This window comes from Podarcis liolepis (genome assembly GCF_965112155.1).
Source record: "Podarcis liolepis genome assembly, chromosome: 2".
Lineage (NCBI taxonomy): Eukaryota > Metazoa > Chordata > Lepidosauria > Squamata > Lacertidae > Podarcis > Podarcis liolepis.
Genome location: NC_139555.1, coordinates 80,967,282 through 81,255,639, shown reverse-complemented (window position 1 = coordinate 81,255,639; position 288,358 = coordinate 80,967,282). Strand labels below are relative to the sequence as shown.

The window sequence follows — 288,358 nt, the reverse complement described above, 5'->3', positions numbered from 1 at the left end:
TTACACAAAATAAGATCCTAATCTATTATAGCATAAAAAATGCCTTTGAAACTTTCATCAGTGCATAAAAATAGTATGAATTGCTTAATGTGCTGATATTAATAAATAAAAAACTCAACAGAGCTAGGAAGCACTAAGCCCATTGAATACAATGGTCTTAAGCATGCCTAACTCTGTGCTGGATTTAGACTTAAATATCATTTTAATAGTAAATGAGTCTTTTGACATACAGACATACATACATACTTAAAGAAGATAAATACTTATTGCTCAGAAATTTATGTCATAGCATACATAATAATATGTTGTCTTTAGAGCAGTGGTCATTTTGGGGATCATTGACTCCTTTGAGAATCTGATGAAAGCTATGGAACCCCCTCACTAGAAAAATGCATATAAATATAGGCACAAAATTTTGCATACAATTTGTTTTATGGCATGGGGGGGAGCTTTCTTTTTTGCAGCCATTTAATGGACCCCTATGAAGCCACAGGTGGGAAAAAAACCCTACTTTAGAGAAAGAAGGAAAATACCCTATTCTAGCTGTTAATATTCAGGAAGAATCTGTTTTCTAAACTGCTGGCATGCAAATACTATGTGCTAAATCCCAAATCAATTTTGCTTTTTGTTCTGGTTTGTTTTTAAAACTTGTGGTTTTCTCTTCCCGCCTCCGCCCCCATAAATCAATTCCCTCTTCTGAACCTTTCCTTCATCCTTTTTGTCTCAATGCCCCCTGTCCTTATCTCAGAGGCAGATTTTAGGCAGCACAACAGTTTCTGGGGATTTCACAGTGGCAACCCTGGTTGTATGCGATGGGTTGTAACATACCAAACATACTGGGCTTTATCCAATGCTGTGCCAGTGGGGTTCCATTCTCTCTTCTCCCCCCCCCCACCTCCCCAAAATCTGCTTCAGAGGGTTTCCCCCATCCCTCCAGAGCTGATATTTGAGGATGCAAGGGGAGGAGTGACAGAAATGAACAGGGAAAGAAGAGGAAATTTAATTATGCACATGGCAGCCCCTTCTACCCGTAGAGCTGCAATGTTGGATACAGTCTTTACGTGTCTCACAGCAATACACACACACACACAAACACATATATATGTAAATTGTATATGGATGACGTATAATCAAATGTGGCATGAGCCAAAAGTAAATTTGTACTTTTCCTTTCCAGTTCCGCGATTGTCTCGTTAGGTGTCTCCTGTGTGGAAAAAATCCATGTGCTTCCAATCAAGTGGATGAAACTGATCTAGAAGTTTCTACTATTGCCCCTGCTTCCTCTTCAAGATGCGGCAAAGTTTCTCCACAGTAGAACACAATTCAATATATGTATTTTTATTGACTTACAGTAGAGCACTCTGCATGTTTCCTCAGAAGTAAGTCACACTGGGTTTAGTGAGGCTTACTCCTCTATATGTGTGTTTTAGCACTGGAGCTTTTGTTATCTTCTTTTTCTTTCTTTTCCAGTTATTGTCTAATGCAAAATCTGAAGGCCTGACAACTCTTTCTTGGCCTTTGAGTCTTTTCGTGAAAGGTGGTTTTATGGTGTATAAAACATCCTGCAAATAATCACTGTGTTTGATAGTGTTGCTCCTACTAGTATTTATTAATATATTTAATATCTCATTTACACTTTATGGCACCTGAGGTAGCATCCAGCGGTTAAAAATAAAATTGGAAAAAATAACAATAAAATACAAATACAGCATTAAGACTCAACGGCATGTTAAAAAGCAACAATCAAGAACAAACACAAATGAAATGCAAGCATAAATCAAATGCAAATTAGGAATCAAATCAAATGCAAACAGTAAAAGCCCATAGGGCGTGAGAGAAACAATTAATTGAAGTTCAAAAGAATAAAGTTGTTCTAAGTCGCTGGTGGAAAACAATGAGAGGGAGCAAGACTATACAGATGGCCATATCCCACTAGCTGGAAATAGAATGCTGCATGTACTGCAATGAGGCCTATAAAGGCCCTATAAATATCAATTTATCAGCAGTCGTATCTTCTGTCTTCCAGTCCCTGTATACTGAAGAGATAAGAATTTAAGATGAGCCTGCTCGATCAAGCCATTGACCCATCTAGGTCTGCATCATGTTCTCACAGAGGTCAACTAGATGCCTATGGGAAGCCTTCAAGCTAGACTTGAGCAGAACAGCACTCTACCTTCTTTTTAGTTTTTGAGGATTAGGGCCACAAAAGTAGGCATGGAAAGTTATGCTTTTGCAGCAGATCATTCTGCTGTTAAAATGATCAGCAACAGATAACAGATGAAATTGTGGGTGGTTTTCTCCTTAATGTCATGTAGAATTAGATGCACCTTTTAGATAGATTCACAATACATTTGTAGACAGATCCTTTACTCTAACCCTCATCTTTGTGGACTGCAAACCACCACCACTCAGCTTAAGCAGCAATTATGCTTAGAAATAAACTTCTATTGATATGAATTATATCCTTTTTCCTAAGCTTAAATGCTGCATGGGGAACAAGGAACAAGCTGGATCCAAAGGATCCACTAGAGGCCACATATGACCTGCAGGCCTGAAGGTCCCCATCTGCACTACAGAGAGGCAACGCTTAGAAAACAACAGAAGTATAGTGTCCCAATCAAGGGAAGTAATAGTCCCTCTCTTGCCTGCCTTGGTCAAACCACACCTAGAGTACTGTGTCCAGTTCTAGGCAATTTAAGGATACTGACAAGCTGGAACGTGTACAGAGAAGGGGGACCAAGATGACCAAGGGTCTGGAAACCAAGCTTTATGAGGAACAGATGAGGGAGTTGAGTATGTTTAGCCTGGAAAAGAGGAGACTGAGAGAATGTATGATAGCCATTTTCAAATATCAAAAGGGCTGTCACATGGAAGATGGAGCAAGCTTGTTTTCTCCTGCTCTGAAGGCTAGGACTTAAACCAAGGGATTCAAGTTACAAGAAAGGAGGTTTCAATTAAACATCAGGAATAACTTTCTGACAGTAAGAGCTGTTTGACAGTGGAACAGACTCCCATGAGAGATGGTGAAATCTCCTTCCCTTTAAGCAGAGGTTGGATGGCCATCTGTCATGTATGATCTACATGAGATTCCTGCATTAGAAGGAGTTAGACTAGATGTCTCTCAGGGTCCCTTCCTACTCTACCATGCTATGATTCTATGTTAGGACATGTCTGAATCAGCATAGTATTAGGCTTGCAGATCTGCTCCTGGTGTTCAGGCCGCTGAGTACAAAGTCCCCCGAGTGATGAACAAGTACTGTGGCAAATGGCACTTTTTAATTGCTCACGGAACATCCTGGATTCCATCTCCAGGTAGGGCAGAGAAAGAACCCTGCCTTCCTGGATCTCCACTGCCGGTCAATGTGGACTGAGATCCACACTATCTCAATACTGAGGTAGATGGACCAATGGTGTCTGGCTCACTATTATATGTACCTAGAAGACAGCAGTTTTATACACACTTATTTGGAGGTCCCAGAGGATCCGGCTGGAAGTACACAGCTTAAGCTTCAACGTATTATTACATGCCGTTGGCATGGCAACAGTTGTGAGGCAGTCTATTATCTGCGCTCAGCCAGTAATCCCTCTTCAGCTGGAGCTTTCTTCTGTGCTGAGGAAGAGGTCCTATGAGGTTGGGGAGAGGGAGAAAGGCAGGAGCAGAAAGAACACCTGGGAGGCAAACACAACAATGCCCTACGTTTCAAGCGGTGAGCTACAGATACTGGCACTGATCTGAGAGAAAAAGAAGAGTAGGAGGTCTTTCAGAAATTATGTGGAAGGGATATTGCCACCAGAGGTGTATTTAAACTCCCTTGCGCCCTTGGCAGGGAGCTGTATAGGTGCCCCCTGTCCCTTGCGCTCTTTGGCAAGGACAAGTATTGGCATTCCTGTGTCCCTTGCGCCCTTGCAGAGGCGCCTGTGTGCCACACCCAGCCACCCATAGCAGCAGAGGAGTGGTCCAGGGAGTGTGCAGACAGGCTCCTAGCCACTCCAAGCCAGAGTGGGGAGGCACAATTGTTGCACACTGTAGCGGGGAGTTCCCCGGGCTCAACACACACCCCGGGCCTGTATCCTTGGTGGGGGGGCCAACCTATCCAACACAAATGATCTCCTCTATTGACATGTAACCATATAATTGCTTTTGTTCAGACTTCTACACTTTTCATCCTTTCCCTCTTGCGTTTTCCTCCACAGTTATGCTTCTTAGTTCTTTCTAGCTTACAGAACCATAAAGACAATGCACCAAGAATGCTCCAGTGTAACCCCTTAACATCTGGAAGCTTGGTTTGGTTTTTTCCTGGTTCCAGCCTGCAGGCTACCCAGGTTGCAGTTCTGAGGTGCCATTCTGAACAGACTTATATGAACTCCCCACACACTACTCAGCTTCCCATATGAATCTGGCACACACACACACACCATCAATCTCCAGTCGTGTACAATGGTATATCAAAGCCGCCGAGTTTCTCTTTACATCTGTTTCCCGCCCACCGAGGAGCGCAGGGCGCGCTGCTCTACAATTTTCCTATCTCTGAGTTCCAAATGAGGCGAGTATGCGGTCAGAGCCGTCGAACTGGCAGGCCAAGGGCGGAAGGAGCGGCTGCGGCAGCTGCGGCTGCTTAAGGGAGGCAAAGTGGTGACGCAACGGCCCATCCCGTGATCGCTCGGCCTATGGCGTCTTCCCAGCTCCGACTTCCTGGGTGACAGAGGAGGGGCGGGGGTGGAGCAGGAGAGAGAGAGAGACCTCTGAGCGTTCGGATCCGGGACGGTGGGGCGAAGCGAAGCCATGGTTTATATTTCGAACGGTGAGGGGCAGAGATTCCGCGGTGGGGAGGGAACCTTTATTATGGGGTGGGAGTGGGGCAGAGCATGGGCGTAGCCTTGATTTATTTTAGGGGGGCAGCCTTTATGTTGGGGAGGGTTAGAACAGAGTTATCTGCAGCGCAATTGGTTAGTTAAGTATTTTTATTTATTTTCTTGATTTAGGGAGGCAGCTGCCCCCCTCCCCGGCTACGCCCATGGGGCAGAGGAAAATTTATGCCTGACCCTCTTTTTCTGCTCCTTTTGTATGTGGATGTGGAGTAGATCGAGGCCCCTACGCAAGATCACGCTTTCTGCAACCCGGTAGATCCGGGAGGCTGCTAGTAGTGTTTTCATGGTTGCTGAATAAACTTACATAATTCCTGCTGTTCCTGTCTGTGAAAAGATGCACTGAAAGGGTTGTCATGTTCGTATGACAGGGCTTGAGGTTGTTTTTCAAAGGGTAACTCCGAAAGAGCTCGGGTGAACGGCTTCGTGCGGATTAAAAACCTGTTTTATTTTTAAAAAGCGGGATAATTAAATCGCGTTGTGGGCACCTCGAAGTCATTACTCAGATGCACAAAGAATTGCCTTGGTCTGTAAATCACCTATAAGGTTGGAAACAGGAATATGATTATCATTGCAGGTGTCAACCCAGTACATACCTCTTCTGATAAATTCTGGCTCATGGCCAATGCAGTTTTAACTAGATTTCGATTCATATTTTTAATTGCTTGGTTTGCCATCTCAAACCATTCTTCTGCCTCCTAATTTGGACTGTCACCCCAGTAGAAAGAAATTGTTTATATGCCTTAATTTACAAATTTGGGGTGGAATTACTTTTGGCTCCTCTGCTTCATGTTAGCAGTAGGTGATAATCTTAAACTCTGTTGAACTCTGTTGAAGTAAGCATAGGATTAAGATGTACAAATAGCATTTCAGAGTAACTATTCGATTGATCTACCTAATGTGCGTTGGTTCTCTGAACCTTGACTATTGCTCAGCAAATTAGAACTCAACCCTATACATTCTTAAAGAATAGTATACTTGACTTAAATGGTCATTGATTTGTGTTCTCAGTGCTGACACTAGCAGGTAATTGTGGTTTGATTAGTGCTTTTGGGGAATGGGAGAAGTCTAATAACAATGATAAAAAGCCTAATGATTAAAATACCTTTTTATTATTAGAATGTTAATAAGCCTGCAGAAGTTCTTGCTAGCTTGCAGTTCCCCTCTTTCACAGACAGCACTGAAATGTAAGCTTATAGTCTTTTAGCAGTCTGATTAAAAACAAACAAAACATTTCTATCAAGGGAGCTGCTGGCGGAGAGGTGGGATCATATTTCCCCACCCTGGTTTACTGAGTTTTCACTCTGGTTGTGAAGGAAGGTATTTTTCTTTTTCTGTGCTATCCAAGTACTGTAGGCTGACGGTGGAATGATGGAGCAATCTGTCCCTCCTCCACCAGCCTTCTTACTGGGTTGCTTGAAGTTCCTGGTCACCTGTTGTTAAGTACAAGACTGGGTTTAGCACTAGAAGAATTAAAAAAATTAAGCACTGATTGCAGTTTCGGCTGGAGGACTAGTGTATCTTGTCTGTAGTTTGTAGTAACAAAAATGTGCAGGAGTACAGAAGCTAGGGCTGCTATGCTGTGTTCATTTTTAGGAGTAAGATTTTCTGACCCGTACATAACTTCTTAAATATATAGGACTAAGCTATAAGAGAGCTTTTAGGTGGAAGGATTTGCTAGTACAGTACTGTACTGATGGTTGTTGCTCCAGATGGGTTGAACATTGGAAACATAGCAACTATGATGCAAGAAACTAGCATTGTTAGGTGGGGGGGGGGGAGAGATGTTTCCACTTGATTTGTTACACATTAATGTGTGTTGCAGAATGGACGAGTAAACTTAGATTTGAACAAACAGAAATTTGCAGTTGGGCCCATATCTCCAGTTACAACTATTTTAAGTGACTATTTTTATGTCAAGTGAAATGTTACTTCCAGAAACCAGGGGTGGGAAATTCTCCGAGTTTTGTTGGTCTCTTAACTGTCAGCAACCCCTGACTAGTCATTAGAGATGATGGGAGTCACAGTATAGCAACATCTGGAGGACCACAGATTCTCCACTCCTGTAGTAAATTATGTTAGAGAAGCATATAACAACTGGTAAAGTACATTCCTTGGCCAGGTTCCCAGGCTTTATATTTTTCAAACAGTAAGTCCCCATGCCACATGATTAAAGGGAAATAATACTGATTTGTGTTTTAACTTCTAAAATACCATTTTTTGTGAATAATACTGCTTTCTTCTTCATAATGATGTGTACATTGTTATTTCGAGATGATATTTATTATTATTATTATTATTAATTACAGGTCAAGTGTTGGATAGCCGGAGTCGGGCTCCATGGAGCTTGTCATTTATAACTGACTTCTTTTGGGGAATAGCAGACTTCGTAGTTATGTTGTAAGTAGAATTGTTCTCTTAATCTTAATCTTAAATTGTGCAACTTCAGAACCATCTGGGACTAGTCTTATGGCAGTGTCGATAGGTAGGTAGGTAGGTAGATTATAGGATGCAATTAACAGTCAATTGAACACCAAGCAAAGCTTTTCTTCAGTAAAATAGACCTAGATTTAAATCTCTCATTGTGAAGAGCAGTATGCATCTGATAATAAATCCTTTAGGTCGTCCCTTCTTTTAGAGTTGTGAGATGACAATACTCCACAAAGCAAGAAAGAAAAAGAAATGATTGATTAAAATTAAATTGATCAGTGCACAGGAAACTTAATAACATGAGATGCTTGTGACATCTGAAAAAAGGAAACCAGCATTCCAGGCTTCTGGGGACACCCTGATAATATTTTGATGTCTCATAAAGGCTATATAAAATAAGTCCTGACTCAAGTTTAGATTTTGTCAGTCTTCCATTCAATTGACAAATGTTGGACCGGGAGATAGATAGATATATATATATATATATATATATATATATATATATATATATATATCTCCCCAAAGATAAAATCCAGTTGGAAAACCAAGGGGTCTATGAAATACCCTGCAAAGTCTGCCCAGCCACGTACATTGGACAAACAAACAGACGAATAAATGCACGTATCGCAGAACACAAGAATGCCGTCAAAAAAGAAGAAAAAACTTCCTCTCTTTTCCAACACATGAAAGAAACAGGACACGAAATTAATTTTGCAGATTCCAAATTGCTCTTTAACATGGAACATCACCACAAGAGAATAATCATGGAAGCCATCGAGATAGAGAAACACCCTCACAACATGAACAAGCGTGACGACACGTCCCGCCTGCCAGACATCTGGAAATTAGCCCTCCCCACAAAAACCGACACCAGAACCAGAGGCACACAGAACGCCATCACCAATCAACCACACCAGACCCAAACCCAGACCCTCTCCACAGATAAATTACAGACACCATCCAGTAGCCAAACCATAGTGGCACCTCCGGATGCTGCACCCCCCTGCAATCCCTACACAGATCTGGCTGGCACAGGGCACAAAACCACAGCTCGCCCCTATACACGAAGCCAAGCCAGAACACAACTAAATGCAGTACAGCCATCTTCTCAGAAAAACTCTTCACAAGCTCAAGAGGTCAAGACACGAAAGCTTTAGCAACTAATCCACACTTAATGACCCTCCTAAGTGGTACTCAGAATATCACTCAAGAAATCACTCAATGATATCCCTCAAGTAATTAAGGAACAAAAGAAGAAAAGTCACACTAACCTGGGAACTTCCTCTCTGCCCAGAACGTCGGAGGCTATACACCACACCCCCTCAACAGTATTTATAGGAACTCAAACACTGAGATCCTGCTCTGTTCCAGTAACAAGAAGCCGAAAGCACCAGCCTGAAGATGACGAGTGAGACCTCGTCGAAACGTCGCCTAGACACCCCAACTCTTACACGGGAAGACACCCGAAGACACCAAACCCTGCATATATATATATATATATATATATATATATATATATATATATGCTTTCGTAGATTTTCACGGGTACAGGAATGCAGGTTTTGGTGTCTTCGGGTGTCTTCCCGTGTAAGAGTTGGGGTGTCTAGGCGACGTTTCGACGAGGTCTCACTCGTCATCTTCAGGCTGGTGCTTTCGGCTTCTTGTTACTGGAACAGAGCAGGATCTCAGTGTTTGAGTTCCTATAAATACTGTTGAGGGGGTGTGGTGTATAGCCTCCAACGTTCTGGGCAGAGAGGAAGTTCCCAGGTTAGTGTGCCTTTTCTTCTTTTGTTCCTTAATTACTTGAGGGATATCTTGAGTGATTTCTTGAGTGATATTCTGAGTACCACTTAGGTGGGTCATTAAGTGTGGATTAGTTGCTAAAGCTTTCGTTGCTAAGTGTGGATTTAGTTGCTAAAGCTCAAGAGGTCAAGACACGAAAGCTTTAGCAACTAATCCACACTTAATGACCCACCTAAGTGGTACTCAGAATATCACTCAAGTAATCACTCAAGATATCCCTCAAGTAATTAAGGAACAAAAGAAGAAAAGGCACACTAACCTGGGAACTTCCTCTCTGCCCAGAACGTTGGAGGCTATACACCACACCCCCTCAACAGTATTTATAGGAACTCAAACACTGAGATCCTGCTCTGTTCCAGTAACAAGAAGCCGAAAGCACCAGCCTGAAGATGACGAGTGAGACCTCGTCGAAACGTCGCCTAGACACCCCAACTCTTACACGGGAAGACACCCGAAGACACCAAAACCTGCATAGATAGATAGATAGATAGATAGATAGATAGATAGATAGATATTCTCTTCAGAAGATATATATATCTCTTCAGAGATATATATATATTCTCTTCAGAAGTAAAGATAGAAAAAAAAATTGTAGAAAGGCAATTTTGCTGTTCATTTAAACTTAATACTACTACTGAACTGCTTAACTCTGCTGCTTAACCCTGTTATTTGTGGCACTGGATTAATGGGAATCTTTTGTCATTTCAGTTTCCAGAGCATTATTCACCCAGACTTGACAAGGAGAGGCTACACATCTACCTCCTCTTCAAGATACGATGATGGAAGGGGGTACTGCTTTTTCATTTTAATTTAGGGTGGGAAACTTGCTGCACTCCCGATGTTTTTGGATTCCCATATCCCATCAGCCTAACCAAACAGGCAGTCAATTTAGATGGTACACAAAATACTATCTTATTAAAAAGTCAGGTTGTTATGTGTGTGTTTTACTGAAAGAAACAAAAATTTATGAGCAAACAATATGTGACAGATTATATGGAAACAGAAGATATTTAGGCCTGATTCACACACATCCCCAGTATTTAGATCTTGCACATGGTGAAGAACAGGAGCAAGGTGAGGGAGCTCAAGTAGAATCCCTATTGTGAGTTTGAGCCTGAAAATCCATTTACAAGTAAGCTGTCACCAGATAGCCATCATCACAGAGGATCATATGATGTGAGGCCCACTTGTGTCAGGCCTTGCTCTATGCTGAAGGTCTGTGCATAGCCCAACTGGATGCAAAACTACATGTAGAGACCATATGTGAGCCCCACCCTAACTTCAGTTATTAAAATCTTCCAAATTTAGTTCAGAATGAGAGATGCTGCATTTACTTCAAGCTTAGCTGGCCATCCTTGTAAAGATGCCTCACATTATAAAGGTATAAAGCAAAGCTTTGAAAACTGTGTGTCACAACACGTTAGCGTGTCAGTTGCCATGTGTAGGTGTGCCATGTGAATGCTCCCTGCTCTCATCCAAGGGCTGGAAAGGGGTTAGTTTAACCCAGTGCATTTTTTTCTAGGGAGACGAAGGGGTACACATACCCCTAAACATTTTGTGAATCTTCGTACTTTTGCCCATTTATTTATTTTTCCCGATTTGAACTATAAAATGGTGATTTTATTGAGTCAAAATGAGAGTACCCCTAAACATTTTTAAAGAAAAAAAAGGACTGGTTTAACCTCTGGTTTGCTAGTAAAACTGAATTGCTGTCTCATGAAATGATGCATGTCTAAAAAGTGTGTCACCAACATGAAAAGTTTGGAAAGCTCTGGCATAAAGGTATCTCATCTGTTGATAAGGAATCTTGCATTTTGGGGAGCCTAAGAAAGGAAAACTTATTTTACCAATCTTAGAAACCCATAATCTGCTACATCTGAAGGTGCTTCTCTGATGGGATTTCTTGCCAGGTGTTTTCTCTTCACATTTTGCTTTTGTTTGTTTTAGGCCTCCAGGGATTCCTCGTCGTAGAATGGGTCGAATAAACCACTTTGGAGGAGGTCCAAGTCCCCCACCAATGGCTGGAGGTGGATGAGGAAGGTAACCTATGAGCTGTCTTTTTTTGGATTCTGAATTAAAAAATGAACTTTAGTTTGGCTTAGGAACACGATTTTTTCTTTTGCAAAATCAGAGGAAAAATCTAGTAATTGGTGGCTGCAAAACTAAATAATTTTATAGTTTTAAGTGCATATAGGGCAGATGGGTGAGCTTTAGATTTTGCCCTGTTCCTCCTCCTGCCCACTATTCAGAAAGGAAAGGTGTCTGCTCTACATGCTTTGACATTAGGCAAAGATCTGCGAAGGGAAAAACCAGTGTTCCCCTTTTTTTAGTACTGTACTTGGTTTGGGATGAATTTTAATCCCATTTACCTGGGAGCAAGCCCCATTGAATTAAATAGAACTTACTTCAGAGTAGTGTTGTTAGATTTGTGCTGTGTCCAGACCTATAGTGTTCTAATATTTTGAATACTTAGAGGATTTCAGTAAGAGAGGTTGAGAGATAAGGAGCTGCATAATGTATGAAGGGGATATAAACTCAGCATCAGTAATATACAAGTGGGACCTGCAACAAAATGTTGCATTGTGAAGTGCTCCTGATCAGGCTTCTTGGTAGCTATGCTCTCTTCTCTGCCTTCTGTTCCCCCTTGGCTTTTCATATATTTCCCCCATAGACATCATTTGATCTGTGGCAACTATGTTCAGCCCTCATTGGGCTATTTTCTAATTTATAAAAAAAATCTAAGTTTTTTGCACTTCTGCAAACCTAGAAGTGTGGATGGTACCTTTTTTTGTTTGTTTTGTTTTGTTTTTGGTTTTGTTTTGTTTTTTGTTACATAAGGAACAGCACTCTAATAATGAGTAACCTTTCTGCATCCTAAGAATATGCTGAAGCACATTACCAGGACAATGACAAACTCTCCTTCCTGGCTGTTATTGTTCTTTTTAGCACGTTAAACATCACTTACTTTGGATTTCCATAGTCACAGCTTCCACACTGAACTTCAGCACATGTCAATTTTTGGTCCAGCTCCAACAGAAACTTATTTGTAGAGAGCCAGCTACTTCAGTAAAAAATCTCTGCAATTAGAATCGGTCATTAGAATCCATCCTTATACTGTACAGAAATTCTTTGTATATTGAGGATGATTATGTTTTATGCTTTGTGTTCAATAATGTTTACTTAAAAGAAATATACTTGTATTGATAACTTACTGTAAATGTATCATACTTTGTTTAATAGCCAGGATTTTAAAAGCTACTTAAGACTGAAGTAAATCTAATGTGATTTTAGATTTATTTTCTTTTCTTTGACTGCCCCATACTACATGACAAACCATGTTCAACATTTTTCAGGGTTCAAAAGCAGTTTTGTCAGGTTTGGTGGAGGTTGCCGCCTGAAGAAAAACAAATGTGATGTTTGTAATGTATGCAATGTATGCAATTGCAACATAGCCAGAAAACTAATCAGTATTTTCTTCTTCTTAGGTAAATGCCTCTTTTGAGAGGCAGACAACTGGACACACATTTGCAACACTGAAATGACCTCCTGGCGGATGGACCAAATGGGTCTGAGTGTTGTGTGTGTGTCTAAATCATTCACTGCTCTGTGGATTAGCAGAACAATGAAGTTGTGCTGGGAATTCCGACTTCCAGGATCCAGTGTAACTGAAATGCAGTTCTATTAAATTAAACGCACCTGTTTAATGTTTGTTTTAAGCCTTTTTGTATAGTTTGTGAAAATTTTGTTGTAGCTGTAAAGTTATAAGAAATAAATATAGCTTTGCAAAAGACTGGCTTGGAATAATTTTCTTTAAAAAGAACTGTTCTAAAAGTTCACAAATCATGCCTATGACAAAACCTTTTTTAAAGGTTGACTTCAGAATACATGAATTGAGGAAAAGGGTAGAATCAGATTCACAACTCCATGCATATCTAAAAACTGCATTTCCTGTGAAACCACTACTTATGATTGGCAATAACTCATCCTCGCTGGATTGTGCAGCCCCTAAACTAGTTGTGATTTGCTCCATCGCTACTGTCTTTAACAGAAATTAATAGAGTTTATGGTGAAATTTAAGAATTGATTTAAATTTTTATTCTTTCATATGATATATAGTTAATCTTCAAGTAACTTCCAGTGCCATAGAATATCACTTGTGGAAGTCCATAGCTTAGCAGTAGAGCACCTCATTTGTTCTACCACATTCAATCCCGGGCATCTCCAGGAGGGGCTGAATTAGATTCCTGTCTGGGGAAGTTGCTAGCCTTTTCCCAGCCTAGTGTCCTTTCTTTTGGATCCCACTCCCACCAGCCCCAACCAGCACTGCCATAGTAGTCCAGAGCATCTGGGGGGTGCCACAGGTTGGGTGGAGAAGGCTGTTGTAGCCGATACTGAACTACAGTGGTACCTCTACTTGCTTTCACCTCTGGTTATGTATCCTTCGGGATACGTATGTGGCAAACCTGGAAGTATTTTTCCGGGTTTTGTCCCACGTGCATGCACAGAAGTGCTCTATGCACCATGCGCAGAAGCACTCTACATGCCTGCATGTGCAGAAGCGCTAAACCGTACCACGCGCAGAAGCGGCACCTCCAGTTGCGAATTCCTTGGGATGTGACCGGAGCTCCAGAACGGATCCTGTTCACAACCGGAGGTACTATTGTAGATGGGTCGCTGCTATGGCTGGCCAACCCATGAGGTGACTGCCTCAGGCAGCAGGATCCACAGGGTGGCAGATGCCAGTGTCGCTCTTTCTCCCCTGCCCCCTTGTTCTTAACATAAACCTTGGCGGGATGAGGAGCAATTATTTTGGAGTCCACCTCAGGCGCCCAAACATCTTGGACGGCCCTTGGCGGCTGGTGTGAAGTATGACAGCTTTCTGCATGCCTAGGGCCAAGAGATACCACACTTGCTGTCCCTGAGTGCCTTTGCCATTCCCCTTGCCTCAGGGACGTAGCCAGGATTTATTTTTTATTTTTTGGGGGGTGGGCAGGCAGAATCGATTTATCTGCGATGCAATAGGTCAATTACGTATTTTTATTTATTTACTTGATGGGGGGGGCGATGCACCCCCACGGCTACGCCCATGCCTCGCCCATAAAAAAACACAGCAAGGCAGGAGGGGAAGAAGTTAGTACAGTACATATCGGGAAGCTCAGCTAAAGCACTAAGACGCGACTCAGGCCGTCTTGCGGCGGCCGCTCACTTCCGCCTGGGCCTTGTCTCTGCGCCACACCCGCCCGCCGCCGGGTGGCTGGAGGCGGAGGAAGGGGTCGGGCGCCGGCTTCCTCGTCGCAGCCTTTTCGGGGCGGAGAAGAAGCGGCCTCCGCCTCCGGCTTCCCGGAGCCTCCCGCTGCCTCGCTCGAGCGACCCTCGGAGGAAGCGGGTGGGGGATGACCCAGGCGGAGAAAGGGGAAGCGGCGGCGGCGGCGGAGAATGGGAAGGACAAGGAGCGCGACAAGGAGAAGGAGCAGCGCGGCGCCAAGAGGCCCATCGTGCCTGCCGCCGTGCCGGAGTCCCTGCAGGAGGTGAGCCCCGGCTTAGGCGGAGAGGCTCCTCCCGTGGCCCTCGGGGGGTTGCCCTCGGCTCTGGCGGCGGCGAGGCCCGGGAAGCACGCTTCTTCACCTCCGCCCTCGCGCACAATAGCCTCTGCCCAGCGGGATCCCCGCACAACAGCCTAGGCCCGGTTTCATAGGGCCGGTGGAGTCAAGTGGTGAAGCTTTCCCTGGGCTGCGCCCCTTCAGAGAGGTGTCCCACGATGGGATACTTGCACTTGCCTTTTATTTTAAGGGCTTGAACTCATTGCAACATGGAATAACGCAAAGCATGTCAGACTCGTGCATCCTGTTTTCTGATAGACGGGACACAGTATGAATGCTCTATGTATTAAAATATATTGCAGATCTCATTTGCACCTATACAGTATTTCCAAGCAGCAGTTTACTCACTGATCTTTAATTTTATTTGTAAAGCACTTCACTTATATGCCAGCTGTATTGCCACCTTATCAAGGATGTGTAAAAAACCTTGAGCTGGTAATGAAAATGCTATAGAAGTGAAGTACCTTCCCTTAGGGCAGCTAATGCTGTTTCAGTGTGTAGGGGCATTTAACATGAATTTCATGCAGCAGGAACATATCCCCTATAGCATCCTATGAAAAGAGGTTCATATTAGTTTCTAATAGTAATATTATAGTGCCTTCTATAATTGATGGTGCTCACTATTGATGCTGTCTACTGATGTTGACTGTTAGCCTTGTTGTTGTTTAGTCGTTTGCAAATGAGATCTGGAATATAATTTAATACATAGAGCATTCATACTGTGTCCGCCTATCAGAAAACAGGATGTATGAGGCTGACATGCTTTGCATTATTACATGTTGCAGTGAGTTCAAGCCCTGGGTTCTCTGAATGTCTAAATGATATTAGCATTTCCATAGTTGTACCATATTTTGATAAAATTGTCTGCATCAGATGTGCCACTCAAGACATGCACCTTTTCTGTCAGTTTTTCAAATACAGTGGTACCTCGGGTTACAGACGCTTCAGGTTGCGCATCGCACCGAACCCGGAAGTACTGGAACGGGTTACTTCCATGTTTCGACGCTCACGCATGCGCAGAAGCGTGGAATTGCGACCCACGCGGGCGCAGACGCAGAGCTGCGAGTCGCAAACATGCCTCCCCCACAGATCACATTCGCAACCTGAGGTTCCACTGTACGGCAATCGTCCATCTAAAACACTATTCCAGATGTGCAAAAAAGCTTACGTAAATGTCCTTTGTGGGAGGGGAAAACACTATAGCTGTTATCAGCTATATTTTGTTGATGGCAGCTCAAAGTGTAAAAAGATACAGATTTTCAAAATGAGACATAGACTATGTTTGGGCACCTACCGAGTACTGTGCTTTGCTGGTTCCTGTTCCTGTTTGTTTATCTATTTTACTATTTTTAGCAAATACAGAGCAACTTCATTGTTGTGATACATCCTGGCTCAATGACTTTAAGGATTGGAAGAGCTACAGACACACTTCCTATTGGCATTCCTCACGTCATTGCAAGAAGGCACAAGCAGCAAGGGCAACCCACATATAAAGACAGTTGGCTTCTAAGAGAAGGACTCAATGTAAGTCTTAGAATTTGAGTATTATGTTAAATTGAATCTGTAACTGTTCATTTGAACTACATTGATTTTTTGGTGTGCTAAAGTTTCCTAGTCATCCTTACTTCTTTGGGTTGCACAATAACAGCTTGCCTCTGTAATAACATGTGTTTGTCTTGCATCATCTATACCAGCTACATATGGAAATTAATGCAGGCTATGGCATTAAACTTGCTATAAATGGCACAAGATTTAAGAGGGACAGATTTTTGCACCAAGCACTGAGGACCACATCACACAGGACTCTCTTTTATGTAGATATCAGTTCGGCACAAAAAAATTGAATGTACAATGTAATATTATATATGCAGGTATCTATTTTTATTAAAAGCTCACCAGCAGTTCTTTAATTTACACAGGCATTTTCTGCAGAGTAGTGTAGCAAGTATAGTTTTTCTGGCTTCATTGATAAATCACCTGCTTCTGACAATGCTGGCTATCATGAAATCACAGTCAAAGGGAAAGTAAAGAAAAATGAAAATATTGTCGAAATGAGTGAGCCAGCAGATAAAAAAAAGACTTTTTAAACAAGGAGTGGGAAAGGTATTGTTTTGTGGATCTGAATGGGAAATGCATTAGCTTACTCTGCTCCTCAAACAATTGTGGTCTCTAAAAATGCAAAGTCCATGGTCAATATAAAGAAAATCATAGCAGTTTTGCAAAGGACTATGCTTGATTATGAGCTTGCTTTTGGGGGCAGAGGGAGAGAATGTCAACGTGCTTATGCAGCTGCTTACATTTTATTGGTTAGAGAGCTATTTTAATGATTATTTTCTATTTTTAGAGTGTTTTAAGTTTTATTGAATGTATTGTAAACTGCCTTGATATTTTACATGAGTTTTAAAATATTTGCAAAAGTGTTTTGAAAATAATTTCATTAAGAAAGTCAAAAGACCCACTTCTATGTTTAGAGGATGGTTACTTGTTGTTTGCTTTTATTTAGAAACCTGAAAGTACTGAACAAAGACAGAATGGTCTTAAAATGGTTGACCAAGCAATATGGTCCAAAAAGATGTCAAATGGTGCCAGACGTATACCAGTGTCACCTGATCAGGTATCTCATTTATAAACTGATTGATAGAAATTGCTTTTTGAGGGGTGTAAAAGCAGTGAAAAGCCTGGTAGCAGCACTAATAAATCTAGGATAGTATTCAACTACGTTTTAGTCAGAGTAGGCCCATTGAAATCAATGATCATGACTAAGTTAGGTCCATTAATTTCACTTGATCTACTATGACTAATCCTTACTTGAACACCACCCCAGTCTTCAAAATAGTTTAAAGGCAGGAATGGACCATAGCCCTTTGCTTCACATTCAGAGGATCTCAAGTCTAATCTGTGGCATCTGAAATTTAAACAAGACCAGGTAAGCAGCTGATGTGAAAGACCGAGGCCCTTGTTGCTGACCACCGGTCAGATTAGATAAAACTTAGCTAGGAGAAAACTTAGCCTTAGTGGGCTCGTCTAAGGCACTCTCCTATGTTCCCTCTGGAAATTTATTTTATGTCATATCATAGTTCAATAGAGGGATAGCAGTTCAACAGAGAGATATACATTACGATAAATTTTGAGCAACTCATATACATATGACTACACGTTTGTGCTCTTAAGATAGACTTTGAAAAATAGTTTCATTTTAAGTGTGACCATTTCTCCCTATTCCTTGTTTCAAATTTACATTTCAGGCCCGATCTTACAATAGGCAGATGAGACCTGCTATTTTAGATCATAGCTCTGGAACAAAATGGACAAACACTTCCCATCATCCCGAATATGTCATTGGAGAAGAGGTAGGCGCACCTTGCCTCATTTCATTAAAAGTAATTCTCATCCTGTTTCTCATGTACAGTTAAGCAACCATAGGTATTTGAGCCGCCCAGAGTGGCTGGGGAAACTCAGCCAGATGGGCGGGCTATAAATAATAAATTATTATTATTATTATTAATTATTTATTATTAAAAATGTATTTGGGAAAAACACAGTTTTTACATTAGTTGTTTGTGGCACATGGATCTCCTGAAGTTTGAAAAAGAAGAAGCAATCATCTTGCAGTTCACACAGAAATCCCTTCTGGGTTGCCTTGAGGATATTCCTAATGCTCACAAGGCAAGTGGCTGTTTACAAGCCTGAGAGAAAGAAACCAATTTAGTGAATGCAGATCGGAACAGAGCAATACGTTTTCATATGTAGCCTATTAACTTTTAAGCTGTTTTTATAACAGTCTTCAATTGAATTTTTAGTGTTTTAAACTGGTAAGAAAAACAGCTCTGTCAGGATTCCTCCGCCACCCCTCTCCTATTGACACCGGTGGCAGACTTGGGGCTCTCAAATTTCAGTAGCCCCCTGTGCAACACTAAAATTCAGTCCCCCTGCACCTGTTGCTCTTCGCTCTACAGCCCCCTGCAGTGTGGCCAAACCGGCCATGCCAACCTAAATCTGACTGTTGACACTCTACTCATCCAGGGAAAATAGAACTGAAGACTATGCAAGGCAGCTGCTTTTTCCATTCACTGCTGCTGCAATATGGGTTCTGGAACACAGGCCATCAAGGGCAGTGTGACAAAATGCAATGTTTATGACGGTCTTATTTTAAGAAAAGCAACGAAAAGAATTGCTAGTTTTCTACAGAGAATATGGCATTCAGAACAGCATTCTCCAACGGGGAAAATGCAGTTTATACAGAGCAATAGGCAAGCTTAATAATAAATGGTAAGGTTACAGAAAAATGCAGCATTAAAAAAGGGACAAGGCAAGGATGCCCTATGTTGTCACTGTTATTTATCCTAATATTAGAAGTGTTGACTAGAGAAATACAAAAATTGATGAAACAACAGGAATTAAGGTCGGGCAGAGAGAGTACAAAGTGAAAGCCTTTGCGGACGACTTTGTGTTGACGTTGGAAAATCTGATAGTAAGCGTCCCAAGGATAATAGAAACTATAACAAAATTTGGCAACTTAGCAGGATTCTGTATAAATAAGGGGGGAAATTGATAGTAAAAAGTCTAGACTCGGAAGCAAAAGATAAACTTGAGACTATCACGGGGGGGTGTGTTAAATATTTGAGGATATGGATATCTGCTAAGAACTTAAACCTTTCCCAGGATAACGGATGTTAAAATCTGGAATGAAATAAAAAAAAGTCTAGAAAAATGGAGTAGAATGAACCATTCTTTGTGAGGAAGAATATCCGTAGTCGCAATGAATGTTTTGCCCAAGATGATCTTTTTATTTTAAACATTGCCCGGTGATAAATAGCCCAAACTGTTTCAAACAGTGGAAGAAAGATGTGACAAACTTCATTTGGCAGGGGGAAACACCCCTGAATTAAATATAAAAATCTGACAGATGTAAGAGAAAGAGGGGGCTTTGCCTTTCCAGACCTCAGACTTTATTATGAGGCAGCAGATAAGATAAAAAAAGGAAGACTTGAGATGATAATGGGTGGAATATCAGGATATGCAGCAGATCAAGATTTCCCTAGAATGCCACAGAGAGATGGACTGAGAAGTCTTAGAAAAGTGATGTGGTGGATATTGTATGGTGTGTGTATAAAAGCTGTTAAAATGGCATAAATAAAAGTTTTTGTCTTTTTTTTAAAAAAAGAATTGCTAGTCTTCTGTTACCACTAAAGGCTTGCTGTATGTTTCAGTTTGCTTTGGAATGCTTTTTTGTGTTGATGTGTCACAGACTAGCAAATGTACAGAAATTCCAAGTGTTCACAATTAAACTTTTAACGAGATAAATGTAGTCAATTCTTCTTTTCAGGCATTATATGTTAACCCTATGGACTGTTACAATGTTCATTGGCCTGTTCATCGAGGGCAGTTGAACCTTCACTCAGGGCCAAGTGGTTCCCTTACTGCAGTCCTAGCTGATCTTGAAGTTATATGGTCGCATGCAATACAGAAGTATTTAGAAATACCACTAAAGGATTTGAAGGTGAGCTATGGCAGACTTCATCTGTTCATGACAATAACTGTCAGCGTTTCATCATTGTTGCTGCAAAAGGGTTTGACTGTTGAAGCCTTTGGCAGTCTGGGTCCTACATTCCTTGGTAGCACCTTCTTCCATGTATACTTCCCATCAGATCATCTAAAGCACTACTCTGTTTTAAAACCTTTAGAATAAGAGTTTAACTAATTCATTAATATCCCGGCCTTTCTCTAAAGGAGCCCATGGTGGCAAACATATCAATACTGAAACAATAGAATGAAAACAGTTAAAAACTCTTAAAAGTAATTGCTTACCCTCAAAACTATTAATTGCAGGGTTTTCAGGGACAGGTCTTTCAGCCATCAAATACCTGGGTAAACAGGAATGTTGTTAAATTGCTCCTAAAAGTTAATGAGAACAACACACCTCATAGGAGAGGGCATTCCACAAATGGGGAGCAACCACCAAGAAGGCCCTATTAAGGAGGTGCTTAGTAGATCCTTTATAGCTATGGTGTTCACTCTGCAGTTCCCTACCAAGTGAGCTCTAGTTGTTAAGATTTATAGCAAATGGCTGTGGTTGGCTTCAGGAGAGGGAGAGATGTGCAGATGGAAGTTCTTGTGCTCGTTAGTACCTGCGTGTGCAGGCCGCATCCTCACCGCTTTGTGGCCTCCCTTGTGGGTTGCCCAAGGGAGAATGTGGACTCTGGCATTTTTCAGAGAGAATGAAAATCCTGCAGTTAGCCCTCCTGCATTACAAGAATTGGTTCAACATCCAGGAGGAAATTTGGCACCTCACAGCCAAGGTCTAAAGCTGTTAGATTTCCCCGTGCCCTGGATTAAAACATTTCAATGATGTAATTGGCTCTAGCTCTTAACCAATATTTTTGCTTCCTTCAATAATTGAAATTATTTAGATAGCTCATGGCATCAACCCGTTCCACTGTATGAAGACCAACAGACCGGAAAACGAATCCTAGTTTTTCTTTTCTCTTTCAGTATTACCGATGTATTTTGCTAATACCAGACATCTATAACAAGCAGCATGTGAAAGAAATAGTAAATATGATCCTAATGAAGATGGGATTCTCAGGTAATAAAGCAACATCTGTGGTCAGCGGCTTAGTGCAAGGGTTTTGAAGGTACCTTTTGTTTCTAAGTTGGAATCATGTAACTTCCAGAATGTTTTTTTGCCCTTACAGCCACCCATGTCTCAACCAGGTGAATAAATAGTTCAGCCTTTGGCAACATATATCATGAAATTAGTAATGTGCAACTCTATGGCCAAATTCTAAAGAAATTACTCGTGTTTGGTCAATACAAACTTGTGTTTGCTGAGTCAAAACCGTCTAATCTACTTATGTATCTTACAGCGTTTCAGAGGTATTGTCATCTAGTTTCCACTATAGGACAGGCCCCAACTGGATGTAACACTACTGATATCCAGAGCCTCTGTTACAGTCACTCCCAGCTGTCTCCTACCAACAAGTGCATTGGTCAGATGAGTCCTGCTCCAAATAGCAATTTTCAGCTCACTGTCTAAAAGACTGAAGTTGGTTGGGAGATGCAGAGACATGAAACACTGATTTTAAAAAATGTTAAAATAGGGAAGCTGGAAAATATTATCATTGTGACATGTTGATCTATTTATGAAACGCATGGGTAGCAATAAACACATTTCTTCCTCTCTTTTGTTTAAAACACTTCCCAGAGTTTTATATGTATAAAAGAGGGCATGTTATGGGAAGTGTTCAGTAGTGGGGTACATATGAGTAATGTTTCTGAATAGGGTAGCAAAGCAGTGTATATAACAGTATTCCTGCCATTTTGTTTTCAGGCATAGTGGTCCATCAGGAATCTGTCTGTGCTACTTTTGGAAGTGGTTTAGGTAGTGCATGCGTCGTTGACGTGGGGGATCAAAAGACAAGTGTCTGCTGTGTCGAAGACGGTGTTTCGCATCGTAACACCAGGTAACTATTATAAAGTGTCAGTAACATTCAGGTGAAAAGAAGCAAGTCTTCTAACGGTTGCTGCTGCTTTTTTTAGGTTATGCCTTGCATATGGAGGTTCTGATGTGTCAAGATGCTTTTATTGGCTTATGCAGCGAGCTGGGTTCCCTTACAGAGACTGCCAACTAGCTAAAAAGACAGATTGCCTTCTCCTGCAGCACTTAAAAGAAACATTTTGCCATTTAGACCAGGTAAGTCCAAAGACCTAGATAAGGAGCTCCACACTTCTGATTTGCTGTTTCCCAGGCCCATGTTTGGTCACAATGTAGTGTGACATTACAGTTTTTTAGCTGCATAATTAATGGTAATAGAGGTTATGAAGTTACCAACAGTGGGGAGAAAACTGAAAATTCACATGTGTGGCTGATCTCTTCTCAGTGTAGTTTGAAAGATTTGAAAGTTCATTAAAGCATTAATACCTTTTTCTGTGTTTTTTTTTATCAGGATTTATCTGGACTAAAAGATCATGAGTTTCAAGTCCGTCACCCAGATTCTCCAGCTTTGCTGTATCAGTTGCGCTTGGGAGATGAAAAGTTACAGGTAAAGACTGGGTGGGGTATACATGCACATATGGTGCAAAGAGGCTTTTCCCTCCTCTCACCCCCCTCTGTGCTCCCTAAACCTGTTATTTTGGTTCTCCTAACCCTCCAGGGTAGATTTAGCAGGATGCAAGAATGCAGACCACATTCTGTGTACACAACTTAGTTGAATCCTGCCCTATCATAGACATGCCCTGGGATGTAGATGCGGACTTAAGTGCAGAAGTCAATGGAAAATAGTGGGGTGTTAATTAGTTTTCAGCAGCTCAATCTGCATGTTTCTCTTCTTATTGAGTGCTGTGATATTCAGGAGATACACAGCAAATACAGATGTGGCATAACTAGCTCAAATGTTGAATTAAATAAACTTGATATATGTTTCTATCTACACATGCTGCTGACAGGTATCATATCGTTTGGAACACGGGGCTGTACCCTATGCAGCTCTAAGTCGCGTGTTACATCAGCAGAAGGATTTAAGTTTGTACAACATAACTTCTCCCCTCCCCCCCATGCACACCCCCTAAATCTGTTCTAGTTGTTCCTCTAGCCTTCCAGAGCAGATTTAGGCAGGGTGTGAGAGGGGAAGAGTTCCATTGTGCAAGCGAAAATCCTTCTGCTAACAGAACAAGTGCATTAGATACCACCCCAGACGTTTATCTGCTTCTGAAACTGAATGCTCTGTTAGGAAGTGCAAGCAAACATTGATGAAATGGTAAAGATAATTTTAAGCTCTTCCCAATCTCTCATGATTAGGCTCCCATGGCATTATTTTATCCAGCAACCTTTGGAATTGTGGGGCAGAAAATGACATCTTTGCAGCAACGATCACAAGGTGATCCTGAGGATCCGCATGATGAACATTATCTCTTAGCTACACAAAGTAAGCAGGAGCAGGTGTGTTGTGTGTCTTTTTCCTTGTTTTCTCTTCCTAGGAGACTTTTTTGCACAGATCTAATTATACTTAATTAAAGCTTTCCTCTTGGAGAATAGAGAGAAGGTTCATGCTAACGTTGTAAACCGCCATGTGATCGTTGGTTGAAGGGTGGTACAGATATAATAATAATAATAATAATAATAATAATAATAATAATAATAATAATAATAATAATAATAATAATATAGGGTTCATTTAGACCTCTGGCAAGGCTGCAAGGAGGAGTTCAGAAGCTTTTGCTTTCATTTTAGAACAACAGCAGCTTGCTTTGTCATTTGAACCTGGATGAGCGGTGATTCACCTCAGCTATAGTTAATTGAAGGAAGCCAACTTCAAACCACAGTTTATAAAGCTGGCTTGTTCCAGCTAAGCATAGTTAAAATTTAACACAGTTTGGGTTTGGACAGCATGCAAAACAGCAGTTCGTCTAAAACAGAAGTAGCAGTTTCTGATGTTTTCATAGTCGTTCTGGATGAGAGCAAGTGAGCTCAAGGCTGACAGACTTTTATAAAGCTAATCTGTTCTCTAGGGCAGTGTTTCCCAACCTTTTTTGGGCAAAGGCACACTTGTTTGATGAAAAAAATCTCGAGGCACACCACCATTACAGCCCCGTGACGTCAGCGCGCAGCGTCGCGCCGGGAGGGACGCACGAAAGTGTAAGTTTCAAATTTTTTCCCTCCCCTCCTGTGTAAAGGGGAATGCACTCTGCTAAGTAAAGGCACTTGCCACAGGGCCACGCAGCCAAGGGGTCTAACTCTGCAGGGAAAAGCTTCCTGTCTTTCCTCTGCCCCCTCCCCACCGGAAAGGGATGGTGGCTGCAGGCTCTGCCCCCCCCCTTAACATCTGCAAAATGATTAAGGCTGATACATTGTGTTACAGGATTTTATCTAGGTAACTTCCCTGAGCTGTCAAGTTGAAAGGGTACATTCAGGCATATTTGCAACATTTAACAACTTTAAAGATGTGCCCCCCCTGTAATTTCCATAACAGTTGGAAGGTCAAAAATATAACCTCCTATGACAACTCCTGCAACCCATGAGCTTTCAGACAAAGATCATGCATGGACAAATGTAAAGATCTTTGGAAAGTATTGATCGAAACCACAGTAACAAACGAATCAATGTATCTTCAAGGGAAAGAATAAGTAGATCCATTTGCATATATAGCTCTGTAGGCTTAATTATATTCCATTGCTATTTTGTTATTGCTCTTTTCCTCTGCTTCTATTTATTTTTAATGCATGTAACCTTTTTATTCCCCCTCCCCCCCGCCAATTTAACTCCTTGTAATACTCTCAATAAAATATAAAGAAACAAGAAAGGAGATTCCCACAAAACATTAGGAAGGCCTTTCTGGTGGTGAGAGCAGTCAGACAGGGGAAGGGGCTTTTAGGGAGAGGTGGGGGGGGGGGCATCTGCCAGGGATGCTTTAGCTGTGAGTCCTGAATTGCTGGGGGTTGGACTGGATGACCTTTGGGTTCTTTCCGGCTGCAAATTCTACCTGCCTTCCCCCCTCCAATTGATCAACACACAGAGATGCAGGTGGCCAGGGAACCACCTGTGCACACCTGAGCCTGCAAGGGGCAGTCAAGCCCCCTTCACCGCCTGCCCCCCCGCCAGCCCCCTCTCCCCTCCTCCCTAGGCGGCAGCTCCGCCATGACCACAAACGGCGGCGGCAGCAGCAGCCGCGCGCGGCCCGGGCTCCCCTCGCCGGCCGTGGGAGCCAAGGCGCGTGACGAGGGAGCCAAGGCGCGCGATAATTTTCTTAAATTATATCAGCGGCGCCCGGCAGAGCAGCCCTCTCGGCCACAGCAGCCCGGCTCTCCCAGCCCCCGGGGGCCGCCCTCCTCCCTCGCGCACCCGCAGTGTTCCCGCCCGGAGAGGCGGCGGCGGCAGCAGCAGCAGCAGCAGCCGCGCGCGGCCCGGGTTCCCCTCGCCGGCCGCGGGAGCCAAGGCGCGCGACGAGGGAGCCAAGGTGCGCGGCTCTCCCAGCCCCCGGGGGCCGCCCTCCTCCCTCGCGCACCCGCAGCGTTCCCGCCCGGAGAGGCGGCGGCAGCAGCAGCAGCAGCAGCCGCGCGCGGCCCGGGTTCCCCTCGCCGGCCACGGGAGCCAAGGCGCGCGACGAGGGAGCCAAGGCGCGCGGCTCTCCCAGCCCCCGGGGGCCGCCCTCCTCCCTCGCGCACCCGCAGCGTTCACGCCCGGAGAGGCGGCGGCGGCAGCAGCAGCAGCCGCGCGCGGCCCGGGTTCCCCTCGCCGGCCGCGGGAGCCAAGGCGCGCGACGAGGGAGCCAAGGCGCGCGATAATTTTTTTAATTATTGGGGGGGGGCGCCTATGAATGAGAGGCGGGCGCTGTGGACGGAAGCGCTGCCCGCCGAGCTCGCAGGCAGCCAGGCAGGCAGACGGCGGGAGCCCCGCGCTGGGCGGCCTCTCCTCGCTGCCGCCGCCCCGCCTCTTGCCGCCCGACTCGCCCGCCTCCCTCCCACGGAACACAAGGCAACGTTCCACGGCACACTAGTGTGCCGCGGAACACGGGTTGGGAAACACTGCTCTAGGGTTATGTCTAAAGGCAGGCATAGTGTGTGTGTACATACTAACAAGAAGTACTAACAAGAATCCTGTCAAAGCATTCCATCGTGTAACAGCAAGCTATCACTCTGCTTGGGAACACATTTTTAAAAGAAAAGCCTGACTAACTTTTCAGATACATTTTAATTGAATAACTTTCTAAAACAATGCCTGAAGTAACTGATATTCTAGTTTGAAGTCTTGTTTATTCTGTTATGTTTTACTCCAGGAATACCCATTTATCCTAAGTACAACCCAATAAGGCAGACATGTATCTACAAAATAATTTAGTTAAAAATGTGATCCCATTGAGATCCCAAGATGAAATTTTGCAGGTAGATCTTAGAAATATTTAATAATACAATTTCTTTGGAAATTTAAAATCAAATTAATTTTTTGAATCACTTTTTAAAATTTAAAATTCTGTAACCTAACTTTGAAATTTAAAGTAAGCCCATCATGTGACATATCATATTAAAACACACAATGTTATGAAGAGATTGGTATTTTTTAGTTTTGACGTATCTCAATTCTGGACTGAGCTTTTACAGTTTTTGGGTAGTCAGACATGGCCAAAATTGGCATTTAGGCCAAAATATTTCAAACTCTCATGACTCAAAAACAGGATGTGATAAAGAATTAAACTTTTAGATTTAACCTTAGTTTTGATCATTCAACAGGTGTACAAAATATTAAGAAAATTGGATGACATGAGGTTTAAAAAAATGGATCATGATATGGAATGACCCAGTATGCTTGATCTTATTGTCATTACCTTAGTTATGTAAAAGCTTTTTACAAAATAATAAAAGCAAAACTTCAGTAGTATTTCTTCAGCTACCACTCTGATCCTACAGGTGGCTATAGTTTGCATGGCACATGTAGTAGCTTCCGCAAAGGTCGCTATGATGGTATACTGTGTATGGAATATGCTGAGCCATTGGAAATGGAAGACTTGGGTAAGGGAGCATATGGTGTTTGTGCCAAAGAATATGAAAATAATATGGCAAAAGGACAGAAGTAGCAGTGTGGCTTTACTGTGATATGTGGGACTGTTTTTAGCTGCAACACTCCTCACACCTATTTTGGCAGATATTGAAATACTTTATTATCACTTGTACAACTTGTATACAGTGAGATTACACAAGCACCCCCCACTCAGCTCTCTTAGTCTTCATTCCCCTCGTTTACTGACACACACACACCAAACCCGAAAGTCAGTTGCCCTGTTATTATATTTTCATTCAGCAGCCTAACAGTCCACGGATACACAAGATCTCAAAGTAGCTGTTTTACTACAAAGGAATTTCAGAAATAGACTGGAAAGAGAAGCTGCTGAATTACAACTCATTACCAAACTTAAAACCATGAAAAGACCTGGGCTTAACAAAGACATTGGATTCTTATCTCACTATACATAACTAAACCATTTCTCACCTTCCCACCCCTTGCCTTTTCCTGTAAGACCTATTACAGTCGTTAAGAGTCGTCAACAGGCTCTCCCAGCTATCTGCCTATCTCCCATTCCCACCATCCTTCTGAGTAACACCCCTCCCCACCTTCTCACTATATAGAAGGATCTGGCAACTTCTATTTCAGTGTATCTGAAGAAGTGTGCATGCACACGAAAGCTCATACCAAGAACTAACTTAGTTGGTCTTTAAGGTGCTACTGGAAGGAATTTTTTATTTAGTCCACGGATAGAAGTTGTTCTTTACCCTGTTGGTGCGACTAATCATGCTTCTATATCTTCTGCCTGAGGGAACGTGTTTTGCATCTAACAAAATTGGATCTTTTCAAATGATAACCTGTCCTGTTTTGCTTTTTAAAGTCTGCGAAAGCAACAGCCGACAGGAAGTCGATTTCCAAGCCTAGTGGATTTGAGGGGGATCTGCGTGGCCAATCTGCAAGCGTTGCTGAAAATCTCTATCCTCCAGAAGTGGAGATTGGCACTTCACACGGTGACTGCATTATGGGTGGAAATGAGTCCGAAGAGCCCCTTACAGCTCACATGTCCAGGAAGACTGCTGTATCTCAGTTTGAAGGGAAAGCGTTAGGCCTTGACAAAGCAATCTTGCACAGTATTGATTGCTGTGGTAAGAAAACTATATATACTTGTTTATTAACATTAATACTTTGGCCAAGATAGATTCTAGTACAAGGAGGATTCATAAGTTTGCAGGAACTAAATATCTACTCTCACTCTCATCCATTTCTTCTTTAGTTATCTGGTTCAATCTTTTAATGTTAACGGCTAATTCTGTATTGTTTCAATTCATTCTTCACAGTTTACATAAAACTTATTTTGATTTCTCAGCATCTGACGATACCAAAAAGAAAATGTACAGTTCTATCCTGGTTGTAGGAGGCGGTCTAATGTTCCACAAAGCCCAAGAGTTCCTTCAGCACAGAATTCTCAACAAAATGCCTCCTTCTTTCAGGAGAGTTGTTGAAAACGTAGAAGTTATTACAAGACCAAAGGTACTTGTGTATGAATCTAGGCATACTTTTAGGTCAGGGTTGGGAAATATTTTCTTTTCTGTCAGGGGCCATATGACTGAAGTGGTGGGTGGAGCTAGAATCAAAGGTGGGTGGAGCCACCTCTGTCTATGTTAATACACTTACTACAGCAGCTCATATCCTCTTCTAGTTAATTATAAATTGCAGTTAAATGTATTGGCCAGTACAGAATGTTATTTGTATATTCCAATAGTGTAGTACATAGCGAAGAACATGCATTGGTTCTTTTGTGCAAGGGGCTTGACAAATAAACTAAAGGCCATCCCCTTCTGCCTAAAATTCATTATGAACAGCAGCAACAAAGCAATCCTTCTTTTGCCACAAAAGTAAATGGTATCTTTTGTGCTGATTTGGGATTGTAAAGATTTTAAGCACTGAGCACAACTTTCTCACAGTAGCCCCAGTTAAAAACAGTAACATTCTTAAAGCAAATGTAAGTGGGTTTGTGGGATGTAGTTTACACCATTTACCTTGCCCATTCTTTTCCTTTGCATTCATCATAGGACATGGATCCTCGTTTGATAGCATGGAAAGGGGGTGCTGTTCTAGCCTGCCTGGATACAACACAGGAGCTCTGGATATATCAACGAGAATGGCAGCGATTTGGTGTCCGTATGTTACGCGAAAGAGCTGCTTTTGTCTGGTGATCTCGTGCAATATTTAGATAGGATAAAATGCTGAGTATTACTTTTTCTCTTTATAGCCCTGACATTTGTGTTTTTAATAAAATCCATATAAAAAGAATCATTTTTCTTCTGGGCTGTTTAAGAAAACTGTAGTTGTTCTCAATATTTTCTTAAAGCTTTTCTCTAGTTTTATGCTTTGGAGTGGTCTCAATGAAGCACATGATACTGGTCTAGCTCATATTGTGACTAAATTAATAATTCTCATTTAGTATGAGGGATGTATACAGCTAGGGGTTGTCTCCATCTACTGCCCAGAACAGACAGTCATATGATTTGTTTAGCTCACTTTTCAGTTCCTTTCTTGCCTCCTCCAGGATCAGACCAATTTTTCAGCTATTCCTCTTCAGCATTTTCTCTCAGAACTTAATTCTCCCCCTACTCACTTCTTTCTTGCCTCTGTTGACTTCTCTTCCTCCACTTTAAAATGGGATAAGTGAGGAAAGGTGATAGCAAAGCTGATAAAAAATAGCACGTGTTCATACAGCCAGAGGCTTCTAAAGGTTATTGAGCAGGCACTGTTGAATCCCCAGCTGAGAGGTACCTGTCGGAACCGTGGGGTGAAAATCCAGCTGGACAGGCTCCAGCAAGAGCATCTCCCTTCTCAGCCTTGCCACTGTGGAGACCCATCAATCACCCTCCAACTTGCATCTGCGACTCAAGCTATTTAGCAGGAGCACACATTTCCTCAGCAGTGTAAACACACAACAGATCAGGCTCGAGGCGTGGATACTGTACTGTACTATGCATTTATTATACATAAATAAGGACAAAGAAAAACATGGCCTTCTTATCATTCTTCTTGGAGAGAGAAAAACAAAAGCAATACAGAGCACATGTTCCGCTCATGGGACTCCAGCAATCTGTGCTGGAATGTAAACAGACATGTGAACATGTCATAATCCCACATATCTGCAGCAAGGGTGGAATGGAATTCCCAACAGTAGCAGGGTGAGTAATGTCCAGAACATGAGACAGACACGAACAGGATTTCAATTTCCCAATTGATAAAATCACCCAGGAGTGATGCAACAATCTACTAACAGTCATAGTGAATCTCTTTTCTTGTCATCTCGTCTCAAGGCCGAAGGTCCAGTAGTAGGTCACTGACTGCCGTATTGTATAAACATTGCAGAATGGACTGAAACCATGAGTCGTGTGTGTGTCAGGTTGTGATTATGTGGAATCTCAAATGGTCTCTTCTTTGGTTAACAGTTAATAAAGTTTGAGGGAATTTCCTTGCAACTTATGTCACACTCCCTGTCTCCCAGAAGCAGGAGCAAGCTGAGCAAGGTGAGAATATGGGAGAATATGGACAAAAGGCGTTAGGCCCCTAAGGCTTAGACTCAGCCGGGGGGGGGGGATGATGACTAAAGGCACATTCCTTGCTCAGCTTGCTCCTGCTTCTGGGAGCAAGGTGAGGAAATGAAAAGTTTCAGAATTTTATTCTGTGGAACATTTGGACACATCAAAGACAGATCTGACACTTTAACTTTGTACTTCACTATACTTTGTGCTCTGAAAGGTCTCTACAAAAGGAATCAATATCCTTCATTAGGACATACTTTGGACAAATATTCAAAGGACTTGGGAGACTGTTCGTTGGATTCTTTTCACTGAAAGAAACCACCATGTATTTATGGAGAGAAGACTGGTTTTTCCAGTCACTGCAAAAAAGGTTAAATGCAAACTTGAACATGCATTCAGAGTTCCCACTGTGGCTGTCTACAGTTGTTCTGCAAGTCGAATCACATGCAGGATTTGCATTGTTTGGACTGAGAAAAATAATTTTATCAGCAATTTCTTTCTGAGTTGCAAGCCACTGTACTGGTCCCATTTCAGCAATTCTCAGTTTTTGCCATGCATCTATAATGACATTACTATGACAGCACTCATGTAGAAATTCAGCAAAAGCAAGGACAGTATGCTGAAAACATACTTCTTGGGAGTATACAACAAGGATTGTAGCAGGTATATGTTGCATTAGTGGAGAAAGAGTCCAGTTTCTACCTGCACCTGTTAACAAAAGTAAAACCCACAAACTTAAATACAACCTTTTGGAGCAAGCAAAGTTCATTGTTAAGTGCCTTTAAAAATAGCATTTGTTTACTTGAATTTACAAAGCAGAAAGATTTGTTTTAAAATACACTTGTCTAATATATACAAAATACTAAACATATAGAAACTACACCAAATACATAACTATTAATATCAGGAGGGGAAAGGTTTGTTTGTTAATATCCGACCTGCTCCTGCTTTTTGTAGAGAAAATGGAAGCCAGTAGTTGATAACACGTTCCTGTCTGCCATCCCTCAAACTATATATATTCCATAAATTTGGGAATTCATTATTTTCCCAATCCTAATCAGAAATGTTTCATCCCTGAGCCTCCCAAATATTTGCTACAGTATTTGCCAACAAGTGCCAGACATGTATGTCAGTCCTATGCACACTGGCAGAGGAAGGGGGGGAGTGCACCGCCCCCAGCAGCGCGATCCTGGCAGGGTGCCATCGCGGCTGCCCCCCCTTCTGCACGCCACGCCCCTACGGGCAGTGTGCCACATCCATGGGACGCATGCCAGCCCTGGCCCTGCCTGCTCTCTGCCCCTCGGTGCCGGAGCATGAAGCGCTGCCAGTGTTCAAAAACTTGTTCAATGACTTTAAAGCTAACATGATCCAAAGTAGATATTAAAAAATGAATGCAATACTGTGGTGAATATCATGGAATTAATATTCCACCTTTCTATGCCGTTGGTTGTAAACTAGTTTTATTGGTGAAACAATTTAATTAGAAGTTGGAGAGCCATGCTGCCTGAAAGTTGAGTTAATGTAGATTCCAGCGTATAAGGCGACTTTCGAACCCTAGAAAATCTCAAAAGCCTTATACGCCGGGTATGGTTGTGGCAGGTGGTGACGGCTGCGTGGGAGGCAGCCAGGCAGCAGCTGTGGGCTGGAGAGAGTTAACACGTGCGGTGGGCAGCCAGGCAGCAGCTGCGGGTTCGAGAGAAGAACCGGCGGCGACTCTTCCCACGCACCCCGTTCCAAGCCCTTGCCCTCTCGCTCGCTCACCCTGCCACCATGGGGACCGCCGGATAGAAGGCAGCTATCCCGAAGCAGCAGCAACTGCAGCCTCCCCTTCCCGCAGCAAGGTGGAGCGTGGCTTCAGCTGGGGCTCCAAAGAGCTGGGCATCCCCGTAACTGCCAGAACTACCAGCCGGTAAGCGCAGCCACTCGCTTTGCTGGATGGCCGATCGGGCCCCGCCTCGCCTCAGGCTGCTGCTAGTTGGCTGCCGGTGGGGGTAGTCTTATACAGTGAGTATATCCCAAACTCTATATTTTAACAGGAAAAGTTGGGGGTCGTCTAATATGCCCGGTCGCCTAATACACCGGAATCTACAGTACTACTTCTCCCAAATGTTCTAATCTCCTATTTCCCTCTGTACTGGATACAAGGGAATGACAGCGAAGGGGAGGTCAACACATAAAACCTCAGTCAGCTTTCCCTTCTACCCTCCCCTTGAGGGAAGATACCAAGGAAGAAAAGGCTCTATTTGTCATCTCATTTACACTCAAGAGCTTTGTCTCTCCCTCAAACTGCTTACAGAAGTACATCAGCTTTGCAACCCGTTTAGTCACAGCAAAACAAAAACACATACACACAAAGTGCACAAGTGCATATTATTTTAGTGTAGGAAAATCAGCATGTGTGAGAGTGACTGAGTCTAAGGAAACAAAGTGTTTCTTTATTAAAACAACAACAAAAAAGCCTTATGGCTTTCTCTGAGGAAAGACAAAAACTTACCATACTTCCTCTTGTAATGCAGTAGAGCAGCAACCATGCATACTATCAGAAATAAGGAAGCAAGTAGGCAACAAATAATTATGTAATTGCCTACAAAATCTGTTGAGACTGGAAGAGAAAAAGAATTGTCAGTTGCATAAGAAACCTGTAGTGAATAACATTGTAAAGCAAAGGCCTAGTATATAAAAAAAGCTAAAATTGGCTTTTCTACATCCACAAAAGCTCTTTAAAAAAGTAACTCAGTTGGACATCACTAAGAAAACCTAGAAAGTAAACTGTGGAAGCAATGTTCTAAGGCTTAACAGAGGCAGGAACAGCTAATTTCCCCTAAGAGAGATACATTTGAGGGCAGGATCACTGGAGAAAGAAGAGATTTGGCCAAGGTTAAAAAAACAAGTCCCTCTTCCTTCCACTGCTTCATCTATTCCAACTTTTCCTTCATATTCCCCCTCTGCCTCTTTCGTCCTTCTGATAAAGGCCAACCACTACACCAGCTTACTGTTGCCTACACTGAAGTGAAATTCAGCAGGTTTCAGCTAACCATCTGTAGGTTCTTCAGTACACAGCTCCTGATGCTCTGCATGTCTTCGGCAATGGCCTTCGCATAGTGGAAAACGAGGAATTAGCTGGAAGATTTAAAATAAACCCACAAGGCAGCTAAATTATGTGCTCACAAAAATATTCTTTTTATTTTTCTTAACAACCTTGTATCCCTGATTGGCCCCTCCAATTTCTTATTGTAGTACATAAAATAAAATTCAAATCTGAAAATAAGGACTGTATCCAAAGGCTCTGACCCTCTCACTAAAGTAATCTTCCTCCAGCTGAGGAAGGGGACCTTTGGATACAACCCAGTATTTCCTAAAAATATTTGTTTCCTTTTTCAAACTTGACACAAAAAGGCTTAGCACAGTATAATCCTATACATGTTTACTCAGAAGTCAGTCACATATTCAGTGTGACTTACTTCAAGTGTAAAAGATGATACTGGTCACAGTAATCCTAACATCTGAACTGTGCTATTGGGGGGGGGGGAGGATTCTCTGTCACCACTAGCAGGGGATTGCATGACAAATGCCACAGGTAGTTTGAATCCTAAATCCCCTCTCCAAAAGCATATTATTGTTTCAAAATTTTAAAAAATGGGGTTGGGTCTCGTTTAAACAAACATGTATTTGCGTATAACGTACAGTTAGCCCTTTAATATGGAAAAAGGTCTGAAAACATGTTTTATTAGATTTAAGCAGTAGTATGAGAAAGCACATGCAGAACGATAATTAGAAACAGTGTCTAGAACTCACAATAGATTTGTTTTTTCCTTTTAAGCTGAAGTTAGATTTTACCTCTTTAAAGGTTCTGTTGCTTTGATCAGTCAACAATATTTTTTCAGAAATTCTAGTATCATTCCCCTAATCCAAAGAGAAAACAAGATAAAAATTATATGTCTAATTATTACGTACAGCTTCAAAAAACCAAATACATATTTGTACAGAGCCCTTTGGATTCTTCTTTTTGCTTTGTAAAATTCTTGACTATGTTTCTTAAAAGCAGTAAATTTGCACTAATGCTTGTTACTCTCTTCACCTACCTTGGTAACCACGATATGATCATACAGGTCACCTGATGGATCAGGCTCATGAAGGCGGATTACATATTTGGAACAAAAGGGACTTGCTGTAAAGTTCACTACCACTTCTGACTTCTTGTGGCATACTGTTATATTTGGGGCCCATAAGCTTCCTGTGAAATAGAGAAGTGTCTGTTAAATCTTATGCCAAAATAATTTCTATTGAAATTTCAGTAGTCCTTAAAGTAGGGTTATCCTACATGGTGGTGGCTTTCCTTCCTATGTTGTTGGACACCCAACTCCCATGAGGCCCAGCCATCGTGGCCAATGATCAGGGATGAGGAAAGCTGTAGCACAGCATCTGAAAGATGACATAATGGCCACTCAGCCGTAAAAAGCAGGCGCACAATTGCTGCTAAGGCACCATAGCTAATCAGCACTAAAGATACAAAAATCCTACAGGTTCAGTTAAAGAACTGATGTACTGTAGCACTGATGTTTCAAGCACTTTACTTCAGATTGCCAACCAGATTGCAGAGGTATTGGGGTGGAAAGGTGGGAAGCACCTGTTCTGAATAATGATCAAATAGCCCTGAGCCACTCCTCCCAACCACTACTGAATTCTGCTTTCTACATATTGTATCCCAGGGATAGCCTAACTACTGTAACTGATGCTCTGATAACTACTAGGTTAAATTGCTCTCTCCCCCCTTGCTTGAACAAGACGTCTTAGTTGGATACAACCCATTACAGTGGTACCTCAGGTTACATATGCTTCAGGTTACAGACTCTGCTAACCCAGAAATAGTACCTTGGGTTAAGAAATTTGCTTCAGGATGAGAACAGAAATCGTGCTCCGGTGGCGCGGTGGCAGCTAGAGGCCCCATTAGCTAAAGTGGTGCTTCAGGTTAAGAACAGTTTCAGGTTAAGAACGGGCCTCCAGAACGAATTAAGTACGTAACCAGGGGTACCACTGTATTTGAAACCCTCTTTTTATTTGGAATGAAAATACTTTTCAACATCACTAATGAATAGTTTGCACTTACCTTTCTCTATGCAAGTTTTACAGTATTTTAACACACTGTCTTTACAACCTGAATGTAAATAAAGAGTTTTTACAATTAGAAACTGAGCAAACTTTTTATATCAAGATACAGCATATTAAGTGAAGAATCTCATTTGCACAAAATCTTTTCAGAATGGAACCTAAATGCCAGATACTAAACTGTTCACCTGGAAAACAGATATTAAGGAATCCTATCATGGCAACTGGGACGCAGGTGGCACTGTGGTCTAAACCACAGAACCTAGGGCTTGCTGATCAGGTTGGCGGTTCGAATCCCTGCAACGGGGTGAGCTCCCATTGTTCAGTCCCAGCTCCTGCCCACCTAGCAGTTCGAAAGCACGTCAAAGTGCAAGCAGATAAATAGGTACCACTCCGGCGGGAAGGTAAACGGCGTTTCCGTGCGCTGCTCTGGTTCGCCAGAAGCGGCTTAGTCACGCTGGCCACATGACCCGGAAGCTGTCTGCGGACAAACACCAGCTCCCTCGGCCTATAGAGCAAGATGAGCATGCAACCCCAGAGTCGTCCATGACTGGACCTAATGGTCAGGGGTCCCTTTACCTTTATCTATCACAGCAACTGCAGTAGCTTTAACAAATACTGCAGAAGTATCTTACAATTGCTTTGTAGCTCGATGAGCTTGGTCAGTAAAATAATTCTCATATCACTCTGTTTAAGGTTGTGTGTAATTGTAGTAGTGATAAGGGGGAAGCACTGTAGCTAAGTAGCAGAACACCTACTTTGCAGAAGCACCAATTCAAGCTCCTGGCATCTCTAAGCAGGGCTGGGTAAGGCTCTTGTTTGATACTGCTGAGCTGCTGCCAGTTAACGTAGAGAGCACGGCACTAGATGGCCCAGTTGTCTGCTTGGTATAAGGCAATTTCCTATTTTCCTTTTCTTTTAAAATGTTTCAGTCTCCCAATCTTGAAATAAATGGTTTTCAATGGTTAGGCTCACTTTAGTTAACAAAATATTTTAAAATGTCAGAGAAAGGATCGTTTTACACATTACACAGCTGGGTTTGCCATCACATGGGTAATTAGCAGCATGCCTTGGCTGATCTCATAAATTGGATAATTCATGTATTTATTATGCATCCATGTTGGTTGCATTTACACATTGCATTGGAGCCAGAGAAAACTTAGCTGAATCCATTACTTTTTCGAAGGGGGGGGGTGTGCAATACACACACACACATATATCATATTCATGAATGAAAATATTATGATTTGGATAAACTGAAAACAGTTTATGGTTCTCCTTTTAATAGCTGTTCGTTTAATTTGAAGATAGACTGAAAAGCCCATCAAACTAAACTTACAGCAGGTATTTTCATGTGAAAATATTTAAGACCACATTTGTTCAATTACCTGGAGAAAATCGTTTTATGTGTTTTTTAGGAGGATCAAGACCTGGATTTGGTGGTGGTAGGTTGAAAACTTCAATGTGGTATTCATTATTTTCATCTACTGGAAATCCAATATAGTAGAACTGCCACTGAAATAAGACAAATTTGAAGATCATAATATATTCATATTTGAGCATATTTTTGGAAGAAAAAATGAAGATGCTAGAACAGGGGTCGGCAAGGTTTACCTCGCCTGGGCCGGTTCACTAAACTTACAGCAGGTATTTTCCAGGATCTGCGTCTGTGCAGACACGATTTTCAGCATCTGAGCATGTGCAGACGCAATTTCTGGCACTACAGAAGCGAGTTCCCACACCATGCTGTGCCGCTTTAGCGCAGCGTGCAGGGACTCTCCAAGTGGGCAGCTCGATTTGGGGGCGGCTCGTGGGTCGGTTAAATGACCCCCGTGGGCCACTTGTGGCCCATGGGCCTTAGGTTGCCTACACCTGTGCTAGAACATAAGCGAAACAAAAATGAATACAGCTTTCTTTCTCCATTTTCCACAAGTGACAATGTACCCAAATGAAGTAACGAACCAGACATTCTCCTGGTAGTGTATTTATACGAAGGCTTAGTGCAACTGGAGCTAAAATGAAGCATCAGAATGGACAATATGTTTGAGCATCTCAATAGGAGATGGTCGCTTGATTGTGTCACGGTATTTTGGGGAGCCCAAAGCTTAGTTTGGGGGCATACCCCCCGTTACTTATTCATTCATAAGTACATTAGCAATTATTGTAATGGTTCCAGCATGTTTGAAATGTCTTGTGCCAAAATGATGGGATGGATCAGATAAGACTGTAAGCCATTTAATCAGGATGCAACAATCAGCAGTCACAAACAGCAGAGTACTTAAGCGTATAAGGATGCACACTTTTGTTTTATAAAATGAGGACCATTTTCCTTATCTGCCTGAATGCCAAAGTTAAACAACTGCAAATTTCATTTCACCTGGATGGAAAAATACCAAAAATTACAGGGGCAGAAGACTGGTTGCTTAAATCAGAAAAAGATGCTTTGGCCATCTTGATATTGTAAAAAAAAAAAAAAAAAAGACGAGCGGCTACAATTCATACACATATACATACACTTTTCAGAATGAGATTTTGTGGCCTTAAATAATACCAGTTTCTTGTCTGGCTTACAATTGGCCCAACTCATTTCTGCAGACTGATAACAAACAGGAGCACCAGCTATATCAACCAGAAGCTTCCAAAGGGTTCCTAGGAATATATTTGGATATAAATAAATAAAAAATGTCAGATCCCAAGCTAGCCACTACAAAGTAACCTTGACATGTATGTTGTTGTTGTTCCATCAGACCAGTAAGTCAGTGGATCATCAACACTAAAAAACCAAAAGTAAAATTTTAAAAAATAAGCCACAGAAGCATCAGCCATATGTTTTGTTGGGGTGTGGGTCTGGCTGAATTTTTAAGTACCAAACAGATAAATGGATGATAACCAACTAAGTCAGGAGTCAGCAAACTTTTTCAGTATGGGGCCAGTCCACTGTGCCTCAGACCTTGTGGAGGGGCCAGACTATTTTTTTGGGGGGGGGAATGAACGCATTCCTATGCCCCACAAACAACCCAGAGATGCATTTTAAATAAAAGGACACATTCTACTCATGTAAAAACACGCTGATTCCTGAACCGTCCACAGGCCGGATTGAGAAGGCGACTGGGCCCCATCTGGCCCCTGGGCCTATGTTTGCCTACCAATGAACTAAGCCATACTCACAGAAGGCTTAAGTTCACTGATTTAAATAAGACTACCAGGAGTATGGCTAACACTGTATGTCAACCATCATGCCTGTATGTGCTCTTAGAGGATAGCTATCTGAACCATATGGACAGATTTGCTAAAATGTGTTAAGATTCTGTGTTTCAGTGCAGGTAGTTGTGCTGCAATAGCCTTCAAGCTTCTTTCATTCCTGCAATCTTGTAAAAGTTTGCAGTGTTTGACTCTCTGCCTGTTCCATAACCATATCGGTTTGTGGGCTCTTATCTAGCTTTCTGACTGTAAATCCTTAGATAAATTAAATTGAATTCACATTCTTCCCCATTGCCCCACAGCAGCACAATACAAAATCATTTTCTTACTTTTTCACCACTGAGCATGGTTTGGTTTTGAAACCTTTCTGTGTAATCACATCTAATACAGCTTCGACTTCCTTCCTTCTGCAAACATATCTTGGAGGCATTCAGGAATATAATGCTGCCTGGAAAGAGAACAAACAAAAAACTCGTGTTATCTTATTTGTGTTCGAAGTGTTATAGAAATACTAGCTGTTTACTAGGCATTGCTCCGAAATTCTAAGACCCCCCCCCCCAAAAAAACTGAGGTTTTGAAATCAGCAATTAAAATCACTGCAGTGGGAATGCCGACCTATTAAACAATTTTGGAATGAAATATATGAAGAAATCAAAAAGATGTTTAAAATATCTTTCAGTAAAAAACCGGAGGCATTCCTTTTAGGTATAATCACAAATGATATTCCTGACAATCAAAGGAAAGTATTCCTTTATGCAACGACAGCTGCCAGGATGCTTATAGCAAAAAATTGGAAAGGGAGAAAAATTCCATCAATGAAAGAATGGCAAATTAAATTTTGTGAATGTATAAATCTGGCAAGCATTCATAAGGGGACAATCGGACCAGAAATTATTAAAAGAATGGGGATGTGCTAAAGAGTATATGAAAAAACATTGTTCTGGAGTAAGCATATCGGTATGTAATGAATGATGCTTTGCAGGGTTAAAGAAAAAGAAATTTGGTGTAAAAAGTATAAAGATAGAAGTAATCTACATTAGACACAATAATTTAGAAAGAGTAAAATTTTTGAGGTCTTAGAAGAAAGGAAGGAAGTCAATATGTGTAAATGTATGTAATGACTAGATTAGAATGAAGATATGGTTTTATTTGTGCTTTTTGGTTTCTTTCTTTCTTTCTTTCTTTCTTTCTTTCTTTCTTTCTTTTGTGTTCTGTTTTTCTTTCTTGTTTGTATAGTTTTATTTTGGAATCAATGTTTGTAATTTTTGTTGTAATTTTGAATTGAAAATAAAATTTATAAAAAATAAATAAAATCAAATCACTGCAGCTTTGAAAGATTCAGTCTGCTGTCTTGATTCAAAGTGGCACCCAGTTGTCTCCAAACAGACAAAAACCTCCTTCTTAATCTCAGGAACCATTATGCAAATTCTGGTTACAGCAAACAAACAAGTATATATTAATGTCCTAAATCAGGGGTGGGGCACTGGCTCTTTAGATATTGTTTGCCTCCCAACTATCATCAGTTTCAGCCCAGCATGGGCAATAGTCAAGGATGATGGGAGTTATGGTTCAGCCAACATCCCAACCCCTGCTCCAAGTAAATATGCAGTTAGTGCCTCTCCAAATCCACACAAAGCTGCTTCACAGAGTGACATATCTGTTGGGAAACTGCCAGGGAGATAGTGTCCATCATGAGCCCCCAAGCCGGAGTTCTGGACGTCCATCGGCCTCCCGTAGTCACGCAGATCCAACAGTTAGGGGCACAAAGCCTTTGGAAATTCTTAGCCACATTCCTAGGCTGGTGCACCCTCTTTATCAGCAGAAACACAGTCAAAAGCTTGCATCACAGAAGAGCATAATTTACAGACTTTATTTAGCGTTTAACAGAACAAAAGAAAACGTGACCGTTCTGTGTCAGCATCTCTGGCCAACTGCAAAAACGAAAGGAATCAGCAAACATAAACATCCTGTGAATAGGACATGCGCAGACTCTGTAACTTACAAAAGCCTGCTCCATTTTAAGGTGGAACGGAAATATCCTAACATCCTCCCCCTTTCCGTGTAACCTGTTGTACCTGTGGTTCACTCAATTGCAACTTTTGTGTGTAAACCTTAAGTTGTTCTCTGTTAACAACCTTAGACAACAGATCAGCAGGAATTTCATTTCCTGCCATGTAGGACACCTGAATCAGTCCTTTCTGGATACACTCTCTTGCACGATGTAACTTAATCTGCAAGTACTTGGTTCTCTGCTTGCAACTCTCGGAGTTCAGCAAAGCCAAACAAGATCTATTGTCTTGATACACTTGTACAGGACATTTCACAGACACCCTGATGTCCTTAAACAGTTGCCTCAACCATTCACAATCCATGAGTGAAAATGACAGAGCATTGAGTTCTGCTTCACAGGAACTTAGGCTCACTGTTGTCTGTTTCTTGCACAACCAGTCAAACAGGCAGTGGTTGTACATGTAGCATACTCCAGAAGTGCTTGTACCATCCGTGGTGTCACTTCCAAAACTTGCATCAGCAAAGATTTCAAGACCTCCAGTCTTCTGACTGGTGAACCTCAGCCTGTAGTGCATAGTCCCTTTCAAATAGCGGGCTATGCGCTTCAGAGTTTTCCAATCCTGAACCGTAGGATTGTTGGCATGTCTGCTAAGCAGATTACAGCTTACAGCTATGTCAGGTCTTGAACATCTGGCAATGAAATTCAGCTTGCCTAGAATGCATCTGTATAGCGTTGTGTCAGAAAACGCTTCAGCAGTACTGTCTACCTGGTAACCTGTCACCATCGGTGTGTCTGCTGGGTTTGCATCAACCAAATTCAACCTGGTTAATACATCAGCAATTTTCTGTGTTTGGTGTACCAGAAAATTACCTGCTTGGTCCCTCTCCACCTGCAGAGAAAGATAGTTGGATACCTCACCAAGATCCTTCATGTCAAAGTGCTCCTTCAGCTGAGCTAGGGTGCTTTGGTAGAAAGCCTGATTCTTCCAAAACATCAGAAGATCATCAACAAAACATAAACAATACAGTTTGTTTTGCCCCTCCTCCTTGACAAACACACATGGATCAGCTTTGCCCTGGTGAAAACCTAGAGAAAGCAATGTCTCAGTGAGTTTTGTGTTCCAACACCTGGCACTCTGCTTGAGACCATATAAGGATTTCCGCAGTTTACAGACCATACCCTTCTGTATCTCCATCCCATCAGGTGGAAGCATGAACAGCTGTTCATTCAAAATCCCATACAAAAAAGCTGTATTAATGTCGTGGTGGGAAACATGCAGTTTCTCCTCCGCAGCGACCTTGAGCATCAGCCGAATGCTCTCATATTTGACTGTGGGTGAGTAGGTCTCGTGGTAATCCTGTCCTGGTACCTGTGAAAAACCTCTGGCAACCAATCTGGCTTTGTGTCTGACTACCTTGCCATTCTGGTCTGTCTTGGCCTTGAAGACCCATTTGCTGCCAACCAGTCTCATTCCTGGGACTACCGGTACCAGTTCCCAAGTTTGGTTCCTGTTCAAGGAATCAACTTCAGCCTTCATGGCATTAAGCCAAGGCTCAGCATCTTTAGAGGTTAACTCCTGAACCTCTTTGAAGCTTGAAGGTTCCCATACCTTCTCTGAGCTACTAAGAACAGCAGTTGCTGTCTTAGCAAACTCATCAGCATACCTCTTTGGAGGTCTGCCCTTGGTCGCCCTTTCAGATCTGCGTACTAGACGCAAGTCTTCTGGACTCATCTCCTCTTTCTTAGGAGAAAAATGACCAATGGTGAACAGTGGTTCTTCCAGTTCATTGTCAGACGCATCAGATGGTCTGACTGAGGCCTTTGCGCTTTGGTAGTCTGCTGTGTCATCACTTTCACTGACATCAGCAGCAGCGCCGCCCACTGAACTGGAATCCGAACTCTGATCATCATCATCATCATCATCCTCATCATCATCAGCAGCTTCCTCAGCTTTAGCTGCTTGCTTGACATCACCTTCATCCTCCTCTGGGTAACTCTGGAAAATTCCCACATTTTCCCCCCACTTAGGATTGTACTCAACACTCCTTGTGAACTTTATGGATTTAGAGTCAGTCATCCATACCCTGTATGCACCTTTTTCGTACCCCATGAACAAACCATGTGCCCCACGCTTCCCAAGCTTGTTGGTTTGTTGTGTGCGTACCCACATGTCTGAACCAAAAATTCTCATGTGTTTGGTGTTGGGTTTCTTGCCAAACATCTTCTCATAGGGGGTACAACCAATGGGTGATGACAATCTGCGATTATAACTGTAAACCAGATTCCCCAGAGCCTCCCCCCAAAACTTATCAGGGAGATTGGCATCATGCAACAAGGTTTTGATTCCTTGCAGCAATGTTTGATTTGCTCTCTCCGCAAGCCCATTCATCCATGGCGATCTGGGCGTTGACATGTCATGCTGGATTCCCTTCTCAGTCAGGAAAGCTTCAAACTGCTGAGAAGTAAACTCCCCGCCCCGATCAGTAAATAAACAAGAAATATGTTTACTGTGCACATTTTCCAACCAAGCACAGAATTCCTTAAACTTTGGAAACGCTTGCGATTTCTGTTCGAGCAAATACACATGAATGTACCTGGAAAAAGAATCAATCAGAATCATGAAGTACCTTGCTCCTCCTATAGAGGGCGCTAGTGGCCCAACCAGGTCTGCATGCACTAGCTGGTAGGGTTTGGAAGCCTGCCTGCTAGACTCCTTGCCTTTTGGAGCAACCTTCACCTTGTTCTCTGCACAAGATACACATTTCATGTGAAATTTACAGGGTTTGATGTTCAAACCCTCAACCACCTCTGGCATCTTGGCCAGTGCCTTCCAAGAGAGGTGACAAAACCTTCGATGCGCATCATGAATGCAACCTGCATGAAGAACTTTGTTAGTTTGTGCAACACAACAAGAATCAGCATTAGATACAACAGCAGTGTCCTCATAAGTTATATGGAACAAACCATCCATAAACTTTGCATGCAAATAGTCCTCTTTGCCTTTACTGATGACACAGACGCTCCTCTTGAAGGAAATCTGAAAACCACGTCCAGTAAGCTGTGGGACGCTCAACAAGTTGCTTGCAGCGCCTGGAACATATAGTACACCGCTGATGGTTGTGTGCAAACTTGCAAGTTTCACAGTCCCTTCTCCAGCAATTTGCAACGTCCTTCCATCAGCCAGGTGGATCTCACCTTCCTGTGGCTTGAAGGAGATAAAGAGATGCCTGTCCTTGGAAACGTGGCGGCTGGCACCTGAGTCCACAATAAACCTGCCTTTGGCTGTTGGAGCAGTCCTTACAGCAAGCAAACCCTTGTTTTGCACTGGTGTGGGCTTTTGCAGCTTGCCCCCCTGCTGCTCCTGGCCAGCAGACTTGCCTTTAGCCTTTGGTGAAGCTGTGCCAGCAAGCAAAACCTTGCTTTCCACTGGCGTGGGCTTTTGCAGCTTGCCCCCCTGCTTCTGGTCAGCAGACGTGCCTTTAGCCTTTGGTGAAGCTGTGCCAGTAAACAACGCTTTGTTTTCCCCTTGTGCGGGCTCTTCACCCTCCCTCTGCTCCTGGCCATCTGCAGGTGTCTGCCTGTGGCTCTGTTTACCTTTGCCTTTCCGGCCTCTGCAAAGGCGATGACCTTGGTTCTCACGAGAAACAAAGCTCTCAGCTGCCGACTCCTTGGCTCCCCCTGGAGGCTGGAATGCTGCCTGGGATGACGTGACGGTCAGCTCCCCCTGCAGCTTGCAACCGGTGCCCTCAGCATCCCTGCACTCATACGCATTCTGGGAAACAGCTAGGACCTCCGATGCAGTCAAACTCTGGGCTGGGATTATTGGTTTGTGAGCTTTCAACAAAGCAGACCACATTCCACGTGCAGTGGTGTTGCCAGCCAGCGTCTTAATTTCCTCAAGAGATACGGATAGGACTATTATGTCAATCGCTCTCGAATCAGCTGATTTCCATCTCTCTGTCAGAGGAACTGGGGGGGCTTCATAAACAACTTGCCACACCCCAAACTGACGCAGCAAAGATTCACACCATTTTGCCCAGGTGTCATAATTCTGCCCATCCAACTTAGGACACGGAGCAGTTTCTGAGGTCTGTAAGAGATCCATCTCAGCCTTTTACTTGAGCTGCGAGTCTATTTTAACTTGAAAGACTCCTTATCTTGGCAGCCATTAATCACGAAGCCTTTTTGGCTCAGCTCCCAGGCCAATTAAGCCTTGCCGGAGATCAAAGAGGTAAAACAGAAAAGCCAAATGCCTCCCTCATTTCTTTCGCTTTTCCCACCTTCATACCTCTCAAACGCAGTCTGTTGCAGCTTTACTCTCCTGTAGGTGCCGTGAATCTGGGCCCATAACCTTGTTGTTGGGAAACTGCCAGGGAGATAGTGTCCATCATGAGCCCCCAAGCCGGAGTTCTGGACGTCCATCGGCCTCCCGTAGTCACGCAGATCCAACAGTTAGGGGCACAAAGCCTTTGGAAATTCTTAGCCACATTCCTAGGCTGGTGCACCCTCTTTATCAGCAGAAACACAGTCAAAAGCTTGCATCACAGAAGAGCATAATTTACAGACTTTATTTAGCGTTTAACAGAACAAAAGAAAACGTGACCGTTCTGTGTCAGCATCTCTGGCCAACTGCAAAAACGAAAGGAATCAGCAAACATAAACATCCTGTGAATAGGACATGCGCAGACTCTGTAACTTACAAAAGCCTGCTCCATTTTAAGGTGGAACGGAAATATCCTAACAATATCTGCCCAGCATTATGTTTTGTTCCAGTTTCTACCACGTGTATCTGTATGCTTTAAGTGGTGGTAAACATGTGTATGCCAGTTGTGTGTTCACAAAGGACATAAAAGTATTTTTGTATATGCTTATCAGCTAGATGCCAGGGAACTGAGGAGGAAGAGAGCAGTGAAATAAAGAACTGGGGTGTGAGTTTAAGATTTCAACACCCACCCACACCAAAGCATTAATCTAAGATAAATAATCAAATCAGTATTATGCAAAACAAGGCTAGGGGAAAGTGACCTTGTTGTGGTCAATCCTTCTCTTTTTTGTACTGTATGTGTGATTATTTCTCACATATCTGATCAGTTTTACTGGGTTTTCCCACACAGGTTAACAGTTAAATAATTAAGTGAACTGAGATATACACAACAGGCATACATGTACAGTCAAACCTCGGAACCTGAATGTCTCCATTTTGGAACGTTTTGGCTCCCAAACACCAAAAACCCAGAACTAAATGCTCTAGTTTTTGAACTTTTTTCAGAAGCCAAACGTCTGGCGCAGCTTCCACTTAAGTGCAGAAAGCTCCTGCAAGCAATTGGAAGCCGTGCCTTGATTGTCGAACATTTCAGAAGCCAAACAGGCTTCCAGAATGGATTACGTTCAACAACCGAGGTTTGACCGTACTCCCCATTTTAGGGGAAAGGCTGTGGCTCAGTGGTACAGCACCTGTCTTGCATCACAAGGTCCTAGGCTCAATCCCTATTATCTCCAGGTAGGGAAAGTCCCACCTGAAAACGAAGAGAGCCACTGCCTGTGTGAACAGTACTGGGCTAGGTGGACCCAATGGTCTGACTCAGTAATAGGCAGCTTCTTATGTTCCTAAGTGATAGGTGTTGGTGAAATTGCTGTGTGATTAGGAATGCAAAGAAAGCACCAACCGCAGAGACTCTTAAAACACACTACATATTTTCTTTTGTTGCATTGCATTTATGTAAGTGGAAACAACCTTACTCTGAATATTCCTCCTCCCCACCAAACTGAAATGGAGCCCCTGGTTCTATTGCTAGCAGAAGTCAGAGCTGAAAGCGCCAAATCAAAGCAGAATGGACTGGTACTCATGATGCATGTAAACATATGTTACACTTCAAACTTGAGTGCAAGATTTGGTGTGGACTACACTATCCATTCTGAAGGAAATCAGCCCTGAGTGCTCACTGGAAGGACAGATCCTGAAGCTGAGGCTCCAATACTTTGGCTACATCATGAGAAGAGAAGATTCCATGGAAAAGATCCTGGTGTTGGGAAAGATTGAGGGCACAAGGAGAAGGGGACGACAGAGGATGAGATGGTTGGACAGTGTTCTCGAAGCTACCAGCATGAGTTTGACCAAACTGCAGGAGGCAGTGGAAGACAGGAGTGCCTGGCGTGCTCTGGTCCATGGGGTCATGAAAAGTCGGACACGACTAAACAACAACAAGACTAAAAATTTTATAAATGAATAAGAGTTTATAAAGTATGTTTATAAAGTATTCTTAATCAGTCTGTTGCACTAACTACGAGACCTACCGTCTACACCAAGGCTCCAAGTTATATTAAAGTTGCATTTTCCCCGCCTCTCAATGATCTTTGCATCGAGGCCAGAAATATCTGATGGTACAAATTCGTGCTCCTTCAGCAGCTCAATAGAAGGCCCTTGGAAAGACAAAGAATCAGAGATCAGTGCAACCTAAAGGATTACCTATTTTAAAATAAACACTGCTATATCCCGACAGTCGTCCAGAATCTTTAATAGTATCACTTAGCATGCAGGATTCATAGTAATGGCCAGGACCCAGAAAAAGACATAACATATCTGAAAAGTATATGTGATGAACAGACAACGCTTGTAGGCTTTCAAGATGTTCTGTGAAAATATAAGGAATATTGTAAAAAAGGGAATAAGATTGGGGTTATATTTTAAAGGCAATATTAAAATTAGAAAATGTGTGAATAAGTAAACAAAATGGAAGTTTGGCAGAGAAACTGGGGGAAGTAAAAAAAAAAGATTATGTGATAAATTCTGATATTGGTTATATAAATTTGTATTTGAAAATGAATAAAAATATTATAAAAAGAAAAAAACATAACATAAAAACATGGAATATCATGAAATTATTTTCCAGCTAATGGCCATTGGGGGTAAAATTCAGGTGTGTAAGCAAAAAAAAAGCAACTTGTCCCAGTGGCACGGAAGAGCACATATTCTGCTGGCTACTACCTTTTCTTATGGATTTACCCCCACGCACAAACCTAGGAATAAGTGGCAGGAATAATTTTAAAGGAAAGCAGTGAATGAAACAATATGAATATATAAAGTGCCAAATCATTGCACTGTTCAGCTGTTTTCACTGCTTTCCTGTGCTGGCTAAGACACTGTAGGTGCTTACGAGAATTTGGTGGGCTCACTGGCTTCCAGAGCAGGCTTTCTGGTTAAATTCTGGAATTTTAAACCATGACATAATGATCTGGACTGAATAATACGAAAGTGAGGGTAGCAAGAACTCCATCATTACTACTCCACAACCATCTATGTGTAGCGCCTTCCAATTGTGGGAACATATATGTAATTTGGCAGTGTTTAAACGATCCCCTGTTTGAGTTTATGCAGCGGCAAGCAGGTTGCTAACTCGTTTGAGTCCTATCAATAATTATACCTTCCTGGTTGATAATCCCTTTCTGTCCCTCTTAAAGACAACACACATGAATCTGACTCATACTAACACAAACAACTATCAGATTAATTCAGGTTTACAGAGGTGTTCCTGAAGGCAGGCTTAGGTTACATAACAGATAAGCTATATACAGTGGTACCTCAGGTTAAGAACTTAATTCGTTCTGAAAGTCCGTTCTTAACTTGAAACTGTTCTCAACTGTTCTTAAAGCTACCACTTTAGCTAATGGGGCCTCCCGCTGCTGCCACGCTGTCGTCGTGCAATTTCTGTTCTCACCCTGAAGCAAAGTTCTTAACCCAAGGTACTATTTCTGGGTTAGCGGAGTCTGTAACCTGAAGCGTCTGTAACCTGAGGTACCACTGTACTAGATAACAGTGAGTCATGAGAAGACTGCATGCGAGCAGTTACCAGTTAACACTCCTAGCAGCAACCGACCAACCAACTGACAAAACTGCCTGCCACATAGAGGCAGTTAGTCCTCTCAGAATGTTGGACTTGACTGACAGCTTTATATCCCACACCAATTCAATGGACAACATTGTTAAATGCTATGATTGTCTCTTTCAATGGATGCTGGGTGGCCATCTGTCTGGCTTTCTTTAGCTTTGATTCCTGCACTGCAGGGGCTTGGACTAAATGACCCTTGGGATACTTTCCAACTCTACAATGACATTATTTACTACAAATGATATCAATCAGTGTTAGTGGCCCTTCACCCTTTCCATAAGTGCCCTCTGGCTGTATGACAACACAGTAAAAAAAGAAAGAAAGAAATGCTTCACAATATGACCATTAATTAAATTTAACTTTAATTAGCAAGATTTTAATTGAAGTTAAGCTTTTTATATATATTTTTAATTTTGCCCAGCTCTGCTTTGATACAGGACTTTACTTTTTAATTGCTTCTCATGTGTCAAGAAGTTATTCTAAACCTCCCATTGATATATTTATTAAAGCATTCACATTAGCAAACAGAAGGCAAATTCTTTCAGAGCATAAAATTCTATGCAGTGGTGGAAAAAAACACTAATGCGTAATTATTCCGTTTGGGAACAACCAGGGATGAAATGCCACTTCATTCATTCCAAGAAACAGCACAAACCAAGATCAGGTTGAATGGAAATACTGCATACCGGTAATTGCATCTGATAAGTTGTTCTCCGAGAGTTGTGTGTGCCAGACAACTGAGGTGGTTGGGTAGGAAATGGCTTGTGCCTAACACATAAAATGTAACTCTGCCAAAAGGCCCCTGTTAGTTTCTCCTCTAGGTTTTTAGAAAACTCTCAGCTTCTTTAAGTCAGTATAAATGCTGAAAATCTTCCATAGGGATGCAGCTTTGCTGAAGAAGTTACACTGAGTCTGGTTAACAGCAACACATTTTCCAGTCACCATTCTAACATGCATTGCCACCAGAAGCAGGGCCTGAATCCTTGTCGACTGTTGACTAGGGTAGGGACTGAACTTCCTCTATCTGAATGGTTTTCCCAGGATTTGAATGATCTCCTTACATAAAAAACCAAGAGCCCGTAAACTGTACACATGATCCAATTCTGATACATTTATTTCAAATGTTAAGTTTATGTGCTTGGATTTTAATTACAGACCCTAACAGTGCTCCCCTCCACCCCATCCATTATCCTCCCCCCTCCCCGTCCCTGACGGATAATCAGATAGATTAGGGTCCAGCACTCCATCTATTACACCACAGTGACTCATGAATCACCTGCCCTTTATTCACAATTAAAACTAAAGATAATTTTTGAGACACTAAAGGAAAAACTCAGCCATAATCTAATACACAGAAGTTACCACTCACTGCTGAAAAGATATATTTTGTTTTTCAATATTTGTTGCGGAAATAAAAAAGTCTTTAAAAAGAACCTGAAGTACATTCTTAACTTGCAATTTTGATATCAATTGATCAAAATTGGCCATAACCAATTGATCTATAGGTTAAATCTTGCAGCAATATCCAACATACAATAGGACTGCACTGATAAATTAAAATCTTAAAATACATGTTTTATTTATACATACCATTTTCTTCGTAACACTCAATGGACTGTAATAAAAAGAAAATGAGAAGATTTATTATTATATTATTATTATTATTATTATTATTATTATTATTATTATTATTATTATTATTTATTTTTATTATTATTATTATTCCCTGCCACGGTTTACAGATAAAAATAAGAGCAGTTAAAAACATAGGAGGAAACAATTAAAAAACACTGATATAATAAAACAGCACGGCACCACCCATTCCATTAAAAACAGTTCCTATAAATCTGTCAGAACAAGAAATCTTCAGCAGCCAGAAAAATAACAAGGAGGAAGCCAGTCTAACATCTACAGGGAGGGAGTTCCAAAGTCTGGAAGCAGTCTCTGAGAAGTAAAGCAAAAAAACCCCCAAAATGCTACTTTGTCCTAATAAAATAAAATACCAGTTGTATAGGTGCATGAATTTCACATGGAAATGTGGATTTTATGAAGCTAACAATCACCCCTCCTACAAAGCCCTCACTACTGGGATTAAAAAAAAATGTGTTTAGCAAACAATGATCACAACCAAAGTGTGTTGGCATCCGTCTGTCCTGGGAGACAATGGAATAGTGCACTTCAGGGGTAAAGTAGGAATTAATAAATCCAATGATTTTGAAAATAAGTACTGACACAGGCTCAGCATTCATTCTTCACCTCAAGATCTCCCAATACTAAACTACTTTTGGGGCCCAGTATCACTAGCCACAACGATTCTGGGGAGAAATCTGCCACTTTTGGGATTTCTAGCTAGCTGGACTCAATGCTTTTTTTGACATACAGAGTGGCACTCACCTCCACATCAGAAAGTCCTACATTGTCCTTCCTACAGAGTTTAAATGCAGGGATTGCTGAGCTTGTATTACCATTTTTAAAAGAAATCCGATACTCTAACCTAACCAATTAAACTTTTAGTTGACTATCCATCTACTTAAAACATTTCAGCCGTATATTTCACACCTAATTATTATTTTTAAGAGAAATGGTTTAATTTATTCCTTGCATTTACAGTCTGTCCATCATCAAATAGTGGATGGATTACAAAGATAAAACATTTAAAGTTAAAGGTACAATTAAAACCTTTAAATAAAAGCTACAAAAAACAATCGGCATCGGCATGAGGCAGCACCACAAAACTGCAGGGCACAAAAATGCACAGCGATATGAGTTTGTTTACACACATCCCCGTGTGTTTGTTTACACACATTCAAGATGTGGGAGTGCAGAAGATGAGGTCCCAGGTTTAGTTCCCGCCAGGTCGGTCCGGTAAAAACTCTGGACTGAAAGAAACCCCAAGCGCAAGCAATGCTAGAAACCCTTCTCGCTGCAAGCAATGCTAGTTGGACCGGTATTCTGACTCTCGTCTGAAAGCATCCTCGCATGATGCTTCGCATGATGGTCCTACTGGCATCCCAGTGTTTCTAAAAAGCGACCACTGTGAGCGCCGCACCCCACAGTCACCTTTGACTGGACTCAGCCGTCCAGGGGTCCTTCACCTTTTTAGCTTTACTACCGCATTAGTGTTACCCCTAACATTTAGGTACCGAGGGATTCGCACGATCTCCGCTCTCTGGGAAAAGGAGACTCGGTAGCACACGACCCTGCTGCGCGGCGCGAACATTTCGCTCCCATCCCTGCTACAGTTTCGAAAAAGAGGTTGCAACCTTGGCTGGACAAGAGCTATTACAGGCAGAAGCCCGACAGGGGCTGCGCTGCAGGCTTCCCCGAGATGCCTCACGCGGGGAGGGCGGCAGCTACAGCGCGCATGTACTCCGCACATGGCGGAGAAAGAAGAAAGGGGCTTTAAAGCCCCGCTTACCGGCCGAGCTTCTCCCTCAGAGATGCCTAAGTTCAGCCCCGCGCTCAGCAACAGCCACACAGCCGCGTTCATGCTCTTTCGCGTCTACGCCTCCGCCTCCTTGTTCGCTTGCTGGCTTCCCTTCCTGGCCGCCTTCCCGCCATTTATAACTTGCCTCCCCTCGCCCCCGCCCCTCACCGGCCTCCGGTCAGCCAGCAACTAGTTGCTTCAAGGCAGGCAGTAGCCAGCACTTCAGCGCCTCTGGTACCAGCCCTCTCTCCCACCTTCCTGCAGGGCTAGAGACTTCATGAAAACCAAGCGACCGACATTATTTCCACGTGCAAGCTTGTTTGTTGCCGTTGCTCGGTCTTTCAGAGGCGAGCAGCAAAGAGCCAGTTTTTCTTTCTCTCTTTTTAAGTGTCTGATCTGCCGTCATTGGTCAGCAACTCCAAAGTGCCCAGGGGGGTCCCTTCGCTCCAATAATATTTGAGGGGGCCACCCCCCCCAGTTGATGGCCATTGCCAGGGCCGGATTTAGGTTTGATGAGGCCCTAAGCTACTGAAGGTAATGGGGCTCTTTATATGTCCTGCTGTCCTTTGTGAACAACAAATTGTCGCTGTTTTTATATGCTATATGGTAATTTATGGACCTAATAGGTATCTAAAGCCATTTGCACATAATAAAATATGTGTTTGATCAAAGTAATTGTTGCAACCAGTCCATGCAGAATGTGGGCACCCTATATATAGAAATGAGCAAACCAGTGATATTTTAGGGAACAGGCTAGCAGGCTTACTTACATAATAGGAGCCTACACAACACAAAACACTGTTGCTGTATGTAGGTTTTATTTTATTTGTTTTTTATCTTATATTTTGGAAAGGTACATCCAGGTAAATTTGGGGGGGGCACCAAGAGAGTGGGGCCCTAAGTTATAGCTTGGTTAGCTTATACGTAAATCCGGCATTGGCCATTGCCATTCAAATGGTGTACATGCCTCTTGTGATCAATTATGCGGCGCAGGGCTTACCTGTCCGTCCGTCCCCAATAATATATTCAAGTTGTCGCCCCAGTCAGCAGCCTGCAATAAAGTTCCTTTTGAAAAATGCTGCTCTGTTATGTTTCATGAGGGGAGTATTAAAGCTTATAAATTGCTGTTGAATTATGTTCCGCAAGAGGAATGTTTTTGAAGGCTATCATTAAACTGTTAGGGCAAGGGCATGGCAACGGATAACCGGCAGGTCTTTGACAGAAGCATACCTTGGCTCCCTTGCACCCTCTGTATCAGAGACCCCCTCATCTCTTGTTCCCTTGGTAAGGAGATGTATCTGTGCTCCCCCCTTCTTTGGCAAAGAGCTGTACCAGCACCTCAAAACCCAGGAGAGACCATGGATCAGGACAGGGGTGCCAGCTTGCATAAAATAGGGGCAGATAAGCACTGCCCCACATAACTGAGCACATGACACAGCGCACACAACATTTCAGTGGCAATGCTCATCAACTTTGGGAGGCCCTGGCCCCTCAATTGTTTTAGTGGGGGTGCTGACGTTACCTTGGCCCCTAGGAGTTGGCTCCTATGGATCATAAACTCAAAACAGCACTGGTGGTGACTGGGGAGGGCCCCCTGCAGGGCTGCTGCAGTGGGCTGCGCCAGTGACCAGATTCCTCCGCCAAGGTGCCCAGAGGAGCCTGTGCTTTGTGCCTGGCTGAGCAAAGCATCAGAGGAGTGCCTGGGGAGTACATGGATAGTTTGGCTGCTCTAAGCCAAAGTGAAGAAACATGATTTTTGCGGGGGGGGGGGGGCGAGCCTGCACCCTGAGCGGGGGCCAACCTAACCAACCCCTGGGTATGCCCCTGGTCTTAAATTGGGGAGACCAAGAGCTGACATCTGCTTAACCTCAGCAAGCTACTGCACAAGTTTTTAGGTGTGTGTTTGCTGTAACAGACAAGCATGACAACCTTCACAGAGCGTATTGAGGCTTAAGCATTACAAAACTGCAAGTCTCAGAGTTATCTATGCTGCTTATTCCGTATGTGCACTATATCTGTATAAAAGAGCCACCATACGTCCAGAACCTCCCCCCCCCCTTTTATTTTATTTTTATTTTACCAACAGTCTACTTGGCAGCCCTTACAAGGATCACTTCTCACTGTCATTTTGTACATGCACACACATAAGACTCGGGCCATTGATCATTGACACGGGTGTGATTTTCTTAATGCGTGGAATGTAATTGGGGGAATCTTGCTACCATGTATTTTTCCAAGGAAACTGGCAATTTAAAAAATGCCTCTGCACCATGCAGAAATAATGGGAGGTGCACATAGTTTGTACCCTGGGTATGCTTATCTAATAACATCATAGTAGCATAAGAAGGTGCCATATATGAGGTCAGAGTATTTGTCCATCTAGTCCAACATTGTCTACCCTGACTGGCAGCCACTCCTCAAGGTGAGTCAGAAGTATTTCCCATCATCTGCTAGTGCTCCTTGTAACTGGAAATGCCAAGGACTTAACTTGGCACTTTCTGCATGCAAAACAGGTACTCTATCACTGGTTCCTACCTGTAAATGACAGGCCATAATTTTGAACCTTGACCCTGAAGGAGTCATGTAAAAAGAACATTTTGCTCTTCTTTTGTTTGAAATAAAGTTCCATCTTATATTGAATTCCTCTAAGCAAGAATTCACAGACTTTAGTTTGCTGGGTCTGTCATCTTAGTTACATACTGGAAGTAAGATCTGTGAATCCCAATCAATGTTGTTTTTTACATGCATTCACAAAAATAAAAGCAAACTGTGCTTTTATGTTGATCTAAAATTATTTGAATGTGTTGTTGCCAAGTCAAACCCTTTGGTATCAAAATAGTTTTTTAAAAAATAATTAAAATGCCTAGTAGCACCTTATAGAACAACTTCAAGAAGTGTGCATGCACACCAAAGCTTATACCAGAACAAACTTAGTTGGGCAATAAGGTGCTACTGGATAATTTTTTTAAAAAAAATAATTTTTATTTCGACTGCGTCAGACCAACACGGCTCCCTACCCGAACCTTTGGTATCAGGTCGGTTAGAACAATACAAGCAAAATTCCAAGAATGTACTGAATAGTACACTCTTGTTTGGGATTATTGTCCTCTTGCACTGTGTGTGCAGCTTCAGGTGGGATGCACATAGAGTGGTGAAGGAGGAAGGGGACATCTGCCTATAACCAGCCAGATCAGTCAAATCAGCCCTGGAGATCAGTAGGGTGACAGATGTTGCAGCCAGATCGTGCTCGCATCCAATTCCAATATGCATGTTTAGAGATGTGCCCATTCATAAACCAGCTTCTGGACAGGAGTTGCAAGTCCATGGTCAATAAAATGTCTAGGAGAGAGGGACAAGCCCCCCCCCCTCGATTCCTCGTACACCAAAAATACTGTATATACTCTTTACATAACATAACTATATTGCCTAGAGGAAGGCTGCTACTTTGCTCAGGTATTTGTTCCCAACCTTATGAAACAAAGCCTTGGAATTTTACAGTAGTTAATATAATTTAGCCATTCACCCATGCTTCACAGTACAAAATAATCCCATGATAAAGAGAGCCAGCAAAAAAATTGCATACAGCAGAATTATATCACTCAAAAAGAGTACAAATAAATGGTATTCTTTGAAAGAGATGATATAGTTACTGGTTAACAATATTATTATAATAGTTAATTAATACATTTCTGTTGACTTTTAGCTTAAGTTTGAAATAATGGGATTGAATTTCACCCAATGTGGACAGTCTGTGCATTTAAAGTTGGATGTTTACCAGATTTACATTAAATAAGTTTAGCAGATTTGGGTGCTAGAAGTATAAACATCGCAATCACAGATAACCGCTGAGTACATTGACTTTTATCTGTTAATGTAGACTTTACTTTGGAAACTAAAAGTCAACTGAAATTTGAATATGTAAGAGTGATTTGATTACTCCCATCAAGTAATTCTGATTCCTTTCATGAGACTGTGTCAACACTGCAGATACTGAGTGCAATCTAGTGATCTAGCTATACAGTTAGGACCAAACGAGACAAGATGTTATTCCCATCTTTATCTCTTTCATGCCTGATTTATTTTAAACAAAAACAAACAAACAAGGGATCTGGAACATTGAAACACATGGTGGAATAGCCCTCTGGCTATTCTTCCTGTGCCTCTGCCAGACATTCCTCTCTATTGTAAGGTTACCAGATTTTTTCCAATGAATCCGGGGATGCCTTTTTTTTATAAGAGAAAAAAAAGTTATTTAAAAAAATTAATAAGTAATATCTTCTCTTCTGTGGTAGGCTCGGCCACATGTCCTTGCCCTCCCAGTGCTCTCCTATCTCTTCTCTTCAGCGGCAGCGGCGCAGCAAGGTCGGGGCTTCTTTCTTTTTTCTCCTTCTTTCTCTCTCCTCCTCCTCCTCCTCTCCCCTTTCCTTTTGCATTGGCTCCAGGGTTCTCCTGGCCCTGGAGCGTCACTAGGCAGTTCACCGGGTGGTCTTGCTCCTGGCTCGATTTGGGTTGCGTAGGGTGTGTGTGTGTCAATGGCTCTCCCAGTTGACGCGCCAGGCATCCCCGGTTCCCCTTCAGTAGTGGCAGCGGCAGCAGCAGTCTCAGCAGCCCAGAGCAAGCCTGGTAGCTTCAGGAGCTGCTCGCTGCCATGGTGCTCGCCATGTTGCCTCACCAGAAGTCCCCATATAATGTGTCTTGTGCTGTTGAACCAATCATGCAACATTCATTCCCTACTAATAAATCTACAACACTTAAAGTATAAATCCGGGGACATTAAATGAAATCCGGGGACATTCCGGGGATGGATTTTGTCAGGGGCAGACATGGGGATGTCTGGTAACCATACTCTATTGGGCCCTAGTAATGGCTCCCCTACCACTAATCCTGGTAGCTGTAGATCATGGGTAGGCAAAATAAGGCCCGGGGACCGGATCCGGCCCAATTGCCTTCTAAATCCGCCCCTCGGACAGTCCAGGAATTAGCGTGTTTTTACATGAGTAGAATGTGTGCTTTTATTTAAAATGCATCTCTGGGTTATTTGTGGGGCACAGGAATGTGTTCATTCCCCCCCAAAAAAATATAATCCGGCCCCCCACAAGGTCTGAGGGACAGTGGACCGACCCCCTGCTGAAAAAGTTTGCTGACCCCTGCTGTAGTTAAGGAGTTGTTAGGAGACTCCTGTTCCCCTCATAGAGTAGCAATTCCCAGAATGGTTTAACTATCATTCCCAGTAGCTCTGACAGGAATAGGAGGGTCTCCTAACAATTCCTAGCATGTTGAACGAATTACAACTCCCAAGAATTTCTGGAGGAAACCGTGATTGTTTAAAGCAGTATTGTTTAAAGTAGTTTGCAATGAAATAACAACTCCCAAATTAAAATATTTCATTTACTGATGCTGTCACTAATACTATCAGCTGGAAAAGATCCAGATGGTTAAGTAGAATTTAGAGCCCACTGACGTCAGTGTGAAAAATTGGTACCATTGATTTCTATGGTATCTAAATGAAACTTAAATCTAACACTATATGTAAATTTTCCCAAAACATATCTGAAAGAGTTAAATTGCATGCAGTAACAAGAAATTGGAGCTCCATTTTACAAAGGGAAAAGAAGCACAAAGGAGTTGTTTCCGAACTAGTTGAGGAGACCCTAGATTAAATGCTTTGTAAAACGCCTATGAAGTGTATTTTTTGTGTGTATCACCTTTCCCGTAACTTTTCATGTTTCAATATGCAAATAAAACTGATTTTTTGGCTAAGGCTGGTGGTGCAGCAGCAGCAGCAATAAAACAGCTATCACGTTTGCTAAAGTTAAGCAGTCCAGTATGATTTCAAATTGGGATGAGGAAATGCTTGTCGAGATTCCTTCATTGCCGGGGGTTAGACTAGATGACCCTCAGGATCCCTTCCAACTCTACAATTCGATGGTTCAATCTAAGTCATCTAGTTCAGTGTTTCACCCAAACCGCTGGAGGCTTGAGTAGAACAGGAGATATGGGGTCTTCGCATTACCTCTTGGACAACAGCGGTCAGAGAAGGAAGTGGTGTAACGCGAGGGAAACAATTTATGGAAGCATAGTTTTCAGGAAAGCAACGCAGCACAAGGTATGATTGCCCACGTGTGTGTCGTTTAATCCTTTTCAAGTTACAGCTGAAGCGCGCTTCCTTTTCTGTGGAACTCCTAAAGTCAAATAACTCTTTCCTAGGAAGCGGCTATATTTATATCACCCCTGCCACGCTGATATAGAAGAAAAGCGGGGGAAGGGAGACGGAAGCGTCGAAAGAAACCAGATGCGATCTGGAAAAACCTGCACGGCATGCTGAGATGTTTTCTGCTGCGGGCTAACTGCAACTCAGGGACACAAGGGCGCCATTCATTCGGCGCGCTTTTGTCCCTCCCCCTCGCCGAGAGAGAGAGACGAGCGGTGAGGCCGGGCTCTTCTTCTTCCCACACAGAGCGAGTCCAAGGGGCACTTGGACCGATTTCCCAAGTGCGCGACCGAGAGAGGAGTTTTTCATTTGGACTTGGCAAGTCCCAGTTGCAATCAGGCAGCCTGCGAATGGCATGCAATAGAAAGGGGCGTGTTCCTGAAGGGGGGGCTGTGTGTGTGTGTGTATACTGTATATATATTTGTATATATTTTGTACAAGGGTCCAGCCGGCCAGCCCCCTTTAGGAACACGCCCCTTTCCAATGCCTGCCTGCCTGCCTGCTCTTTGGACTTGCCAAGTGCCCGTCAGCCCCCGTCAAAAAAGTTGCGCGGCTGCGCAACGGAGAAGGAAAGGGTGCGCGGGGTGGCGGATGAGTGAGGGAAGCTGCAGAGACGGCGGAGGCGCCGGTGCTTTCGGGGACGAGTGAACGAACTTCGGTTTGTGTGAGTGGGTAAAGTAAAGTGGCTGGAGGAGAAAACAACAACCACGAGCCTGGCCCAAGTCGGCGAGACTGCGGTTGGGAGAGAGAAGGGCCGTTACGAAGGCGGGAAAAAAGGGGGTGTAGGCCGAGCGAGCGGGGTGGCTTTGGGTGGCGGGAGTCGCCTCAGAAACGCGCTCTTTGCTCGCCCCTCGCCCCGCCCCGCTTCCAGGCTCTCCTGCCTGCTGCTCTTTACGTGACCAGCCACCCCCTATACAGTATATATATAAAAAGTAAGCCTCTGGCTGGGAAATATTATCTCATTCCAGCCCCGTATGATCCCAGTCAACAGCAGACTTGCTGGCTCCCTCAGCAGGTTCCTCGCAAGGTCCGGAACAGATCAAGGAAGCACGACGCAGGCCTTCACAAGTGTGGGCCAGATCCTTGAGAACTTTCCAGTAAGGCAGCAGGTGTTAAAGGGAGGTGGATGACAGCGGGGTTTTTCTTCATTTGGGTGCCTCGACTCTGCTGTAGGTATTTCTCTCCCCTAACCCCCCCCCCACCCTTTTGCACTGCGCAGAAGAAAGCAAGTTTGCTTGCTCAGGTCCTTTGTTGGCATCTGAACAAAAGAGCCCTGCAGGACCCGACCTATAATAATATAATCATAATTTATTACTGATACCACACCCATCAGACTGGGTTTCCCAAGCCACTCTGGGTGGCTCCCAACAGAATACAGTGGTACTTAATTGCTTAATTACTTAATTTGTTCCAGAGGTCCGTTCTTAACTTGAAAATGTTCTTAACCTGAGGTACCACTTTAGCTAATGGGGCCTCCTGCTGCCGCCGCGCCGCCAGAGCGTGATTTCTGTTCTCATCCTGAAGCAAAGTTCTTAACCTGAAGCACTATTTCTGGGTTATCGGAGTCTGTAACCTGAAGCGTATGTAACCTGAAGCGTATGTAACACGAGGTACCACTGTAGTAAGAATATGATAAACATTAATAATTAAAAACTTCTCTAAACAGGGTTGCCTTCAGTTGTCTTCTAAAAGTCAGGTATCTGTTTATTTCCTTGACATCTGGTGGGAGGGCGTTCCACAGGGCAGGCGCCACTACTGAGAAGGCCCTCTGCCTGGTTCCCTGTAACCTCACTTCTCACAGGGAGGGAACCACCAGAAGGCCCTCGGAGCATCCAGGCTGAACGATGGGGGTGGAGACACTCCTTCAGGTATACTGGGCCAAGGCCTATAGCCCTCTAATCCAGCACCTTGTTCTCACAATTGCCAGCCAGATACCAGTGGGAAACCTGCAAACACCCAAGCACTCCCTTTTCCTTCAGTTTCAAATAACTGCTATTCAGAAGCATTACTACCTCCACACAGACTATTTCCATATTTTTCAAGTGTCTTTGTTTCCGAGGGATGCCCCTCATTTAAACCTACAGTGGTACCTCGGGTTACATACACTTCAGGTTACATATGCTTCAGGCTACAGACTCCGCTAACCCAGAAGTCGTACCTCGGGTTAAGAACTTTGCTTCAGGATGAGAACAGAAATCGTGCTGCGGCGGCCCCTTAACTAAAGTGGTGCTTCAGGTTAAGAACAGTTTCAGGTTAAGAACAGACCTCCGGAACGAATTAAGTACTTAACCCGAGGTACCACTGTATTTTAAAGTTGTCCCTTGATAGCGTTGTAAGCCTCTTTCTCACCATAAGTTTATTGCAGATGTGCCTGATTCCATAGACTATCCGCTAATACCACTTACACCCAAAATATGCATCCAAAATGCTTAAAAAGATATTTGAGCTTGCCACAGGGCTCACCCACTAAATGTCTATACTAGATGACTCTTGGGGATCTCTTTCAATTCTACAATTCTGTGATTCTGTGGAACAGTTGCTTGTGAATAGGTGTCTGTGGGATCAGGGATAGGGAGCTCAATCATGTGGAAGACTATGTGTGAGCATTCTTCCTGGACTTCTTCCTCCATCATTAAAGGTCAGCGGCATGCCCGTGACTTGCAGTGGGCCAGGCAAAACAGCTCCAAATAAACACATGGAGACTTTTTACACGATGCTTACATACTATATTAGGACTCTGCTCAAAATAAGAGGGGCAAAAGGAAGTCGGAAAGTTAGGTTAGACTATATTTGTCTACAGGAAAAGAAGTAGGCTGGCATCATCACACTCCCATTTAGTGTGTTGAGAATGGTGATTCCTGCCAAAATAAGACTGAAAGATTCTCAGAAGCTTTCCTCAGCTAGGAACTTAGCAAGTTGAAAATGTTTGTTTGACTGTCTAGGTCTAGGAAACCAGGACGTAGCTTTGAGGGTGCTGAAAGTTCTCTGTAAAATATCCCTAGTCCCTCAAAAAACCTAGTTATCTAGATTACCTTGAAGAACAAACCATGAAATCAAGTTCAACCATCATAGTTGCAGTAACTTGTACTCATTTAAAGTAACATTATTTTTTCATTTTTTCATATTTTTTCATTTTTCATTTTTCATATTTATTATAAAACATTCCAACCCTTCCATTATTATTAGCCCTCAGAATGATCCTCTACTTTCACTGTACACAAATTCTGTTCTGTGAAATAGACAACGTCTGAGATTATGTAGCTCTGACAAAGCTACAGAAATATCTTAGCTGTGTCAATAATAAGAGAGCCTTGTTGTAGATTAGAACTTGGAGGAATTGGCAATAGTTTTCTGAGTACTTGGCACACAATTTAAAATATGCATGTTAACCCACTCCTAAAATAACCAAATTTAGATCCAGTGGCACTGGAGAATTACCATCCAGTCTCTAATTTGCCATTTTTGAACAAGGTATTGGAGTGGGCGGTGGTCTTCTAACACCAGATAGTATTGGATTATGTTGATTCTATGAATCTACAGTGGTACCTTGGGTTAAGAACTTACCGTATTTTTTGCCCCATAGGGCGCACCAGCCCATAGGGTGCACCTAGGTTTTTTTTGGGGGGGGGAATAAAGGGGGGGAAATTATTTTTCCCCCAGGCATGAGTCTGGGGCGGGGGAAGCCCAAGCTTCCCCCAACCCCAGCCCCCAGAACAGACTGCTATCCGCAAGCCTTGGGAGCTCGGCGGGAACTCGCGCTGGTTTTCCCAGGCTTGCGGAGAGCTGCCCGAAGCCCGGGGCGCGCTCCACTGCGCTCCTCTGGTTTCGGGCTGCAGGCTGCTGTCTGCAAGCCTTGGGAGCCCGGCAGGAACTCCTGCGGGCTCCCAAGGCTTGTGGACAGCTTCCTGAAGCCTGGAGAGCGAGAGGGGTCGGTGCGCCCCGACCCCTCTCGCTCTCCAGGCTTCAGCGAAAGCCTGCATTCGCCCCATAGGACACACACACATTTCCCCTTCTTTTTGGAGGGGGAAAAGTGCGTCCTATAGGGCGAAAAATACGGTAATTCGTTCTGGAGGTCCGTTCTTAACCTGAAACTGTTCTTAACCTGAGGTACCACTTTAGCTAATGGGGCCTTCTGCCGCCGCTGCACGATTTATGTTCTCATCCTGAAGCAAAGTTCTTAACCCAAGGTACTATTTCTGGGTTAGCGGAGAATCCTAACCTGAAGCGTCTGTAACCCAAGGTACCACTGTATTTCAGTGTGGCTTCAGAGCCATTGATGGAATGGCAATTGGCTTTTTTCATTCTGGATGATGACTTACACCAGAAAATGGCCCAGTGAGAGATGTTATCCTGTTCTCTTAGACCTCTCTTAGACCAGGCATGTCCAACAGGTCGATTGGGATCTACAGTGGTACTCGGGTTAAGTACTTAATTCGTTTCGGAGGTCTGTTCTTAACCTGAAACTGTTCTTAACCTGAAGCACCACTTTAGCTAATGGGGCCTCCTGCTGCCGCCACGCCGTCAGAGCACAATTTCTGTTCTCATCCTGAAGCAAAATTCTTAACCTGAAGCACTATTTCTGGGTTATCGGAGTCTGTAACCTGAAGCGTATGTAACCTGAGGTATCACTGTACTGGTCAATTGTGGGGTCAATGCCCTCCCCCAAGGTGAACAACTTTGGCTTTCCAAAAAAAAAAAAAAAAAAGCTGAGCAACGGAGCCAGCCTGAGGGGAAGGGAGGAGGGTAAGGGCTGGCGTGGAAAGGGTTCCTTCGCTGCCGTCCTGCCCTCCGGCGGCTTAAAGGGGCAGTGCGCTGTTACCAAGCTGCTAGCACCAGAGGTAGCAACCGTGTTACCAGGGCTTTGTTACATGTGCTTTTACCTCAGGGCTCTTCCCGCCCACCCGCTTCTGAGTTTGGGCCTTGCTGAGGGGGGCAGGTCTGGAGCGATCAGCTGGGCGGGCTGGGTTCAGGACCGTGGCTGACTGGATCTGGCCCGTGGACCGGTTTGAGGAACTCTGTTCTGGGCAAGTCTACACTAGACTCCTGTAATACACTCTACATTTTCAGCTGGTTCACAATGCAGCTGCCAGAGCCCTGATGGGAGTATGGTACCAGTGACACCTACGTTACATTGATTGCACTGCTTTCTAGTTTGTTTCTGGATTGAGTTTAAAGTACTGGTTTTAACCTTTAAAGCCCAGTACAGTTTGGGTCCAACATATTAACTGAACCGTCTGCATTTGCACCATTTTGCTCACACTATGACAACTCCCTCAGAAGCTCTCATATACACAGTGGGGTGGGCTGGGGGTGGGGGTAGGACTGCAAACAATGAGATAAGAGGAAAATGAAATGCCGGAAGTGCAGACAGTGATAATTACACCATTAACAAGAGGATAGTAAATTGAAGAAGTAAATTTTATTAGAAATATGATATTGGAGAACTGTTACAAGGTGATACAATGAAATTCAGTTAGGGGGGATTTGAGGAAGTCAGTTAACAATGAAAGTTAAATTAGGTTTTAGAAGTAAGAAGTGTTTTTATTTTTTTCCTCTTTTTCTCTAGTATTGTAATGTGTTTTCTTTTGTGTTTTGTATGTTATTTCTCTTATAAATGTGGAAAATTAATTAAAAAAATTAAAAAAGATAGTTACACCATTAACGGGCTATTCACAAAATCACTGTTGGTGATAACACATACATCCTGGCATTGAAAACAAAGAGTCTTGGATTTGATGAATAATAATAATAATAATAATAATTTGTTATTTGTACCCCGCCCATCTGGCTGGGTTTTCCCAGCCACTCTGGGTGGCTTCCACAAAGACCAAAAATACACTAAGATGTCACACCTTAAAAACTTCCCTGAACAGGGCTGCCTTCAGATGTCTTCTGAATGTCAGGTAGTTGTTTATCTCTTTGACATCTGATGGGAGGACGTTCCACAGGGCGGGCGCCACTGCCGAGAAGGCCCTCTGCCTGGTTCCCTGTAACCTCACTTCTCGCAATGAGGGAACCGCCAGAAGGCCCTCGGCGCTGGACCTCAGCGTCCGGGCAGAATGATGGGGGTGGAGACGCTCCTTCAGGTATACTGGGCCGAGGCCGTTTAGGGCTTTAAAGGTCAACACCAACACTTTGAATTGTGCTCGGAAACGTACTGGGAGCCAATGTAGGTCTTTCAAGACAGGTGTTATGTGGTCTCAGCGGCTGCCCCCAGTCACCAGTCTAGCTGCCGCGTTCTGAATTAGTTGTAGTTTCTGGGTCACCTTCAAAAGTAGCCCCACGTAGAGCACATTGTAGTAGTCCAAGTGGGAGATAACTAGAGCATGCACCACTCTGGTGAGACAGTCGGCGGGCAGGTAGGGTCTCAGCCTGCGTACCAGTTGGAGCTGGTACCAGGTGGAGCTGATGAAGTGGGTGATATGCCAAAGATATTCCAAAGCGCTTGTGCCACAATAATTTGCTAGTCTTTAAGACACTCTGTTGTTTTTGCTGCAACAGACTAATATAGTTACATGTCTGGAAAGTTATCAACAGGATAGCCCTGCAACTGACCATGTTTTTGTTTCTACTACAACAGTATTAGGGCTTAATTCTATGATTCAGACCACATATTTACAAACCTGTTTGTTAAGATTTATCTATTTGAGTCATACATTTCAATTATTGAGATTTTTTTTTTCTAGGTTAAAGTATTTGAACCTATATTGTGTATACCAGAAGATCCACGGAGGAAAACATGTCTTATTTACTCAAAGAATTTCTAAAATGTGGTTTTGCCTGCCAAATGCATAGAGTAGGAACATTATTAATTGGAAAACATATGCTGAAAAATTCCAAAGCCTTCAGTGGACAACAACTGAACACTTCACGAGCTTTATCTCAAGTTAGTGCCAAGAATGTGGACTCTTTCAGTTATGTAATTGTTGGAGCTGGATCTGCAGGATGTGTATTAGCCAACCGATTGACAGAAGATCCTCACAGCACTGTTAAACTCCTGGAAGCCGGGCCAAAAGATACCATTTTGGATAGCAAGCAATTGCTGTGGAAGATCCATATGCCCGCTGCACTAACCTACAACCTATGTGATGAGAAATATAACTGGTATTACCACACAACACCACAGAAGCACATGGATAATCGAATTATGTATTGGCCCAGAGGAAGAGTGTGGGGGGGATCATCATCCCTCAATGCTATGGTGTATATTCGGGGCCACGCAGAGGATTACAACAGGTGGAGCAAGGAAGGGGCTGTTGGATGGGATTATGAGTTTTGTTTGCCGTATTTTAAGAAAGCACAGACACATGAGCTGGGTGCTGATTTGTATCGAGGTGGGAATGGCCCACTTAATGTGTCCAGGGGAAAAACAAAAAACCCTCTTCACCGTGCATTTTTGGATGCAGCGCAACAAGCTGGGTACCCCTTCACAGAGGATATGAATGGCTTTCAACAAGAAGGCTTTGGTTGGATGGATATGACAATACACAAAGGTTAGCCTTCAAATAATGTTTGTAAACTTGTCTATTTACCAAATAATAATAATCATTCTACATGGATAATCACAATTGTTTTTGAAACTGCCGTGAAGCCCTGAGATTCCTTGGAAGTTTGCCAAGGATTTCTCAGTAAAATCACTAATGATGGACAAGTTTATCCAAAAGACAGTTTGATCATTGCTGCTGATCTTTTTATGCTATGTATATTTGCAAAGTGTGTTTATTTTATGCATTCTGTTATTTCTTCACACAGTGCATATTTAAACCATGGAACTTGCTCCCACAGGAGGCAGTGATGGCCACCAACACTTTCAAAGAGGATTAGACAAATTCATGGAGGAGAGGGCTGTTGATGGCTGCTAGACATGAAGCCAATGCTCTGCCTCCACAGTTTGAGGCAGCAGTGCTTCTGGAATACCAGTTTCTGGAAACTAGAGGGTGGGGAAGAGTGCTCTTGTGCTTGAATCCAACTTGCAAGCCAAATACATGACCACTGTGAGAACAGGATGTTAGACCAGATGGGCCATTTGTCTGATCCGGCAGGGTCTTACATTCTTTTTTTTAATTCAACATAATATTTATAAGAAGTTGTGGGGTTAGTTAGGGAAGCCAGAAATGAGTGTGAAACAGCAACAATAACCACACAAAGGTATCTAATTTGCCTCTCTTCTGGTAAACATGGCTTGTTGACTTGGATTAAATGATCTATAATGGAATTACTATGGAAACCAATCTGCAGAAAGCATTCACTTCAGTAGAACTGATTTGTCAGTTTACTGAAATTAGTTTTTCTGGCTGAATGAGAATGCCAACTGATGGCCATCTTTTGCACCCACTAAATTTCTAGAATAATCTTTGACAGCACTTTTAACCACTTGATTTGCATTTAATTCTTAAATGTAGACAGTCTCTCTCTCTCTCTCTCTCTCTCTCTCTCTCTCTCTCTTGCAAGGTATTATGCACCCGGTCCACACAACTACTATTCGAACCCTTCCCTTGCCCCCAGCAAAGGTGATCAGCACTGTCAGTTTTTGGAGTCGGGTGGGATTAAGAGTACAGCAATAGGCATAGAGTGTTATATTTGTGATTCTATAGATTGAGGCAGAACTTCAGTTAGGGGCAGAAATGATAAATTCACACAGCGCCCTGCCCAGCAGGGTGTCCCCCCCCTTCCATATTATGTATGGGAGATATGTGTGTGTGTGTGTGTGTGTAAACTTATTCCAGTGGGCAAGTTAATAGATTGCATGTTGCTGGATTGGAGCAGTTATTTTAAAGGAGAAGAACAAATGCAGAATTTCAAAACAGCAAGAAAGTCATTTCTGTAGCTCTGAAAGGGCATAGATTATTTTGGTTACTTCTGTAATATGTAAACCCATATTTTGTAGGTCAAAGATGGAGCACAGCTAGTGCGTACCTTCGCCCTGCATTGCCACGCCCAAACTTGTCTGCAGAAGACAGTACACTTGTTACAAAAATTTTGTTTGAAGGGACCAAAGCCATTGGCATTGAGTATGTTAAAAATGGAGAAAAGAAAAAGGTAAGATTTAAATTTCCTATCCAGAAAGAAATTTCTGGAAAGGTAATAGATTTTTAGTTGCAATAAAAATAAAATGTTACTGCAGCAGAATTATAGCAAGGCTGCTGTGCTGCTTGAAGTAGTTACACTGGGACAAATGAAACTTTGATATACTACATATGAACACGTACCACTGATGAAGCCCATGAGAGCGAAACAAGGCATTATTCCAGAAATCCTTGTCAACTCTGTAGAACTGTAGTAGGCTCCAATATGGACTTTATGAACATATGTGGAACAGAAACTACCAGATATTTGGTCTTTATGAATGAACTGATCTATTGGGACTTCCGTATATATTATTACACTTTATGTGTTGTTTATATGCAAGATAAACATTTGATATTGTGATAAGAATATATAGATGAGTATCGTTTATGTGAATGCACAACCGGTTACATCCTGTGTGTTTGTCAAACAGTCAGGTCCAGCTGACTGTCTAGACTCATCTGTCTGGCCTAACACAAATTGTATGGAAATTGACATTTATCACCCAGCTGCTCTCTGAAAGGTTGTTTTGAAATACTGATTTTATTGTATCAAAAATATATTCATTAACAATTAGCTTTCTTTTATTTCAGGTTTTTGCTAGTAAAGAAGTTATTTTAAGTGGAGGTGCCATAAATTCCCCACAGTTACTTATGCTGTCTGGAGTTGGAAATGCAGATGACCTAAAAAAATTAGGAATTCCTGTTGTCTGCAACCTTTCAGGTGTGTGTCCAATACTATGTTTGGGTTGAATATAGTTCTGCTTACACTGATCAACTGCTTGCCTTGGAATCTAAGATAAGTTAACTAAAGGAAGTTAGTCAGCTACAGGGAGTGATGGAAAACTTTACCCCCATGTTGTTCCTTAAGTTACCTTATCTTAGAATCCAAGCTGTACTTATTTCTATAATGTTGGCAGTTTTGTTGTTGTTGTTTTTACTAGGAGTTGGCCAGAATCTTCAAGATCATTTAGAAGTGTATGTACAACAGAAATGCACTCAACCTGTAACATTGTATAAAGCACAAAAGCCTCTTCAGATGGTCAAGATTGGGCTTGAATGGTTCTGGAAATGTACAGGTAGGACTTAAAATAGTGTCATGTGATGCTGTTAGATAGGGATAGCAAATTGGCTTTTGAAATAAAAAGGGGCTATCCAAGTGAATGTACATACCTGTGAGCACTCTGATTAGAGAAACCTTTGACCAGTAAACACATTTTATCTATACCAGGACCCCCACTAACCTTTTCATTCACCAACCCCACCTATACCCTTTACCAAGATTCCCTCACCAGACCCCCCACACACACACCTTGACAACTCCCCACCCCTGGACCTTGCCAGTCCCTAACAGCATGCCCAACCCCTACATCTAGCCCTTGCCAACACCCTCCTCCTCACCCCAATAACCCACGAGACCTTTCCCATTCCTTCTCATGCTGATGCAGCCAAGCAGGACAAAGGGGTGACCTGGTAGGTGGAGCCCTGCAGGAAGGTGGTCAGAAGTGGCAGTCAGCTGGCATTGCGATCTGCCGCCACCACCTTATCCCTGCTGATTCTTTATCCTAAGCAGTGATGGAGACAGTGGATTACTAGGCTGGCTGGCTGCCTCTTCTAACCACCTTCCTCCTGCCTGCTCTTAGTTTGTCAGTTACTGGTAATCTTACTGACTTTAGTGGGGCTTTCTTCTGAGAACACGGCTGTCCAGGATCCATGCATTAGCATCAAGATAACTCGTGGTTTCTTCCACGTGTTCCCCTCCAACTGCGTCTTCTACCTCCACACGGAGGAGTCTATCCCTCAGAAGCCTTCAGAAAGGATATTGCCAGGAATATGCTTTCTCTCAGCCGGAACTGGTTTTTTTTATAAAAAACAAAATTCTCTTCCCCATTGCACAATTTCTGAATCTCCCCTATGGTATTTCCATTCTTCAGGTGACGGAGCCACTGCTCATCTAGAGTCTGGGGGATTTATCAGAAGTCGACCTGGAGTTTCTCATCCAGATATTCAGTTCCACTTCCTCCCTTCTCAGGTGATTGATCATGGACGTGTTGCTTCTCAACTGGAAGCTTACCAAGTGAGTGGTACAAGAACACTAATTATGAAGAAACAAAAGTACTACCTGAAAAATTGTGCTGCCATAATTCCATTTTACCTGTAGCATATACAGTGGTACCTCTGGTTAAGAACTTAATTCGTTCTGGAGGTCCGTTCTTAACCTGAGGTACCACTTTAGCTAATGGGAACTGCTACGCCGCCACTGCACGATTTCTGTTCTTATCCTGAAGCAAACTTCTTAACCCAAGGTACTACTTCCGGGTTAGCGGAGTCTGTAACCTGAAGCGTTTGTAACCCAAGGTACCACTGTAAATAGAAAAATCAGATTATGTCCTTCAGCATCCTTGGTAATCACTCTGTCATAGTAAAACAGCAGAGAAAGATCTAAATCAGACCATTTCTCTTTCATGGTACCCCTCAACATGGCACCCACAGATGCCATTGTATCCATCAGATATTTTTGTTGGTGCCCAGTGGGATTCCCTGTCACTTCAGGGTTTTTAATTTTTTAAAAAATCATTTTTGCAGACTCTCTTTTATTTTCGTCTGTGGCTGGGTTGACTACAAAGAGACCCACAGGTCTGCACATGCTCTATTCTCTTTACTTCCCCTTCCCATTAATGCTTCTGGGCTGCATGTGGAATCAGGACATCTTGTTCTATTTTAGAACAGACTGGGAAAAAGGTGAAATATAAATAAATAATATAATTATATTAATAGTAATAATTTTTCATAAGAAAGGAAAGAAAGAAGGTGGAGGCCTCACAGCCTCACCTCAAAATTCTTCAGAAAAGGCGAAAAGGGACCTTGCTGCCGCCTGCTGAGTTAGGGGAAGGTGGAATGATTGAGGGAGGAGATGTCCCTGGATATTGTTTTTGAGGGTGCACATGTATTGCCTCCTGTTTTTGTATGGTGGTTTGTTTGGCAGTGGGGTGATTTGAGGAGGATGTTTTGTCTGCGTTGTGGGTTAGGGATTAACTGTTCCGGAGCTGAGGTTCTTGTATTCAGATGTACTATGGACAACTTATAGAGAAGTCAGTTTTTAAAACTGTATTAATTTAGAAAGAACATCCTGATAGCTTATTTCATATCTTCTTTGGGGGCTGTTGCAGGTTCATGTTGGACCTATGCGAAGTACAAGTATAGGATGGCTAAAGCTGAAAAGTACAGACCCAAGAGAGCATCCTGTCCTTGAGCCCAACTATTTGTCAACAGGTAAGTTGTGTAGGTTATCTGTATTCTATACCTTGTCCCTTTTGGTTTGTGGTTCAAAACCATGAGAGCACTGCTTTGTATTTCGTTTTAGTATCATTTTCCATTCATCCCAAACTATGTAGGACATGGCAAAGTGGTCATGTATCATCTACTGAGAGCTCAGTTCTCTCAGATAACTATGTTTCCCCACATGTGTAACTGTTGTTTTTGTAGTCATCACCACCAACATTATTAATTAATTGCCTTCAACATATGCCTCATGGCGATGTACAAAGCATTAAAAACACTAAAAATGACAGCAAATTTAAAAATAATACAGAGTACACATTCATGGCATAGACCTTTTCATCCAGCTGGAAAAATTTGTAGGAACAAAAATACCTTCAATTGTTTCTAGAAATTGTTCCTGAAAATTTGCTGTTTCCAGGTTGGTAGAACCCAATGGAATCAGGTTGCCTGAAGTAAGCCAATACAAAATAAAAATAGTACAGGCCACAATTAAAATGTCTAGAAAGGCATGTTGAGGACCTTCTGTTTACTTCTACTGGATATTCCTAAACTTCTGGTTGTAGTACTGCGGTCTAAAATTTTGTGTGCTGTGCTGTGCATGCAAAGTTCTTGCAGTTGCATGATGCACCATTGAAGGAGCAGATACATAAACATGCATACCATGCCGCTTCCATGCCTATATGAATTTGCTCTATCATTAAAGCTTTCAGTTAGAAAATAGAGGGTTGTCTGAATTCAACACTAATGTTGATCGCATAGTAAATCTCGATTGGAGTGAACTGAGTGAAATGCTAAATAGAAGTGGCTCACTGGAGGGGACAGAGCTGCTGGCATGTGGGTTGTTGTTTTGTACTGGAAGAGGAGTAAGATGGCCTAAAGGTTGGCACGATGGAAATGGACCTTGGAGCCAGCTTTGTGGGAGAAGCAAAAAAGGTATTAAATAAGGCAGTACCCATTCCCCACCTGTCCTGTTCTTGACTTGTCACATTTTACTTGCATTTCTAAGATATTGCCTGTATGCAATAGGCAGTACAGTAATAATGCTCAGTGTTGAGCATGCTTAGAATCTTTGTCTTTGTCTTTCTTATTTACAGAAATAGATGTCTGGGAATTTCGCCAGTGTGTGAAGCTAGCAAGAGAGATATTTGCTCAGGAAGCCTTTGAAAAATTCCGTGGACCTGAAATTCAACCAGGAAGCCATGTTCAGTCTGATGGAGAAATAGATGCCTTCATAAGACAAAAGGCTGATAGTGCCTACCATCCTTCATGCACTTGTAAAATGGGACAGAGTTCTGATCCCACTGCTGTGGTTGATCCCCAGACCAAAGTTATAGGGACAGAAAACCTGAGAGTTGTTGATGCCTCAATAATGCCTAGTATTGTAAGTGGAAATTTAAATGCCCCAACCATCATGGTAGCAGAGAAAGCTGCTGATATAATCAAAGGACTACCATCGCTTCAAGAGAAAAATGTTCCTGTATATAAACCCAAAACTTTGGAAACTCAGCGATGAAATAGCTGTGACGTTCTCTGCAGAATGTATTCTAATAATATTGAAAATCAATTTTCTATTTCAGTCAAAGAAAGAGACTTGGTGTGTAATGAAAATTGTTCAGAAAATAGCTGCACCCTCAAGTAAGAACAGGTAAAAATATCTAAGAAATTGCTTGATAACAGCATGGCTGATATGCATAGATATTTATTACTTCATGTAGTAGGATCTTATGATGGAATTGACTTAAGATCTTGATTAGTTAGGATGTAGTTTGTGGGCTTACAGAAGAATTTCCCTACACTATACATGGATATTATATGAGATTTTCTCAGGGCTATACTAAATATAGAAGACTGAGCCTACACATTAAAGAGGACTGGTTGATCTAATACTTAAGAATACACTTCAGAAAAATGAATCCACAACAAAGTTCCACAGAAAGCTTTGTTTTGCTATTTATCTTAACTGGAACAATTAGCACCAACTAAATTTGTTGAGTTGTGACTAAAGTTAGGAACCCCCCCCCCCAAAGAAAAAAAATTGTAGGACCATTTGTCCCCTATAAAAGCAATTAATGAGTTCAACAAGTGCACAGAATAATAGTATGAATAAACAAAAAAGGAGACAATCTCCAGCTGTCAATGACTTCTGTTACTCTTAATAAATTACAGGTACAGCAAGTTACATAATGGTTGCCTATGAAGCCTTAGATGCCAACTTGGATGTTGAGGACATGGTTGTTGTACAGCTGTACAGCCTAGGTTTAGCTGAACCTTGTTGTGCTTATAGTAGCAGGCCCACATGTTAAGGTTTCTGTGTGCAATTTAGTGAATAATTTAGTCGTTCAGTCATTTGTATAGGAACTAAAATATTCACTGCGCCCAGGAGTACTGTTTCCCTGGGGAGGGAGTTCCAGGGCCATAGAAAGCACCTGATCTTCCTCTCTGAGGACAAGGAGGCTGCTCTGACCTTTAAAGAGGAAGAGCTGATGCTGGATTGTCCTTTTTTGTCACCGTGACAGCTTCCACAGCTGTCGCCCAACTTATGGGATGGCTCTGGTATTAGTAGGGCTGAAAAGAAGGGCATCAGGGGAAGACTGGATTCATAATCAAAAGGAGGCAGACCCTTCCCAGTTTCCCAACACATCCCTAAACTAATGTTGCCTCTCTTTTCAGCCATACCAAGCTTGGAGACCTTTTAGGCAACAAGTGACTAACACAGTGGTACCTTGGTTTACAACCGTTTTGGATTACAACCGTTTTGGATTACAACCATGTCAAACCCTAAAGTGTGTGTCTCTCTTTTTGGATTACAACCCATTTTCTTTTGGATTACAACCCTTTTTTTGGGGGGGGGAGGCCCCATTAGCCAAAGTGCGCCTTGGGTTACAACCTGTTTTGATTTATAACTGGACCTCCAGAATGGATTATGGTTGTAAACCAAGGTATCACTGTACATTTAATAAACTTTAAGTAGTAGTAGTAGTAGTAGTAATAATAATAATAATAATAATAATAATAATAATAATAATAATAATTAATAATAAAAAAAATCCAGGGGAAAAACGAGCTAGTATAGTTTCTTCTATTTATTATGTCCCACTTTAATTGAAGGGAAATTATTTAAAAAGTAGAAAAGGACAGAAATGCAGGACCCCTTTTTGGTACTTCTGCCTTGCTAGTGAGAATGCAAGTTCCTTCCCTCCTCACCTTAAAATTGCAACCTAATCTGCTTTGATACAAGTTATACATGGCAGATAATTCAGTGACAGGCAATTGAAAGCAGAAAAGGGCACCTGGAGAAAATGATGTTCCTTATTACCTTAACCTAAACTGTATCTAGTTGTACTCATTAGGCTGGAGGTATGGTGTTGCTATCATTTCTTCATGCAGTAAAATCCCTACAAGTTTTCACAGGGCACACTCTAGCCAAGGCCAAAGGGGACAGAAGACTCTGGGTTTCCAGTAGGATGAGGATCTTGGGCCACTGCAGTCACAGGATTTGACATGATAATGAAATAGAGCTGGGGTTGTAAATTTTTGGCATAAATCCAAATTGCACCATTTCAGATTTCATCAGAACCGCTGAATAAAGAACCTCATGGAAATAATAATAATAATAATTTTTTATCGCTTGCTTGAATGAATTTATAGGTCAATCTTAAATGTACCTTTTCTGTTATTGACTATAACAAAGGTTACCATGAACATATTTTAATTGTTTATAGCTATGGATGTTTCACTGTGCCACTTGTTTTTAATTATCTGGCTTTCAGTGTAATATATTTTCTAATAGCAGCTTGCTGTTTTTTCACTTTCGTTCTGCTGCTGTGTTCATCTTTATGACTTAGTTGTCCAGGAAGAATTGCTTATCATTGAGGGCTATCACTTACTAGCCAAACTTTGGTCTGGGTGCTTACGTAAATGGTAGTCCCATGTTGACTAATCAAGGAAATCCTCCTTGTGTATTCTCCACATAGGATCAAAAGTAAGAGAAAAATACCAGTACTGCTATGTCATCTAGTAGGAAATCCCTGGTTCTTGTAGTCACACATTGGACTAAAATCACTTGACCCTTACTCATTACACTTTTCTCACATATTTCATAAATGGGTATTGCAATTTTGTCCAAGTTAAATTTCTCAGATCAGTGTTCTGTTTTGTACATTGTTGGCACAACCTTGCAAAGTTAGTAGTGGATAATGTCCCAGATAACTTGATTTTCATTGATTTCATTTAATGAAATCATGATTAACTTATGCTGGGTTGAGCCCTTTGTATATAATATTAAAAAGCAACTGTAGAAGATGAATTCCTGATGTTTCTAAACATGTACAGTTGTTTAGAATAATTATTACATGTTCAGAATCCTTATTTAAAATGCAGCTAATGTAATTACATGCTTTTAAACATTTTCTAGTGTGCTTCTAATCTCCCCCCCCCCATATTTCTAGGATATATTTTTGCATTTGCCCTCTGTAGAATCTGTTTTGAAAAACTGTGTAAAATGAACTTCCCTAATTTAACACCTATAATTTGCTGCTTTGCAAGGCAAAAGCAGCACTATGATGTAGTATGATATTAAAATACAAAGTATAGATTTAATGCTGTGCACAGTGTACAGATCTGAGTATGCGTCTGTGAACTGCACTGACATATCGGTACTTCTGAAGCTGGTGAACAAATGGTCACCAGAGTCAGTTTTGATTAGGCAAGAGTGGCTTTTCTCACCATCTGACACAGATCACTAGTACTACCATTGCTGAGTGTACCGGCTGTCCAGAAGGGGCAAGTGCACATGGACCTACCCTATCATAAACCACTAGTTTTAAGAGCTTAATGTATGTGGCTGTTTTATTTTTGGTTTTTAACCTTTGCAACATAATCTAGCCATAGGCATTGCACACAGAAGGCCCCTATTCTACGTACATTCACAGTGGGGAGTAAGGCCCATTTATGTCAGTGGGACATATACGGTTGGCTCACACAGGCATGTAAATAAACTTATTTCTCTACACTTAATATCTGCCAACTGAACGTTTGAACTTAGGCTAAAAAGGTTTTATGTTTAAGCTGGTGTGTGATAATACAATGTCATTTGTGTTTGATCAACCACACCATTGCAGCCCTCTAGTCAACAGCACATGAGTGAACCAGCCCTTCTAAGTAAACAGGCACATGATTAGGCAGAAAGCCAATTTGTACATCTGAATCATGCTTGCTGGACCAGCGAGACTGAAACCATCTTCTCTGTTTACTTTTTACATTACTGTAGTTTTATAAACTCAGAGAAATTTTCATTATGAAATGAGTTAACATTGGCCAATACTGCAAGGAACTTGGGAGGATTATGGGAAGTTTATTATTATTAATAGAATTTATATCCTGCTCTTCCTCCTGAAGGAGCTCAGGGCAGCATACACACCTACAGTTAAAAACAAAACATTAAAAACACATTATTATTATTTTTTAAAAAATTCTAATACAGCTGCAGACTGGGAAAGATTTCAGCTTAAAAGGTTTGTTTAAGGATCTGAACCCAAGGTATTGTTTCTCAGCATGTGAGCAACATAACAAGTGCAGTAATCAGAACCTTTTAACTGTAGTTAGCCCCCTATTAGATTCCTTGGGACTTTCAAGGCAACATCATCCACTTGAGAAAAGTGGAAACAGGTTAAAAAAAACCTGCTGACTCAAAAGCTGGCTGGAGGGACAACTGCAGATGCTCTAAGCAGGTCCTGCTACCTGGTGTTGCTGCAAAGCAGTAAAACTGGAGCATTGTAATTAACTGGGAAGAAGAACGGCATGTTGGCATAAGAATGCTACTGAAGAGAAAATGTGACTGCAGTGAGCACTGTCCCATAAGAAATCAGGTAAATAATTTCTGTGATAAATGTTCTATCATTAAACTGGGACCAAAATGATTTACTCATCATGATAAAAGTCATAGATCAATCAGTGTGATGCAAACTGTGAGTTTTTAATAGAGAGACTTTACTGAGGCAATTGTAGTGTGCTGTACTGCATTCAGGGCATTCAATCCAGTATAGCATGATTACCTTGTGGCTTTTAGAATGCAGTGATCTTCCAAATCATATGATTTATTAGCCCACTATGATGTGATTGATGTAGAGCGCCATTTTAAAATACTGCATATTACTAAAAGATGCTGTGGTAGAAGATAAAATACCTGGTTTAATAGTTGTTTACATAACTGCAGATGATTCTCCATCCATGTTATTGTATAATATATATGAACCTGAAGATTATTGTAAACAGTATAAGCAACTGTTTATCATGCTGCCAGAACAGTGGTGCTTAATCCCCACATTCCATTTTTTTGTGTGTGTTTCTGTTTATTTTCCCCATGATTTATTCAGCATGATTTTACTATCATGACAAATGCTGTCCTGATTCAATGCTGTGGCTGAATTTACAGCAGGTAAGGGATCTCCTTCCCCATTTAATAGTTCATAAAAATGAGTTCAGCATTTATAATTCTCCAGCTATATCCTAATTGCAACATAGAAGTAATATGTTAATAAGAGAAAACACTTTGCTTTGCATCATAGTTTATGAAGCTAGAGGCCCAGCAATTTGCTGAAAAAAAGTTGGGGGCAAAAAAATAGTCATCAGGGGGTGGAGGTGGGGGATGAAAAACAGATGTGCCTAAATTCCTGTATCAGCACAACATGAATGTACATGTTCAGCACCAATGAACTCTGGGAATGATTGCAGTTGCCATAGGAACATGAGGTTCTGAGAGTGAAATCAGCTGAAACAGCTGAGGTTAAAAATGACAGTTGGGGACTGTACATTGTATGCCTTGAGTTGCAAGAAATATGAGCTTTCTGAATTTCCATAGTATGAAAAAGATGAGTTGTTGGACACAAGACCAGTATAGCATAGCAAATTGAGGGCAGTTTGGGTTAAGCATGGACAACATCTGTGAAGGGCCCTAGAAGTCTGTAGGTTCTGGAGTGGCATGAGGAGGGGGAACAAAAAGGGCTTGTAGTTTTTCATTTTTAGCAGGATTGTAAGTGTGTGTGTGACTTTCCTTCTCTGGCATAATGAGGTCTCTTGTGTGCTAGGCAGCAATAAGTTTATGTATTTTCTCTGGCAAGGCTAGAAAACAGTAGTTGCTGGATTTTTGCTACTTACATTGTGTACTTTATCATGAATTACTGTTCTATATTATTATTATCATTTCTACAGTGCAAAGTTCTTAATCATCTTGTATTTTATAGCAATTTTCATTATAGAGCAAACATTTGGTCATTCAGTAGAGGGTTTTTGAATCTGCTGTTTGTCGAGTTGCATGACTAATTTAAATCGATCCAACTGAAATCAGATACCGTATAGGGCAGCCTTTCACAACCGAGTTGGACTACAACTCCCACATCCTCCTGACTATTGGTCATACTGGCTGGGGCTGATGGATGTTGGGAGTCAACAACGCCTGGAGAAAACCAGGTTGGAGAAGGCTGGTATAGAGACATCAAAGGTTGCTGAATCTGGGTAGTAGCATCTCCATTCCTCCTAATATTTATGGCCAACACAACCTTAGTAACGAGGAACTTTCCAAACAAGTTACCAGCCAAATGAAATGTGCCACTATTTGGATTCTGCTTGTGATGGAGAACAGAAACAAGTTCTGGAGTTACTGGTCTTTTGCCACCCTAAATTGAACCTGTAATCTGATTCTGCATAAAGGCCCCATTCGCATAATCTGTCCCCATTTTTCCCTGGCAGATGGATTGAGGCCTACTCATGTAAGGTGCTTATATTTGTAAACACACACACATACACACAACGTTTATTTTAGAGCTCTGGTATAAGCCCAAGGCTTGCTTCCATGCTGTGCTGCATGGTAGAATGAACAGATACAGAGAGTCTACAGGTGTGAACTAGTCTGAGAAAGTCATTCTCAATTAGTTTTGTTGAGATGGGAGGCAGAGACTGGATGTAAAGAGCAACCTGATCAACTATATTGGTTTCTGATACTTGTACTTATCTGACCCTGAAAAGTGTCTTGCCGAGGCTGAGAGCTTCTTCTCTTCCATTCCTTTTCCACGTAATTGCAAAACTCAAATGTTTCCTCCTCCATCTAAGCAAATCAACCCAGGAAAGGCTACTGACAACTTGAGAAAGTGAAAGCCTTTTCTTTTTTTACAATTTCTGTATGGCTCATAAACTACTGGGAGATTGTTCTGTTGAAGCAAATTGCACAGCTCCCATTTATTATAGGGATGCTTGTACAAGAAGTACTTATTTACCTATGGATTATGTGTCTATGACTTCAGGAGGTAACCACCTTCAGGAAGCTGCTAGTAAAAAGAGCCCCAAGTATAATAAAATTATTACACATTTTTATTCCGAAGAACATTTTGCATTTCTTTTCATACAAAATGATGTAGGTCAAGAAACAATTTACAAACCCTTAAATTCTCTCCTGGCATTTGAAAGAATGATTCAAGAAGAGGTCTGTAAGGTATCCATAGCAAATTGCCACTGTGTACAAAATGGTTATATTAACATAGTTTTTATAGGTCACACTTTTTAAAATGTGATTTGAATTGCTACCTATTTTGTTAATACAGATAAACCCTGATAAGGTTACTTGGCAAAGCAAGTCAATTTATCGTGTTAATAAAATAGATTTTTGATATTCACCTGCCTCCAAAATTGCATTAGCCTCAATATCAGGATTTTACTGCATCATGGACAAATGTCTAAGCCCTCCTTTGATTGCATAAAAATAAATCCTGGAAACAGTCCACATAGAACAACAAAAGTTGAGGCCACCATGCCATCCATTTCCCCAACATAGGAATCTTTTGGTTCTGCAAATGACTGCTTCATCGCACATTCCACTTCAAGCAGAGTAACTTGTTAACATTTTGCATCCACCAGCTAAATTATTTCTTCATAAGAATTCTCTACACCAAGTAAAATACTTGGTCAGTTAATCTGTAAATATATATACTTCAAGGTTAAAAGAAAACCTTGTTAGGCGTAGCCTAATTCGATTCATTTCTTTTTATTTACCTGTTATTGCAGGAGTTGTAGTATAAATAAAAATCAGAAGTTTCCAAATAAAAAAGATAACAGTTAATTCCAAATCTCTTAACTTTCCAAATATAAGACTATAAATAGTCATCTTCCATGTTTTAAATAAAGTGAGACTCCTATAGGCCCAAAATATTTTATAAAATCTCTGTAGCATCAAGTTTCTCAAATCTTTACCTCGAAAGCATTTTACAATGAAGAAATAAGAGGTGGCTCTATTTAAATATTTAATCCTAAAGCTCTATACAATCCAAGTAAAAATACTTCTATCTAGAATTCTGTGGAGAATTACAATAATTAGGCTCCATAAATATTGCTGCAGTTCAATTACGGTACAATAATTACAAAATATAGAACATCTCTTTACAAATACAAATGTTTGTAGATTACAATTTATTTACAATAATTTCTGCTATATAATTTTTAACAAACTATCTTATCTAACTCTACTTTAACCTGGTTGCAAGTGCATTGGTAAAAATGCAATTATTCCAGTATATTTTGCCCTTAATGTGACAGTCATAAAACAGACTATCTTTAATGATATTTTGCTATGTAAACTGGTGTTACATATGAGAGAAATGCTTTTTAGCATCAGTCCAATAAAACAATCTCATGTAGGTAGTGTTTGACAAACTGTATTAGACAAATACTTTAAAAAAAGGAGGCAAAATTGAAAATAATATCTGAGTGGCTATGTTGAATGTAGTGGACATTTGATATGCCATATAATCAGAGGTAATGACACTTTTGATTTTCATCACCATATCCTTCTCATGCAGACTTTCTTTTTTGGTGCCAAACCTTTTTCCGCTGAGAAAGTTTTACACTCTGAAGGGCAGCAGCACAAAACTGAAAGGCAGCAATCTTTCAACTTTTTCTTCAACATCTGAAAACAGGCTGGTTAGAATCTCTTTCAGTCTAATAACCAACCTTCACTCACTGATGAGCTCAGGATTCTATAGCAAAGGACTTGTCAACATCCTGCCATTCTGATCCTGTTTCACCACACTGGAGATATTTAAGAAGAAATAAAAGTATGGCTTCCTCGCAATGTGACATCATCACTCGTGCAAAACTTGATTCCTTATTAATTCCAACTAGTGCCTAGCATCTTGGAACTATGAGGCACTTTTGTTTATTTAAAATCAAACTTTTTTTTCTTGCTAAATACTATAAGGTTGTAATGCATATCATTTCATCAGCTAAGTCTTCTTCATATTTACCAGTATCTGGCTCTTCATCACTATAGCCAGGACCAAAGTCTTGAAGTTCATAATCTTGTCTATTTAAAATGGGGAACATGTCACCATTGGCTCCATTGCTAATGTTCCCATTGAGAAGATTACTCGCAGCACTTTCCATTTCATCAATAGTCATGTCACAAGCATCAGCAATCTCATGTTTCGTAGCAGAAACAAACTTCGGGTCTTTTGCATACCGTCCTAATCCTTCAGATATAAGTACCTGAGAAAGTAATACTATAAACATTAATTTGGCACTTAGGATAAAAAAATCAAAAGCAAACAGTGACAAAGCTTCAATACTTTAACTCATTTTAGAGAGTGCAAACCTTTTTATGTTGCATTATTTTTATTTCAAGTGCCTTCTGAAAATCTACTCCCTAGATACTGAATTGTCCCACAACTGTGTAAAGAAGGCCTTCCCCATAAGCTGTGTGTGGCTAAGTTTGGAAGTGACATTCTGATGAAGCTAGGAGAGGAGTTGGGATGATGCATGACTGAGGGCCACCTTGAATATACTGTTTTCAGAGAAATTCTGGAGTCCATAGTTGTACTCAAAGTCACTCTATCTTACATGATTCTTCCTGTAAAGCTGATAAAGAATGCAGCCAAACTATGTTGTCTAGTTAGTATTGGCAGCTTTCAGCTTCTGTCCTGTTTTGTAGACACAATGGGACAAAAGTTGACATGAAACAGTATGGCACATAGGGAGGATATAGCTTAAATTGGGTGGGGAAAATAGTTTTGTCTCCACAGGCCAGATCCTTTTGGGGATTGTCCCCGTGGGGCAAATCTGACAGATGGGTGATCTACCCATTTGTGAATCACCTGATATCACAATGACATCAGGTGTACCTTGCAAAGTGCTGCTAAAATGAACACACACCCCCCTTCATCTTTGCAGGAAATTCTGATGCAAATCATTTTCTGAATCCGTTTTTACAACAGAGGGAAAAGCCTTTGTTGTAGCAAGCTTTTATGAAACCTGCCAAACTGCAGGATTAAACACACAAGCCCCCCCCCCATTGTCAGGCGAGCAGGGTCTTAAATCCTGCTGCTTTAGGGCTGCATGCCCCCCTTTTGTGGCTTGAAACAGCCAACATAGGATTTTCAGCTGATTATACAAGTGACTTTTGATGGTGGGCAAGGTTTGGGAGAAATGGCTTCGTGGGGGTGGAGGTTCTGTACCTTGGCTTAAACCATTCTTCAGTCATTTTGCCTTGGGTTCTCATCCATGGGGAACAGGTAACAGCTGAAGTGAACATGCTCCCCCCAAAGCATCAGGGAGTGCCTACCCTAAACAATCTTCTGATTTAACAGAAAAAGACAAAATATCCGGCTCCCTCGGCCAGTAAAGTGAGACGAGCGCTGTAACCCCAGAGTCGGCTACGACTGGACCTAATGGTCAGGGGTCCCTTTACCTTTACCATAATAAAGAATATGTCACTGCAGGGTGGAAAGGCAGAATATGGTCTTGCACTTGTCTCTTTGCTGCTTTGGCAATTCCCTAAGTGACACTGCTGTTACTGTATCAGTGTTCCTTCCTTATCTGGCAAAACTCATAAAACAGCCTTCTCATAAAACAAAACAAAAAGCCACCTGTTTCTTTGTTTAATATGTTGGGGTGTTTCTGTAAGCAAATGAGCCTTCTGTAACCAAATTAGGCTTCTGTAACCAAATTAGCAACGTGCACCTGATAACATCACTGCTGCATCATCTGTGTCTTCCCATCAGCCTCAGATTTTGAGGGGCGTGGAGTAGCAATACTTCAACCCTCTTCTGCTCTGAACTCTATCACTACCAAACACAGAGACAGTGGGAATTCCTCCTCAGTCCCACCACCCAGCCTTTTAAGTAGACACTGCAAGCTGTGGCTGCTCCCAGACAACTTTTGAAACCATTTGAGGCATCTCATCTGATTCTGTCAAGACTTCCTTGGAAGGTGGTGCACACTCCTTCCTTGGAGGTTTTTAAGCAGAGGTTGGATGGCCACCTGTCATGTATGCTCTAGTTGAGATTCCTGCATTGCAGGGGTTTGGACTAGATGTCCCTTGGGGCTCCCTTCCAACTCTGATTCTATGGTTTTAGGATTTCATCTGGGGCCCTTTGAAACATCAGTTGTTGGTTTGCCTTGGAAATGCAGCAACCTTCTTGATCTTCTTCCTGCTTTTCACAGCCTATTGCAGGGCTAGTGATCATGGCTGGCAAATCTCTCAAGTGTCCTTATGTGTTGTAGATGGAACAGGGCTATCTCTGCTGTTTATGGCCTCTAGCGATTTAAGTATGTGTAATGGCAGGTAAGCCTTTGTATTCTAAAACGACTTAAGTAAAACCATGCAGCTAAAAACAGGAGCTCAAAGCACTTACCGCTTCTACCAAACTATCCGCACTTCTCTGCTTGTCACTATGCTTATGCCTAAAGTCGCTCGGTACAGTCAAATTAGCTGGCGTAAATGTCCGATAGGCAATATCAGGATCATCTGTGTACCAGGAGCTCCTATGCAAAGACGGAAGGCTGCCATTCATATGTTCCGTTGATTCTGCTCGGTCAACTTGGATAAGAGGCGTATAATAAGGAGTACGGTCACGGTTGGGTGGGGTAGCTGGTGGTGTGGCCCAGGAACGTGTTGAACGGCTGGGGGAATGCCGGTGAGCTTTAGTGGCATCCAGACCTGCAACAGCCATGACCTGAAGAAGAGATTAAAAGCTAATACACCCACAGATTTATGAAGGCAGTAGCAGATCACATGCAAAGTAGTTTCAGCCAGTAATCACTTGTCATCTCGAGCCACTTAAGGTGTTCAATCAGACATTTGTTTGTTTTTAGATTGAAGAGTGAACCATGCCATTGTTCAATTTACTTATGATTTGCATTTATGAACATGGTGGACAATGAATGTGTAAAACAAACAGGAGAGGTGTATGTGTATGTGTGCGTGAGAGAGAGAGAGAGCATAGAACTTTGATTTATTACTTCTCTGTTCTCTCAACAAAACATGTGGAAGATGGCTTAAAGCTCACTGTGTTTTGGGGTTGCCAGGAAATATATTGGAAACTTTTAACAACCCTGAAGTTGTGCTGGGTTAAAATACTGGCCATAGTCCAGAATTATATTGTGTTTAACTTCCACTGATTGCGATGAGACTTAATGTGCCTAGCTGTGCACTGAACTGTGGCACCCAAGTCTCAGCTAAGGGAGTAACCAGTGTGCTGTAACTCTTTGGCTGCATGACTGAGGTCCATCCTGTGTAAGCACTTCAGACAGCAAGAAACTCTGAAACAGATCCTAGCAGTGTTACCCAGTGTTCATATTTTTGAATATGGAATGGTGCAAAATAGGCATAACTGAACCCAGTATTCAAGACTTGGGGCTCATCCACACTAACCTTTGGCCCCACACTTTCCAAGTGTAGCTCCACACTTTAAAGCTACATTTCCAAGCATTTTTTTGGCCTGTCATTTCCCCAGGAAAATTTGATACTGAATCAGAACAAATGGGAACTCAGGTTGTCTGTATATTTGCATTTGTTCCGATTCATAGGGAAAGCTTCAGGGCTAAAAGAAAAAGGGCTCAGATGCAGTGAAGATCGGTGTGGCACAAAAGGAAGTCTGGATGAGCCTTTAATGTGACCTAATATTGGGGAAGAAAAAGCATTATTATTAAAAATGCACTGGGTGCAGTGTCCTAAGATATTACAGCAACTTCTACTGAATGTTTGCAGAAATAATTGCCCATGCTGGCTGGGGGCTAATGGAGTCCAACAACATCTGGTTGGTCAAAGGTTTCCCGTCTCTGAAATACAGAACTTTTTGCCAAGCTACTCAACCTTTGCAACTACACCATGAGACCAATGGTTTAATTTTGGGACACGCTCTCAGTACAATCAACTCCTGTTACTTCTGAGCAACCACACATAGGATTGGCTTGCAGTCTTATGCCCACTTACATGAGATTAAGCCCCCTGAGTCAGTAGGATTTAGTTCCAAGGGAAAATGCATAAAGCCAAATTTTGCTGTTTAATGTCAGCCCCAGAAAAAACCCATCAAAATGCAACATACACCATTCTTCAGTAGAAGCATTAATAGGATCGTAGACATAGCTGATTGTAACTTGCAAAAGTTGTAAGGGAGGAATTCCATGTCGTGTTAAGGAGATTGTTCTATTAGCACAAGCGTTTTTCCTTGCCAAATGGACTGATCTCTCTCCTCCCTCTGTATGCTATTCTGGGGTTGGGATTTGGGGAGGGCGCAGGAGGAAGAAAGGTGAGGGGGAGCTCCACTGAGCTAGCTGGCTTCTGCTGGTACAGCAACTTGGTTGAATCTGGCCCTTTGTAACTAACTCGGGAAGTACAAGTTGCTTACCAAACCCTTTAAGGATCCAAATTGCTCTTTGTCTTGCCCATCAGGACCATTTTTTCCTCCTGAGACTGGACTTGGTGAACAAACAGTTGCTGAAAAATAGTCTAGAGGCATAGGAGCACCCTTCCCATTCCCCTGCAGTCACGTTTTTCTCTCCCCAATTCAGGATCCAGAAAGCTGAGCTCTCAGGAGTTTTAACGTGCCGGGGACCTTACAAAATCTCTAGTTGGGCATTTAGAATGAGGCTTAAGGCAGCTAACATCCTCCCACCATCCATCCATCCATCCTTGCTATCACACCTCCATGTGTTTGAGAGAGATTGCCTGCCCTAACTATCTACATGCACTGGGGAGCCTTGATTTTTTCCCAGTTTCAAAAGGCACAGGAGCCTCCACGAGTACAGGAGGTTTCCTCCCCACAAACAGTTGTCTTGGAACACCCAGAAGGTGACAGGGACCGGATGTGGAGCTAGCATGCCCAGGCAGGCTCTTCTCTCTTCCCGTGTTTGCTTAAACCCTATTCAGGACACTTGGAAAGGGATTCCTATCTTTCGTTACCCTGAGTGTTGCCAGTATTGACATATTCCAAAGAAGTGGCATAAAATTACATATCAAACATAGAATTCTGCAACTAAAGTGTGAACACTGTGTTTTAACTCACCTGCTGTTGCATTAAATGCAGGGGCAAAGCAGTGCGGTGGTGAAAAGTGGGGGATAGTGGGATTTCATCCTGACTGCTCTGTCTGCGGAGGCATTCAAAATTAAAGGAAGAGCGGCGATTTGCTGAAACATGAAAAGATTGAATTGGTGATTACTATTTTCTGGAGACAGTTTCAAGAGGAGCAACTACTAGTCAATTGCAGGAAAGGTGGCAAATAGTTTTGGGTTGTCTTAAGGAGTAACTTACTGATTGCTAGCTACAATTAGGTCATTTTCTGGTATTACCATTAGGATAGACAGATTGATCCAGTGGCGTAGCGTGGGTTGTCAGCACCCGGGGCAAGGCAAGTAATTTGCGCCCCCTAGCCCGTGGATTTGCGCCCCCTAACCCTAACCCCCAGATGTTGCGCCCGGTGCGGCCAGCCCCCCCCTGCACCCCCCACGCTACGCCACTGGATTGATCTATGAAGCGTCTGGCTGCAAAAGATAATAATCCATAAAATCCAAAGTTTTGATAACTCTCCAAGGCAGTCTGCCTGGCCCAAGGAGGGAAGTGTGATAATGCAAAATTGCATTATACTCAATAAAAACCACAGCTCTAATGGTGTAGGGTTTTGTTTTGTTTTTTGACACTTTGAAGAAAACATGTTGAAAGGCCAATTATGTCTCAAAAGTGTTGACAGAAACCCAAGACAGTCTCCTAGATCGCACAGCTGAGATAACCAATATAAAACCATGATGTAAAATAATGTATCATGCTGGGTGTGAATTAAATAACTTAGGAAACCTTCTTTACAACTGATTTTTCCTTGAGTTAATTTCATCCTTCCCCGGTATCCATAATCAAGAAGCCCATGGCAATTATGTTAACAGAGGGAGTGAAAAGGACAAGACATGTACCAGTAAGTAAGTCACTGAAATAACAGTAGTATTTATTTAATTTGTATCAGTACTATAAGCCTGTGTATATAAGGGAAAGTTTGCTTTTCCAGGAACAAATGCAACACTAATTCACTTCCTTGTGATCTCAAAATTCAAATCGCCCCTGTCACATGTTGCATCTGACAATGTTTCCTTCTTGTGCATAGCAACCTTAAGTCTTCCAGCATTGAACCTTAGATTATGTTACCCCAAGGGTGAGGCAGATAGGATAGAAACAAGATAGAAACAAAGATGCAGGCCTCATCTATGGCTTGGTTTGCATGTAACTCTAAACCAAGGTTTAGCATTATGGTTGCTTCCAGTTGATGAGTTTAATGAGCATCCTTATTTGTTGTGTCAAGTAATTGTTATCTCACACCTTTTAATGTATTTTCTCATCACTTCCCTGAGGTTTGTTGTGGCTTATTATAATACTAAGCCTTAGAACAGAATTGCATTTAACTGGGCTATTGTTTCTGTTGGTTTGTTGCAAATCAATTTCACAACTAGCGAAGGGAAGCTAAACGGCTTTGTGGTAAAGGTAAAGTGACCCCTGACCATTAGGTCCAGTCGCAGACGACTCTGGGGTTGCGGCGCTCATCTCACTTTACTGGCCGAGGGAGCCAGCGCACAGCTTCCGGCTCATGTGGCCAGCATGACTAAGTCGCTTCTGGTGAATCAGAGCAGTGCATGGAAACACCATTTACCTTCCCGCCGGAGCGGTACCTATTTATCTACTTGCTCTTTGACGTGCTTTCGAACTGCTAGGTGGGCAGGAGCAGGGACCGAGCAACAGGAGCTCACCCCATCGCGGGGATTCGAACCGCCAACTTTCTAATTGGCAAGCCCTAGGCTCTGTGGTTTAACCCACAGCGCCACCCACGTCCCTGCAGTCATCAGTAGAAAGGCTTAAAACAACCATGGAGTAGAGACTTGATGGTTTTGTTTAAACAGCATTTTTGGGGCGGGGAAGTATGTATGCACACATTAATTTCTAAACTGTATGCTTGCACAAGAGCTGTTAGTTTGCTACTATAGATTAGTTCAATTATTAAAGGTTCCAGTGAGCCCAGTCACGGGGATTCGAACCGCCGACCTTCTGATCAGGAAGCCCTAGGCACCACCCGTGTCCCTAACAGCATTGTAACTTCACAGCAAATAGACCGCAAAGGAAGTGATCCTGTTGCCTGGTTACATGTTGCAGTCTGGGTCCAAAGCAGCAAAAATTTACATGACACTATTTTTTTTTACAGTAACAAGTTTGTTTTGGATCACGTAATTTTATCTCTTAGGAGGGAAGGGTTTCCTGACAAGGTGTATCGATTGTCTACAGAATGCCTTAAGCTTTAGGCTCTCATTTCTAGACTTCAAGTTCTATTTTTGGGTAGTGTATGTCATGGTACCATAACTGCCTTTGTTGTGCTGGTTGATGGCCTTTGTTGGGAAAGAGTGCAACCCTGCTCATTCTCCTTGACTTTTGTTTGGATTTTGACCACTGTAGACAATGGTATTCTCCTGCACTAACCACTGTATTTCAGCAGTTCCATCCCTACCTTTAGGGTTGGTTTCATAAAACACAACTGAAGCTATTCCTTGCCACTGGGGGGATTGACCTATGGCACGGCATCCCAGAGGGGTCCATTCTGTTCCACATGTTTTTTTTAACAACTATGCTCTTGGAAACGTCATCAGGAGTTTTGGAGTGAGGTGACATCAATGTGTGGATAGCATATAGCGCTCTCTGTGCACCAGCTGAATCAGGAGAGACATTTCAGTAGCTAGGCCAGTGCCTGGATACAGTAATGGGCTGAACGTGAGCCAAGAGACTGAAAGTGAAACCAGACAAGACAGGAGTGTTACGTGTTCCAAGTTTCCAAGCCCGGGAGGTGGTGAGGCAGCCTGTTCTGGATGAGAATGACCAATGGTGTAGCTGGGGGCAATGTTGGATGCAGTGCTGTCGCTGGAGGCCTGTGTGGCTTTGGTAGTTAGGAGTGCCTATTTCTAGCTACAGCTGGTTAGCCAGCTATGGCTCCTCCTGAAGAAATCACTTGCTCACTTTACCCCATGCTCTGGTAGTGTCCAGATTGGACTGCTGCAGTGTACTCTATGTGGTGGTGCCCTTGGAAAAGGTTTGGAAGCTGCAACTGGCACAGAATGTGGAAGGCAGAAGAATGCCTAATATGGCTGCAAGGATTCATATTACATCTGTTTGGAAACATCTGCTCTGGTTGCTGGTCTGTTTCTGAGCCCAATTCAAGGTGTTTGCATTAGTCCTACACTCCAAATATAGCCTCCTCCTATTTATGCCAGCTCAAGTATTGAGATTAGCAGAAGTGGTTCTCTTGGTATTGCCACCTCACAGGTCCAGTAGTTTTAAACAGGGCCTTCTCTGTGATGACCCCAAAAATGTGGAACTCCCTCTTTGCATCTTTTGCTTAAGATAAACCTGTTTCCTCTAGCCTTTGGAAGTGAAATAGGATATTTTGTTTGTCCTCCCTTTAAATGGTGCTGCTAGTTGTATCTGTTCTATGCTCGTGTTGCTTTTCTATGGTTTGTTAATTATGCATGTTTATGTGATGGTAGTGTCCTAAATGTAACCTGTCTTGTGGTGTTGGGGTGAAGAGCAGTTAAAAAATAACTCCATAAATGAATGCTGTTTTGGTAACAGAGGGTAGATTTCAAATGCTAATCTGGAAAGTATAGATCAATCTGGATCAATTCTAATTCTGACTGTTAAAGAACTTCAGCAACCCGTTTTCAGTTAAAGGACTGGATGGTGGAACAAGTGTCCAGAATAAATTCCATAGTTGGTCGACTATTTTCTCTGTTTGTTAACTATCGCAACAGTGTTATTCTGTGAATGAGTTGCCTCTGGTTTCTGACTGTTTATGGTGAGTAGAATAATTTTGATACCATGGGGCCAGGAGACATCCACAGGTCCTGTAGCAAACCAAACATACGTCCATATAATGAAGCCAACTTTCCCAGTTGTACTCACGTGTGGGTGTTGGAGGTAGCAACCGCCTCCTCGGAGATCTTTTTGAATCATAGCACATCTGGGAGTCATCTTCCTCAAAAAAACCATGTGGGTGATGGTAACCCTTTGGCCGTTCAAAGTCCAAATCATTACAGTGATATCTACTGGGATAGTCATATGTACACCTGCGGTAAAGAAACAGATGATTAATGCAGGTCATACAGGACTAGCCCAGGACATTTTGCTGTCTCAAGCTGAAGAAGCAAATATTGCCCTTCCCCCAAAAAATCAAAGTGCAGAGTATGTAAGGACTGTAAGTTATCATAGTACTTCAACTGCCACAACTGCCTTCCCTCCATCCCGGGCAGTAAAAAAAACACAGCAATAAATTACACAACTAACAATTTGCTGCCCTGCTGCCCTCCCATCAGATGTCAAAGAAATACAGTGGTGCCCCGCAAGACGAAATTAATTCGTTCCGCAATTTTTGCCGTCTAGCGAATTTTTCTTCTTGCGAAGCACGGTTTAAACGGTTTAACAAAGTCGCAAGACGTTTTCGTCTTGCGAAGCAAGCCCATAGGGGAATTCGTCTTGCGAGGCAAATCGCGAATGAAAAAACCTTTCGTCTAGCGAGTTTTTTGTCTTGCGAGGCATTCGTCTTGCGGGGCACCACTGTAAACAACTATCTGACATTTAGAAGACATCTGAAGGCAGCCCTGTTTAGGGAAGTTTTTAATGACTGATGTTTTAATATATTTTTAATCTTTTGTTGGAAGCCACCCAGAGTGGCTGGAGAAACCCAGCCAGATAGCCAGGGTATAAATAATAAAAATTTATTATTATTATTATTATTACTCAAGGCATTTCTAGCTCATAAAAGTAACCATCTTTTTATTCAGTGGTTCCTCAAACCCTAATTATAGGTGTTTCTTGCAGATTTATCATGCCATATAGAGGCTAATCCAATATTGGGATAACATGTGACTCACTGTCAAGATATGAGGTTTGCTGATCACAGGATAAATACCGGTAATACTGATTTTTATTTTTTATTTTTTGCAGCAACCAACTCCTTGCCCTGCATTTAATTAGAACTAGGAGTTAACTAAACTTTAATCCAATGTAGGTCATGAATGGAAAATCCCCAGATGATGTTGGAGTGTAACTCATCAGACCGAGGCAGCATTGTTTATGATCAAGAATGATGAGAGCTGTGGCCCAATTTTGTTTTAGGTGAATTGTCTTCTCATAAAAAACAGATGAAAGGATCTCACAGAAGTATGTTGAGGAAAACAAAAACAGCACAATAGTTCTGATAACAGTACTCTAATCCAGTTACCCAATTACGTTTTCACTGTGCCTATTATATCTTCTGACCTGCAATCTTGTGGCCATTCTAGTATCTTCATCTTCTTGCCACTACAAGATTTTCCATTCCCAAATATTAAGATCAATTTCATGCTTTCTCCCAAATTTTCTGCCTGCCTAGTATTTTCTGTTAAACTGTATTTCCTTGACCTGGATGTGTGCCTTCCTGTGGCCTCTTCATGTGCTAACTTAAATTAGGGAGCAATGTAGATTCAAATAAGCTGTGTGGCCATATGTCTAGCCCTGCCTCAAGGTGATATGGCTCCTCTTGGCCCCTTGTGTGTTCAGGGTAAATTCTGAAATAGGAAGTCTTTTCCATCTGTGTAGGCTCCCTGCATATTACAGAACTCCAGTAGCACATTAAAATAGTTTTTCTTTCTTTGCTATACAGAACATAAAATTATCTTCATAACTGATTTAGGTATATACAAAACTGTTTTCTCAATAAAGACTAGGAATCTTACCTGCTTCCTGACAGCATACTGTCTTCTTCATAATATTCTTCACCACTAAAATATTCCTGATCATCCAGGTAGCAATCATCATTATAATAATCTCGAATTTCATGATCTTCTCGGCAAATTGTGGGTAGATGTCTATCCCCAGATTCTGACCTACAGATAGGACATAGGTGTTTGGCAAGGCCTAATTTCTTGAAGGAACAATGTTGACATAAATTGTTGCAGCTGCACTTTTCACAAATTTCCCTTCTTTGGAAACATTGCTGTCATGCCTTTTACACCTATGCATAAAGCATTGTAGCAGAAATGTGGACTTTCGCTTCAGGTATGCTTTTCTAATGTCATCTTAAAAGATAACACAGATGGTTTTAGAATTTAGTGAAGTAAAAAAAAGGTCTCGTTGCTTTTATTATAGCATGCATGGGAAGAAAAAGCTATTATTAGTTAGGACGAAGCAAGTCTGACTGTACAAAGTTTGGGTGTCAGTGATCTTACTTTAGGAATATAAAACACTTAAGGACAACCACTTTATTTTCATTTGGTTCAAGAATAAGCCATACGTCTCTAGTATTTTCCTGTATTTCATAGAATAGAATCATAGAATTGGAAGAGACCACAAGGGCCATCGAGTGCAACCCCCTGCCAAGCAGGAAACACCATCATGGCTAGAGAAACTATTTTTCTGTTAAAATGAAGGTAATCTGTCAGGAGCTACATCTTGGCAGTGGGTAGAGGTGATGGGTGGGACCAGAACCAAAGGACATCCCCTCTCCCTCCCTTCCCCCTCTGCCACCACCTTTCCCTCATTTTTCTTCCCTTGCCACCTGCATGAAATTGGGCTGTGGGTTGTATGCAGCTCTCTGCTTTCCTATTCCTTTTTAAGGTTCAAGTTAAGCCCAAATAATAGTTTCAGGCCCTCTTCAGTCTGAAGAACATGCAGCAGCCACAGTGGGGCTGATGCAGATGTCAGGGTCATGGAAGCATGTCTGGTGTGCATATTCTTGTTACCCCTGTCACACATTTGTATACTCATGAACTGGAGTAGTCTTAAAAATTATTCTTTCTCATGATGCCCATAATGTTCTGAGAAATTCTTATGGGCCCCACAGTTTATAATTACCCCAATGTGAGTATCACAACTCATGCTGTTTTTGCTATGGACTGAAATTATTTTTGAAAGCATGCTCAGTTGTATCTGGGCATGTCACTACCCTTTTGCCAAGAACTTCACACTGTATTTACTTACCTAATGTAAGCTTCATAATAGCGAGATCTATCCAAGAGGGGAAACAATGTAGAAGGAGAAAAGAAGTATAATTAACATTCATGATCTGGTGATAGTAAGGTACTTATTTAATAAATTTATCTACAACACCCCACCCCTGAAATATATTTTAAAATATGCTACTTTAATAAAAGAGAAACACTAATTTGCAACTAGTTCTTGACTTAATGAACTGTAGAACAGAACATGCTATTAATGCTTGTATCTGTTGAATTGATCTGATTCTCTTCACCACAGTAAGGTAGTTCTCATGGGAATTTGCTGGATCAGGTAACCAACTAAATCAGAACATGTAGCTGAACAAAAAGCTAAATGCAAGCTATATACTGAAATACAAGTTTCAAGTAATCTATAAAATGAATCCAGGCCAGTGAGATAATCAAGGATAAGTGGTCGAAAAGCAGCCAAATTTTTATTCAAAGACCGAAAGGAATGAAGGATTGAAAATGGTATGCACTTTTTTGTAAAAAAACAACAAACAAACCACAAACCCACTACAGTGGACGCTTGGGTTGCGAACATGATCCGTGCGGGATGCACGTTTGCAACCTGCAGTGGCGTGTCTGTGCATGTGCAGGTTGCAATTTGGCGCTTCTGCGCATGCGCAACCACTGAAACCCAGAAGTAACCTGTTCCGGTACTTCCAGGTTTTGGCGGGTCCGTAACCCGAAAAAATGCAACCTGAAGCACCTGTAACCCGGGGTATGACTGTATTTGATTAGTTCATAAGCATTATGTACAACAATGTGACTGGGATATAGAATGGTCTGAACCCAAACACCGTATTTCAGATTTACCTCCTATTGGCAGATCTTCTACGTTTCTCGTGACGATCACTTCTGGAGTGGGACCGATGCCCAGTTTCAGATATGTACTCATGACTTCCACCACTTGTGTGTCTTCCATTAGCCACTTTGGACATGTTGGCATTATTGAGGTTAGCATTTGTTGAGTTTGGAACATGCTTCCCTACAGAGTTGTGGTTATGATGGCTATGATGACTATGGTGGTTGTGAAATAAGGAGTTTCCTGCTGGAGGAGGCACATTTTTCTCGGTAGTCTCAACCGCAGATGGAATTGAAGGCCTTTGGACATGCAGGGGACGGTGCGTGGTATTGATCTGCTGAAATGAATCCCTTGTATCATTGCTAACATGGTTTACATGATTTCCAAACAGGGCACCATTTCTCTGCAATATACAAGTTAATCAGTTAGTTAATATAATACACTGCTGAAACTAAGCTTGCATCAGTGTATGTGCATACCATTATGTGGTACATTCATGGTCCTGAGGTCAAGCTATTGCACCGTCATAATGTGTTGTTTTATACAAGGTCTTCTGTAGTGATATGGGGGTGCCCATGATCATGGCAGCTATATTATGCTGCTACATTGAAAGACTGCAAGCAATGCCAATAAGTGAGTGTTTTAAAAAGCACTGTGCCATAGATACTCAGACTACAGTGTCTGTAGTTGATAGCCAAGCAAAATAAAGTCATCAATTATTATAGCATGTACAAACTATACTATAGACAGCATATATCCTGAAATTTCAACTGCCCGTTAAAACTATGACTTAAAGCCATGCCACAACGATCTTGGTGTTGCAGATAGTATCAAGAGTTCTGTGATTCTGTTCTCATACAGCTGGAAGAGCAAGTTGTGCTCCACTGCAACTGCCCACGCTGTGGATCAAGTTGACCATCCATGCAGCTCAACCTATATGCATGGATGGTGCATCATACAGTAAAGTGCTCAGAGTTTCTTATGAAAAGAGTGGATGGCATGCAATTCTATGATTCTTTTTACACCTAACCCAGATGGTGCAGTCTACTCAGGACTAAGATGGAGATAGGAGCAGTATCTCTTGGAGCTCAATCTAGGGAAGACAGAAGCAATGACAATTGGCAGAAGAAAACATCTGGTGAGGTGTCTGCCTCCCAAGTCTTAACAATCCCCATTCTTGCTGTCAATGACAACTCATCTCAAGTTAGTGGCAGGAGCCATCTTTGATCAGGCCAGCTTTCTCCCTAGGCTTTCATATGCTATTGGAAACTCACAGACAACAGGACATAGCCATCAACTTCATGCTTAAAATACATGTAACTATAGGAGATCAAACCTATCCATTCTGAAGGAAATCAGCCCCGAGTGCTCACTGGAAGGACAGATCCTGAAGCTGAGGCCCCAATACTTGGGCCACCTCATGAGAAGAGAAGACTCACTGGAAAAGACCCCAATGTTGGGAAAGATTGAGGGCACAAGAAGGGGACAACAGAGGACGAGATGGTTGGATAGTGTTCTTGAAGCTACTAACATGAGTTTGACCAAACTGGGAGGCAGTGGAAGACAGGAGTGCCTGGCGTGCTCTGGTCCATGGGGTCATGAAGAGCGGACACGACTAAATGACTAAACAACAACCACTATAGGAGATTTCTGGGGTTGATATTGCAAATGCTGTTATCATTCTACAGTGGTCCTGGCCAGACATTTCAGGGAGGAATGCAGTCCAAACCCCTTGCACATTTGAAATATAGAGATGATCTTTGTTGTATGAGAACATCCAACTTCCAAAATTAACTGTTTGCTAGTTTTGCCATTACAGCCCTGCTTTATTCCATTGAAAGATGGGAGGTCACCAAGCAGCTTTTATTTACAATCACTTTATTGATTTGGTAGTTTTATGTGTTCTAGAGAACTTCTGTTTTTGTAATTAAAAATAGTTTAATTCTAACTGTTCATGTGAAATTCATGTCAAGTGACATGCCTATAGAAAATAACTTAAAATTTAATTTAAAATCATGATTATTAAAAGTATTAATACCCTCTTGACTACCCCCCCCCCAATTTTGATGTACTTTTTCTGCACTGCCTTGGATGTGTGGCTGTTTCCTGTAGTGCAATAAGCACATCTTGTCCAAATATTACACAGAGAGAAATTTCACTGACTTCAATAGACCTTACCTGCTCATAATGTAAGGAAATTATGCACTGCAAATTGCTTCACATAAGAGAGTCTATAGTAAAAGAACTGAGGCATAAAGAGAATGCACTGAACCCCTTGAAAAAAATATTGAAGTGTTGAACAAAAATGTTTACTATCAGTCTATATATGTTTACTCAGAAGTACAACCTGCTGAATTCAACAGGACTTCAAAGCAAGCATGTATAGGATGGCAGCATAATTTTGTAAATTTCACAAGTTTGAGCCAACCAATTTGTTATATGTCCATTTACTTTATATACTTCCTCTTCCTCATGGTGATTTTGCTCAGGTTCATCTTCTTGCAAATCACAGGATATAGCACGCCGAATTTCAGGTCCAATATCATGAAGCGTCCTTAGTCCCGCCTAAATGGGTAAAACATAATCATTGTGCATTAAAAAATAATTAACTTTTCTCTTTCTGATTCATCACAGTTAAGGGACTGATGTGAAGAGTTTTTGTTATATCCTTTGATTAGCACCATGCTTGCTTTTGTTGACTTCAGATTGGTTTCTAAGCCACTTTAACCTATATATTTACTGGTGTTGCTGCTGCTGCCATTGCTCCTTTGGCAGTCGAGGAATGTGCAAATACTTCCAAGAACATGGTCCTGCTTCCTGGTAGAGATTTTTACGAATCGATGACCAGACTTTGGGACCAAGCATTGCTTGCATGGTTTGTAAACATACCAAGAAATCCAACTGCATTGACAAAAATCTCTACCATATACATTAGTGTGAGAGCCACAACAAACACCATACCACAACACTCGTAAAATATTGGTACTACAGACCAGAATCAGGCCAGTCTTGAAAGAGCTTGAAGCTATATGTACTGAAGTCCTACCCTCCAGAGCAGGAGAAAACAACATGCTCCCTCCTCCATGTGACAGTCCTTAAAGTTATTTGAAGATGGCTATCATATCTCTCCCGTTTCAAAATTTCTAGGCTAAACATACCCAGCTTCTTCAAGCACTCCTCATAAAGCTTAGTTTCCAGACCCTTGATCATTTTGGTCGCCCTCGTCTGCACATGTTCCAGCTTGTCAGCATCCTTCTTAAATTGTGGTGCCCAGAATTGGACACAGTATCCAAGTGTGGCCTGACTAAGGCAGAATAGAGTGGTACTACTACTTCCCTTGATCTGGACACTATACTTCTGTTGATGCAGCCTAGAAGTAGCTCACAGATGGAAATATTCATCCTTTCAAAAGACTGACAAGCAAACATCTAGAGCCTCTTTGTCCTAAAATTCATGTGAGTGATTGGACTATGATCCACAGTACCTTCCACTGGTTTTGCATCCCTTAAAGGAATCACTGGAAGTTTCATAACAAGATTGGGGGAGGAATTATCTGCAATAATCTTAAAAGGAAGAGCATGAGGCAATGATGGATGAATAAAACCAGCATAATGTATTATTCTTGCACAACAAAAGGGGATCAAACACACCATCAAGCAACCCAATATCACACTTGGTACCAAGAAAGTCATATGGTTGCATAGACTGACCTACCACGTTGTTTTTGTCTTTATGAAAAATCAAAGCTTTAGCTTTATGCTAATACGCATAGAACATCTTCCTAATCAGAACTTTACATAGCCCTACATAAAAAAGATTATAGGGCTATTCAAATTATAACATTGATAAATATAATCCGACATCAAATGTTGACATCTAATTATAGCAATATGAGGTGATCAATGTAGTATGGGGTTTTATTTCCCCTAACCAATAATATTAAATTGCAGGAAAGATTCCCCCCCCCCGCCACCGCAATATCTGGCCTATCACATTACTTTCTTAATATTTTTGATCCATTCATTTATGAAATACAAATGTGGTTGGTACATACAATAAATCCTATTTATTTACATTAGCAGATATGCCTGCAATTCTGAGGGCGATTGTCAGGAGTCCTACCAGAGTCATGAGCAGGTCAGCAATAAAACACCCAGTGTCACTCAAGTTACCGGTAACTCTTTATTCAAAGGAACCAAAACAGTACAGGCCTAGTGATCACAGCAACTCTTTCCAACTCTTGCCCCAACGAGTCAGTTGCAAGGACTGAAAGTCCCTGCCTTCCCACTACTCTCTAAGGCCCCTCTCCCGGTTTCTTCCCCAGCAGCCTAAGGCTCATTCGCCTGCTCTTTCTTGCTCTGCCCTCTTCATTTCTCTGTGTGTTCTGGGAGATCAGGGAGGAAGCAACTAACAGCAGGAAGGAGAGTTTTCCAGGCTTCTTCATCAGCCTGACTCCACTTTGCTTCTTGACCTCCCTCTGCTTCTGGAATGCTCTTTGCGACAGCCCGTTCCTACTCACTAACCCCCGTTACCTCTTCAGCTTCTGACATCTCCTCCGGCCAGTCTCCCTCTGACCACTCATTGTTGTCCTACCACCACTCTCCTGGCTCTGAGCCCTCTTCTCCTGGGGATTCCCCAGCTGGTTTGTCCCACCACTCCTCTGCATCCAGCCTGTCCATGACAGTGATCCACTTTCAACTTCACCCAATTTTTGGCATAACAGGTCCAAGCTCACAAATTACACTACAGTGGTGCCTCGCAAGACGAAATTAATTCATTCCGCGAGTTTTTTCGTCTTGCGGTTTTTTCCGTCTTGCGAAGCACGGTTTCGGAAAAGCTTCAAAAATCACCAAAGTCTTCAAAAACCTCAAAAAAGGCTACCACACCGCATGCTATGAGTTGTTCCTCGAAGTCAAGTCGCAACTGTATTAACGGTTTTAAGGAAAAGGAAACAAACTTGCAAGACGTTTCCGTCTTGCGAAGCAAGCCCATAGGGGAAATCGTCTTGCAAAGCAACTCAAAAAACCAAAAACCCTTTCGTCTTGCGAGTTTTCCGTCTTGCGAGGCATTCGTCTTGCGAGGTACCACTGTACAGTGGAACCTTGGTTCTCAAATGCCTTGGTACTCAAACATTTCGGCTCCTGAACGCCGAAAACCCGGAAGGAAGTGTTCCAGCTTTTGAACAGTTTTCAGAAGCCGAATGTCTGATGTGGCTGTTGACTTTTGTTTCCGGGGCGCCTGCACCAATTGGAAGCTGCGTCTTGGTTTTCGAATGTCCAAAATGGACTTTTGGAATGGATTACATTCAAGAACCAAGGAACCACTGCATCTGCTTAAAACTTTAAAAAAATAATAAATTCTAAAAATTCCCAAGCAGTGCTGAGCACTACCTGGTAATGTTCAATAATTTCACTGCTTATAATAAAGGTACCCCTGACCATTAGGTCCAGTCGCGAACTCGGGTTGCGCGCTCAACTCACTCTATAGGCTGAGGGAGCCAATGTTTGTCCGCAGACAGTTTTTCCAGGTCATGTGGCCAGCATGACTAAGCCGCTTCTGGCAAACCAGGGCAGCGCACAGAAACACCGTTTTACCTTCCCACCAGACTTCTACTTGCACTTGACGTGCTTTTGAACTGCTAGGCAGGCAGGAGCTGGGACTGAACAATGGGAGCTCACCCCCGTCACGGGGATTCGAACTGCCGACCTTCCAATCAGCAAGCCCTAGGCTTTGTGGTTTAGACCACAGCACCACACGCATCCCTCACTGGTTATACTCTTGAGTAAAACACTGTTGAATATAACTCATTAAAGGTATATTTTTCCAGTGAGCTATTTATTTGGTCCAAAGCTCTATATTTCTTGGGAAGTATAAAATTGCCTTCAGTGTTCTTAAGTAGATGTTGGTTTTGGCAATAATTTGTTTCCAGAGACTCTTTGATAACAGCAATACCACAAATGGGAATCAAAAGGGGGAAACCCTTAGCCAATATCCAAATAGAATGTCTCTCAAAAGCTGTAATGTCTTCCCTTGAACTGCCCAATTTCTCCAGGCTTGTTGTATGGTTCTTGGCTTCCAAAAATGCTTCAAACATTGACCCAAAGAATTCCATTCCAGCAAGAGCTTTCAGAGCCACCAGGTAGCCAAGATTTGCTCTCTGGATCCATATCCCAGCTTCAGGATTATTTTAGTCACCATTTGTTCCCCCACCCCTCAATTCAACCTTTCGTTTAGAGGTGGCCAGTTTTATCAAAGCTGGTGCAGCTGAGAGATATACTCCCTATGACTTTGCCTCAAGCCCCTTGTGCAAGTAGTAATAAATCATGTTGCAGAGTCAGTCACCTGATAAAATGAGTAATTATCACAAGATAACTTTATCAATGCTAGTTCCCACCCTGAAATGTGTCCTTATCTCCACCTGACATGGTAAAAACCTGCTAGATTAGTGTAACATGTACAGGATGAAAAAGAATGAACAGCCCAGTCTCCACAAGGTTATAAGTACCTCTCAAAGAAAACAGTGGTTTAATCCAGTGGTTCTCAGCCTACGTCAAATGCTCAGACAAGTAACTTGAAAGAAGCATACATCTGAGGAAGTCTAAATGAAAGGCTTATATAATATTATATAAAATTATATAAGTTTGGGACCCATTACTCAGATGAAGGGTGCAACAGTAATCACCATACAAATATGGTAACAAAAATTAAGAAATGGGTCTCTAAATGTAAGTTTGGGTCGAAGACTACTGTACCATATCTGCAAGCATGTATCTGCTCATTTCAGAGCAAATCCCACTGAACTCAATAAGGCTTGTGTCTAAGTAATAATGCATAGGGACACCATATATTACAGTGCTTCATCTGAACAATTCAATAGGAACAGTCATAAATAATTCCATGGTCTATGCACTTTCCCTTTTATAGTCTTGAATATTGTGTTCTGCCTGTCTCTCAGGTACTTCTGGCTGTCAGGGTATTAATTTATTGTATGCCACAGACCTATGAAACATGATCCTTAAAGCCTAGGGTGGGGTGGGAACAGGAAAAGACTTTGGGACTCCCTGGCCTATAGTTCAGTTTTGTGCGTCCCCAGAGATACTTTTTAAAAGCACACTTCATTCTGACTTTGTTGTCCCCTTACGAATATTAAAGTCTAACAGTGATATAACAGATTGTGTTTCCAGCTCCAGAACCAGCTCACCACCAGCGTTTAAAACTGCTTTCATTTTGCTAGGATGGGTAGGGTGATGGATGGTCAGGAATAAAGTACAGTGTGGTTCCTAGATCAAAACTTCAAAATAAAAGCCCTCTGTGCAGGTTTTGTACCGATCACTAGAAAGCAGCCCAAGACTCAGTGGTCAGAAGAGAGACCCAAGGAAATTTACTTTAAAATCTTAAATAAATCCTAAATGATGAGACTAAGTAATCCTAGATTGAGGCACTTTGACTATCAAGGACTTAATTATTGCAGAATGGCCTCAATTACTTAATCGCATTGGGGCTGTTTCTTCAGTAGTTTGTTCCATAACACACAAGAGTATAACCTCTAATTGATATAATTCAATGGGGTTGTTCTTTAGAAGGGAAAGCGTAGGTAATTTTTCAAGAAGGCTGTAATCAACACACCCACACTATATGGTTCCTAATATCTGAAAACACAAATAACTTCCCCTTTGAAAAAGCAAAAAATAATATGGACACACATGCACACATCTGTTGTTTTTTTTAAAAATGCAATCATATGATATCAAGGAATGCTTCAATAGTTAATATGATGTCACATTACCACATTTGTCATTAAGAAGTAAGCACACAAACACCTTTACATGGATTTAAAAATATAATGCAAACAATAATCATAATGAATCCTAAATATGAGAAAAGATGTATTGGCTTTGGAACTAGGATAGGTTTAATAAATATCAACACTTTCTCTCTCCCTTCAGTTTGGAGGTAATCTTTTAGATTTAAGAAGGAAATGCTTTTAAATATGCCCCCCCCCCCAAAAGCTGTTGCACATACACACAAAGCCCTTATAATCAAACATAAATTGCAGTGCTTTCCCATACAATTCCTCTTCTATGCTCTATAAAAAATTATCACATTCCTAAAGAAATTCTAATCTATAAATAAAAATGAAAAGATTATGTATTTTTATTTTATATCTGAACTTTTATATATGTTCTATTGTTATATAAATATAGCTTTTAAAAAAGCTTCTTTCATTATATTAATAAAATCCACAGAGTCATTAACAGGTCATGTAAGCAATATTTAATACCTCTATTAGTATAACTATTGAGCAAAACAAATCTTGCATTGGTTGACTATTTATACTATTCTCTGGAAACCGCCTAGAAAGTAGATAAGAACTGTAAGCCCAAACAAGTCATCTGAAATGTTGAAAGGTTTGCAGATACCATGGAATCGAATATAATTTTATCATGGTTCTGAAACGGCTGCTGCTAGCTTTCAGGTGTCACTTACCTGCATTGATTTACAGTGAAGGAAATACTTCACTGCATACTTATTCTGATAATTTTACTTTACAAGTAATCAGTGCCTAATAAAATAAAATGCAATACTCATTTGATTAGAAAAGCATACAGAACATCCAAAAACCATGCCACCCCCCAAAAAGCTATAGGGCACCTACGCTGTAGCAGTGAATGTAAGAAACATAGTAGTCGAGTCTGCAATCCTCAGAACCATTTATCTTCGTAGATCCCATCCTATTTCAGCCCCCCTGAAACTGAGTTCCCTTCACTCTTCCTGTACAAAGGGCTCTGTGATCTACTGTCAATTCCCGGCGCTGTTCAGCTGAGCTTTGATGTGAGCCCATTATAAACATGGCACACCAATGAAGTTGAAGCAGAGTGACGTACAAATCCCCCATCTGCATCTGATAGCCATTGATAATCTTTTCTAAATTTCCATCGTGATTACAGCAGCTAATTGAGGGTTATAAACATTTCACAAAAATAGCACAGGTTAAACAAAAGTGTGTGCGCGCCTCTGTATGTGAGTGTTTCTAGTTTACATGCAGGAAGAAGCATTTTTATTAGATACTATTTCATATAACATTAAGTGACTAACCGCATAGGTATAGATAATCCATACATATCTTCTCCAGCGGAAATGTAATGAAAGGGCAACCTCTATACTATGTATTAGACATAAATAATTAAAGTTACTCATGCTCCACTAAACACTTATTTTGCTATGAATGCAGAGCATCAGTTTTAAGTTTCCATCATTTACTGACAGATAGTTAACTGCAGCCCTGCTCCTGTACTACTAGGTGATTTTGCCGCTGTTTATTGAGATTGGAAATGGTGAAACAAGGGTCAAAGTGATACGTTTGACTATGGGAAATAATCACGAAGGCCCAGTTCATATTTCATTTTATGAGTAGGAATGACAAGTGGGGATTTATTATTACAGTGGTGCCCCGCAGGACGAATGCCTCGCAAGACGAAAAACTCGCTAGACGAAAGGGTTTTGCGGTTTTTGAGCTGCTTCGCAAGACGAATTTCCCTATGGGCTCGCTTCGCAAGACGGAAACGTCTTGCAAGTTTGTTTCCTTTTTCTTAACACCGTTAATACAGTTGCGACTTGACTTCGAGGTGCAACTCATAGAACGCGGTGTGGTAGCCTTTTTTGAGGTTTTTGGCGATTTTTGAAGCTTTTCCAAAACTTTCCCGACAACATGCTTCGCAAGACGAAAAATTCGCTAGATGAAAAAACTCGTGGAACGAATTAATTTCATCTTGCGAGGCACCACTGTAGATTTATTTAGTATTATTTATATCCCATCCTTTCTCCCAAAGTGGCTTAGGGTGGTCTAGAGATGGGAACATACAAACATTAATACTCCATCATTAATAACCATGAGAAGAGTGTTTTAAGTGAGCATAAGAACCAGGTCTAAGAAAATTTATCATGGCTACCTTACCTTTACTTTATTTGTTCCTTAGGTTCTAGATAAAGCATACAAACATAGCAACAGAACTGGAATGAGGATCCCAATGCAAGATGGTGAATTAGATGATCTTACCACCTTATCCTGTGAGCTGTTGCTCATAAGTGGGATATAAAACTATTGGTTAAATCTTAAAGAACATGCTTGGGCTTTATTTCCACATGGCCTTCCAGTTGGTATTCTAAAGTATGTGTTTTACTGTTGATTTGTATTGATACTGTGGTAGGGTGTGATTGTATGGATGTCGCCTTATGAGAGATATCAATCTATTAAAAGTCAACTATGTTTTATTTAGACCCAGTGACGTTAATGGACCTAATTCAGTCATGTTCATTCATTTCAATGGGTCTAAAATTTAGTTGAATACTGCCCCTTATTTTTGTAGTGTGTTCTCAAGAAAGAATGTAATGACACAGCTGTTTTTGAAGAAGTTGTAATTTGATTTATATTATCAACTATAAACCATGTATTAACTGTACTTTGGAGAAACATGAAACTTCATTTAGTGGCAGAGAAGCATAGTGGTTCATCCACACAGCATCAAACAGATTGTTTTCATATGGATCAGTAGTTACATTTTTTGGTGGTTTAACAGGCCACAAATGTAACTTTTGTATAAAAGTTGTGGCCTAAATCGCAGTATTTTTTTAGAGGTCTAGACTTCTTCTATTGCAACTAGCAAATCTCCATGATGTTTCAGTTTTCATTTGACTGTCTAAGAAACTTTACCTCACGGCTAAAATTGTGTGTGTGTGTTTGTGTGTGTGAGAGAGAGACAGACAAACAGACATGATATCACCAACTTCTCGATATAGGAACCAATAGATACTGAACTACAGAGAGCAATTCATCTATATTCAGAAAACGAAAATCCCTTCACAAAAGATTCCATCAAATAAATAATTCAACCCAAACTAATTTTAACATGTTCTTGCTGCAACTGATTTTCTAAAAAGGAAACTATAGCCATCAAGTGCTTTTCAATCCTTATCTAGTTCCAACCCTTATCTTGATACTGAAGACAAATGGTAGACACTCTAAAATTAGTTTCTGAGATCTCTGTGATTGGAACTAACTTTTATTCAAATGTCTCATGCTATTGGCCCTGCAACCTTCTGGGGTCTGGAGGAGGCCATTCCATGGGCCATAACAAGCATCAGATCTCCCTGACATATGGTGGAGGAGGCACAACCTTGGAGACAGAGATCCTGTGTTGGATGCTTCTTCTCCCCATCACAGAAAATTCTGTGGCCTTGCTCTCGTGTATGGCCCAAAAGGGGGTACGCCCTGGGTGGGTTAGGGGAAAGTACGGATACAAAAGATCCATAGCCTTCCCTTTCCCGATAGGTCCCCAAATCAGGGAGAAAACTATACTTACTAACTATACAATACCACTAGAGTTGTATTGAAATACTTCTTGAGAGTAGGAGGATGGAAGAGCACAGCAGCTCTGCTTTGCCCATCTTCCTGCCTGCAAGATGTTGCGTGTGGTGGTTTAGTCACTTTCGGTTCTCTCTCACACACTGAACTTATGGTTGCAGCCTTAAAGGCCTAGTCTAAACATAATGCTTAACCATAGGTAAACATGGAGCATGGTTTGTTCCCTTAATCCTGGCTAAGATCTCGAACATACAGTGACTCCATGGCTTAACTTGCTGAGTTAAGACAAAGTATAAGGAAGTGCCTTAAACATAAGCCCTATTCATGTGTTCTGAAAGCCAGGAAAACAACATGTGAGGGTGTGGGAGACATACGTATGTTATCTTCACCCTATCCCTGTAATTCTGTTCCAGCTGAGTTACTGTATTTTTGTTGACAGTTGATCTACGTTTTGCAGTTGTCATTATGGTTATATTTTCTCCAGAACTTTGTTATTTGAAACTACACTACCTGAAACTTCCTTATGGTGTTGATGGGCATGTAGTTTTGCATGTGCTATTGCAATGTACGTAAAGGTTTTTTGCAGCTATAGTTCACAGAACAGGGAAGTGGCTGGCCCTTCACCACAAACCAGTTTCAGCTCTGGGGATTCCCCACCTCTCAAAGAGCTTCGTTGAGAAAATCCACCTCCACTTCAGGCCCAGTCTTCCTATTGGTCTGTTAATATATTCTGAGTACCACAACCTGCATTTCTTGGCATGCCCCCCTGTTGACAGTGGCTTGGTCTCCTTGTGGCTCTGGGGATTTCCCCCCGGTTTCTGATGTTGGGTCTTCCCACAGCATAAAGAGCAGCAGACATTTCAACCCACGCATATCCCTGATTTTGATCAGTCTGCTGCTAGACAACAGGTGATCCAGTGCTGATAAAGCTTACCACTAGCAGCAGCATACTGAAGCATCTCTTATAATCAATGAACATTAAAAGGCACAGAATACTTAGAAGAGCTCCACAAATATTATTGATTGTATGCATGGGAAATAACAGTACAGAATGAAACACAAACTTTCAAATCCAGCAATGGGCCTTCTTCAGGCGTTCTGACACCATGCTAAGTAAAGATGTGAGGGGAACTATGGGGACAAGCATGCCAGTTCTGCCCTCCATTTTTCCTGTTGTCCTCTGTAAATTGGACGGTGAATGTTGGAAGCATGAGGCCTCCTGTACCTATGTGTTTTAGAACCCTGGTAGTTCCTGGTTTACCACAAATGAGTCTATTTGGACTGTGTGCTAGTACATGGATGAAACAAACCACAATCCCTGGCTTAACAGAACTCATGGTTTGTTTTGCTCCAAAAAACCATGATCAGTAATCAAAAGAATAAAATAAAATCTTGCCTACAGATTGTGTTCTTTGGGGAAGGAAAACAAACCACAGTCCTAACTCTAAGCTATGGATAATGGTTTTTTAACACAGCGAGCCATGGTTTCTGGCTTACCATGCCATGTCAACGTGGCTACGAAGTAAAAACAATAAGACTCATAACACATAAAATGTTTCAGGATGCCATGCACCCTTAGCAGTTACAACCAGTTTGGTTATGCACACTCCTTCACGGTAGTAAGAAACAGAGTAAGAGCCAGCAAAGACCTTTGTATATGAACTTTGTATATGAATATTATGTATGACACTTGAGATCTTATATGTGAACTTTGCTATATGACATCTGAGAAGGTTTTCTGTAACTGAAACTATTGCTGTTTTACAACTGGAAGAGTTTGGCAATCAGCCACAGAGCTTGGGGTAGGGTTAATGATAAACTGCAGTCATCCAATCAATCTTCTTCCTAAGATCCATGATGAAATCTTCAATTTAGCTCACATTTGCATGAAAAAATATTACTCAAGGTATTTACGTCAAAATAACATTTTAACATCCATGTGGTCCCGCAGGTCCAATAGCTCTTATTGTATGACCAAGGTAGGGGTGGGAGAAGAGATCTGTAGTTCTCAAACTCTGTAATAGCAAACCTCCCTAAATCACACAATAAAGGAGCCACTCCTCCATACACAAATATATATCCACACAGAGAATGCTTCAGTTGACGTCCAGCATTCTGAAGCACGCACCCTGATTTTGTTCCTCTGTTGCACTAAGTGGAGGGTGTGGAGTGAGCACATCACAGAAAGGATAGAAAGAATTCGGGAAACAGGTTGTAGCAACAAAAACCTAACTTCTCCGTAAAAGCTAGTGTGCTTTTACATGATATCTGAGCATATGATGGGAGGAGATAAAAGCAAGGTAGTAAAAGACACCAGGGAAAAGTTATTTGAAGTTTTTCTTCACATTAGTACCAAAAAAGAGTACTCAGTGAAGCTGCTGTAGAGCAAGCCAGACAAAGTAAAAGAAACTGGTTTTCCAAAGAGCATCGCTCTGGACAATGCTGTAACTGACAGTGTCATCCAACTATCTCATTCCATCTGCACAAGCGTTTCTTCCTGAGTAATGCAGCTCCCCCCACCCTTTCCTCACCCTGCATGTTCCCTGTGCCTTCCCAAAATCTGCTCCGGAGGGCTGGGGAAACCCTGCTAGTACAGACGTGAAAGGAAAGGGAGGGGAAGTTCCAGTGTGCAAGTGGAAATCCTTGCATTGTTAGAACGAGTAAGTTGAATACTGATGTGAGTTTGAGCATCAACAGCTCTATAGGGGAGGTGACCTTGGGCAATGACCCTAATGCTGATGATGCCTCTAGTCTAACATGTGAATGATAGGTTGATAGGTGAACTATTGGGGGTTGGACTCGATGGCCCTTGTGGTCTTGAGGCATAGAGCAGATTGAAAAAGGCCATGCTTAGGGTCCCTGTGGTATTCAAAATATTCAAATGTACAGAAATTCATCAGATGCAGGTCTATGTATATGACCCAGTATACTGCACCTTTCTAGCTCTTCTGGCTTGGAGAAAACCTTCATAATATCTTGCTAGTTTCTACCTCAAACTTAATGCAGAGAAGTGTGTGTGTGTGTGTGTGTGTGTGTGTGCGCGCGCTTGCCACTTACATAGTGAAGTTTATCCTAGTGGCATGTATGTATTATGTCTAAAAGTGCTTAAACTGTTAGGGGGAAAGTTTGATCTTTTGAGATTGTGGGTTAAGAAGCAGAATGGCTTGAAATGGTTCTCACTAGCTCTGAGAGATCAGCACTCTACAAAACAAACAAAATCACAGAGTACCCTATCCCACAGAACTCCAGTGTTGATGCAACATGGACTTGACAGATGTTATTCTCAACTATTCTCTGAAAATAAGGCTCCAAGCCCTTTTCACTTCCCTATCCTCTGCTGAACACAAATGGGATTCTAATAAGCACTTAATATTCATATGCCACCTACCTGCTTGTACTGATATGAAAATGCTTCTTTTTACATCCACCCACCCATAGCAGTGTTCCTGGGAAACTGTATTTATTCATTCCTAAACATATTGCATGGTGGTGCTAATAAGAATAGGGTGTCTCCCCCTCTCAGCTTTTTCAGTCTGTTATTGATGTCCAGATGAAGCATTCTAACACGTACTGCAAATGCTTTGAATATAGAATCATTGTATTTTGAGACATTTGCTTTCAGGGGGAGATAACGTACACTATGTTCAAACCACTTTGACTCTACTTACAGTGTGTGCCTCTGACTGTCTGCTTTTCAGATCTTAGGATATTCGGAGAAAGAAGGGGCTTGTGCAGAGTAGTATGAAATAAAATAGTCAACCAAAAGTTTGCGTTTTCAAGAGCTGCTTAACTCCCCCCTTTACAATTTCTACTTGAAAACATTATAGAGCTTCTGCTACCAGTTGCTACTTCTTTAAAAAAAAAGGCTTGGTACACTTACCTTGTAATATACAGAACAATATTGTTTACTCCTTTTAATGGCGGAAGACCCCAAAATGTCTCAATAAAATACAGTCCTTGTGGCACCCACAGTCATTTACCTGTTGTTATCAACAAACTTGCAACATGGTTAGTTAAAATGTAGAAAACAAAATCACCTGTAGTGCAATTGTGGTGTTCTTTGCAGGATGTTTCCCCACCAGTCCTTGTTCTTTCCGTTTCTTGAATTTCCTAAAGTAGTCCTGTATCAGGAAGGTGGCATAGAACTTCCCCACGGTTACCTCATCATCTAAATGAACAGACCAGACAGATCTCTCCCAAGTCAGCACATTTCATTAGTAGCCAATATATACTCTTATCCAAATCAGGAAAAAATGTGACAGTGCCATTGGCACAAGGGTTTTTGTTGTTGTTGTTGTTGTTGCTGATAATAAGGCAGACTAAATCTAGCATAAAGCAGTTTTAGCAGGCAAACAAGGCTAGGCAGTAGAAGCAGTTGATAGGTGAACTATTTCCTAAGAAAGGAAAAGATGCTAATTTATTAAAGTTCGAAGAAGTAAGATTATCTTTTAAAATGCAAATGTCTACATGACTCTGAAAATGCAAACTTTGATCAGTTTGAACCAGAGTGTTATAAAAACTATAATATGAGGAGGGCCTTTTCATATTTGCTGCCTTTCAAGTAAATTATCACCATAGTGAATTCAAATATATCTAATTATTATTGTTTCTGTCTGACCTATTAAAGTGGCATATAAATTATCTCACTCCCTGAACACCTAGCAGGCAATATTCATATTAAGTAATATATCAGGCATTGGAAACCAGAGTTTGGGGGCAAACCCTGGAGACTAAATTTGGTAAACTTTCACCTGAGAGTCCAGTTCGGTAGTCTTTTAGGAGAGAATTTAATACTCTCTTTTGGCAGTAATTGGTTCCAAAATAACAGCAAAGATAGAACGTAACTCTATCTTAGATCATTAATAAGGCAGGTAAATTGTGAAGCGTTCATATCAAGACTAAGTGTTATTACAGATGCTATCCAGCATGCATTAGCTTTTACATTTATCTGACAGTATTAGTGCTGCTAGGTTATTTTAAAAAGACAAAACACGATGAGCGGACATTGTTAATTATTGGACTATATTTGCTATTATTGGCAATTGCCAGATAAGGATATCTGCACTTCACTGGAATATATGTTTTTAAAATGTCAGTTTCAATTACCTATGTCTATCAAGTATGGATTTTATATTTAAAAGAGGTCTGTGTGTCAAAACTAATCCATTTACATTATCTGCAATTCCAAATTATTAAACTGTAGATAGCTTTAAACAATAAACCCTGAAATTGACCATATACCAGAACAGGTAAGGCCTGATAGGATTTGGTGTGGTATGTGTTATGTTAGAAGATGTTAAAGGATATCTTATGAAAGAAAACAAGAAACAAAAAGATTTGAAGGAGCTTGGTTGGGAGCCCTGTCTGTTCCATTCCGACTCTTAAATAGCATCATTGAGCCTGCTCTCACCATGCCTTATTAAAGGATACATGGTCTATAAACCTCCATTGATTACAATGCAAGTTTAGGGGCTTCAGTACTCAGGATCAAGTCTTAAAAGCTGGAAGGGAAGACCAAGAAGCATTTTTGTTAGCCAAAGCTGCAATCTCGTAATGTCAGGAGTGCTCTGATGGTGTTTCCTGCTTGGCAGGGGGTTGGACTCGATGGCACTTGTGGTCTATTCCAACTCTATGATTCTATGAAATAAGCGTTAGATGTGAGTTATCTGTACCATAAGTTGGGGTGGGTGTTGCACCATATATGCATGTGTAAATGTGGGCATACACACAATTCACATCTGCAAAGCAGCTTTGTTTGCAAGTTCCTGGATGTTGTTAAAAAGCTAGGTGCAAAAGTGACATACCCACAATATATTTCATGGACAGCAATGGGTACAAAATCTGTCCAGACTTTTGAGAAAGACAAACATAACTAGATATGTGAAGGAAAGCCGTGGAGCAGAAGTGATCATACTTTAAACAGAGTGGAAATCAACATAAAAGAAAAACCCAATGGAACGAATTTCAGCAAAACAAGTTTGGGGAGAAGACAGGAGGGTGGCAGATGGGCTTCAGTGGCCTCTGAAGGTTAAAGGATGGGGAATTTAGATAAAACCTTGGGGTAAAAGAAAGGAATCTGTACTTAAGTGACATTTCTTCCTGTTTCCATCATATATTAGCAGTGTTAATTAATCAGTGTTAAACTGAACCTGATGATTTGCAAGTAATTTGACATTGTAAACCTCTTGGAAATTATGAGTAAATTAAGGAAATGGGTTTACGGTCAGTAATGATTAATCTTGCTAGATTCATTATTCCTTTATTAAGTCTGCTCACCACAAAAAAACCAGGGATTTGGCTTTTTCTTAGCTATAACATCCTGTTTGAGAGATAATACTTAAGTGAATGCAGGAATCTGACCTATCATGTAAGTTTGTGAAAAACCCGTGGTTTATATAATGCATTTCTTTATAATCCTGGAACCTTTGCAGTACATTAAAAATTAAATAAATGTAATTTATTTATTTAGGAGTATTTACACTTCTCCTACTAACCAAAATTCTTAAAGTCTTCTTCACATTGTTGTTTACTTTGCAGCTTTCCTGTCTTGTGTTTTTAATAAAACATTACATTTCCATGTATTTTTTCCTGTATGTCAACTTCCAGGCATGAATAGCTGCAAAAATGTCTATTCCCTTTTCACTGCAATTTGCCTAAAGTTGTGAAAGACTTCCTGTTTGGCAGTGTTCTGTTTTCTGCATTTTAGTGGCATTATCTATTCTTTTTCTCTAGACAAGTTCACTGTACTTTGCTGTCTATGCAAATGGAAAATCAATATTCACTTTGAAAGCAGCAATGAAATGGAGCTGAACCTTTAATTGCACTCTGTAGAGGAAAATGTATTATGGTTTATTCTCTAGATGCACACTCAACAAATGCTCTCCATGTGCTTAATTTAGGAAGGCACGGCTCGCTATTCTGAAGCATGTGTCTGTATTTCAATAAAAAGAAGGGGAATCAAGTTGACCCGAGGCAACACTAATTCCATGCCACCACCCTAAAACAGAATTGCTTCAGAATATTCTGAAAAGACTGATAGTTGAAAGGAATAGAGGCTGCAGAAAAAGCTCAAGCACATAGTTACAACAATAACAAAGCAATTAATCTAGGCCATGCAAGCACTCAGGTGTAAGGTTAGAAAAGAGCAGAGTAGTTTTAAATGTGCAGTATCGGTTTTCTCTTGACAGCTCGATTTCCCTAGATATGATTTGACATCATCCCATCTGTAGTCTGAGCTGCCAGTTGCAAGTGGCTCTTCCAGCAACAAAGCAAATACTCCTTCTTGCGCCATGCTGAAGAGTTGGACAGCCAGTATTGCTCTCTTTCCCCTAGAGACTGAGAATGTCACCCTCAGAGAGATATCAGCTTCTACCACTCGAAGTGATCTCAGGGTCACTTCCATACCTGAGCCAAAACCATATTGAAAGCTGAGTTAGCACTATAAAAGTACAGTAAGCTATAAAAGAAGCCACATAATGAACTGAAATGCATCGGTCTCTTGGATGTCTGGGATAGGACTGATATGGATTGCATTATGCAACAGATTCTGCACTTTTAAAACATGAAAAGCAAGTCAAAACATCACTTACAATCAAAAGTTCATCATTATTTTATACTGAAGAAAAATATATCTTGGTGTATATGTTTCATATATAGAATATTATAAAATCTTGGCTATGCTGTCTTATGACAATTAATAATAGCTTACCTAGTTAGTTCTAGCTTATATATTAAAATCAGAAGACTAATTCTGTACCCTGTACATCCTGATTAACTTGGTTATATTTAACTGTTTGGGGGTTTTTTGGAGGAGGGAAATGGGCTATATTCAGTCTATATTCACTGTTTACTATAAAAAGTTCACTCTCTATCTCTCTCTATATATACATTATAAAAAATGGCACACAATTGTCCACTGACCTAGTGCAAATTTGGACTAACTTCATTACCTGCAGATAGCATAATCAAAAAGGATGTTCAATAATAAAAATAAGAGCAGAACATAGGCTCTATTAATTTAGCAGTACATTATATTGAAACCTGTAAACTGAAATGTTTACACATAAATAAATTATTTACAATCACAATATTTAGAATTTTTTCAAATGTTATCTTCCTAAAATAAATGTTTATATTTCTATTTAATAGAGATACGTTTTCCCAACATTAATTAGCAAATAAGCATCTAAAATATTTAATGAATGCTTTTGCATTTTATAATTTAATTTATCATTTAATTAACACTATTATTCTGATTTTAGTGCCATGGTATTTTTTCAAAATTGTATCAATATGTAAGCATTGAAAATGTAGAAATGTATGAGATCATCTCACTAACCACCAGCGGGGGGAACAACTTGGTCAAGAAGCTTCATGCTAGTTTTCTTCCAGATTTTCTTTATAACTGCCCTGAGTTCTTCATTTGCTTGCTCTAAGTTTCCTGAAAAGAGAGGGGAACAAGAGAGAGAAGGCAGGCAGGCCAAATTTGAAAATGTTAAATTTAATTTTGGGAACAGTAATTCAAAAAAGTAATTCCATTTCATATTGCTGTGATCAGGCTGTGCTAAAATGGAGACAAGGGCTCCCAAAAACATCCTATGAGAAGCATTCACTGAGGAGAAAACATTTGTAGTGAGGTAAGGAAGATTACCCTCACTGTAACTTTCCTTTGTGATGTCATCACATCACAAACTTTCATTGGCCACGTCAGGAAGTATATTCAGAGTGAAGACAGTGCCTTTATGATTTGTTATTCTGACATTCTGTGAGCACAGTGGAACTTCCCATCCTTCTCCTTCACTCCTCAGAAGAAGTGTAGGTTCCTCCAATCCCCTGGAGCAGTTATGAGGGTGGTGTGAACAGATTTAGGGACAAATGTGAACAGGGGATGAACAGCATGCAGAAAAGGATACAACTGTGGGTTTACATGAAACCCCTCCTTTCCCCAAAATCCTCTCCTTTTGTTTCAGAAAATTTTGTGGGTGGAAATAGAAAATTTTCCTATTTCTTAGGAAAAGTAGAGTGTAGATTCAGAAAGTCATCTGGAAACTAGTTGGCAATGTTTCACCAAGTGTAAAATTTTCTCTGAAAATTATTTCGCTGTATGTGATGAAGGAAAAGCCAATGATCCTCATGAGAATTACTGACCTAACAGTGCTTAAAGATCGAGAAAGACAGAGGTCTGACTTCTGTAAAGAAAGTTTACATTTGCACAAGAAATGTAGAACCCAGACAAGATGGATGGTACACAAATGCAGTCAGCAGTACTGTATAGTTAGGGGCTAATAATATTTCTTAGACATCTGAGGAGAAGCAACAAGATAATTTTGACGGTCCAAGGCAGGTTTCCCTTATAACGCTTTTGAGAGCAAAGGAAAATATCCCCCCTCCCCCCAAAGCTTGGGATATATGGCAAGTGACTCACCTGGGAACACTTAGAAGAACTGTCTGTACAACTTTTCATGTTTGGAAAATCTTAATGGGGTGGTCACCAGGTACAGTGGTACCTTGGTTTACAAACATAATCTGTTCCGGAGGTCTGGTTGTAAACCAAAACAAGTTGTAACCCAAGGCGTGCTTTCGCCTATGGGGCCTCCCCCCCCCATGGGTTGTAATCCAAAAAAGGGACACACACTTCTGGGTTTGACATGGTTGTAATCCAAAACTGTTGTAATCCAAAGCGGTTGCAAACCAAGGTACCACTGTATATGAGATTCTCAGTACAAAGCAGTAATTTAAGAAGGAAAATAAAAAAGCACTTGGAAATATGTATCTTATTCTCTTACCTTCTGTTTTAATCTTCAGGGCGGTTCTTACTAAAGCAAATAAAGTAGCATTGAACATAACCGTTCCATCGCTGTTTAGGGGCATGTTCATGGCTACCAACCTCTGCAGATGTTCAGAAATAAACAAATACAAAGGAATTTCAGCGCAAGACACTGAAATATATATATATACCCAATACATGTGTCCATTCATATGCATATGTGTAAAATACATATATATGAAAAGCAGATAAAATGCATAGGAGACAAAGTAAGTCAACATGACATTGTCCCTATCTTAGCAAAATCTACTAGAGGCTTATCCTACTAGAAAAAAATTCTGCCTGATCCTCAAAATCTATTGTAGACATTATGTGGTATATGTGTAACACAAATACTAGAATGTTAAAATAGCTGGTATCCTATGGTTTTACACATTTAATTAATACTTGGCATGAATATTTGGGGAATATCTGGCACAATACAGCCAACATTAAGCAAGTCCTATTGCTTTAAACTTTGGTGATTCCTTTTCAACTCTTTCATCAAAATCAATGAGCTCTAAATGTACTCTAATAAATTTTGGCAGGATACTTTTGGCCTACACGCTTATCTATTACCAAACTGCCCAAAATACAAGTATTTGGGTCTGGATTAAAGATAAAAAGGTGACTTCACATAGATGACTCTGGATCCTTCGATCTGAAATGCCCATGCTTTCATTGTAAGCCTTGTTCCAAGTAGCCCCATCTAATAATGCAGGTCCTATTTACCTTGCTTGTTCCAAAACCATCTTATTTAACAGATTCTGGGTTAAACCAAAGGGTGCTAGTTCTCTTCATTATGTCCTCCTTGTGGGCAGTTGAAGGACATTTGTCTTGTCTTAGCTGGTGGCAGAATTCCACTCTGCAAGGACTTCTGAACTGACTCAGTACGGCAATTTTTTTTTGTTTGTAGCTGCTGAAGCATGGCAGCTTGATGTAGCACCAAACCACTGTGTGTCTGAACCAGCCCATTACAACAAGACAAATATTATACAGAAACGTAATGGCATCATAAACAAATGTATGCCGTATGCTGCATTCCTCCAAGAAGCAGCAGCAGCAGGCACCATTATTCATGAAAATATGTTGGAAGGTTCTACATGCATAGCATAGCTTCGGCTAGACAGGTACAGATGGGGATTGTTTACTTCCTCGTCAAAGCTGGCGAGCAAGGAATGACAATATAGCTTTGCTGCACCTATACTCTCTTCTGCTACCACTCACAGCCACATTTTGTTCTAAATCAGTGAGTCAAGACAAAGAACAGGAAGTCCTGGTTTTCATTAGATTGAAAGGAGCCTGTGGCTATAATTCATTGAATCAGGCGCCTTGAATTTACAGCCATCTCTGCACTAGCAAATGATATTAAACAGAAGTACTGACACAATAAAGAGCAAATGCTCTGAAAGACAGAAAAGCCTACCTTACACGCAACTCTGTGGGGGCATAATTTACCAAAGCCAAGTGGAGGCTGTATGCGTCGCAATAAGGTAACAACATCAAGGTGTTTTATCCTCCCCCTATGAAAAAGGAATAGTCTTAATAAAATAGTTTCACCTGCCTTTAAGTTACCCTCTTGTTTTTGGTTCTTTGGCTCCTTAGGTAGGCACACACGGCAGCACAATGGTGTCTAACTTACTTTGCTTCAGGATCATATTCTGACCATATTCTTTTAAATTCATCTAGATGATGAGGACCAAGAATAGACCAGTCGCGCGTCAGATAATCAAAGTTGTCCATGATGACAGCCACAAACAGGTTGATAATCTTAAAAAGAATTGAAGGAGTTATTTAATTACATTTATACTCACACGAAAAATGCAAATTATTAATATGTGTGTGCACAGAAATGTGTGTGAAAATTTTAAATACATATATCAAATTATATATAGGGATTCAATGTGTGTGAATGAAATTTTTTTTTATATATGCACACACACATCAAATTATAGTCAGGAATTAAATTTCATGCTAAGGTGATCATTCCATCAGGCAAACATTTTGGCTTGCCAGATGGAGCAATCTCCTCTCCCCACCACCACCACCACGTGTTGTTTCAAGGGGTCTAGGGTTGTATTCTTTTCTGTCCAATCACAGTGCTTAAGGATGTTCCAGCTTCTGGACTCACCAAAAAAGCACACAACATATAGAAACTGATGAAATAAATAATGGCAAAATTGCTTCCACATGTGAATTCTTCTCCTGGGTTAAAATCAGACTCTGGATCACATCGCTTTCCTGGCATGCAGGCCAACATGATCTCCTGCCAAGCCTCTCCTGTTGCACACCTTTAATTTGGAATAAAGCATGACAAAATGAATCAAATGGTATTCTTTCAATTAGAATGATACTGTTGTTCTTTTTATTTGTTAACAAGGGCTCCAGACCTGTCACAGGAGTGCACAGCGTAGAGGGTTCATGTATGTATAAGAGCACTAGAGGTTGAGCATGCAGTCCCATCACCCTATCCAAGCAACCTCTCATCTCCTTGGATTGATGGATATAGTGGATCCATGTCACGGGCTGTCTTAGCACAGGGCTACCCCAAGGCTTTTGCTACCTGAGGACAAAGGCAACCAGCCCTCCCTCCCTCTGAATACACTTCTTATTTTCCTAGCTGTTAAAAATGTCCCCACTTTCTATGTAGTTTCAGTACAGCTGGAAGGGCAATAATTTATTTGATAAAAACAAACAAATGCTTTTAAATACACTATCTGAGAACAAATTGGTAAGCTTCTGCCATGTATGCAAGTATGTATGTATGTATGTATGCATACCGTATTTTTCGCACCATAGGACACACTTTTTCCCTCCTAAAAAGCAAGGGAAAATGTGTGTGCGTCCTATGGAGCGAATGCAGGGGGGAGGCAGGCGGGAAAAGCCCTCAAGAGCCGCACACAAGCTTTGTGCGCTCTTGCGGGCTTTTCTCCAGGAGGGAGAAGGGACTGACTGGCCGCATCAGTCCCTTCTCCCTCCTGGGGGAAAAGCCCCCAAGAGCGGCGCCCTCTTTAAAGGCTGTGCGGCTCCTGCAGGCTTTTCTATGAGGTGGGGGAAGCTGCAGCAGATTCCCTCCTCCCGGGCTCCCTTTGAAGCGGCAATGTGGGAGGGGAGCAGCTTACACTCCTGTAAGCAGGTCCTCTCCCACTTTCCTCCATCAATGCAACTACGGAGGAGGGAAGGAAGGGGACCATGGATCCTCTGCTGGCAAATGCAGCAGGCTCAGCATTATTAACTGGACTTAGATAAGCCATGGTTCCCCTTCCTACCCTCCTCTGAGGCTCAGTTTAAAGCAGCAAAGCGGACAGGAGCCGCCCGCTTTGCTGCTTTAAATAGTTTAGTGCAACATTTGATTCAAAATATTTTTTTCCGTATTTTCCTCCTCTAAAAACTAGGTGCGCCCTATGGTCAGGTGTGCCCTATGGAGCGAAAAATACGGTATATATTTTTCACTAATGTTAGAAAGGATTTACTTTCAGTTGCTTTCTAGGGCAGTTGCTGTATTGGTATTATAGTACCAAAAACCCATATGCATTATTCTTATTCTTACTAGTTTTGTATGTTTATTTGAGCGTAATCAGTGGAACCAATGATTTTAAATTACAAGAGAGAGATTCTGATAAAACATTAGGGAAAATTTTCCAAAGCTAAGAGCTACTCGAACAAGCTTCCTTGGTAGGTAGTGGACTTTACTTCACAGGGAGGTTTTTAAACAGAGTTTGGATGGCCATCTGTCAGGCTTTCTTTTGCTGTGATTCCTGCATTGAAGGGGGGCTGGACTAGATAGTTCTTGGGATCCCCCTTCCAACCCTACAATTATGTGAAGCCATCCCATCATGTAAGATGAGGCTTGCATCTGAATAGAGCTGCAAAAGATTGGGAATTAAAATGGGGAAAATTGGAATAAGCATAGTCTTTATTCCCAATCAGTTAATTCAGTGCTCTTTTGTCTTTCACTCCATCCATAATAGCTTTGGTTCTGCCCATAAATTACCCCACAGAGAATGTGGTCTTTGACAGAAAGGAGGTTGCCCACCACTGCTGTTGTTGTCATTGTTATTAAATTTGTTACATCACTTTATCTTGCCCAAGACAACCCAAAGACACTTAAAACCAACCAACCAAAAAACCCACATGGCTACATTAAAACCAGGGCGAGGGGAATAAAATACATTAAAAACATCCCACCCCTTCTAAAAGGCCACAGACAATTAAAGGTCAAAGAGGAGACCCTCTTTACTGTCATCCCCTTCAGTGGCAGGCCCACCCCCACAGCAGTCATTCTGAGGGTGATGCTTGGGGAGTACTATTCGACCCTGTGGAGCCTTCAATGTGGGGTTCCTTGGGGTCTGAGTTTATCCTCCATGCTGTTTAACATCTACATGAAACCGCTGAGTGGGGTTCCTCTCACACACAGGGATGCATGGAATGGAAAATTCCAGCAAGTGCATGTTGCCTGTCATCGTACTATTGTGACTGAAAGAGCAGCACCTTCTGACATTCTCCCTTCCATAACTATGGATTAATGTTTAACCAGAAATAAATGAATGTTTTGGAACTTCCGTCATAGTAATAGTGTTTTATGTGACAGTATTTTAAAGGTGCCAACATTCCTGTTCTTCTTATTGCAAGGATGTAGGCTTTAAAAAGAGTGCCTACAACATCCTGTTTCCTTGCTAGTACACTGGGATAATTTAAAGCAAGCTCATATACTCAGGGTGGTTTTTTTACATTTCACTGTCTAGGTGTGTTGTATTACGTGCAGGCAGGAGGATAGCAGAATTAACACAGTAGAAGGGAAGAAGGGTAGGGAAGAACAGACAGCCTGACAGGCAAAGAGAAAGCAGCACCAAGGCAAGGCTGGAGTCTGGTTATTGTCAAGGCAAAGATCCATTCCAGATCTGGAAACTTTTTGGGCCAAGGTTAGATCAGGAAGAACCAATAGGTATCCTGGAGAGGGGGTGAAATAGAGCCATCCTGGGACCTCAGTGGACAAGACTGCCCCTCTCTTCTTCGCTCTGTACCACTGAGTGGCTCTCAAGGGACACCAGCAGAAGAGAAGACCAAACAGATCCACTTAATCTTGGATCAAGGTTCACTTACTGGCCTTTTTCATATTTATCACACTGAAAAGTGAGCATTAACTATATTAAAAAGGAATTTTGAAAAATGAAATAAGATTAAAGAAGAAAGAGAAAGAATAATAACAAAAAACTATGCAAACAATACTAATGGTAGGCCACCATCAGTTTACATTGTGGATACAGTGAGCATCAGTATATGAATCTTAGACATGTTAAGTTAATGAAGCCCTCTAGATCTCCAAATAGCTTTCCACATGAAATTTATGCTTATGTGTAATATGTTCAAATGTCCTCAAACTATTGTGAAATAGACATTATACCTAGTTGAAACCTAGAATTTTAGAACCTCTGCTGTCTACCAGTTTTATAACTCAAATGTCAATTGTAACAAAACAACAGATAACATCTACCGAAAGAGGAGCAGCACCGCTTGGGGGAAAGTCTGAAAGTTGTTGTTCCTGTTAATTTGACTTCCGTCTTTCAGAGCAACTTTACCAAACACCTAAAAGAAGAAGAAAAGGACAAATGTCCATCCAATATGATTTTGTTTTAGTCTCCAATAAGTCTGGTGATAAGAATATCCTGAAAGTAAAAGCCCTCCCCACATTGTTTGATCTCAGCAACTGGGATTGGGTGGCATACTGAAAACAGAGGTAAGACTTAGCCAACATGGCTGAGAACTATTGGCAGAACTATCCTCCATGTGGATTTGTCTACGCCCCTTTTAAGTTAGTGTTCATGGCCATAGCAGTAAATTGCAAAAAACTACTATGACTTGGATCTGAACTTTCCTTCCATAAATATTAGAGAGTTCATGTTTAAAGGCAGGACTTTCCTCTCTGCTCCTTCCCTGCATGTGCCTCCCCTGAAAATCTACTCTGGGGTTTGGGGAACCAAACAAGCTAGATCACTCTCTGACCCTAGCACTATGGCAGGTAGGTAGGACAACCCACCTGTCAACACCTAGAAGTCATTATTATGCCTGTCAAAGGCCCTTCCACAGCACTTTCCACAGTGCCTGACAAACAGCTGGTTGGTGAGCACCTTGGGAACCACAGTGCAAAAACTGCTTTCTGCAGCAACAGACTTCGCAACTGAGTTCCGCTGATCCAGCAGGATTCAGCCTACCACCCAACATCTGACTGGTGGTGAATTCTACCATGCTTTCTGCAGGGACCAGTTCAAGTTCCCCAAAGGAAACCCGGTCACAGTTGAGCCAGTCATTTCTATCTGCCCCACACCACATGAGGCAGGTGCTGATGGGGTAGTGAAAATGGCCTCACATACCAAATTGGGGCCCATGTCAGGCAAAATTAGGCCCATGGGTCAAGGCTCCTCTCCTTTGCTTTAGAGAATACACATACACAGTTAAGCTATGAATGGAATGTTGAGGTAGGCAGTTGCTATACATTATAAACTGATCAATGACAGCCTCTTTATTTCAGACGAAATATGGTTTTTAATTACCTGCATTCCGATAACCGCATAGATGAAAAACAACATTGCTATCAAAAGAGCAACATATGGCAGAGCCTAAAATGAAAAACAAACAAACCAGTATATCCTTTGAAACTATTTTGCATCATTTTACCAATGCAATTTGATTGCAGTTTTCAAATCATTTATCCCTCTCTGCAGGCTCCCTGAAAATGTTTGGCCTATTCTGCTTGGGAACTGAAACCTGTATGGATATTTAAAATGCTATGAACACGAAAAGCTCCCTTATACTAAATCACACCACATGTCTAGCACTATCTGCTGTTTGTTGGTGACTCTCAAGGGTCTCAGGTAAAGGTCTCTGCCAGTGCTGTTTCTGTAATGGCACAGATGCTGGGAATTGGACATGGAACCTTATCCACAAAGGGCATGTGCTCAACCTCTGAGAAATGAGTGCCCCACCTTAAAGGGCTGGCAAGCTGTCTTCAGGTAGGCTTAAACTACGTATCTCATCTATTGGCAGACAAGTAGATTGATCTAATGAACCACAGAGACCAGTGGTAAGAAGCCCCTGAAAATAAATACATGATCTTTAGTACTACTTGATCCGCAGTCAAATATTCTAGTATTACATTAATCTGTTTTTAACATCGCCTTATTAAATGGTTGTAATTCACCCTGGAATGTTATGATGACAATGACAACACTCCCTTGTACACTGAATTTCTTTTTAAAATGACCAGCTGTTTTAAAAACTACCATCAGCATTTTGAATTTCAAAGCATGAGAATGCATGACCTAGTTTCTTGAGTAGAACAAATGGGAAAGTTTCGACCATTTCTAGTTCCTAAAAACGTTACAAACCTCTAGCTCTGATGCTATTGTGTGAAAACTATTAGTGATTATATCAACTGTGTATCCTTTTGGGTACCACACCATAATCATATCGTGAATGGCAGATTGCAATCATACTTCATGTTTCCACTTTTACAATTACCCAACATCAAGTGGGGTTAGAAAGCTGAAGCAGCAACATGTTATATCAGATTAAAGTTTCCTTGCACATCAAGAATTCTCAGTGAGCCAGTAAGAGCCAAATTTGGACATGGGCTTAATTTTAAAAAAGAAAAACTAAATGTGGAGCCAGACTGAGAGATATAATTTTATGCATAAATAGCCTATACTTACAATGATATATTATGCTAAAATGCCAATCCTTTGAACACTTACTCCAGAGTAAGCCCGTTTGAACTCACTGAAATTTACATTGGATTAAACGGACAAAAATTTAGGCTTTATGGCTAATAAATACTTCTGCAGCTATTATGGTAAAAGTCAAAATGTTTCAAGCACATTTTTAAAATGATTAAAATCTAATTGTTTCTGAAAGTTCTTATTTTCGACCTGCTTAAGAACAATTCAAAAACAACAACATGAAGGCAGACAATTGGAATGAAGAATTGGCACTGCTGGAATGAGAGCCATATCATTAGCCGGGGAAAGGAGACTTGTTAAGCCAGGTCACTAACCCCTGTACGCAAGGAGTAGAGAACCTGTGGCTCCTTCAGATGTTGCTGGACTAAAACTCCCATCATCCCTGACTGTTGGCCATGCTGGCTGGGACAACTGGGAGTTGGAGTCCAACAACAACAGCAGGGTGCAGGTTCCCTACTCTTGCTTAAGGCTCAGTTGGAATGCCACGCTAAATTGTTGTGAAAATGATTGAGTACTCTCAAGAAATGTGCACAGTTTAAGTGATACATAGATCACTATCATGTGCAATGGATCTGGTTGTGTTCTCTATGTGTATGTGTCCTCAACAGAAAATATATATCTCCACCCAACTGTTGCCTTTTGATGTGCACCTGTCCATGTGGTTGTTTCACATAACTAATTGGCCATAACTGTAGGGTCACTGCTATTCAGAATGATTGTATTTTGACCCCTAGAAGCTAGGAGTTTAACCATTAAACTTACCTGAAAAGACTTAATAAATGTCCACAACAAAGTTCTTATCCCTTCACCCCTGCTGAGGAGCTTTACCAATCGCATCACTCGAAAAAGGCGAAAAAAGGTGATGGAGATCCTAGCACTCTCTTCATTGTTCTAAAAGGGTAGGACGGAAACATCAGATCAAGCAAAATGCAAAACATGCAACATTTCAGGAAAAGAAAAACAACAATAAATGCAGAGGTGAAAGAGGTAAGATTTGAAAATGTGTCTCGGGGGTCTTTTCCCACTTTATAAACATGGTATGACAGGAAAAATTACATGCTAGCACACAGGACCTGTAGAAATGCTTCACACAATGCATGCATTTCCAAGTTTTCCAGTTTGTTAATAGGGTCACGTTGGGTTTGTCTGTAGTAAAGTTTGATAGGTACATTGACAACAAAACCAAATCACTGCATACACCTTTCTAGTAGGACAATCATGAAAAAAATACAGAAAAAACCAGTGGAGAAAAGAGACATGGTAAAAAGAATAAACTCAAGTAGAGGTACAATCAATCACTGGGGTCAGTTTACTAATCTTACCCCAGACTCATCAGTTGTGACAGTGACAGTTTCAGTTGGCTTTGGCTTTAAAAAAATTAAGAACATTATATATTAAAATCAAAGCAAAGACCTTTAAAAAATAATGTATGTTGACTATAAAGGAGAAAAAATGCCTGTAGCTTGAAAAAATTATGAGCATAATATATTAAAATAAAAGCAAAGACCTTTGAAAATAATTCAACTTAAACACAAAGAGGAAGCAAGAACAGTTTGATAATTTGATGCTGATTGGAAAGGGGGGAAATACATGAAAAGCTCTGCTTTATCACTACAGCTTACATTTCTGTGACAAATATTGCATGCCTGCTATAAATAAGTAAAGTATTCGTTATAGCTGAATTATGAGAATGTACTAAAATTATGTAAGGCTTCCGTAAAACACTGATTTTCAACTGGTGGGATGCAACACATAATTGTGTCATGATCTGCTGTAAGGTTGGTAGCAGCAGAAACACAACAACTATCTTTCTGAAGAAGAGAAAGACAAAAAGGAAGGAAGGAGAAACACAGACAGAAGAGAACAAATATATGTAAATCTATTGAAGTTAATAAATAACTGGGGATGAATTGCTGAATGGGCACTTCCCATGGCTCTGAGATGAATACTTGGCAAATTATCTTTGAGAAACAGCAACTAACAGTTTTGACTCACATGATCCCCAGTCCTTATCCAATATGGCCACAAGGAGCTGAACTTTCATTTTTAACTAACCAGAGTTTCACATTTAGAAATATGGGGGGGGGTGTTAGATATTTCATTTTAAATAACTATAGGATTCTCAAATGAACCAACTTTAAGCCCTTGTTATGTAGCTGGCTTCTTCCAATAAACCATCATAAAGATTAACCACAGTTTATGACTCAGACAGAATGCTAAGCTATGATTAATTAGATGTTAAAGCAACGTTTAGTTTCTCCTTGAAGCTGTGCTGGAGGAAAGTGGAGACGGCAAACACAAACCCAAGGCTGTGCATGCAATGCTAAACCACAGTTGCATTTTTAACCATATTGTTGTGATTGAACTGTTGAATTGTTGTACCCTTGAGCCAGAGGTAGAGTGAGAGAGCCACGAGTTGTCGGATTCCCTCTTGGAATCCGATGGAGGCAGATTTCTTGCCTTTTGCAGAAACAGGTGCCTGCCATGTCTTTGTTAGAAGAGGTATTCCACAGCATGAGATGGGAGAGACTCAACTTCTATTTCAAGGTAGCTGGTATTCTGAAACATGGGGAACCACTAACAGTGCTTCTCAGGAGGATCACTGACTGAGCTGGGATTTAAAGTGTCCTGGGCCCAAATTGTTCAGGGCTTTGTATATTAACACGATAAGCTTGAACTTGGTCTGGTAGCATATGAGTAGTCAGCACAAGTGTTCTAGCAGAGTTGTCACATACTGTGAGCTATCTGGCTCCATCAGCAATTTAGTCACTGCATCCTGCAACAGATGGAGCTTCCAGACCAGACCCAAGGGAGAGAACTAGGCCTTGTGCTCCTTGGAGGAATGGAAGGATAAAAATGTAATAAATCACAACTTCTCTCCTGAAAAAGAGATGGATGATCCACTTGAGAGATTGTTGCAATGTACATGAGATCTCCACCCTAGCTAAACTATTTCTCATTGGTCATGTGGGGACATAATATGGTGCTGGATTGTTCAGAAAAGGAAACAGTATTTGTAGCTGTACTTTGGTGCTTTTAAAAAAGAAAGAAAGGGGACACCACAAACAAAATAGTAACAGGAATGGAAAGAAATTGTTTGCATAAAGTAATTTGCATGCACTGCCAAGTGAATGGAACATTGTTAAGGAAATAACTGTGAAATGTTGACAGCGCATCTTTATGGTACAGTCTGATGCTGTGCACACAATTAAATTCATAGAGAATAAGGCTACCAAATGGCTACTAGTCTACCTCAAGGGTCAGAGGCAACATTCCAAGGAGCACCAGTCACAGGGGAGGACTCTTGTGCTCACTGCCTGCTTGTGGGCTTCCCATAGGCTCTGGAATGCTTTCTCCACACAGCTGGAAACTATAAACCAAGCTGCTTATTTAGGCCTTTGGGCACTTGTGCCACTGTCTGAATATTGGGGGCATGCGGTTTATTGTATTTTTTGGTGTGTTGTGCTAATTTAAATTGAGATTTCAGCGTTTAGTTGAATATTATCGTTCCCCATCCACAGCTATCTGAGTATAGGGCAGGATATAGACTGACTAAAATAAAATAAACGGGCATCTGGTTGGCCACTGTGGGAAAGAGGTTGCTAGGCATGCTTTTGGACAGGATGCCTTCCGCTGTCTGATCCAGTCATGCTCTTAATGTGCTCTTATGAGTGCTCACTATCACTGTACGCATCATTACTTATTGCTAATCTTAAGAGAACAGAAGAATGGGAGTTAAGATATTGTGGTCAGATAGGCAAATCAATACAGGCAAGACAGGACAAGACAGAAAAGCACAGACCACATAATCACGTATACAGAGAGTGGAGAGGTTAAGACTCACAAGACAGAGATAGCTGAGATATAAAAAAGGGCAGACAGATACAGACAGACTCTTCTAAAGGCTCCACATGATTATGAAGTTACAGTATGACCTACTTATATCAACCACAGGCACTATTTGAGCAGACACACAGACCGCCAAAATATTGATTGAACATTGGCTGAAGCACATGAGGAACTGTCTCCTAATGTTTGTGCCTATGGAAGAAGAGGGCTACTAAATCTTATTTTAATAGTTTCTCAAATAAAGCATGCTCACTCTGCAACACAGATGTCCCATATGTTAAAAACCTTTGTTTATAAACTGCAGTTTAGCAGCCTCAAGTGAGCTAAAGACTAGCAGTGTTTTGCTTATCTTTAAATGTTTTAATACATTTAAAATAACACACACACACACCTGAATATTACACTTTTACTCACATTTACTCAGAAAACAGGTTCACTATGTTTAGGAGTGTTTACTCCCAGGTAAGTATGGTTAGGACTGCAGCCTAATTAACAGACAACAGTCCTTCTCAGGTGCCCATTTGAGCAAAAGGGATGATGGTGGCAGGAACACCTTAACCTATGTGTATTCATTACAAAAGCGCTCTTCAATCTTGGGTTCTCAGGTGTTGGACTACAACTGTCATCACCTGCCTGGGAATGATAGGAGTTGTAGTCCAACAACATTTGGGAACCCAAGGCTGAAGAACACTGCATTAAAATGCTTGAACAGGGACCCTGCATCATGCATGCTGTACCTTCCTTCTTACCTCTCGCCACCTATTTTGCATCTGTAAATATTTTGTATATTTCATATACGTATCGTAACTCTCAATACTAATTTCCTCAGTTTGCCTGCAGCAGTGGAGGCCACTATACTGGAATGTACTCAGTTTACTTTTTAATTTTGTATGCCTTCTTAAGAATGCTTGCCGTCCAATCATTAAGCTAGAAAAATGCAACTTGTGCTGCTGATAGAAGTAGTGCGACTCATGCATCACGTTGGCGAATCATCTGTCCAATCATTAAGGGCAAAACAAATATTTAAGAAACGTATCATCCTCAAACAAACAGTGGGACAGGTATTCAGGAGAATGACACAAAATCTTGTTTGTTTTCCTGCTTAAAAGAGGAACTTTTCTCTGTCTCTCCCAGTCATCACGTATCTCCTTTGGCTTTAAACGAAGCAGTCTTAATCATCTGTTTGTGGCAGCTAACCTGCAACTGCTGAGGACAGTGTTATGATGCCCAAGACATGGGATTGTTTGTTCAGAACAACACCATGAGAGTGCTGCTGCTGCTACTATCATGCTTAAGCATGCCCCACTCTAAACCCTTAATCTTCATATCTGGCTATTAGCGCTTTCTTCACAGATGATAGCAACCAACGATAGACTGAATACTAGCCACCAATAGAAAACAGTGGAGAAATCCAAGACTATATAGCAGCGCACACACATGCACACAGCCAAACAGCAACAAAGACAGGAGCTCAGGCTTTTGGCAATCAGTGGGAACCTGGAAGTTCTATTTCCAGACTGGAGTGTGAGTTGCTATAAAGGTAAAGGTAAAGGTACCCCTGACCGTTAGGTCCAGTCACAGACGACTCTGGGGTTGTGGTGCTCATCTCACTCTATTGGCCGAGGGAACCAGCGTACAGCTTCCGAGTCATGTGGCCAGCATGACTAAGCTGCTTATGGCGAACCAGAGCAGCGCACGGAAATGCTGCTTACCTTCCCGCTGGAGTAGACTTTCTTATATCTATAGGTTTAATTGTTATATTTATTCTTTAAGAGCTGGAACCCCACAGGTTCATGTCAAACCATTGCTAAAAATGCCTTCTTTTTTTAATTAACGGACTAATATACTTCTGAGTACCTAAGAAATCACCTGCCTCTGTGGAAACTACTTCCATTTTGGGACGGTCCAGTTTCACTTCTAAACTGATGGCATCCAACCATCTGAATTTGCTATTAAGAGGGAATGATTGCAGTAGTTTATATTGCAACCATTATCGGGAACAGTCCACCCATGAGATAAGGTGAGGTAACTGCCTCATGCGGCAAGACTGACAGGAGCAGCAGATCCCAATGTAGATCTTTGTTCCCCCCTTGTTCCTGATATTGATCTTCATTTACCCCTCCCTGGTGGGTAGCGGGCACCATTTTGTGGATCATCTCAGGTGCCAAATGTTTTGGGCTGGCCCTGATCATTATACAGTTACGATCCAAATAACCCTATTAACTTGAAAGGATTTGCTTTCTAAGGGCGGGGGGGGGGGAATCACATTTCCATTTAAAAAATGGATTCAGAAATCTGAGCATTGAAAAAGAAAGTTTCTCCAGAATTGAGTTTATTGTTGGGGATTCAGGAAAAACACCTTTTCTGGAGATGCCCTTAGCCAGGTCAAGTCATGCTCACCTCCATCTTTATTCTAATTTCACACTATTTGTTTGCATCAGTCTGTCTGAAGAAACAATGGAATGTGTCTCTGGGGGCGAAGTCAAACTACTGCATTAGCAGCACTGAAGTGACCTCCCCAGGGCACAAGCCTGGGCAGAGTGTATGGAGGTCCTGGGCTGCCCAGATGGCAAGACCACCCCTCTCTTGGCCTCACTGATGTGGTCCAAAGGAAAGGAAAGCAGTACATTTGGCACCAGGTGGCTGCAGCAGTTGCAGGAAAGAGACATACAAGGTGCCTTCTAGCCACCATTTACCACAATAATAGTCCACTAAATCCTATATAGGTGGATATTTTATTTGGTTGTTTCAGATAACTGACACTCCTCCCTTCCACTTAAAACACAGCCTAATGTGACTTACAAAAGTGTTAAAAACAAGAAGCATGAAACACAAAAAAATATAAAAGTAACAAAATAAATAAAATAATAAAAACCAAAATAAGGTAATGCTGCAGAGTTAAAGTCACTGAAAATATTACAAAGTGATTGTAAGATCAATGAACCAAGAAGAACACATACACCAGCTTCAGTTGGTTTTGGTTTAGTATTCATGTGTTAATTAATTCTAGATAAAAATTACACAAGCACTCCAAAAAGAGCCACCCTTGTGATGAAACAGCACTCATGTGAGGGACGGTTGCACTTCTTCATGCCTACTCCTGCTTCTATTTAACAATCATTTAGTGCCAAAGTGAACTAGGTGCTTCTTAAGAAAAACGCCCCATATTCAACACTACTGGCTTGACGTTTTATTGCAAAACTGGAAGGGCAGGAAATGAACAAAGCCAGTTACTTCCCCCCTATGTCAAAGAAGCATGAACCTTGCCCTCCAGATTGCGCACAAATGACACTGGTCCTGTAGTCCTCTTTCCAACGCACTGTGGACAATTAGGGAGGGAAAAATAGAGGGCCACTGTAGTTAGCATTTAATTATATCTCACCACTCTGGGAATCAGAGATGCAATATAAAAATGCTATTTACATTAAAGCATTATCAAGTAATTTGCTTCTTGGCATGTATGGACTGTAGTGGTTGGAAGTGTACTGGATACAGTCTCCCCAAAACTACCAGCTAGAGGTAGAAAGTCCTGTTAACTAAGTTTGTTCATGTTGCCTGTGGTTGTAACCCTGTGACCTCTGGGTGATGGGTGGCATGTAAATATAATTGCTCAATAATTTTCAGGAAACTTTTCAGGTGATAGCAATATGATTAGGTTTTCCTAAGCAAATTCCATCCATTTACTTGAGACCCTGTTTCATTGTAAACATGTTTACTGCTTATGAAGTTCACTAGATAAGAGATATAAGAGAGCAGATAGTTGTCAGGACTTGTGAGAAAGCAAGGCAGCAATCACCTAGTCCTGAATACCACCACCTGGTCCTGACCAGTGAAGGAGCTGAAAGGAGGTGATCTGCAATTGCAGAAAACTTCAGATCAGTTGATACTTTCAGGACCTGGGAAAGACTTTTGGGATATGTTTGTTTGTTGTTCTGAGCAGCTTTAAGACTCTGCTCTTACTGGCTATGTACATCTTGCCCTAACCTCAACAACTACTAAGTCTGACAACTACTAAGTCTGACAGTGCACCCCTTCAGTGCTTTCTGTTAGCAGTCCATCAAACAGGCAAAGTAAATGGCATTTATTTTAAAAAAAATCAACCTATTCTTTCTTCTACACCACCATGACTGAAGCTTTTTAAAAAATCAAGCAGTGTAACACAAAGTGAACATGCTCTTGAGGAACCCCGCAATAGCCATCCAAATTGCTTCTTACCCTTGACATGCTAAAATTGAGAACATTACAATCCTTACAGGGCCAAGGCGTCTGAATGTCCCAAAACGGCATTTCAGAAATCTTCCAACTAATTTCTTTCAAGCGAGGTGAAAGTTTGGTGGTTATTTATAGTACATATGTATAGAAGTGTAGCACAATTAAGGCCCACTAGGATATCCAAGGGAAAATGGTACGAAATAGGCCCTTCAATTAATAATTATATAGTTGGTCTCCAGAATGTAATGTTCACGAATAACTTACATGTCTGAGTGAGATGGAACCATTTAGATGACTAGAGTCGGTCAGGGGTTTTGTGTACAATGTGGCATTTCCTTTAGACAAAATGTGAGCAAATATACAAAGATATGTTATGGCCTTTAACAGACCTTTTGATCTGTAAACTCTTATACCGTATATATTCACTTGCCTTTAAAAATTTCTAAAAGTAAAATGAACATGAAAACCAGTTAAAACAACACAACAGAAATGCATGAAATTCAGCAGTATCGCAATACAGCACAATATTTGAACTATAATTCTCACAACACACCTATCCCTGCAGGCTTTGGTTCAGAATGGCGTAGTGGCTAAAGTGCTGGGTTTACATGTGGGGAACCCCAACTGGTCTAGAAGTTCATTGCAGAGCAAGTAGCTCTCTCTTAGCATAACATATCTGACGGGTTACTGTAAGGTTAAGGTACCCGTCCCTGAGTTCACTGAAACAAATGCAACAATAAACATTGAAGTGGAGTTTCAAGACATTTTCTAGGCTTTTGAGTGTATCCTATAGCAGTTTCTTGTCCCTCTCCTCCCCAAAGTTTCTCTGGAAGCTTGGTGAACTTCATTTCCTAATCCTAGAGTATCACAAATATTATAAGACTGACACATATTCGCAATGCTACAATAGAGTAGAATAGAATAGTATTTAAGAAGTCCAAGTTGCTCACGTGTATAAATGTGTCAAAATGGTTCTTGTACAAATGACTATTGATATTATTTTGATATAGCAAATGTTGCCATCCTGCAAATTGATGTCACCATCTTGTTTATGAGCCTAGAGCTACTTCCAGTTCAAAGAATGCACCACCATGGAGACATTGCTTTCACATAAGAAGCATGCAGTTAGGCAAATTTAAAGATGACAGCTGGTACTCGAGACACTGAAAGGAAATTCAAATGGTACCTTATTTTAAATGGGATGTGTTTTGTGGTCTTGCATGCTCATGCATCATCCCTAGTTCCTTGCCTCACAGTAGAAAGTAATTTTGGTCCCACTAGAAAAGCTCATCAATTTGTATCGTGGATTTCTCTGAATCCACTATTTGACCCTCTCTTTCAAAAGAGGGAGGCAAAACAAATTCAGAGAAATCCACGATAATTCAGATTAATATGGTATTTAGCCAAGTTGTTTGATGCTTCTGGAGAGCCAGTGTGCTGAACTCAATTGTATGTCAGGATGCAGGTCAGAGAAACCTGGTTAGCTTCAAATCTCATTGGCTAACTTCGGCCCAATCATCTTCTCTCACACTACCCAACCTACAGGGTTGCTGAATGAGAATAAAACAGGAAAAGGCAAACCATTTACACCAATCTGAGTTCCTTGGAAGGATGATGGGATAAAAATGTAATAAATATTTTTACCCAGAGAGGGTGGTGCATACGTGTGCATGAGCCCAATGCTCTACATACCAAGTTCAGAAACTAATGCCTAACCAGCCTCCTCCTCATTTTTAAAACAAGTTAAGGAATAAGGATAAGTTAAAAATTATTAGGCATGGATCTGGTCACTACTCTGGTGAGGAGTATTAATCTATTCCTGTCCCAATATATATGACAAGGTTTTAAGCCCTCATTACAGAGGATTTCAGTCATTACTGGATTAAGAAAACATCAAAGAGAAGGCACATTGCTTGTTTAAAATAGCATTTTAAGGTTAGAGTAAAAATAGTGTATAATTTAATTGGGGGTAGTATTTGAAAATATTAAACTTTAATGTTAAAGTCTTCTTGGCCACTCTCAAGAATGGCATTTTTCTAGGATTATAAATAACCTGACATTATTAGCTTTAAAAGAAGAAGACACGGATTATTATAGATGTTATTAGTACACAGTGTGAAAGTATCTATTCATTGCAAGTCAAATGTGTAAACTACAATATATGTTAAGCTGTCAGCTCTGTTTACAGTAGGCAGCTCAGTTCTTAAAGAAACTGGATATGGTTTCAAGGAAATTATTTTTTGCATAGGGTTGAGCATCTGAGTATCTGCTATTCCGAATTAGTTATGTTTTGGGCTTAAGTATTGCTTGGTGAACTAATATTTATGTGCCCCCTGAACGCAAAAACACAGAGCAAGCAAAAATAAAAAATATTTCATTTTATTACATCTGGAAGTCCAGGTTTTGAATCTGGAGCAACTTTTCTTCTAAATGAGGAATGTGCAAATAGAAAGGGAGGAATCCAACATCACATTCTTCTGACTGTTCTATCAGCAGAAGTTTTAAGCTTGCCAGACAAAATGATCCCCACTCCCCTCTCATGCAAGCTGTTCTGGGGGTTCTCCAAACCCACCCCAGTTCTTTGCTTCATCTGTGCCCACTAACCTTTACCAGCTGATAATCAGTGACGGGACTTTCTGGGCCCTACTTTCACTGTCCCCTTTTCTTCAATATTTAGAGGCCACAGAGCAGTAGAATGTGCTAAGATCTGTGTATATCTCAAGGGCAAAGAGGAGAATCTGTTCAATCAAAGTTTCATTCAGATGAGAAACCCTCATGTGTGAGATATATGCATGAAAATAAAAATTTGGTTGTATCTGTGTGCTTTCTTGTGAACACTGTACTCCAGAAAGCCAGAGGACAGTATTTCTATGGGACAATAACACATGGCATCTGCTAGGTATTAAGATTCAAGAATCAATTTTGAAAGTCTTATGTCTTCTTCCATGAGTTGGAAGGATGGCCCCCTGAATTCTAAGCCTCTTGTACTTGTGGAAGTTCCCTATGTGTTTTAGAACCCTGGAAAATTAGAGTTCTAAAATGTGTGGGAAGGCTCCAACGATCAAGGAAGTTTCCCAATTCAGACCTTTGTCCTCTAATTTACAGAGAACAACAAGAACAGTGAATTCATTTAAGTCTGAAGAGGGTTTAAGATTTCAAAAAATCTCCAGAACCCTGAACTCAGAGATGATGGAAGAGAATGGTTATTTATCTGTGCAAGTGAATGTCTAAGAAGGGGAAACCCACTAATTTGGAAACTGCTTGAATCCTGTTGTACTTGAATAAAATCTTTCGTGGAGCTCTATAACCCTCAGGAAATGGGAACTATCTACCTTCTAATGGAAATATGGAGACTGTTTCCTTTGGGAGAAGAGGAATAAGGTATTTGGAGGCAGGGCAGCAATCAGCAGCTCTATGTGCTTAGCAACAACTCCAAAAAAATAACTTAGAAATACACTACAATTGCATCACAGACATGGCCAATAAAGTGAATTCTCCAAAAGCAATGGAGGTTCCCCAGTTGCTTACACTAATCAGGTCTAGGCAACCTATGAGTCATCAAATCAAATTCAGCCCCTCAGCCATTTATTTTTAATCCCAGGCAGGGAACAAAGCAGGAAGTTCACTCAGCCCCAACCCAGCTACTATTTGTAGTTGGTCAACTATGAAACACCGGAGAATCAACAGGTTGTACAGGTCTGAATTTCCTTTAGACACCTTTGTAATACGATGGCCTTGAATTCATTCTGTCTTAGCTTTTGTGCATCTGTCAGCAGTCATCGCTGTGGTAATGATAGAACCACTGCTTCACACAGTACTAAAACAATTCACTCCTCGGAAACAAAACAAAAAAAGGTGTTGGGATTCATGGATCGTTAATTCTATTTCTACTTTTCTATTCTATTCTGATGGACAGCAATTACTTTGTAGTGGGGTGAATGGTGGTTACTTACATTAACTTCTGTTATAGCAATATCAACGACGCTACCAACAACAATTAAGGCATCAAAAGTGTTCCATGCATCAGTGAAATAGTGCTGTTAGGACAAGCATTCAGTAGCACGAGAAAACAGAAACAGAAAAGAAAGAGAAGAAAAAGGACAGTGTTATAACACAGAAACACAATCTGAGCTTCCGCAATGCACCAGTACTGCATTTTTCACCTCAAGTCTGAGAAAATGGGAAGCCAACAGAAGCTAGTTGTTTTCCTAAATTGCCATAGCTGAACTATGAATGGCTTGCATTCAGTTTAGAAATATATCCAAATTCTGTGACTTGTCCAGATAATAGAAATAAGTAGGAAAACGGAAAAGAGAGAAGTGGGACTGAAGGGGTTTGGCTGGGGTATACTCACATCGGCTTCACTGAGAACGATGTCTACTATGCTGCCAATAACGACGAGGGAGTCAAACGAGTTCCAGGCATCACTAAAATAGCCCTGAACAGAGCAGGCAGGGTGCAAACGTTTGTGATTACACATGAAATGTCAAAATATTTGCATACTTCTGTTTAGTTTTTTCATAAACAGAAATTACTTCAAACAAAAATCCATGGTGTCATGAGAAAAACAAAACAATATTGTCTACTGAAGGAAAGGCTGATATGTGACATGATTTGATCCCCACATGCTGACAGGAATCTGAAGAGCACTGAATCTGTGTGAATGTAAACAGGTTTGTACAGGACAGGGTGGAAATTGGATCCTGTTGGTTTGTCTGATTAGGCCCACAGGCCAGATGTTCCATACCCCTGCCCTCAGAGGAGTCCACTTTCCAATCCTTTTCCAAAGGGTAAAAGGCTGGAAACTATACTACAACTTAGGGTGGCTATTCTGTTCTCCTAAACTACTGCGGCTAGAGATCGGCAGATTAATCTATTCCCACTGTGACAATTTCACACGGGCTTATTCATAAATCCATTCCATCTGCCTTCTGCATTATTCTGTGATTATTTTTTTTAATGAAATATTTAAATGCATTTACATTTCTAAATGTATTTTAGGCCAAAATACATGTGGGTTTTTTGGGGGGGGAGGTACATTTTTTGAACCAAGAAGTGGATTACAAAATTTGTATAAGTGCACAATCCCAGGGGCTCATTTGATTTTAATCCACACATTAGGTCCAGAGTGTGCATTCCATGTCAGTTTGCACCGGAAATGACAGAAATCAAATTCCTATAGCATGCCTATTTGGGGGAGAAGCTGACCCTTGGGCAGCAGCAAGATCAGTCGGTTGCAAATTGCCTCCCCCAGGTTTCTTGTACAGGATGTCCTTCAATACTCTGATGCATCACCACTATTGTTTATGGGGGGGGGGGATCCTTAAGAAGCGCTTGAAAATGAACCAAGTCAATTTGAAATGGAAAAAGATGGTGCTCAGAACAGAAACACTGTGACATAATGGTGAAAGGCAAGACAGACTACATAAAGCTAATGGGCAGCATTTAAGCCCCTTGCTAGTTTTAAGCTACTTGTGTGTGCTTATTGAGAAATATTTTTAAAACAGCTTTGAAACAGTTCTGCTCTGTACTATTAGTGTACCTTTTAATCTCAAATTTGGGAAGGAAAATAAAAACAAACAAACCAGCATAACTAGCACTTCCAGACTTTATTACTTGGGTTATTCCAAACCACCAGATATTTCTGAAGACTCATTTGTTCAATGAAATCTCTAAAGGGTATGGAGTTTTATTATCAGGTTCTTTCCTGATAATCCCATGATTATCCCATGAAGAGAGGGCCTATTTCTTTGTAATTTCACATTCTGTTCTTACAACATTAGCATAAAAAAGAATTTCAAGCATTATAAAGCATTGTGAGCCATGTTTCTATTAGAATCATAGCTTTGGAACTCATTGGTTTGGGTCCTATGTGACAACTTTCAAGTATTTGAAGATAACCATGGACAGGAATCAGACACTCCTGAAGAAATGCTGATGGGCTGAAAACCTTCCCCTCAAGCAGAACATCAGTTGCTGAGCAGGAGGCAATTATAAGACCCTATCATTGTGGTGTGAGAGTCTTGTGCAGACTTTCTACTTGGAAGGAATGAGTCCAATGGAGATACTATGGGAACTGCCAGAATATTGGAACAACATGTCACATATCAATCTCTTAAGGCAAACCTTTCCTGTCAGCGTGTACAAATATTGTTCCCAGCAATGTGCAAAGCCAAAGCAAGCAAACATAAATAAATAAATAGATAGATAACACTAAGTAAAAGAAATAAAGATGACTCTGGAAAAGGGAGAATGCAATATATGGACAAGTCACAGCAAGTATACTTGCATCACACATCTCACAGCTTTCATCACTGCAAAAACCCAATGTACATCTACTTACTAGGTATCTTTTCTTTTTTGGCACACAAATCTGATTCAAAATGGCAAAAGGAAACAATTCCATATCTAATTAGGCAACAGTTGTCTTTCATGAAATTATACATCTAACATTAGTTTCAGCTGGCATTAAAACACCTTTATTTGTAAATTTCTCATCACCAATTCAGAATGGTCAAGCACTGCGCATGGTATGGATGTTCTGTAGTTGGATCACCTGATCAGGACCAGCCCAAGAGGTGAAGGACAAGATGGCACCCTCCCTCCCATTTCACATACGAAAGCCAACCAAACTGATAGTTTAATCTTACTTCAATGCTGTCAGCAGCAGAACATCCTCCACTGCACCTGAGGAAAGCAGGCTAGCTTAAGGAAAGCAGAACAGGTTTCATGGCTCTGCCCTTCAACAGGTCCTCACCCATTTTTGCCCCTTGCCTTTGACGCCTGAAGTGACCACCTCTTCTAACAGTAAGACTAGCCTATGCTCCTGATGCTGTTTAATTTCTCCAAAACCAGGCATGGCCCCTTCAATTTAGTTTAGGGCTACAGTGAGGGGCCCTGACCCTCTGCCTTTGCACTACTGCCTTCACCTAAACTACCCCTTCCAAAGCTGGTACCAGCTGCAGAGGGGAAAATTTAACAGACTTAAGAGTTTAATCCATACAGTTCTCTTTCACAGCTAAGAGCACCTTGGAGGAAGGGGGATAGTAACTGGCTAGTAATCAACGTGGGGAGGAACCCCACCCTTATCCAAATTACCCCTTTCCCCCAGATGCTTTTAATAAAATAAGAGGATGTTCCAACAATGGAACTTCCACGAACACGTAGGCTGACTCCTTTCTGCAGGGAGAAGAGTATCGATGCAGCATGCTATTGTTCTCCAAAAAAAGAGGAAGATGCTTTTTATTTATTTTTTGCCTTCCAAGAAAAAACAGCATTTTAAGTCAGGGTGGGGAGGCCAAGGCTCAAAGGCCAGATGCAGCCTGTGGCTCCCATCCTTCTACCTGCCATGTAGGGTTATTTTCGGGAGCTTCACAGCTGGGGAAGGAAGGCTTAGCCTTCCCCATGCACTGTAACTTTCTAGGAATATGCCCTACACACTGCAAGTAGATGTGTGTGGTGGGAAATTCCTCTAAGAACTAATAGAAGGTACAGTATTTTTAAGTCTAAATGTGTATGGGTGGGAGGTGGGAGTGAGAGGCTGGAACTGTGCATGACAAAACAGGTGTGTGAGTGAGTCAGTGAGAGGATGGATGGATGTGTGTTGTGTGCAAGTGTGGTTTGTGTATGTGGGCTGGCCACACCCACTTTGCTCTTGACCACAACCAGTTCTGGAATGTGGCTCTCAGGCTGCAAAAGCTCACTGCAAGGCCACAGGCACAAGAAAATGGTTGAAATTAGATCGTACATAAGAAATCTACATCAAAATTATAAAATTAACAAATTCTGAATTTTAAAAAAAGTTTTGGTTTCAAACTCAGGTTTATATGAAGTGCTCACCATTGCTCAAACCTGCTTGTGTCTTTGAAAATGTTTACTAACAGCTGTCAAAAGAACCAATTTGTAAATACTTGTGTGTTCAAGCAGCTTTAATTTTGACCATTTATGTGACAGTGGTTTGTGATATTATGCTACTAAAGTGGTCAAGTGTGCTAGCTAATCCATAGTATTTATTTAACCTTAGTATTGTCTACAAAAGTTCATGAATAATTGTTGTGTTGTGTGTGTACAATTTAAGGTGGTGGGAGAATACTTTTCCGCTCTAGAAAGGAATGATTTAGAAAGAGGGGATTTAACAGCAATATACTTCTGACCGCATCTATTGCTCAGCAACCATTTAAAAAACATTTCTACGTCTCATTTCCTGCAGTTGCATGCACAGCATTATCAGATGGAATAGTTCTGTGAAGATTTCTCTGATACTTTACCACGAAATCTTGTTTGCTATTTGTCTCTTTAAACAGAAAAAACATGTGGTTTTAAGAGAACTGATCCAAAGGCATAACTAATCCTAACTAAACAATGCAAATTCTCTTACCTTGGGCTTAAATGCAATGAGTTTCAGAAACATTTCAACAGTAAACACTGCAGTAAAAACCATATTTAGAATATCCATTGCATCATTAAAAGGTTTAGACTGCCCATAGTGCTGCAAATGAAACAGATGAGAAGACTATTCAGAATATTTGTAGGCAGTAAATAAAAACAAAAACAAAAAACAACCCTTAGTTCTTTTCATAATCTTGAACTAATGAATGTTCTTGTGCCTTTAACACCTGCACAAGGCTTCATCCTTAAATTATACAAGCAATTAGAATTCTGAATTATAATTAAGTCTACTGCAAAGTGGCTTAACATTAGTTTACATTACAGTTTCCATGTGATGTCTGTCCCTGTGAGTAATTGGCAGTTTGTTCAATTCCTACCTGCATAGCCAAGCATAGTGTGTTCAGCATGATGAGGACAAACATGATGTATTCAAAGACAGTAGAGTTCACCATATACCAGAATTTGTATTGGTATGGGTTTTTTGGAATGTATCTACGCAAAGGTCGAGCTTTCAAAGCATATTCCACACACTGACGCTATAAGAGGCAGAAATTTCAAACATAGCAGTGAGGGTCACAATTTAACTGGAAATAACATCAAAACAAGCTTCACATCAGAGAAGTAACCTAAGATACCTCCAATATATGCGGGCTACCTCACATGTGGAGGGGTTTCCTATTTCTGAAACAATTTATTTATGAAAGAAAGACATGAATGTGTAGTATGGCCATGGTTAACTTTTCAGTTGCCTAAGTCTGCATGCTGCACTCTACCACTATCCAATGATTGTTCATGAGGAAATTTACTCTTTAATAGAAATAAGTAAAATGGAAAAGCACCCTCTTCTGAAACAACGGATACTAGACGTCGGTTTCCATGTTAATAACATTTTAACAGGGTATTCTTTATTACCTGATTTTTGTCCAGTTCACAGTTCTTGTATTCTTGTTCTCCCTGTTCTTGAAATGTAACGATGACAAAACCAACAAATATGTTCATCATGAAGAAAGCAATAATGATGATGTAGATGATAAAGAAAATAGAGATCTCCACTCTGTAATTGTAGATTGGACCTATGTTCTCTCCATTTGAATCTATAGCTTTATACAGAAGCCTGCATATTTTTTATAAAAAAAAAATAGAAAGAAGGTGATTTAAAGTAAAGAAGACTGAAAGTGTTAATTCTAGTTGCAACTGGCAGGTGGGAACTATGAAACAAGACTATTGTATTTACACGTTTTGCAAAAGTTTCACCTAATTTACATTAAAAATACAGAGGTTTCGATTCATTTATTTTTAAGCTTTATTTAAAGACTAAATTATCTATTTGGAAAATCATCAGGAAATTTCACTGATCTTCCTAAGTGGGGAAAAAATCTCCAGGATAAATAATAATAATAAAAAAGTTATTAAGACATGTCCTCACTTCCCATTACCTTCAGTGAGAGTCAAGGATCCTAGTCCTTCCAAAAGTATCATGCCGAAAGGAAGATGGTGTCCAACATAAGCAGCTGCTCACTATTTAAAAATAGCAGCAAAGACCTTCATAAATGGTATACTTACGCAGGCCATCCTTCAAAAGTAGAAACCGTAAAAAGAGCCATCATAGCAGTAAGCACGTTGTCAAAGTTGAAATCACTGTTCTGCCATACTCTCTCCCTCACCATTGGGCTCTCCACATCTCCATCTTTATAAACAATAAATATTCCCCTACAGGAGGAAAAAGCAGATAGCTACTGTGGAAATGCAATGCTTTTTTTAAAAAAAACCACCAATTCAGGCAGATTAAGAGGAAAACGTTCGTACCGACATTCCACTGGGTTTTGTTTTGCTTCATCTGTGCACCGATAGAACTTTCCCTATGGATAAAACAGAACATGGAAGTAGAATCCATGGCACAGAACCATTAACTATTCTTATCTTTTTTTACATGCATCTCTACTGGAGTTCAATAAGGCTTGCAAAGAATAATTTACTAGTGCAGTTCTCTGGAATTGCTAGGTTTGAGGCGGGGGCAGGGTTGGAATTCTCTTCTTACCTTAAAGAGCTGGACTCCAATACATGCAAACATGAACTGGAGCAGAGTTGTAACAATCATGATATTACCAATAGTCCGAATAGCGACAAAGACACACTGAACAACATGCTGTGGGGAAGTCAAGAAAATAAAGGGTCAGTGCAATTTTCGTTGGGTGTTTTCATCATCATGCTCAATGAACTTGCATTTCATTAATTATTGTTTACAATGCACGTCATAGAATCATAGCATTATGGAGTTGGAAGGGACCGCAAGGGTCATCTAGTCCAGCCCCCTGCAATGCAGGAATCTTTTGCACAACATGGGGCCCGAACCCATGACCCTGAGATTAAGCATCTCATGCTTTACCGACTGAGCTCAGAACTAAGGGCCACTTGCTCCTAGATAAATGTGTATACGGTTGCAGCCTAGCAAATTAAGAGATCTCATTGGCATTCCAAACAATGCTCTTTCAATTTCATCCTCAGAATTTGTAAGCAATAAGGAGCAGCATCTTAAAGGGTGATCACACTGCTCTTTGTAGTGTTGCTATCCCTACTAGGCAATCTGAAACAGCTTCACTAGAAGCTAGCAGTGTGATCCTAGAAATGCCAACACAAAAGCAAGCCCTATTGAGTTTAGTGGGACTGACTCCCATAAAAATGTATAGGTTTGCAGTCACAAACCTTTACAACTAGAGCAGATGGAAAAGGTTTTCTGTTCCCTAAGCTGTCTCAGTGTAAATATTTCTGTTGCTCTGGGGCAAGGAAGAAGGTGGGCAAGGAATTTGATAGGACCAGATCCAGGGGAAACATGGAATAACAAGCAGCGTACCACTCAGAGGAAAATGAGAAGCAGAAACCCTCTGTGATGCATGATGGCTACAAAGGAGACCCCATTAGGGTTTGGGGGAAGGCACACTATTTAACAACAAAGGAGAGGGTCTTTTCAACAGTGATACCCAGTTTGTGGAATAGCTTTCCTAAAGATGCCTGCCTTGCACTTACATGGCAACCAGTACACATTTTGGTGTATGTAAATGAATAAAATGTTGCTGAAAAGCAGTTGCTGAAAAGCAGTTTTACTCTAGGAAGCATAAACATTGGCTCCAAAGCCCGCATGACTTATTCATGTTTCTAACATTAATTAATGTTTCTAATGGTAAATGCCAACTAATGTTTCTAATGTTATTTGTTTGTAATTCAGAAAAGAAAATTCAGATAACAACCTTAAGTCCTTTTGCTCTGTTTATAGCCCTTAAGGGTCTTAAGACCCTTAAAACTCTCAGAATCTTCACAACTGAAATGGCGCTTGATCTAGATGAAAAGTAAAAACAAATAAAGCATTAGCTTGCCATCCCTTAATTTCATCATCAGCTCTGACAAAATTAGGTCATACTCATGCACAACAGCTCATCACTTTTGAAATAATTTTATTTACTTATAGGAGTAAGTATTAGTGTATGAGTTATTTCCATTCTTCCTTCTCTTCCTCTTCTCCTTTGTTAAATAAATAAACCAACAGGGTGCTCAAGGGGTTCTTACAAAGTGCTTTCAGCAACTTGTGAGTAATCTATCTATCCTAGACAGGGCTAAGTATACTCCACTTTTATAAAACAATGGTTCCAAGGTAAGTAGCTGCAGAAACAGTTATAGACCAGGCTCCAAATAAAAAAGTTCCTTCCAGTAGCACCTTAAAGACCAACTAAGTTAGTTCTTGGTATGAGCTTTCGTGTGCATGCACACTTCTTCAGATACACACGAAAGCTCATACCAAGAACTAACTTAGTTGGTCTTTAAGGTGCTACTGGAAGGAACTTTTTTATTTTGACTATGACAGACCAACACGGCTACCTATCTGTAACTAGACCAGGCTCCAGTCAGGTTTGTCTCCAGCACAGGGACTGTGAACCATCTTAGAATCAAGCATGAATGACACCCCATTTGCAACCTGTAACCTTCTAACTAGCGCTGTGGGGAATCTTTCCTTGTTTTCTTCTCCTGTTCTACAGAGATTCTTTTTAAAAAAGAAAAGAAGTCAGACAGATCCAAAATCTGCACCTTCTATTGGAAGAACTTTCATCACAGTCATAAGGACAAATCACTTAATGAAACCTGAAGCTTGCAACAGGTAAAGGGCCTGTTCCCAACATTTTGTCACTACTTGAGATTAAGAAACAGAACTCAGGATGGGGGTATACAGATGCAGGGTCAAGAAAATGCAAATAGAGTCAGGATTGGTTCACAATGGGAAGATAACAGATTTAGCCTTCAGTTCCATTATGTCCCACAGCACACCTTTTTAACTTATTCTTGTATAAATGACCGGCTGTACAGGGACCCTGTACTATTCAGGATATTCCTTTGCTAGAATTTTTCTAGTTATTAAACTACACACTGGAAAAGCGAACATTAAATACAGAAATGAGTGCTACATGTGTACCACATTGCAGATACACATAACAAGGAACAGCAGCAGCCCATAATATATTTATTGCAATACTTACTGAATGCCAAATGACACAAGAGACACACCCACTACCAACAAGTCCAGCAAATTAAAGTAATTTCGGCAGAAAGATCCTTTATGAAGGAATGCTCCAAACACTGTCAGCTAAAAACAGAAAGGTCATAGTTAATTATTTTGTTTCACCTCTGCTTGATTCACAAGGCTGTTTACAAGATGCTTGCACTGAATGAATCTTGCTTACTGGAGAGACTGGAATACTACAAAAAAGACCAAAATGAAAGAATTTGATTGATGCAACACTAATGCACATTTTGTCTTTGGCTATCCACAATACAACACTGATAAATAAAATACTGTGGACTGAAAAATGCAGGCGCACACACAAAATGTAAGCCACCAGAAACTACGTTCAGGAATCAGTAGCAGATGTTTCCTTTTGGTTACATAATGCTGAACAGCTAGGTTCTGGGTTTTTGATGTGTTCTAATTTTAGGGCACAATTCACTTCAAATGGCTATAGCACAATGTAGCATCCACTAGAACAGAGGGTGGCTGATCCCTGACCTAGGGGGGAAATGAGCAGGCTGGGGGTCATAGCACAGTTCAGGTGAGGAGGGGGTCTGTGTGGTGTGTGTGTGTGCGCGTGTGTGTGCGTGCGAGTGAGAGACGCATGCACCATTGGTGTATGGTCCCTGGGCAAGGCTGAATGAGACCCTTGGGCCAATAAAAGGTTAGCAATCCCTGCACTAGAATGAGGAACAGCTGTGTTATAATATAAACAATCTTCTTTACACCATATATCCCTTTATTTCAGTCCCCCTAATATCATGCTAAATAGTTTCCCACTTTCCTGGCAAAACATGCCAACAGAAGGGCTAAGAGACATGCCCTTTTCAAAATAGCATGCTCTGAAATGCTACACTGGTAGAAATATGAAACACATTCAGAACGTTTTAAAAACTAAAAACCTTATCCCTTATCAAACTGAGCATATCTTGTAAACAGCCCAATTAGTTTCATTATCAAGTGTTAATCAAAATGCACTGTAAAAAGAACACACAATAATATGAATAAAGCAGGAAATAGATTTATTATGTTTGATCCTCAGCTGGAAATGCAAAGTTTATGTACTGATTCTTATAATACCACTGGGTCCTGTGTCATATCCAGGAATACTCAATAAGTAACTTGAGATGGAAGTGGCTACAACAGATGATCCCAATCTCGAAGGCATCAAAATGCATGCTCACATTTTCTATATGTTCCTCCTTATTCTGCAATGGTGGAGCAGCTTGACTTCAGCATCAATTGTGCACCAATGCAATCTGTACATCAGAATTCTGAGCGCCCCTGGTGGATGTCCTTGATAATCAGTACACAGACTATACATTGAAATACCAGTTCTGAACTCATGCATGGGCAATACATTTAAGTAAGCATGTTCATGCCTCTTCGTGTATTTAAATGTATACCCAAGATAAAGCATCCTAGTAGGTTTTAGAAAGGGTAGAGTATCTTGCAAGTCCCTTTGCAAGAAAATAGTGGTCTACTATTTTAACTCTGTGAATATATAGTTCAGAAAGAGAAATGAGTAATTACATGCTCCTCCTTTAAAAGATTTAAGATCTTTCTCTTTGAAATGCCAGAAAAGGGAGGAGGAAAGCTCATGCGTAGTGAAATAGTTTTCCTTCTTCTGACAAACCGGAAGTAGAAAAAAAGGATAAAATGAGCTGTCAGATTGATGTGATGATAAAAAAGTAGCTTCTACATGCACCCAAAGGTAAAATAGAATAAAAACCATGACGAAAAATATCCTTTGGTTTCAAAAAAAGGTTTAGATTTGGTTGTTGAGTGAAAAGGCGGAGAACACTTCAAGTGCCTTTTCGTGGCAGGTGACACACAGAAAAAAATCCTTTTTAAGTAAACTTCTTTGTAAACCTGTTACCTTCAAAATGATCTCAAATGTAAACATACTAGTGAAGACATAATCTGCATACCCTAGGATCTGGAAGGTAAACAAAAAGTTACAAACATTATTGCTAAAGCTGTGTCTGAGTTAACAAGGATCAATTAACAGTTAATTACCTTTAACAGGATTTCAACAGTAAAGATGGCTGTGAAAGCATAGTCAAAGTAACCAAGTATCTGCAAAGCATAACATGTGCCACAGTAAGAAATTCATCTACAAATACTACCACAATTTACAACTTTGATCACATACAGAGAAATGTCTACTTTAGGAACATGTGTAAATTTAGAGAAATAAATAGATGTACAATGACCAAACAACATTTATTTGTTTCACTGAAAATTGCCTCACAGTTGTCCTAATTCACAGATTTGCTTACTTCTAAAGTTATCACTTCATCTTTCAATGTCCCCCCGAAGTACAGGTGGCACCTGGCAATTTAAACAAATTGTTTTCCTTACAGCAATTACTGTATTGGACCCAGACTTTTGCCCTTGATGGTTGGGAAGGCTCCTTCCATTCATGGAAGGCTTTTGGTCCATCAGATGATCCCACTGGGAAAATGGTGAGGGATTCTGCACATCCCCCTCCCCCTATAGACCCCAACAGTGTCTCCTACACTGTTCCAGTGGATTTCCTAAGGCTCCTCCACCCACCCCTGGACAGCATGAGATAAAATGCTGGAGGGATGTAGGTGAGGTGGGAATCAGCAGAAGTCACCTCCCTGGTGCAGGATCATACACCAAGTAAAATTCTGCCTGGGCGATGCTCTCAGAGCCTGGGAGTGATATTTGGATTCAACCCATTATGTTTTAGTCATCACAGTGTCCTTGTAAGAAATGCAAACAAATTACTAACAGGTGCAACTTGTTCTCAGAACATAATATAACCATACTAATGAAACAATCTCTGCATTGTTTAGGTTTTGGTTCTTATCGTATAGAGAGTACTGAATATTCAAATATTCTGAATGAGAATACATTACTAAGCCAGCTTGATGTGGTTGGAAGAACCTTCAGAAATTCTCTAAACACACGGAGTCCTTTTTGCACAGATCACAGGGCAAACCTTTAAGGGTATATCTGTACATTGATGTGTCCATGGAAAAAAAATACCCATTTTTGCCAATTAAAAACATTTCAATCAGGCGTTGTCATGTCATCATGTTACAGCATGAATTTATCTTCAAAACAACATTTTCTCAAAGTTGCAAGTGTGACTGATAGACATTTGAGCAATTTCTTCTATATGAAATAACAAGAGTTCATGCCGCTTGCAAAGACTCTCCTATTCTGTGTTCACGAGCTATTTATTCATCCTAACATCTATATACCCAAACATAGTTTCCTATAAACCCAAGAAGACTCATTTCAGCTTTGGGGTGCTTCCTTGACATATATACAATTTGGCTGTAATAAGTAGCATAACTCAATCCATCCAACAAATGTGGCTTGTGCAATTATCTTCCATTATGCCACTCACCTCTTTGGAAACAAGAGGAGTCAGCATCCAAGTCCCCTCTTCCAGTCCATAAAAGGGGATGAGGGAAGTAGAAGAACAGATTCAGATTCCCACCCCAAACAGATGATCAGCACTATCAAAACAGACAGCACCAACCATCTATTCAGCCTTGCATGTGGAGCTCTGTAACCACTTGTACAATATCCTTCTGTGAATGAAGGACCCTACTGAGCTTGTACATGAGAAAGCTTTATACCAGGCATGCTGGGTTGGGATGTCTGCCACTTCAGGCAAAGGGCTAAGCTAAATAATAGCAGCTGATTTAAACCTAGTGTAGAAACCATTTCTTCATAGGCACTACCTATTACACTGTTACAACTAAAGATCTTGGTGCTTACATGTAATAAAATCACACCAACCGTGAATGGATACAATTATTCTAACAATGCCTTCTGTTGGCAGGGCCATACCTACGATTTTTTCTTCTCTGCATACATACACAATATTTTTAAGGTGAGTTTTTTTAAAGGAATAAGTGTTTTTCCTAGAATGGTGTTAGAGAGGTTTTCTCATTTATTTTCATGTTTAAATAGAAGGTGAGAAAATATATATATGGAACTCTATAGGGAGAGAGAGTTTCTCATATATATATATGAGAAATACTTTAAAAAGCTGGAGAAACACCCTTTCATCACTTGACCAAATATTTCTGCCACAAATATATAAAAAAGTATAAACTGCTCACCTCCAAAAACAGGAGATAGTCTCAGGTCCCAAATATCTGGAAGACCGTCCCCTTCCCTACAGACACCCTTGGGTGTTCTGAGCAGAGAGGGTCCTCTTGGTAGTTCCATGACCCTCAGAAGTTCCTTCTCTGTGGCAGCTCCAAATTATGGAATTTCTTCCCCACAGAGTTGTGTGGCATTTTCATTATGCAGTTTCCATCATATGCTGAAGATGCACCTCTTTCCCCAGGCCTTTTGACACCTGGGACCCACCCTATTCTGGCAATAATAGTTTGTTTATACTGTTTTAATATTGTATTTTAAATTGTGGTGACCAACCCGGGACCTTATGCTAAAGGGCACGTAATAAATTGAATAAATAGGTAATGTACAAATGCACCCTTGATTTGAAATTACCTTTTTGTAGCATTTATTATTTTGTAGAATATGCCTAGAATATGCCTTTTTTATTTTAGAAATAAAAAATGAACGCTATAGACAATATTTATACCAGCATTTGTACATGAGAGTTGCATACAGCATACAGTGGTGCCTCGCAAGATGAAATTAATTCATTCCGCGAGTTTTTTCGTCTAGCGAATTTTTCGTCTTGCGAAACACGGTGTCGGAAAAGTTTTGGAAACGCTTCAAAAATCACCAAAAACCTCAAAAAAGGCTACCACACCGCGTTCGATGAGTTGCTCCTCGAAGTCAAGTCGCAACTGTATTAACGGTGTTAAGAAAAAGGAAACAAACTTGCAAGATGTTTTCGTCTTGTGAAGCAAGCTCATAGGGAAATTTGTCTTGCGAAGCAGCTCAAAAACCGCAAAACCCTTTCGTCTAGCGAGTTTTTCGTCTTGCGAGTTTTTCGTCTTGCGGGGCACCACTGTATTATACACCCACTTTAAATAGAAGTAAAATCTATGTGCAGAGCAGAGCTAAGCTGGCCAGTGAGTTTGCACCATAGCAACCTCCCCAGTGCCTCATCCCTTTCGTTCCCTGGAAGCAACAGGGCTCAGCTGTCAGGAGGTCAGGTGAGTGCCACTACCACATAACATCATGTACTACTGCCATCTAGCTCAATACTGGTCCATCTAGCTCAATGCTGTTTCATGCTGACCAGCAGCGGGTCTGCAGGGTTTCAAACAAAGAACATTTCCAACACCCAACTAGGAATTTCTACATCCTGAATATTATTAGTGTTGTAACTGAGCTTACGAAGACCCCTTCACTGTAAAAACAAAAACAACAACTGAGGCTACTCTATGACTCCAGGCTCCAACCACAACAAATCTCTGCACTATTTTTGTAATCTCCAAGTTGGTTCCAACATCCTGTTGAATCTTAAGAAAATACCCACATGCTGCTTAATTTCAAAAAGCTACACTTATGTACCGATCTATTATATTCATGGTTTGCTCCCATTCTGAAGGGACCATTTTAAAGACGATGTAGCATGCAACTCTTTTGGGGAGTCTGTTTTTTCTTACGTTGTTGCGAAAAGAATGACTGCGAATTGGATCTTCTGCTGCAAGGGAAGCACTGCTAAGCATGATGAAGACAAGGATGAGGTTGGTGAAAATGTGGTGGTTGATCAGCCTGTGACATCCCACTCGAATCCTGAAGAAAAGAATGACAAAACAGAACAATGTCATTACAAGTGGGAAGTTAACTGCTCCTGAAGCTTAAAACTAAGCAACTGCAGAGCTTTATTTTTTAAAAAAGTTGTTCATCTGGAAAGCACCCATGTTGTCTTGTTAACTGCACTAGTAATTCTGGAAAATGTACATTTATATGTATCATATAGGACAGCATATGTGAGTATCTTATGGAAAGTGGCCAAATTTTATAACTTGGATGATATTAAAAAAGCCACATATTTGGATATAGCTGCTATTCAGACCATGTTATTCAAGTAATACGTAATCATTTAAACAACCTACTAGAAGTTTGGTTTGAAAAGAAATGACACATCTGAAAAACAGGTTTGTATCATCATTCTGTTGCCTTTTTTTGTCGCAGCCAGAAAAAAGTGTTGCTATTTTATACGGAAGCCTCAATGTGGTAGTACTATTTAATAACAAACAATTCAAGGGATATACATAAAATGGTTATTTACGGGTTTGTATTGCTGAAAATAAAGAAGGAGCTTCCTTCAGGAATTGGTGTCATCTTTTCCTTCATATTCAGTTCAGATATTCTTCGGGGTCGGGGGCCAGCTGGCACTTCAGGTTCTTCCTCTTCCTCTTCCTCTTCACCTACTTCAAATTGATTACTTTCTTTAATATGTATATACAAAATTTGTAATACTAGAAAAAATATTGGAAATAGATTATAGCCACTAGATATTTAAAACAAATGCTAGTTAATATAAGGTCATTCCTGCCGTTCCCATCATTTGTTGATGTTAGGCCTCCACTCTGAGAGGCATGCGTCTCTAAATACCAGTTGCCGATGAGGAGAGGGCTATTGCACTCAGGTCCTGCATTTGAGGCATGTTGTTGGCTGCTGTGAGATGCTGGCCTAGATGGGCTTTTGACAGCGCTCTCCTTTATGTTCCCAAATATAAGTTATTACAATGAAAAACAGTATGTCAATTTTAAATTCTTGTCTGCAGCTTCTAGCTGAGATCATGTTTTCTAGACTGCCCGCTCCCTTTCCTGTTCTGTGCACTTTTCACAAATTCAATGTCAGGCAGGTCGAATCATCCCCTACTGACACAATCAAAGCAACAAGTTTTTTTTCAACTGTCAGGGTGTAAATAAACTGCCTCCCCCACTCTGCCCATGAAATACTGGTAAAGCTCTCCATAGATGCGACGCAACTGCAACTACAATACACGCCTTTGTCCCAACTCCTTTGTTTGGTTGCACAGATCACTGAAAATGTGCCACAAGAACATTTTGATTATTGCATGATACTCCCGCCAGTGACTTTTCAGGGACACTGCCCTGTCTGCAAGTAATAGGCGGGAGTGGCGACCTTGCTATGATGGTGAGCACACCTTAATGCAGGTGCAGTAGCTATGGTACTACTCTCTGCATGTTTTCATCTATCTAGAGGTGTGCTCCCATGCAGGAGATACAGGCTTGGAGTCGAATGTTGCGTGAGAAAACATGTCACTCAGGCAAGGATTTTCTCTTTCCTGCACTATCTTCATGTAGTCAGCTCACATGCCCTTGAAAACCCTCTCTGAAGAGTCAGGGACATACTCCTGCACAGTGTGTCCTCTGTTGAGGGGGCTGCAGCGGGAAACAGAAACTGCCCTTATTCAAGTGAAAGCGCATTGCCCAAGAGTGGGAAAGTGAACAACTTCTAGATTCTTTTAATTTTATTTTAAGTCATCCCTGTAACTGCCTCAACCTGTGTCCGTTATTTAGTTTGGAACATGGTTTGTCCATTTGTCTGTTTTCTATGCATTTTGATGCCTCTCGAGATAGCGTTGCCAAACTCAGAATAATGGTTCCTGAAATGGGGGTGGGAATTTTTGTTGATGTTAGGCCTCCAGCTGCCATTCTGAATCAAGATGGCAGACCAAAACGTGACTTTGGCAAGACTTTGCCCACTTTTTGGCTTAGGTTCAGGTGCCTCTGATCATTGCCAACTTGTCATGAGGGTTCCCAAGGTGAGGGCAACAGTCTTCATCTATGTTTGGATGCCAGGTGCCATTTTGAATCAAGATGGCAGACCAAATTGTGACTTCACCCAATTTTTGGCATGACAAATCCAAACTCACAAATACCATCCATTTAAATACCATCCATTTAAAAAAACCACAATATATTTGTGGTTTCCAAAAAAATCCTGGGGAGCACCAGGAATTCCTTGCTAGTATTTCATAATTGCTGAAATGTGTGAAATCTATACTGTTTCTTTTTCGTTGTATTAATAAATAGCATGTAGTACACTTGACCCAATATTTTTTCTCTTGGTATATGTTAAGTGCATTAGTACCTGGAACATCGCAGGGTGGGTAGGGATCTTTGTCTTCATCTTCCCCTTCTCCGTATTCATTTATGGTAACCTATTACAAGAACAAAAACACTTCAGAAGAAAGGTAAATGGAAGATGTAAACTGATGCAACACGCTAAACCAAGCCACTCTTTTTCCTGTTCTGCCCTCCGCAAAGCAGCCCCATCCCAATCCCAACACTTTACAATCTTTAATTAATTCAATAATTCTGGTTGGAGAAATAAGCAGTAAAAAATGTGCTTGCAGCTGGATTGTCTCATAAAGAGCCCATGCAGCTTGGTATAGGTCAGACGTCAGCATTCCAATGATTTCCATTAACTCAAATTGTTACTCTCTCAATAAACCGAGTATAAATACACAATTAAAAATCAAATATTTTTTTATGTTAGAAAATAAACCTTCTACTCCATCTATTATTTTAATGATACTGTCCAATAAAATCTAGCAGGTCATAAACAGACTACTTGCAAATATTATCTAATTTGAGTCTCTAAACACACACACAGAGTAGAGAAGATCTGGGGACAATCGATGCAAGCGTCTGGGCAGAAAATCCTCTTGCTTGTGGCCTTGAGGCTTGATACAAAAAAGCCATAGGCACCCACCATATGAGAAGACTCAGTGCATTCTAAGAACCTGGCAACCCACATGAGGTACAACCACAAGCACAGATGGAGACCAGTCAGTTTGGAGTACTGGCAGGTGTCTGTACATTTAAAGAATATATAGCACACAGAAGTGAAAAGAAATAAGGTACCTTAGCATCCTTGCCCTTCTTTTGTTCACCTTCTGGTTTGTCCCCCTTTTTAGTATCCAAACTCTCTTTTCTACAAGGAAGAAAAGAAGGGGGTTGTGAAAATAAAGGAGCTCATGTGTGGTAGCTATGAAAAAAGTCAATTGCCAAGCTAGGCATCTGCATAGCTGCAGCCAAACCAAAGCTTTCCCAACCTCACCACCGCCTGACTGCGCCCCTCCTCTGTCCCAGCAAGTGCAACACTGCTGCCACTGGAATTGTTTTATCTGCTACTGAGATAGCTTATGTGCATATTTTACTGTCTGTACACATGGTAGTAATTAGGCTTTCAATTATGGCGTACTGAAGCAGGTACAATGTGGATGTCTTCACACATGAGGGAGTGCATTTTCCCCCATCCTCCAGGTAGGAATAATATCATTAAGTTAAAATTCCAAAATCTACAGCCAGGCAATACCTTTATTGGGAGCAGCCAAAATGTTACAAAAGCTTAGGAAGCTTTAGAGTTCCCAACAATTCTTCAGCAGGCAAGATGTTAAACAAAGCATGGGGGGAGGGGTTAAAATAAAAAGTAGCATAAAAATTAGGCTGTTGGTGTACCCAAGAGGTCAGCTTATACATTCACTTCCAAGATGCTGACTTCAGGCTGCGTAAGTCCCTATCAGGTACTGCAGTCTGGTAATGTTGGTAACCCCTGGGAAGGACATATTAAGCCTGCAATCTCCATCTTGGAACTGAATCTACAAGCTGACCTGATGACTACAATAAAATTTTATTTTCTGTCCTTGTTCTGCCACCATCATGAACCGTTGAATACTCAGTCTTTAAAACAACAACGTTGTGTTGAATCCAACTAAGTCATTGTGCATGAGGAATGACTTCTCTAGCCCAAGGGAACTTTCTCTCACTCTCCTTCTGCTATGTGCCCTCTGCATTGGAGGGAGGAAAAGTTCCATTGTACTTGTGGAAGTTATTCCTCAAGCACAATGGTTTTGTAGGATACAACCCATAGCTTCTTGCATAACTCAAGATAAATTGTAATAGTGATTTTATATGCAGTAGATTTTCACAAGTTAAATGACTATGGTGGAGTCATTAAACAAGAGTTTAACGTTGCCAGCTAACCATTTTCAGAACTGAAAAGGCATGTCTAATGCTTATTTGTAATGATATGTGTGCTGTTTTAATAGGGACAGGACCTCCTCAGTTCACACCAGCTTTCCAAAGTGCTTACAGTGTCCCTGATTCTTTAAGGATCTTTACAAAAGAACCATAGGAGAAAATCAAGAAAGCTGCTTTCACATGTACTGTGCCATTTTTTCTGTACCTGGCAGTCTTTTTCCTTTCCTTTTCCTCTGCTTCTTCTTTCTGAGCAGTGTTCAGACTTTCAGCATCTGCCAGGTTATCCACCGCAATGGCCAAGAAGACATTCAGCAAGATATCTAATTCAAACCATTTTAAGGATACTGCATAGGTATGGCAACCTAGTTCCTTTGCCAACTGGGAAACATGAAATCCACATTCCTAAATTCAGTGAAGGGCATAAGCAAACAGGTATAGGGTGTTTTTTATTTTTTAAAAAATCCCATGCCTCACTTACATTGGTTTACAAGTCTGAAGCAAATAGCAAATTCACACATTCACTTGAAACCATCCATGGGGAGGATCCACACCCAAGCACCATCCCCAGCATTCCTGCTCCTGTGAACTCCATTCCCAACTTTCATGTGTTGAGAAAGGAGGTCTGGGGTGGGGGGAGGAATTCATGCTTTAGCTGCATGTTTAGAATCCTCCCTCTGTTTGGGGACCCTGCACAATGAATCAGGGCTCCTAATCAAGGGAAGGATTCTAATTTCATTCATTTCAAACAGGAGAAGAATCTCCCTTCAACCCTTCCATTAAGCACGTAAACACTTGAGGCTATACCTGGCAGGAACGACGTTAGATGGAAATAGCATGGACAACCCCAATCCTCCCCTCAGTACATTTTCAGGCAAGCGTATGAATATGCTTTGGTTTCCATGAAATGCTTGGGATGGCTATTACATTCCCTGGCAAATTCTCTTGGGCAAGATAATGGCAGTGAGCACAAGTTCTCTTGCACAAACCCAACTGAAATGAAACTAACATGGAAGGGAATTCTAGACCTAAACAACTCAAGCAACATTTAAAAATTTACTCAAAAGTAGTTGCTGATTTTAGCCCTAATCAGGTGCCACTTCCATGCTGACATACAGGTGCTGTGACAGCTCCCAGAGAGGAATGACTCCTCAACCCACTTCAATATCAGGGGCCACCTCTTCACATACTTTGGGTGATAGCCAATGTTGCACAAGTGGATTTCCTCTTCCTCTGCTTTCCCTGCAGCCCCCCGTGGCCTCTCAAGTCTGCTCCAAGGAGCTTTCCAACTTCTAAGATTTGGCAAAGATGGGTGGGATAAGGAAAGGAAGGGCAAGTCCCATAACACCAGCAAAAGTCTGTTTTCCTGGCATACAGGCATAATTGGAGATCACCCATAATCACTGTTTGTTTGTTTGTTTGTTTGTTTGTTTGTTTGTTTGTTTGTTTGTTTAATCACCACACCTAACATAAAGGAATTTCATAACTAATTATATCCTCAACACAATCCAAGTATTTCTCCCAATTCTAATTCTAATAATAATTTTATACTCAGCCTTTCTTCCTGACAGGGACTCAATGTGGCTTACAGAGAGTTACAGATAATTCTACCAAGTATGGAAAGTAGCTCATTGCTATTGTTGACTGGGAGTTGCACAGAGTCCAGGTCAAATTATCTGTGATGGAAAACCAGAATAGGTAGAGAAGGAAAACAGAATGGAGCATCTTGGAAGAGGGCATCTGGCTGGCTGGCAACCTGGACAGAAGCATTCCATGCTGCAACATTTTGTTAGAGATCCAGCAATTCCTTATCACAGCTATTTTAACCAAGAACAGAATCAACGTTATCAGTAATGACTGGTTAGGAGACCAAAGTGTTTATAAAAATTTAACTGAGAATTTTGAGAGTAGGGAATCAGAATGTGGAAATCTCTGATTTAAGTATTTTATATTCACGTTCTTTATATTTCAGAATTAAGATTAATGTCTAAAAATGAAAGGATACAGTTACCACAGATGAAGAGGATAATGAAGTATATGCAGACTACCATTCCTGATGATGATGGGCCTCCATAGGCCATAATACCATCATACATTACAGCATTCCAGTCTTCACCTGTTAGAATCTAAGAAATTGATTCTTTATTAATGAGTGAACACGGAACATTAAAAATCAATTATGTTTCTGCTTCAGTTCACAGCATAGAAAAAATACTCCATTAGCTGTACTTATATGACTAACAACATTCTAACCACTTCTCTTATGCATTGCTTTATACTACTATAAAATAAGGACATACTGTTTTGGCGACAGAGCTTTAGATCTACCAAAGAATTTGCCAATACCTTGCATTTAGGGTTTTGGAGAATTACTCTTCTAAAAGGACTGCTGAAATTGTTGCCTATGTGAACATTTAGGGACATTTCTGACATGACATTTATTATCTGCACAAATTATCCCACCTATCCTTGAGTACGCGATCACATATACAAATGTAGCACATGGACCTAGCATTAATACTCATAATTTATTTAGAGAATTTCAAGTGCTTAAAGCTCTTCACATACACTACCTTAACAATTCTTGCAACAGCTATATAAAATAATCTAGAATGATCATCCCCATATTGCAAACAAGATATGTATGGCCTGATGTAGAGAGAATGGTCTCTTAAGTCCACAAAGTGATTATGTGGCTGAGATGAAACTTTAACAGGAGACTACCTGGTTCACTAGAGATACACCAGTGTCAGGGCTTCACTCTGTCCAGACCTTATCTCTTACCTCCTCAGATGAGAACTAAGGAGACCCTTCAACAGATCTCCACACTGGGAATGACTCTGACTAGACACTTACTTTGGACATCCCTACCCTGTACCCTGGGTCAGGAGGCTGCCATGCCAGCTGTCTCAAGGCCACAGGAGCAGAGGGAACAGTGAGTAAGGCAGCAACTTCAAGGCCATCACCAAAGTACCCAGCAAGCTGCACATTAGGCTATTAGGGAGAAGTGCATGAAAACACCTGCTTGGATCAAAGCCTGGGTGAGACCAGGAAGGGGTGGAGCCTCCAGCTCCTATGCAAGTAAAAGCTCTCTTCCAAGCTCCAATCTTCCTAGCCTGGGGAAACAGACAGACAACCAGCTCTTAACTGGGTAACTGCTAGAAAAAGAAACTCTAATATTCAAAGTTGCAATTAGCAAAGAGATCCCTTGGTTCACTTTGAACCTATTAGCAATGTTTAGGATGACTTAAACGGACAAGAAATGTATTGGCTGAGCTAGCCCCAAGACTGGCTGTAGATGTAACAATCCAGAGACTGAAATCATTAGTCATTCATGCATCCAAGCTCATTGTTTTCTTGGCACAACCCAAAGCACCTGCAGACACCTAAAAAAGCAACCTCTGAACCAGATTTCAAGGGTGCACAGGGAGCCGCAGGATAAAGGAGTTGTGAAAAAGGGGGATTTCTATTGCACAAGCAGAACAGCAGCGCTTGATACAACTGAAAATGATCAAGGGAATGCAATGTGATAATCTTTATTAAACCCCCAAGATTCTGCAAATGATCATTTAACTGAGAATTTTAAAAAACAGTAACTTTTTGCTGTTTCTGAAGCAATGCAGAGTACAAAACTCTAATCAAAATGTCTCCAGGTTTTTTCCCCTTTGATGTTTTATTGCGATAATTCAGCACCTAATCAGCTAGCTTGCACATATTTCATCTGGGTACATCCATAATATGAATGGAAAACAGTCTGAATATGGTTTCAAATATGGTTTGTTTGTCATAGCTTGGCCCAAAGAGCCCTAGGAACTATAGTTTTATACAGACATTGTAGGTTTGTTCTTGAATAACACTGGGTGATATCCAGTTGTGCCCATCTGCTAGCGGAAATGACTTCCACTCACAACAGGACTTCTCCTTCCTCTCCTCCCGCATACAGCACTCTGCATGCCCACATCTGCTTCTGGGGGGGCTGAGGTATCCTCCTGCTCTGGAGGCAGGAGAGGAAGGAGACACTGGATACCAGCCCCTATAGAAAACTATAATTCCCGAAAGCAATTACCATTAAACCAGCTTTGAAACTCCTTTAAATAAATAAATGTAGACGCACAGTGCACAGCCAAGCAGACACCAAACTTTTTACTGAACGCTATAGTAACACTGCATCCAGACATGATGCTAAGCTATGGTATAGTATTACATGAACAAGCATCAGGTTTCTGCACTGCCACTTCCCTCCTTGAAGCAGTCACAAGGAGGTCAGAAGCTTTCCTCTTTGTAGCAGAAGGAACAGTCACTCCACCTCTTCACTGACCAGGTACCACCACCTCCCATGCTGCCAAACTTACGAGCTGCAGAAATTAATTGGAGGGTAGGGAACTACTGTTAGCAAGCTCACAAATCTGTCCAGGCAAGGGCCCAACGTGCACCTTAAAATTATAAGAACAGAAAAGCACTAGGAAAAATGCGTAAGGCAGATCCCGAGTTAACAGAATACTTCACTCCAGAATCAAGTGGGATCTAGTATTTTGTAAATGTGCGTCAGCATGAACGGAAGAATGACTACCAACAGATAATACATGTACAGCCTCACCTCAAGGCCACTTCACTATTGTTTCTCCACACACACATGAAAACTAATCTCTGTTGTATAAAATGCATGTAATTTATAATGTCTGAATGGATGCACTGTCTGTTTTTACTTTCCAGATTAAAGAGTTGGAAGCAGCCACAGAAGCATCAGTGTCCTTATTTATGCACCTATGCTCCAAAAGTTACTAATGCTGACACTAAACCTAGCAAACATTGCTCTCTGTAACATCTTCAACTAAGGCTGCAATCCTATTTCTATACAGTGGTACCTCGGGTTAAGAACTTAATTCATTCCAGAGGTCTGTGCTTAACCTGAAACTGTTCTTAACCTGAAGCACCACTTTAGCTAATGGGGCCTCCCGCTGCCACCACCGCACAATTTCTGTTCTCATCCTGAAGCAAAGTTCTTAACCCGAGGTAGTATTTCTGGGTTAGCGGAGTTTGTAACCTGAAGCGTCTGTAACCTGAAGCGTCTCTAACCCAAGGTACCACTGTATACCAAATGGAATTTTCTTGGTCTTGCACTGTAAGTAAACTTGCCTAGAACTGGGCTGCATGATTTATAGCAACAGCAAATGAACACCAAGAAATATACCGGTTGTGCCAAGTCTGGAAGATATCCCAGTAGTGCAGGGACATTATTTGGGCACTACAGGTAGATAAATAAGAGGAAATTAAGGGTTGTCTGGTTTTAGGGCTTTTGTTTTGTTTTAATTACAATAATTTGCCACTAACATTAATGACTACAATCTAGTTAGCCCTTAACTTACATTTGAGGGCATGTGTGAATTAGTGGTTCTTTGTTTCCTTCTTCATTGTTTTAACATTTATATCTATTAGTTTATATCATTTATATCTATTAGTAAAGGTAAAGGTAAAGGTACCCCTGCCCGTACGGGCCAGTCGTGTCCAACTCTAGGGTTGCGTGCTCATCTCGCTCTAGAGGCCGTTAGCCGGCGCCATCCGAAGACACTTCCAGGTCACGTGGCCAGCGTGACGAAGCTGCAACTGGCGAGCCAGCACCAGCGCAGAACAAGGAAACGCCGTTTACCTTCCCGCTATAAAGCGGTCCCTATTTATCTACTTGCACTTACGAATGCTTTCGAACTGCTAGGTGGGCAGGAGCTGGGACCGAACGACGGGAGCTCACCCCGCCGCGGGGATTCGAACCGCCAACCATACGATCGGCAAGTCCTAGGCACTGAGATTTTACCCACAGCGCCACCCGCGTTATCTATTAGTAACTTTGCATTAATGTAAATTTTTATATATAAGTGTATATTTCTGTAATATTTTGTTTAAGTTGCCTGTTGTTGCTTCAGTTTTTTGTACACCACTTATATATATTTTAAATATATTAAGCAGTATAGAAATTAAAGCAAGCAACTTGAAAAGCAGGTAACTCTTCCTGCATATTTCTGTCTCTCTGTCTGTCTATCTCTTTTCCCAGTGTTTCTTTTAAAAGTTACCCAAATTTCAAAATCAGCCTTTCCTCCAACACTGGATTTTTGTGAGGTTTTGAGGGGGGGAGGAGAAAAATCAAATAAATATACTTTCTTGTATGTGCAAATCCATAACACCTGCACCTTTGGAGTGTAGAACAAGATTGAGATAATTTACCAATATCCAGCTTCAAACATGTGATATGCAAACATTTTGTTTTCTTAAAAAAATACAGTTAAATATAAGGGAAGATTATTATTTTTTTTTTACATTAAATGACTTTACATTTCTTATATTTTGGATGAACAAAGACAACTTAATATTAATGACATTAACATAAAAGCTATGCTGAATAGATAGATAGAATACATGATATGAACAAATGGTACAAAATGATGCAAAATTACCAGAATATTGACTTTAATGAGCAGAATGCTATTTAACACAAACAGAATTAATAGTAGTTGTGGTAGTGATTTTTATTTTTATTTTTTAGGAGACAGGATTATTTAGACAGTTTTTGTTGTTCAAAGATAAAATGTTTTATAGTGGGTGAAAGAAAGTTACCTGGAATACAGTTAAAAGAGCTTGTGGGAAATTATCGAAGGTGCTCCGTTTTGTTTGAGTTTCATCAAAATTAAATTTGCCTCCAAACAGCTGCATTCCAAGCAATGAGAAGATTATGATGAAGAGGAAAAGCAGAAGCAACAGTGAAGCAATGGACTTCATTGAGTTTAACAAGGATGCTACCAAGTTGCTCAGGGATGTCCAGTGCCTACAAATTAAAATGCGTGTGTTAACCAAAAAAAAACCGTAAAAGAACAGTGCGTGATGAAATATTACAAAAGAGCTGCGGATCATACAAGTGTCAGTAGAACTCAGCAGTAAGTTGTTGTTGGCTTTTTTTTAAAAAAAAAAAGCTCATTGCCTTTAATTTGATCTTACCTGGTTACTTTAAAAATACGGAGGAGACGGACACAGCGGAACACTGAAATTCCAAGGGGTGACATAATTTCCAACTCCACCAAGATGGTTTCAACAATGCCGCCACATACCACGAAGCAGTCAAAACGATTAAATAGGGATACAAAGTATGACTGCAGGCCCAAACTGTACATTTTTACCAACATTTCACAGGTGAATAAAGCCAGAAGAACTTTGTTAGCAATATCTAGAGGGGAAATGTTCAGAAAATTATATTGGTTTTTACACCTCTGATTCAGTTTCATATGTTCTGCAGAAAACAACGACAGTTTCTATTTTGACCACTTTGAGCAAACAGAATCCTTCACTCCACATTCTTCTCAAACTATGATGATGCAACCTATCCCCACCAAACCACAGCTCAGAAATAAAGGAGTTTGGTTCATAGCATTTCAAAGCAAATTTTCATTTCCTTCTTTAGTGGGATCCTGATGTATGCACCAAGATTGACATATACAGTGTCTGCTTTGTTGTACAAATACCCTAGTACAAATTTTGTAGTAGACCCAGAAAAACCTCTCAAAGACACAGACCAGAGGTGCTTGATAACAGCACACAGATACAGTCCACAATCCATTTGACTACAGTAAACTGCTGTCAAGTTCAAATTAGCCTAGATTGCAACCCATCTAATCTGTGGATTGCAATCCATCTAACCTGGATAAACTCTAGCTGCAACTGACTACATGGGGCTAAAAATTTGCTTATACCTTCCCATTGTTCTTTTTCGCAAAGCTTAAACAACCCAGAATGTCTACAAAATGCTAAATAAATAAATGGCTTTGTATTAAGTCTATAACAGTATTCTACTTGTTACTGAATGAATAAGAAAACATTTTCATTTTACCTTGTATTTGTGTCAACCAATCAGGCTGGTTGTAATGCTCAGATGAGATAGTTAATGTGTTCAGAAAGACCAGTACAATAACTAACCAATAAAACGAAACAGATTTGACAGCAGCTCTGCATCTTCTTCTATTGAATCGGTTCCATCGACGCCAACGCCGACTAAAACATAAAACAGCAGACGTATTACAACACAGAATAAAACCACAAAAAACTGGCTTGAGGAAATTTTGTCTAGGTAAAGACATCATGGTTGACTGTCTTGGTGCAACCAAACCACAGAAAGAACCCTGCTCTCGTGCCCATGCGCCATAACTCAGTTAGTTGGGGGATACAGCAGACACCCAGTAGATTTATCTCAAGGGCCTGGTAGATGTGACAGGTGTAGACAATTCTTAACACACTTTGGTCCCAGGGTGTTTAAGGCTTTAAAAGTGAGAACCATCACTTTGAACTAATCTCAGAAACAAATAAGCAGCCACTACAGGTTACAGTATCAGAGTTGGATCCAGATCCATTCTGTCTGATCCAATAAACGTTCTGACAAACGTTCTTGGTCAACAGAAGTTTCTGAACAGTCTTCAATAGCAGTCTACATAAGCAAGCATTACACCCATCTGCTGTGGCAGTGGATTCTGCAGCAATGAACAGACAAGGTTGTTACCATCGATTGTGGTAGCACCAATCATATATTTTAGGAACAGGAAAATGAATCTCATGCCACTTTTCCACTTCCTCAAGAGGGGGTATCAAGAATTGTATGTTTTAAGAGTCTAACAAGGAGCAATTAGTATACATTCCACAGCTTCACATAGAGATTTCTGGATCAGACAGGGAAAAAATCACGTCTGAATAAAGATTATGCAAATCAGGATTAGTTTAAAATTAGTTTCAGGTTAAAATTAGAGGCAAAGTCAAGGATACTATTTATACCTGATTTTAAAAAAGGAAGAAATGTGAAGATGAAATGGAGTCAGGATTTGCTGCTCTCATATTGTTGCCATTAATGACAAAGCTTTTTCATCTTTATCTGCGGCTGCCACATTCTATCTCTCTAGTCCCCTGTCTTATAAAGACTGGCATTTCATGAGGTTTCCAATACATTTAAAATATTTTGGAAATATGCTACATTTGACTCAAGAGCAAATAAAAACAAGACTCAGGAGCAAATTAAAAACCTCCAAGGACTATGGTGTGCTGCTAATCTCTGGGAGTCAAATGAATATAAACTGTCACAGCTACGCCTTGAATGTGAATGTATGTTGTATTTACATCTGGTGGTGAGGAAAGATCACAAACACATTATTCATATCACAATATTATGGCCACTCCAGATCTTTGGTAATCAACTATACCAGTCTTCAGAGGAAGTGCTAAAGCTGACTAGGATGAAGAAGGTATATGCTGGGACCACAGAGCCTATTAGAATTTGCCAGTGAGGAAGCAGGGTTAGAAGAACCAAGGTTTCCATGCATTTCACACCAACCCATATCCCTCTAGGATGGTGGCAGGAAGATGGTGGCAGCTTCAACACTACAGTGGTACCTCTGGTTACGAACTTAATTCGTTTCGGAGGCCCGTTCTTAACCTGAGGTACCACTTTAGCTAATGCGGGCTGCCACTGCCGCCGTGCCACCGTCACGTGATTTCTGTTCCCATTCTGAGGTAAAGTTCTTAATCCGAGGTACTACTTCCACATTAGCAGAATCTGTAACCCAAAGTGTTTGTAACCCGAGGTGTTTGTAACCCAAGGTACGACTGTATTGCAAAAAGCATTCCTTATGCTTAAGCTCGCACATCCTTGCAAACCTGTCTACTTTCATAAAATCACCTTTTTGCAGGAAGTACCATTTACAATTGTGGAACACTTCACAGTTTACTTTGACTTTTATTCACCCAAAAAAATACCACCGTGTACAAGAACAACTACTCATGCAAGGTTAAGATACCCCATTAAGTTATGAAACTGAATAAAACCAACAGGTGTAACAACAGGTGTTTAGGTAGACTGAAGTCTACGAAATGAATGAAGTTGTGTGGCCATAAGCAAAAACATCTAGGGCTCCATATTAAAGAAAGAAGTGAAGGTGCAGTAAGCACACATGGACTGGGGCATATTTCAGTCCTGACAGCAGATTTTCTGTGAGCGGGAAAATATAAAATTCTTCTTATGGCTTTAGAAATCCTGAGCTATAGATCTTTAGATACATCTAGCCACCATTGTATATATAACCATAGTTATTGTCATTTTCTTCACTGCTGAGTCTAGGAAAGGGAAAAAACCATTTTGAAGATTCCTACCAGGAGAAATCCAAAATCCAATGAATGCGGTATTGATAGTTTTAAAGAGTTTTAAGTTCAAGATTAAGAGATTTAGTTGTATAGCTGATTGATTAAATTATAGAAAGAGAAGCAGATAAGGAAACAACAACCTTGAGATTTTTGGGAAAAAGCTTTCTCAAAAGGTAAGAAACTTTAGAAAAGAATACAAGCTACTTGTATTTGTATTCTTAGGTTTTAGTGTGAACAAAGGCAAAGTTAAGAAACAAAGCAAGATACCATATTGAGAATATGACTGATTTTTTTTTAATTGTGCTTCTAAATATCTGCCTAGAGAAAAAGGACATTAATATTGTATGGGTGAATTTCAAAATAAATAAAAATATTTTTGTTGTGATTCTGACACATTACAAAGCAGAATCATTGGAATATGGCATAAAATACTTCAAGTACTGCCTCTTCTCATATGAACTGACTTGGACCCTGTGATCATCAGCTGAGGCCCTTCTTCATGTGCCTCCTCCAAGAGAGCTCTGGAAGATGGCAACACCAGAATCGGCCTTTTCTGCAGTGGCTTGTGGAATGTTCTCCCCAGGGAGACTGATCTGACACTTTCATTACACATCTGTAGGCGCCAGGCAAAACATTCCTCTTCTTCCAGGCCTTCGGCTAGTTGAACAATCTATGGCCTTTTAAACTGTGTTGTGGGGAGTCGGTGGGTGGGTATTGTTTTTGCTTGCTACTCTGGAATGTAGCTTTCTGTTTTCATATTGTAAACCATCCTGTGATCCTCAGATGAAGGGTAGTATAGAAAATAACAACATTTTTTTCCTACTCTGATAAAAGTTATCAGCCCTACTCTGATAAAAGTTATATATCCAAAAACCGTACAAAAATTCCCATACAAAAAATTATTTCAGCCAAGTCAACTGTATGCAAGTTGAAAGAACAGAGTGAACTCTGAAGCATGCCTAGATTTAGTCATTCAAAATACAATATTTTGTATTGGGTTGGGGGAGAATCTATTCTGTTCATTCATGAAACACATTTGAGGAATGCTGAAAAAGTCAATGGAAGGGTAAGTGGAGAGGTGGAAGAGTTCACATTGATCTAAAGGCTAGTAGATTTGAGGCGGAGGAAGAAGCCACATCAGATGCATAATTATCATTAATAGTAACAATACAGTGCTACCTCCGGTTGCGAATGGGATCCGTTCCGGAGGTCCGACCGTATCCCAAAGTTTTCACAAATGGAGAGACCACTTCTGCGCATGCAGCGAAACACTTTGGGGTTTGCTGCTTTCGCAACCCAAGGGTAACGTAACCCGAGGTTCCACTGTACAGTGGTACCTTGGGTTAAGTACTTAATTCGTTCCAGAGGTCCGTTCTTAACCTGAAACTGTTCTTAACCTGAAGCACCACTTTAGCTAATGGGGCCTCCTGCTGCTGGAGCACGATTTCTGTTCTCATCCTGAAGCAAAGTTCTTAACCCGAGGTAATATTTCTGGGTTAGCAGAGTCTGTAACCTGAAACGACTGTAACCCGAGGTACCACTGTAATAGACTCTGCCTTCCTCATATAAAGCAACTGAGGTGGCTAACAAAGCAATTAAAAGCTGCACAAAAGCAGAGTACCGCACGATAAGGTTAAGATTGTTTCATTACTTATCATGTATCCAAACCTCAGCACGTGAAACTAAAACAGCTGCATATTCTTTTCTTGTTACTTCCCACTCCATTTGCATTCCCTTCCTCTGCTGTTTCCTTTTGTCAACTTTAAATTGAAAGCTCCTCAGAGCAGGGACCTGCTCTCTTGTGCTTCACATGCTGAATTTTAAAAACTATCCCATTTCTATAGGACCAACCATGTAAATGGGAAGTGGTAGAGTACCCACTTCGAATTCAAAGGTCACAGGTTCAATCACGAGGATCTCCACATTGGGCTGGGGAAAAACATGCCTGAAATTCTGGAAAGCTATAGCAATAATAATAATAATAATAATAATAATAATAATAATAATAATACAGACAATACTGAGCTTGATTAATGGCCAATGGACTCGGTATATGGCAGCTCTTTGTGTTCTTTAAGCCACTATTGTTTATTTGTTTAATTTCCTGCTCAAGTTTTTGTGGCCAAATGTTGTTAGATTGCATATGATGCTGTATACATTTTCTGTGCATTCACTAACCCATTTTAAAAAAAAGATTCAGTCATATTCAACCATAATATGTGTAGATTAACAGGAAACAGTTAAGGGGAAAGTGATGGAAAAGAGAGAGAAGAATACTGACCTGAACTTGGATTTTGAGATAATTTGACTAAAAGAAAAGGAAAACATATTTTTAAAGAAAATACGTAACAATTATTTACACAACTCCTTCTCCCTTGAAAGCTATGTTGGAAATTAAAAGCATTTAAAATTATTTCAATCTTGCATGTCTGCTTGATACAGAAATGTTCTATTGGTGTAAATTGCAAAATAATGGCACCTTTTTACTGCTTTTGAAGGATCAGCACAATAAAAGCTTACATATTTTACATACATAGGAAACATTGTCTTTTTGAATCGATCTTTTAGCAAAGCATATCAGTAATGATACTATTAAGACACCAATGTCAAACTGGTTCAGAAATAGATTATAATCAAAATTTCACGATCAAAAATCCTCCATGGCACTTACAGCAGATTCCCCCCCCCCAACAACCCTGCAAGGTAGGCTGGAAGAAAATGACTGCCCAATACCATGCAGTGAGTTTGAAAGGGTTGAGCAGGAGTTTGAACTCAGGTTTCCAAGGTCTAAATCTAGCCACTACATCACACTGGTACAAATCATGGTTTGAATGTACTTATCAAGCGAACGGGGATAATCAGAAAACAATGTCTGAATCATTGGTAACAACACATGATAATAGCATCCATACCCTGTTCAATTTCTAGCAGCTGAACACTCGCTACAGATTTCTGACTTACAAAATAAGCAGTAAAGGACTACCAACTTAAATAAGCTTCAATGAGTTATTCAAGAAATGTATATCATTTTAATCATCCACATCTCAGAGAACTCCATTTTTGTTCATAGACAATCTTCCTCAGAGTTTTCAGTTAATAAATTAACAGCGCTAATGGTGCGCGCGCGTGTGTGTGTATACACACACACACACACACACACACACGAAAACTTAGATGAAGAAAACTGTTCCTTTGCTCAGGGATTGCTAGAAACAAAACCATTGACATTCCTACCATGCTGATTTGTACTCACCACAAAGCTCCACAGCATGCTGGGCCCTCCCCTTCTCCACCAACATTTTCCGTATTCACAGACTCAGTTTCACTTGCTTGCATGCTTGCTGTTGGTAAGATAGAAGATATAATTAGATTTTTAGCTCAGCAAAGCCAGCTACACTTTGCTTTGTGTGCATTGCACAGAAAGGCTGTGCATTTCTCAGGTATTTATTTAAAGGGGGGGCAGAATGAAGTGTGAAAATGTTCACTTTAGTTAGCTGGCTTATGATAGCTTACTCTTTTCTTTCTGCGCAATCCCATTGTTTAGCCTGCATTGAAAAAGCTGGCCCCAAATCCAGTTTGGATATAAATGGTTTACGGCAAGCGAAGTTACAACCCTCGCAACTTCTAAGGTGCTTTTGTGGCCAGATTAGCCCATTGCGTAGGGTTAGAATAGTTAAGTATAAAAAAGTTTAGCTTGAAAGGTTCCATTGAGCTTCCGTGTACCTTCTAAACCAGGATGGTGCAATGCACGGTCTGAGGGCTCGCAGTGCCTTTTTTGGTGACCCTCAGCAACATTTAGGGCCCCACCAAGCCCTCCCGCCCCCTTCCCAAAGCAGGGCAAAAGAGATGAAGCAGTCAGTTTTGGGAAGGAGGCGTAAGAGCTCTGCCAGGGTCCTAGAGTTCTCCCTGCCCCTTCCCAAAGCCTAGTTAGCGCTTTCCCAGCTTTGGGAAGAAGGTGGGGGAGCTGGAGGACCCTGCCAGAGCCTTGTGCTGCCTTCCCAAAGCAAGGCAACGTGAGGGCAAGGGGGGAACCCCTCATATTTTGGGCTCACTTCCCCCTCCCCTCTGGGTTCTGCCCACTGGGCATGAAAACTTGGGCTGCCCTGTTCTATAAGCTCAGCACAAAGAGCTTATAGAACTGCACAAATGGAAAAGCACCTCTGTGCCTTGGGCACTGATCTTCTTAGTTGCAATCGTAGTAGCGAGAGGGGAGACTGGCTGCTCCACTCATGTCCTGCTTGTGGGCTTCTTAGTGCAAAAGGCAGAGCACAACAGTTTACATTTTTTTAAGACCCAGCATGTTCACCCATGCTTATGTTGGTGTGGTAGCAGCTAAAAGAATTAACTACAAGCACCAGGAAGCTCCTGGTCTTAATCTTGCCTCTGCCATGCACAGCTCTCTCACACCGCTTGGGGGTAATAGCACTGACCTATTGTATGATGTTGTTGTAAGGATTATTAAGCCCATGCAATATAGCATTCACAAGTGAACTGGTTCAATCTGTAGATGGAGGTTAGAGGTAAGGCTAACCCATTGATTGTGCGTACTTTAAGAATGTCTGCACAGGGCCAGAGGAGCAAGGATACAGGGAAAATTGATAATGCTTCGCATGGCAGCTGAGATGAAATTATTGCCTCAGCGCACAGAATAGAGAGACAATTTCTTGCCAGTCCACAAAGACAGGCTGTCACCTAAAGAAGAACAAACGAACAATAGACTGGCTTTTAAATTACCAGGACTCAGTTCCAGTAACATTTCTGGCCTTCACTATCTTCACAAGTTTTGTCAGGGACAATTCTGACAGCTTTTATTATCTTGGTACTTGTTCTAATTAAACAATTTCCTCAGGTGACAATGTTTTGCACAATATTTTATTTTATTTCATTTTATATTTCATTTATTTTTTAATTCACCAGAGAGTGAGAATTTCTCCACTCTACCACTTAACCACTTGAAAGGTGGTGAACACTTAAAACGCTACTCTCTGCCTCTAATTAACTTCTAGGGATTGTCTCCCCCTGTCTAATGTTGAAGCGTGTGTCTCCCTGGGTTTTTAAAAAATATAACATGTGAATGTTTCAATGCCCCACCCTGCCCTGCCAACATAGCTACCCACATTTCAATCACTACTAACACTGGTTTGGGCCTAGCGAAGGATAATTCTAAGGAAGGAAACATTATCCAGCAAAGTCCTTAAATTTATTAGCACGAAAAGCCACCAAGCCTCTGGACTGTCCCACAAAGCAAAGAAAGAAGTTCCAATATATCCACGCACTTGGAGAAAAGAAAACAGTTCATTATGCTGGCACTGCACAACACCGCAAACATACATTTTCGCCATTGGCAGAACTACCAGGTGTCCTTGTTTTTAAGAGAAATCTTGTTCTTGGTCAATGCGCCATCATATCCTGAGAGCTTTTAAACGCTTTATGGTTTTCATCACATTGAAACTAAAGTGATGTACTCATATCTGACTCATTTGCCTTTCTAGATGCTTCAACTTGATTGAGAGCTATTCAATGGAAATTTAAACGAGTATAATGAAATTTCAGCTTACAGTTGTTGCACTGCAGCAACAATTTCTTTGAAGCATGCATTCAAGCAGCAAATCACTTCCATGCAAGGTGTGTGTCCACATGCAATTTAGGGAATATATTTACACCCAGGCGTTTGAGAATTTAAACAACAGCACTCAAAACTCGTTGCCTAGACTGAAACACACCCACTGCAAAACAGAACACATTTTTACCATGTTTGTTTGACCCACGGCAACATCTAAATCTGCTTTTCTTCTTGTCTTCTAATAAATCGGCCAACGTAACCCCTTCATGTTAAACACATGCAACCCCGTCAATAAAACAGCAGGTGGCAGCAGCAGCAGTGCAAAAGACAATAAAGGATCCACATTCAGTGCAATGCCGGTTGAGATGCTACATGACACAGGAGGACTGTATTGGCTTTGCTATCAGCAACTGCAGCCTAAATCTAGGACTGAGAGGACTGAAGTGGCGAGGTTTCTGAATTTCATTAAGAGCATCTCATCATCTCCTCCCTCTTAAGCCTCCCAGGCGAAATCTCAGAAGCTAAAAGGTGTGTTTGTGGAGGAGTAGCTGCACAGGCAGCTCTCCTATGGCTATCAGAAGCAGAATTATATAAAATAAAGCACGCATATGCCAATGCAATTTCTGTAATTGATACACGTTGCTGGGCTGTAGCCGAGTTGTCAAGCATGCGTGTAAAAGGTCCTGTATTCAATTCACCAGATAAAAATGGGGACGCCTAGTATCGGAAAGGCTGGAGAGGCGCTGCCAGGGTTATGCACATTTACTGTGCTTTCTAGGCACAGGTCCCCACTTTAAAGCGCTGTGTCTGAGTGCTTTTTTTTTTTTTTGCGCCAGTGCTTTCCCCAAGAAAACCTGCCCTTTAAAGCTGAATCGGCAATTCAGCTTTCAAGGGGGGGAAAGTGCTCAGACACAAGACGTTAAAGTGGGGACCTGTGTCTAGAAAGGCAGCACAAAAGGAAGTCTGGATGAGCTAGGTGTACCAATAGTCTGGGGGTAAAGCAGCTTCCTGTGCTCCTAAAACCAATTTTCTTTGGTGCAGAATTTTGATTAGTTTTTGAAGTAATCGTAGCAACTACATTCTTGCTTAAATTAATTTACTCCTTACAGTAATTCTTGGCCAAGCTGGGGGAGGGCTCACAATAGATTCTGAGGGAACAGGGGTGAGTCATTGCTGGCAGTTGCACAGATCATAAACCGCTTTCTATTCAGTGATTAGTAATTAGCATCCTGATAGTTTTACAAGGGTATCTTTACAGTAGAGTATAAAGATTAAGGGCTGATTCACAGAACTGCAAATCAGGCTTGTCTTTCAACTCAGGTTAATTGTTTTGCCTGCTTGGGTTGAATGTGTCAACTCCCACAAACATAAATGGCACATGGATGCTAGCACACAATTCGTCAAAGGCACTGATACCTGAGATTTGTTTTTCTATTCAGGCTGGCAAGCAGCTCTCCCCAGTCTTGGATACCCCAGATGCTGCAAGACTACAACTCTCATCTTCCCTGACCATTGGCCAAAATGGCCAAGGACTGATGACAGTTGTTGTCCAATAATATCTGGGGACCAAAAATAAGGGGGGGGAGCTACTTTAGTACATGTTATAAAACCAACTGTATTTCTACTCTTATAAATCAGTGTTGTCTATTCCAAAGGAGAGCAGGGTAGATTTTTATATGCAATATTAAGGCTACAATTCTATGAACATTAACCTGGGAGGAAAAGCATCACTGAACACAGTGGGACTTTCTTCCAAATAAGTGTGCGTAGGGTTGGTCTGCACATGCAGATACCAGTTTCCCCATGGCTGACACAGCCCTGATCATATCCAACTCTCTCTATCTCAGAACCAGAATAAGAAAACTGGGAATTAACAATGGACTTGCTCCGAAGACTAGCAAGACAATAAAGCACCTTGCAAATCGGTGGATTAGAAGTAAAATAAAGCTAAGTTGAGACGTGGGTGGCACTGTGGTTTAAACAACTGTGCCGCTTGGACTTGCCGATCGGAATGTTGTGGTTCGAGGCCCCACAACGGGGCCAGCTCCTGCCAACCTAGCAGTTCGAAAGCACACAGTGCAAGCAGATAAATAGGTATCGCTCCGGCAGAAAAGGTAAACGGCGTTTCCGTGCATTGCTCTGGCTTCGCCAGAAGCGGCTTAGTCATGCTGGCCACATGACACAGAAAAACTGTCTGTGGAAGTGGACAAACACCAGCTCCCTCAGCCTGTAAAGCAAGATGAGCGCCGCAACCCCAGAGTCGTTTGCGACTTAACTGTCAGGGGTCCATTTACCTTTTTAAAGCTAAGTTAAAAGGGTCAGTTGTATTAAAACTGGTCGTTTCCACACCATCGCATTCTACAGCAATGAAAACAAATTATGTTGCTGCAGCAGAAGTGCAAAATAAAATTCACATCACTAAGGCCAACCAGCATCACTCTTATTACACTCATTTAAGAAATCAGTTGACAAAGTGCATGTCATTCTCACGTAAGATAGGGAGTAATTAATTTTCTGTAATCTAACTACAGTATCACACAATGGCATTTTAAGTGGCAGAATCTTCCAAGAGAATAAAAAGGAGAGATATGGCAGAGCACTATAGATTGTGTTTTGAGAAAGGCCAGTTTCTTAACAGAGCACAAATAATAATAATGCAACCCAGCAACTTTAATGATTTCCTTGTTAAATTTTATGTTACTCAAAGATTTTCCGTAGCAATATTCAGAATGTTCTGAGTAGCTTACTCTGAAATATATTCCATGGCGATATTACTAACAGAGTAACTGTTCCATTACAGGATGTGCTTGATATGGCACAGATTGCTGTTTTAAGATTCCATTACCAGTAACACACAAAGACACTGGATGCTTGATCAGGGCCAAAGAACATCTCTGCAGAGGTTGATAATAGTAGGATCACTGCCTGAGACAGATATCATTGACTCTAAAATTAGCCAAGCAAGTGGCTAAAATTGCTGTTTCCCTTTTAGAAGCACCAAGGGATGGATCTCCAGATGGACCAATTTTCTCTACATCCACAAGATGTTGATAGGCAACGTGGGGGTTGTTCTACAGCTATCTCTGGCTTCAGGAAGAAGACTGAAAAGCCAAGGGGCTCCCCAGCTAGCCAGCTCTTCTATCTAAGCAGCTTAAAGAAAACCTAAATGTTAAGGAGGATTTTTTATTCTATGCAAAACTAGCTGTCAGGTCAGCAATTTCTAGCCTGGTCCTCTAATAGTTAACACTTTGATGTAGAAAAATTGCTCTTCAGAAAATTACTGCTTGCTGTAATATACCCCCATTTATTTTGACAGTTTGTCAAAATAAAACAATAACAATCTTACAGTGTTGACATTCGTCAGTAAAATTTAAAGTAACATAAAATGCAGTCTGACATTTTAGGGCTGAAAATGGCTCTTGCAACTCATTGCTAGATCTCAAGGATGCAGGTTCTGTACATGCCACCCTGAATATACATATATGTGCATGCACATTTTTAACATAACATCTTGAATTGATACAAAATGTAACTGAGGTTGCAATCTATTATTGTTGTTGTTATTGTTATTATTACATTGATTACACGCTTTTCACCGGCAGGTCCTAGGGCGGGTTACCACAATTTAAAATTCAGAATTAAAAACAGTTAAAACAGAGTACATTCATAGGTATAGGGTGGATCCTGAAAACACACACCTCAGGTGTCAAAGACAGGGTAAAGAGGTGCACCTTCGGCATTCGCTGAAACTTGTATAGCAAAGAAACCAGGTGTACCACGACTGATGCTCCCTTCTGGGCTGCCACCACCTGCAAACTTCTGACAGACATGGAACTGCTAAGCTGTGGATCATAACACCTGGGAGGGTTTGTAGGGAAGGAGAAGCTCTCTCTGATATATGGACCTAAGTCATATGGAGCTGCAAACACTAGATGAGCACCTTGAACTGGGCCCAGAAACAAACTTGACAGCCAATGCAGCAATTTATATGTGTTCCAAAGGCAAGCCCAGCCAGTAATCTGGCCGCTGCATAATAATGTTAGAGCGCAGGTAAAGAAAGTAGTCATTTACAACAGAAACAGTTATCTACAGGTGGGGGAGAGGGGAGAATTACGTTACAGACATCTGAGTATAACGATATTATGTGAGCATCAGTCTCTCCCATACAGTAAACTATTTTTAGAGCACACTATATTCTTTTGTTAGCAGTAATAAAGTGAGAAGACATGACATACTATTCCGTTTGCCTTCTCCATCACCTTCCTCTTCATTCTCAGGGTCAATATCTTCTGCTTGTGTAATCCAATCCAAATAGCCTTTGAGATCCTCTTCAAGCTGCTGCTTTTCACGCAGCTTCTGAAAATCTCCCCTGGCCTTGGCTTTTTCTCTTTCCTTGGAAAACTCCCTATTGGGTTCAGATAAAACGTAACAGAAATATTGATTTATGAAGCTGTAGGCTTTCTGAGGGGGAAAAAAATCAGACCCCAGTATTTCTTTTTCACACAGTTAAACAAAATAAAGAAACTGTACAGAAAAGTGAACAGTTTCCACAGATCACAACAGTGATACGAGTCACACACCATGCTTCATTCCTTATACACTTATTAAGCTCCTATGTACTGATAATAATTAAAAAAATACAGCTTACAATTATTTGGTCACAATAACTAAGTTGACATCATGTTGGATCTTTCCTCCCACCCTTAAAAACCTCAACGTTACTGATATATGTAAGATATTATGTTGTACTTCTCCTTTAGAAATTAAATGATTATTCTAAATAGCACCTTCTACTTAATAGGGCCAAGTTTGAAGGCATAATGGCTTCGTGGAATTACACCTGGGGGAAATGGCATATACCAATGAAATGTAAGTGGGAACACATATTTGAGAAAAAGGCAGTTCATTTCAAACCTAAAAGCAGGATTTGTCCCCTTGAGTCACTTATACAAGGATGAATCTCCTTTACGCAAAATATCCCAACAGAATTAAGGTTCCTACGTGGAAATTTCCATGCTATCTCACATCAGTATGAATAGAGGGAGCCCATGATGGACAGTGGAGAGAATGTAAATGACAGAGTTTCAAGTCTGCTCTTCAATGCTGCAATTTGTCCTCAGGAGGGTGGGGGAATAAAACAATGCAGTGCAGCCTGCTTGATTAAATAACCAAAGACCCTCAAACAAAAAGAAAAACCCTTAATCCGAACAAAATAAAAAAATTCCTTCCAGTAGCACCTTAGAGACCGACTAAGTTTGTTATTGGTATGAGCTTTCATGTGCATGAATACTTCTTCAGATATATTGTTATCTGAAGAAGTGTGTATGCACATGAAAGCTCATACCAACAACAAACTTAGTTGGTCTCTAAGGTGCTACTGGAAGGAATTTTTTTGTTTTGTTTCGACTACGGCAGACCAACACGGCTACCACCTTAATCTGAGTGAGAGAAATGACCATAGTGGTCACAGAATACATGCCTTACAAGGAGAAGGTTGCAGATTCAATCCCTAGATTTCAGGGCACTGAATTGGGAAAGACTGCTGCCCAAGACAGCAGAGACCCATTGCCTGATATTGTAGACGGTGCTGGGCAGGATGAATCAATGATCTGGCTCACTGTAAAACAGCTTCATATTACCTAATGGAAGCTTCCTGATCAAAAGAAAATGACTTATGGAAACCACTAGTTCATTTCCTGCATTAGATCCCTTTAAATGAGTCAAGGGTACATGACAGCATGTGTTCCCAAATTGGAAATTCTTCATTATCTCTTGGAATAAGCTATCTTAACACCCCATTGTGCTGGGCTGGGTTTACGTGTTGGATTTGAGCCAGTCTCACTGCAAATCACACTGCCCCCCTCCACCTTCCATCCTGCTCATTTTGGATTTGGTGGTGGCATTGCTGCAGAGGAGAGAGAGGTTTGGATTGTGCCCTCAGGCTGTAGGAACATACTCTTACCTGGGAGTAAGTCTCACTGGACTCATAGAACTACCACTGAACTGAATGGGACTTACTTCTGAATAGACATGCATAGATTTGTGATGTTAAACAATAAATGTGAGAACCTAGATAATGCATTTATTGTAAAGATGACATCTAAACTCATGTCACACTCCCCAAAACAGCCCAGTAAGAACTCAGCATGCTCAGCTGTTACCAGGAGACACAGAATATTGAGTGTCAGTTGAAAAAGAAATACACAAAGCTGAAATATGCTAGAGAAAGTTGTGGCTGCCTAGAATCCTAAACAGAATAATTCCTGTTAGGGGATTATGATATACTGCCACATTCTGTTGCAGGTACCATTCATTTCAGTGGAACTTGCTCAGAAGATGTTCCACCAGAACCCTCACCATGTCTTCACCACTTCTATGAATAATATCAGACTTCACAGATTGAAGTCAACCTACTCATCCCTACAGATGAGAGAGACTCATGAAAGACTATGTAGTTATGACTGCTACCACAGTACTATTACACCTCTGCACTTTCACTATAACACCTGAATGTGACCTCTAATGGCCAATCTAGATGATGCAAGAAACACATGGCTGCATTTCACGCATCTGTTTTTGCTTATGTTAAATAGCAGCAGTGAAGAAGGGAGTGCAATTAATATTGGGGTCATGGTGTATAAGCGTGGGTTGTGGGTTTTTTAATCAATTTCAAGTTACACCAAGATCACTTCCTGAAGTGGAAGTGATCTTTTCCTGTGGAAAAGAAGCTACTATTGGCATCTGCAGCCTACGGAAGCCCAACAGCAACCTTGAAGGGCTGGTTTTCATTGGAATTGTGGCATGGAGAAAAGGTTAAACCTTCCTCCTCCCTGCAACACTGCCATCCCAATCCTGAATGGACCCCTGGCAGCTGCTATTTAATAGAAACAAGAAACAAGATAAGCAAAACCCAAACCATGTGTTTCACATATCATCTAGTTTGGCACTAATTATATAGGATTGCAGAAAGTGAACATAATACTGAATGTAATATAACAGTAGTTCAATTTTGTCATGGTTCATGATGTCCATGGTCTACTGCTTGAAATGATTTGGCAGATATGTATCCTGATGAACAACTATCCAGCAGAAACTCAAAGGGATCCCTACTGCCTACATGGCTTTGCAGAGATATTTCACGTCTCTGCAAGGGGAGTTGGTGCCTTCTCTGGCGAACTGATGCCATCTTCACATTCAATAGTCGTCAGAGAAAAGCTGAAAGCCAACGGGAAGCTTTTAGATATTTGGATGTGATCAACGGGGGGTGGGCTTTGCTGCTGCTATTGATATTGATATTAATATTGTGTATCTTTATTTTAGATCTTTCATGATTTATGTGGAAATTGTTCAATTTGGTTGTGTACTTTTTATGTTCAATTTACTGTTTATGACCACTTTCTTTTGTTATGTTTGTAATTACTTTTTTTCATGCTGTAAGCTGCCTTGAGCAGAGTTTTAACTATAGAAAGGCGGTATACAAATAAAACGATGTACATATGTTTAATTCCACGTTGAATCTGATTCATTTTGCAACTACACATACTGCGGGATCAGGTTAAATTTGACCCAGTATGAGACAATGAAATGTGCTTTTTTCTGATTCAAAAAATAGGGCTGGGTGATATTTTGCTTTCAACATTGTGATATATTAACAGCTAAATATTGTGATATACTGTACTGATATATTACAATGTCTGAAATGTCTCTTGACTGATTCTTCCTCTGCATCTAAATTTCCTACTTCCTCCTTTAAGGACGAAATAAGGTGGGGAGAAAGAAACAGGTGAGATACATCGCCCAGTCCTATAGCTGAGCAAGTCACCTTGCCGCTCCGGCTCGCGGAACACACCTGGAGCTAAGGGGGGTGTTCAAAAATGCTCAACAATTCAGAAACCATTATCATGATCTGAACTTCAAACCAGTTTCAGATGATGTACAGAAATACCGGGAATAAATGCCTCATCAAACAATGGGATGGATCACAGTTCAAAACGTTACTGAAACATGGGCTACAAAAGTTGGGTCACACACATCAAGGTTTTTAACACACCATTTTAAATAGGAATGCTATTGCTTTTGTTTTTAATTCTTGCTTCACTGATATATGTGAGAAAAGGACACTTTTATCCTCTCATTTTGGTTTTTTTGGCTATTAATCCTTGACTCTGCTGAGAAAAGGAATACTGTCAAGGCTTGTTCATTGTCCTTTACAGGAAAACTGCAGCTGACAGTTCATTGCCATCTTCCATTTTGTGCATCATTATTTAAATGCCTTTCCCCATTAATCCTCAAAGTGCCATGTAGACAAGTGTTCTTAGGTATGTGTGTGCATATTGGCATATAGAAAAAACAACACTCTTTTTCATTACACGGATCCATGGAAAAAAACAACATGATTGTTGTGCTAGAATGCAAGAAATGTCAGGAAAATATATGCTAAATGAATAAAAACATTACTTTCACCCGCAGTGCCTACAGAAGGATGCATATGGGGACACGTCAATATATACTCCTTGCTGTCCTCGAGCAAGGAAGTAAATGCAACTTACAGATATTTATTAAAGTGCATTTGGAAAGATCTTATTTTGTTCCCATGGCTACCCAGAGAAACAGTAATGCCTTCAGCAGAATCTGTCTTCAGTATAAAGCATCTTTTAGTGGTTAGAACTATTCTTGAGAAACAGATTATCACGCATCATTAAGAGCTGTTCCACTTGTAAATAAGGAATTGTTTTCAAAACTTCCAGTATTCTTTGTTTAACAATAAAATAGTTTCAGCAGATACGCTGGTAATACATTCAAAGTATGCCATTTAAATATTATTTCTGCATTAAGATATATTAATTCAATTCAGAAATGATACTTCCACATTATTAAGGCAAAATCCCTGAACTGCTTGCTAATGCTTTGACCAGATGACCTCAGCAAACAAAAGGTGTAGGAATTGTCTTGCTGAACAGATCAAAAGGTTGCCAACCAAATATTCTTGGGATTATCCCAAGTCAGGCACAACAGTGACAATTCCTGTTCCTTGCACCCTAGTAGAGGTATGTCACTTTTGCATGTGGAGGCTGAATATTTTGTTATCATGACAATAGCCATTAATCTGTTGTCTCCTCACACCTTTTTGAAGCTATCAGCTATCTGTCTGTTCGTTAGTGAACATCAATTAACTGGCGGTGTAAGTTTCAATTATTATTATAAGAGGGAGAAAAGAAAGCATGCCTCTCCACTCCAGAGAGAGTTCTCTGAAGCAGCTTTCAGTTTAGATTCTTGTAATTAAACTGTTTTTACAGTCTTGCAGTGCGTCAGCTAATTAGAACTGTTTAGCCATTTGGTTTTTAACCAATAATATAAATCAATTTACCAAAGGAATAAACAAAAATATATGCATACTACAAGGCTCTGTGCACTTAGTGCTTAGTAAGAGACCCAGTTTTACATTCATAGCTCACTCCAGGAGGTTTTCCTTTCCTTGTGATAGCTGCATCAGTGCCTTATGCTCAGCTGAGTGTTAAATTTTGAGCAAGAATGTTCACATCCCATCCTAGCTGTTGACTTACTGGGTGGCCTTGACTTTGTAAACTCGGAACACTGCCTCATAGGGTTTGAATTTTGAATTTTATATAAATAATATAGAGAGGAAAATGTCCTAATAATAATATTATAGCACTAAGGAGTGTTATACATAGGTGTATGGCTATCCTTTGCACCAATCTTTATTCAAAGGACTAAGTCTGGAATGTGCTCCTATAAATGTGCCTCAAACTGAGGCTTGTAGGCATAAAGTAATGTTTGGTTGATAGATTCAATTTTATAACTGAACTTATGCACCTAGAATGTGGAAATAAATTGAAATCAGCACGGGTAAAATATCAAGCATTCTACGGAAGGAACTACAGACAAATCTGAGGTGACTCAGCAACATTCTCATCTCAAATATGACCAGGGTGGGGTGGGGCGGACTTCAACAGAAATAAAACATTACTTTCAAATGGCTTAGGTCCATACAATATCCTAACAAATTTGTCTCCTCCAAAACTAGAGTTCTCCAAGTCATTAAAATTGTGCTTAGAACCACTATGTGATAATGAGAAAAGAAATGCATGGCTGTTGACAAAATGAATTACATGAATGATAGCCATCTAACATTTGTGCCCTTCAAATACTTGGAATATATCCTTTGCTGTCAACAGACTCCTTAATTTAAAATAATATTTACTAAGGGCATTCCCTATTCTTGCAGTCTATGTTATCTTAAAATTACATGAAAATTATATTAAAAAATGACCTCCACTTTAAAATCTTGTGGGGTTTTTAAATTATTATTCTTTTAAAAACAATTTCAACATTTCATTCTCACATACTCACCTTTAAAGAAGGCTAGATGTAAAACAAAAGGTCTCTCAAATTATCTTACCTACATGTTCATCATATTATAAACACGTCAATCATGCAGTTCACAAACACAACACACGAAATACGAAGATCAAAAACATTAGACACTTTTCAAAATGCTGAGCATAAATCAACAACACAGGAAATAGTCATATCATATGGAAACATCTTCAGCACAGATTCCAGATTTTAGTTCCTAAAATCCAGAGAACTAAATACAGCCATGTTTTTAAGGCACAGGGATTATTTTGGGAGAGCTTTTACTTTTTAAATGATCATCACCTTTTTGCCTTGTGGAAGTCTGGTCATGTTTTATAAATGTGCATCTATGCAGACATACGTGTTTATTAATCACATTATATATGACAATATGACTGATTTTATGAGCAGGGTTAAAAGTACATGTGACTACCTACATGTATGTCCCAGGGAAATCTTTCCTAGAAGCCATTCCCTTAAAAAGAAACACAAAAAAACCCCAAACCTATTATGTCTCCAAAACTTGGGTGACTTCAATATTTTTCTAATTAATACAGAGATGCAGGAGGCATATTTTACAACACACTTGCATCATTTACCTTGGAGATAATCTGTTGCATTAATTACTTCAGGGGGGGATAATGCTTATTACCACAGGCATATAGAAAGCCTTATCCTTGTATCTATGCTAGCAGAATGATAGTATTTTTCTCATCAGTTTGAGAGATGCCCTTTATGTATTCAGAGCCTATGTTTGCCTGAAGCCTTCTATGCATTCTTCACGCAAAATAATAAGGCAATATTCTACTTTCTGGCACCTACGGTCCAAAAATTAATAGGTGATATCCAATGATGTCTGAGAAATGGAATTTTGCTTGTATAATGCAAGTTCCAATTTATCTTCTCCACCCTCCAGTCTCTCTCACACACAAAATGTGGCTGAGGGCAGCAGGAGTCAGAAAAGGAAAATGAGGCCCCATTGCAGGGGTGTACACTCACCCACACTAGGTTAGATTTCACTTTATGGTGCAAATTACAGATGTGGTGGGGACTGTTATCTTTAAACTGGAACTATTCTAATTCCAACAGACTGGTAAAACAGTGAAATATAACCTTCTGACTAGCTGCCCTACATTTTGAACATTTATCATAATTACTCAATATTTTATTTTATTTTCTAAACTAAGAACAAAATGGTATCAGTTTTGGCAACAACTAACTTCTCCTGACCAAGCCCAGCTGAACAGGGAGAACACAAAATAGGCAATTAGCACAGTTTGCATTCATTTCAACCGGGTTTGCCCAAGACGTTTCCAGGGGGCTTTTCTATTTATCCTCTAATTATATCTATCTATTATTTTTGTCTAGAACTTTGCTTTTTCATTGTGGAAGACCCATAGTATCTACCAGCTCAGAGCAGGACAGCTAATAAATGTCCTTTAACAAGAGTCACAGCTTGCATTACTCCATATCCTCTGCAACCATTTAAAAAATATTTTGTTAAGCCTCATGTTCTCATCTTAGGTGAGTTAGGACATGCAAAGACTTATACATGGTTAGCTAGGCATATAGCTCACTTGAATTATTGGGGAAGTGCAGTTATATTTGCAGACTTAGGCTGTGTTCTGTGAGTGGCTCTACGAATGGGAGAGTATGGTGGCCTTGGAAATGTTGTTCTTGAAATAGGTTCAAATTCATGAAGCGCACTAGTAGCCCTAGGTAAGTCACTATTCCTTAGCCTAACCTGCTACATAGGATAATACAAATCCAATAAGTTAAATCCCACTTGAAACCATTGTGACTGCTCATTTACTGCGCAATCCTACACATCTCTCTCAAAAAGTACCATATATACTCAAGTATAAGCCGACTTTTTCAGCACAGTTTTTATGCTGAAAAAGCCCCCCTTGGCTTATACTCGAGTGAGGGTCCTTTCAGGCTGCTCCTTCCTCCTCCGCTGCCTTTGACACTGTCGGCGGCGGTGGAGGAACGAGCAGCCTGAAAGCAGCCCTTTTGGGCTGCTTGTTCTTCCTCTGCCGCCACCACCAGGTTTGTGGTGTGGTGAACCGGCTTATACTCGAGTCAATAAGTTTTCCCAGTTTTTGTGCTAAAATTAGGTGCCTCGGCTTATATTCGGGACAGCTTATACAGTAAGTCCCACTGAACCAAATGGGGCTTACTTTGAGGCAACAGGCTACAGCATTGTAGGCTTAAGCATATACTGTTACACTAGGAGAGAAGCAGTGATAAAAGATCACAATACCTCACTACTGCAAGTCTGGAAAACACTTAGCCCTAGACTAGCCAGGCTAACAGAACAGGGTTTAGATAGATCACTGATCTGATTTTGTTTAAGGCAGCTACTGTGTAACATATCAGTTTGTTTTTTTCTTTATTTCTGTTTGTAAATAGAGATTCTGTCTTTATTCAAAATTGCTAAGTTCACAGTAAAATATATAATCAAATATATAATCAAAGGAGGGCACTTTTCAGTATCTTCTTAAAAACATTTTTGCTGTAACATTGTCATTCAGTCATAAATCATCTGCGCACACAATAGGAGGATGGGTGACACCAGAAGACTTGCTAGCCTTGTTACATTTATATTTCTACGACAGTACTCAGCTGAAAAGATTATTTGCCATTGAGTTAGCTACACCCTGCATAGGACTGCAAAAACATTCTGTTGTCTACATTTTCTTATTCGTCTATGGAAAAAATGTGTGTACCCATTGTGTAAGCTGCATTGCACAGATTAATGCAGTTAATGAGGTCAACACAGTTTAGGAAAATACTGCCCAGTTTTAACTGCGTGAAACAATAAAATTTCTGATAATTGCTGGAACATAGATGACTATGAACTCTAACTTACTGCCTATTGCTGTATCTTCCAGTTCGATTAAAGCCCTCTTCAGGTGTTTGGGGATAATGCTCATGGGCTCGACGAGGAAAGGGACAGGACTGTGCATGTAAGCATCACCTCCAATATTCCCGTGTGTGCTGGTCCCACTTCAGATGGTCTGAAGCAGGCTTCCTCAAACTCAGCCCTCCAGATGTTTTTGGCCTACAACTCCCTAGCTAACAGGACCAATGGTCCCTAGCTAACAGGACCAATGGTCAGGGATGGTGGGAATTGTAGTCTCAAAACATCTGGAGGGCCGAGGTCTGAAGGAAGAATCTAAGCACCTCTCGGTGAACATACTTCTATTTTCCCTTCGGACTTTCCTGCTCAATTTGGAAAAACCTGAAGTAGAGCCAGCATGTGCAGAGAAATTGGAGGAAAGACCTCCTGTTTAAGCCCCAAATGCCCAAAAAAGGGCTTACCCAAGGCAGAATGCATGAACAAGCTTCCTTGCACCTAAAGAACTACGGACAAGAGTGAATAAAATTATTAAACAGCACAACTTGAATTTCAGGTTCTGATTTGAAAGCCTGCATTGGTATGATATGTTATGGATGCAGACAGTGATGTCAGACTAGCCCTACATCTGTATGCCACAAGCTTATTTGCTTACTATTTGCCATTTGACTAGTAATCACATTGTGTTTAATGCCAGACGTTTGGACTGTGGCTATCTGTTTGGGTATTAATCATTTTCAGACAGGCCTATTCTTCTGCCAATGTTGTTGCCCATAGTGGCTTGGAGAACTGAAGCTGAAATAGGAGAAGTGCTATGGGCTATACTGTGCCCACTTAGTTACATCTCCCTTTATGCAGACACCATAACTGGTGCCATCCTGCCATGCTCTTCTTACAATACAGGTAAGGAGCTTCAAAAACATATGGCGATAGTTTGACAAGCTTTTCCTGTTGACAGCTATAGAGATGTTTGCCTACTTGTGACCTTCACAGCCAATGATGAGAGCCAGCTGCATGCACAATGTCATGGATATTCAATAGCTTTAGGTAAGACATCTCCACCAATATACAGGAGACATCAAAGGATTTGTAAAAAACATACAACCAATGTCAATAGAAGCAGAAAATGTGAAGCACCTGCTAACAGGCATATCCTGCTGGTAGTTACACAAAAGATATTGTATGTTTGTTTAGATAAGCTTTTCAAATGCTGAAACTAGGCTTTCAGAAATGGACAACGGCCTTTATCAATATTTTAAAATATATATGCTTACACAGGTGTCATCTTTCGCTCATTGTGTGCAAAATGATGTCTTTAAGGAAGTTAGTACTTCATTTAGTTACTCTTCAGTGATGGGGGGTGTTGGGAACCACTGCAAACACAGGGTGTCATAGACAGGCAGAAACACAAAAGTTCAGACACTCAGAAAAGCAAGCACTGGTAAAATGACATGCAGAAAAGCCATCACTGTGAAGCTTGTGCAAACGCATAGGCCATTTCACACACTGCGGTGGAATATACAAGGTTAATCTAACTGCTTACCCACTAAGTACACCAAGAACCAGGTTAAGTACGAAAAATGAGCCAAGAATGATAAGACTAACAAAATAGATCCATGGCCATTCACATCCTATTGCATCATTTACCTGTAAAATGTAAGGAAACATGTTATGATTCAGCTATTCACTACACAGCAGAGTCCTCCTGCAATTGACAGATCACATAGGTATTCAGTGTACCAGCAGTATCCCTCTCACAGCTCCATCCCTTACTTACACTGCAGTTCGCCATGATGCCCAATATTGGCAGTACTATAAAAAGAATTCTAAGCTACTTTTGGGATGAAGGAAATGTGTAGAAGATCATTTAGGAGATTTAAAATATCTAGATTACATTTAACTATAGCAATATGCACATTTCAGAACCTATACCCTACGGGGGTTGATAATTTGTTTAACGGTTTGGAAATTTTTTTTGTTGGAATTTAAGGTAGTGGTTAATTAATTACTAAGTGCAGGTCTATTATGATCTCTTTATGTTTCTACATCTGCCTATTATTTTTTCAGGAAATTGCCCTTGCTATTGTACACTGCATGGCCTCTGAAGGATACATGCTGTTCTAAAATGAAAAATCCCAGTGTGTCATTTTTAAAATCTTATCCCCAATTATTTTGATCTTCTCATAATATACCTATGTGTTCATGGCAACCGAATACAGGACTCTGCTTCTAGGACGAAAAAGGTGTATGCTTACCCGCTCAATACACCAAGAACAAGATTTAGAACGAAAAAAGACCCAAAGATGACGAGACTGACAAAATACACCCATGGCAATTCAAATCCCATAGCATCATTCATCTGTAAGAAACAAGATGATCTTATAGAAACAGTTTAATTTAATTTTGTAATAGCAAACAGTTGGTGAGGAAGAAACACAGATAAGTGACCGGAATGCACCCCCTTGCTCACAATCATCAGGGGAAGAAAAGCAAAATACGAGCCATGTTTCATCACCATTCCAAAAGCATAATAAAAAATACTGTAAAGCAAGAGAGTTAGAACTCAGCATAACTACACAGCAAAGGTTTTAAATCTCATTTAGAAGACATAGGAGGCAATATTTAGAAAGAAGCTACTAAATGATAACAAAGAGAGACTTTGGCTCAACTGTGGCTCAAGCAAGGCAGTAAAGGGTACAGTAAAGCACAAGATTGGGTTACTATGGCAAAGAGGCTCGGGTTTGATGTATAAATCTGAATTAAGTTTCAAGTTTCAAAATCTTATTTAATTGTTCAGCTTTCAGTTTTCTATGCATAAAAATCCAGGAATTTAGAAGCTGGAACTCAGACACAAAAATATAAAGCAAATGGGTGATATCCAATGGATTTGTTCTGTTAGCGCAAGGATTTCTGCTTGTGCAACGGAACTTCCCTCTCTCACACCTTCCCTGTGCATACCCAGTATCCTTCTCAAAGCTGCTCTGGGGGGTTGGAGAAAATGCAAGAACAGATGTACTGTATAGGGAAGCCTTTTAATGTGTAATGTTTAATTATGTTTTTATATAGGTTGGAAACCTGACCACTGCTCCTGTTAGCTAGGGATGATGGGGGAGTTGTAGTCCCAAAACATCTGGAGGGCCGAGTTTGGGGGTGCCTGCTTATAACCAATGGAGGCTCATAACCAACCTCAGTTTTCCACCAGCCGGTCTCCACCTGCCTTCTAACTTCCAACTCCACGGGGCTAGCAGATTCCTTCTCCTTATACTTAGTGTCACCCTTGTAGAACTCAGTAAGAAAAGAGGATCAATAATATAATTACTTGGCTGTGCCAGTTACTAGCTCTGGCTCCACCTATTGCTTGTCTCCCTGCTGCTCATAACACCACAGCTGACACACTTCTCCTCCATTCTAGCAAAATTTTGTCAATATTTTACAAGTTATATGTTTCACTATAAATGACAGCTATTCTTTGTATTTTTATTAAGTGTCTAGAAACTTCCTGCATTGCCATAATAAATCTTCATAATTATTAATAACTGTTTTTAAAACGGGGGGAGGGGGTTCTGTCTGTGCCCATCTTTGATATTTTTTTAAACTAGTAAAAAGGTCAGTTTTTCATATTCATGGTAAATGTGCTGAGAGTCATAATCCACATTCTGATGTTAAAGGACTGAAGGCAAAAAGGATACATTTGCCATTCGAATTCCATTTATAGTCCCAGGTCTAGAAGAAAGTGCTTCAGTCACACAACCCTTTATTCAACTAATATTCTTCTTTTTATTTTGTGCATTATTTGTAAATGGGATTTTAAAAGTTCATTTCCGACGCTATAAAGACATTCGTATTCGAGAGCAATTGCTTCAGACAGAGGACAACCAACGAACATTTCTGACTGCCTCTTAGCTTCCTAGGAATTATATCAGTATTTTACTAAATGCCAGATTAAGTATCCTTCCACCTCAGCCTCTTTTACAGCTCTTGCATGGGTAGAAATTATACCTTTCTCACTTGGTTTTGTAACATTTTAATTGGCATTTAAGTTGCTGGTATTTTTATCAGCATCAAGAATAGCCTTGGAAATCAGGGTTTTCTGAAAGAGTGCGAGCTGTTCCAGCAAGCTTTGATATCTGCACAGTAGGTCAGCTGACCCTAGAACAGAGACTTCAAAGCCTTCTGGTCAGCTCCACACTCTTTGGAGGATAACAGGCAGTTTCTGAAAACCTTGCTGGTTTCAAAGACTCTGCTCTGAGATCTCAGAGGCTCAGATATCAAGCTGATTTAAAAGGCAATGCCTTTCAAATCTAACAGCTTGCCAGCCAGCAAAACCAGCCCGACTTCTTCCCTATGCTCTTTGGGCTTCAGAACACAACCAGACCACAAGTTCCCTCTTGTCCACAGCATATGCCAAGTGCAACAAGGAAGTAGATGTTACAAGAATCATAGCGCTACCACCACTCCATGTCTCTTTCAGCCCTCTTCCTGGTAACATGGAATATAAAAAAATATGCTGTCACACTGTGTGTTCCTTAATCCCTGCCTCCAACAGCATTGGTTTCCAGTTCGTTTCTGGGCCCAATAAAGGGTGCTCACTTTAGTGTTTAAAGCCCTAAACAAATCAGGCCCCCATATCTGAAAGACCACCTCCTTCTCTGCAGACCATCTAAGATGCTAAGCTCAGCAGAAGTGGCCATATTGGTTGTTCCACCACCCTCAGAAGCATGGGGTGTTGTGGTGCCCCGGGAAAGGGCACTCTCTGTGGCAACTCCTAAGTTACGCAACTCCCTCTCCACAGAAGTGCATCTAGCACCTTCATTATACAGCTTTCAGTGAATCCTGAAAACATGTCTCTTTAACCAGAATTCTGAAACTTGAGGTGTATATTTTTAGGGCCCGCCTTATTTCTCAGGCTTAGCTGGGGGCAGGAGTGCTTCTCTGAGCCTTCTTGCCCCCTGGCTGAGCAAGCCCCACATCCCACCAGCGCACACATGTGCCAGAGGGCCGGGGGGAGGGGTTCTTGTTTGCGCTCCTCAGCCAGGGGATGAGAACTCTCCCTCTCCCCCGCTGCCTGAGCAAGCACCATGTCCCTCCAGATTGCTCAAGCCAGAGGGACATAGGGCTTGTTGAAGCAGAGGGAGGAACAAGCTGTATCACACTCCGGTGATGCAACTTGTTTCTCCCTCTGCAGCGGTATGAGGGCAGACAGAGCGGGCAGTTTCACTCAGCTGTATATCGCTGGTGAAACCAGCACCGCTTCTGAGACCCTCTGCTTCCAGGGTCTGGCTGCCGCTTGTTTTTCACTCAGTGTGCTGGGTGCTCATAGCAGAGGGACTCAGGAGACGGTTTCATCAGCGATATACTGCTGAGTTAAGCCGTCATTGCGGTCTGTCCCTAATAGCAGTTGTAGGCGATATATCCATAAACTGTGTGTTTGCTTTTTTCACTTTTAATAACAGCTGGAGGGGAGGCAGAATCAGGACTGGGTCTGTGGTACACAGGGAGGGTTTTCTAAAGCAATTTTCTTCTCTGCCATAGTTCTAACAAAAGTTTCCCTGTTGTGCTGCTGTTTGGAAGGGAAGCTGCCCTTGTCACAAAACTACAGGGTTAACACGACATGCAGCTGGGAACAGGACTGTACCATACAAAAAGTGTCACATCACACATATATTCCATATTTTTAGGAAGAGGTGGAGAGAAAAAAATCAAGGAGAGGAGCATTTCAACATCTAGTTCTACCTCAGTATACACTTTATTGCAAATCTGTGGAAAGTTTCAATTTTGCAGAGTGAAAGCAGAAGCCATTCGTAACTTGGCAAACACAATGCCTATCATGCACAAATAAAAGCACATCAATCAGATATCGTGCAACCACTAGATTTTGGATCCAGACAATCCCCAAATTAATCACATTGACTTTTTATATTCCTAATCTATTATGTGACCTCAGTGTTATAATGGCATCTGCTGTGCTTATATGCTATTTTAACTGCCACACACATATTACATTAAGTTTTATAAGTCATTTATAGGAAACTTTAAGGAATTAAGTGATACATTGTTTTTTAAATATGCCATAAAAGCATAATGATGGGCTGTTATATCCAGATCAGGTTACCCAGTTACCTATTGAACTCTGGGAGCCCACAATTTATTGCAGCCAGCTAGCCAATGATTAAACCATATTAAGGGCTCTCAACCTGAGATACAGGATGCAGCAGCTAGAATAAGCAATGATGACTCATCTTCTGATCCAACCCAAGTCTTAATGCATCAGCTGTTAAAGGATCAGCACACAAATGATAATACTGTATGGTGGCTATAATTAATAGACCACTTTGGTTCTGTTCCCCCGGACTTGACTTGTTTCAGTGTTTCTGCCTTCTCTTTGTTAAAGTTGATTAATATTCACTTACTTGGATACATCTTACAGGACTATTTTTAATCATATGAATAGGAAATGGCTGTTTGTCCTGTGCTCAGTAAAAAGCCACCCAAAGCTCTGAATTTCTAGGCTGAAAGTCCTCTCTTCAGATTGTTGATCAAAAACACAGTGAGTATAACATTTTAGCTGAGTGAAGCACAATTCACTCAAAAGGAGATCATGCTGGATTACATATGTTTCGTGCAAACACTGCACTGGGACCTAACACAACTGGGTCCTCTGCAATTAATCACCCTCTAGTGGGTCACATTCACCCACTGGCACTGGTGGTGACAGGCAGCAGTGCTCTGAGATTTGAGTTGCCATTTTAACTTCCCACAATGCCCCTGATATAGCGTCAACTCTGGCGCACTATGGGAGATGGGCACTTAAGATAGATGTTAACAGAGTGCCCAGTCAGGAAGGAGTGCCAGGCAGTGACACCAACCCTAGTAATAACACGCTTGAAGCCTTCCGAAAGCAGATTGGCCACAGAACACCTGGACCATTTTGAATGAAGCCCTCTTGTAGAGAGAAAGCTGGGCATCTGAAGCCAGGCATAATTCTTGGCTTTCTGAATCAGTACTTATTTGGGAATATGCACAGTGATTTCTTACAGGATAGTAGTCCCATGCTGCTCTGACACTGTTAGGTGTCAGAGAAGCCTAAGATACAAGGAGTTGCATCAGAGCAAACGATGGTCCATTCTGCTGGGACAGGTATTTTCTTGTAAAGTAGTTTAAAGTTATTTTTCTCTAGGAGGGCTCAGCATGCTACACTGTTCATTTGAAACTCAATGCTCAATCGTATCTCAGTGCTCTCTGAGTACTAAGTGGTAAAATTTATTATTTTTCCTCTGGTGAAATCACCTGTATATCTGAATGTTACTAAGATATCTATAACCGTCTCTCTGTCTCATAGACTCATTCTTTCTGCTTGGACTTCCCATCCCTGCCTCACCGGTGGATGGGAGCAGGGCCAAGAAAAACTATGTGACCTTAGGGGCCGAGTAAATGGTAAGGCCCCACTGAACCTTAATTATGTAAGTTCTCCTTCATGTGAGTAACACATGAAGCAGAGGGTACTGTGCATACACATTTAGACCCGTGAGCTAATTAGGGCATACCAGAGTGAGAAAGGACACAGAAGCATGAATCCCTGCAATGTATTTCCTGTACCAAAGCAATAAAACTGAGCAATAAGCAGAGTAACTATTTAACTTCAGATTTGTTAATTGTTCTGTTATTATAAAGTTAAGTTCTGCCGAGCATAACCTGGTTTAACCTACTCCACATCTCTGTGTTATATATTGTATCTGAAAGGGCAGCCATAATTTTCATTGGCTCCACTTAGGTCTGTGAAGCAAAGGAAATGGGTTGCAATTGGGGGTGGGGGTAAAATCAACCACTCAACTCAAGTCTTGGGGCCCCAGGGACAAAATGTGAGTTTAGACCCCATCCCCTTCACTTTCTCTCACATAGGTAAATGACTGTCTAGTTATTGCAGTGACCAAAACAAGGGAAAGGGGGAAAAGCAATTACAGTGGTGCCCCGCAAGACGAATGCCTCGCAAGACGAAAAACCCGCTAGACGAAAGGGTTTTCCGTTTTTCGATGCGCTTCGCAAGACAAATTTCCCTATGGGCTTGCTTCGCAAGACGAAAACATCTTGCGAGTCTTGCGATTTTTTTCGCTCCCCCCCTTTTTCTAAGCCACTAAGCCGCTAATAGCCTTTTAGCCGCTAAGCCTTTAATAGCCGCTAAACCGCTAATAGCGCTAATCCGCTAATAGGGTTGCTTCGCAAGACAAAAAAACCGCTAGACGAAGACTTGAGGGCAACAGGACCTGGATGGCCTAGGTTCCACCAATGCTGAAGTGAAGTGTTGCAATGTACTTCTGAGTACAGAGCATGCAGAGATACCCCTTTCCTTCCATAAAGGCCCTCTCACCACACCTACAGAGCCCCTGTGTCTTAATAGCAGGTATTTCACTCGTTTATAACTAATTGGCAGCAGCAGACAAGAATAGCATCAGTGCCAATTGTTTTTGTTGCTGAATATGTAAACACAGGGAGTAGTTATTTTCTGTTTCCATGGGTGGCAGAAGCTACTTTAGAAGTTAATGCCACATGGGGAATAATGGCATTACTTAATTAAATCCCTGTGGGTTGCATAAACACTTAGCATTAGGGCTGTTCTTCTGTCACCTTCAGTAGGAGACTGCCTTTGGTCACAGAAACAATCCTCCATGTATCACAGCACTTTCTACCTTTAGTGACAGTTGCCAGCTGTCATTGTGCATGTACATGCTGTACAGCTATATTTTAAACGAAATAGTTCAGCATATGAGGACAGTGCATCTCATCCAAACACTTGACATCAATCTGCTAAACTAGTTCCAACCATAAGAAAGCAGAAATAAAAATAAACATACTGAAACATATTGACATTATAAGTTAATCAATATTTTGCTCCAGAATAATTCACTGAATATGTATCTTATTAAGCCATTTGTTATGAACTGAATCACAAACACTCATTACCAAATAATGCATATATTATAGTAGGTCAAACAGAACGCGGTTGTTGTATCATCACTGGCATGCTAAAAGCAGGTACCCATACCAAATCAATTGTAACTAGGGTGACAAAGCGGATTTGGGTAGATGACACCCTCAAATATAGCCATGATAATTTTCAAGGTCACATCATGGCTTATACTACTTTCAGGAAAAACAATGCAGGGCTGAAAACAATGGGTCAATTTGGACACAGGCATAGGAGAGAAACAAAGAACCCAAGGCAGCCCAAGGGAGGCATTTGCTTGAGGGGAACCATCCAGGATTGTGTGCCAGTGGACCAGAGGCGAAAATGGCAAGAGCAATGGATGTGGCTCCAACCTTCATACAGAAGCCTGCATCCCAGCCACATATAAAGTCAAAGGGTTCTACAATCCCATGAACACACAACTTTATATCCTCCACACAGACAAAGCAAGAGGAGTTATTAGAGTTCAAGAACAGTTACAGCAAGACATAGTACTTTAGGAGGATATAGGGCAGGGTTGGAAGGAGCTGCATGTGGCCATTGAGGAGAGGACAATGCCTAGGGAAGAGTTCCCAAAGCTGGAAGGTTACATTTGCCCTCCAGACCTGAGGTTCCCCACTCTACTATATACCAAAATTACGGTAAACAGCTGAGTTGCCAAATACATAACAGCACTGGAACTTTAACAGATAAATTGCTTTCAACATCAATCCAATTTGGACATTCCATGCATTAAGCTGTAGGAAATGAGTTGGATAACAGTATGTAATAGGTTTGATACAGCTATAAGGGATTCAAACAATACTGCAGTCTAAATCCATGTTTTTGCCATAGTTCCTAGGGTTTTTAAGTTTTGTTTTGTTTTGTTTTGTTTGTTTCGTTTGTTTGTTTTGTTTTGCTGTTTGAGCCTTAATAGCAATTCACCCATCAAAAACAGAGTTCCAAGACGATTATATGTTTGGTAACCAAGCTCCTTACCTTCAATTTGGTGTACAGTATGTCTAAATACGTCCATTACTTTCAGAGCTCTGACAATTTCCCCAAAAGTAGTCTAAGCCATACTGTGAAGTGATACGTAAACATTGGAAATGACCTTGGATGCCATTTCTGAGCATCTACCCATGTTTCCTCTGTCACCCTATGCACATGAGTGCCTTCTTTTAACGTGGCAATGCAAAGTAACACATTTTGTTTGTTGGTTGCATTACTGTTTAGAGTTTACCTCTACCCGTTTGAAAAGTATTCTAGAAGAGCTTGAGTGTCCAGAGATGCCTTGGTCAGAAAACAAGACAGGTAGAAGGGGTGGCTGTGGTGGTTGCGGATAGGGGAAAGAACGATGTAAGGAAGAGACTTTATCAGAGAAATAAGGGACTCAGACACCTGCAGGCCATCCCATTCTACAGATTCATGGTGGACTAACTACTGTGCCCTCTGGTGTGTCGGTGCTGTTGGTGAAAGGCAGGTTGGTTTACAATAAACTCTCATGCTCTGCAGCACCAAACAAGACTAGAGGGGTGATAGTAGCTGTGGTTAATAAAAGTATGATTTTGCTCACCAGAAAACCACTTTGTCCTAGGTTCAGGTTATGAGGTTCAGGCCATAATTGAAGAAAAATAATGGCTGCTATCACTGTACTACCCAGCCTGCTTGCTCAGTGGCTTCCCTGACTGAGCTATTCTTGGGTATGATGTTGGATATTAAGAGGGCTTATTATTATTATTATTATTATATTATTATTATTATTATTATTTCTTATCATCATCCTTGGACTTTGGGTTGAATACATATTCTACAAACAAATGGAACAACTAATCAGAATTCTTTGATTTAGGCTGAAATCCTAAACGATTGAACAAAATAGTAAGCCCTACTGCACAGTGGGATATACTTCTGCATAAATATGCATATAATTGTGCTGTTAACACTTCATTTAACATTTTGCCAGGGATTTGCTGTTACCTTAGTAGCATTGGTATGCTCAATATGAATACTCATGTGTAGCCACATGAAAGTATAGCACCTGCAACTGAAAGCCTATAGGCATAATTTAAATGGTTAACTAGCACTCCTTATGCTACATCTTCCCAGCAGTGGACACTACATCAATAGCTGGTAGCTCTAGAAAGCTGGAACATGATTCATTGCCCTCTTATAAGGAAGCTGAATCAATTTAATCACCAGTTTTGATTATACTTCATAGGCAGCATGCTTGCAAAATGATTTATAAACTCAAAATAATATAAATTTATTTCAGAGCATGCTGATACGAAACTGAAAGTAAATGAAGCAATTGCAAAAAAAATAATAATGCTAAATGTAAGCTTTAAAAATAAACATAAAGTACCTTCACAAAAGCAAGTTTTTTAATGAAACATTCGAAAGCACGGAAACACAAGATTCGACTTGCAAATGTGGAACTTGCATAAAGTTAAATGTACAGAGCACACATTTAACCTGAAAAGAAAATCCAGTGACAGGAAGAAGAGTATAAGAGGATGCTTCAAAGCAAGGTTATTTTCCTTTACGCACAAGAAGTATCACTGGTGACTTACCCAATATAGCACATCAGTCCATCCTTCCATTGTTATACACTGGAACACAGTTAACATTGCATAGCCAAAATTATCAAAGTTGGTTATGCCTCCATTTGGTCCAGGCCAGCCACCCTTACATTCAGTGCCATTCATGGGACACTGACGTCCACTCCCTGAGAATGCACAAGGTGCAGGATCCTCTTCAGCTAATATATCTAAAAATGGATCAAAAACATTTCAGGGTAAGAAGTTCTCAACATCCGGCTTGGAAAAAGCAGACCGGTTTTGAAATGGAGTCAGAAAGCAGCTGAGTTCAGATTTTTATACACACACACACACACACACACACACACACACACATATGGCTTAGTTTCTGCTGAAAGAAATTAGCAGAAAAATAACTGTAGAAAAGCTTGTGACATATTAATGAGCAAACTAGGAACACCAGTGCAGACAATAACTGATCATAAAACGTGTGCAGACCACACTGATTCCTTCTCAGTACTATACTCAAAACTGTGCCTGGATACAACCTTGGCCTATTTTAAATCTGCACTATGTAGATTCCTGGTGGAAACTCACTTTATTAAGGCAACATCACACACTTTTGTATACATTATCACACTGCTCTACAGTAGTGACACTCTATATCTATGTCAGTAACAGCAGAGGCTCGTCCATTAGGATGAAGAAGGCACTGCCCAACCAACTTCAGTTTGCTCCTATATTTCTTCTAATTTACAACCAGTCCAGTGGGTGACAACTGGCTGTCAGCTTACCCCTCCTTAGTCTAAGCATTGGCCTCGTAGAACACAGCAAGTAGGGGGCGGAGACAAAACTAGAAGTAGTTGTTCCTGCTTCCATTGGCCCTGATTCCACCTGCCACTGGCTCTGGCTCCACCTACTGTTAGCCTCCTGGACTTCTGTCCTACCTATCTCAATAGGCGAACACCATCAATGGACTGTAGTCCTTACTTTTCCACAGTTAGAAGAACTAACCAAACATCTGTTCAGTGAAATTGTGAATGATGTAAACCTAATTCTGAGCAGGCTTGTGGTGATCTGCTCTAGAGTTAGTTGAAACAAACACAATAGTATATCATGTGTCATTCAGTCCTGTGGAATGAGATGTAGATTACCAGATCTTACTCCTCTTCCACTGCAACTAGCAACCTTGATAAACTGTATTTTTGACTACTAGCATTCATATTTAGGATGCCCTGTAGCATCTCTAGCCCTGTAGCATCTCTAGATGTCCAGTGTCTCTATTAATCATCTCAATATTGCTTCCTTCTTTTAGTAACAGGGAGCTGCATCAGTCTTATGTGTGGATTAACTTCCAGTCCAACTGCCAATGGTTTTAACATGAGCTTATTTTAATAAAGTAGTAGCTTCCCTGTACTTCAATCTGAGGTTGACAATGAGGGTGTGTTTGCAAACTGCAATAAAAAAGGAAACAGGCACTGAACACTTCTACTTAGGACATGTGAGGTAGTAAACCCTCATAGATCTCTTCCAAAGCAAGATCCCAACAGTCCACCTTGTGTGTTGCAGAAAGCCACAACTGTCCCAGTTTTCCCTGCTTCTGGGTATTGTCCAAACTAGCCCTGACTACTCTCGCTTCTGAATCCTCAATAAAGGTCAATGTGAAGAAGATCAAGGTTAACAATATTTTAAACATTCAGGGGCGCTGTTGTTTTTCAAGCCATGGATTTAAGGTACAACAGTTTTGTTCGAGTTATAAATAGCAGCTTCTTTACTCACCTGAATCATCAAAGAAACATGATTTGTGCATTTTTCCAATAAAAAGTTCCAATCCTATAATAGCATAGATTATGATTACAAATAATACCAAAAGGGCAATATGGAGCAAAGGGACCATGGCTTTTATAATGGAGTTCAGGACAACCTGTAAACCTGTGAAGCACAAAAAGCACACAGAGAGATATTGATACTATTTTGTATAGTCACATAACTAGAAGCAACCCAATACAAGAGGACAAACAGAAGGCCATCTTCATAAAACCTTGGTGCCCTTAGCACAAAATCCTACAGCAGGCATAGGCAAACTCGGCCCTCAAGATGTTTTGGGACTACAACTCCCGTCATCCCTGACCACTGGTCCTGTTACCTAGGGATGATGGGAGTTGTAGTCCCAGAACATCTGGAGAACTGAGTTTGCCCATGCCTGTCCTACAGCTACAGTCAGAAGTTTGGAGGTATTCCATTAAGAGGATTGTCAAAGGTCAGAATGTTCAGCATTCTTAAAAAAAAAATGTTCTATTTCAAAAGTCTAGCAAAAATCCACCAGGCTCTTTGTATTACAAATTGACAAGCTGACCTATGTGTAAGCAGTTCATAAAGTATTAAACAATAGCAAACTATTTTAATATATCCCCAGTCCCTAAGTGGAATACTCAACTAGCCAAATTATATTGAATTATTTTGGGAAACTAACACCTAACACTTAGTGGTTCTTAAATTATGGTGGAAATTTACAACACCTGGGTTGTAAATACTTTGGTGGGGAAAGACTTGCAGAGCAATCCTAACCCCTGAGTGGGGTTATGCTGAGACAGAAGTGGCTCTCCAACAGGCTGCTCCTAGTAGGGGTGTATCACAATTGCAGAATAGCCACTGTTTTGCCCACCAAAGGTACAGTGCACTGCACGGCGCTGCTGGCACTGTCCTCCCCTGGGTAGCCACTGCAAAGTTCTGAAACATGAGAGGCAGGATAGGGCCAGGTGATGGATCTGAAGACAGCACATTTCACCAAGAGGATTACACTCCAGGCCACTCTGCTATGCCAGATTCAGGCTGGAACTGCCAAAAAGTAAGATTAGCTTCTTGAATGCACCTTTAACCCTGGGTGGCACAAGCAGCAGAGTCTTGGTTGAAAATGTGGATCTGAATCAATCATTTCCACCCCACTGCTTCCAGCTAGGGCTTCGCATTGCTCTCTTAAAGAATACTTGGTCAAAGAGAGTTTTGCTAGTGTCAAAAAGTACAGTCAAAAAGTACCAGCATAATTTTTAATAAGTGTATGTACTAAGTGAAGATGCCCTTGAGAACAGCAAAACAAGCTTTTAAAAAACACACACACACACATTCTAATTCTCTTGTCACTTAAAAAAAAGAGAGAGGGAAGGTCAGCTCTTGCTTGTATCGAGAGAAACGCATGTACAAAATTAGAGATATCAGTCTGTTGGCAGTGAGAGTTTTCCATCTGACCAAAAGGCTTTCTCCCCACTCATGGCATCTTTCCTACAATAGCTTGATCCTCCATTGAAGTAATTTTGCTAAATCTGTACCAATTACCATCATTTCCATGGCAACAGATTATGGTCTAATAAACACAGCATTATGACCTTGCTTCTGGATCAAATGTTAAAAGCAAGAGATGAGAGAGAGAGGTTTCATTCAATCCAAAACAACCTCAAAAAAAGAGACAGCAATGAATGGCAATAAAACAGAAAGGATTATATGCAAATCCACATGTCATTTGTGTTGGACTTGCTTGTTTTAGTAGTTCTTCCAGTTTTAGCAGCCCAGCTTTCATTTCCCAGAGCCAGGTTTCCCAAAGTAGTTGATATTTAACTCCCTGGCACTCTGCATCAGGTGAATAAATGCCTATGGTTCTTTGAATTTTCTGACACATTTGTATTCTTTTTTATGTTTATTGTTTGAAAATTTGATAATAAAACACATTTTGAAAAGGGCCCGGGGAGAAAAATGTTTATGAGGTATAATGCAAAACAATAATAATAATTAAGAACTATGACTCTCAGGAATGTACAAAAGGCAATTGAGGAAGGTATGTCTGTCTTGAATAAGGTGATTCTACAACACAACAGTATTCTCAGATCATCCTGTTTATAGGTATATAGGTGCTATATCTTGACTTAATTTCATTTGCATTCCTAAGAATTTGGGTTGGGGGTCAGTGGCAACTTCATAAGCTTATCAAGGAGTCAATGAAGTCAAAAATTTGGGAAAGTGTGATCTAGAGCAAATGTTTGCACAATATTTCCCTGAGGGCTCCTCCAAAGCTTATTACATGGACTCTTAAACATTAAAAGAAACTTCCTAATGTCAGGAGCTGTTCAACAGTGGACCAGACTACCTCAAGAGGAGCTGGGCTCTCATTCACTGGAAGTATTTAAGTAAAGGTCTAAGGTCCAAACTAGATGTGAAACGTGCCTATGGACACCAAAAATAGTAGCCACATATCTAGTTCTCCCTATCCCTTCAGCATGGTCTAGTAGAATTTGCCATATCCTCATGTCATAGCTTGTTTCCACACATCCTAGCAGTAGGAGGAAAACAGAAAATAATCTGAGGTCAAGAACAAGTAGGTTCCATTTTCAGAGACAGCTGCGTTTTTACTGTAGCATCTAGTTTGGCATTTAATTGATAGGATCAGTCCACAAAATCAATTCCTTTACCTGCTTAGTGAACGTTTATCATAGTCACACATACCATCCCAAAACTTTAGTAAACTATTTTGAGTGACATCTCAAAATAGACATTATCAAATTAATTGATAAGGAAGGCAACATCTACTATGTAGTTTCATAGACATGGGGGATCTCATCTCTTCAGTTAAACTATTGCAAGAAAATAAATAAATAGATAATGACTCACTGGGCACTCCTGATACAAGCCGGAGGGGTCGCAACACACGAAAGGCTCTTAGGGCTTTTACATCAAAACCACCTGATTTCCCACTAGAATGGGCACCGTCTTCTTCTTCTTTGGTTAATTGTTCCAAAATTACACTAAACAATCTGGTAAACAAGAAATAAGAGATTTTATCATCTTTGATTTTGCAAGAAACCCAAAGTTGTTGTGCTACCCCACCCCCCGGAAAATACACCGAAAAACTCCTGAATTATACAGCTGTCAATGTGAGGGGTTTGTGTTTTAAATTATAAAAGAGCAATGATACAATGGTAAAAAGCTTCTGTTGCGGTTTGATAGACTGCTCAGGGTAACTCACATGCTCCACACAGGAGAGCTTTCAACACATACAAATAAGACATCAGATTTCACACCATTCCTTTCTTTATTTCCAGGAAGAAACTTGTTTGTGGGCTTGTGCCACAAAATATTTCACATAGCTTTATGTGCATCTTTCTTATTTAACTATTGCTCACCTCCTGTGATGTCAATGGCCTGCACAGATGCTGAAAACTTGAACTGTTCTACTTTGTTGGATGACAGGTTCAACTCGTGTACCATTTGGGGGTGGGGGGTGTTTCAACAGTTTCCACACAAAAGAGTAATTCAAATCATATTACTTGGAATTCAGCTTGATATTTCTAGTTCTACATTTCTGCAGCATGTTCATTGTCTGTCATTGCACTATTTTAGTCTAGTTCTCCCTGTTTTGCCCCTTCTGGTTAAACATTCCCAGATTAAGACTGCCAAATAACAAATATTGGGCCTATTCAGCAGGCTGATAAAGAATAATTAATTAATTTCTGAGGTAATTAATTTCTGTCCAACAGTGATTGAGTCTGACATCTTCACATGGCTCTTATCAAAGTGAACAAACTCGGGGGAAATTCTGAGAGCTTTTTTATGCTTTTCTATGGCTAAGATCACATTTTCCCCACAATAAAATGCTTTGTTTCTTTAAAGAAACATTTGTGCACAAACTCTTCAGTTATCATAAAAAGGTAAAGGTACCCCTGCCCGTACGGGCCAGTCTTGCCAGACTCTAGGGTTGTGCGCTCATCTCACTCTATAGGCCGGGAGCCAGCGCTGTCCGCAGACACTTCCGGGTCACGTGGCGAGCCAGCGCAGCACACAGAACGCCATTTACCTTCCCCGCTGGTAAGCGGTCCCTATTTATCTACTTGCACCCGGAGGTGCTTTCGAACTGCTAGGTTGGCAGGCGCTGGGACCGAACGATGGGATTGCACCCCGCCGCGGGGATTCGAACCGCCGACCATGCGATCGGCAAGTCCTAGGCGCTGAGGTTTTACCCACAGTGCCACCCGCGTCCCCCTCAGTTATCATAAGGACCCCAAATACAATACCCACCTGCCCCACTTTACAGAGAAGAGTGTTCTAACTGAAGGGCTGTCAGAAGACAGGCCTCTATTTAAAGGTGTCCTCTGTTTTAAGAACAGTCAATTCAGGTGTGGTTTAAAGGTAAAGAGTCACAAGAAAGGAGAGCAGAAAGGCCTTGAAGTTGCCCATCAACAGTTAGCTTGCTTACCACGTGCTAACAAGGCATGTAGGTCACCTAGTCATAGCATTCCCCCACTATAGTGATATTGCATTTCTACTTAAATTATGAAGGTTATTTTCAAATTGGCAGATATACATATATACATATAAAACAGCATATGAATATTTTATGCAAATCTGTCTCCTCTTTTTGACACTGTGTAACTTGACATCCTAGACCCAAGAGAACTCAAAACAATAAAGCACATTCGTAATAAAGTAAAAAATGAGAACAGTGAAACCTGTATAAACAAAGTTTTTTATAAACAAAGTTTACAAAAAACCCTACCCATAGATAACAAAGTTCAAGCTCTTGTGCTGATTGTACCTCACGTTACACACACATGATTCTCTGCAGAAACATTACTTCTGTACAGTGGTACCCCGCAAGACGAACGCCTCGCAAAACGGAAAACCCGCTAGACGAAAGGGTTTTCCGTTTTGGAGGCGCTTCGCAAAACGAATTTCCCTATGGGCTTGCTTCGCAAGACGACAGCCCATAGGGAAATCTCCGGGACAGCGGGGAAGCGCAGCGCGTCTTCCCCACTGTCCTCGGACCTCCTCCCGCCGCCGGACATAGGAACGAAGCTCCGATGTCCGGGGGGGGGGACGTCTCCTCCCTCCAACGGACATCGGAACGAAGCTCCGATGTCCGGCGGGGGGGGGGGAACGTCTCCTCCCGCCGCCGGACATCGGAACGAAGCTCCGATGTCCGGCGGGGGGGGAACGTCTCCTCCCGCCGCCGGACATCGGAACGAAGCTCCGATGTCCGGCGGGGGGGGAACGTCTCCTCCCTCCAACGGACATCGGAACGAAGCTCCGATGTCCGGCGGGGGGGGGGAAGTCTCCTCCCTCCAACGGACATCGGAACGAAGCTCTGATGTCCGGCGGGGGGGGAACGTCTCCTCCCGCCGTCGGATATCGGAACGAAGCTCTGATGTCCGGCGGGGGGGGAACGTCTCCTCCCGCCGCCGGACATCGGAACGAAGCTCCGATGTCCGGCGGGGGGGGAACGTCTCCTCCCTCCAACGGACATCGGAACGAAGCTCCGATGTCCGGCGGGGGGGGGGACGTCTCCTCCCGCCGCCGGACATCGGAACGAAGCTCCAATGCCGGGCGGGGGGGGAACGTCTCCTCCCGCCGCCGGACATCGGAACGAAGCTCCAATGCCGGGCGGGGGGGGGGAACGCCTCCTCCCGCAGCCCGGCATCGGATGGCTGTCCTGAAGACTTGGGGTGGGAGGAGGGTTTTCCTTCCCACCACCAACATTCAGAATGCTGTTCTGAATGTTGGCGGTGGGGAGGAAAAACCCTCCTCCCACGCAAGCCCCGGGAACAGAGGAGAAGCGCTGCGCGCCTTCCCCTCTGTTCCCGTACCTGTCCTGAAGGCTTGCGGTGCGGAGAAAAGCCCTTCTCCGCACCGCCAGCCTGGCAAGCGGTTTCCCTAGGAACGCATTAATTGATTTTCAATGCATTCCTATGGGAAACCATGCTTCGCAAGATGAAAAACTCGCAAGAAGAAAGAACTTGCGGAACGAATTAATTTTGTCTTGCGAGGCACCACTGTATAGGGAAAAATTAGCATATTAAAGAGCCCTAAACTTATTAAATTTTCTGGCTGCTGACTCACTGGGAATACAACAGCTTATTGGAATACAACAAGAGCTTACTGTATAAACATCACATTTCCAGGGGGTGCGGGGTGGGGAGTGTATGTGAGCAGAGCTATCAAGCATTTGACAACCATGTTGAAGTCTAGGAAAATTGAAGAAGATTATTTATGATGTCACTAGTGTAGAAACAGGCATACATACAAAATGAGGCAACGTTTTCAAGCATTTTAATATATTGAAACTTTATATATTGAAACTTTAAAAATCAGACTTACCCTACAATTACTATTACAAAATCCAGTAAATTCCATCCATTTCTAACATATGCATTGGGATGTAATAATAATCCATATGCTATAATCTTCAAAAATGTTTCAACTGTAAAAATTATCAGGAAGGCATATTCTACTTGTTCCTGTAAAAGAAATGAATTAAAATGGCAATCATTAATAGGAAACCAAAGTTTCATTTTTTTTATTTAAAACATTTATGGACTGCATCTCCAGAATGCTTGATGCATGTTAACAGTGAATGATAACCAATGCAATAATATCCATGTAAATTTATATCACTATTTACTAGTCAGAGGACCAAACACAATGCTCAGCAACATAAACCCATACACATATATTAATAAACTTAAGAGGAATTTTTAAGAGGGAGCTGGCGTTTGTCTGCAGACAGCGACTAAGCCGCTTCTGGCGAACCAGAGCAGCACACAGAAACGCCATTTACCTTCCCACCGGAGCGGTATCTATTTATCTACTTGCACTTTTACGTGCTTTTGAACTGCTAGGTGGGCAGGAGCTGGGACCAAATGGCGGGAGCTCACCCCATCGCAGGGATTTGAACCACAGACTTTCTGACCGGCAAGCCCTAGGCTCCGTGGTTTAGAGTCTAGACCACAGCGCCACCTGCATCCCTAGTGCAAGTTGCTTTCTTTCTAATCCAGTCAGCATGGCCAAAGGTCAGGAGGGATTATGGGAACTGTAGTCCAACAACCATGAGAAGGCCACAGGTTCCCCTGCTTGCTGTTGTAGATAGTTTGTGAAGACACAGCCCTATATTAAAACACGGTTTGCGGATAAACAAGTGCTGTGATGCAGCATACGAACAACACTGCCAGCACAACACCACAAAGCCTAATATCAAGCCAGCACGGCAACACCGTAATGACAGTGTAGGAAATTGATACCTCAACACAAATATTTAGAAAACGCGTGTAAGATATTTATTTTCATTTAATTGAATTAACGTTTTTCTGCACTCTGGTCCAGTAATAGAAGACTCCCCAGTAACAATGGCTTCCATTTACATTTCACTGGCAAAGGACACTGAACTGAAATCCTGGCATCAACTGAACTCTGAGCTACACATAGATAATCACAAATTAATTTGAGTAGAATTACTGAATAGAATAGTGACTAGTCAGGTAAATGATTACAACTCATTACACCAACATTGCCCCATCCTAAAACCCTCAGTTTCACATGGGGAGTTGTTGATTTGAAAAAAAATGGCATGAAACATCACAGCCCATATAAAAAAATTAGCTCAGTAGTGTCAGCATAGAAGAAAGAAGAGTAGACCATTCATTTTCTCCTTTTCTCTCTCCCTCTCCCTGTGAAATCCTACATGTTTTAAAGGGATTTTCACCTGGAAATGTTCCTTATGTCAAGCATGGCATGCTACAGGCAACTTGTAAGACCCATAGCATCTCCATTAAGCATTTTGAACTAGCTCTCATTTGGTCCACAAGACACAGACTGTCAAACTCACTCTTCCAGTCAGGAATATCTGCTCCTTACCTTAATCTACCTTCCCACTGCCCAACTATACTTGGATATCATTGCTGTAACAGTCCATTTAGGTGAAAGATTTGGAACAGGGCTGTGGTGTTTCTTGGTAGCACCTGGTACATGCATGTATGTATCTTTTGCCCCACAGAGTATAAGCAACATAAGAAGGACACCTTTAGTTGATAAAGCAGTGCAACAGACCCATCCTCCAGCTGGGATTGAGGATCATCCAGTCTAATAGAGTGATTAGCAACTAGATTGGTTTTATTAATTTTTTTTTACTTGTAAATTGCCCTGTTAACTTTTATTTGGCGCTACATAAGTAGTTAAAATCGTGTGTTTTTAATTGTGGGCCAATCTAGGATGCAGCATCAGGAGAAGCAACTGCATGTTCAGAGCAATGAAACATTGGGGGAAACAGTCCCCTAGGGCTATTTATGTTTGCTCTCTCTACCTCAACCTAATTCTTCTGCCAGTATAAGAATAAAGGCTGTGTTGGGGGAGCAGGATGCTGTTGCAAATTTCCAGGAGGTGCAAGATTACAGGGATGCAAGGCACTTACCCAGGATTCGTGTTTCCTTTGGAAATGAGGCACAGTGCAGACTGTAGTGTCTTTATGATATAAGGTGTATTTACACACACATAGCTACAGCCTTGGATTCAAGAAGAAATCAGCCATGGCTTTCTCTCTGCCTTTCCAGCCTGCAGCCTTTTTGCATCCAGCTTCTGGCTCACACAACTCTTTGCCTCTAACCTCTCTACTCTAAACACTGGCTTTATCTGCTGAGGGAGCCCCACCCATCCAATTGCTGTCTCTCACCCTTGTTCCCTTGTTTGCTTACTGGCCCATCACTAAGGAGATCAACTCAACAGAGGAAACTAATCTGGCTTAATTAGTGTTTAACACTTGCAGGATCCAGGAATTTAGAAAGGTCTAGCACCCTCAAACTCATAAAAATACTGAGGAAACTATGTCATAAATTACATATGAATAAAAAGTGGTTAATTGCTTGGTATAGTACTTGTGTCATATGACGTTTTCAGAAACACAATACTTTTAGTGGTTCACACCATCAGCTATGAATAATGACATCATGAAGGCACCTGTGTCTCCTCAACACAAAGAGCAATATTTCATCTCTACTACCAAACATTCAAGCTCCAGGGCCACAAAGAGGCAACCAATATTGCACCAATCAAATATTTTCAGCGGGCAGGAAAGCTCTAGGAATTCAGCACATTCCACCAACAAATTAGGAGTTCTTGAGGCCTCACACACCAGCTTTTTTTTTGATCCCCCAGAGTTCCTGTAACAATCCAAAAGAAGAGATGCCACTGACCCTAATCTATGGAGTAAATATTGTTATTCTAGTGCCTATATACTGCTATTTAATAATTTGTCAGAAGATATTAAAACCTCATTTTCATAGCAGAGGGATGGGCTTGCTTCCTTCTTATAAGCAAATCAGCTTAGCAGAAACTGAGTCCTCAGTAAGAAATCTTTTCCCCCCAGGCAGATGGTGCACATTAGTCATCATTTATCTTTGTATTTTCAAAATCTTCAAAGAAAATATGCAAAGCTGTGACTACATGAAGTAAGCACTGAAAGTGTGTTAAGAAGTTTCACAAAAATGGTTTTGAAATAAAATATGGATAGCTTGCAAAAAATATTTAAATTATAATGTTATACATTAAGGGTCCTCTACCTCTAAATTTATCTGCTGCAAGGACATCTTAGAGCTGGATTAATTTGCTACATTTTTTAAGTTCAACAACTTCATTCATAAAGTACTAATTTTCCAAATCCATGAATGAAGATGGGAAATCCTTAAGAGGAGTAATTCATCTAAGGGAAAAAGTCAGCCTCCTAAACTTTCTTATCCCAATGGGTGCAAAAGAGTATGCATGAGAATGTGCTTGTGGTATATTTTATTTTTATGATTAATATTTTTAAAAACCCATGGGTTTAAAGCAGACCAGTGAGGCTCAACAAAGTATAGCAATACTGGAATTGTCTACAATTGCAATGATTAAACAGTTACATCACCTATCACTTAATGTTTAAGTCAGTGGTGTGTGCTGGATTTGCACGCAATATTCCTTCTTACAAAATATTCTCCCACTTACAGTACTTGGATAAATTGGATAACTCGCTCTTCTGGGTGGTACAAGCATTCCACCCAGGGCCAGGCAGGGTAGTGATAGACCTATCTGTGGTCTGCTGTGACCAATTTGCAAAACATTTCCATCTGCTCTGACGGATATTAAGCAGAGGGACATTTCTGCGCAATTATTACTGAATTCGTCACTGTGTATCAGAACAAAAGGCATATTAACTGGCAATCTACTCACTTTTGACAAATGAGACAACCTGCCTATGAATTTCTGCTGTCAAAGGACAGTTTGAAATTGTTTGTTCTAAAATGGCTCTCATCCTGAGTTGTATAATTATTATACTTGTTCACTGTTTAAAAAACTACTAAATGCTTTGCTTAAAATTTCACCTAATCCAGGTGTTTGTTTAATACCTTTTATAAAAATGCTGTGTTTCTTAATAAAAAAATCACTGTGTTCAGATGATCGTATAGTGATTAAAAATATATTTGTAAATTGCTGTAACCCACCCGGGGAGGAGGATGGGTACAAAATAACAACATCAAGAAGAGAAACAACGACAGCAGACATAAGAATTTGAGAAGAACCTTTTGGATCAGCCCAATGGCCCAACAGTATTTCCTGAACAAATTCCTACACAACCTTAAATCTATTTCCAATTTTAAGAAATATTCTCCCCCAAGTAATAATTCATAAAATCACTGTATCACATTACCTCAGGAAGAATAAAAGTTGTGGGTTATACCTGGCCTTTTGCCCTGGCCTATGTAGCCCTGTGCCTATGTAGCCCTATGTAGCCCTGTTGCAACTCACCCACAAGCCACTCTCTTCAGAGAAAGTGGAAATCTTCCTAATGCACAGGCAAGCGGCACAACTAGTTACAAAACTGGCTGCCATTTTGAAATTACGAATAGCTCTCTACTTGAGCTTCACAGGGTGCCCCTAAATATATACCAAGCTTTGTGCTTTTATCATAGTATTGCAACTTCTTTTTTTGTTAAACCGGTGTTAATAACATAAAAAGAGCCTGCTAGATCAGGCCAAGTGCTAACCAGCATCCAGCATACCGTGCAAAATTCCTCAGATGAAAATCCTCAACTCCCCATTTTTGTCCCCCTACCCCGCAGAGCATTTCCACCATCACTACACCAACTAGACATGGCAAACACACCCTCCACCGCCCTGAGAAAACCCCTTAATCAAAATTTTATTTTTATTCTTTGGTAGATTTACAAAAACAAAAAAATCATACACACCAATAAATAAATTTGAGAAAGGGGCAAGATGAGACATGGATACACAAAGGATTTTTATAATAAAAAAAATCCTTACACTCCATTCACCCTTTCTTCCTGCCAACAGCGTTCCTGTCCTCTGCCTGCACCTCGGAGCCAACGCATCCTTGGTGGCAGCGGCCTCTCCTCCTCATCGCCCGTTCCTCAGCAGCCGCTGCAAGATGCCCAAGGGAGGAGGCTGGCAGTAGTGGCCATGGAGAGGCAATGGGATGCTCTCCTCCAACTTCCACTGCTGCCGCTTCTCAGGACAAGTGCCAACTCATCCTCCTCTCTGAGCTCAGCAGCAGTGGTACTGGTGGGTGAAATAAGGACATTCCAGGACCAAATCAGAAGCTGGGGTGGGTTTTGTAATTCTGGGACTGTCCCTGGAATATAGGGGCACTTGGGGGAGGATGCCTGCTGGAAATCAGCAAGCAGGCCCTCAGCACAAGAGCATTCTCCCCTCCTGCTGCTTCCAGCAACTGGTATTCAGAAACCTACTGTCTGTGACCATGGAGGCAGAACACTGTACTATAGCAGGTGGGGAGCTAGAGGCTTTCCAGAACAGAAACAGAGAGTGTGCCCTGCTTTAGTGAGACATGTTAAGTGTGCCATGTATTGTGATGCATGTTTAAAAGTTGAAAGAAAGATGTAAGGTCACCACCAACCCCTTCTCAAGGAGTTTTACCACACATTGTGCTTTCTATATACAAGGTATCCTCAGTTTTAATTTATGAAAGTCTGAGGTTAGAAATATAAATATATTACCACTGTAAAAACGGTTATTTTCCTTGTCCTTTTCTTATATAATCTTTTGAAAGCTGACTCGATGTTACTTGGTATGCATGCTCTAAAGAGAATGGAGCCCTCCGTTTTCATTCTGTAAGGTGCTGGCAGTTCTACAAAGGTTATTTTTAAAGATGCAGGGAGTTTACAACTTCCTGTAATAGGATTTGGCATCAGAATACAATAGGTTTATATGAAGCTTTAGCAGAGGCAGTGGAAAGAGACAGCACTAACCCTACTTAATATGGATTTGTTTAGCCATACATCGAAGAAAGAAAAGATACAGGTTTTGTAGTACAGTACTTATCTTTGCGGCATTTTGGCTTCACTGTTTATGATATGTGTGTGCACCACTTCCTTCTAATAGTGAACAGAGCTTGGAAGTGTTGAAATGATTTTATCTTTTAAAAAAGAAAAAAAAAAGAGCCACAGTGAAACAAGGAAGGTATCAGCATTCTATGTGAAGGGGTCCAAAATTTTCAGATATACAAAAAACTAATGTAGGGTGGGGAAACTAAAGGACAACTCCCCCCCCCCCGCCCAAACCCCCCCCCAGCCCAATGAGAACAGTGTTCAGTAGCCACAGAATGCCATGGGTTTGTTCCGGAGAAGGAACAGAAAAACAAGGGGAAAGGGGTGAGAGAAACAATGAGCATTCCCTGCTGCAACATTTTGTTGCAGGTCCCAGATCCCATCCCACATGGGTGTCCAGGCCCACCAACTGCGGATAACACTTTATGCATCCGAAGAAATGGGTTCCAGTATACAAAACCTTTTCTCACAATATATATGTTCGTTCTTGAGGAACTAGACATCAAGAAGCTTAGTTTGGTCAGAATCAAGTATAAACTCCCAGAACTAACATTAAATACATTACATCTGGTAAATGAGCCACCATAGCCACATATGTATGATTATCTATACAGTGGTACCTTGGGTTAAGTACTTAATTCACTCTGAAGGTCTGTTCTTAACCTGAAACTGTTCTTAATCTGAAGCACCACTTTAGCTAATGGGGCCTCCTGCTGCTGCCGTGCCGCCAGAGCATGATTTCTGTTCTCATCCTGAAGCAAAGTTCTTAACCTGAAGCACTATTTCTGGGTTAGCAGAGTCTATAACGTGAAGCGTGTGTTACCTGAAGCCTATGTAACCCGAGGTACCACTGTATAACAAAAATAAAGTTGGCTTTTCCACACCAAGAGTATGGAGTATTCTCAGGGCCCATAATAACAGAACTTCCTGCAGAGACAATCAATGATCAGTTCCTTTCCGTGTTAGAACAACTGACACCTTAGAATGAACCACTGATATCCCATACAAATATCTTAATACATAAGACTGGCATAGTTAAACAAAGAGAACATGATTTATATTGTGCAAGCTGCTCCTTTTCTATTAATTTTTTTTTACTGCTGTTAGCCCATATAAATATAACTAATCACTACACATCACAATTCTCCGGATGCGCCAAAAGCATAAAATAAAATAGAAATCACCCAGAGTGAACTCAGACTTTAGTCAGTTGTGGTTGTGTGTTCTTTAAAAAAAAAAGGCTTTCCTTTCTGTTTTTGCTCACTACAAATCTTATTTTGAGAAATACCTTAAGGGCTCAATCTGCAAGGTACTGAGAATCTCCCCAATAGCACTGACTGTTAACAGATAACTCTTTGAGTGCTTGTAGGATTTACTTAAAGAACAACAAAATGCGTTAATTAAAGCTGCTTCTTTTTGCTTACTGCTTTTCTTTTCAAAATTAGGATATGCTGAAGGCTGTGTTTTACTTGCATTCCAATGGAATACTTAGCACAGCATGAAATAGATGGCATCTCCTTTGTAGCAGAAGTGAAAGGTTGACTTCTGCCTTGGGCATCCTTTATTCTCCACTGAAAGCTTCAAGCTAGAAACTGAAGCATAACAATTGGACCTGCAGTGAAAAGTAGTGACATTCTAACAACTGTTTCCTCCAAATGATAAATGTTGTGATAAAAGCTGTTTAGAATTAAACAGCTATGTAATTAATAGATAAATTAGGAAACACTGAAGGAAGCACCAAGAAATGCTCCACAAGGAGCCTGACCTCCAGGGGGAGCGTTCTTCAGAGATGCTCAGAGCTATGCCAGTGGTAGGCACAGCTGCTGATAGGGATACTATGAAAGACAGAATGCATAATGAGAGAGAGCTTGACTTGACTTTTATTTGGTTCATTTTGATGGAACCTTGTGCCTTATTGTGGTATCAGCTCCCACTTAACCATCAGCAACACAGAACGCAAAATCCAACCTCCTGACCTCAAAGACTGCCAGAAGGCAAGTATTGATAAGCCACCAGTGACACTGGGGGAAACTCCCAAACCAGTAACTATATCTGGCAGGAAAGTTATCAACTCTTGCTTCATGAGAAACTTTTATTTTCCCCTTCCACATCATCCCTTTCATTCCCATTTTACACACAGAATTATGAGATCCAAAATCTAATTTAAGGTTGAGGTTTTGCATGGGCTAATCAGCACAGCATGGTTCCAAGTATACACCTTCACATCACTTTTAGATAACAACAATTAGCACTCCATAGCTATCACACCTAGCGATTTGTAAGATCACTATTGTATGGTTGCCTGTTGGTTTGGAAGGTGAAGGCATAACTCCACAGGCAAAGAAATTCCAAGCCTAACCTTGGAGCCTGGTCCCCTTCCATTCATCCAATTGCAGGATCACTCTAACAAGAGATGGTAACAGTATAACTCTCCTCCTATCCCTAGTTGATAACTAACATTATGCTCACCCACTTTCTTTTCTTGTAGATTAAGGTGCTTCAGGGGTGTATGGAGTGTTAGGGGAGGGGTAGTACCTCTTGTGGGGGACACATTGTGCTCCTCCTGGGGTAGTTTGTCCATCTTTGGTCCCAACCCTGCATTCAGCTCTCAACTGTGGCTCCTAGAAGCTGCCAGCATGCTTTGACTGGCCAGCTAAACCAGGTGAGGGTAGCTGATGGGTCTCAAACCCTCAATGACTTAGGGACTTCCCTTGCATGCAAAAACAGGCTCTGTCAGATTGAGCGAACAAAACCAATAGTGGGTCCGATAGTCAAGAAAGTGGTTTCTGCACATCCTGTAGAGGGAAGTAAGGAGCAGATGGGGCTTATCAACCTGGGAAAGTAGCCCATCTAGGAGAAAGAAAAATCTTAACCCTAAACCTCCACTGCCTTGCAGGATTTGGGATATCCCCACACAAATCCGGAATGGAGTCCCTCAGATGGTTGAATGGTGCCTTGTACACCTTCTTCCAGCAAGTCACTTCAGTGCTGCTAACGCAGTGGTTGGACCACCCCCATACTCTGATGCCTCTCAAGACAGATGAATGCCAACAACAAGGTCCTTCATTTCTCTAGATATGGGGACTGTCAATGTGTTAGGCACCAGTTATTTGTATGTATGCTCATAAGCCACTCCATATGAGTTACTGCATCTTTAATTTATGAATGCTTGCTTTCTCATTATTAACAACTTCTTTTTATGTAGCCTTCTGTGAGCGTACACTTTTAAGGGTATTAAGGACTAGATTAAAACAGTGCTTGACTGTTTCTCCAGGCAAAAAAATCTCACCTCTTAAGGGAACATGTTCAACAGATCTTATGTTGGGTGGACACACACTGGTGGATCCTAACACATGTGCAACAGATCATATGGATGGTTTTACTCCATCCTAGGGAACAGGTCTGGTGCATAGAATGCACTGGATTTATGTGGCCTAGGAAGAACTGGAGGAGGAGCAAAGCAACCACAATCTCCTTTCCAAAAGCTCCTATGTTTGGGGTAAACTATGGTTTGGCATAATTGTACAAGAAATTAAAATTACTGGGCCACCTGATTGAGACTGGGGCTAAGGCAGGATCTGTGTGTAAGAAAGTTAACATTATAGTCCCAATGACACCTCTCCCACCCACAAGCTACTATTTGCATCGGGAAGAAAGTTCCCATTGGCACCAATGGAACCTCCCCTGCCAATTCAAACAGAAGCTTCAGGGAAGAAATTTTTGTCAAGATCACAGCAGGAAGCGAATTAAGCTCCTCCTCTTCACCTATGGCAGTTCCAATCCTAATTAATACAGTTTCTGAACGACACAATGTTAAAAACCCCGTGCTTAACATTACGTGTACCGGTAGTTTGGCTCTAAGAACTGCTGTCAAGTCAGGAGAAGACTGCAAATGGTGAGAACAGCTCTGTACCTCGTATGTGAGATAGTGCAAAGCCAGCCCACATACGAAAAAGAACAACACAGATAAGTTAATGAAAATAACCTGCACATGGGGAAAAAGGAATCTACGCCAGTGTTGAATATCTAAAAACTGGCAGGAACCTATTTTTCAGGATAAACTGGATAAAAACTGGATTACTGAATCAAGTCCTTAATTTGTCCTTCATTCAGAAATGTCAACTAGCAGCTCTGCAATAGCTAGAGAAGTGACAATGTGTAAGATTTTTGTGTAGATGTCGTTAAAAAGAGCTGCACAGCATGCCAAAGAAATCACTGCACGAGTATAAAGGCAGGTTCCAAAAGAACAGCTGAGACTTACGTAAGTGCCTGTTTACTCTTACTTTCTAACAGAACAAAATGGAAGTTATCATCAGGATGTACAACAGTTATAAAGATTTCATGTACAAATACTGTCCAGTTAATATTACATCTGATACCGAAACACTGTGGAATCTTGTTCATCTCAGAAATCTCAGTCAAACAGCCATCTGATAACTGGAGGATAGATTTCTAATAATGTAGTTTATTCCCCAAAGGACCCGTGAGCTAAGAAGCTGCAGAATCTAGTAGGCTGAGATTCTCTGGAGGCTACATATTGCAACATCCATGATCCTTCCTGATTTCTGGTGTCAATTTGGTTACCTGATTTGCAGTACTATCTATCACTTTCTTGCAAGAAAAAACGCAAGCAAGGGTGAACATGATACAAGTGTCATGTTCTGTTCCAATCCCGAGGAGCACACCGGTCATGGTAGCAAGGCAGGTTGGTTGTTGCAGTACCACCAAGGGTTGCTCCTAGTGAGCAACTTCTTCTGGCAAGAGCACAAAGTGAACAAAGCCTATTGAGTGCCTGTCACCAGATACCTCTTCCATGATATGCCCCCTGCACTGGAGTACCAGAAACCCTTAAAAGGGACAGTCTTTGGGCCTCAAAATGAACATGTCTCCTTTCCTCCATGGTCTCCTATTTGGCATGCTGCCTCCACTGCTGGACTATCAATTTGGTGTGGGATACAATCAGTTCCTTGAGTGTAGAGAAAATTGCCAGTGAAGGTTCCATCTCTGGTTCTACAGAACCTGAATGCTGTGGCATCTGGTTCAGTGCACTCCTGACTTCCAGCTTAGGTATACCACCATCCACAGTCCAGAAACACTAAACTTATAGCCAGGGACCTGGTCCAGCTCTTCAGATGATGGCACTGCAGGTTCTGATGATGTCCTGGTCACTTCTGGACTCCGGACATTATTGCATGTGCAAAGTTAAGCATGTGGAAGAGAAAGTGGACAGAGTTAAGCTTTTCTCCTTCTGTCATAACATTACAATCCAGGACCATTCAATGAAGTTGAAGGGTGGGAGATTCAGGATAGACAAAAGGAGTAGTTCTTCACACAGTGCATAGTTAAACTATGCAATTCACCACCACAAAATGCGGTCCACCAACCTGGACAGCTTTAAAGGGGGATTAGACAAATGCATGAAGAATAAGGCCATCAATAGATACTAGTCACGAAAGCTATACAATTTCTCCAGGTTCAGAGGCATCAGGCATACCGTTTACCAGAGGAAACAAGCAGGGGAGAGTTGCTGGGCTCAAGTCCTGCTTTGAGGCTTATCCTCTGGTAGGCCACTGGAGGAAACAGGATGTTGGATTAAGTGGGCTTTTGGTCTGATCCCACAAGACTCTTCTTATATTTATGTGAAATGTGAGACAGTGAACATGGCTCTGGAAACCCAGTGCTTCTGCATGCGATGAAGGCTTTTGAATTCCCTGATTCTGGTTTTGTTGTTGTTTTACTGCAGTTGTTGCAATATCAAAGCAGCAAGCTCCCAGTGAGGTGTGTCATAACTAATGCAACAAAATTAAGTTCATTATAATTGAAAATAATTCATGCTGCCATATTTACTGTAACATGGGGTCACATCTCTAGGGCTATAGAATCCGCTCACATTAATTGTAACTGACACCTACTTCCTTCTTCAGGAATAGTCAGCCACATTACATAGCTCACTCCAGATTCTTTTAATATAATGAAAAATGTAAACAACGAATATGGAGTGAAATTAAAATTTGGATTAAAATATGTACAAGTTTCAAACATATACTATACCTACAGAATCACAGAACTGTAGAGCTGTAGAGTTGGAAGGGACCCTGAGGGTCATCTGGGCCAGCTCCCTGCAATGCAGGAATATCAACTGAATCATCCATGACAGATGGCTATCCAATCTCTGCTTAGAAACCTCCAAGGAAAGAGAGTCTACCATCTCTCCTGGAAGTCTGTTCCACTGTTGAACAGCTCTTGCTGTCAGAAAGTTATTCCTGATGTTTAGTTGGAATCTCCTTTCTTGTAACTTGAAGCCATTGGTTCAAGTCCTTCCCTCTGGAGCAGCAGAAAACAAGCTTGTTCCATGTGGTACAGCCCTTTAGATATTTGAAGGTGGCTATCATATCACTGCCTCTTTTCCAGGCTAAACATATCCAATTCCTTCAACTTTTCCTCATTATGCTTGGTTTCCAGACCCCGATCATATTGGCTGGCCTCCTCTGCACATATTCCAGCTTGTCAACATCCTTGTTAAACTGTGATGCCCAGAACTGGACACAGTACTCCAGCTGTGGTCTGACAAAAGTAGAATAGAATGGTACTATTACTACCCTTGATCAGGACACTATACCTCTGTGGATACATGAGCAGTAGTTTTTTTTGCTGCTGCTGTATAACATTGTTGACTCATGTTAAGCTTGTAGTCTACCAAGACGCCTAGATCCTTTTCACATGTACTACTGGTAAGCCAGGTGTCCCCCATTTTATATTTGTGCAGCTGGATCTTGTGCAGAACGTTGCTTTTAGGGAGGAAAGTGTTGGATCCAGAGAAGGATGATCAGAACTCTGTTCATGTAATGGATCTTTCCTGGTCCATACTCCCAATACAGGCTTCCCTCCCCAACCCCTGCAAAAAAAGTTGTTCCCAAGGGTTCAGAAGCTGTCCAAAATAGCATGTGACTTGACCCAAGTCAATTCAAATTATTGCTTTGCGCCAGTACTATCAATAAGTTCTACAGCAGGGGAGAGAAAGAAATGGAACTATAGTAACTAAGTTAACAATAGATTAAAACCCCTGTAGCAAGAGAGAGAGAGAGAGAGAGAGAGAGAGAGAGAGAGAGAGAGAGATTGCAATGTATTTGATATTCCTTTTCATTTCAGATTCACTTCCCTTTCTTGAATCCTGTCTCACCCTCCTTGAAAAGAATAGTGCAATAAATACCTGTCCTAAGGCAGCTTCTATAAATTTTACTGGAAATTGTAGTCATACATTGGTTCTTGAACAGCTTAGTTGACGAACAAATCAGCTCTCGAACGCCAAAAACCCAGAAGTAAGTTTTCTGGTTTTCAAACGTTCTTCAGAAGCCGAACGTCCAACGCAGCTTCTGCTTGAGTGCAGGAAGCTCCTGCAGCCAATCGGAAGCTGCGTCTTGGTTCTCGAACAGTTTCGGGAGTTGAAAAGACTTCTGGAACAGATTAAGTTCGAGAACCAAGGTACCAGTGTATTTCAGATCTGGCTATGGCAATAATATTTGCAATAATATTTGAATTCAGGAAAAGCGGATAATTCTCTTTCGAAGAAGGACCTATGTCAACATCAATTTGACAGCATTGTAGTTTATATTAATAGAAAAAAAATATTTGCTAATTACCAAAATCTCAATATGGGTTCCTTTTTAAGTAATGTCTGAGAACTTGAAATTCTAACTGTGTGAGCGACTCAGAGATCCAGTGGTATAGTAAAGTATACCAGTGGTACTCAGAGATCCAGTGGTATAGTAAAGATAGGGCTGAAATCCTGACTCAGCCATGAAGCTCACTGAGTGATCTTAAGCCACTCAGTGTCTCTCAATGTAGCCTTCCTCCCATGGTTGTTGTGTGAATAAAATGAGGGAGGAAACAATCATGTATGCCACCTTGAACTCCTTTTATGGGAAATATGGGGTATAAATATAATAGTAAATACATTTTAAAAACCTATTGTTAATTAACCTTACAGTTAAAAATAATCAAGGTACTAAACAATGGCGCTTGGACAATAAATCAATATCAAATAAAGCAGAAGAAATTCAAGTAGTGCAAGTAATTGGGAGTTAATTCCAAAGTTGGGGCACACTTTGATGTTCAAAGGAAAATTTTATTTACTACTTCCTCACTCCCATAATGAACGTGTTGCATAAAAAGCCAAACCTACATCCTGGTTTGGCAGGAATACATACATAACGTTTGAGTGTTGGTATCATAAAAGAGAGAACTTACTGTAAGTGCAGAATGGCCAGTGTTAATAAGGTAAAGTATCATTTCCTGTACTTTTTTACATTACATTTCCCTCTGAGTTTGAGACGCCTCCACCACCAACACCCCACTACTCCCATAAGAGTGTAAACAGTCTAGGGGGGGAAACAGTGGCCAGCTAAACTCAAAGCTGATTAGGGTGATGGCCTATGAGGGAATCGGCTGACCTACTCAACGTAAGAAGACTAGGGCACCGCTGAGAAAGGGAAGCTTAGGAGGAGGAAGAAGCTGACTAAGAGTCCCATTTAGCAAACACTATCAGTTGTCCAGAGGAGAAAAGGATGACCTAGGTGCTAACTGAGGTAAAACTGTTGGAATAAAGCCTCAGTAATATATACAGAACACCAGGAGGGCTGGAATTTGGCCATATACATTTAAGGCATCTATAAGAAGAGCTTACAAAGATGACCTATGGGTACTATCACACATATCTCTTTAAAGCTGGACTAAGCAGTATAGTCTAGTCCAGTAGTAACAAATATAATAACCGCTTCACTTTACATGAGTTCCTTCAGAACTCCTTATTCCTGAATTTGCCTGTTTCTGCCCTGATAACGAAGAAGTTATTCAATGGATCGGTTCTTGTCCTTACTGTACTATTGCCTGTTTAAGGGCAGCAGGCACCACTCCACACTGGTTTTCACCAGCTGGGATGGGCAGGTGTAAAGAGAGCAAGACGTGGGCCATATCATTGCAAGAGTCCCATCCACATTATCAGGCCACATATACTGAAATCGATTACACAAAGTATGGAAAGGCAACTGCATCAGACACCTCAACTGGAGTTGCGACAACAATGAAATCCAAAGCACTATGGAGATGAGCACCATGCAAATTCCTCATAACATGCTGCCAAGTGCTCACCCAGCCAACACTTGTGGTCAGCAAAACAACTTTGCTGAACAACTCTTTGAAGCATGCATTGGAAGCAGCATGTGAAGCTACAGTGCTTAAAAAGCACAAACACTGTGCTATGAAAATGCTTCTGGAAAAACCGGATATAGAACGAACACTTCTTTCTGCATTTGCTAATTCTATCTGTTTTGGGAGAAAGAGGAGGCATAATTAAGGAGGGCTATTGTTTACCTGTATCCTGCTCCAGTCTTTTTAAGCTTTCCTTGGTTAAAAATATCGTTACAGTCACAGCACAAAAAAGGGACCATCTGTCTCTCTGAATTGAATTGTGGTGTGCTTTATTTTTTGCTTTTGTATTTGTAACTTATCATTTATAGGGAATGGAGGGGGAAGCGAAACCGTGAGATGTCATAAAGTACTCTAAAATTAGAGAGACTTCCGAGAATCCAGGAATTGACAAAGCACATAAAGCCTTCAATCTGATGTCCTCTTGCTTAAAAGACATGGGCCACAATCTTATGCATGCTGATGGTTGTGTTTTGGCTGAGTGTGTGGCTATGTGGTGCTGTCTGTGGGTGAGAGCATGGCATAGCTGAGGGAGAAGTCAAAATATGTGTGGGGAATATCAAGCCCAGCTCAGTAGGGTAGCTGGGGGTGGCCACTTACCTTTGGGAGTGGCATGCTGGAACCCAAGATGGCATGCAAGCCCAGGCACTCCAGAGCCCAGCACGCCGCTCCCAAAAACAGTGCAGCCCAGGGCTGAGCTCACAGCATGCCAAACTGCTGCGTTCCCCACCCTCAGCTGCCAGAGGGCAGCCAAGAAGGACGTAACCAGCCCCACAAGCGGCACTGGGCCTGCAGCTGAAGGGCCCCTGTGAGTGACGCAGCAGCTTGCAGGCCCCACACTACCCAAAAAAGCAGTGCTGGGTGGCATCTGCTCCCGCCGCCTCCCCCTCAGTAGTGTGGTCTTTTGTTTTTTTATCAGAGATTTTCTAAGCATTGTAGAGAGTGGGGGAGTGTGATTGTAGGTGAATGTAAGGACATATGAAGAGCCAATGGCCCATTTAAGTGCAGCATCCTGTTCTCACGGAAGCCAACCAGATGCCTGTGATCCCAGTGGTTTCCAGCAATTCAGAAGCACTGCTGCCTCCTACTATGGAGCCAGAGCATAGCCATCGTGGCTAGTAGTCGTCAATAGCTCTCTCCTCCTAATCCTCTTTAGATTGGTGGCCATCACTGCATCTTTTGGGAGCAAGTTCCATAGTTTAACTATGTGCTGCATGAAGAAATACTTTATTTTATCTGTCCTGAATCTTCCAGCATTCAGTTTCCACAAGTTCTAGTGCAGGCTTCCTCAACCTCAGCCCTCCAGATGTTTTTGGCCTACAACTCCCATGATCCCTAGCTAGCAGGACCAGTTGTCAGGGATGCTGGGAATTGTAGTCTCAAAAACATCTGGAGGGCCGAGGTTGAGGAAGCCTGTTCTAGTGTTATCAGAGAGGGAGTGAAACTTTTCTCTATCCATTTTCTCAATTCCATGCATAATTTTATAAACATCATGTCACTGCTTCTCTAAACTAAAAAGTCCCAAAAGCTTAACAAGCAGTCAACTATTGATTTTAACTAGTTTGTTTTTATTACTATGTATTTCATCATGATATTTTAAATGTTGTAAAGCTGCCTTGAATCACAACCTAGGAGAAGGGTAGAATATAAATATACTAAATAAATAATAAAAAAGCCTTTGGTTGCAATCCTATGCACATGTACCTGAGCATAAGCACCGTGGAATGCAGTGACACTTATTTATGAGTAAGCATCCTTTCTCTTAATGAAATCAATGCTTTTCACTTGTGTTTCTAGAGTGTTCATCTCGTGTTGCTTTCGTACACACAGAAACAAATGTATAAACATAGCAGGAATTTAATGTGTGTTTGTGAATTTTACCTTGTGCGTGTGTGTGTGTTTGCATTTGGTGTTCATAAAAAGATGAACGTGTCTTATAAGAAAAACTGCACACACAGATATGGTACTCCTACACATACTATGCCAATGCTAAAATGTTTGTAAACAGGAGCTACCTCACCAAAATGCTACTCAAAGAAATCACTATGACAATAAATAAAACATTTAAGACTTCAGTTCCTTCCTCCATAGGAAGCTGATTAGACCAAACACTGAGGCATTACTGTTCCATTAGTAAAGAGTATCTTTGGGTCTATCTCACTTTAGTCATAGAAGGCCATGGTGTCTGAGACCGTCCCCGTTCAAACTCGAAGCTGAACGTTCACAAAAGCTACCCAGCTTTGCCATCTGGAGCTAATTGACAAAAGGGTAATAAAAGCAACCTGATTCTAAGGATTTGATGAAGAGGAAGGACATAAAGAGTACAAAACAGCCCTGCTGATCAGACCAAAAGTCCAAGGTCCATGCAGGCTAGCCTCCTGTTATCCCAGTAACCAATCAGATGCCTCCAGGAAGGCTACAACCAGAGCATGAAGGCAGCAGTCCTACTGCACTCCAGCTCCCTAGCAACTAGCATTAGTCAATGGCATACTGCTTCTAAACTTGGGAGGTTCCATATGACCATGCTTACGTACTGGTCATTGATAGATCATCTAAGCTAGTAGTTGACACCACAGCATGTGGCACAAAGTTTCATGTTCGTTGTGAACATAATGAAGAAGCACTTTCTTTTGTGTCTGTCCAGAATTTACTGCCAATCAATTGTATTGGATTACCATTCTCTCCCTGGCTTACTCAAATCTCCTTTCAGCGAAGCTCAGTTAAGAAATATGGATACAGAAAAGTCAGCCATAGGTATACATTTTATATTGCATATGTCCAAGCTAAGATTTTTTGCTGCTTATATGTTTACTATAACCTGTATTCCAGGTTTGAATACAGTGGTACCTAGGGTTACATACGCTTCAGGTTACATAAACTTCAGGTTACAGACTCCGCTAACCCAGAAATAGTGCTTCAGGTTAAGAACTTTGCTTCAGGATGGGAACAGAAACCGTGTGGCAGTGGCACGGTGGCAGCGGGAGGCCCCATTAGCTAAAGTGGTGCTTCAGGTTAAGAACAGTTTCAGGTTAAGTACGGACCTCCGGAACAAATTAAGTACTTAACCTGAGGTACCACTGTATGTTTGTTTTGTATAGTTCTTAAAAACTAATGAAATAATGTTACCCCAAAATTGCATTGGATGACCCTACAAGAGAGAAATTTCTTTATCCATGTTGTCCAGACCTTACATACAATTTATGAGCTTCTACCACGTCACTCTCTTGTTCACTTTATTCCTAAATTAAAAACCCCACCCCAAAGCCTTTCCTTTAAAGGAAAGGACCAAGACAAAATATGTAGACTGCTATGCATATTAGCAGTGCTATATGTACTGCATGTGTAACAGTGTTAATACCACACATTGTATATATCTTTTAGTCATGATATATCATCAACATTGTCGTAATATTTTTCTTCCAATGTAAAAAATTGCAAGCGCACATATTTTTAGTAACACAGAAGTGTTCTTATTGAAGCCATTCTTCCAGATTTTTTAAAAAAGTGAGTTATGGAGGTGGCACAACATACAAAAGAATTACCTCAAACAGAGAAGTCTATAAAGAAAAATCATCCTTAATATATGTTTTCCTTCAGGCAGTATGTGAATATTGGCTGGAATCAATAGCAGTAATTGGTCAGACTCAATGGAAATGCTGTTTTCACAACAATTCTTCTAGATAAAAACAATGTAATCAGTTTTGGATGGTCACAGCATACAAAAGAATGATATCCAGTAAACTATCTTTGAAGAAAAAATATCCTTAATATATGCTTCCCTCGGGTTGTGTGTGTTGCCTGGGAACAACAGCAGTTAAGAGTCTGCACACGCTCACCTGGCTGATTATCTGTGTGTGGTAAAGGAGCAGGAATGTTCACCCGTTGTTTGTGATGAGTAGTGTGTGGTATAAATCTGCAGACATGTAGTCTTGATTGTGCAGTATGTCCCTCTTTTCACTGAGGGCTTCTTTTACTTGAGCCTTTATGCGTAAAGGCCGCTCTACCACCATTACCACCATTACCTTGTGAGATTTATGACTGGACTGAATTTAATCATATGGATTGCTGGCTGTTTTAAACTATGTGTGATGCAGAGTTCTGATTGTAGAATGTGTGCTTCTAATTTTTAAAAAGTTTGGCAATATATAAAATAGATAATTAATACCAACTGGATGAAGCGCAAGCAGCATCTCAGGAGTTTATATAATTTGTCAACAATGGATATTAGCAACAATTATTATATTGTTTATGAGTTTGTGGGTGCCAGACACTTATAATCCCTGGGGCCAGCATGTGTTAGAATTTAATCAAGCCTTATGAATCCCTGGATTCAGCAAGTCCTAAAAGACAAATCAGGCTAGCTTCCTCATGAGGTAATCGCCTAGGGTGATGGGTCCCCATTAAGAAAGCAATGGAGAGAAGGCTTCTCTGCCAGATGGCTAATGGGTGGGGCCCCTCCTGCAGCTTTTAGATAAAAGAACAAAGCCGGAGTTGATGACAGAGTTCGCTGTAATGTGACCTAGAAGCAATGTTGCAAGCTGGAAAGCCAGAGTGGCAAAGAATGATGTTTGATTTCTGTTTGAATTCAAGGCTGTGGCTATGACAGAAGCAAGGTGATTATGCTGTGAACGCCTCCATTGAAGGCCCAGCTAATACATGTGTGTGTAAATAAACCATATATCATAAAGACACTATAGTCTCTGCTGTACCTTATTCTCAAAGGGGAACATGGACCCAGGGTAAGTGCCTGGAACCAGCATGTAACAGCATCCTACTCAGAACTGCATTTGATGGCCCACTACTGGTGCTAATTCAGCAATGCTTATGACAGGGGTGGCTAGCTTTGGCTCCACAAGAGGCTTGTGTCCCCCTGAAGGTCCTCCCAAATTTTCCATCTAATTCTTTTTATATTAAGACATTTAAATTATACACACACACACACACACACACACACAATTGATTGCTCCTAAGTCATCTGCTGTGATGCCATGAAAGCAAAAGTTTATTTGTGCCCCCTCAGAGGCCTTCTGAAAACCTCCTACCTTTTAAAGAAATTAATGATTGATTTATAATTTTAAAAAAATAATATTTTACTGACTGTTCCCATGGTTACCTCATTATGATACTTTCTTTCTGCCCCACTCCATTTGTCCTCTAAAAAAACAACTGCTTGGTCACATCCTACTTTGTCAGTGTGGTCCTCTGTCCTAAAAAAGATTAGCCACTCCAGATTTAAAAAAAATATACAATCACCAATTACTGCAGTTGTGAACATTCATTGTGCTTGTTTTGCATACTTTTAAGCTCTGCTTGAATGGTCTCAGACTGTACTTTTTGCACTTCACTGCCACCTGACGCCAGCTTCTCCATTTGTTTCATTTACATCTCTGTGCATATGTGCATGCCAGCTGAGGGCCAGCCTGAGTTGTAGCCTACAAAGGCTTACACCATAGAAAATACATTACTCTTGAAGGTATCACAAACCACTTCCTTTTTATAATGGTAAAATTTTGGATTTTGTACCTAACAAGAGAGGAAATTCTAAGAATTTAACAGCCATTTAATTTCACAACCCTTCAGAATTTTTCACATCAAGAATAAGGCTATGAAAGGCTAGTCTTCCTGCAGAGCTTTGGATATATTTTTATCCCCCTCTGTAGTGCATTGGTGTGCTGTTTTTTTCTTGTTGAATCCAGGAACCAAATAATCTCTTTATCAGTCTCACCCAGCTAATATCCAAGTTCTCCTCACCTTGGTTCTATAAGGTTTGATTCCACTGGCTATGCTCATAACAACACACAGGCTGAAGCCACAGCCAGATTTATTATGACTCTTCATAACTACATCTAATAAACTGAGTTCTAGTCCATGAAAGCTTCTGCCACAGTAAATCCAATGGTCCTTAAAGAGCCACCAGATTCTTTGTTATATCCTGTAGTTGATGACATACATTAAAAAGCTTTTTGCATATAAGTTCCATTGAAACTAATGGGGCTTGCACAAAAGCATGTTTTAGCAGACGTTCTTGGTAGATTATGCTGTGCATTTCCCCCCTCAAAAATAAACAAGTAGCAAGGGAAGGCTTCCATGGAATGTACTTTCTGAGCTGCCACTTCAAATAAACAGAGGACTTTAAAAGGTTTAACCAAAACAAATTTCTTAGAATGTGTGATGTAATCAGATCTTCTCCAAAATGCCTCATTGCCTTTAGGAGTTAGTTTTGAGTTTTTAAACTTATACCATGTTCACCCAGAGAAATGTAACAACTTAGGTCCTCTAAGCATGGGGAGGGGTTTGCATCTTAAAATGGTGGACTGGCTATTTTTTAAAATAACATTATAGATTTGAGCATGTATCATGCAGATATATTTTGGCATGATTTTTTTTTTTAATTAAGAGTCTGCTGCACTTGCAGTGTCCTTCCTTTCTATTAATTACAGCCAAAGTCAATCTGTTAGTGCCAAGAGGCTCAGGCTCTGAATGCTTCTAGAGGGAAGATGGTTGCGCAAATACCAGGAAGTCGAACAAGCTCACTTGCCAAGAACCAGTAGTAAGCACTTTGTGGACTGGCACAAGTCCACAGACAAGTGGTTCAAAGCCACAGTAGTAATGCATCCAGCAGTGATTTTATTATCATTAATATGCTATGCATAAGCAGGAACTTCACTGTTACATACGCTGTTATATGAATGTTTCCCAAATGGTCCCTCGATATATATTTTTAAAATTGAATTAAATGTCAGTTCCTTGTTATTTTAGAAAGTCTTCTTTATACAGGAATTCTACCAAAGTCAATTAAGTACTAATTGATAGAGAAAACAGTACTGATTCTGAACAAGCATGATTTTACATCTATATTTTAAAGTGGTCCTTTCTCTTCCTTGCCAATAATCTTAAAGTCATGTGAAGTTCAGAACCCTGAATTAGAATCTCAATTCACCACTTTGGATTGGATTTGATATCCCGCTTTATCACTACCCGAAGGAGTCTCAAAGCGGCTAACATTCTTCTTTCCCTTCCTCCCCCACAACAAACACTCTGTGAGGTGAGTGGGGCTGAGAGACTTCAGAGAAGTGTGACTGGCCCAAGGTCACCCAGCAGCTGCATGTGGAGGAGTGGAGACGCGAACCCGGTTCCCCAGATTACGAGTCTACCGCTCTTAACCACTACACCACACTGGCTCATTGATCTTGAGTGATCTTGTTGCAAAAAACCAAAAAAAACCTCTGTAGTCGAAAACGTGCATAGGAAAATTACTGACTTACATAGCCTTAAAATCTCTCAGAACAAAGCTGACTTGCAGCTGCAAGTGTCTACAGCTGGTTGGTAGTGGACAAAAACACCACCCACAATACGTGGAAGAGTGATATAAACCAGACAAATAAGCAGTGGAGGACCAACATTAGGTGTGGAAGGAAAGGTGGGTGCTGCTGCTTCCTTTAATAAAAGCTACTGTTCTTTTAAGAAACAATTGTGGGCTAGTTTAAACAGCCATATTCATTGCTTGATCTCTCAATAATTAATTACACAACACTTTTATGATTCTCAGCCAAATGTGTGAACTGATTCCTTTGAGAAGCACTGTGTTGTGTTTGGATTGCCTGTTAACTAAGCCAAAGTACATGTAATTGAAATAATCACTTATTCTTCCCCACCTACCCATGTCTCCACTTCCACCTTTCTAAATAAATAACAAGGTTCAATTAAACATTTAACCACACCTGATGTGACAGCCAGCAAGTGATTAATATTCAAATGTGAACAAGCCCTAATGAATCTTAATGAGTCCATGGTGCCTCAATAAAACAGAAGCCCCAGTACTCTAAACAACTGGATAAAATCTACAGGAGATCTACCAATCGTGGATACATGACTTGATCATTTTTACAAATTCTTTGGTATAGTGCCAACATAAGTGTATTTGGTTATTCAGAAAAGCAGAATCTTGTTAATATGCACCAGTAGTTTTTCAAACTCTGCTCTTAGGAGACTTGGGGTTCTCTGGAAATTTATGGGTGGGAAGAGAGAGCTGAAAGGTCTAGGTGACAGACAAGGTTCCGTGTGGAGTCAGTGTGGCCAATATCATTTTTTTTGTGTGTGGCAGTGAAGTTTGACCTTGTCCTGATGCTACACTAGTGCAACATCTAGAGCAGGCTTCCTGAACCTGGGCCCTCCAGATGTTTTTGAGACTACAATTCCCATCATCCCTGACCACTGGTCCTGCTAGCTAGGGATAATGGGAGTTGTAGGCCAAAAACATCTGGAGGGCCAAGGTTGCGGAAGGCTGATCTAGAGGCACCTTGACTTAATGGTGGAATGCCACTCATCAGGACACAATGCATGGGGTCTTCTGAGTGATCTTATGAGTTATTTTCCAAGACAGCAATTCCTAAGATCAAGGAATTAATCATTTTATAAAACAGGTTTTCAAGATTCATACACTGCGCCCAGGTACATTTTGCAACAGTCATATAAACCAAGATGCAGTGGTAAAAATCTCCTTCTCAAACAGTTAGCTGATGTATTTTAGACAGTTATTCCTGGGACACAATAACTTTGCCCCCCACCCCAGCCTTTATTTACTAAAAGTTGTTTCTTCTCCATTAATAGCCATATGAAAAACCTACACTACATTACTAACTCAATTCCTTTAAGGAAAAAAAGAGGAAATTTAACTATATAAACGTGGACATTCACTAATGTTCAAAAATATTAATGCTATGTTTCCCATTGCCTTTTTAGGCTAATCCCAATAGTTACAAAAATAAAAGAATATTACAATGTCAGTAAATAATATTTTAACAGAGTCTTGAGAAAAAGAAGTGAAAACAGTAAACAAAACATGTTTATGACAGTATGTCAACTACAAAGGCTTTTTCATCATTTTGTACCACTTAAACTTTGCAAACTGTCTAGAACTGTTTATATTCTTTCAAACAGTTGGGTACAAAGCTTATGAGTTTTCTCTTGATCTTGAAACAAGAAAAGTTTTAAACCTCTCAAAGAGAATTGAAATGTCAGAAGTTTAATAACTAGAGTGAAGCAAAGTCTTTAAAAATAACCAAGTATTTATATATTTGGTCAAATGCTTACATTTAAACCACAATCCTAGCATATCTGCTTGAAGTAAGCCCTGTTCAACTCTATGAGTAAACCTGACTCTGTAATACATATGGTTGTTCACATCTATGTGAGAGATCCTTGCCATTCCACTCCCTTTCTCCTTAACATTGGCAGGTCACAATGCTGGAGAATCTCTCCTTCTATAAGACTCTGAAAAGGCTCAGGACTCCTCTTAGAACCTAGACCTGCAACCCCCTATGCCACCATGGCATCCTAAAGAATAGTCCTGAGCCTTTTTCTCAGACTTTTTTCTCCTCTACCTGCCCTGCCCTTCAGGCTCCTGTAATTACGCTCCCCTGTGCCTTCAGCTATTTTGTTGAAAATTTGCTGTCTTCTGAGAGCCCATCTACACTTCCGTTTGCCCTGCTTCCATTTCCCTCAGCAAAATCCACAAACAGCAAGTGGGTTTTCCACAGATTGCCATTTGTTCTGATTTAGCGCTAAAGATTGGCTTTTCTGTGAGAAAGTAGTGGGGCAAAGGCAAAACCACTCAGACCTGTGCTCTCTAGTCATAAGCAAAAGTGTGGACAGGCCCTGAGTTTTCCTCTTAGCCAGCTCTCTAGATCTCTCTTAGGCCCTGTTTTAATCCCATACAAATTTACTTCTTTTTCTTACGTTCTCATAGAAGGTAGGAACTATTTTGTCACTGTTTTGTTTCCTGAGCAATTGGAACAATTGCGCACTTGGTGTAGCATCACACCAGATCAAGAAGTTCACGCCAGAGTCTTCACTAGTACTAGAGAAATACGATATACAGTAGGTTGTTTCTTGTTGTGCTGGAAGAGGGAGGAATGCTGAATACCCTCAGATGGAAATATCTGCTAGGACTGAATGTCCATTTACATTTTAATACAGCAAATACAGTAAGAAATAAAAGAGGCAATAAAATACAAGCAAAACCAATAGAATATTTTAATGTGATAGGCACGCCTGTTGTGTTAAACAAAGCTCTTTAATATTCAGTGTAATATTTGTCAGCTTGAGTATTGGGACAGATTCAACATTCGTCCTGATTCTGCCAATGTATTGACTCTCTATTCCTTTCAGGCCTTGTCAGCTTTTTCCTACTCAGGAGATTCCTCCATCTTGGTGCCAGTTGCAGCTCTAGTCCTCTGAGAAAGGCAAATCTCTCTCCCCACCGCCAATCATTTCCTGTCCATCCCAATCACCTCCTGGGCAGACCACAAAATTTGGAGAATGACAGAGCAGCCATTGTGTGTGTGAAAGAGAGAGCACACTCACTCACACACACACACACACAAGAGTTCTTCACAAATGTGTAGCTATGCCTCTCTGCAGAGCTGCCACAACAGACCATCTGAATGAAGCCCACAGTCCACTTGTGGTCTCTGGACCACACTTTAGTAAGTCCTACAGCATGGGTCAAGCAAGAAGCAAGGAGCACCATGCCAGCAGCGCATTCAGCATGAGCAATCTTATTTAGTAAAAAGAAATAGAGGTAGCTGTAGCAAGTAAGCTGGACCGCAGAAATAAAAGCAATAAATTGTTTCACATGCTATGTTGTGGGCATCCTTACCACATTTCAAAGTATTCTACATTCCCCACACAAATAAGAATTAAGCCACTAAAGGTTTCTATTTTTATTTTTTTAAAATTCCAGCATATAGTTTTCAAACAAATGCTACCATGCAGTGTATCTGGCACCTTTCCCAGAGGTGTATTTAGTAGGTCACCTGTGTGCCACTCCACATATCATTTATGGCTGAAACCAAGGGAGGCCCAGGGGTCAGCCACAAATCCATGCCTTTGAATGCTACTGAGTAGGATCCCTCTGATGTTCTTGATAACATATTATTTCAATTTACACCAGCCTATGATTAAAACATGATTATATAATTGGGCTTCAGCTAATTGACTTGGATACACCATACACAAAATATACCAGTAAAAATAGCACACACATTTTACTTTGCTAAACTGTACTGGAATGCTGCAGCAGCTGCTATCTATTAAGCCACTCAATTATCTTGAATAGATACTGAAAACACAGTAATAAAAATGACACAATCTTCCTTTTTGGGGGGTTTCTGCTTGGGTTTCTTAAATGAGTGGTGAGTAGTATATAGAGTATCAACCCACTCACGCCTCTTGTTACTTCAGTCTGAAGTAAATACCAAGGAAGCAAATTAAGAAGAGATTGCTAGAAAGAGGACATAAACGTATTTACAAGTGATGCAGATGCATGGTAAAATGGTTGCCTGTACAACCAAATTCAAATAGGGCCGTAAACCTAAATGGAACACTAGACAGTATGAACTTTGTTCTAACTCTCTTCCACACCAGCGATGCAATATTTGATGTTTGCTCTCATTGTTGTCACTTGTGAAATGGCCTTCAAGCTCCAGATCCTGGTAGTCCAGTTAAAGGAAAAGGAAACAGCATTATGGAGTCATGGGGACAAGTGAGTAAAACTCACTTGCAAGGAGATCTGACAGTGAATGGGAGTCCAGGTAAAGGGACAGGAACTGAAATCTGATAGGATGGCAGGCAGTTATGTATAATTAAAGTAAGGAGGGTTATGGAACAAAAAGTCTCATCATAAGCAGAATGTCAGTTAAATTGGCCACACATATAGCATTTGGTGGGGGCACACAAAACAGGTCAGCCTTCAACCTTCCTAGTACTCTATACAAATGTTAGAATACTGGCCCTTAGCTCAAGTGTGTAGTACCTTCATTATAACACTTCCCCCTGAGGACCACTACATCTAGGTGTGGCCCTACGTCTTTCTAATGTATAAGAAGGCCAAGAGGGTAATCCTAAATGGGCAACGGCGGCAGCTGAATGGTGAATAATCTGCCACTTTCAAAACACTGCCAGCTTGCAAGAGACAGGGACATTTTAAAAAGTTAACTTTAAAGTTCGCTCATTTCAACAGCACTACTCTGAGGATGACTAACACTGGGTATCATCCCTTGAAAGCAAGCTTTCTACTGATGTAAGGGCAACTCCTAAATAATCCAAGTACAAAAGCATGAGCTTTCCCAATAACTGATAATTTAAAAAGAGAACCAGAATAATTGGACCACATAACTCCTCTCCACACTTTGCAAAAACTCAGGAAGAAAAGCTGGACTGGTGATCAATTCAACTGAAATTTGGTGGAAGGCTGCTTTGCTGGAAGGTTGCAACATGGATGCCATGGAAGAATTCATTGTCAGGACTTGGGATCATAAGAGCAGGTAAACTGGACAGACAAATTGCTGTTCTAGGCCACTAAACACATTCAGATGATGGAGGAAGTTTGTGTTTACTGTAATTCTTAGTCAACATTCTTTCAAGGGACTTAAAGCGGAACATGTAACTTTTACCACTGTGGATTTAATGCAACAAAACAAAAAAAAACTGTCCCTAAGAGGCTCACATGATAATGTTATTATGTAATCCAGAATGAAAATAAGGGTGTTCTACAAATAATGTGAGGCCTCAAGTTCTACCAGTAGCTATAAATTATTATTTAGATTGCTATTTTAAAAGGGAGATTTATTTATTATTTCCTTCCCTCTGCAAATACATTTCATTCTAAATCACTTGCAAACCCTAGCAACTTTGGAGCTTACATTATCTCTACTGTTTAATAATGCTGTTTATTTTACTTATATACAGGGGTACAGAAATCTGGCTTTAAAATTGGGGTCAATGACTGGGGCCCAGTTACTGGAGATAAGCCAGTGTGGAGACAAAACTAGTCTTTGCTCCTACCATGTGCCTTTTGTCCTTCCTTTAATTTCAGAGTTAAACTTCAGCCCTGAGAAGATAAGGAGTAGTGGTTGAGTGGCTGTGAGCATATATAGAGGAATGAAAAAAGTTAAGGAAGCATGAGGAAGGAAATCTGACTACACCAGTGAGAAGATACTTCTGCATCTCAATCTTGAAGGAAAAAAAGACTATTAAAATATTGTGCAACATTAATAAATAGGTAATATAATACTTAAGATTGCACGTGATGAACAAAACAATCCTAACTACAAGGATCTGACGCTGATGGCGTAAATTATGGGGGCTTAATTTAGGAGGAATTTGACTTGCACCATCTTTTTGGCCGGCTTAGCTCCACAGCATTGGTAGACAAACTAAGGCCCGGGGCTGGATCTGGCCCAATCGCCTTCTAAATCCAGCCCATGGATGGTCCAAGAATCAGTGTGTTTTTACACGCGTAGAATGTGTCCTTTTATTTAAAATCCAGCTCTGGGTTATTTGTGGGGCATAGGAATTCATTTTTGTTTTTGTTTTCCAAAATATAGTCTGGTCCCCCACAAGGTCTGAGGGACAGTGGACCAGCCCCCTGCTGAAAAGGTTTGCTGACCCCTGTTCCACAAGGTTGCCAGGTCACATGACTGGGCTGAAAGGGGTTTGGAGTGGGTGTAAGCCTCTCCTTGTCCTGTCATGCCTCTGCCACACCCTGTAACTCTGCTTTTTATGGACTTAGGGCAACATTTTTCTGGACCATGATGATCTTTGGTTTAGATGTAATTGTAATTCAACCATTACCTTTTCAGGTGCCTCCAATTGGCATTTGTTGAGCTGAACTAGATAGATAGACCTTTTTGTATGACCCAGCAGGTTTTTTCTTATGTTCTTATCTTTAGGTGTATTACAGTAGCCAAGATTTATGCCAGGTAATTCCTTAGCAGTCTTAAATTACAAGCATCCCCAAATGATAATTTTGTGTAAGAGACTGAGCACAGGGGAGACACATCAACCACAGACCTCTAACTGTACCAATTAATTTGTAAATATACAAAATGGCAAGAAAAAGCATCTCTGCGTAGCCTTCACAGACTTGCCTTCTGCCTTAATAATGTGTGGTACATTATAATATCCTACTCTTGTCCCCTCCAGCTGATTATAGCCCAGGTCCACCAGCAAGTGGATGCTTTTAGCTTGCATGCTTTTCCTGTTTGCATTTATAACCAGTTCACGTTTCTTCTTTCTAAGTCCACCTGGAGAGAAGTCGTGTGAAAAATTACTGTTAACACAAGTGAAACAAATGTCATCTGCAGAAAGTCATCTCTCATCCTCTGAGCAGTGTAAATCAAAGGAAGTCAGAAGAGGTGATAACCATGTTTTATTAAAGAATGGGAAAAGCATGAAGGATAGTCCCTTTTGATTAGCTCTTTTCCTTCAATGTGTTTCTGCAAACCACCCCCTAAACCCTTCAAAAGGTTCTGCAGAAATTCTGTTGTACACTTCACTACTATTCTTTACTGCTTATTGAGCGCATGGGGACATTGTGCAAATATAAGGACACAACAGCTTGAAGCTTTCCCCCCAAGCAGCTCCTTAAACAGCCTGCCCCCACGTGCATATTATTTGAATGTAGGTCCCATTAATTTACAAATGAACTTACTCTCAAGTAAGTACACCCTGGACTGAAGCCTAAAAGTTGTTTTTTCAATAGTAAGACTTGGATTTATAGAATCACAGAATTGTAGCATTGAGACTCCAAGGGTGATGTAGTCCAGAAACCTGCAATGAAGGAATCTCAATTAAAGCATCCAGGACCGATGGCCATCCAACCTCTGCTTAAAAACTTCCACCACCTACCGAGGGAGTCTGTTCCACTGCTGAAGCTTAGATTTTTCCTCCCCCCACAAAAAATTACTTTTGTATGCTGAATATTAGTAAAATATAGAATTTTCAACACACAAAACTGTTTCAATGTCTTTAAAAGTATTGTCTCTGTCTCAGAATTTCTGTACTTTATTCTTTCTGTTTATAGTGACAACGCAGCCACTTCACAACTTTACTTGCAGTAAAAGTTAATATGCCTTGCAAAGTTAATAGTCTCTTAAAATCTGGGAATGAGAAGTACATCTCAGATAAGCTATTCAGAAGAAAATGGGAGAATATTTCTTGTATTTTTATTAGGTAATAATGTCTCCAACACCCTCTCCACTCCACAGTGCCTTTACATAACCAGCTTATGGAAATAAACTCTTATCAATTACCCTTTAATGCAAAATATGAAACCAATAAAAGCTAGCACAATCTCTTGGGGCAGAATTAAAAAGCAATGTAACATCAGGGCTGATGTCTGGCACCTGGAAATCGGCAAGCATTTTAGCCAATGATTTTCAGTACTTTCGTTATTGTTGTTGTTGTTGTTATTTAGAATCCCTCCTGTTTCTCTTATTAGTGACTCTCAAGGTAGGAAAGAGTATTTTAAAACACCAAACACATTAATACTCACAAAATTTAAAGTTATGTCTGCCAGTGGATATGTATATTTTAGATACTAAAGTACTGGGGGAAAATCTAAATAGTTTACAGGATTAGTAAACACTCATGAATATAATTAATATTTTTACTAGTATGAAAAAACTGTTTGCCAAGAGGTACATGTGTGGGATCCCTAGCAGATGACAGAGAGGAGGCTGTAGCGTTTGCCTGACCTCATGGTAAGTACGGTAGGTCAATCATGCTTACGGGGAAAGAGAAAGAGAGTGGGAGGGGCAAGGCAGCAGGGAGGTCAGCACTGAGCAAATGCACTGATGGAGCCAATCCAGCGCTTCTGCTGGTACATTTGCAGTTGCACAGCACCAACCTTCAAGCCACCTTTCGCCTCCCACCCTCCCTTCCGGGAAACATCAGCAACTCCATTGTCAGGAGGCCAGATAAGCCCCTGAAGACAGATCCATACAAATGTCTTAGGCTTGGGAGAACTTCAGTGCAGCCAGTTCATTCTCTAACTAAAAACATACCTGAAAGGCATGATCTATATTTTAGTGATTCTAACTGCATTCTCCTATGCTTTGCTATAAAAGCATAGAAGAATGCTCTTTAAAGAGATAGGAAAGGATGCTTCTAAATATTCTTAGCAATGACCTTTTAATTCTTGGCTCTAATCAAGCAAATATTTTTTTAAAAAAACATTAACCCCAAGCACATGTATCAATACACTCCATTTATATTCTGCACAAGGTGTTCAATAAAATGCATTGCTGCTGCTTCTTCAACTGCTTTACAAATGTTCAAGATTTAAAATAAACAAATTAAGAATTATAGCTACAGTTAACTAACTACCATGTTGTCAAAAACAACTGCAACTATAAGTAAATCACCCAAAAGCAGAGACACAGAATAAATATAACCATCCTTTGCAGCTAATATGCTCTGACACTGCAAAACAGACATCTGGCTATACAAAGTTGACATGTATTTAGATATTATATAGGAAACACTGCAGGCGCCAACCATGTGATTTATAAGAAGCTACATTCTGGAAATACTTTGCTTAGAATCATAAGATGGGGTTGCAGTATGTACCACAATAATTTCTTATATTCTTTTTCTAAACGTTAATCAATCACACAAAATATTTGGGAAGGACTGAAGGCTTCATTTTCATTATTTTAAACCAATAAGATAAATTCTTAATTCATTATTATTTTAAAAAATTTTAAATGCTTACAAATACTAGATGGCAGTTGAAACTGCCACCTAATGTAACATAAATGAGTGAATAAAAGAGACTTGTAGTTCTCTTATTCTTTAAATTAGAGTTTAAATAATTAATTGATGCATTAACGCTGATCCAGTGACATAAAAGGATGCACAATCTTCTCCCTCAACTCTGAAAGACTCTGCTAAAGTCAAATAAGATACTGTTTCGTGAATTAGCATCCCTCTTGTTTAATGATTTTGAGGTATACTACAGCAATGACAAGCAAATCCTATATTCCTTTCACAGCTGCCCTCTACACATGAAAACATAGCTAGAAAGTCGTGCTTACAATTGGTCCTCAACTTGGAAAAATGGCTAAGTTGAACTTCAACCCTGAAGGAAGAAGCAGACGAGCTGGTCTTCCTTTAAGAACTAGAATTGGGAGGGGAAATGCAAAGTGACTACCTATGCCCAGAGAGCACCACCTGAGTGTATTCTGAAAGCAGGCTTATTTGTCTTAATTTTCCTGATAAGCAGACAAGAATAGGTGGCTGCACACCGCTTATTGAGCACAAAACAGTTGGGAAAAGATGTCTGCTAAAATCCTTACTGATTATTTCACATCACGGTACTGGAGCAGTGGGACACAGTGTGTGGTAAATCCCACATGGAAGAAACTGAGAAGGGACAGGGGAAAAGAGGGGTGTACTATTATACAGTGTCCCTACTATAAACTTCTGTCACCTCTCTATCCTTCCTGCCTTCCTAGACCACACTCACAGGGATTATAAACCTCTGTTCCCCTCTTGCATGCCATAGGGCTGCCTTGGAAACTGGCTTTGCTTTGAATAATTTTAAAATGCAGCTGCTCTTTAAATACTGTATAATACTATAATAAAAAGGAACGGAACAGCTCAGGTGTGATCAGAGCTATACAAAGAGAACTAGTTATCTTGAGCTCATGTCCAATAACAGTTTATGAACACAGCTAAAGGTTGCTTCACACATGCATTCTGAACCCTGATCTCCCAGGTCCTAATCCAACACTCTATAACCACTACACCATGCTAGCTTCCTAGAGTACTTCTGCTATGGGGCAGCTATATAAATTAAGTAAATAAATATGGGGGAAACAAAATGTCTCTTAGAGAAGGATCTGAAATATTTTCCTTGAAGCTTGAATTTGTTTTAATTGAGATTGTTTTATTTGATGTTTTAATGTGTTGTAAACTGCTTTGAGATTTTTTCTTTAAAATATAAAGCGGTATAGAAACTAAGTATTACTATTATTATTATTATTATTATTATTATTATTATTATTATTACCATCATCATTATTATTATATCACTACAAAAGACACCTAGACATTCCACTGTGGCGATTGTAACCTAGGTTAAAAGAGCCATTTGGTGATTAGCTTATATATCTGAGTTTATAACACCGTTTTGATCATTTGCATGCATTTGTGAGTGAATGAGTCTCTGAGAAGAACTTTGATATCATTCGATGTCACCTCAGAAACAATGCTTTGCAATGAGTCGATTCCCACATTCGGCTGTCAAGTCACCAAGCACCAAGGAATTGATAATTAAAGGTCATGAACACATGCATGTGAACTGCCCCACAATTTCACAATATTCCTGTGGGACAGGTAAACATTTAAAGTGAGGGCAGCTAAAATAGCTTGTTCAAACCATTCCCAGATGGCTATGTATGGCCAAGAATTTATTTTCGCACAAGAGTCTGTGAAGAAAAGGCCCCATAGAATAGCTTTTTGTACTACAAGAAATGGTAGCTACAAAGTATTGGGTTTCCCTATTCACGGTAATGAAGAGTTCAGCATTTTAAGGTCAGCCGACAAGTGTTTTGTTATTATTTTCCTCGCAATACCCAAACTTTCATTTTTTCATATAAATAAAGAAGAACGCTACGACCTTTTCAAGCTGTCAAAATAAAGTAAATGTTTGCTTTGGCATGACAGCCCTGGCATAAAGCTGGAGGCAGCGAAAGCCTGTGAACCCTTACCTAACTCTTCCTGCTGCTTGGTCTGCATTGGGCTAAAGCACGGGGACTCAGCTGACTTCTTTCTGGCAAAACCTCATTTTGCAAATACACATAAATATAGTGTGACCTCATTTATAAATAAAACGTTATTTCATTTATCTTCAGTTGCATATTCATCATCGGGAACACACATTAGCAAAAATGTACATGTTCTGCTATGGGTGTTGCTTGCTAATTAATGAGGTGCCTATCACATTCCAAAGAAATATTATTTGTTTATATGAAGCAGGTATTCCATTTACAGCAGCAGTGAAAATTAACATTACCAAAACTCATATGCCACCTATCTGTTCCATCATCAGTTTTCCTGCTCTGCCAACCTATACAGTGGTACCTCGGGTTAAGAACATAATTCATTCTGGAGGTCCATTCTTAACCTGAAACTGTTCTTAACCTGAGGTACCACTTTAGCTAATGGGGCCTCCCGCTGCTGCCACACGATTTCTGTTCTCATCCTGAAACAAAGTTCTTAACCCAAGGTACTATTTCTAGGTTAGCAGAGTCTGTAACCTGAAGCGTCTGTAACCTGAAGCATATGTAACTCGAGGTACCACTGTAGATTTAAAAAACCCACCTCTTATTCCTATGACATGACTAAAGGCTACATAGTGACAGTGTTTCATATACTCCTTTGATCTTGTTACACTTAAGAGAGAGAAATAGCGTCAACTACTTGTTGTATCTGTTAAACTAAAAGGTAAACATTTGATGAGTTATGGTGGACTTGTATGGGTTTCCTTGGAATTTTAAACTCTTGTTTTATTAATGGTGGTATTATTGCTTGTTAACTGCTATATGGTGTTTCTTTTAAGCAGAGAGCTATACAAATATAATACATAAAATAAAAGAAAATGGCCATGCCCTATGTCTTCATGACTTTTACTTAACATAGAATCATAGAATTTTAGAGTTGGAAGGGACTCTGAAGGTCATCCAGTCCAGCTCCCTGCAATGCAAGAAGATTAGTTCACCTTTTCAAATAAATCTAGGCAGGGCAGTTTCCATAACCTGGTGCCTGACAAATATTTTAGACTGCAGGTCCCATCACCCCTCACTATTGGCCATGCAGCTTGGAGCTAATGGAAACTGGAGTCTAAGAACATATGGAAGACACTAAGCTGGAGAAGGGGAGGTCCACCCCATGACCAGCAGCAGTGACCAGGATACTCTCAGTTTTTTATCCATTGAATAGTTAACATACTTGCTCCAAGTAACCTCCTGTACCTTTGCATGCTTTATGGGAGACAGGTGGAGGTGTTTTTAGTGTAGAATTAGTGCCCTGCTCTCTTCTGAGATGGTGTCCAAGACACAAGAAGTGACCTACTGGGGTGACTAGGTAGCAACCTCACACATAAGTCGTTCCCCTATCAGGACCACATCCATCCCAGATTCGGCCCAGAAAAATAAACAGGACAACATTTATATTTACCAGTTTGACAGTTTTAAGCTGGCAACTTGCAAGGCAGAAGTGTCAGATTTCATTTACAACCCGAATATTTTCTAAGCCAGCTTTGAAGCAAAGCATTCAGTCCTATATTACAATGAACTTTGTGATTTGGCCTGTTTCAATTTATATGGTGCAAAAATAAAAAAATGACTACTGATGACCTGTTAAGGAGCTGGGTAGGCTTTACATATAAAAGCACAAATGGAAAAATAATAGTTTTATTTTTATTCCCTAAATTGGTCTCTCTATTTCATCTCAGAAACGATTTTCGATTCAAATACCATATCTATTTACATGACACTACATTTCTTCTTCACACACTTTATAGAATTCTCTCTCATGCCTGAGCTGATTGAGCTGAAAAAACCAATTTCCACATGCCAAGCATTGCCCATTTTAAATTCACTGCTCAGCTGGCAGGTTCAGGTTGTTAAATTGCTGAAAGCCTCTTTAGGCAGAAGTAGCTTCATTTGTCTTGCGCTTCCACGTAGAGAGAGCCTCGACCCCTTCAAATGAGAACACCTTTCAAAACGATTTAAGCTTTTTACTTATTCTGCACCACTCAGTGAAGTCAAGGAACATCCATGCAATTCTCAGTTTTCCATTTGGATAAAAGATAATTTCCATCATAAACTTAAAACTGAACACAACCAAATTATTGCTCTGCCCTGAGCAGAAGATACAAGCAAATGGTTTATTATCACACTCATCCTAAAACCACCTTCAAAGCTCAAAGCATTGCTATAAGCTGTTTCCACAAAAAGCAAGCAAAAAAGATAATGGAAGGGAATAAAAATCCCTTGTTTCTATACTTTTCTTTTTTTAATGTATATTTTTCAAAAGGAGTCATGTATAACAGCACACTCTGCCTCTGTAACCTCCTGGTTGCAGAACCCATCTGGATCTGTATGTAGCCCATGCAGGACTGCTTGTTCAGTGAAGAGGAAATTCCTCCTTAAGGCAGCTATGAATCCTCAACACGCTTCTTCCTTCCCAGACAACCAACTTCTGTCTTGGTTCTTGAAGATGACAGAGGGAAAATATGGCACAATGCCTTGTTTCTACAACAGGAAGGACACTCAGATCTCGCCAGCAGATTAAATACCATGTAAACCAGGGAAAAAATATTGAAAAGTCATCTAGCCACATTCAAGCAGTACTTACTCTAACTTATTACTAAGATAGTTTTTTCAGTTACAGATAGGTAGCCGTGTTGGTCTTCCATAGTCAAAATAAAAAAAATTGCTACTGGAAGGAATTTTTTTATAGTTTTTTCAGTTCTTCTTTAAAACCTCTGAAGATATTCCTCAGCTTCCCTTCAGGTATTTTCTCCTTTAACTTGTCCATTCCATGAAAAAGGCTCCCTTCTCCACCACACACCCATTCTTACACAGGGCAGAATGACAATGGAAAGCCTGTGGCCCACCACCTACTGTTTTTCAGGGACCTCAAAGGATCAGACAATTATATTTTTTGTGCTAGATGCCACCAATTATTCATTCCATATATCCCACCTTTACTCCAGAGACCTTAAAGTGGAATACAGACTCCCATCCTGATTTTTGCCAAGCCCAAACCTCCTTAGCTTCTGCAAAACTGCTGCATCATCTCCCTTCCTATCATACCCTAGGGTCAATGAGACAGGAGCAACTAGTGCCAAGGCGTTTTATATTCTACTGTTGTGGGGCTGCATCAGGCAATGTCTCACTGAATACAGCGGCCTGTATCCTTCACAGTGACCTGAAGCTATTAGTCAGCATCACTTGCTGGCTGCCTGGGGCTGATGGGAGTTGTGGTCCAAAACGTCTGGAGAGCACCAAGTTGAGGAAGGCCACTCCAAAGCAAAGTGAGCCAGCATTTCCAAATCACAATCAGTAATCACAAGCAATTGATTCTGCACTGGCCAGACGTCATCTGGAATACTGTATCCAGTTCTAGGCACCACACTTTAAGAAGGATGTGCAGACAAATGGGAACAGGCTCAGGGGAACACAACCAAGATGCACAATAGTATGGGAAACATGTTGTGAGAAAAGTTGGAAGGGCCTGGGGCATATTTAGCCTGGAGAAGGGAAGACTGAGAAGGGCTGTCGCATAGAAGAAGTCAACAAGATTTGTTCTCTGCTGCCCCAGAAGGCAAGACTAGCTAGATCTAAAGGACGTAAGTTGCAGGAGGGTGGATTTCAGGGGAAGCCCGTTGTTGTTGTTGTTGTTGTTGTTGTTGTTGTTGTTGTTGTTGTTGTTATTATTATTATTATTATTATTATTATTAATTTATTTGTACCCTGCTCATCTGGCTCATTAAAACATCAGTCATTAAAAACTTTCCCAAACAGGGCTGCCTTTAGATGTCTTTCCACAGGGTGGGCGCCACTACCGAGAACGCTCTCTGCCTGGTTCCCAATAATAATAATAATAATAATTTTTTATTATTTAATGGTGAGAAAAGTTTGGAAATTGAACCAGTTATCGAGGGGAGGGACTGTCCCTAACTGAACATAGTCAAGTAGATGCTGCAGAGCCATTTTGTGGCCCTTGACTTCCTGTATGAAGTTGGGGTTTGGACTGGGTGACCTGCAAGGCTCCCTTCCAACTCTATGATTCTATTATTTTCCCCCCCGAACACAGGGGCCATTTCAATTCCATTCCATTCCAAAAGAAATACTTGCCTATATTTTATCAGATCAGTTGCTACATTGTTAAAGGGAGACCTACAAGAACTGCCACTTGCTTCACATTTAATGCTTCACATTAAAGCAGAAGCTCAGCAAAGGACTTTAATATTTCTCTTTTATCAGTTGTGTCCTCCTACATATCCTCTCAGACCAAACACTCATCATTGCCTTAACTTATTGCTGACTAATCTGCCCAGAGGCTATCACATTCATATTTGTGTTCTTTGGCAGTTGCATAAAGGTTAGTGAAAAAAAATTAAGTGGTTATTCAGTGACTATTTCCTGCTAAAGGGTCTCCAAGGGGCTGGAGAATATTCTCTTGCAAACATTTTCAGCTGCAGTGTTTCAGAGAAGATGAAATGTTGCCTCAGAGCTGCCTGATAGTTGCCTTTTTCACAACTGTTCACTAGTACAGTGGTACCTCGGGTTACATACGCTTCAGGTTACAGACTCCGCTAACCCAGAAATAGTACCTCGGGTTAAGAACTTTGCTTCAGGATGAGAACAGAAATCGCGCAGTGGCGGCGCGGCAGCAGCAGGAGGCCCCATTAGCTAAAGTGGGACTTCAGGTTAAGAACAGTTTCAGGTTAAGAACAGACCTCCGGAACGAATTAAGTACTTAACCAGAGGTACCACTGTATTCGCAGACACTCTTAGCTGCTGCATTAATGACACTTTTACATCTTGGTTTCTTTTTTTCCTAGGTCACTGTGATCCCAGCTAATTTTGGATCACACTGTAAAAATGTTGTCATTGTGCCACATAGAAAGTCAAACATGACCATGAAGACAACTTAGGTGACTGCTGTCATTCTGAATTGGCTTCATTAAGATACTCTACACCATGAGTAGGCAAACTAAGGCCTGGGGGCCGGATCCGGCCCAATTGCCTTCTAAATCTGGCCTGCGGATGGTCCGGGAATCAGCGTGTTTTTACATGAGTAGATGTGTGCTTTTATTTAAAATGCATCTCTGGGTTATTTCTGGGGTATAGGAATTCATTCATTTCCCCCCCCCCAAAATATAGTCTGGCCCCCCACAAGGTCTGAGGGACAGTGGACCGCCCCCCCTGCTGAAAAAGTTTGCTGACCCCCTGCTCTACACTGCCTCTATATTCTAAAATGCCTGTGATATAAAGTTTTGAAATGTACTGTGCAATACTTGAAAGGTGTAATATAGGACTAAGAAATGGTAATACTTAATGGAAAAGGAAGAACAGTAACAAAAAATGGTATATTCCGGCATCATTAGAGCATGTGTTGTTGGAAAGGTAGGGCATGCATTCAGTACCTCTACAAAGCAAACACTTCTTTCCAGCTGTTTCTACATAGCAACTTAAGGTAAACAGCTTCCATAAGCCAAACAGTTATTCCCAATCTGAGGAAAAATTTGGAACGGATGAATTCCTGTTGTGGGAATTAACCATGTTATTCTGTATTGTACGCTGTTCTTTGAACACAACACTGAAATAGCGTCATTTTCCCAGTATCAAAATAACCCAAATTTAGAATCTTTAATTCTTTTCTGGGCAGTGTCACTATACACTTCAGTTAAACAGTTATGATAACTAACATTAAGCGCCATAATTGAAATCAGCTGCAGATCTGTATTTTTAAAGTGTCCTCATAAATATGGTAGAGTGCACGATGAGACCACAGTGTGTCTGATAAGCATAATACTGCTTTAGGGAACATGCTATTCAGTTCTGTGAAAAGGCATTTTTGCTACTTGGCCACTCTGAAAAAAAAACAGTCCATCTTGCCTGAGGCACTTCCACCACTGGCGAAGGGCAGTCTATCCTTCTGTCACACAGTTTTTTATGGTTTCCACCATAAAAGGACAGTTATCAACCGAATAAACCACATTAAAGAAACATAAACAGAGCCAGCCGTTTGCTTTTTATGTAACACAGATGGAACTAGGAGTTAAAGGAAACCGAAGTGTGGAAAACAAACTTTCTAATGCAGGACGGCCCAAGTCATTTGGCTGCCTGAGACAAGATAGCGACCATCACCACTGCAAGTCCACCAGTCACTACTTACTGCTGGTGCCACAGAGACGCTACCTCAAGTTTTCTGAAGTTTTGCCTAAGTGCCTGGGCCTGGCAGCTGCCAGCAATGCAGGGTTGTTCTGACACCCCATGACCATGGAGAGATCTCTGATACTAGCCCATAAAAGAGTTGGTTCTGTTCTAATCACAAGCCATTTGGCTGCCCAGACAGAGCTAACCAAGTTAGTGCAACTCCAAATGCACCCAATATATTTCAGCCAACAGCTGCAAGGACCATTTACAAACGAGAGGAGCTGAAAGAGAACACCATTGTCTTGTCTCATCAGACAGCATATCAGTCCAATCCATTTTACATCCCTATGATTAGAACTTGGATGCAGTTATCAGCAGTTTTGTCTGTAGCAATGAGCGGGTGGCAATAGCCCTATTCTGGGATTCCTCCTCGCATGATTAAAATTGAAACCGAACAGAAGGAGTGTAGCTCATCTGCTTTGCATGTGAAAAGTCCCAGGTTCAAGCCCCAGCACCTCCAGGTAAGGCCTTGAATGTTCCCCATCTGAGCCACTGTCAGTCAGTGTGGACATTGTGCGCTAATGGCAGTCTGAGTTGGCAGTGATGGACCAGGAACAAGACCTTGGGTTCATAGTGGATAGCTCAATGAAGATGTTGACCCAGTCTGAAAGGTGTACATTTCAGTATTACACAGTATAAGGCAGTCTTTGCCAGAAACAAGGGTCTAATCTTATTCAACCCTCTTAGGTGCACCTGGAAACCAACTAAAAGGCCAGTGCAGATCACCGAGTACAGGTGTGATATGCATGCTTTTAGCAAGCACCCTTTCATCAAACAAGAAGTTACACGCACTACTGACTGGGGTTTCCAAGAAGCTTAGTAGAGCAACGCAGTGGGGGAGTAACTGCAAGTGTAGTTTTTCTGAAACATTTGGCTTATGCTTTATTTATTCAGTAGTTGAAGCGTCTTGTTTATTGAGAACTAAAGCCTGTATGGCTGCTGCTAGCATGAGGCTATCCTTCATTTACTTTCACTGATAGCTACATTGGTCAGGTTATATTGCTTTTATAACCTTGTACTGTTTACATTTCAGATAAAGAGCATCCCATGTTTGTCCTTTCTGTGATTTATGAGAAGCCTGATCTTTCCCCCATAATTCTAGGCAGTCCTGTGGAACCTTAAAACTTTAAATGTCAACAAAGATAGCTATTTCTTACAGATCCCTCTTCAGAAATAACAGCTAAAATGTTTATTCAATGTGCTGGAATTACCTACGCTATCGGTTGCATATTTGAATACACAAATCCCATTCCCTTTTTGAGCAAAGGAGGAAATTAAATGGTGCTGTTATCTTTGTAGGTGGTCCTATGGCACATAACTAAAAAGCTCTCAAAGTGGGGCAAGGCCGCTATCTACAGTGGTACCTTGGGTTAAGTACTTAATTTATTCTGGAGGTCCGTTCTTAAGCTGAAACTGTTCTTAACCTGAAGCACCACTTTAGCTAACGGGGCCTCCCGCTGCCGCCGCACCGCCGGAGCACGATTTCTGTTCTCATCCTGAAGCAAAGTTCTTAACCCTAGGTACTATTTCTGGTAACCTGAAGCGTATGTAACCTGAAGCATATGTAACCCGAGGCACCACTGTATTTAATAGTATAATTAAGTGCACTTTAGGTACAATTGGCAAGTGTTGTTATCTACTGCTTTTGTGTAGTTTTACAACTTACAGGCATTTTGATCTAAGCACACTGTACAGTTACACTGGGGTTAGAAGCAACTGTCCATTCTTTTGTTTAAAGCAAGGTCTTTGTTGGAAGCTCCCTTTTCCCTCCACCCAAATTCAGTTACTAAATGTAAAGATGAAATCCTGTACTCCAGATTCACTGCCTGGAGGTGAGGCAACTCGGGCAATACTGGAAGCTTGGCTGTGCTAGTGTTATCTTAGGATATGCCTTTGCCTGTGGGAATCTGCCACTATAACATTGTGGGCATGCCAACACAAAAATACTGTTGGCACAACTCTGACAGCAGAAGGAGCAAAATGTGACCAGAAAGAAGCAGGCATATACCAAATCCTCCACTTCTTCAGACCCAAACCCCACAGTAATGGAATGTAATACCAATCTCAGAGGTGGAGTAAATAGATCTCACTGAACTCAATGGAAAGGTGGGGGGGCATAGAGTTATGCATGGGGCTGTTAAAAGCGTGCCAGCCTATGACTGCTTTGAGTCAGCAGTATTGTTATGGAAGCTGAGAATGTGGATGGCAATGTTGCTCCATTCTACGCTTCTCATTTCTTTTTCCTACTCCACTTTTGTGCCATACCAACTCTACATTAAGCCAATTTATACAGCTAAATGCCTGGCCAGCATAATGAGGCCATCAGACTTTCTGACCCAAGTATTGAAAAGACCCAGGGCTCTTAAATCTGTGTGCAAGTAAGTTAAATTCCAGGGATATTGCCTAAAGTCAAAATAGTTTACAGTTAAAACACATGGGGTTCAATGGTAGGTGGGATTGCCAAAGTTTTTTAGTTTTTTTTTAAACCTGTCCCCATTAAAAAAATTTGCCCAGAGCGTAAAACTAAATGTGCACAAGTTAAATGTGCCTAAGTTGCGAGTTATAAATTGTATAAATTCCATTTACTGCTGCTTATCTTTTTCACTGTGTGCCACTGTTTTAAGTATGATTGTTATTACTTTGATTGTTGCCCAGCAAGTAAGTATGGTTCCTGAAGGACAGATTTTGCACATTTAAATTAAATAAAATACCTGTGTTGCTTGTTACATTTCTGTTATAATAGACAACTGAAAGAATGTGAAGATTCACAAACCTATACTGTACTTAACTCATGTCAAATCATGCTAACTTCTCAACCACACTGTCAGAGCTGCTTCCAGGTCCCAGCTCACAGAGGACCACGCTAGCCGGCAGTAATGTACAAAAGTCTTTATTGAGTTACAGTTTCCATTTCCAAGCCGCAGCGCGCAGCTCTATGTCTTAGAAGCTAGACCGGCGAAGCTCCGTCTGAGTCTCCGCCTCCTGTACACCAACTTAATACTCTAGCCTTACTCCACCTCTTCCGTCTTTCCTTCCTCCTCTGGGTCCCTCTGCCCCCCGTGGTCTCTTCCTTCCTGGACTCTTCTGACGCTGACCCCCCGGACTCTTCTCCCTCCTTGCGGCGGGCTTTAGGACCTGGCTCCCTATCCGGGCTGCTTACTGTGCCGCCTTCCTGTGCATTTGAACTTGGCGTGCGCGCCCAGCCTTCAACCTTCCTCTTGACCGTTTCCTCGCTCCCCGATGGAGGTGTGGCCAATCCTGACTCATGCCCTCCCGCTTGCGGCGAGCCGCCTGATCCCGATACCTGGGACCCCTCCCCCCTACTGCGCTCTGGTGGGGAAGCTGGTCCCGATTTCCAACTGCTGCTCTCTGAGTCCCCTCTGGTCCCTTCGTCCTGGGGTGTCCCCCTAGGCGCCCCCCTTGCTCTGACCACTGGCGCCCCTTTCTGTGAATCTTCCGATTCACTGGAAAGACTCAGAGATCTCGGGCCGCTGTCATCGCTCATATTTCCTTCGGATTCCTCCCCCTCGCTCTCTGTTTCCTCCCTTTCCTGTGCCTCTGCTCCTGAACCCCTGACAACAGCCAATATACTTTGTCGGTCAGCTGCAAATGCTTACATGGAAAGAGGCACTAGCAATGAATAACAACCTTAGGATTGATTTGATTCACCCCACCCCCATTTTTCTACCCATAAAAAGATGAATAATTGAAAGTTATTTTTTAATATGAAGTAAAGGGACCCCTGACCGTTAGGTCCAGTCGTGGATGACTCTGGGGTTGCGGCGCTCATCTCACTTTATGCCTTTTAGCAAAATCAGCCAGGCTATGTAACACTAGCTTTCACCTGCAGGGCTAAACTATTTTGCGGGGGGGGGGGGACCCTCTAAGAAACCTCGAGTAATTTATTCAAATTGCTCCTGAGAAGCTTAAGAGATGTCCCCAAGTTATAGACAAAGTGAAGCAGTGGCAGAGAGAACAGACATTTAAATGTTTTTTATTCTTTCTTGCTTGTATGTAAGGAACCACCCCTACAGCCCTAAGGCTAAACAGCATGTTATTCACATAGTTTGCCCTGAAGTGCAAGCTTTTTCTTTTACAAATTGCCAGTGTGGAAGGTCTGATTCAGATGAGGATCCTGGCATCAGATATATTGTAAGGATAGATATGGCATAGTGCATCTGCAGCAGCACAAACAGACCCCTTCATCTGCCCCTGCTGCAACAAAGCATATCTCTCCCATATCAGTCTCTACAGCCACAGCAGGCACTGTAACACTTCAATGATTTGACGTCACCCTGAAAGGTTCACTACTCCATTGTTTCCCATGACAGAGGGATGCCAACAACAACAAATTTGCTCCCCGCTTCAGTACAATCTCGCTAGATCACTGCAAAACTAGACTTAAGTTTGCACAGGGATGGGGTGGGGGGTGGGAATTCCCATTCATTCCAATGGCAGCTTTCCACCCACAATGATAATTGCAAGTCAGGGGAGTGGGCTGAAACAGATCAGGTCAACAGCAGGGATGAAAGGGTTAAAATTCCCCTATCACCTTGACAGAATCCCAATCAGGGTCTACAACGAAAAGGAAAAAGCTTGCACTCAAGAGCAAACTATGTGATTAACGTCACATACAGTTAAAATTAAAAAGGAAACCATTATATAAGTGTCCAAACTACTGAGTTTACCCATCTCCCTTTATTTGTAGTATCTAAAAATGAAATATAGGCACACCAATTGCAGCCCTATCACCACCCCTGCTGTTCAGAAAACCTTGCATAGTCAATAAAAATTGCTTGTAAATATCTATTGTCCTTGACATTTATTTCTGTTTTTAAAATAACAGTTCTTAATTTGGTTTGTGCGTGCGTGTGTATATCTGTGAGCACATGCACGTGCATACTGCATGTGTGTATTCTGCAAATCATCTTGGGTGTCATAAGTGATTTGTAAGTTTTCAAAACAAATAAATTCAATTATAAGAATTTTAAACACTACTTTAAGAAAATGACCAGGCAGATCTTATCAAACTGTTGCTACATGCTTTATATGAGAAAAGACATGCTCTAGCAGAGATAACATAAGCCAGGCTACTGTGCTTGCCACAAAAGAAACAAAAAGGCTTGTCTTCCCCCTAGTATGCTAGTTTTCTATGCAGATGGACAGTTTTGTATGGAGGAAAATGCAGTCATGTGAGTCTTCTTTTGCAGTCTGATATGGAACTGTCTGGGCACAGATTTACTGCACCACTGAGAACTAGACCAATATCTTTGCAGGATCTCAAGTAGTAAGAGAAGATGAAAGAGGTCGTACACTTCAATATATCACAAAGCTAGCAACGTTAAATTCTCAGCTCGTATCTCTGTTCTGACAGAAATGCAGTGGGTGGCTTTTTGCAAACTAATATAGTTTGGGTTTACCCGGCACGAAAAGAGCTTTTAAGCTCTCTATCACACTCAACACACCACCTCTGGAAGGTTCTGGGTGCTCTCATGAGATCTTGCAGGCCAGTCCAAGTTCCCACAAGATCTTGCACAATCATCCCTAGCCTTCCAGAGCTGTTGTGCTGAACAAGCCTTGCCATCCAAGCAAGGCAAAAAGCTCAAAAGATTATTCTGCAGGTCTGCTTGGGTTAGTAAAGGTAAAGGTACCCCTGCCCGTACGGGCCAGTCATGACCGACTCTGGGGTTGCGCGCCCATCTCGCTTAAGAGGCCGGGGGCCAGCGCTGTCCGAAGACACTTCCGGGTCACATGGCCAGCGTGACGAAGCTGCTCTAGCGAGCCTGCACCAGCGCAGCACACGGAAACGCCGTTTACCTTCCCGCTATAAAGCGGTACCTATTTATCTACTTGCACTTAAGGGTGCTTTCGAACTGCTAGGTGGGCAGGAGCTGGGACCGAATGATGGGAGCTCACCCCGCCGCGGGGATTCGAACCGCCGATCATACGATCGGCAAGTCCTAGGCGCTGAGGTTTTACCCACAGCGCCAACCGCGTCCCCTCTGCTTGGGTTACCTAGCACAAAAAGAGCTTTTAAACTCTCCACCTTGCTTGCTAGCCAAGACCTGCTCGGCACAGCACCCCTGAAAGTACTGGGGGTGTTCTCTCTCCTCCTCCCCCGCTAGCCATGCTGTGGCTCCTGCTGGAAATAAGTGAACACATTTCCTTCTCTTGAATTTGTAGGTAATGCATGTGTTACTTTAAACCACCAGAAAGTTCTGTGTAGTAATCTAGCCAGCATTTACTTGTAGTCTTTGCATTTGCCGAAGTTAAGCCACTCCTAAAAGCTGAGTCCATTTTTTGTTTGCTTTTCTCTCCAGACAAGATGTCTGCTATTTCTCACTTTGTAGCTCTACTCATCCTGTAAATAGTTCCTGCATGAATAAAGCCCTTGAACTCCAGAAACTGTAAATTTCCCACCTTAATTCACACTAACTATAAGCAGACCTTTCAATTATATGCAATTTTCATGTTGATGCAAAAAATTAGGATGAAATAAATTGTAGAGGAAATATTCAGTGCTGAGTAGCCAAAATTCAGGCCCCAAGGACAACAGAAAAAAAATAATAATAGGGCTAGAGGGACTATAGATAACCAAGGGCGAGAACCAGGAGGATATACACAAAGTAAAAGAGGCACACATTGAAACAGCACAGCTAAGAAAAATCTGGAAAGATGTTCAAAGCACCCTCAGCCAAGGAAGACACACATCTGATAGTTCATGCCTTACTGACAAAAAAAAGCACCTACTTACAGCAACTTCCATGGTGCCTTGGATCCATCCACCCACATCCTTTTAGCCTCCTGGCAGCTGTCTCCAGGTCTGCGCCCTACAGTCCAGTTGCAGCACCAATGGAACCATGCCCCTCCACCAGTTTATGTACCCTCATCTGACCAGGGGTGGGGACACAATCTGAAACTTCTCCTACACGGAAGCAGTCACTGCTCTTCCCTCTTCAAGCCCTTCTTGGTTCTAGGAGACAGTGGGATGGGGGAACATGGGGACTTGTCCAGCCTGTCCCTGACCTGAAAAGCCTCTTCCTCCGTTTTCCTTCTGACACATTCTGCGCTCCCACCTCTGCTTTTGGCTGCTCCGACCTATCCTCTTTCCTCCTCCCTGGCTCGTGTCTTGTGAGAGGCACTAAACCCTATAAATCGCTGGTTCCCTCCCCGGGGTCAGACCCTAGCCGACCTGCCTCCCCCCCCCCACCAGAGCCCTGCCAATCCCTGCCAGAAGGCAACCAAGGAAATGAATGTCATGAAAGCAATAAACAGAGGCAGAGTTAAGAGGTACTGTTTAGATAAGATCTGATTCTGACATTGTCCCTACAGAGAAAGGAGCAATTCTGAACACAATCTCACACTACCATTTTGTTCCAGAATACAATGTCATGTACAAAGCAGAACCATCTTCTGTATAGGATCCAACAAAAATTGGCTGATTCAGTGGCAGGGGAATCTAATCAAGACAGTCATGAATATTGCTTGCACGCAGTCAGTAAAAAAGCTTTACTAGCAGCAAGGCCAAATTAAAACAGTACAGACTTCCAAGATAAGGCCTAATGAATATTAGCAATTATCCCAGCGGGTGTGCTCATCAGGAAGGCAAAGAAGAGCAAAGGAAGAAAGAGATATTGTTCTTCTCACAAAAGACCATTCAGAAGAATCATCTTTAAAAACAAACTGGATTTTAAATTGTGTTTGTTTGAACAGTACAGGGTTTCTGTTATTAAAGAATGGACACTTCTACCTTAAAATTTAAATTATTCCTGTTTGTGAGATGTGCACATCCAGCCAAGGAGGACAAATGGCCAATAGTTAAATTCTTTATTGACAGAAGCATGTGCAGCAGCTCCTAAGGCGCAGATAATACAAATGTGCTCACACTTCTAGCAACCACATAAAAGGTAAAGGGACCCCTGACCATTAGGTCCAGTTGTGGCCGACTCTGGGGTTGCAACACTCATCTCGCTTTATTGGCCAAGGGAGCTGATGTACAGCTTCCAGTCATGTGGCCAGCATGACTAAGCCGCTTCTGGCGAACCAGAGCAGCGCACGGAAACGCCGTTCACCTTCCTGCCGGAGTGGTACCTATTTATCTACTTGTACTCTGATGTGCTTTCGAACTGCTAGGTTGGCAGGAGCAGGGACCAAGTAACAGGAGCTCACCCCATCACAGGGATTTGAACCGCCAACCTTCTGATCAAAAAGTCCTAGGCTCTGTGCTACCGGCATCCCTTCAGCAACCACATAGCTGACATTAACTTTCCCAGGTTCAAAGCAACAGTGGGAACATGCATTCCCCACCCCCAGGCTTACGTACCTGGGATTCTGCTGTGCAGAAGATATCACTGTGCTTACCTCTTCAAGTCCCTCCTGGTTCTTGGAGACAGCAAGGCAGAGGACGGCATGGATTCGACCAGCCCACCCCTTGCCTGAACAGCCTCCCCCCTCCTATTCCAACATGTCCTGCACCTCCTCCTGTCTCTTGACTGCTCAAGCTCTTTGCCTTCCTCCAGCTCTGGCTTCTGCCTTGCAGGTGGCACAAAACCCCATAAATCACTGCCCCCCCTCTCCTAGTTCAGCCCCTGGACCCCCTGCCTCCGCCAAACACTTGTCAGAGACCTAGCAGTCCCTGACAGCACATTTGCCTTTGAGTTTTCTATTGGGCTATTTTGTTGCTTTGTTATTGCATTTTAAGGACATCTTTCACCTACAGACTTGGTATGTTTTACAGAAAAATCCTACGTGAGGTTTGGGAAAGACACAGACACAGATCCACTGCTGTATCCCCATGCCCTGCGTGCTTACTTTTTCATTGCAACAGCCATTTCACTGCAACAGCACAGCTGAGCGGTCCAAGAACCAAGTCCGGTGGGCAATCTGCAAGGCTTGGACCCTCCAAATGAGTACCAAGTGCCCTACCTTTCCTCTGCTCTCACCCAAACACAGTTTCAGGGCTTTCTGCTTGCTACCATCACTAGGAAAAAAACCAATAGTAGCTTTCCATCCACCTGAGTATAAGCCCGGGGCCCCATCACAACAGCCCCCCACTCTCCATCAGCACTCCTCTCTGATCGTGAAGGCCAGCAGAATGGCAACAATATGCCTTTCAACTCCCTACAGCCCTCCCTCCAGGGCATATGTGTTATATTGCACACTGGACAGTTACCCTTGGTTTGCAAAAATTCTGGGAACCGTAGGTCTCTAGGAGAGAGACTAGGAATTTCTAACAAAAATGATCAGTACACTCACCAAGCTAAAATAGCCAGAACTCTTGGGAAGAAGGGATCACAATGGTTATATTAAGACTTGTGATGATGCTGTAACCTATGCCACATCCTGCTTCGTTATTATCCACCAAAGATCAAAAGTCCCCTAAGAAAACACATGATGAAATCCAAAGCTCATTCTGCTTTCTGCAAGGACCTCCGTAACATCTCATTCCACCCCAAAAGTAAGCAGTAAGGACAAAACCGTGGACTTCAGGAAAAAGAGAACAGCTGCAGCAATTCTCCAAGGCAATGAATTCTCTACACCAATTGCTATTAACAGAAAAGTCTCAAGCATATTGCTCCAGAAGTATTTTTGTCAATTATGATCCTACTTGTTCTAGTCCAGTGAAGTAAGTGCACAGCAGCTGGAGCTGCACACACACTGATCTCTTCTTTTTAAAAAAAGAAAAAAAGAAAATCAGTTGTTTGGCAGGGAAGGGGAAGGTTTTCCTCCCAAACAGCTGATCACCAGCTTTTTCATATATATAAAAAAAGCAGCTGGATCAAAAAAGTGAAGTGCACATGCAGCATGTAGCTGCACACATAGTTCCTTGTGTAGCAAGAAATATGAGCACAGAAGTCTGCTTCCATATACCTATTGGTGGTAGGGCAACAAACTATTAGTTTTTATCACATTTTAAGAAAGGGAAATGAGTCCATTTTCAATAAGAACTGAATTCTGGAATTCATGTCTTCTTTGCTATCCTACTCCAATTCCACTCCATCTTTCTTTGGATTGGGGGGAAAAAATACATCATCTCTCTCTCTCTCTCTCTCTCTCTCACACACACACACACACACACACACCATTTACGGATTTGGGTTTCTGAAGCAGTATGATAATATTTTCTGGCTTTATTATACATTTTTAAATATCACATAACATCCTATTTTATTCTGAGAGACAAAATGCTTTCTGCTTATGTTTTAGCAGAAGCTATCGCATTTTATCTGAGTATTTATTTTTGGCCTAGCAATCAGCTTTCTTTATTTGTAAGGTTATTCCTCCACCAAACTATCCGCTGCTACCAAAGTTCAGTGCTTTGAAACTGACGATGTTATGTCATCAGTGAACAGGCACATGAGGTTTTTTAAGGCCACATGCTTAACTTTACACTACTGACAATGCCATGCTATACATGTCTACTCAGAAGTAAGTCCTATTGACTTCAATGGCACTTACTTCCAAATAGGTTTGTATCAGATTGCAGCCATAAAGTCTTGCAGAAAACTAGCTGCAAGGGGGGATCACAGTCACACAAATGCCTTTTCCTGAAGAATCTGTAGGCAAAGTATCGTGCTGAGCAAGCTGAAATATGGGGGTCATCATTTAGTTTACAAAGTTCTCCACTGTAAATTGATTCAAAATGCCTTGGATGAGTTGATGGGTAAATTTTATTTATAAGTGCTGTCAGTCACAATTTGTATTAATCTAACGTTTACTGTGAGAATCCATTCGGGGGCGGAAATTGATTGTACAATTAATAGTTTCACCCACCTTGCCTACTGTGTTGATTGCATTCCATGGAAGATGGATTAAACTTTATAATCCGCCATATAAGTCACCTAATAGAGAAGCTGACATACTGATATTATTCACTAAAGTGAACTGCTCACTGTCGGTGTAATCAGCTATGCTGCTAGTGATGCACGTGGTCTGGGCGACAATAAAATAAAAATATCTTCCAGATCTCAGCAATTCCTTTTTACCCTTCACACAATACGCAGAAGAATGTCTTCATTTCCTAACGTAGGCAGGGAGTGCCACCATTGTAAACTAAAACTTAATCTATTATAAAAGAGGCACTTCTAGTGTTGGCATTCAAGGTGCGCAATACACAATGGCATTGGCAGATATTCTTCCTATATGCTGCTTTGTTTTGTTTGTTTTTTACTGAGTTTTATAAACAAGAATAATGTTATACAAATAAGTATACCAAGTTTTCTCATGTCATTTGTATATCACAAAAACAGCATAATAAATGTGGAAAAATATCTACAGCATATATTTCATTATTAGTGGTCAACATATAAGTTCTTGGTTCATGAATTGGTTTAAACAATTAGGAAGAAAAAGAGAAAAGAAAAGGGGGGAAGAAGAGGAGGGAAGAATGGTGAGTGGGGTGGGGTGGCTATGCTTCTTTTATTCTACATAGTGGGAGGGTGTCAGTGTTAATTGTAAGGGTTCTCTTACTATTCATTTGTTGTGTTTCCTTGGTGGTGAGAGAGGTTAGGGGTGGCTTAGGGAGTGGTTGGTTGTCTTCGGTTGGCTGTAGTGAGAATTGTTCACAAGCAAACAAGCTGTCACCTTTCCCCTTCTAAAGTTCAGAACCCTGCCAATTATATGTAGTCGGGCTGTCAGATTAACCCAAAGACTGTGGGTGACACCCACTGCAGCCATACGCAGAATGGACCCGTTCAAAGCCCTAACAGTCTGGACTAGTCTACCCTGCAACATGGGCAGCCGACCTGTGGCCAGCCCACCCTGATTTATAGTCAGTAAAATTTACTGTAAAATACACAATTCATGGTGCAGGGGCTATCAATTACGTACAGTGGTACCTCGGGTTACAGACGCTTCAGGTTACGCGTTTTCGGGTTGCGCACCGCACCAAACCCGGAAGTACTGGAACGGGTTACTTCCGGGTTTTTGGCATGCGCAGAAGCGCTGAATCGCGACCCGCGCGTGCGCAGACGCAGTGCTGCGGGTTGCGAACGTGCCTCTCTCATGGATCACATTCGCAACCCGAGGTTCCACTGTACTGTAGAATTACCGGGGTTTTTTGCTCTATAAGACTCACTTTTTCCCACCTAAAAAGTAAGGTGAAATGTGTGTGCGTCTTATGGAGCAAGTGCAGGCTGCACAGCTATCCCAGAAGCCAGAACAGCAAGAGGGATTGCTGCTTTCACTGCGCAGCGAATCCTCTTGCTGTTCTGGCTTCTGAGATTCAGAATATTTTTTTTCTTGTTTTCCTCCTCCAAAAACTAGGTGCGTCTTGTGGTCTGGTGCGTCCTATAGAGCAAAAAATACGGTAAATATTACAGAGCTGTTGTTTTTAAATGTTCCTCATCCATCTAAATAGCTTTGTATGCAATAATCAATTCAAATAAATTGTAGCCAATTAAGCTTTTCCTCACTGCTCAACAAAGTCATTAAGGATTTGTGCAAATGTAAAATGTGTTTCTCTGAACACACAGTTGCATAATACATACAGTCCAATGAGAGCTCTATTGCCAATACCCAGTGTAAAACTCTGTGAAAAATCTACAAGGTTTTTTGTGTAAAGAAACATCAAAGGCATTTTTAAAAAATGAAAGCAAGACGTATAAAAATAAAATACTTAAACTTGCCCATGAACTAAGCAAAAACGATTGGTTTTGGACAAGGCATAAAGGTGCAAAGTTAAAACAAGATGAACCCAGCTAAAATTCAATAAATTGCCAGCCTCTGATGCAGACAGATGCTTTACCCACTTCAAATAATGCTTTATGATATTGGTTATTAGCACAGACCTCCTAGTGGATTGACAGTGACAGAGATTTGTGTCCTAAATTTCTGGGAGCAAAAACAGACTGCTCAGACACACCGCTACATAGATTGTTCTTTACAGTGACCTAAATTGTGCTGTTTTTCCCGGTTTTTGTTGTCTGTAGCTGTTTAATATCATAATCTCAGTAAATTAAGAATACCGAAGGCAGTGTGTGTGTGTGTGTGTGTGTGTGTGTGTGTAAAAACAGGTAACCAATGTTTTAAGGGGCTTTTCAAACAAGTGCCTTCATTGTGCAGTGACAAAAAAAACCCCAAAAGAGAAACAAACCAACACTATTTAGTATTACAGACTTCAAAGCACTCCTCGTATACAGAATCTCAAGCTAAGATACGAGCAAGCAAAAACTGCATATCAAGAAATGTTGAATTCTTCCCATTTGGTTTTATATGTTTCAATCAAAGGATACCAAAGAAGTGTTTGATTGTACCTCTAAAAATACTAAACTGAGGATGATAAGCACCAATATATTTTAAAAGATTGAGAAAATAATGACAAAATCAATCGTGACTAACAGAATCAAAAGATTACTCAGATCTATTTATTTGGGGCTGGCAATATGCTCAAACAACGATCTGCAGACCACCTCTGCTTTCATCCTGGAAGGATGTACATGATTTGTTACAAAGACCCTATGCCTCACCTCAAGCATTAGAAAAAAATCAAACTGCACAGAAGGCTTAAAAACTAGCTTGCTATCTAACATGGGAAGTTTTTCACATAGGACCTGATGTTCACATGAGGACACTTAAAAAAAAATCCCCCATACATAAACAGAAATCCCAACATGAGGAAGTGGCCACATTTGAACCGTCCCTAGGTATGTTTTCCAAGTCACTAGACCATGGGTAGGCAAACTAAGGCCCGGGGCCGGATCCGGCCCAATAACCTTCTAAATCTAGCCCGCAGACGCTCCGGGAATCAGCGTGTTTTTACATGAGTAGAATGTGTCCTTTTATTTAAAATGCATCTCTGGGTTATTTGTGGGGCATAGGAATTCATTCATTTCCCCCCCCCCCCAAACAACATAGTCCGGCCCCCACAAGGTCTGACGGACAGTGGACCGGCCCCCTGCTGAAAAAGTTTGCTGACCCCTGCACTAGACCACAGAGTCACATTGTATGGGGAGGGGGGCAGTTGTGTTACAGTATGAGAAATGTAGGTGTTCACTGGAAGACACAGGCTGTCATATATGAACTCTAGAGGATCATAAAATGATCCTGTGAAAAAGGCTGGAGAGATAACTTGCACAGTAGAGAACCTTCTTTGGGTTTGGAGAATCATTTTATCATGCAGTCATCTACTAGTTTGTAAACAGTGATTCCATGTGCAAAAGAGACTTTCCACTAGCAGAAGAATACCTTTGGATACAAGTCCATTGTTTTAATATATAAACCTTGGTATCTGCTGCATTTACATGGGTCAAACCCCACTGATGCTCTCACTGAAATCAACAGCATTATGATACCCTTCCTTCCAGAGTCTAATCTCTTAATTAGGGAGCTAACTTTGTCCATTACTTCCCAGTAAATCGTTATCACAGAATAATGCATTTAAAGGTACATCTCTATTGATAATATAAACCATTCAATGCTACCATGATTTTTATTTTAAAATGTGAAAATAATTAAAACTACATGAATAGAGAAATAAAAGATCATGTGAGGGCTGAGCACTAAGACGGCAGACGGTATAAAACATCAGCAACATATAAATCCAATTACTGTGTTCCTCAAAATGCATTTGTATCGTGCCAAGAATTATCATAAACCATCTTATATCAGAAACCAGAGCGTGCCTATTGGAACTGGCAACCAAAGCAGCAAAACACATTTTAGAATGTTGGTTCTCATCTCACCCACCCCAACTAAATGTATAATTCATTCCATACTTTTATTAAGGTTTCATGTACTTTTTAAAAAAAAAAATTAAAGAACTTCAAGCACAGGAGGGAAATCCAAAAAAAACCCCACATACTTACCAAGTTTTGATTTGTTGAATTAGAATCATCTTCTGGGAATGGGATGTAAACAGCTAAGGCCACACAATTGGCAAAAATAGCCAGTAATATAAATATGTCAAATGGTCTGAAGTATCTTGTTAAGGATCATCCAGTGTTGGGATATATTTATATAAAACTCAGTCTAATTCCTTACTAATTTCTGCATTAAGAACAATAGGCTTGTTTCTGAAGTAAAACTGACACGTTCAGGCTCTTCTTTTGACTGATGGAAGTGACAACCCCTCCTCCACAAGCATCCATTATATTGTCTCACCTAAATCTTTTTCAGCACATGACCTTTCATCAATGCCCTCTTTTTAGTAAGAAACTGCACAATTACATTATTTCACACAATATATATACAGATTATAGATATAGATATATCCAATTACTATAATATTAAATCAATATTTTGATTCAAATATTTGAAATGCTTACAGATCAGTTCTCTCCTCAGTGTAGATACAGATCATTAGTGCTAATGGAATCTGCATAGGCACAACAGCCATGGAATAAAACCACAGTGATATATGCCTATATCTGGATCCAACCCAATTTTGGCACATCAATTTTACATGGGTACATAGAGATTATTAGCTAGGGAGAAAAATGTAAGAATGTGCTAGTGAAAAATCTGTAGCATTTATGGATATAAAAATAACAGTTTTGACCAGCCACATACTTATGCATGGGTTGGTTCAACTGAAATTGGAAGCTGCAATCCCATTTACCTCTGAGCAACCCCAATTGAACTCAGTAGGACTTAGTTCTGGCTAGAAATGTATAGGATTGTGGGGTTAGTGTACTGACTATATCAAAAAAGGCAACTTTCTTTAGCAAGGTAACATATTACCCATCTTGCTCAAAAGGCTCTTCTGTACATTCATTTTGGAAGCACAAATTTATCCTATTAGAACGAAGTTCTAAATAGTGATGACACAATGAAGTCTCATCTTGTGGCATCAGGTAATTTGCTTTAATAAGCATATATGAATCTAAGCATGTGTATCTAAAACACCTCAACAATAGCTTAATAAATGTGAAATAAATCCTGAAGTCCAAAACACTATGTATTAAAGGATATTTTTAGAACTGCATTTTAAGAACACAAGACCTTGTATCTAAGGCTTACATAAAAGTAACATTCACTCCTCTCTGCCACATTTCATAAGTCCAAATCAACATGGACAGGCTATAACTTAGCAGTTTTAATCTCCTACCCAGGCTGCTTTTTCACCCAGAGGAGAAAATCTAACAGGGAAGATTTCGCCACCATCACCTCAGAGGAATAAAGGAGGCTTAGGGGGACTGATTTTTAGTTGGGAAAGGGTTAAGCAGCTTTTCTCTACTGACATTTTCTCCATTCCAATTTCCAACTTGCCCAGGCTGATTTTGGTTAAAATGAAAGGGGGGGGGGGAGTAGGAATACAGCGATAATACAGAATTCTGTGCAATATGTAGTCTAAGCCCAGGTCCATGTCTTTGACACACAAAAGAGTATTCAGAGTAGAGATGGTAAGAACAAAAAAACACTCATAAAAAAGGATACTTCCATTCTACTATGCCAATGCAGGCTCTCCGGATTGGGTTATTGAGGGATAAACAGAAAAGGGCCCGGGCTGGCCGACTGTTGGATGTATTACCCTGTTTTTTGCTCTTGGCATATTGCTGGCGTTTTCTTTGGGACAGAGATCCTACAGGTTGGGCTGGGGTGGTGCTCATGCTTTGGGCAGCCTTGGCTTGTCTAGCAGCATCAATTGCAGCTTGCCAAGATAGCACAGTTTGCTTGGATGGTGCTGAGCTGTTCGACTGGAGAATTGGTCCGTCACCAGGAAGAGGAATTTTGGTGCTATTTGCATAGCTTGCTTCTGTAGGAAAAAATGGGAAAAGGGGAGAAGAAGATGCATTTATCCTGTTTTAAAATAATCCTGTCCTTTTTAAACTGTTTTCACTATATTTTGAAGCATTTTAAATAATAATAATAATAATGATTTAAAGACTTGGGGAATCACATTTACAAACATTAGCATATGTCTTGACACGTTCTGAAGTTAACACACCCTGAATCCTCAAGGCATATTAAAGATATATCAAAGAAGCTGAATTCAAATCAATCAAACCAATTTTACAATTGATAAAAGAGTCCAGTTTCCAGTTAATAGAAGTTTCTTCATTTGATTGTTTGGTACAAACTGCCTCCGCTTGTAAGAGCAAACATTACAGATTCTCTTAAATCCATAATATGTGAAGTCATTTCAATCACTACAGAAACTGGAATGTATCCCTGCTGACATAAACAAACAAGCAAACCAATCCTTTCAACGTAAATATGCATTGCTTCTTGGCTAACATAGTAATTCTCTCTTTGATAACTGAACACACTTTCCCCAAAAGACAGTTATCTTTAATGCTATACAGCAATTGCTACTACTATGGATCCACCAATTTTGTCTAGCATTACTTGTGTTTGCTACTAACTCTGCTCCTTTCCTGAGGCTACTGACGTGTACAGAGGACTTAGGCAGAGCAGAGTCTTGCCTGTGGCTTTGTACTGCATTTTGAAGAAACTCAAGATTGCCTCCAAAGTACAGCATGAAAACAGAGGCCACCACTGCATCTCTCCAGGCTTGGGAAAGGGGTGAGTCTTGTCTCTTCATGTTGCATTTTGTCACACTGCATTTTGGGTGGTGTGACAGCAGAAACAAGGTATGGGGGAAGACTGCAATCAACCTGGCAGTCAAATCTGTGAACCCTTGATAATAACTAGCAACATGCCTCCTGTGATGACGGATAAGAGAACTTCCATAGAGGGAAGGCATGTATATTGCAGAGCACCCTGGGTTGGATTTTGCTCTCACCACAATACTGTCCCAAGAAAAGCTATTTATTTCCTCCTGTTGAAATGAATGGCAGAAAGTTAAAGGCTACACTCAGAGACACCACAGGATATGGGGGGGGAGCTGATTCCCTAAACCAGGCCCCTAAGTCTAAGTTTTAAAATTAAAGCTATAAACCATCCTGGTTTCTTGGCCATGTCAGAGGGTGACAGAATGATTGCATGGTAGTCAGAATTGTGGGCACAGATTTTTGGATGTCATTCAGCAACAAGAACATCTGTATAATGAAAGCAGCTTGTGTTGTTTCCCCCCCCCAGAAGCCCTTTACACACACACCACAGCACACCCAGGTATACTAAATTCATAGCATCTACAAGATAAAGATGAAGCTGTTGGTCTATGGAAATGTACCTTTTTTGAAAGTATGTACCTTTTTTAGATTTTAAAAGCTAAAGACTTAATTCTTAACAGCCAGCCTTCTGCAAAACTCTTATTATGGCGTGCATTCTTAATCAAAAAGTAGAACTGGAACATCAGAATCTGCTCTGCTTGTGGATTCTAAATATTTAATTAACTCATTTCAGAGAGAACCTGTTGCAAAGCCAATGCCAATGTACGTTTTACTGTTAGCTTATACATCCAGCACTCACCCTCCTCCTTTCTCCTGCTGACTTGTATATTGAATCAATGCTTGAGTGCCCCCAGTCTTATATCCTTTTCTACATCCTCCATCTATTAGCCCATATATAGGCTATATATAGCCCATAGCCACCCACATATAGCTTGTCACTGCTAACCATGTGCTCTAATCCAGGAGTGGCCAATGTGTGATCCTCCAGATGTTGCTGGACTGCAGCTCCCATCACCCTTCAACAATGGCTATCTGGGTCCTGTTGTAAAGCAAGCTAAGCAGATAATGAAAAATTCAAAATGAAAGCAGGTAGGGATAGCAGAGGGGCAGTGTGCCCTGATCCCCATAATGGCCATTGTCTACCGTGTCCTAAACTTCGGTGTTCTCCTAACCTGTATGGGAGGACAACTGGGACTGAAAGACCAAGGCAAAGCTTGGGTGCTCAGAGACGAAGTGATAAACAAACACAATGTGCGAGACTGCAGAGCATGCTTATTGCGTGCAATATGTGGAGGTTGGGATGAGAACATAAGAAGAGCCCTGGATGATCAGCGCAAAGGCCCATCTGACCAGTATTCTGCTCTTACTGTGGACAACTGGATGTTTATGGAGAAAGCCTGCAAGCCGGACCTAAGTGTCACAGCACTCTCCCCACTTGTGTTCCATAGCAAATGCTAATCAGAGGCATGCCACCCCCAATATTATAGATAGTATACAGCCATCACGGCTAGTAGTCACTGATAGACTTATCCTCCGTGAATTTGTCTAATCCTCTCTTAAAGCCACCATTGTTACTATATCCTGCAGTAGTGAAGTCCATAGTCAAAGTGTGGGCTGTGTAAAGAAATACGTTGCTTTGTCTGTCCTGAGTCTTCCAACATTCAGCTTCATTACATGACTCCAGATTATAGTATTATGAGAGAGTGAGAAAAATATGCCTTTTCTGAACCTTTCCCAACCCTACAAATATACTTTTCCAGATACAACAAGCAGAACTGAACAAAGTCTTCCAGGTAAACTTGCACCATAGATTGGTATAGTGGCATTATAACATTGGCTGTTTTATTCTCAATCCCTTTCCTTGTGTTCCACCCCTAACACAGAATTTTCCCTTTCCACAACTGCTGCGCACTGGCTCAACACGTTTATCGACACCTGAACTTATCCTTTTCCTGCCTTTTTTTGTACATGCATTTAGTAGGTGCCTTAACTCTCAAATCAAAGGTTTTTTGATCCTAGAATACAGAATAATATTAGCAATGAAACTGGAATCTCTCTAACGTTTACACTTAAAGGATTGTTTGGAAGAAGCAGCCTAAATTGCAAAGAAAGAAGATGCAACGGACCTTGATATGGATCTTAGATTCTAGCCTACCAAGTGTGCCTGCGGGAAGTAGCTTCTAACTGTGCTCTAAACTTGAGGATATATGTGAGGGGGGAAAGACGGAGGAATGCAAAGGAAATTAGAGAAAGAGAAATTGACAAGAAGCTTTGCACAGGCAGGGGGTGAACTAATATCTTTTGATCACTGCTCTTCTGACAGAACAAAGATGTAGCAATGATTCCTTTACAAATGCTTTTTCTCCCTTTACTGAGGCAATACTGGGGGGGGGGGGGCGCGGGTGTTGCCATGTCCTGTGCTCCTTTGCATAATCTAGTGACAAGAACCTAGTTGTAGCGTCTTGTGCTGCTTCACCTCCAGTGCTGTGAGCACATACAGAGATGCAAAACAGAGGTTGATTGGGGGACAGCTTAAGATGGCTCCCTTGGGGTGGGTGAAGGTTGGGGAGAAGGTAACTCTTGGATGTTGCTAGCATGTTTCCCACAGACCAAAGAATTAATGGAGCTTGCATTAAATCTCAGAGAAGGGAGAGTGGGGACAGAGTCAGAGAATGATGAGTGGCTGGCCCATCAGATTGCACGGGTCACATCAGCAGCTGGGTCCATTGCTAGGTTACCCAAGGAGAAGAAGAGTTCCTGCCTCAGGTGACCGTTTGATGCAACAGCAAACGTTGTCAGATTCACTCTACAATTATTTCTCCTAGAACCGTTTCGTAATTCCGCCCCCTCCTCCAAGTTGCACTGCTTTCTCCTTTTTCCTCCCCCCCCCCCACTTCCGTCTTTCTATTTTTATGGGATGTCAAAAACGAAGGCGCTCAACCTCTTGACCCCTCTCCTTGGCAAAGGGGCACCACTGAAAGTGAACTCCAAAAGAGGGAGGGGGGCTTATCTTGCCCCTGGCGCGCGCGAGGAAAAGCACGCGCGCGCGTGCGATATCAAAGTCGCTGTCAATTTCAGGAGAGATGAATCATTTCCACGCAGCTCGCTCTCTGGGAGAAAGAGGAGCGGGAGGTTGGCGGGGGGGGGGGCAGCAGGAGCGCCTGCCCGAGCCTGTTTGCAAAGGCGATTAACACACACACGAGCCCCATGTGTCGTCTCTCCCTCGGCGCTCGGCGAAGAGGTGGAAGGGGGAGGGAGAGAGCGCTGCTCGCCCGCCTTCCGCAAGAGCCTTAACCACCACGGCACATGCCCGGGGCACCCACAGCGAAAAAACAAAAACCCCAAGCCTCCCGTCGAAAGGCGCCGCGTCCCGCTTCTCGCCCTTCCTTCCCTCCCCAGCCTCGCGGCGAAAGGCAGACGTGCGAAATCAATGCAACGCGCTCCCGCGGGAAGGGGAGGCGGCCGCGGGGAGCCCGCGCACCGGGGGCGGCCGCGGGAGGCTCGCTCGCCTTCGCCTCGGGAGCCTGCCATAACCCCGTGACCCCCAGCCCTCCAGCCCTTCCTTTCGCCAGCCCCTTAATCCTCCCCGCGGTTCCCTCCTCTAATCCCAACATCCCCAAAATCCCTCGCTCTTTTAATCCCAAGGCATCCTCCTCCTGCTGCTGCCGCGGTTGTTGCTGCTTGGGGAGGCGGAGAGGGATGGAGGTGGGGGGCTGGAAGGTGAGGGCGGCTCTTACCATCAGGGAGCTGCTGCGGCTGCTGCTGCTGGGGCATCATGGTCACTTTCTTGCGGGGCCCCCCGAGACGCGGGCGCCGCTCCTTTCGCCCTCCTTCTGCCCGTCGCCGCTCCAAGCCAGGCGTGAGGCGATGCCCCCCTCTTGGCCCTTGCCCCTGCGCTGCCTGCTATCCGGCGGTCCCCATGGTGGCAGAGCGAGCGAGAGGGCAAGGGCTTGGAACGGGGTGGGTGGGAAGAGTCGCTGGGTGGCTACTACAACAACCACCGCCGCCGCCGCCGCCGGTTCTTCTTCTCCGCCGCCGCTGCTTGCAAATCCCTTCGAGTTTGGGCCAACATGACACTCACATCCGGGTGACACGGGCGCTCTCCATCCCTAGCAACCCGCCGCCGCCGCGGCTGCACCCTCTTCCCGCCCCGGCTGCCGCCTCTCTCGAGCCCGCAGCCGCTGCCTGGCTGCCTCCCGCGCAGCCGTCGCCACGCGGGTTAACTCTCTCGCGCCTGCCGCCGCCACCTGCTGCTGCTCAGCGAGGAGGAGGAGCAGGCGGGCGCAGCGAAGGAGAGAGGCAGGCTGAGCCGCGCAGTAAGCAGCCTAGAGGCGAGCTCCAGACCGGCGTCCACAAATAGCAAGGAGCGCGCCGCGGCCTTAACCCCTTCCTCCCTCCTCCTTCGCGCTCTTGAAGGTCTTGGAAGCAGGAGAGCGCAACTGCGTTGCGAGGGGGTTCAAGGCCGCCTGGAGACCAGGCCCGCCTCGGGCGTGCAAGCTGCGCTTCGTACTCCCAGAAGAGCTGCGTGCGTGCATGCGTGCGTCTGGGCGTCTGACCCACCTCTAGCTCCTCTAACTGGGCGTGAGCCTCTCGCTAAGGCGGCCGGGCGCGTATTTGCCACCAAGGGAACCTCCAGGGTCAGAGGCTTGCAGCGCCTGGGCTTTGCGCGCGGTTTTGCCCATATGCGAACTTCCGGTGGCATCTGGGCGGCGGATGCTGCTGCCCTGGTAAATAAGAGCAAGGGAATTATGGAGGGAGGCCTTGCGTGTGAGGGATGGGCATTTTTTACACAGAGGGGGAGAAAGCAGCAAAAACTACACTGAAGCTTCTTGTGTTGCACACGTGTTTGTGAAAGGTGGCAATGCGGGTGGAAGAGAAAGCATCTCTTCCTTGTCACCCAGGGGAATTTTACACTTGCCTTAGGTCAGGACCAGCCACGTGTTGAAAACGCGACGGCCAGCAGGCTGTTCATATTGGAAGAGGTGAAGTTGTGGGCGGGATGCCTTTTCCTCCTTCCCACTGCAATCCATATCTGAGAGTTAGGAGGGAAGGGTTTCCAAGTCAGATCGTGTGCATGCGCTGACTGATTCAAATGAGCCCACCATCACCATGCCTTTATTTTATTTTTTAAAAGTAAAGCACTGTGGAGGAGGCTTGATGTGGCTCCTCATGACTGAAGTAAATGTACTGTGCATATCTTCTTTTGTTAGTACACTAAGAGTTGATCAGCTTGACAGGGAACTTTGACTCAGGGAGGGAGGAGAGTAGGTGGGTTTCTTCCTTACATAACTTGCACTGCTCCCCCTTTCATCATTTCTTTTCCCATTTCTCCTCTTTCCTCTACTGCCCACTTTTGGCTGGAAAGGTTAGCCAGGGAGACTGGTGCTGGTGGCAGCAAAGATGCTCTGGTCAACGTTGAGTGTCCCTGTTAGCAAAATGGCTGCTCCTCCTTTCACTACTTCCACTATGGGGCAAGAGAGTTTGTCTGGCATAGCTTAGAATGGCTTAAGCAGAATGACATATGAGAGTCAGAAGATGGAGGGTTAGTTGCTTTCTCTCTCACTTAACTGACAGAGACTCTTTAGGCACTATGTGCACCCACTCTGCAAGGCACACGGAAACACTTAACTAGCGCTCCTTCTGCTTCTTGTCACACTAGCGCCTAGGTGGCCAAGTGGCACTTTGCTTTCCTCTACCGTCCTAACTACAACTTCAGCAGCTTAGTCAGGAGTAGAAAATGACAGGAGTAGTTTAGAAAGACTGTACTTGTGGATCTTTCATCCATCACCTTCCATGACGTATGCTTTCAGATCTATATCCATGCCACCATTTACACCCACTTATTGATCCCCTATTCATTCCAAACCTCTTTAATGAGCCAATACCATACCAGCCACTAACCTGTTTTCTTTCCATGTGTAATAGAGGAAGCCAGTTTTATCTAGATAAATATACAACAACAATAACCTGACTTGGGTCCTCATTGCTCACATACTGAGGGAGCAACTTCTGCCAATCCCTCCCCCTTAATCTGCAGCCTCACCTATCATTTCCCACACAGTTTCCAACAGTCCACCAACCCTGAGAAGCAGGGTTTTTTTGCAAGAGGGGATACAGGGGGCTGCAGAAAGAAGCAGGAATGCCCAATTCCATGAACTTCCATTCAAAGAAAAGAAGTTAGGATCCAAGCCAATGTTTCTAAGTGTTCTCACACTGCTGACATTTTACTTTTGCAGCTCAGATAGCATATAGTTTAGTAAATACATCAAGTAATTTAATGCAAATTATTTATCTTTGTTTTGACACTCTGGAGTTGTAATTTTTTTAAAAAAACATTTACATTCATACTTCAATATCATAATTTGTAATATTAGAACTGCATATGAAACACTTTAATTAAATTATCCAATGAAATAGACGCTAATGAATACAGTCATTCATCCTGCAGAATAGGTGATTTTCATTTGCTTTCTTTAGTAAACTGAGATATCCAATTATTCTGCCAAAATTGATTTGTTTTTAGTACATTAATGGAATACAGTGTTGACTGTCTTATTTGCTATTACATTACTTACATGCTCAATGTTAATACTTGCCTATGTTTATTAGCAAATGCTGTGAATAATGAGATTTTGGAGTGGGAAATAGCTTTTAATGGAATAAACGTAGTGTTCTTGTCTGCAATGTTATCCCTGTAACATCACATCATATCTTACTGAAATAATTCTTTCACACTTTTATATTAGTGAAATGGCATGTGAAGAAGCTAGCCTGTTAATTGTTCACTCTCTCCCCACTAGTCTGAAAAGTAATGATTTAGGGATGTAAATCATAATTAGGGGAGCAATCCAAGCCGCTGGTGTGCAGCAACAGGGCTTAAAGGAATAGCCACCAATGTTCACTCTGGATAGGGTAAAATGTGGGGAGGGAAATCTTGTATTTTTGTTGCGCCAGCTCCAGAGTGGCACAGAAGAGCGGTCCTGGTTGGGCTAAATGCTGGTAGCTGCACCATCTTAGAATTCAGCAGATCCATTTTGGGAGTATACAAGAGATGTGGTCAGGAGCTCTGTGACAGCAAAGGTCCACCCCGATGGAAGATCCAGCACAACCATGCAAAGCTGGACAGAGGGACATCTGCACTTCTACCAAACCCCCTCCAGTGTGGTAGATAAGTGTGAGATAACAAGCCTCATAATTAATCTGTGTAAGTCTAATCAATGCATGAAGGGGTTAATACTATAGAGTAAGCTGTCCTGCCAGGCTTAGCTCACCTTGGGTACTAGATAATCAATACTTTCTTCCCCTTCAGTCAACATGTGAAGAAGGCTGCTTGTTGCTCCAAGCTCAGAGCTTATGGCTCTCAAGCCACTCAAGTTCCTATACCAATAATTTAGGAACTTTCACCACTTTGCAACTAAGCCAAGTTTTTCTGCCTGTGCAGTTTTTGGAAGCACATGAATCTCACCTTTGGAGAGTTTGTAAGTAAACACATTTTATACTTAGCAAACGTGTGATCTTCCCCTATGCCAGGGGAAGTGGGAAGCCTTGGAACTCACTTTAAAGGGCATATGTTAAAGGTCTGACAACCTGTATTTTTACTCTTTGCTGCATATTTTGTGATTTTAAATCTACTGGGGTTCTTTCACCAAATAGTACTTGCCCCAAACCTGGGTCTTTGCATCTAGGGAATTCTCCTATATATACATGGCTCTTGCATTGTTGGCATCTGTCTATCACGGGAGACAATGGAGTGCACCTTTAGGGGTGAAGTCAAAACTGTTGGAAGGCTAGACCGCCTTCTCTGGCTGTAGAGACCGATATGAGAGAGACATGTTTTGTTGCAGCTGGGGCAGATGAAGGCATCCGGTTGTGCTGCTACAGATGCACCATGGCGCTTCTATATGCAGAGAGCAAGAACTCTACTTCTTTTTCCCACCAGCAATAAGACCATAAGACAGACCCTGCTGAATCCAACCAAAGATCCATCTAGTTCAGCATCCTGTTCTCACAATGGCCAACCAGATGCCTATGGTAAGGTCACAAGCAGAATTGGGAGTTTCAATTGTGCTGTATGTTCAGTGGATCACTCAATGCAGGGATGTACAAGCAACTCACAGTTAGCCCCCCAAAAAAATCCTATAATGTGCCCCCAAAGCAGTTGAGCTTTTGCAAGCGTTCTTTTTCAACACTCACAAAAGATTCTATGATACCTGCAAAGCTCACATTTCTTCTGCCTTCTAACCACTTCTCTTGCTCCCAATACTGAACAAATTACCATTGGGGTGACAGGATAAGAAGGTGGCTGCAGTCCTTCTTAAGATCTCTGGCAGAGCATTCCACACACCCACCCTGCCATCTATGACAGACTACCAGAGTCCCAGGGCAGCAGCAACTCCTTAGATAAATGAATTGGGGGAAATCAGGAATAGCAGCACAAGTGTGAAATGTAGACAGCAGAATACTTTTTTAGTTAAGGCCACTGGAAAACAGAGATATTAATGACATACTGCTGTCAGCAGCAATATTTCTGCAAAATCCTTGACTTATGCATTCATATTTTCTTCTCTAACTTATGAAATGCACACCTACCTGAGACAGGCTCAAAATATGTCAAAAATTCTGCTTGATCATTGCTTGATATCAGGTGTGCAGAATGTACAGCTTTCTATTTTCCTAAGCTCTCTGTCCTCCCCCAAAATCGCCTGGTTAAAATTGTTTCCACTTTTGAAAACATCACTAGAAATCTGATGGCTGGTACCATGGCTTAACTGAAGGGCAAATAATAAAGGCATCTGCCTATGTATATATGGGTAGGATATGCTCACACTTAAATGTCTTTGCACTGGCACTATGTCACTAGATGTCATCTTGCTTGACCACAGCTCCAATCCCATAGCCTAAAAACTGCAATGGAACAGTACTAGGCTGTACAGTTCAAGGCCTTGCATGCTCCCTAAGTATATACAAGTATGTGGAGAGAACTAAAAAATACCCCTGGCTGAGACCCTGGGCATCCATTAGAAGAGACCTTATGCTGTCCAGAACATCTTTTTTGGTCTAAGGTCACTTCATATGCATATATATGTTCAGAGATGCACATTAGCTACAATAATTGGAAACCCAACTTGAATACCAATATAGTCTGCCTTGATTAGCACCTTATATCTGCGAAAGTTAGTAAACAGGTAATAGCTTTCCCATAATTTGTGGACAAACATGTGCCAGTATTTCTCAGCCAGGCCATTTTCTCTGTTGGAACTCACCATGTTGTTACAGTAAGTCATTGGGCGACTCAAGGCAGCCCTGAACAGATGCCGGTTTGACAACAGCTGCATTCACACCACTCGCACAGGTGCTAAAATCTACAACAAACTGTCTCCCTAGCTCAGGGGTTGGCAAGGTTTACCTTGCCTGCGCCGGTTCACTCCTGTGGAGATCGTTCTGTGGGCCAGATCGCATCTGCGCATGTGCAGACAGGTCTTCCAGCGCCGCCGAAGCAAGTCTCTGCTCTGCACTGCGCCACTTTAGCACAGCGCGCGGGGACTCGCCAAGCGGGCAGCTCGGTTTGGGGGTAGCTCATGGGTCGTTTAAATGACTCCATGGGCCGCGGGTTGCCAACCCCTGCCCCAGCTGGTCACCCCTGGTTCTGGTGCAAGTCAAATAAGTGTGCCCCCACCTCCCTTGTTCTCTTACATTCTGGCAGATGGCTAGAACAGCTTGGAAGGGCCCTCACACACACATGTGCAATGGTAGAGGCACGCGGCTAGGAGTGTAGTGACTAGGAGCTAGGTGGAGTTACAGATCTAAAAAACAGGCCACATACTGGCCAGCTTCCGTTTTGACTTTAAATGTTCGTTTTGGGCTTCTTGGAAGTATGTAAGGGCACAAAGTGGGCAAGTAGAGTGCTGGCCCGCAATGGAGTCCACCTGAGAGGTGCTAGAACTGCACTCCGGCACACTCTGGCTAAAAAAAGTACTTTAAACGAAGTTTAAACAAAGCTGATTTAAGCTTCCCTTGCTAAAATAATCTGTTTATAGTCCTGTTCCCCAAAATATAAACACTGATCCTGTAAAGTTACCCTGAACTTTGCAGTTGACTAAGGGAATGGAAGCAAAAGTATTGATTGAACAATTACAACCTCCAGAACACAATAATAGGGACTCTACTTATGTGGAAGGAAATTCAAGCCTTGAGGCTGAATATTAGATATTGCACCGTAATTCATAACAACAATGTAGGAAAGAGCTGTGTTGGATTTCGTAAGCTAACAGAGAGTGCTCAATGACCTCTTTATCACGAGAACATCTCTGATGTCCTGGAGTAGTGATAGATGAGATATTCTAAAATGCTTGAAACTTATCCAGCGCTGTATCAAATTAACGTTTCTGAAATAACAAACAAATCATGGGCTATATGCCGACTTCCTACAAGTTGCCCTTGAACATAATGGAAACCCGTTGAGAACAACCACCTCTCAATATTCCAAGGCACTGAGCTGATAGATGAGCCAAATCATTACCATGAAATTATGGTTTGGAAGCAAGGGTGTAACATTATTTCCCAGAGACTAGGAAATTTACATCTCAATATAAGTTTCTAGTTTCCAGTAATTAAATAAGAATTATATATCCAAATGAATGGATGCTGGCAGGTACATCAACACTGTGGGAAAATGATTGCTTGTACATGAGAGCATGAGCAAAGTTCTTATTGTTACAGGGTGATCTCATAGCTAGAAGCATCCTTGGAGCATGAATAGCGCGTGAACAGCTCGTGCTGTCCCATATGATTGGCTAACGTAGTATGGTCTGATCGCTCGCATGGTTTAGTACCAAGGTCTTTATCTGCTGGCTAGAACAAATTGCTTGACTTGTATTTTTTGTATCCTTACTTGGCTTGTATCTTTCTGATTTTCACACAATAAAAGCTGTGCTGCATTAGCCCTAGGAGCTGCCATGTTTCCCTAGGAGCAGCCATAATTCGGAACCTATCTTGGTGTGAGACTGATTTTTCTCTGGATGCCGAGCTGCAACTCGACAATTGGTGCCCCGTGTGAGGCCTTCGAACTTCACGTTGTTTTTCAGCACTCACCAACACGTCGTTCATCCACGTAGTGGATCCCTGGTGAGTGCTCCCGTGTGACTGCCTGTTTTTCATTATTCAGCACTCACCAACACGTCGTTCATCCACGTAGTGGATCCCTGGTGAGTGCTCCCGTGTGTACAACGTTCAGCTCTCACCTCGCCCCGCAAGGGCTGCAGACGCGTCGTTCATCCACGTAGTGGATCCCCGGTGAGAGCTCCCGTGTGAATGTGATTCTGGACTATGTTACGGACTTATCAGCACTTATCTCCGCCCGGACAGGGCAAAAAGGCGCCTCTCTCTCATCCTCCTACGGATCCCTCGGTAAGTGCTCCCTGCTCTTTTTGCAACTCTTGCAATCATGGGAAAATCTCTCTCTGCACCACAGAAAAAAATTTTTAAAGACCTTAAATTCCTTTTGGCCAGTAACAACCTTGCTGTTCGGAAAGCTGACCTTAAGTCCCTTATAAAAGCCCTGGACACTCACTGTCCGTGGTTCCCCCAGGACGGAAACTGGGAGTTAGACGATTGGAAAAAAAATTGGACACTTCTTTCAAAATCATCCGCAGATTGATGTAAAGGTTTTGCATGCCTGGAGTAACGTCTACAAAGCTATGTCGTGCTTAACTCCTTCAAACATTCTTCTGGCTGCTGCAACAGCCCCCCCGGTTCCCGCTTTGCCTGCCTCAAACCTTCCTCCTAAACCGCCGGACATTCTCTCTCCGGCTCATCCTGTCACTCCCCTGCATTCTTCAAATTCTGCAGCACCCCCTGCTCTTCCACCTCCTCCGCCCAAGGCATTTGGCACCGCTCCTACTACGCCTCTCCAAGAATCTCTCCGTGCCGCTGCCCCATTGTTGGGTTTTGACTGTACAACTCCTAATCTCTTCCCTGTGATTGCTCCTGCCGCGCCAGGGGGAGGCCCAGCCCGGCACGAACAGTTTGATTTGAGATTCATAAAGGAACTACATTCCTCTGTCAAGGACAATGGTTTACAATCTCCTTACACCCTGGGCTTGTTTGGCACTATTTTTCAACAAAATTTGATACCAGAGGATGTTAAGCTGTTGGCCCGCACTGTAATGCAGCCTCATCAAATGATTTTGTTTATACAAGCTTGGCACTGGGCCTGCCAACGTCGTGTTGATGGGATTCGGAATAATCTTAATAATGTTGCATTGGCTAATCATCAGGCTGCTTTGGCTGCTTTGGCTGCTGGTGCCGCCCCACCCCCAGCCCCCGTCATGTTAACCCAAGCTGATGTCCTCGATGGGTTAACGGGAGGAGGCAATTTTCTTACTGTTGCCCAACAGCTAACTCTCGATCCTCAATATTGGGAGGCCACCACGGCTGCTGCCCAAGAGGCTTTGGCCTCTGTCCCTGATGACAGGAATGAGCGTGATGGCCGATTGGACAGCATCAGACAGGGCCCTGCAAAGCCCTATGGACAATTTGTTGATCGCTTGTATAATACCTTCAAGCGGCAAGTTCAGGACCTGGCAGCACAAGAACTGACTGTACGCCAGCTTGCGTACACTAATGTACATGAGGACTTTAAGCAAGCACTGCGCCTTCTAATGGCAACATCAAATATAGCCATTGCTGATATGCTTACAGCCTGCCAGTCAGTGGGCACTGCTAGCCACGGCCTGCTAGCCACGGCCTGGTCCTCCGCCGTGTCCCAAAATCCTGCAAAGGCTACAACCTGTTGGATTGACAGTGGCTAAGGAAAAAATCCAGCGGACCTTACCTATTACGTGCCTGGGACACAAGCTGACAGCATCTGCAGCCATTCCAGTCACGCCTCAACTACAGTTTCCTGATCTTAAACTGGTGGATTTACAACAAATTCTTGGACAGCTGAATTGGATAAAGAGTTATTTGGACCTGCCTACCTCCACTTTGTCTCCACTATTTTCTGCCCTTAAAGGACATAAGGATCCAGCAGACAAGATCACAATCACCTCTGCAATGGAAGAGGCTCTTCCACAGCTGTTTCAGTGTTTCCTGGCACGCTGAAAGGCCATCTTCATCCCTACCGCATTGGCCCCCCTTTTCCCTGGGAAGCCACTTCAACCACCAAACATCATTACAGTTTTGCTGCCTCCTAATAGCAACCATCCCATCTGTATCATCACGCTTCATTGGGCTTGGACTTTTGACTCAGCAGTACAAGGAGCAATACATCAGACTTATTTACAGCAAATGGGCTCCTGTATCTGCAGAAATGGTTGTGTGACTTCTTCTGGATTGTGGTTTTTACATGCCAATAATCGAGCCACGAAATATCACACAGGTTGCTTAGAAGTGGCCATTGGACTAATTTACCATTCTCATCCTTATTGGCATCACTTGGATTTTACCCCCCAGATATTTTTGTTTCTCCTCCCTCAGGAGTCCTGCCTTATGATGTCTTCCTCTGAGCATGTACAGAGGGCTGTCTTGGAACTATTGTGGACTCTTGGCAAGGGAGGGGGTGAGGGATTTTAGTGTGTTCCAGTTGTTTCATTTTTGTGCTTTGGCATGGTTCCCGGACAGAAAGCAAGTTGCAATGTGGTTCTTTAGCAAGGCCCACGAAGACAATGGGCTCTGTTCTCGACCTTGTTGCAATCCTTTTAGTTACTGCTTGCCTAGTGCCTTTTAGCTGCTGAGAAAAATGATTTTTAAAAGCTTCACAAAGTTTTGAGTTTTTTTTGGTGGTGGTATTCTAGTATTCCAGTAAATGCTTCATTTAAGATTAGCAATAATATGAAGGATAATCGTATAAGTTTATTCCCACAGGGACAGCCATCTCTAGGTCCCTTCTGCCTTCTTTAGGTGCAGCCATGAATTACCGTGATTTGCATAAATTGGCAAATTGGACAGAAAATTTGTTTAATTCCACCATTTTGGCTTTAAAAATGATTAACAAAGAAATATCAGAAATAAGAAATGTAGTTCTTCAACATCATTATGCTTTAGATGTGATCCTTGCTTCTAAAGGTGGAATTTGTGCCTTAATTCATTCTCATTGCTGCATGTATATAACTGATCAATCGACCAATATCTCTGCTACTATTGATCATATGGAACAAATGATAGCCCATAATCCTTTGAATCCACCTGAAGGTTTTGATCCATGGGAGTGGTTGTCTTCTTGGTTACCCAATGGAGTATGGTTAAGAAAGGTATTATTGATTGTAATTGCATGTGTTGCTGGATTCGTCGTGGTGTGTTGTTGCATTCAATGCATACCCTCTTTGATTTCCCAATGCACTGCATGGTGGTACCGACCACGGCCCACCACAGGGGTTACAAGAGGAATTTATGTTGCAAAGTGTCGACGCTTAGGCAATGAAGTGTACGATTTGGACTAATGGTCCCTCTTTTCCTCTAATAATATAAATAAGAAAAGGGGACATGTGGGAAAATGATTGCTTGTACATGAGAGCATGAGCAAAGTTCTTATTGTTACAGGGTGATCTCATAGCTAGAAGCATCCTTGGAGCATGAATAGCGCGTGAACAGCTCGTGCTGTCCCATATGATTGGCTAACGTAGTATGGTCTGATCGCTCGCATGGTTTAGTACCAAGGTCTTTATCTGCTGGCTAGAACAAATTGCTTGACTTGTATTTTTTGTATCCTTACTTGGCTTGTATCTTTCTGATTTTCACACAATAAAAGCTGTGCTGCATTAGCCCTAGGAGCTGCCATGTTTCCCTAGGAGCAGCCATAATTCGGAACCTATCTTGGTGTGAGACTGATTTTTCTCTGGATGCCGAGCTGCAACTCGACACAACACAGTACAATAAAGTTTTTTATTATTCATGCAAAGTAAAACAGGCTCAAGTGGACCATATCTTGGGACCTTTCCAGTTTGCTATTGTATATTGGTTCTTTGAAAGTACCTCTCGGAACAGAGACCTAGCTATGAAGAGTGCTAGGCATTAATATCTTCAGTCATTTAATCTGCACACTGTAGTTATTTGCCCTGAGGTCATTTATTCCCATCAGTTAAATGCATGGTTCTCCAGCAATGATTCTTAGTCAACCTGGCAAGTATTGCTTGAAAAATCATTTCAACCTGAGAAAGGTTTGCATATTGGATAAAAGATCCAATGAAATTGCTGTTAAAATTAGCTAATACCAAGAAAGATATGCTGGTGACAATTATTAGGGAGACACAGTTTGAGTTTACTGTCCCTAGATATAGATAGATAGATAGATAGATAGATAGATAGATAGATAGATATTGTGGGATGACGAATGCAAAATTATTTAATGTAGAATCGTGGTGATTTCTATGTTTTCACTCCTTAACTGAAAATGTCTTCCCTCCTTAACTGAAACTGGGGTTTACTTTCTAGGTAATGTATTGTAAAGCTCGCTTACAGCAATCCTGTGCATATTTACTCATAAGTAAGTCTCACTGTGTTCAATGGGGGTTACTCCTAAATGCACTGGGACTGCAGCCTTATGTAACAATTTGTCTTGGAATAACAACACTTTGTTTATGGATAGGAAAAGCTGAGGTGCCAACAGGGTCAATGAACACTTTACATGCCACCTTTTCTAGGTAGCTTAAAGCATTTGGCTACGGAGCTGAGTTGAGAGCAGGAAGAAGATTTTCAGAAGAAGCCATAAGAAACTAGAATAAGAAGTGATTAAGTGGAATATAGTTGATGAAAGCTTATGCCATAACAAATCTGTTTGGTAAAAGGTGGTGACACCCATGATGTGGAACAACCTCCCTTTATAAATCCAGCACATTGTTCTCTCCTTGATGCTTTCAGTGAATGCTGAAAACTGTCCTGCCGCACAAGCACCACTTGATTATTGATACTGATTGGTGCATTTGCTTGGTCGCTGTGGAAACTGAAAGCTATATTATAGTTTACTATTTTATTTTATTTTATTTATGTCTGTCTGTATTTATTTGTTTGTTATCTACTCATTGTATACTGAAATATTTTGTACATCATTCTCAAGTACAGTGGTACCTCGGGTTACAGACGCTTCAGGTTACAGACTCTGCTAACCCAAAAATAGTACCTCAGGTTAAGAACTTTGCTTCAGGATGAGAACAGAAATCGCACGGCAGCGGCATGCCAGCAGCAGGAGACCCCATTAGCTAAAGTGGTACCTCAGGTTAAGAACAGTTTCAGGTTAAGAACGGACCTCCAGAACGAATTAAGTTCTTAACCTGAGGTACCACTGTATTTTAAATAAAAATATAACTTGTTTTCTGCAACAAACTGACATGGCTACTACCCCTCTGGAAATTGGGAAGGAGGGAGTTAATATTTCACCTAGAGTCCGTGTACTTCCCTCTCTAGCTAGATATGGACACCTAGAGTCCATATACTTCCCTCTCTAGCTTCCTTTCTTGAGTCTTGAGAGGGAAATCATGGGTGGCACTTCTGTGTCAGAGAAACCAGCAGCTTTCTCAGCTGGAGCCATATAAATTCTACATTTGCCTTGACTGTTAAAGTACTGCTTTTTCACCATCATAATAGGGTGCTTAACATCATAGCATGTATAACAGCAGGAGAATGAAGTGGGTGTAGTGAGAGTGAGTGACAAGTGGAAGTGGGTGACGGGTGAAATGAGAAGAGCAGTTGGGAAAGTCAAGAAAGCAACTGGGTAAGAAGGCTAGTAGTTAAGACACCAGTTCAAAGGGGGTGACAGGTATGCTGGGAAAGTCTATTGGGTAGGTACAATTATTTGTTATTCCTTACTGAATGACAGCACAGCTTCTAGCTGTGTTCCTAAAATACTGTAGCTGGCTGACATGGGGTGCAGGGTTGGGCAGCAGCACACACCTTGCCTCCCAGCACCAGTGTCACTGCAGCTAACTGGGAGGGAGAGGCAGTGGTGAGGTCAGCGCAATATGGATGGACTGGCAGAGTCAAAGCAGAATGCTGGTGCCTTTGTAGGGTGCTGGCCTCCCTGCTGCCTCACCTCTCTCTCTCTCCCAGCAAACCTCAGCGCTGAGCCACTAGACACCTAGCTGCTCTGGATTAAGAGAAGGGCTGAACTAGAGGAGCGGGCAGAGCACATGCTTTCGTGGGAAAGGTTCCAGGTTGAGCCCCCGGCATTTGCAGGCAGGACTGGGAAAGGCTGTGTCTGAAACCCTGGGGAGCCACTGTCAGGCTGTGTAGATAATACTGAGCTAGATGAACCAATGGTCCAACTCAGTGTAGGGCAGCTTCTTGCATTCCTTACACAGAGACTCCTGAACAGCATGCAACCACTTTTTCTGGTTATTTTAGCTCACTGTTTCTGCACCGAGCTCACCTTGTTACCTCTTAAGATTTCATTCCAGTTTTCCCAATGATCCAACATTTCTCTCTGGTTTTCTGATTGTTGAAGACAAGCACTCATTTTAAAAATGTGTTGTTTGGGTGAAGCTGAGGCAGAGAAAGTACAGGACAAGAGTTCTTTTCACCTAAAACTCAGCAAAATAGCCCCTGTACGTTCCTCAGCGTACCTGGCTATTTCAGAGAACAGGCTATTGCAACTGGCTCTAGAGTATACATGTGTAGTTGGGCTTGTTTAACAAGTTCAAAGAAATCAAAGAGCAAAAAGTGAAGTGTATTTCAATGTATTTGTAAGGAGTTTGAAAGCTCTTTTATGTATGCCTTAAGAATTCATACAAGGAGGAGGAGAAGGAAATACTGCACAACCCTAAAACAATCAGGAAGGTTTGGAGACCTACAACACTCCAGCCCTCTGACAACAGGAAGGCATTCAGTGATGATAAAAGGTAAAGGTAAAGGTACCCCTGACCATTAGGTCCAGTCGCAGACGACTCTGGGGTTGTGGCGCTTATCTCACTCTACAGGCCGAGGAGCTGGTGTTTGTCTGCAGACAGCTTCCGGGTCATGTGGCCAGCATGACTAAGCCACTTCTGGCGAACCAGAGCAGCGCACAGAAACGCCGTTTACCTTCCCACCGGAGTGGTACCTATTTATCTACTTGCACTTGACGAGCTTTCGAACTGCTAGGTGGGCAGGTGTTGGGTCGCCGGGATTCGAAACGCCGACCTTCTGATCAGCAAGCCCTAGGCTCAGTGATTTAGACCACAGCGCAACCTGCATCCCCTCTGTGATGATACCTCCCTGGTGATTAAGGTTGGTATTTTCTGCTAACAATCCGAAGTGCCAAAGGAAAAGTTCAGAGTGAAATGTAAAAAGCACAGGCAACAGCAGCTGTTGATGTAAATTGTAAAACTTCTGATTTGCACATTAGGGCAATGCCATTATTAGGCAAAGCAAAATGTCACAAAATAGTGTGTGGGCAGGGGGAAGGGAGGGTGTTGAGGAAGGGGGAAGGGTTGGACTGGCAAATGTAACATCTGGGGGGAAAGAATAAGAGCTGGAACACTTTTCCAGGAAGCCTTTGGATCACCCTTCTAGTCCCTGTAGCTTATTGAAACTAAACCAAAGTGCATGTCATTGAAATAATCATGTATTTCCCTGCTTAGCCATGCCTACATATCCCACCTTTGCAAAGCTCTTTGGGATAGGGACCACTCACACTTGTTCTTTCTAAAAGCATCACTTACATAGATGGCTATATAGGGACCCTCCAGACATCCTTTTTAGTGAGCATTCATGACGATTCATGCTCATGCTGGTATCGGGGTGGTTATACGCAATCCCACTTTCAATACTGTTTTCACCTGCAAAAGTTCCAGGGCAGACATACGGCTTCATTTCCACTCAGTGCATGTCCCATAACTTCTTGCTGAAACCCTGTAACTTCGTATACCACAAAATGTTTAATGGGGGTTGAGTTGTCCCATGTTTATTGGGCTATAGTGCAAAGAGGACCCAGTCAGCAGTAGTGTGCTGACAGTGGGGAAGTATCAGAAAACAACTAATAAAGTGTGGAATGATGTATGGATGATCCATTGTTGTTGTTTAGTCGTGTCCTACTCTTCGTGACCCCATGGACCAGAGCACACCAGGCACTTCTGTCTTCCACTGCCTCCCGCAGTTTGGTCAAACTCATGCTGGTAGCTTCGAGAACACTATCCAACTATCTCGTCCTCTGTCGTCCCCTCCATCTTTCCCAACATCAGGGTCTTTTCCAGGGAGTCTTCTCTTCTCATGAGGTTGCCAAAGTACTGGATCCTCAGCTTCAGAATCTGTCCTTCCAGTGAGCACTCAGGACTGATTTCCTTAAGAATGGATAGGTTTGATCTTCTTGCAGTCCATGAGACTCTCAAGAGTCTCCTCCAGCACCATAATTCAAAAGCATCAATTCTTCGGCAATCACCCTTCTTTATGGTCCAGCTCTCACTTCCATACATCACTACTGGGAAAACCATAGCTTTTACTATACGGACCTTTGTTGGCAAGGTGATGTCTCATTATCACCCTATTATTGCATAAGTGGAATGCTGAAGAATCCGCCAACCAAAAAGTCTGGAGCAGCTCATAGCCAAAGTCCACGAAGTTGAAAAGACAACATCTTCTTCTCCTACCTAAGCCATGCCTACACCCCCCACTTTATCTATTGTATCCCTATATCTAATTTAAGTTGAAAAGCCTTTTGACCAGTTACAGCTGCTCTTTGTAGAGCACCATGGACATAGATGGTGATGATAGATGTATAGATATATAGTGATATAAAACTATGGATATCTCTGTAAGGAAGGCTCCAGTATTTGACAACAACCTCAAAACAGTCGTTCATAAGAAGAACAGTGGAAGCTCCAGGTCTCCATCTCTCCTACCTCATCATCTCCACCCCTTCCCATCTCCTTGAAGAAGTCCTTTCTCCCTTCTGCACTCCTTTAAAATACATTTATCTATCTGCCTTTGAACCACTAATTGAAGCTAGTTTTGCTACAGCACATTCAGGCTTCAGCTTTAAGTGCAATGCACATTTCCATACTGGAAAGCCACTCCCTGGATGCTTCTCAAGCAACATTCCACTCCAATCTTATAAAATGTCATCAGTGACGCTTGTAAATTGGGTTCTGAAAGCAAGATAACTGGTGGAGGATATAAACTCATTGGCATGCTGGGCTGTATTTGGCTGGCTTCAATAGTACAGAAAAGGAAGAAGTGGGCTGGAAGATTGTCCACTCATGTATTGCCAGCCATGGCCACCTGCTAGTGCCAGCAGCAATGCTCTGCTATGCTTATCCCCCCCAATAGTGCCATCCATGTCTGATTCTGATTAGGGCTGTCTTGTGTAGATATTGGCTATGCTTGCTTTCAGTTCAGCATCAATGCAAATGAACAGCAGACCATTCTCCTCCCTGTCTCAGAAGAGTGGCAGTCTTTCAGGGCCTGAAGAAGTGTCTGAGACAACAAATGCGATTATGTATTTGTGTGATGCATAGCAGCCGAGGCTTTTTTTTAATATATAAAATCAGTCCCAATGGCTGTGCAGCTGGTTTGTCAACATGTGCTTCAAAGGGGTGGCAAAAGACAGGGGTGTTTTGTTCCTCCCCTCCTCTCGTTTTATCTTTTGGGGATTCTAGCCTAAAACTACTGGTGCTGCTGGAGGTGCACTCTCGTTTTCCGAGATCTCTCCCTCCTTGCATCATTGCTCAGACTATTGTTTTCTTTCCTAAGCATCAAAATCCCCCTCTCTTTGTTTGTGCCAGTAGCACCAGTGGTGCCCAAGTTCCACTATTGAAAGGAGCCAGCAGTGATGTGATGGCTTAAAGGCAAAGGCTGACTCAGAAGCACTGAAGCTAATCATTTATGCTTCCTCCACACAGAAAAGCAGCTCGCTATTATGGAGCGCAATGCACGCCTGTGTAGTACTTCTTGCAGCAGAGCCATAACAGATAAAGGAGAATAAAGATGAAACCATGAGGCCAGGGGACAAGACAAAGGGGACATTGCACGAGAAAGGAAGATGCAAGTTAAAGGAGTGAAAGAAATTGGGAGCTATGTAAATCAAAAAGGAGAGGGGAGAGCTCTAAGGATGGCCTACTACAGGATTTCGAGGTTATAAGAGGCTGTGGAAATTTGCTCACATATAATGTTTATACAAAATCTCTGCTGCAGAGGTTGAATTCACGGCTTGAACTTTGGACCCCATTTACGCAATTCTGTCTGGCTGTTTGTGCACCAATCAAAGCCTAAGCAAGAAGAACAAAAACATTATTTAATAAGAGCACCACATCCAGAGAAATCAAAATAGTGTGAGGTAAAACTGAACGGGGACCACTATAGCATATTATTCCCTCCTTACAGCCCTTGAATTGGTCTGTTGTAGACATATACTGTAAAGTGGATCTGAATGGGCAGATTTGTGGGTGAAGAGGGAATTGTAGTCCATTTCAGGGAACAGAAGTGTGTTTGAATGCACCTGGCAAGATAATGTTTGCAACACACATTGATTTATGGAACACCACTTCTTGATGCTTGGGCATGTCTGCTTAAAGCCAAGAGGGAGCGAAAGGCATGTGACATGGACCACATCATGTCTGGCCAATCCTGGGGACAAGTGGGCATTTAAAAACTGAGTTTGCTCTTGAAACCTGTTCTAATTGTCAGCATAGCAAATGTTGTTTTTTCCTTTAGAAATGCACTTCTACAAACCTGGGAATTCTCTCTCATGCATAGATTTTCCCATTTTCACTACATAACAGTCCACGCTCAGATAGTTGAGTTTGCCCTATCTAGCCATCCATCGTCAGTACTGCCCCCTCCTCAAATACACAATTGTTCCATGCATATCTATTTACACATGCACTCTTGGAATTAGGTAGAAAATCTGTGTGTACCTTATTTCACAAAACAGAACAAAACAACCCGCTGTACTAAATTAAAAATTATCCACTCCTATGTTGTCTTGGCTTTTGGACAGTGTGTTTATGCAAATAGGTTTGCATATTTGTAACTTTAAAAAACACACACTAATTGATTTAAACATTTTTACTTTATTTATTTATTTTCTATCCTACCTGTTTCAAAGCAGCTATCAAACAGTAATAAAAACAGAATAAAATATTCTCCTAGAAAAATGCATTATACATCCAAATTTATATGTCAACTGTCTCCATATAACAATTTACAGAATGAATCAAAGGCCTTTTGGAAAAGCTAGATTTTTCCCAACCACCTGCAGCAGTACAGAGATGAGGCTTGATGGACTTTGCTCAGCAAGACATTCCAAAGGAGAGGTGCTACAACAGAAAAGGCCCTACCCACTGCTGGCATCAGCTGAGGGATTTTGAACAGACCCAGATGACAATCAGAGTGTGTGGGGAGGAATAGACAGGAATAGGTGTTTCCTAGGGTACCCAGGTCCCAACTGAGCCTGGACATTAATTGCCAGTGTAAATCATCATCATAATAAATAATAATATTTTTTTATTTATAACCTGCCCTTCCCGGTTCACAAAACTGGGCTCAGGGTGGCTAACAACAAATTCAAAACACTTAATTGTAAAAGCAGCATAAAATACAGTATAAAAACATGAATAACAATAAAATTCAAAGTTCAGAAATCAACTTGGGGGAAATCCATCTAATAGGCATTAGATAGTCACCAGGGCTAGCTGGCTGAATTAGTCCTACTTGGGCCAGCTAGGAGGCCAGGGGAGAATTAGCTATGAGGTCTCAGAGTGGGTAATCTTCATAAAAGGGGAAGGGGAGGGAAGAGAAGGGAAATAAAAGATTAGGCTGAATTCAAATTAAAGGCCAGGCGGAATAGCTCTGTCTTACAGTCCTGATGGAAGGAGGTTAAATCCTGAAGAGCCCTAGTCTCATGGGACAGAGCATTCCACCAGGTCGGAGCCATCACTGAAAAGGCCCTGGCCCTGGTGGAGGATAGTCTGACTTCCTTAGGGCCCGGGACCTCTAAACTATGGTTATTCATAGACCTTAAGGTCCTCTGCGGGGCATACCAGGAGAGGCGGTCCCGTAAATACGAGGACCCATAAATATATAACTGAATTGCCTGGCTGTCATCAGCATTCTGGCTGCAAGCATTTTGCACTAATTAAAACATGCACATGCCATATTATTTTACCAAGCATCAAACTTAAATACAAGCTGAAGTTACCGCAATGGTTTAGAGAGGCCATAAGGAAGTTGATGGCAAACACGCCCGCTCTAACTAATTCTCGTCATCGCTTGCAGTAACACCATATAAAAGCTACCTGGATAACGGTATCTCTTTGATCATTCCAAAGGTTCTTTTCTCCATCTATATTTTATACCCCAGTGCAACATCATCCATAAAGTCCCCTGCCACTTCCAAGTGATCTAAAACAAAGCTTGATCTCAAAAATGTCAAACACAGTGAAAAACAGAGAGCCGGTTACAGCTACCTCTGTAGTCCCCACCCTCAAAGGCTCTGCGGTTTTCTTTCAACTCTGTTAATTACAGCTGACTTGGAGGAACCAGCTACCGTTACCGCTGCTGCTGTTCCCAACCTGTTTGCTGGCGCGTGTTCCCTCAGAAGAATACGTCTCCGAGAATAAGTTTCCGCATAAGCCGCCAGTGTCCCAGTTTACCTTTATGAGTACAATGTAATTAGCACATGTTGTGACAGGGATTGGAAGGTGCAGGAAACTTGTGATTTTTCTTGGCATTGCAGTCAGGATTCTCCAAGAAGAGAGGCTCAAGCCTGACTCCAATGAAGTCCGCGAGCTGGTTAGCTGACACCAGAAAAATGTGCATGCGGGTGTGGTGTAGTGGTTAGGAGCGGTGGACTCGTAATCTGGGGGACTGGGTTCGCGTCTCTGCTCCTCCACATGCAGCTGCTGGGTGACCTTGGGCCAGTCACACTTCTCTGAAGTCTCTCAGCCTCACTCACCTCACAGAGTGGTTGTTGTGGAGGAGGAAGGGAAAAGGAGAATGTTAGCTGCTTTGAGACTCCTTTGGGTAGTGATAAAGCGGGATATCAAATCCAAACTCTTCTTCTTCTTTGAAAGGAGACTTACCTAGTGTGGGAGTTTGGCAACACAGGAGTGTTCCTCAGGGACATCTGGTGCCCATTGAGGACTGTTAAGGCAGGAAGACCAACAGTAGGTGGAGAAAGAGTCAATGAATTGCAGGAGCCAATTCTATATTTCTCTCCTCCTCCTCAACTAAGTGGTACAAGGCCAACACAAGAGACTGAGGAGGAGGAAGAAGAGTGCCTCCTCCAGACTAGTTTTAAGTAAGAAGGTAGGCCCAGTGGGACTAGCTGAGGGCAGAATGAGGTTGGTGGGGCAAGGACACATTCTCCTTAATGAACCAGCCTCCACTGTGAGCTGTTACCAGTGGCGTAGCGTGGGGGGTGCCAGGGGGGCTGGCTGCACCGGGCGCAACATCTGGGGGGGCGCGCTCGCTGCCTCCGGAGTCGCCGAAGAGCCTCGGGCGCAGGCTGTAGCGGAGCCGCATGTCTCGCAGAACCGCCGAGCTGTGCGCGCGTCCGGGCTGAAGGCGCCCGGCAGGCAGCGGCTCTCAGCGCTCGCCGCGGAGGACGCGCCAGGCAGCCCCTCCTCACAGCCCCGCCTCCGCCGGTGCTGCTGCAGCTGCTGGGTCGTTGCATTTTCCTCGCCTCTCTGCCCCCCTCCTCCTCCGGGCAAGCGGCGTCGTTTGGGCAGCAGCGCCAGCGGCAACTCGCAGGTTAGGGGTTGGGGGGGGCGCAAATAACCTGCCTTGCCCCGGGTTAGGGGGCGCAAATTACTTGCGTTGCCCCGGGTGCTGACAACTCACGCTACGCCGCTGGCTGTTACTAGGAGTGAAAACAACATTTAGAGACTTTGGAAGGCAGAAACAAAGGAAAGCATCAAACCATGAATTCTAGCAGGCGGGAGGCCACCAAAACTGTATAATTTGGCATCTCAGTGATTGGTATTATTAATTGTATTGTAATTTGGCATTGTTATAATGAGGCTGTTATTGGATTGGATTGTGGTAATTGGAAGATAATAAAAATTATTAAATAAAAAAAGAAAACAACATTTAGAAAGGATTAGTCCACAGATCCACCACATAGAAAGAAATCTCTCCCCTGCCTGCGCCTGACCTGTCTTATCTATCCGCATTCTGATGCTCTAAGGTATTTTCCCCAGCCAAGCTCCAAAACCTGAAATGGATCCTGCAGTTCTGGATAAGATGAGCATGTAAAAGGAAAAAGGAAAAGCAACACAAAATGGTTTAAAATAATGTGGAGGAGGTGGTGGGAGTTGCCTCACTGCTGTTTGCCTTTTGAGAGCCAGTGTGGTGTAGTGGTTAAGAGCGGTAGTCTTGTAATCTGGTGAACTGGGTTTGCGTCCCCGCTCCTCCGCATGCAGCTGCTGGGTGACCTTGGGCCAGTCACACTTCTCTGAAGTCTCTCAGCCCCACTCACCTCACAGAGTATTTGTTGTGGGGGAGGAAGGGAGAGGAGATTGTTAGCCGCTTTGAGACTCCTTCGGGTAGTGATAACGTGGGATATTAAAACCAAACTCTTCTTCCTCTTCCTCTTCTTCTTCTGCCATCTTTCCCAGGGAACTGAAATGTGTTGGGGAGGGGGGCATTATTGGGTTGGTGTTTTTTATATATTTATTGTGGTTTTATGTTGTGACCTCCCTGAGACCTGCTGGTATAGGGCAATATACAAATAAAGGGTGAGATGATGGAAGTGCTTTGGAAATAAATAATAAAATTTAAAAATTGTCCATTAGCACCTTAGAGACCAACTAAGTTTGTTCCGAGTATAAGCTTTCTTGTGCATGCTGGGTATAAGGTTTCGTGTGGTATCTGAAGAAGTGTGCACGAAAGCTTATACCCAGAACAAACTTAGTTAGTCTCTAAGGTGCTAATGGACAATTTTTAAATTTTATTATTTATTTTAACTGCGTCAGACCAACACGGCTACCTACCTGAATCTAGTGCTTTGGAAAGTTAGTGAACAGGCAGTTAAAAACAACAAATTAATCCTTCACCATGTCTGGAAAATGGTGCTGGGCTTGGGAAAGGAAAAGAATGCTGTTAGTCATTAGGTAAGCATGATAGTTACACAACTACATGTTTCATGCAGCACTCATAATACAATCCTTTGCATTTTCTAGTTATGGGCTGAAGTGCAATTTCCCAGCAACTTGATTGAGCAGTGTGATTTCTGCACAATGCTTGCTAGAGGGGTATTGTCAGGGAAATGAACAAGAAACAGCTGCCCAAGCCCTGTGCAGAATTCATGTTGTCTTGAAGGGCGCTTGGACTCTTATGCCCATTAGCAATGCCCAGCTGCAAACTGAGGTCTCCTCAGTCTCCTCCAAACTAGGAATGGGAGTATTGTCAATTTTGGTTTCTTTCCATTTCTAATTTTTCCGATCTTAAGTTCAGTTTTCCACATTTCCACATCAGTTTCTGAGTTTCTTTTAGAAGTCCTCCTGAAAATGCATTAGCATTTTAGAGAAAATTTCTCCAAATATACATATTTTGTATGCAACTATGCTTAAAATACTCATTTTTGCAAACCACATTTCCTTAATATTTATCCCAATATAATGCATTTCTCTGTGTTATTTTCACGAATGTGTGCATTTTTACGCACTCTTTATCCTAGTAGATGCATTTTTGTACATATTACTTGGCTGCAGAACTGCACTGCAAAATTCAGATTTCAAAACATAGCTGTGTTTCAGTCTGTGTGTTGTTCTGGAAGGTATGGAAGAAGAAGAAGAGTTTGGATTTGATATCCTTCTTTATCACTACCCAAAGGAGTCTCAAAGCGGCTAACATTCTCCTTTCCCTTCCTCCCCCACAACAAACACTCTGTGAGGTGAGTGAGGCTGAGAGACTTCAGAGAAGTGTGACTAGCCCAAGGTCACCCAGCAGCTGCATGTGGAGGAGCGGGGACGCGAACCCGGTTCCTCAGATTACGAGTCTATCGCTCTTAACCACTATACCACACTGGCTCTCTGGGTAGGTATGGATTGGGTAGGTCTGCCTTTAAATGTGAGCAGAACTGAATTTCACCCAATTCCTACTCCAGACTGTCAGTATTTTGCAAGAACAATTGTGTTACATACTGAAAGTTTCAGTTTGCACCGTTAGTGGATTAAAGCAGTCCCCCCGCCCCAGCTCAACACATCCACTTAAAAACAGGGCAGGGAGGGCAGGGTTAGGAATGAGACACCGAAACACATTGAAAATGTGGAATGAACGAAAGATTAACGACAAGGCATATAAACACCTTGCAAGCAAATCAGGATAAATACTCTTTATCATATAAGCACCCCACAAAGAAATTGGAACACATGCCCAATAAAGACTGGATATCATCTAACTTCTGCATAAGCTTTCTGCAAGCAAATCAGGATGGATCTCAATAAATAGGTCATCCGAAGAAGCGGCATGATTTTGTTCATTGGTTTGAGAAAGCAAAGCCTGTGTAGCATTCGTGTTCACCTTGCTACGAGATGCTGGGTAATGAGGCAGAAGAGAAGCACCCTCCTTCGCTAAGACCAATGAAAATGTCAAGGCCAAAAGTGCAGGAAAGATGGCTGAACTGCCATACCCAGGAAAGGGATACGAGTAGGTGAGTGGGAGAATAATGAGCCCGGTTTCTGGACTCTTAACGCAGGGATTCTAGAGCAACACCTCCCACGCTACCACCTCCAACTTCACTTTATTATTTTCTAACAAAATAACTGCAGTTGTTCGTTGATTTTCTGTCTCTGCCATCTGGGAATGAATCTGCACTTAATTCTGCCAGTTGAAGGTTAAGTGCAACTGAGAACACCTTCTGTATTCCAGTTGCTGGGAAATTATATGCTCTTTGCTGAAGGTATGGATCAAATATACCGGACTACTTTACAAGCACTCTTGTCTGTTTCTTTCATACAAAATTATGATATTTGGGAGATGTGGTGATTTTAGTGCACCACTGCTGCTAATGTAACAGATGGCAAACGGCTGCATAATGGGAGAGCGGGGAGAGAAGCATAAGAGATTCTGGTTTTGCTGTGTCAGTATATGAGCTTTTAAGAGGTCAAATTTAAAATTACTGTGTGGGGGGGATTTTTTGATAAATGTGCATAGCTGAACTATGGGCCGATTCACACTTGCCAGCAAAATCATGACTTTCATTGTTCAGTGGCTCCATACTTGTGTGCTTTCTCTTTTTGTCCTGGAACCCTCTCCAGAAAACCCATGTTTCTTATTCAGATTTTTCTAAGTGTATCTGCCTCGTTCTGACCTCTGTGCTTGTCAGGGCTTAGAGCAGCAGAACACTCTAGGCTTCCAGGATTTGTTGCTCCTCCCTCCCTCCCTGTTGTTAAGAGGAGTTCCTAAGAGTGTTCTGGGCTTCTAAACTCATTGCTCCTTGC

General features: G+C 41.5%; 6 protein-coding genes and 1 long non-coding RNA gene across 55 annotated transcripts in view; 5 read left to right on the top strand and 2 right to left on the bottom strand.

Annotated features, from left to right (window-relative positions):
* The window catches only part of LOC310700197 (parapinopsin-like), a gene marked incomplete at its 5' end in the record, with an annotated part of 17,586 nt that extends 16,235 nt beyond the window's left edge, over positions 1-1,351 (top strand). The window contains one exon of the mRNA XM_083489406.1: positions 1,178-1,351. Within this exon, the coding sequence (XP_083345532.1) occupies positions 1,178-1,315 (138 nt within the window). The 3' untranslated portion in view covers positions 1,316-1,351. The remainder of the gene's footprint in view (positions 1-1,177) is intronic.
* A 2,169-nt stretch (positions 1,352-3,520) lies between these two features.
* Positions 3,521-12,889, top strand: SELENOK (selenoprotein K). Of its 2 annotated transcripts, none has more exons than XM_083489453.1 (5): positions 3,521-3,707; positions 7,176-7,266; positions 9,808-9,888; positions 11,047-11,139; positions 12,585-12,889. In XM_083489453.1, the coding sequence occupies exons 1-4, from the start codon at positions 3,536-3,538 to the stop codon at positions 11,132-11,134; spliced, it is 432 nt and encodes a 143-aa protein (XP_083345579.1). In that variant the 5' UTR covers positions 3,521-3,535; the 3' UTR covers positions 11,135-11,139; positions 12,585-12,889. The 2 variants fall into 2 exon arrangements, with proteins under 2 accessions (XP_083345579.1, XP_083345580.1); XM_083489454.1 differs by lacking the exon at positions 3,521-3,707 and adding an exon at positions 4,639-4,802.
* Positions 12,890-14,096: 1,207 nt separating this feature from the next.
* On the top strand, positions 14,097-29,505 carry ACTR8 (actin related protein 8). Its single transcript, XM_083489315.1, has 13 exons — positions 14,097-14,627; positions 16,053-16,223; positions 17,203-17,313; positions 17,945-18,049; positions 20,026-20,199; positions 21,192-21,285; positions 22,030-22,162; positions 22,239-22,392; positions 22,646-22,741; positions 23,497-23,637; positions 28,073-28,337; positions 28,559-28,722; positions 29,265-29,505. The coding sequence occupies exons 1-13, from the start codon at positions 14,493-14,495 to the stop codon at positions 29,406-29,408; spliced, it is 1,887 nt and encodes a 628-aa protein (XP_083345441.1). The 5' UTR covers positions 14,097-14,492; the 3' UTR covers positions 29,409-29,505.
* A 126-nt stretch (positions 29,506-29,631) lies between these two features.
* On the bottom strand, positions 29,632-52,530 carry IL17RB (interleukin 17 receptor B). 3 transcript variants are annotated; one of them, XM_083489358.1, is made up of 11 exons: positions 52,375-52,530; positions 50,547-50,571; positions 47,365-47,490; positions 39,389-39,507; positions 37,247-37,373; positions 35,860-35,907; positions 34,835-34,986; positions 34,590-34,655; positions 33,788-33,872; positions 33,247-33,354; positions 29,632-31,460 (listed from the first exon to the last, which is right to left on the bottom strand). In XM_083489358.1, the coding sequence occupies exons 1-11, from the start codon at positions 52,444-52,446 to the stop codon at positions 30,949-30,951; spliced, it is 1,440 nt and encodes a 479-aa protein (XP_083345484.1). In that variant the 5' UTR covers positions 52,447-52,530; the 3' UTR covers positions 29,632-30,948. The 3 variants fall into 3 exon arrangements, with proteins under 3 accessions (XP_083345484.1, XP_083345483.1, XP_083345482.1); XM_083489357.1 differs by lacking the exon at positions 52,375-52,530 and adding an exon at positions 52,243-52,366; XM_083489356.1 differs by lacking the exon at positions 52,375-52,530 and adding an exon at positions 52,066-52,228.
* Positions 52,531-58,070: 5,540 nt separating this feature from the next.
* On the top strand, positions 58,071-159,896 carry CHDH (choline dehydrogenase). 9 transcript variants are annotated; one of them, XR_014522468.1, is made up of 10 exons: positions 58,560-59,258; positions 65,281-66,087; positions 67,482-67,633; positions 68,254-68,383; positions 68,604-68,738; positions 69,594-69,736; positions 70,830-70,932; positions 72,519-72,586; positions 158,617-159,338; positions 159,741-159,896. XR_014522468.1 is itself a non-coding variant. In XM_083489325.1 (9 exons), exons 3-9 carry the CDS (start codon positions 65,334-65,336, stop codon positions 72,452-72,454), a joined length of 1,836 nt encoding a protein of 611 aa, XP_083345451.1. In that variant the 5' UTR covers positions 58,071-58,489; positions 59,563-59,691; positions 65,281-65,333; the 3' UTR covers positions 72,455-72,804. The 9 variants fall into 9 exon arrangements, 7 of the variants coding, with proteins under 7 accessions (XP_083345451.1, XP_083345455.1, XP_083345456.1 ...); XM_083489325.1 differs by lacking the exons at positions 58,560-59,258; positions 158,617-159,338; positions 159,741-159,896 and adding exons at positions 58,071-58,489; positions 59,563-59,691 and having other exon boundaries at positions 72,036-72,804; XM_083489329.1 differs by lacking the exons at positions 158,617-159,338; positions 159,741-159,896 and adding an exon at positions 112,614-115,195.
* Positions 79,283-266,411, bottom strand: CACNA1D (calcium voltage-gated channel subunit alpha1 D). 38 transcript variants are annotated; one of them, XM_083489150.1, is made up of 50 exons: positions 263,750-266,282; positions 258,874-259,192; positions 257,304-257,409; positions 202,485-202,624; positions 199,005-199,147; positions 196,125-196,277; positions 194,379-194,575; positions 185,120-185,223; positions 173,863-174,032; positions 167,318-167,405; positions 166,346-166,372; positions 161,774-161,934; positions 160,888-161,113; positions 160,510-160,717; positions 155,909-156,029; positions 154,112-154,226; positions 152,788-152,857; positions 152,012-152,081; positions 150,177-150,318; positions 149,548-149,677; positions 145,848-145,907; positions 143,940-144,046; positions 142,662-142,749; positions 141,455-141,562; positions 141,223-141,275; positions 140,980-141,126; positions 140,329-140,530; positions 139,794-139,952; positions 139,406-139,516; positions 137,372-137,401; positions 135,383-135,466; positions 134,982-135,065; positions 124,290-124,334; positions 123,730-123,858; positions 121,783-121,848; positions 120,726-120,817; positions 117,363-117,522; positions 116,874-117,001; positions 116,658-116,754; positions 115,212-115,314; positions 113,765-113,866; positions 109,464-109,594; positions 96,516-96,629; positions 94,076-94,467; positions 93,240-93,266; positions 91,997-92,146; positions 90,186-90,349; positions 86,268-86,389; positions 83,616-83,936; positions 79,283-81,471 (listed from the first exon to the last, which is right to left on the bottom strand). In XM_083489150.1, the coding sequence occupies exons 1-50, from the start codon at positions 263,787-263,789 to the stop codon at positions 81,178-81,180; spliced, it is 6,600 nt and encodes a 2,199-aa protein (XP_083345276.1). In that variant the 5' UTR covers positions 263,790-266,282; the 3' UTR covers positions 79,283-81,177. The 38 variants fall into 38 exon arrangements, with proteins under 38 accessions (XP_083345276.1, XP_083345279.1, XP_083345266.1 ...); XM_083489153.1 differs by lacking the exon at positions 145,848-145,907 and adding an exon at positions 145,988-146,047 and having other exon boundaries at positions 150,177-150,315; XM_083489140.1 differs by lacking the exon at positions 185,120-185,223 and adding an exon at positions 184,408-184,511 and having other exon boundaries at positions 263,750-266,281.
* On the top strand, positions 227,115-231,360 carry LOC310700246. Its single transcript, XR_014522528.1, has 3 exons — positions 227,115-229,244; positions 229,905-230,025; positions 230,577-231,360. It is a non-coding gene; the product is annotated as an uncharacterized lncRNA (long non-coding RNA).
* Positions 266,412-288,358: the final 21,947 nt, after the last annotated feature.

Bases quoted from the DNA above. Each gene is read 5' to 3' on its own strand.
- ACTR8 (XM_083489315.1), top strand. From the start codon at position 14,493: ATGACCCAGGCGGAGAAAGGGGAAGCGGCGGCGGCGGCGGAGAATGGG. The intron at 21,286-22,029 runs GTAATAAAGCAA...TTTTGTTTTCAG, and splicing joins AATGAAGATGGGATTCTCAG to GCATAGTGGTCCATCAGGAA. The intron at 23,638-28,072 runs GTGTGTTGTGTG...TGCTTTTTAAAG, and splicing joins CACAAAGTAAGCAGGAGCAG to TCTGCGAAAGCAACAGCCGA.
- CACNA1D (XM_083489150.1), bottom strand. From the start codon at position 263,789: ATGATGCCCCAGCAGCAGCAGCCGCAGCAGCTCCCTGATG. The intron at 167,406-173,862 runs GTATGTCATGTC...TCTTACCAACAG, and splicing joins TGGAGAAGGCAAACGGAATA to CAAGCATGCAAGCAAGTGAA. The intron at 83,937-86,267 runs GTGAGTTAAAAC...TCTCTTCTTCAG, and splicing joins TGCATTTAATGCAACAGCAG to GTCATGGCTGTTGCAGGTCT.
- IL17RB (XM_083489356.1), bottom strand. From the start codon at position 52,176: ATGTTCGCGCCGCGCAGCAGGGTCGTGTGCTACCGAGTCTCCTTTTCC. The intron at 34,656-34,834 runs GTAGGTGAAGAG...TCTTTGGATTAG, and splicing joins ATCATATCGTGGTTACCAAG to GGGAATGATACTAGAATTTC. The intron at 33,873-34,589 runs GTAAAATCTAAC...TAAATCTTCCAG, and splicing joins GCAACAGAACCTTTAAAGAG to CTAATTCCTCGTTTTCCACT.
- CHDH (XM_083489327.1), top strand. From the start codon at position 65,334: ATGTCTTATTTACTCAAAGAATTTCTAAAATGTGGTTTTGCCTGCCAA. The intron at 67,634-68,253 runs GTAAGATTTAAA...CTTTTATTTCAG, and splicing joins AAAATGGAGAAAAGAAAAAG to GTTTTTGCTAGTAAAGAAGT. The intron at 68,739-69,593 runs GTAGGACTTAAA...TCCATTCTTCAG, and splicing joins ATGGTTCTGGAAATGTACAG to GTGACGGAGCCACTGCTCAT.
- SELENOK (XM_083489453.1), top strand. From the start codon at position 3,536: ATGGCAACAGTTGTGAGGCAGTCTATTATCTGCGCTCAGCCAGTAATC. The intron at 7,267-9,807 runs GTAAGTAGAATT...TTGTCATTTCAG, and splicing joins GCAGACTTCGTAGTTATGTT to TTTCCAGAGCATTATTCACC. The intron at 9,889-11,046 runs GTACTGCTTTTT...TGTTTGTTTTAG, and splicing joins AGATACGATGATGGAAGGGG to GCCTCCAGGGATTCCTCGTC.